The sequence below is a fragment of the Protomyctophum parallelum genome (genome assembly GCF_964188405.1).
Source record: "Protomyctophum parallelum genome assembly, chromosome: 8".
Taxonomy (NCBI): Eukaryota; Metazoa; Chordata; class Actinopteri; order Myctophiformes; family Myctophidae; genus Protomyctophum; species Protomyctophum parallelum.
Window position 1 is genome coordinate 20,784,255 of NC_139703.1, and position 288,358 is coordinate 21,072,612.

At 42.3% G+C, this 288,358-nt stretch overlaps 1 protein-coding gene and 1 pseudogene across 2 annotated transcripts; both read left to right on the forward strand.

The window, feature by feature from the left end:
• The first annotated feature begins 3,597 nt into the window (after positions 1–3,597).
• Positions 3,598–130,926, forward strand: LOC310862946 (cadherin-22-like; annotated as a pseudogene). The gene is made up of 12 exons: positions 3,598–3,690; positions 18,368–18,662; positions 51,486–51,605; positions 56,256–56,423; positions 59,268–59,277; positions 63,478–63,614; positions 82,330–82,362; positions 82,622–82,715; positions 111,264–111,381; positions 115,536–115,685; positions 123,049–123,150; positions 130,419–130,926. The product of its transcript is annotated as a cadherin-22-like (transcript).
• On the forward strand, positions 76,505–77,493 carry LOC310862662 (uncharacterized protein). Its single transcript, XM_083770659.1, has 2 exons — positions 76,505–76,927; positions 77,042–77,493. The coding sequence occupies exons 1-2, from the start codon at positions 76,679–76,681 to the stop codon at positions 77,420–77,422; spliced, it is 630 nt and encodes a 209-aa protein (XP_083626785.1). The 5' UTR covers positions 76,505–76,678; the 3' UTR covers positions 77,423–77,493.
• Positions 130,927–288,358: the final 157,432 nt, after the last annotated feature.

Consider the following 288,358-nt stretch of genomic DNA (forward strand, 5'->3'; position numbering starts at 1 on the left):
TCTCCTCTCCAGTGTTTCCGGGACCCGAGCTCTGTGAAGCAGCCTACGGACCCCTGCACCTCTTTTCCCCCCCTGTGTTTATGAATAAACAACCGCCCGGGCTTTACTCTTTTGGGTCACACCACACTCGAGTCATAACAGGAAAGGGCCCATGCAGAGGAAAAGATCCTTGAACTGTTCTGTCCCATGCAGGTAAATATCTACAGAAATTAATTTTAAGAGTCAGATTTAGTTGAAATAGACTTGAGTCTGTGCGGCGCAAGTTATGTCCAAGGTCTGTGGAATAGCAAAATGACCTTGACTATGACCTTTCAAGGTCAAAATCACCCCAAATCATCAAAACGATATCAGAAATGAATTCCACACACCACAATTAGTCAAAATGAATGTATTACATGTGCTTAAACACTAAAAAACTAAATTGACCCTGAGGACCCATTGACTCAGTTCAAGTGAGAAATTCCCCCAACACCAAATTGCGATAGGGTCTACAGGCAGGTACTGGACTATAACCTTATTTAATGAAATGATGCGTAGCCTGCGGAGTTAGTTCATTCAGACATACTCGAGGGGGTTCATGCCATGCCCAAAGGCGCATACTATACTCAAGGGGTTAACATGATGCATTACTATGTGGGTGTATAAGCGTGTGCAAGCCCCACACACATCCGCTGATGTGGCAGTCAGCTGACCAATTGGGCGGGCTACTTAAGCTCACCAGTCTGCATGCTCTTCCTGCCTTCCTCTGCATATGGTTCCTGGTTGTTATGTGATGTTTGCTCCCACCACCACCCCAGCACCACCAGTGGGCTCTGTTATTTATGCTCACCACGGGGGTTTATCTATCTCCCTGCTCTTATGTTTTACGATGGTGTTTAATCGCGCCGAGCAGGGAGAAAATGCAGCAGAGCCGAACGCCAAGTCTAATATTGTATGCACACTTGTATTCTCATTCTCTAATAAATATTACATCTATTCGTGAGTTGTCTGACTGAACCTTGGTAATGATAGGGAAGGGACGGACAATGATCCCCATGAATTAGCCTACTGATCACTCATTCTGTCCTCACGTTGTCTCTTGCAGCAACACACTCTCCCACTCTGTTCCCATACAGAATCTTAACCCCATGAGTGCTGGTATAGAAATAACAGGTACACATTGGTCATTGGACCCGGTCAGAGTCACATTTGCATACAGGGCTGGACCCGCCTGCCTAAATGAATCCAAGTGCTGTTAGGTCAGGTCAGCTACTCTCCTAAACCCTTTTCTCTGGAGAATGCGTATCCCCTGCCCTCTCCCCCAGAACAGTGGCTTTCCAATAGCATGGATGCTGCCCTCTCCCCCCAGAGCAGTGGCTTTCCAACAGCATGGATGCTGCCTTGACCAGCAGTCTGAGAAGGAATCATTAGCAGGAGGTCTGAGCTCGCTAGAAGGTAGGAGGAGAGCTAGATTAGAAGTCCTCCCTAAACCAGCAGAGGCACAGTAGGTTAAACAAGTGGCCAGAGGGTGCTGCTTTCCTTTGCTTGTAAACACCACAGACATACTAATGCTATTGCTTTATTGTTCGTTTTCCTCTTCATCAAAAAGTTTCAAAAACAGACCAATGTTCACTCCCTCATACTTCTCTCCCTCTGTCTCTTTCATTCTCCTTCACTCATTCTCTTAGATTGTTACTGCCATTGTCATCGTCGTTCTTATTCGTCTCTCTAGTCTATCTCAGTCTTTCTCATTCCCTCACTCTCCTTTTCCCCCAACCCTGTTTATCTCTTTTTCACTTTGTCTCTATCTTACAACCCCCCCCCCCATGTCTACCTCAGTGCATGTTTCACAGCAGCCGCTGTGCACTATCTGTACACTGTTACTCCCTCCGTGTTTGTTTGGATTATTAGCGGGGCTGTTGCATCGTTGGATAGAACTAATTGATTAATACCTTTTTATCCAATTAGTGTCTTTCTCACTCCACCATCTTCCAGACACCTGGTTTCCTGTCCTGTTTTCTTGGCTCCACCATTGCTCTCCTGCAGCTCACTGTTGATTGTTAGCATTCTTGCTGAGCACAGCAATCGCTAGCCGAGAATCGTTTGGTCCAGATAATCCCGACCAGAAAGCCCAACCCGTTTTTGTTGTTGTTGTACATCAGGGTGGCATAGGAAAGCACTGGGTGTGTGTAACGGACAGATGGTGTTAGGGGAGAGGCATTGTGCACAGTTATTTATCAATGTTTATGGCCACAGTGATGTACATTGAATAAATCACACCGTGAATTTTGCTGTGTTCACATTATAGCGCTGAAATGACATGGGCAGCATGTGTGATGTATAATGGGGAAATCTGTACGTCTATACAAAATGCAATAAATCATTCCAACACTGTGAATGAAGTGCTTGCAGATTTATCAGGTTGATAAAGTGACGGAACCTGTAGTAAAATAAAGTATGTATGTATGCGTGCGTGCGTGTGTATATATAATATACACACGCACGCAAGCGCAATCATTTCAGGTGTTTTCTATCAGAAGTCTAACATTTCAGTAACAGCTCTTCTCTTTTCCTCTCTTACAGGTGTGCTTCCTTCTAATCACTGCCTGGACACACTAACTCACTTGACCTCACAGCCAGAGCAACGCCAGCGGACTCTGCAACAGTGAACACCCCAGACAGATGGAAAACGTCCTCGGGGTAGAGCTCTCCAAGATCAATCGGTGTCAGCAAAAATAAAAATCAACTAACTGCTTCTCCACTCAAGAATTCAGGAGGCCGACGGGATTGTTTGAGACACCAAAGCCTGGAACAGCTTTACTGTTTTAGTTACTGAAAGGACCTTGGTCATCATTCGTCTCATGAGCTCATGGAACCGTGCAAATGATCCTGAGGGATCAACGTTTTCTTTTGTTTTCTTGTATGTTATGTTATAAGTCATATTTTTGACAGCACATACTCAAGGATGGATGAAGGCTGGAATTTTTGCTCAGGGAGGTTTCTCTCTATGCCGTTCCCATTTCCATATTCCATTTATATCAGTGATACACAGTGAAATTACCTGTGGCCACATAGCACTGAGGACAAACTTTCCTCTCCCGTTCTCTTGACTTCAGAAACTTCTGGTGCAAAAAGCAAATGCCCCCTTGTAGCCTCTAACAGGGCAGTGAAAGGACTAATATAGACTAAGAATGACTGGCTGTGTCTCACTGAAGACTTTACCAGGACAACTATTCTATATCCAACAGACTCATGGAGAGCATGCATGACCTGCCCTTTGAGCAAACCCATGGCCAGAACCACTCTACCACTCAGACTTTAGAATGTTCCAGAATCTTGTGGATTAGCGTAGAATCAAGACCTGTCTGCCCAGCTGAAGTTGTGGCAATTTAATATATAACAGACAACAGCTTTTATACATATATTATGCCCATATAAATACAAAAGACTATTCCTGTTTCTCTCGCTAACAGAGCCCTTAAAATGGCTCTGTGCTGGACAGTATGAGCTTGGACAGTGTTTGTAGCGCTTGCTCTCCTTAGTTGTACTTTTTGCTGGTGTGAGGCGTCAAGGACTAGTGCTTCAGCCCCAGGAGGGAGTAGCCTGGAACAGGGCTCCATGTCCCATGAACGAGTGAAGAGAGGATGGGTGTGGAACCAGTTCTTTGTTGTGGAGGAGTACACCGGAACGGAGCCCCTCTACGTAGGAAAGGCAAGGAGTGCTTACTGTCAATGGTGGAACTTCACTAAGAACATTTACATAAGTACTGTACTTCGTCCAGTCTTTTCAGTGTTTTAACCCATTCTGGGCGGGGACCCATTTTGGTGTTCAATTTGGGAATGTTTGCACCACTCCGCCGAACCCTTGTCTCTCCTCGTTGGCATCTCGGTCATGAGACTGGATGAGCTGATGAGACTGGACGGCATGTATGATTCAGTTGGCTTATATTTGCCGTGATGTGAAAAGACGGAATATTGATGCCGACAGAAACCCAGATGAGTCATGATGACACGAATGAGTCACAGTCGTGCGCGTGCCGATATTGTGGGCATTCGTTATACGTTTTTCGACTATGGGCGTGGCAACTCTGCGCTGGCAGCATTCATGCGTACATTTGTAATTCTCTGCATTGTTACAGAATGCATGTTGGTGATGTGCTCCACAGCAGGCTGGGCGTTTCTAATTACACCCCTGGTGATTTTTTTTGTCTGCCGCTTGCATGGCATTCCTGCTGGGGAGGCGCGAGGACCACATAGCAAGCAGGCACAACTATCAGTCTGAGGGGGAGACAGTGAGGTGCATACATACAGAGACGCTGTAGAGAGACAAGCATACAGACAGACAGACAGACAGACAGACAGAACCTTGTGGTGCGCAAACGCTCTCCAGGGGGTGCGTGACATGACAATGGTAATGGCTGATTTATGGTGTTATGTAACACAAACAGCTACATCTGGCAAAACACCATTGTACGGAGATGTGTAGAGTTGTGGGAGAAGGGAGTGCTCTAGTACAGCTAAGCGTTAAAGGACCACTTCGCCACTATTCAACCTAATCTGTGTGTTTTTAATCATTAGCATATATGCTAAAATACCCCAGTGTATTATCATTGGTGGTCTGTAGCTCCGTGGGCGCACTTTCAAAGCGGTCTTCCACCTACGTATTTGTCCACAAATGACGTAAGTGGAAGACCCTCGGTAGCCTATCAGAAACTACAGGGACAAAGGACAGGTAGGCTTGCCGTAGCTAGCCTAGCTGCGAAGGACACAACCGCCTACACAACAACAAACGAAAACAACAAGTCACTATGGCTGCTCCAGGGGAGTTTTGGACGAGATTATTATTTTTGTTACATATTGGCAGAATCTGCGTTAGGGTCATTATATGAACCAGAAACATACGGAGGAAGAAATGTAATGACGGGGACAAGAGCAGCTGCTAGTTAGTAGTTGCTGTGGATGTGTGGACTGTTGCCTGCTGGAGCTACCTAGCTAGTAGCTTTCCCTGGTCCAGTTCGTCGCACACGCAAACCTTTCTGCCCAGGAAAAGTTTTTTTCTGCCCAGACAGTGTTGACTGTGTTACTGGGAACATGCGTTCAGGATGCCTAAATAAACTGGAAGTTGCAACCGAAGCCCGATGGACCAAGAGGGACATTCAGATTGAAGTAAGTGTTCAATTTATTTACAGCTTATTTGTGTATGTGTGTGTCGCCACACCGTATTGTTTACATAAGTGTCAGAGGCTTTAGGCACGGCTTACAACTTTTCGGTCCAAACATCTTCTATTCATTCATTCAATTCAAAACTGTATGTAGCCTATGGCATGCCATCTGAAGCAATGTATTAGCCATGGGCAAGGGCTCGTATGTTTTAGGGTTAGCAATGTAAACATTCAAGTGTTATACCTGTGTCCATTCATTCACTTAGGTCAGCCCAGATGGGTATAGAAGGCTGATGAAGAAGATGTCTTTGATGGACTGATGGTGAGCCATACATACTCAACTCAAACTTTATACATAAAGCACATTACTGTATCCCTGTATTTTGTTTGACCCCCTAGAAAACTAGAGGGAATATAATTTTCAATAAAGGTTCACGTATTTATCTGCTTTTACAAACACCAGTGGTCAACCAAAGTCCTGTAAAATGTAGTAAATATACTGTCATTTATACTATAGCCTCTGTGTCTCACACAGACTGTTTCACACTGTAGTATTGAATTGTATCTAAATCACAATAGATGGCAGTGAATTGACTTTTAAAGATGGAGTGCCACAATTTTTGTATTTTTCCAGTTTTTCATGTGTCTATGAGGTGACAGTACTTCATTAGACACCCTGGAGTTGTTTTTATGCGCAATGGTGTATTAACTTTGTATTTAGGGTTTCTTCCTGGAGGCTAAACCCTTGACAGTCAAACGGGCCAATGAAGTAAACAGCAATATAGTGACATCACACTATCAGCCCCTCCCCTAACCCCTCCTTCTTTATCATACAACTACAGCTGTGGGTGCGGCTTCAGTTCAGGTGGATCACCGCCCATCACCACCCACCAGGCAAACCAGGCATACTTAATGAACTGGTGGGCGTGTCCACTTAAAAGCATGATTTTAACAAATACTGTACACTTTTTGGAAAGAGTTCTTCCACCTTATATTTTAATAATACCTGATTATCATGTTTTAGGGTGGAAAAAAATCGTGGCACTCCATCTTTAACCTTTTGTAATATCTCAAAAAGCTGAGAGCTTTATAAACAAGTAAAATAATTGTAAAATCAATCCTAAAAACAACCAGAAGCCAATGCTGTGACACTCTTACAGTTGTAATCTGTCAGTTGTTTTCTTTGGCAGTCCAGAATAAAGTGCATTGCAGTAATCAAGCCCAGAAAAAACAAAGGCGTGGATCAGTGTTTTTTTGCATCATCTAATGACTGACAGGCTCTGATTCATACAATATTTCTAAAGGTGAAAAAAGGCAATCTTGGTAACATGATTGTGTGAATTAAAATTAAATTCAGAATAATGACCCCTGAGTTATTTACTGTGCTGTTACTTTCTACAGTCAGGTTGCCAAGTCTGCTTATTATTCTGATATGTGATACTCAGTTGTAGCCTACCTACTAATTTGGTCAGTAAACTTAACAGTATCACATGAAACATACTGTACATAGACTACACACTCAATCGTCCATTCCAGTAATCCTTGAGTGCTTTCACCATTACTGACTCTACGTCTTCTCTCACCACAGCATGTGCGTCTGCTCCTGTCCTGCCCCCTGTCCTGGCCAGAAGCAGCTCCAGCGATGTCATCATGCCGAAAGCCTGAAAAACCACCTGCCTCAGTGACCTCTGACTATAGTACATCTACAGTAGTTTCTTAGTTTCCAGTTCAACCATAGACCCGTGTTTTTATATAGATTTATGTAAATCAGTACTATTAAAAGATAGTTGATTTGATGCCAAGTTTGTTTTATTTTATCATGTAGGCATATGGTATTTATACATTTTGACCAATTTCTAATACTCGTTGAGGCTCAAACTGTCATTGTGGCCACCGTGATGCAAATCATTCACATGTCTGTTTATACAAACAAGACCACAATGGAAATAAGTGTGACTTTGTCAGTGAATGTGTTTTATTGTACTGTAACATAGGTAAAAAACAAGGCCACACAGGCAACGTTTGTCCTCCTCTACTCAGATTACAAAAATCGGACAGTGTGCAAGAATCCCAGAAGAAAAAGGATCAATATTGCTATATAGAAATTCAATTTACAATTTAGGCATTTAGCAGACGCTCTTAATCCAGAGCGATTTACATTAAGCAAGAACAAAAAGCATGGGAATACATCACAAAAAAGCATTTATCATGAGACATGCGTAAACTAAGAAAGTAACAGTGGAATATCTATATTATGAGACTATACATATAAACTATATATCTATACTACTATGCTATACATATGTAGGCCTACTATGGCGTGCTATGACTATATACAATGCAAATACAGATGCTTTCCCGGTTTTAAATGCTTTATTGTAGCTTTAGTTTATTACGACATACTGTACCTCTGTTCTGCTTCGATGATGTTCCGCGTCAATTCTTCCATTAGATTGCGGTCGAACTGGAAGATATCTGGTGAAAGGTTCACTGCACACCCAAAGTGGTTCGAGTACAGCTGGATGATTGCATCTGTACTTTCGTCATAACGAGTTCTAAAAACAAAGCCAGCCAGTGGAATTTCAAGTCCGACGCTGCGCACATTCGAAATCACTACTATTACGCTACTTACTTACTACCAGAGACGTTCTACTATACCACCACTACTGCTGTTACTATTACTACCGCTAAATATTACCTATTATTATTACTTCTATCGCTTTCAACTCCAAACAACAACAACACGAGAAACTTTCAGCTTCCTGGGGGCCTGCCTGACTGTCTGTCTGTCTGTCTGTCTGTCTGTCTGTCGCGCAATGCACTGTGTGGGTACTGTAGGAAATTATATTACCGTGCCTCAGCTCGTTAAATGACCCGTTCTCAGCCGCTGTTTAGCCAAATATATATAAATATATATTTATATTTTTTTCATGAACGGATATCATACTAAAGACAAAGGCCATATTATAGTGGCGAACCTTTCCTTTAAGGGTTCGGCTAGTGGAAAACACAGATCCACAAGCCCACAACACATTGCATACTTTTGTACTTTTCCTCAAGTCAAATTTTGAACGCACACTTTTTACTTCCAATAATATAGTAGGTATTGTTACTTTTACTCAGGAGTACTTCTTCCACCACTGAATAGAGAGAGGGAGAGAGGTGCCTGCCTGCATTCATGTGCTTGTGATTCATTATGGGAGTACTGTGGTGGTGGTGGGGGGGGGGGGCACGGGCCAAGACTATTAATACAGTTGCATGCACAATTGCACACGCACGCACACAGTTGCATGCACAATTGCACACGCACGTGCGTGCGTGTGCAATTGTGCATGCAAGCGTTTCACTCCGTGTGTGTGTGTGCGCACGTATGCATGCAAGTGTTTCGTTTGTGTGTTTGTGCAGGCGCACAATTAAATGCATCCGTCACGCCTCCGACAATCTCTGTCCATTTACCACAAGCATTTATTCTCATGTTTATTATTTCACTCCAACTAACTGGGCAACGTTGCCAAGCCTGTCGGTCTCACACTACGGCCACCATTACTCTGCTAATGAAATATGATTTCCCAGTAAATGCTCACTCACACACCAATAAACGGGGAGCTTTGTTCAGTACATTTGGATAATGAATCCTGTTGGACCGAACTGCTCCCACGACTCTCACTTCCCCCCTGTCTACTTCCCTAATGTGCTCCGTGACAAATGCAGAGAGAGGTATAGGCATTATGAAATGTATGGGAATGTCATTTTGCTGAGATATGGTGATGTCGTTCCCAGTCACGTCGTCAGGGATATGGAAACCGCTATAAGGGCCACTTCACCCCTTTTGATCTTATTTTAATGATATTTGGGACACAAGAAACACTTTCCTTTTATGTGTGTAAGGTATTGTAGTATTTCAAATGCCTGATGACTCTTCAGGCATTGATCTCACTTCCTTCCTGGACTACATTGTCTCAGTCAGACAAACATGACTAGGTGGGGCAGTGCACCAAAGCATTGGTGTAGTCATTGTAGTAATCCAGCACTCCAGTTAAACCCTAGTCAAACGGGTACAGGCTTTAGTTCTGAAATACTATTGGTCCGACTGTCATTAGACCGACACCCTACCCAAAACCCTAACCTAACCCTAACGGCAAGCATGGCGACACGCAAGTCGGATGAACCCATGGTTGGGAGCGACAGGTGATTTCCGCATGTCGGACCTTTGGTGTGTCGGATCTGCGTGTGCATCCCAGTCAAACACACAGCTTTCATTATGTTCTGACCATAGAGTGCAGATTTCAAATTGTGCTACTGTTATCTTATCCACTACAAATACTATTAAGTATTAACATTGAGTGACTGCAGTTTCATCCAGAGGTGAAATGTTCCTTTAAAGCTCACTTTTCAAGAAGTTGTTCTTGAGTTGCAGGAGGACTAGTTTAAGGTTAAAGTGTGTCTTGTCTGTGTCACAGCAGGCAGTCTACCGGTATGTATTGAAGGGGTTGAAGGTTTGTTGTGCTTTATGTATTGGCCTAGCCCTCCAGACAGTATTGACTTGTTCTGGGTTGACGTCCTTATTTCTGAATAGAAAAAATAATAAATAACCATTTATTTTCCTTTCTGCCAATCCAAGTAAGAAAGTAAGAAAACCTTGCCTGCTGTCATGCTAAACTGCTATGAGCAGAAGGTTAATAATGAATCATCTTTTTCCACATACTGTATACCACTGTCCCTTGCACAGCATTATGACGTTGTTATCAAACAACAAGAGTCACATCACATCAGACCGCCAAGAGCAGATGATGTAGAATGCTCTCAGGAGGAAATGACACATGCAGTAAATACTGTATGTCTGACATTGGGTCCTATGAGATGAGTTTCTCAGTGTAGCCCAGTTCATAAGCTTCATTCATATCCTTCAACTTAAGTAAATTAGGCTGTTTGGGTGGATATAGTCTGGTTAACCAGACTAGGGTTGATATAGTCTGGTTAACCAGACTAGGGTGGATATAGTCTGGTTAACTAAACTGACTTGAGTGGGCCAGGGTTCCCCAATAGGCAGGCCATTTGCGGCACGCGGAGCAACCCTTGTGGCCCCTGGAAGAATAAAACAATAAAAAAATGAAAATTAACTTCCATACATATTAAACTATACTACTGTTTGACTGTGACGGAGGCGTGGCTTTATCTCAGTTTGGGCAAATTATTTACGATTGCCTATCGGGTTGTGCTCAATCGAACTTCGCAACGTTCGCCACAGCAGCTTGCTCGCTTTAGCTCACTCGGTGGTGTCTCTCATTGCTGATGTTCACTTGAGACGGCACCCCTCTGTCGCGGTCTAAAATTCAGTGGATTTCAGTGTAATATGTACAGATTGGGGGGTTTCTAGTAGTGTGTGTACGGATGTCAATCCGTGTTTGGGTGAGACTGGGTTGGCTATGGATGTCCACATGGAAGGAAAGCAGACCATAGGCAGACATCTGTCTATGCAGATGGTCTGTGGTCTGTGCAGCAATAGGTCTTTCTTGGGTCCATGCATACCTGTCTGTGTGACCTGTCCATTAGAACTGTCTGTGTGACCTGTCTGTGTGACCTTGCCCATGAGAACTGTCTGTGTGACCTGTCCATCAGAACTGTCTGTGTGACCTGTCTGTGTGTCCTGTCTGTGTGTCCTGTCCATGAGAACTGTCTGTGTGACCTGTCCATGATAACTGTCTGTGTGACCTGTCCATGATAACTGTCTGTGTGACCTGTCCATGAGAACTGTCTGTGTGACCTATCTGTGTGTCCTGTCCATGAGAACTGTCTGTGTGACCTGTCCATGAGAACTGTCTGTGTGACCTGTCCATGAGAACTGTTTGTGTGACCTGTCCATGAGAACTGTCTGTGTGACCTGTCCATTAGAACTGTCTGTGTGACCTGTCCATGAGAACTGTCTGTGTGACCTGTCCATGAGAACTGTTTGTGTGACCTGTCCATGAGAACTGTCTGTGACCTGTCCATGAGAACTGTCTGTGTGACCTGTCCATGAGAACTGTCTGTGTGACCTGTCCATTAGAACTGTCTGTGTGACCTGTCTGTGTGACCTGTCCATGAGAACTGTCTGTGTGACCTGTCCATGAGAACTGTCTGTGTGACCTGTCCATGAGAACTGTCTGTGTGACCTGTCCATTAGAACTGTCTGTGTGACCTGTCCATGAGAACTGTCTGTGTGACCTGTCCATTAGAACTGTCTGTGTGACCTGTCTGTGTGACCTGTCCATGAGAACTGTTTGTGTGACCTGTCCATGAGAACTGTCTGTGTGACCTGTCCATGAGAACTGTCTGTGTGACCTGTCTGTGTGACATGTCCATGAGAACTGTCTGCTCATTGAGTACACTGGACTATAAAAGGCAAAAGTCAGCACACAGTCCGCTGGAAACTCCATCTATACTGTGTGTGTAGCTCCCTGTTTTAAACACTAGTGTAATGACGGAGATCTATATGGAAAGTATGTTGTGCCTTCAGTATTCTGTGTTGTGTTACTTTTGTTGGATAGAAGTAAGTAAGGCTGCACGATAGTAGAAAAGCATGCGTTAATTTGATAACGTTGTTGAATACCTCAATAACTTCAGGGTAAGTTTAACAAACTAAAAAGACATTAATTCAATATGTAAAACAAATATACAGCCTAACAAAAGGCAATATAATGCCTCTGAACTTTGACTTTCAGTTGCATTATTGCACAGCGTCGATGCAATAATAACATTAGGCCTGCTGCCATTCAGGATTTAGAGAATGTAGCGATGATTAGTGCTGTGAATCTTTGGGTGTCCCACGATTCGATTCCGATTATTGGGATCACGATTCAATTCAAAATCGATTTTTCGATTCAACTCGATTCTCAATCCAAAAACTTTTATTTTATTTTATTCAAAAGCATTTATTTTCCAGATTCAAAACAATTCTCTATTCAAAATGATTATCGATTCAATACATAGGATTTCATCACAATCTACTCCAGCCAACTGAAGTGACTATACTACTGTACAGTAACTTGAAATGACTGTAGACATGATGTTTACTGTGATTAGGGTAAGCTTACATTTCCTATCACAAACACCATGTAGTGAAAACTCGATTTATTTTGACACCCCTAATGATGATGATGTGATGTCTTTCATCATGGCAAATCCGTTTTCGTGTGCATGTGCGGAAAAAGTGTCTGGCACGCACGCACGCAGGGGCACGCTCGCACGCACGCATGCACATGCACATGTGCATGCATGCATGCATGCGTGCGTGCAGTGCACCGGACGAAAACATACCTGCGCGGTCTGCTTGCGTATGTCCCGTGGCAGCGTATGACGTAATGATTACTTGTGCTTGTTATGGCAGTGGTGTCGGAGTATATACATGTATACATAGGGGCATTACCTTTAATCCACCCGATACTGAAACATATCATTATGTCACCATCGATAACCAATTATATCCTGGCATTGGTACATATCTTCATCACGTCATATGCTCATATGTTGCTATGGGACATACGTAGCACGCTCTGCAAGTAATGAATGGTATCACTCTTCCCTTCCCTTCCCTTCCCTTCCCTTCCCTTCCCTTCCCTTCCCTTCCCTTCCCTTCCCTTCCCTTCCCTTCCCTTCCCTTCCCTTCCCTTCAATCCGGGAACCCCTTTTGGAGTTGCTGTTCATGTGTACAGTATATAGCAGCATATTGTAAGATTATATTTTCTTTTTTATAGTAATATTTGAATAACATTTTTCAGAAAACTTTGGTCAGGATTTAGAAGGTGTCTTTAGAATCGGCCTCAGGTCTAAATGGGTTACATGTAGAACTGATAGTTCTACATGTGTCTGCTACATGTTTCATTTCAAGTCATGGAATGTTTGGGGCCACATTAACCAACATTGTGTATGTTAGTATGTCCGATGTTGTATATTTTCTTTCTTGTAGCCTTAACGTTAAAACAGATCATAAAAGCAATGCTTGTTACACAATCTTCTTCATGACAACCCAAAGTGAAGCATTTTTAGTTATAGTAGAGACTGAGACACAGAACAGGTTAATACAGAGGCAGAGGCTGTGTGTTTGCAGACGTGTGTTAATTCCAGGGGGGGCAGTCAGACAGATATTTTGTGAAGCCACTAAGGAAATCGGGATTTCCTGAAAATTCATATAATGGCCTGTTGTGGCGCTGTCATTGGGCTCAAAAAGCTCCATAGAGATCCATGTATTTGGGCCCAACTTCACTGACTGTATTACCTTAATAAACATGGTCATGAATACTTTCTGCTTCCAGTCACTAGTTCATTTCTAAATTTGGGAAAATTATGGTCCCATTTATTAAAAAAATAAAGTCGCGTATGACCTGAGGGGCGTGGCTACCGTTACAATCTATGAACGGGATCCCCCACCCACTCGAGTCAAAATAAAAATCAACGAAGACGAAGGGGGGAAGTCACGCCTCGTTGTCTGGGCCAGCCAATGGCTCAGCTGGGCCCAAACGGATCTAGAAAGAATGCGACTTACAATTCAAGGACTGACAGGCTTCATTTTACGTCCATATCAGACCCGGAGAACGCTTTGTCCATATTTTTTTACAGTCTATGGTTAATTCATGCGTGCACACAACTATTCCGGCTCCCATTAAGACTCCCACCTCTGCACGCAGTGTCCAATTTTCTTGGCTTTGTAGTAGACTTTGTGTTTTGATTGCTGCTATGCAAAACATAAAATTAGCTTTCAAACAGCTTCTTGCCATAACTCGGAGGAAGGGCATATCTAATGCGTCCTAGTTCAGGCTTGTCCCATGCCATACTACTAACCTTCATAAAGAATATTATATGTGATGTTTCATCCTCACATTAAGTGTCATCTTAATCCTTCCTATCATTGTCTGAATTAATAACAGAAATGATTAACTCCCGAACGGTTTTGCCGACATGCTAATGATGGGGGACCATTTTAAAACAAAGACATGCTGTAGTTTGCTACTAACAGAAATTTGCATGCACAAGGGCTGCCAAAGTAGGCTATCTTTTGTTGTTTTTCTTGTTTTTTCGCCCCCTCTCGTCTCTTCGAAGTTAGGCTGGACAAGCTCTAAACTGACTCGGCCACGGTGGTAAGGGCCCGAGACGTGACGGGTGGTTGTGTCATGGTTGCGCCGTGGAAGTATGGTGGAACGGGTGAAACAGTTTGGTTACATTTATAAAAAGACAAGAGAGGAGCTAAATGCAATAATGTAGCACAGTTGCACGAAAGGGAACATTTCATAGGCATCTGTCAATAATGCATTGTATTAAACCCAAATGCGATACCTTTGCATGTCTGCACCGAGTCGAAACAACACGAGCCGTCAGCTCAGCTGTTGCAGCGGAACAACCGTCCTCTTCCACCCAAGACATGTGCAGGTGCTTGTTGCCCAGCAAGTTGCCATAATTTATAATCAAATTCATAATATGTTTGGGAATCTCAAAACTCCCTCCCTGCCAAGTGCCATAGAGTTATAATAACTAGCCCTTACCCGTTGTGAGATATTGCCCCGTGGGGGGTACTGTGCCCTGGGTGTGTTTTCACATTTTTAATTTATAATTTGTTAAATTGGTAAAAGGGCTTAGTTAAAACCTCCATATTATTATGGTCAATGCCTGTGTGAAAAGTGGGAGCGATTGGTGCAGGCATGCAGTGAGGAGCAACGGCGGTGTTTCTGACAGACAGACACACATTCAGACAGACAGACATTGACTGAATTATAGTATGATGATGATAATTCAATGTGCGACTTCTCAGTCTATCGTTGTCGAAAAGGCAGATCTACAAGCTCACAACGCAGTGCAACCAGACGCAGTGTGAGCTTGTAGATTCATTGGCTATTTTGGTCTGTGTCTGTGACCGTCGTACGATGACGTATACATTGCGCTTTTAAAGTGACGGTACACAATTAACAGTTCCCTCTGTCTGTTAGAAAAGTAACGTATTTTAAGGTCCTAGTTAGTAAAATGTAGTGCAAGAGATGTTAAATATATAAATATTCTCTCTCACACACACACACACACACACACACACACACACACACACACACACACACACACATCAAGTCATGGCATATACAAACTCTCACAACAAAAAAAAAAGGTTCTGTTCAATGTATTGTCTCCCATCTTTCCACAACATAATAGCAAATGCTCAATAGTGGGCTCAATAAGGACCCGGCTCGATAAGCCTGCTCGATAAGGTGATCTTATCAATAAAAATGAACGAGCTCCATCCCTACAGTCATTAGTGCAGGAAGAAGAGCAGAGAGATTGCAAAACCCCCATGGGAAAACAAAATGGTCATTGCATAATATCAATCCCTATTTTAGGCATTTTCAAACAAAGAATATTCTGCAGCAGTCCATTTGCGTTCTGGTATTTAAGAAACGGCCCTTGTCTAACATCTCTGCTTTGGAGCTTGGCTCTGCTAAATGCTGTGATATTTCCACCTCCTGGTACTGGAGAGTTATATTTAAGACTGTAGTCTTTACATTGTGTGTTAGTTCGACGTGAAGCGACGCAGAGATGGTCTGAGCAGCCACCGTTAGTTCTCGCTAGTCGGCTCGGTGTGTTGGATGACACGTGGCAGCCAAGTCTATGGACTTTACATTTTAGTTTACAGCACCCATTTTGGGCGCGAACCCCTTTTGGTGTTAGCATTATGTTATGCTTTAGCTATTGAAAAATAGAAGATCTACAAGCGCTACGAGCTTGTAGGTCTGCTATTTTTGAAAAATCGAAGAGCGACTGACATAGAAACATAGCTTTTTCAGAAAACTATCAGGATGTAGAAGTTTTTAGAATCTGATCTCAGGTCAAAATGTGTTAAACATCGTAATAGGCGCCGCACATTTCACACACAAGTGTTATTTTCATTTACATGCTGTACAGTCAAATTATCTCTTTGGTCTGCTGAAGAAACAAAGTCAGAATAAATTATGAACTCCCAACTAGATATTAGGTATATCTAATGTGAAATGGCACCAGCGGGGGAGGGCTATAATCATACTCAGTATACTATTAACTATTAAACAATCGTACTAGTGTATCACAGCCTTGTGAAAGCAGCCTCAGACTATGTGCTTGTGAGACATTAGTACAGCAAGAAATCCTGATTATTTTCTCCTCTGTACTCCTTTTTCCCCTGGTGACCAATTTTCTCATGTTTTTCAATAGAAAATGGTTGCACTCTGGCTGTGTATGTTCTGTTTTTCCCAATCCACATTTGACTACGTCTTTACTCTTTACCGCTAATGGTTCTGTTTGCTTTAAAGCTGATGTTCATCCTGGCAATGACCTTTAGAGAGTGTGTGTGTGTGTGTGTGTGTGTGTGTGTGTGTGTGTGTGTGTGTGTGTGTGTGTGTGTGTGTGTGTGTGTGTGTGTGTGTGCGTGCGTGTGTGTGTGTGTGTGTGTGTGTGTGTGTGTGTGTGTGTGTGTGTGCGCACACACGTGCGTGTGTGCGTACAACCACCAGCATGAATCAGTCCAGTGAGGACGGACTGACAGATGGATGGACACATCTACCCTGAGGGGAGAGAAACAGAAGCATGCATCACAACAGAATCATCAACTCTGTGCGTGTGTGTGTGTGTGTGTGTGTGTGTGTGTGTGTGTGTGTGTGTGTGTGTGTGTGTGTGTGTGTGTGTGTGTGTGTGTGTGTGTATGTGTGTGTGTGTGTGTGTGTGTGTGTGTGTGTGTGTGTGTGTGTGTGTGTGAGTGTGTGTGTGTGTGTGTGTGTGTGTGCGCTACACAATTCTTCAATGTAGTATTTTTGTTTGTGTAGGCGGTTGGGTATATGTTTAATTTAATTAATGTGATTTAAATAGACATGAAAGTAAATTCACATTTTTATATTGAGAATCAAAGACAGTGAGCCAGAAAATACAGTAACAGTACAATAAACAGTGATAAATCTCCAGTCACACGTTCATTGGATAACTTTATATCTGTCTATGTCTCTCTCTCTCTCTGTCTATGTCTCTCTCTCTCTCTCTCTCTCTCTCTCTCTCTCTCTCTCCCTCTTTCTCAGCTCTAGAAACTCAAGCTTATTTTATTATCACTGAAATATTAATGGAGCCAAAAGTGTATACTTTCTCTGTTCATTTATTTGAAAGAAAGGCAGGTAAAAAAAGGTTGGGGCAAAAGGATGAGCGAAGCAATATGGAGGCACGTGCTTGCATTATTCTGCGGTTTTACGACAAATACTTAATGAAAACCCCGTGAGGGTGATAGAAGCCTGTATTTAATTAAGCCTTTATAAAGTATTAACCAGGAAGGCTGGGGTGATCTCTACCATAGACCCCCCCCCCCCCCCACATCCCCCTCTCTCCTCTCCCTGGGCCTGTTTGGTAGATTGAACCACGGTTATACTGCAGAGAGGGCTCGGAATTATAATTTCAGGTAGAAGGCAACTGTGTGTGTGTGTGTGTGTGTGTGTGTGTGTGTGTGTGTGTGTGTGTGTGTGTGTGTGTGTGTGTGTGTGTGTGCGCGTGTGCATGCGTGCATGCGTGCGTGCGCTGAGAGAGAGAGTGCCTGCAGACCCCATGAGCTTTGTAAAGACCCAAAGGGGAGGTTGGGGCTGCTCTCGTCGCAGCTTCCAGAATGTCTTCTAATCACATTAGGGGAGAAGCTTTGATTTATATGGGCTCTTTAAGTTCACTTTTCAACCTCAGCGCCTACACTTCCCCACCTTTAACAATCTCTGAAATGACTTTGATCTCCTAATTTGGGCTTCATATCCTGTAAAGGGCATGCCGTGTGAAGACGGTGTAAATCATCATAGGAACTGCTGTCTTTTTCCCCTTTTTTCATGGCAGTGTGATGATGGCTGGCCCAGGGGGAGTTGAGAATGGACCTTAAGCTGCATTGGCTGCTGGGAAATAGATGAGAAAATGGAGGTGGAGGAGAACACGCTGAGTCGTACGCCTGTTTCAATCTCCAGATGTCATTATGTGGAAATATTCATTCACATAAAGCACTGCTATCCACAGTGGTAGTTGGTTACATTGGAGCTTCACTCCATTGATATGGGCCAGTGCTGTTAGATGGATTTCAACCTTTTGAAGAATCCCTCCAGGAAATATGGAATAATTACTTTTATAAGCTGAAGCCAGATAATGTAAAAAGAAAAAATAATTTAAAACAAAACAAAACAAACAAAGAAAAGCAAAGTTTTAAATAATATTTGCATCCATTGTCAGATCCACACGGACTCGGATGAGGGCGAGGGGAACATCAAGTACACCGTCTCCGGGGAGGGAGCGGGCACCATCTTCATCATCGACGAGCTGACGGGAGACATCCACGCCACGGAGCGGCTGGACCGCGAGGAGAAGGCCTTCTACACTCTGCGCGCGCAGGCCCGAGACCGGCTCTCTGACGACCCGCTGGAACCCGAGTCCGAGTTCGTCATCAAGGTCCAGGACATCAACGACAGCGAGCCCAAGTTCCTGGAAGGACCGTACATCGGCAGCGTGCCTGAACTATCGCCGATAGGTAAGTACGATGACCCAGGGGTCTATACAACTTTTTTTCCCCTCTCTTCGGGGGAAAACAAGAAATCTACAAGATTTTGTCAAATGTTGCCTGTTATGCCCAGAAAAGCAATGCTAGGGTTCATGGGGTTACAAAAAAGAATACAAAATAATGCTGAAGAGAAATAGCAGATACAATGCGACAGGGAAATCATTCTCAGATAGGAGGAGGAAGGTACAGAGAGTTACAGAGTGTCTGAGCTGTTGCCCAGCTATCAAGGAACTGAGAGATGTGAGCATATCGACTGTACTGTACTGTACTGTAATGTACTGTACTGTACTGTACTGTGCTGTACTGTACTGTACTGTACTGTACTGTACTGTACTGTACTGTTGGAGAGTATTAGGGATCCAGTATAGACTGAGATATGTACTGTACTGTACTGTACTGTACTGTAATGTTGGAGAAGTATTAAGGAGCCAGTATTGACTGAGATATGTACTGTACTGTACTGTACTGTTGGAGAAGTATTAAGGAGCCAGTATTGACTGAGATATGTACTGTACTGTACTGTACTGTACTGTACTGTACTGTACTGTACTGTACTGTACTGTACTGTACTGTACTGTACTGTACTGTACTGTACTGTACTGTTGGACAGTATTAGGGACCAGGGGGTTTCCACTGTTCTGCTCTACTCTCTGATGAGCATCGTGGCCTCGTCCTCACCCATCATTAACACATTGAGTGGTGGATATAAGTGGTGGTGCTTCAGGGTGTTTTCAGGCTATTCCCCTATGACTTGCGTCCGGTTTTGGCTTCCGTCTTGGATGTATTAGCGTTAATGCCACCGAGCTAAAATAAGGCCAACCCTTGCTCTAGAAAACGCGAATGCACTTACCGGATAATCAGAAAAGACCTCAGAACATCGCAAATCTAGTCAACACCACAGACAAAAAAAGCCTGCAAAGGCGCAGCAGCCTAAAAACAGAAGCTAATGGCTATTGAGAAACACAAGCAGTGTGGGCGAGGCCCTTGCAACCGTGCATAGCAACCGGAGCGGTTCAAAAATGAAACCCAGCGAGGCAATGCTATAGCTATATATAATGCTATTGTCACGGTCTGTGACATGTGTTATTTTTTTCTAGTGTTCCTTGTTCCTAGTTTGTGTGTTTTAGTGTGTACTCTTATTTTGTAGTCTTGTTCCTGTGTTTCCTGTCTGCCTTGTTTGATGTCACCTGCCTTGTCTCACCTCCCTGTATTAGTGTAACCCTAGTCACCTGTGTTCTGTTTGGCTGTTAGCCTATCCTAGTGTTAATTGTCAGTTGTGTTCACCTGTGTCCTGTTTTCCCCTGCCTTTATATACTCCCCATGTCTTTCAGTTCCTTTGTCAGATTGTTATTGTAAGTCTCGGTGTGTTCTGTTCCTTCGTGGTTGAATAAATCTGTTATATATGAGATCCTCTGCCTCTGCCTTGCTGTCTGCTCTTGGGTCGTACCCTCCTTGCCCTGCACACGTGACAGCTATAGCGATATCAATGCTATAGCGATATCAAACCTAAGCCTGCTCGTCATCTGTACCCAGCGTCAGTCATTTATAGGACAGGTAAGTTATCTCTACGTCCGAGCATAGACATGGTAACGCCCCGCCTGCCTCTGATTGGCCTACCGACACTGCCGGCCTTACCAGACTTTCCTCCGAGGTTGATATAGCTATGCTGGATAGTCTGATGCGAGGTTACTTCGTAGTTAACAGTTTGACTGCGGAAAACGATTTATCAGACTTTTAATCAACCCCCCTTCACTGCCGAGATTGTTGTATTACCTTTAGAGCATACGCTGAATTATTTGGGCTTTTAATCCGCGAAAATCCAGCGAAAAAAGGTCCCTCGGTTTGTTGTGATCCAATCGTACCATCCACCATCTTGGTGCACCCGGAAGACGCACACAAGACTCGTCTCCATGAGGCGTTGTACCCCATTCATTTGCATTGGCCTCAATTTCCCAGAAGCCCTAGCAGCCCACAGCATGTGACGATTTCCGTTTTTTTTATCACAACAGATGCGCCTACTCTCTTTCTCCGCGGCGAAGAAGAATTTTATTTTTTTTGTTTACATTACGGCGGATTAAACACATAAAACAAAACTCGCGTATGTCCGATATGGCAGCGACATTAACCTGGAGTAATCCATTCAAAGCACGGAAACTGTTAAGGGATAAATGGATAAGAGCAAAGTGACACATGAGGAAGAGCAGAATGTAATGCTGAGTGCACTCTGAATGAGGAGAAACCATTCACACAGTGCAAATGTCATGTTTTCACTCTTGCAGACAAAAGCCTTTCATCTAGATTCTTGTTTGCTATTATGCTGTGAGCTAGAGTAGCACATCTTATCTCGGTGAAAATGCACAATATGTGGAAAGAAAAGCAAAGATTGTAAGTGAGGTTCTGGGGTTGTGGCGAGGGTCATTAGCACCTTGTTAGAGATCTCAACCCTCAGTCGAGAGGACGCAGACTGCAATTTTCTTCTGGGAGGGTTGTCAAAGGACAGCACAGTCTTCAAAAGCAAACCTTAGGCTTAAAATGTAAGAAGCTATTATGTGCTATTGTGTGCATGCATGGATCGGTGTGTCTGTGTGTGTGTGTGTGCGTGTGTGCGTGTGTGTGTGTGTGTGTGTGTGTGTGTGTGTGTGTGTGTGTGTGTACGCGTGCGCGTGTGTGCGCGTGCGTTCGAAAGAGAGACACCCGGATCAGGACTAAATGGAATGGCTCTTCGCTGCCTGATTAGAATTAATTCCTGCTTCTTCACCTGCTGTTTGTAGCTGTTTCATGTTGCCCACTCACCTGCTGTTTGTAGCTGTTTCATGTTGCCCACCCGCTTGCCTGAAACGAATGCCCAGTTGGGAATTACACAAAAGAGTGTAATAATAATGTGGAAGAAAAAATCACACTTGTGTGAAGTGAGTGGTGCAACTCTGTGTGGGGTTCCCCTGGGCGTTCCCGGAAGTTCCAGACCCACAGGAACGCGTGCAGGGTGCTGGCCCGGTTCCGGCGAGCCGCCCTGCGTCCGAAATGGTTGAGAAATGACAGAGTTACCATGTGGGGTTTTCGTGCTCGGACACAGCCAGCCAGGGACCCAGGGACAGACCCAGGGACACACATAGCTGTCTAGGAGTGGTTGCACCACTCAAGAATCACACCCGTGTGAAGTGAGGGGCGCTCTTATCATCTTCGCCGACCTCCTCCACATGGCCTAGTTCTTTCACGTCTCAGGTAAATGTGGGGCATTACACCACACTATACCCCTTCTCATGTTATACCGACACAAATACTATTAACGATTATATACATAGCTGATTTGCTCAGACACATCTGACGTGAATTCGCCTTACATTGTCAATGATAAATGTGACACGAGTTATGACAAAAAGCTGTTTATAGGACTAGCACCCCTCAAAAAAAGGTTGATTTGAAATCACTATTTTCACACGCATTAATATTAAGCAGTATTGTAAGAAAGAATAGAATAGAATAGATGTTTATTGCAATGTGTATAAGGAAATTAAAAGTGTCAACCGATCAGTGCATCAAATCACTAAAAGCTAAAAATCTATAAAACTAGTACAACAAATGCACACACACACAACCGTACTTCCTGTTATTGCACAAGCCCATATTGCACTTAGCCTACACAAAATGTATAGCCGCAAAAGATCCTGTTTTTGTGACTATTGTTTGCCTATTTATTTGTTGTCACCGTTGGGCTGTTTAGTAATGTCTACTAATAACGTCTTTGCAGGAGGTAATGACGAATCCATCGTCTCCTGGTGTTAATTATACTATTCGTATATTAGTACAACTGGTCTGAATTCTATCTGACACTTGAACAAGCATTGATCTAATTGCCTTTGTAGTGGTGCCATCGCACCTGTTGGGCCAATCAATTCCATGGAGTTAAGGATAATGATTGTTTGCCACCTAATCGGACAAATGTGAGAACCATTGATGTGAAGCGAGGCTGTGTTTTGCAAGGCTTTAGACTTGCAGCAGGTTGCAAGCATTATAGCCACACTATGCTCACTTTGCTGTTTCATGGCCAACCATATAGCCCACCGCCTGGGTGGCGGTGGGCTTTGCCATTATAATAAGAAAGTAATCAGGAAGCTGCCTTGGGCATATTCATTTTCACTTATAGTGCCTGTCATGTCTCTCCGTGCATGGCTCTGTCATAGCTTACTCAACCCCCACCCCAGCCCCCCACTCTTCTCTACTGGCAGAGACTGGGCAGTGGCAGCGGCCGGGCCTGCCTGTCTGTTTGACTGGCATCTGCTACTAAAAATTACAATTGTTTACATATCATTCAAAAGCGTTTTTTGTTTAGCCTTGGTTAACTCTCAATGATGAGGACAGGCAAAGTGAACTGTCGATAAATGAATGATGATAGGGACGAGGCTTGGGTTAAATCAAATTGATTGTGTTGTTGCTCTGAGTCTTGTGCATTGGTGTGGTGTAACATAAGTATTACTATAATGAATTGCATTTTGTTTAGCCTTTTTTTTACATTTCTGCATTTTAGTACAATCTTGAGGTATTTGTACTTTACTTGAGTATTTTCAATTTCCAAAACTTGTACTTCTACTCCACTACATCGCAGATCTAAATATTGTACTTTTACTACACTATACATTTATTTGAAAATGTATTTGCTTCAGTGATAACATTTGGGACAATTGCTAATTGGACAGAGAGATGCATTGCATGCAGCTGTTCGGTGCATTGCCGCCATGCATATCTCTCTCAAATGAAGTGTTGCAGGCTGGCTGTACTGTACATATAGACCTCTTTGATCATGTTTCTCGTTATGGTTCGCCAACCTCTTTATTTTCCAAAAGTGTTCGTCACCGTAATGTAAATCACCTGCCATGTTAAAAGCTGTCCATTTGCTGATGGAGAGGCACAGGTCTGTCCATTTAAAATGAGGATGGCTTTTACTTTTTCAAATTCCTCTAATGTAGTGAAGCCCTGACAAAGCCCTGTGGCCCACTGAATGGTTGAATAGTATTCATGGAGTCCACTTAGACCTGTGTCCACTGAATGGTTGAATAGTATTCATGGAGTGCACTTACACCTGTGCAGTTTGTAAAGGCCAAACATAGTAGGAGGTGGAACAGCTAAAAGGCCTGGGGGTGGGGCTGTGTGGCTCGGGACGTGAGAACATGATTTATACCTTTGAAAGTAGTACACAGAAGATAAAAAAATACTGTACCACCTGAACAAGCAAGCACTGCATTATATATGACACTTTGCTTTCATCGTGATGGCTAGGAAAAAAATGTAGGCCAGTGTGCGTGTTTACATGCATCCGTGCGTTTATTTATAGCAATGCAATGTATGTACAAAGTTCTGACTTGCCTGAGATATGTGTGAAACTAGCATTGGGGATTTTTTTCTTCTTTCTACTTTTGCAATGCCTAGGCTTGGGCTACACTGGGGATAGAATTGACGCTTTGACCATTGAAGCTAGCTGCGGTGTGCAGGTTGTGCGTAAGCTCCGTGTGTGAATCCTTATGTGCTCTATTTTTCTGCGTGTGCGCGGGGCATTATGAAGCCTTTGCCTCTCCCTGCGGGACGAACAAATTGTCGGTGCAGCCACCTACAGTAGCTGCGTACGGTTCCAACCCGTCCCCAGTGTAGCCTGGCCTTAAAGCTACAGTATTGGCCCAGGCCGTAGCGTAACGGTCTGGGCACCGGACTGGTAATCCAGTCGCAGTGTGCCGCGGGTTCGACTCCCGGACCCGACACGGCCTTTACTGCATGTCATCCCCCCATCTCTCTCCCGTTTCCTGTCAGCCTACTGTCTGTCCCTTCAAAAATCAATAAAAGGTGTAAGCCGCAAAAAAATATCTTAAAAAAAAAAAAAAAAAAAAAAAAAAAAGCTACAGTATTGTGTATCTGGTAGGACTTAAATTGCTGATTATTTGAGTTTAGGATATCCTTTGAATATCTTTTCTTTTTTAAATGTTTTTTTTTGTGGCATTCACCTTTATTTTATATGGAGGGCTGACAGGAAATGGGGGAGAGAGATGGGGGGGGTGACATGCAGTAAAGGCTGCCAGGATTGGGAGTCGAACCCGCGGCACACTGCCAAAGTGTGTTACCAGCCACGGTGCCTGGACCACTGAGCCACGGCCCAGGCCTGTGAATATCCTTTCTAACAATAGTATTTTCATGGTGCTGATTTGTGGATAACAGATTGAGGAGCAGCTTAAATGGTATAATCTTTGGGCTTTTAGCCCCCTCGTTAATGTTTTTAATACCCCACGCCCATGCCTGAGGAAGGTCCGGAGGGACCGAAACGTTCCTTCATTAAATAACAAAATACGCATGTACCGAGCAAATACACAATGTATTCTATTGCTTTCATTGATGTCCACTGGCCTACGCACCTGTGCATACGCCTGAATGTACCCTTACTCATAGTGTGCTTGAAGTAGAGTTGTCCCCGACTAAGGATTTGTATAGTCGAAAATTAATATGAATAAATTTGCTGTTAGTCGACTGATAGTCGACTGAGAACCCCCAACATCGACTGAGAGGCTTGTCATTAGCCAGATTGAGCACAGCAGGTGAGATTGAGATTCTGGAGTCTATCAGGCCGGTGCACTGTGCGATTCAAGTCACAGGCAGTGGCACATTGCCACACAGGCAGACACACTCCACATGCACATTGGATATTGATTTTTAATCAATCTCCAATGTGCATGTGGAGTTTCTGACTGTTTTTAACAGTCAGAAAGCATGTTCAAATGTGTTTATATCCCCCACAGACCTAGTGGAATAATACAATAATATTTTGTGAACATCGACTGAGAGGTGGTCAGTCGACTGAGACCCGTTCCGATCGATTAGTCGACTATTCGACTAATCGAGGTTAGCCCTAGCTTGAAGCCTGTCTCGATGGGACCTCTCTTCATTAAAGCCATAGCATTGTTGATTGCTGTTCTAGTCTGACTATTTCCTGCTATCAGTGGAAAGTTGCGTAACTTGACCAGTAACAAAGCCCACATAATATAAGGGAGACAAGTGTGGAACTGTTTTAAGTTAATCAGCATTGGGGGCACCAATGGCCGAATGGTTATGGCAAGACGAGTACCTCGTAAGCTTTCATTCTTGACAGAAAATCTCTGGTTCTCTTCCTGAGCCTGGTGGACATTTTTCTGCATGTCACTCCCTGTCGCTCTATCCCTGTTTCCTGTAAGAAAAGAAAGAAAGAAAGAAGCCAGTATCATGTGGTCTTAATATCACTTATTTACTATAATGTATCACTGTGAATATTCTGACTGTTACCTTTTTTTGATTATTCAAAATGTTTGATCCATGTGCATTTTTATCAATACTTGACTTCAAATATCATTGTAAAACTGCCTATAGGGCAGGCTACGCTAAGTGCTACCAGAGATCCTTCCAAATGAAACAAATATGGAGAACGCTATACAATAAAAAATCAAGGTTATTGTAATTGACTGTATAATGTAGAATATGTATATGAAGGAAAAAAACAGACCACATCCACAAGATGTAGCAGTAAAGGGAACGCACCGTGAAAAGCTATTAAAAGCATTGATTTTATCACGTTTTCAAAACTGTTTTCCCTGAGAATGCTGCATCTGCAGACTCGTGCGTGATAGACTAACCCTTGTTCAGAATCTATCCTATCTTACACCAGGCGCAAAATGGCACACGGCACAAATGTCACTACAGTTTACAACCAAGTAGTTATCATTTTAACGCCCCCATTCTCAGTAAATTACCCACAATTTAAAGCGTGCAATGTTAAGTTCACCTCTCACAACGCACTCTGCTTATAATCAAAACTCATCCAAATGTACAGGGTAACATTCAACACATTCACACACTCACGTTAAACATTGCAGATGCAATTGCTGTGAGACTCATCATGATAATGAGATACCAGTTCAAATGTATCTGCTGGTTGGTGTGTCTTTCAGCACCATGGAGGAGGAGAGATAGAGAGGGTATTTATTTCAATAAGTACACTTTATTGCTGATAGAAAACAAGTTCAAAGGAAAATCCATTCAACTATGAAATCTGTTCAAGGACCTCTCATCTTTAAAGAATTTTGTGACCATATGCCCTTCTTGTTTTCTTTATCTGCCCCTGCGCAACAGAGCATTTATAGCAGTATAAGGGCCATCCACACCAAGAGCATTAACTATAATGATAACTACCAGTATGAATATCGGACAGGTCATCAATATCCATGTTGAGGCTCCGACACAGCCAGTGGTTACAGAACATTAGTTCACATCATCATCATTATAGTTATCGTTATAATTATCATTCTTGGTGTGAATGAATTGCCATGAAGTAAGCTGAGCATGTAAATATTAACGTTTAAATGTCAAGATATCAGATATGTTTCTTGGACATAAATTACAGACACACTACAGGAATTACTATTAGTGAACGCATCTGAACGTTATAGTTATCGTTATAATTATAATTATTGGTGTGGGCGGCTCTTAACATGTGAATATGATTAATTGCCATGCAGTAAGCTGAGCATGTAAATATTAAGGTTTCTGGACACACTACAGTGAAACAATCGCCCTTCATGCACTAGGGAAAATCATTACCAAGGAAAAAATAACAACGGGATCGTAGGGATCGTAGGGTTTGTAGTATTTAAATAGAGAGTAAATAGTTGAACCAGTGCACTTGGCACAGTGCTTCTGTCCCTGTCTCCCTCCCTATGAAATAAAATAAATAAACAGGCAAACAAACTAAAAACAACAAACAATAATTACGTTCAAAACCCCTCCCGCCCCAAACAAGTCCCGATGTTGTCTGTATGACGCGTTGGGTTACAACGGCAATTATAAACATTAAAAACCCAAAGTCAGCGGAGCACGAGTAGAGTCTGCGTCCTCCTCTTCTCTTAAATGAAGCGTACGCCCGCGGTATTCAGTTCCTTTATCCAAGGGTTCCAAAGAAACAAAATCAGCGTCCGCTCTAAACAGACTGACGAAGAAACTAAATGTTCGGGGTTCCCCTTAATATATGTAATCCAACAAATGTTTGGAAAGATCTCACCGTTGTCTCTGACAGTCACACACACGCCAGTGACGGTGATTCCAAACGATGGTCGCTTCTCCAACGGCAGCAGCAAGTACTTTTCCGATGGACTCGACCGTTCTTCACAAAGGCTGCAGATACACGCAATTAACACTAAATAATAGTTAGATTGCTATCTGGCGCATGGAGCTCCACTTCTCTCGTGTAGGTCTACACCTCTCTTGAGTTTCCTCCTTTTCCCCCCGTGTTACTTGGGTGGGTGGCGTCATCAGTCTCTGACAGCTGTCAATCACCCCTGTACGGCCCATCACACTTCTCGTGAATAGGAAATAATTCTAATATATTCATAGTCAGCATCACATGTTACATTTCCTTTCCTAAAAAGAATAACATGCACAGGATAAACAAAGCAAAATAACAAAACAATGTGGTATTCTCACAACAGGAATTAATATTATGTGTTAGTCTTTGACGTAAGTTCAACTTAGAGCTGTAACGATCCATCACTCGTCTGCTCCAATCAGATCAACGTTACCTTGTCCGCGCCCCTTTATAAGCACTCCTCTTCCTTCCCGTCACTCATCTGTGCTTCTGTTCAGGTAGCACACAGACACGATCGAGAGCTCGCAGCTCACCTTCATCATCCGTCATTTCCATCCAAGTTCAAGAGTCAACAAATTTCTCCACGGCCGCAGCTTTCATCCCAGGACACACCGACGGGTGTTTCGCCAGCGTCCCAGGCCCTGCATGCCTCCATCAGATACAGTATCATTCTAATTGCTCGCTACTGCTATTTATCCACCTGAATGGTTCAACTTTCAAAACAAACGTAACTGCTAACTAGCCTAATTTCGATTCCGTTCCGATGCTGCCTCCGCACGCAAATAGCCCCTTTTTCCCCTGCTTGCTTGCTGCTGCTCAGTGCTTCGTTGTCGCGCGTTGCCGTATACAAGGCTGCTTATGCTGTATACTGCTGCTAATGCTCATCCCACCAGTCTCGCTACTGCTTCAGGTGGCGTCCGGGCGATCATGCATTAAACGTTGCTTTCACGGCAGTAAGCTACTGGTCATCATGTGAACGTAGCATAGATCAAGGCTGCAGGTCTAAAAACATACACGGCGTCTAGTCCGTCCACAGTGTAGAGTGGCGACACGCTTCGTCTAGTTCCAAACATTGTTCCTTTGGCGGAACTATCCCCTGAGATAGAACGAGCACTTCCGCGTTCCATTGTTGCCACGGGAGTCAACACTAGAGCCACCACTATCACTAGACTACTAGACTACACTGAGCATGTCCGGTGCCGTCAGGCATGTTGCCACGTCCGCTCATTATAAGCGTCTCAGGCTTGTTTTATTTAATCACTTGCCGGGTGAACGCCGTTGTTTAAACCCACGGTTCATTCGAAGCACCCTCAGTGTCTCCTCCAACATGGCAACTCGGTGCCCCATTTATTCATGCCACGGCAATCTACTAGTGCTTCAGATTCATGCTTCAATCATGTGGATTGTGATGAGATGTTGATCGTAATCGTAGGAAAAAGAAAAAGAAAGAAGAGAAAAGAGAGAAAGAGAAAAAAGAGAAGGGAAGAAGGAAGAGGAAAACAAGAAAAGAAAAGGAGGAAAAGAAACAAAGTAAAAAGAGGAGAAGAAGAGAGAAAAAAGAGAGGCGTGCTTGCGTGCGTCAGTGTGAACATGTTCAAATAGCTGATCTACAAGCCGTGTGAGCCTCACAGGTCGGAGCTCCCACTATCAGCTCAATAAGTCACATTTTGCTGTGGTTCATTTCCGGGTTTTCATTCTATGTCTAACCCTCCGCCACTCTGTTCCTATCATTCACGGCATTTAATATTCATGCCGGCACCGCTCGTTCACTTGACCTTTCACCACCTAGTTAACTTGAGCTAGTCCCTTTTTCACCAGCGCCCCTCATTTCTCACGGGTGTGATTATCACATTGCGTTTGCTCAGGAATCGGCTCAAGTGCGCGGAGCGGCTTCCCGCTGTCTCCCTAAATCGCTCATTTAGGACTCGTCACGTTTCACTCAAACGCGAGATTCGATTTGCCGTTCACTCGTCCGTCGCATCCCAGCTTCAGTTAATGCTACGCAGGCAGTCATCTCTCATGGTCACGACATGATTAAACCGCAGCACGCATCACTCCACTCACCCTATCCGACCGCTTTCCGCTTTCAACGCGACAGTCACGCTAACTCGACGCAGGTATAGTGCAGAAACATACAAATGGCTTGTCTTCAGGGCGGTCGCGTTCCATCTGGTATTCCTCTCCTTTCACAGCAAATCTCAAATCTGCTGCCGCGTTTGCACATTGTCGTACCTCGCCCAGCAGATATGGGAGTTTTCGCCACGGGTCACGTTCTCAATCTCCAGTTGTAATCCGTGGGAAGTACGTGTCTCTGATGTCTCGGTTCAATGGACACATAAGAAAGCGTAGCTCGCTTTCCACTTCATTCGCGCGCAGTTGGCGCATAGTCTGTCTTCTCTCAGGATTCAGGTCCGCCTATGTCGACCTTCTCGATGGCGAGACCGTGCTCACCGAGTCCGTACCTAATTAAGATTTTCTCTGTTACTCACCCGTCAACTGCATTGTTTCTCCCGTCAATTAAGTCTTAAGATTCTACTCTCACTCCAATTGCCACGTCGGTCCGACCATACTAACTCTATGCTTGTGCTCCTCCCGTCCAGCTACCTGCTCGGCGATCATCAGGGAAACGAGCACTGTTCACGCATGCCTGGAAGGCCAGGTTCCCGGCTAGGCCTCAACACGGACCCCCACCGAGCTGAACTCGTCAGCCATCCACCGCAGTCTAATCCCATCAGCAGCCTTGCACCGCGGCAGCTAAACTCAGTCGGCAGCCATGCACTGCACCAGCTAAGCTCGACAGCCACGCACCGCAACGTCTCAACCGCGCCGCAATGTCTAAACTCATAGGCAACCACCCACTCAACGTCTCAAACCACTCACCTTAACCCATTTCCGGGCGGGAACCCCTATTGGTATCTTACCCCCTCAGGCCGGGAACCCATACAGTATGTACAGTATTCAAAAATTTAAATTTTTTGATGCTGCTAAATATTTGAAGTTTTTCAGAAACCTTAGGTCAGGATTCAGAGGCGTTTTTAGAATCCGCCTTAGGCCTAAATGGATTAAGCCATAACCTATTCACAGCCTCCGTTGCTCGGAGAGCTCAGGCCACCGTGCTACGCTCCCACTTTTGGGGGGGAATTCCAAGCGGAATAGTTTCCCGCAGTCGGTCATATCATCATTAATAATTTCGGTTCCACGTCCACTGCGTCAGCCATAGCCCAAGAACCTATGTTCGTCAAACCATTCCCCTTGGGTCTGCCGCGTTCGTCAAACAACACGACGCCCAGGTTTCGCTCGATGCCCAGAGATCCATGGCGTCTACTAGTCCGGCACTTGACCGTGTGGTCCGGCTCAACGACTGGTGGTCGTGTCGGGTGGTCGGGTACCTCTCCTCCGTGCTCCTCCCGCTCCACGTTAAGACCAGTTTCTTCCCTGCTACCGCGGAGACCGTCCTCCTCCTCGGCCGTGAATGCCGGACACTTACTCAAGCCCCACAGAAATCCCTGGACGGGTGCTGCACCAGAATGTCTGCGTGGTACCTAACATCAACCAGGATGAGCACATCACCAACAAGCGTCCGTACGGGCCATTACCAAGTATAACAGAGAAGATAGCAGTGAGGAGTATGAGACTAGCTGGTCACTGCCGCCGCCATCAAGAACTCCCGGCCAAGGCCGCACCGCGGGAACCAACGCTGGGCGTCGATCGAGAGGACGTCCCACACCTACCTAGGCGGACGCACTAAAGAAAGATACCGGTGCGGAAAGCACAAAGGAGCTGGCCAGATGTACGAAGAACCGAGATGACCGGAGACGTCGTTGGAGGGCTCGTCTGAGGTCGTCGTAGAGAGATGTGGTCTCCCTCCCGACCGCTACTCCAGCCACTCCCTGAGAATCGGAGCCGCCACCACCGCTGCTGCCAGCGGCGTCTCCGTCCTGACCCTGCAATCCTCGGGCCGCTGGTCGTCCTCCGCCTTCTCCTCCTACGTCAGACCCTCCTCCGCATCCGTGCTCGATGCCCAGAAGTCCATGGCGTCTTCTAGCGCGGTACATACACTGACTGGTGGATGCGTCGGGTGGCGGGTACCTCCTCCTCTGCCCACTTCTAACATGTTCTCCCTCTCCAGGACGCACACTCACTTCCTCCAAAACGGCAGCCGTCCCGTCCTCCGGCCGTCCCGTCCTCCGGCCGTCCCGTCCTCCGGCCACACAGGCCTCCTCCGTCGGGAGTCTCCCTGTCCCGCCAGGCGAATCAAATTCTCACTCACTTCTCCGCCGGGAGCTCCCCCGTTCCGTCAGGCGAAATTGCCTTCATTGCGCAACCCTCTGTCGAGAGGACGCCTGCTAAATAATCATTCCATTCACGTTTCATTCATGCCATGCTAATCAACCTTACTCTCATCCCAAACAGACTCCGCTGGCAAACGATTTTCGGCCAACCATCCAGAGGCTCGCTAACCATCGGGCTGTTCGCCTACCAACCATACCTACTAACCATTCTCCCACGAGCCCCTTCCGCGAAGGCTCCCATGTCGGCGGCACCAGCCATCGTGAAGCCCCAATGGCGCGGGGCCTTCCTCACTCTCCCATGGATCCCTTCTCGCTAAAGGCCCCGGCTCGTCGAGGGAATCTCTCCAACATCGTTTGTATAGTCCCTTCCAGGTAAACCTTAATTTACTCCTTCCTCCAGAAGTTTGCACCATCCCTCCAGGCGTGTACTCTTTAATTCCTTTTGGGGGGCAGGCTCAAGAGCCCCCCCTGCCTCCGCCAGGCAGGATCCGAGCCGAGGCTCTGGCCCGTCTCCAGGGGGCCCGCGCCAAAGCCCTTCCACTGTCACCTCCTCATCATACTGTTATCATTCCGTTATCATTCTGTTATCATACTGTCAGTCACTTCTCTGTCCATTCACCTCAATCCCAGCTCCATACTGTAATCAATTCATCTGCAATAAATCTCACCTCCACCCTCCGTCTTAAGTGTAAGCTTGTTAAGAGTTGAAGTGTTAGTCTTTGACGTAAGTTCAACTTAGAGCTGTAACGATCCATCACTCGTCTGCTCCAATCAGATCAACGTTACCTTGTCCGCGCCCCTTTATAAGCACTCCTCTTCCTTCCCGTCACTCATCTGTGCTTCCGTTCAGTTACCCGCCACCTCCCCGACGCCGCCCAGCAGCAGGCTCCACCAGGTCGGCCCCAGGGGGGCAGGCTCAAGAGCCCCCCCTGCCTCCGCCAGGCAGGATCCGAGCAGAGGCTCTGGCCCGTCTCCAGGGGGCCCGCGCCAAAGCCCTTCCACTGTCACCTCCTCATCATACTGTTATCATTCCGTTATCATTCTGTTATCATACTGTCAGTCACTTCTCTGTCCATTCACCTCAATCCCAGCTCCATACTGTAATCAATTCATCTGCAATAAATCTCACCTCCACCCTCCGTCTTAAGTGTAAGCTCGTTAAGAGTTGAACGCATCTGAACTGCAATCTTTATTTTTTTTTAACAAATTTTTTAGTCTTAGTCCTAGTAGTACAAAGTAGTAGTAAGGTTGAAATCTATTTTTTGCAAGTAGAAATTAATGCGGGTGTTAGAGGGTTAATATTCCCAGCATAGCCGTGGTCCACCTCCTGTTTACACTTTATGGGCCTGATTCTTCAACGCGCTTCCACTTATATATTGACGTGACGCTAGCGGAAAGGCATTTACGTGGATTTCCCACATTAATTTGGAATTCATGGAAATGGCCGTGAACTTGACGCTGACTTTGGTTCGTCGGAAACTCCGCTAAATCCTACGGGACCTCTTTAGGTGGCGGAGAAATTTGCGGAAGCATACACTTGCGTATAGATTTATTCAGAAGGCTTTAGTCTTCATGCTGAATCAATAAATTGTTCCCACATCTCAGATAAAATATGTAGGCATGTGTCCCCAACATATTGGTCGATCAGCACATAAAAAAAAGATAGCCTATATATATATATATATAAAAGCCGAGTGCACTTGTATGCCTAAATGCATGCATTATAGGCAAGTTACAGTCCAATACAGAAAATGCCCCTGCAAGCCCAACAACTTTTTAATTATTTATTAGGATATTTCTAGCATGCTCACTCTCAGAAGCCTCTCTCAAAAAAAAAAAAAAAAAAAAAAAGTGCGCTAATCAGGACCAGCTTGTTCTAAGTGATCAATGGCACTATATAAGAACCCCGGGGAGCAGCGTCAAACCGGTGTGAAGAGAAGAACAAGCTTTATAGTAACAGAATACAAAGAGAATGGCTGATTTATTGCTGCTTGATTACTTGGCGGAGAGAACGCATCTTCAGGGACCGGGCCAATTTTTTCGAGGAGGACGACGAGTGGCTACGGTGCCGGTTCCGTCTACCAAGGCACTGCTTGGTCGAGCTCTGCGACGCGCTGGAGCCAGAGCTCACCAGACAAACAAACAGGTTCGAATTAAAATGTTTAGAAAAATGGTTTCAATTGGATTATTTTTGCCCAGATTTAGACCATGCCTGCAGCAGTTATTTGTTTACAATGCATATAAAATAAATGAAGCCTATTACCGTTATTAATTATTATTATTATTATAGGTCACATCCCATCCCTGCACACGTGCAGGTATTCTGCACACTAGGCTTCCTGGCCACCGGATCATTCCAGCGTTTGGTGGCCGATCGGTCCGGCATATCCCAGCCATCCCTCAGCCGCACGCTCACCAAAGTGCTGGATGGCATCATCCGAATGGTTCCCCGCCACATTTCACATTTCACTGCCGAACAACAACGAACAATAAAACTGGACTTTCATTCTACAGCAGGATTCCCCAACATCATCGGTGCAATAGATTGCACCCATGTGCGCATCAAGGCGCCCAAGGACCCATACCCATATTTGAACAGAAAAGGGTACTATTCTGTCAATGTCCAGGTCATCTGTGACGCGAATATGATTTTTTTAAATGCAGTTGCCCGTTGGGGGGGCGGCAGCCACGACTCTTTCATCCTGCAAAATAGCAGTGTAGGCATGCGTCTCGCACAGGGGGCTGCTGGAGACGCATGGCTCATTGGTGAGTGTTTTTCCAATTGTATATATATTTAGTGCCATTCCCCCTCACTTGCCTCATGGAAATTAAATTGACAGGATTGTAGGCCTAAATGGCTAACCATATCTATCTCATTCTATATACCAGGTGATAAAGGATATGCCGTGGCAACATGGCTGATGACGCCACTGTTCACCCCCGAGACCCAACAAGAACGGGCGTACAATCAAAGCCATGTCAGAACCCGATCCGTCGTGGAGCGCGCCATAGGGAGGCTGAAAGCCCGTTGGCTATGCCTGGACACGGCAGGAGGGACGCTCCTCTACAAGCCCGATAAGGTATTTAAATAAAACAAACACACACACACACACAGTATAGTAGACCATCATGAGCTGAAAACGGTAGGCATTAAGGCATGCTATAACAGAACAGGTTTTGTTCAGTCTAATAATTTGTTCCCATATATATAGGTTTGCAAGATCACGCTGGCCTGCTGCGTGCTGCATAATATAGCAGAACGGAATGGTGTGCCCCTTCCAGAGGGAGCACCTGCACTGCCCCCACCAGCAGACATGCCGGTGGACCCACCCATTGGCGCAGAGGCCAACATGCCAGGACTGGCCCTGCGCCGACAACTGATCGCTCGTTTTTGAAGTAAGGATGAATATAGTTTAATTTAATTCATCATTTTAGTTTACGTTTTTTTCGTCTCTCTAATTCAGTTCGTTTTAAATAGTTTAACGGATTTGATATAGCCAGTTTGTTTCTTGATAACATGGAAATAGTTACACAATACAATTTCGTATCCGTTTTGTTTTCGTTGTAATTAGTTTTCCCCTTCAGTTTGTTACTTCGTTAGTTTTAGTTAACTATAATAACCTTGAAGAAGTAGACACATGAAGCAAATTCAACATTTAATTATAGTTTTATTTATTCATTTCTCCTCCTGGCAGTGGCTATGGATTCGAGGGCTGTGGCGATCCTGTCCACACCACTCATCACCGCCCTCACACCTTCCTCCACGACAGACGCGACCCTCTCCACCGCCCTCAGCAAATGCTCCTGGTTCTGCAAGACCTCGGCTGAAATGACTTCCACTCGGGCGTCCCGGTCAGCCACGGGGGCAGCCTCCGAGGGTCGCCGAACTCTGGTTCTTGCAGAACCAGGAGCAGAAGCCGAGGTAGAGGGCACCTCGCCGTCTGGTGGAGCCGGAGGCCTGCGAGCAGCAGCCGGTGGTGGTGAGCAGCAGCCGGTGGTTGTGGTGGAGCGCTGAGCCCGAGCGGGAGCGGGAGCGGGTGGCCCTGCATGCGAGGCCTGGATGGTGGTGGTCGTGGAGCGCTGAGCCCGAGCGGGGGTCGAGGAACGCGTTCGAGCTGCCTGGGAGGTGGTGGAGCCTCTGGAGCGCCGCGACTCCCGTGAGGACGCCGACGCCACGGAAGCAGCATCATCAGCTATAAAAAAAAAGATCATTTGATGTGCCTTTTCCCCCAATAAATATTATTTACAATTATTTATTGTGCCTTTTTCCTTGTTTAATAACATTGTATATTAATCTACATTTTTATGGTGCAATGCTGCTTGAATAGAGTGTGTATAGCCTGTGTTGTGCTCAATATCAAAGAAGAAGCAGGACAGTTCAAGTCTATAATGTGTTGATTAAATGCAAGCCTATAGGCCTATAGTTTAAATACCATCACTTTCGTCCATCTGGAGGTTCAAATCCAAGGCATCAGTATCCATCCCCCCCGCGGCTTGGATTCCGTACAACGCCACCTCTCCTATAAGATAATTGTGTATTGTTTAATGGTAGGCCTATAGAAAAGAAACAACAATCATGCACAAATGTAACTGTATAATTATGGATATAAAAAAGTAGACTGGTACCAATTATGGCTTTGATCCTTTCGTCCATGGGCGACGGTTGTGGTGCGTCGCCCGGACCCCCCCCCCCCCCCCGGTAGCACCCATGGATTGGCGCTGCCTGGTCAGCCTTTTCTTCACATCAAGTTTAAGGTCACTCCATTTCTTTTTGACCTCCGTCAATGTCCTTTATTGAATAATAAACATTGTCGGTTTGCAAATAAGCCTAGTAGGCCTACGATAATACAATGGTGCAGAAATTATATACATAAAAGCCCTATAAAGGGCTTGTTTGTGGTCCATGCGTGTATCAAATTAATATAAGGGGCTAGGCCTATATTCATATTTCATACCTCGCCACAGCACTGACGGAGTTTACTTGTTGGGTAATTTCCTTCCAACAATCAGCCTTCGTGACGTTGCTGAAGCCACTGCTAACGCTGCTAAAAATAATATTTTTGTGGCGTTCCACGCCGTCCAACAATACCTCTACTTCTACAGCGCTGTAATTTCGCTTCTTTAGTCTCGCCGCCATGGTGCCAGCTGATCTCACAAACTGCTGAGTCATGATTGAGACCTTTTATGGTATGAAATTGGGCGTGGATCAATGCAAATGAGGTTGTCGGGTGCTTTTCCGATCACTTTGCACCCGCTGCTTTCAGTATGACATACACCTGCGATACGCCTGCGTACCTGAGGTGCACACCACTCTCTGAATATCACGTCATCTCAACGTAGCTTGATCGGACGGATAAATACGATATCTGTTTCCGCCACAGTGTAACGGTGGCGTATTTCTTTTTAATGAATTAGGACCTATGTTTTTGTTGAGCAGAGAGCTAGTGTTTTGTCTCATATCTCATATCACTTTGGACATTGTGGGATGTGTTTTGCGTGTCTTAAGTACCAGGTAGGCCTGGGGCGGTATGGGATTTTTATTACCGCGGTTATTGTCGGCACCCATACCGCCGGTATGGCGGTAATTACCGCACCACGCGGGGGAAAACATCTGGTTTTATGGTGTTATTCAATCCGGTAAAACACAGTGTACAGAGATGTATAGAGCAGCTAAACAAAATCCGGTAAAACACTGTGTACAGAGATGAATAGAGCAGCTCAGCAAAATCCGGTAAAACACCGTGTACGGAGATGTATAGAGCAGCTCAACACAATCCGGATAAACAGTGTACGGAGATGTATTGCACCCCAGATTATTATTAAAATTATTCGATTTAATAAAGGTCCCGTCCTTTACTTATCACCTATGCTGCTGCTTTACTTTTAAGGAAGCCGGACAATACCTGTAGCCTACAAAGATTAACAATAAAGAACTTGAAATTTACTTTGAAGTGAACCTCGTCTGTCTTAATACTGATACTGAATGGACCTCATCAATGAACATTTAATATGACATCACTTACTGGCAAAAATACATTATTATATTGAGTCACCATGTTATTATGTATAATATATAATGCAAGGCTATAACGGTAGCTCGTTTTATTTACCTGGCTGCAAGAAGTTTGCTCGTCTCGTAGTCAAATCATCGTTCCAAATGTTTATATTCCAATGCGGTATTGTAAAGAAATTGCAGGGCCATCCATGATCATGACGTTAATGTAATCCGTGAAAGATTATTTGGAAAGTCTCGTCTCAGATAAAAAACATTTTGAAGATAAAACTGTCGTCACGTGATCGAAATGGCAGATCTCCAAGCTCGGAGGTGAATTTGTAGATCAGCTTTTTTGACAGGTGATACGCGAAAGTATTACATTAGAATGGTGATGTACTCCGAGCCAAGCTATTTCAGATCAATCAATTCAACATGAACAAACCTGTCAACGCTATAGGTGCGATACCGGCAAATTTAGTGCAGAACTAGTCTAGTAAGCCTACTAGACTATAGTACAGTTTAACAATAAAACAAAACAAAAAAACAGCCATTTAGGCAATATAGTGCAATACTGTCGGCTTAGTAAGATGCTGCTCTGCTGTAGTGCAAAATCAGCAGAAAGGGTCTCAAGGAGAACATGTTAATTACATTAACATAACAATGTAAGTAAATAAAACAGAACAAATATGTTACCGGAACATAATAGAATGTCCTTGACATGAAATAGTTTGAAAATGAAAACCACTGATATAGAAACATAGGATTTTCTGAAAACTGTCAGGATTTAGAACACATTTTGTAGAATCGACCTCAGGTCTAAATGGGAACATAAAGCCCATCTAACTAGGCACGCAAGGCAGATTTAGCTGCTCTTGTTCTAGCCTCACGTTCACTTTTGAGGTTTCTTGCCAGGCAAACCAACATGTTGACTTTTTCTGGCTTAATAAGGGAGGCCCTCATTGGTGTCACCACTCACCACCCTGCCAGCAGCACTAAATACACGCTCAGAGGCAGTGCTTGTAGCACATACGCCGCGGATCGTGACCAACAAACGCTGGAGATGCAACTTTTGAAATTTCTCGAGAGCAAGGAAATCCAAGTGGATGCAAACGCTATCTCCGCTTGCCACACGCTTCCTCGGAAGGATCAGAACGGTGAGAAGGCTAAACCTGCCATCATTGTTCGATTTGTGAACCGCAAAAAGAAGACTGACCTACTGAAGCAGTGGAAGAAACTGGAGGGGACCCAGGTTTACCTGAACGAGCACCTTACCAGGAAAAATGCCGAAATTGCACGAGAGGCTCGCTTCCTGAAGAAGAAGGGCAACATAAAATCAACGTGGACCAGGAACTGTAAAGTGCTCATACGGCTAAATGGATCCACTCCTGAGGAAGAGAAGACCGTGATGGTAAGAGAACTGAAAGACCTTGATGAATACAAGTGATGCTGCTGTCTCCTCGGCCCGGTGGGCTAGAAATAGATATGTAGCAAAAAAGCTAGCGCTACTACTATTGATAATTTTTTGGATTCTTCTTTGGATTGTCTATTTGGGCATGGCATGGCCACAGTTTATTTTCCTGGTCAGAAGGAAAGTTGGAACTTCTCTACTTTTTTCTCCCAACTTAACCATTTATTTTGTCTTATGCACTGTGATCTTTGCATGGCTGAAGCCGCCTGCCATAGGAATCTCTGTTCACATGTTGTTCTTCTTGTTGACATTACATATAAGCAAAGAATTATTTTCCCTTTTTGGAACCGTGCCCTTGCATCGGACTGTTGGGTTTACTCCCGGCGCTATGGAACGCTTTTTTTGGTTCTTCATCACCATTATTTCCCCCTTTTTTCGTGAAAGACTGCTCAAACTAATGCCGTGCTGCGCGCTCTCTCTCTCTCTCTCTCTCTCTCTCTCTCTCTCTCTCTCTCTCTCTCTCTCCTCTCTCTGTCTCTCTGTGTGTATGCGTGCGTGGCTGTACAGTGTGGGTGTGTGTGTGTGTGTGTGTGTGTGTGCGCGCATTGCAATGCTGTGCGCGCCGACGCGTGCTCATTACATGCCGCCACTGGGCTGGCACTATATGACTCCGCTTGCCCTAACGTTTCATCATGCATGATATGAACCGAGACATTGATCCTGAGAGTAACTTCTTTATGAATGTAAACGACAACTGCTGTTACTTCTCAGAGACCCAGTTTAATAACAACATAAAATGTGATCATGGTATATCAGTCATACACTTCAACAGTAGGAGTCTCTATGCTAACTTTAACAATATTAAAGAATATCTGAGACAGTTTAGCACACCCTTCAATATAATTGCTATTTCTGAAACTTGGCTCAGCCTGGAGAGGGGGGTGGACTTTGAGATGGAGGGCTACAACCTCAATTTTATAAACCGATCAAATAAAGTTGGAGGGGGGACTGCTCTATATGTAGACAATAGATTAACATATAATATTGTAGATGGCATGACTGCTGCTGTTGATGATGTATGTGAATGTGTCACTGTAGAGATCTCCTTGAGAAAAAAGAGAAACATCATTGTCAGCTGTGTTTACAGAGCTCCAGATAATAGCGTTGAGGCCTTCAAATGCTTTATGGAGGGGACGTTTGCAAAGATCGAGCACAAGGTTGCCTATATCTGTGGAGATTTTAACCTTGACCTTTTGAACCCTAAACATAATTCACTAATTGATGAATTCATGGCTGCGATGTATAGTATGAGTTTATATCCCATTATAACAAAACCGACTAGAATAACCACACACTCAGCTACTATATTAGATAATATATTCACTAATAACATGGACAACAATATAGTGAGCGGCATACTAATAAACGACATTAGTGACCATCTGCCGATCTTTGCAATCTTAAACTGTGACCACAACATGAAGACGAAAGAACACATTACGACGTCATATAAAAGAGTGAGAACAGAGGAAGCTCTAAATACATTCCAGAGAGACTTAGCAACCCAAGACTGGAAACATGTGTATGAAACTGAGGATGTCGATGTATCTTATAACAATTTTCTAGAAAAGTTCCTATTATTATATGATAGAAATTGCCCAATACACGAATATAAAAAAAATAGTAAAACTGTCGACAAGCCGTGGATGACTAGGGGATTAGCTAATGCTTGTAAAAAAAAGAATAAACTGTATAGAGACTTTATGAAACATAGAACCATAGATAAAGAAACTAAATATAAAATATATAAAAATAAATTAATGGATATTATTAGAAGAGGTAAGAAAGAGTACTATAACAAACTATTTGAAAAGAATAAAAATAACATTAAGGGTACATGGAATATATTAAATTCAATTATTAAAAATAGATCAAACCCCAACTATACAGATCACTTTACTGACAATGATATAATAATCAACAACATGAATGAGGTGGTGGAGAAGTTTAATAATTTCTTTGTGAATGTGGGTCCAAATCTGGCTGCCGAAATAAAACCACCCCTAGGAGGTGGTGTTACCCAACTGCCTGATGAAAGTAATCCTGCCTCAATCTTCCTACACAACACAGATAAACAGGAAATACTAGATATTGTCCACAAGCTAAACAATAAAACATCCACAGATGGAGATGGTATTAGCATGGCAGTTTTGAAGAAGGTTATTTGTGCTGTGGCAGACCCATTAGCACATATCTGCAATCTATCACTCAAAACAGGTTTCTTCCCCACCCAAATGAAAACTGCCAAGGTTATCCCAGTTTACAAAGCTGGTGATAAACATTGCTTCACAAACTACAGGCCCATATCCCTGCTGTCTCAATTTTCAAAAGTTCTGGAAAAAGTATTTTCTGCAAGGCTGGACAGTTTTATAGATAAACATAATATTCTTATGGAGAGTCAATATGGATTTAGATCTGGCCGGTCAACTACAATGGCACTAATTGAGCTAATTGAAGAACTAACTACATCTATCGACAGTAATAAATACGCCCTTGGTATCTTTATTGACTTAAAAAAGGCATTTGACACAATAGATCATGACATATTACTGGAAAAAATAGAAAAATATGGGATTAGAGGGGTAGGGCTTAGTTGGGTTAAGAGCTACATCAAAAACAGACAACAATACGTACAGATGGGGGAGCATAAATCTAGTTGCTCACCCATAAACTGTGGGGTACCGCAGGGTTCAATTTTAGGTCCCAAATTATTTATATTATACATAAACGACATATGTAAAGTTTCAAGTATCTTGAAGTATGTTGTCTTTGCTGATGACACCAACATCTTCTGTGCTGGGGTGAACCTTCAGCAATTGTTGAAGGAGGTCTCATTTGAACTGGGCAAACTAAAACTATGGTTTGATACAAATAAACTATCACTCAACCTGAAAAAAACAAAATTCATGATCTTTGGAAATAAATCAATACAACCAAACTCACTAGTTGAGCTAAAGATCGACAATGTAAACATAGAAAGAGTTAATGAGAACATATTTTTAGGAGTGATTATAGATGACAAATTCAGTTGGAAACCACATATAAAATATATTCGTTCAAAATTAGCTAGAAGTGTTGGTGTACTAGGCAAAACCAGACATATACTAAATTATAAATCATTGATTACACTATATAACACACTAATATTACCATATCTGACATATTGCGTGGAGGTGTGGGGAAACACCTATAGAAGCAACCTACAGCCTCTAATTATAATGCAAAAAAGAGCATTAAGAATAGTACATAAGGTAGGCTACTATAATCCTACAAATGAACTGTTCTTAAGGTCCTCCACACTGAAGTTCTTAGATTTAGTTGAATTCAAATCGGCACAGATTATGTACAAGGTAAGGAATAAACTACTTCCTGTAAAGGTTCTACAATTGTTCAAGGATAGGGAGGGACGCTACGAGTTAAGATGGGACCTAAACTTCCAACAACCCTGTGTTAGCACCACCCGGAAGAGCATGTGTATTTCTGTCTGTGGGGTAAAAATATGGAATGGCCTGACCGAGGAGGTGAAACACAGCAGACACATCTCTCGATTCAAGATACTATTTAAACATATCCTCATGGCTAAATACAGTGCATCGTAAAATGATTTGTATATTTGACATATATATTATATAATATAATATGTGGCATGTAATATATAGTATATATATATAATAATATGATATAACATATTTGACCTATGATGATGATGATGATGATTGGTATTTAATTTATAGGGATCCTGGTGGATCTCTATGGTGACACGGGGGTGGGTGGAGTATCGGGTTGGCTCTCGCCATTTGGTGTGAACCTCCTTGATGGTGGTATTAAATTGTTTGGATTGTATATTGTTTTATTTTGATGTTTATAGGATAGGCATTTATAAGCTTTCAGCTTCAGCCTATTCCTTTTGATCACCTCCAGTTCCTTTTTTTTTTGTTATGTAACCATGTGTTAACAACTAAGCTGTTTTGTAACTGTGAAGATGATCAAATAAACTAAACTAAACTAAAAACACATACAGTCATGTACTTTCTGGCAATCTTGGACAAGAGAGGGAACCTGGCCTCATTGTGCTTCCACCAGATGAGCGGATCATCATGATCATCGATGGCTTCCTCCTGGATGTATCTCGTGAGCTCTGTGTCTGCACAGATTCTCTTGGGGATCGGAATGGAGACCCTTTGTTTGCGTTGGCTCAGAAGGTCAGCCAGAGTCCACTTTTTGGTAGAAGGTGGTGCATGTGGAAGGGCACCTTCATCATCTCCATCTCCATCTGAGGCCCTGGTCCTGGGAATGGCACCATCATCATCACGCCTCTCTTCTTCAGCCATTTCTGCCAATATCTCCTCCAGTATCACATCTTTTACTTAATCAGCTGGGATGCAGTCCTTGTGTCTGGGATCAACAAATGATGCCTTTGCCAAAAAATGCTGTAGTTTAGGGTCTGCGTACTTCAAGACATCAAGCATCTTCTTCCTCAGGTTTACCGTTAACTCGATGCCTTGTGGCTCAGTCGTTGCGAGAACTTCCTCGTTTAACAGCTGCAACACTGGTTTCACAGAAGAGCCTGTGACTGAGTTCTCCTCAGAGAGGGTATCTGTGAATTCAGCTACTGGCTTCAGTGCTGCATTTATTGACTCCAGCACACCTTTGCTCTGCCACTTAGGAACGTAGTTGAGGCTTTTCTTGTCACCCTCCAAAGCCTTTTCGATGGCTGGCAGTTGGTCCAAAATGCGTTGTACCATTTTCTGTGTAGAACCCCACCTGGTAGGGCAATCCTGTGAAAAAAAAGAAAAAGAAAAACACAACAGCAAACAGCATTAGTAAAAGCAAAAGTAGTATTAGATCCCTTACTAATAACTTAAAAGAAAGCTGTTTGATAATTGATACAACACAAAAACAGGGACATGACTGTAGTCGTTAAAATACCTATAGAGGGCGCTATGAGCCTGTTCTGCGTCAGGCCAGGTGACGAGCAGAGCAGAGAGATACAATATGACTTGTTCCATAGCCCCTCCTAATCCTATATACAGGTTTGTTTGTTTTTAGTTAAACATTAAAAATGTTTAACCAAAGGCTATTGGTTTTATAAACGGCAGATCGGAGAGCGCGGTTCTGCGCAGCCCCGTGCGCCTTGTGGATCAGAGCGTGGATTAACCCCGACACCGCGGTATGCGTTACATACCGGCGGTATGGCGGTTATTGCACCCAGCCCTAGTATCAGGTCTTATTCCCTAACTTGAGTAAACTAAAGACCTGGAGGCGTGATCAATGCCATTTGGCTATTCTGAGTGGCCAAAGAGCATTGATCACGCCTCCAGGTCTTTAGTTTACTCAAGTTAAGGAATAAGACCTGGTACTTAAGACACGCAAAATACAGCCCACTGTGTGTCCGTTCTGGTGATGCCAGGAGATGGACACGCTTGCTCACAGTCATCGCTACCTCCTCGCACCTCTGATTCACCTCCTGTTTGATGGATACCTGCTGCTCCCATAGATGGCTTTCACCATGTGCATTAGCAGCAGCACCCATTTCCTTAGCAGAAAACTGGCCGCGTCTCCTCCAACCTGCTTAAATAGCATTGTGCAGGTGCACATGGCTAAGGGGAATGGGAGACACTCCCATGATTCATTTAGAAACTAAACACGACCCCTTTGCACCCATATATGTAATATGCCAATTAACTAGCATAACTGGAGTTGGACACGACCATTTGCACTTGCTCCATGTGCTTTAGACCTTGTAGTTCACCAGGCAGTTTAACTAGGGCCATGTCTTTAGACCTTGTAGTTCACCAGGCAGTTTAACTGGGGCCATGTCTTTATAAGATGATTTAAAGGAGACGGCATCATGCATGGATGGAATTTAGACAATACAAATCCAGGATAAGTCAGGGATCAAGATGAGGAAAATAAATAAGCCTTGGGAAATGTATCTCTCCTTCATCTTTAACTTTATTTCTTTCTTTCTCCCTACTCCCCCCACCTAGCACTTTTTTCCCCCCTTATTATTTTAAATAGTACACACTTTTTTGCCATTTTTCCCTGTGAGAAGTATTGCATCCGGAGCTCTCTCTCAGAGTGAAGGCACAGGATGTTGCAAATTGCTGAAGTCACCATTTGGACAGCCTGTCATACAGTACTAACCATAGGTGAGACATGTGGAGCAGTGGGATCACAGGAGAGGGGAATGTGACAAGGCAGGTGGCGGTGCATCATATCATACAATCAATACATGCTGCCAACCACCTCTATTTATGTGACCAGGAACATCTACCGTTATGCACTCCACAAGGGTGTCGGACATTGATTCTGACACAGGGGTGTGTGTGTGTGTGTTATGTGCGTGTGCGTGCGTGTGCGCGCACGTGTGTGTGTGTGTGAGAGATACAATCCAATAAAAGACACAAGTCAGTTGCTGATAAAGACTTAGATTTGTGCTCTCTGTAGGAGTCTATGCCTAAATCATTGTAGAACTCCCCCTACTCTAGGCTTTTATGACATGGCAGGTTTCTCACTCTCTCACCCTCTTCAGCCTGATGTAATCCATCATTCAATGGTGTCCCACTCTGAAAGTAGCTGATGTACAAGCTCATTGTGACGTATAGATCTATGTTTGATGCGACACCATTTTACGATTGAGTTTAAATTAAGCTGTCCTTCTCTCTGTCTGCCACAAGCCCCCCCCCCCCCCCCCCCCCCCTCTCTCTCTCTCTCTCTCTCTCTTGCTGTGCATTTATGTGGATGTTATAGGAATGAATCACGTTGGAAGTAGTGAAGAAATAACTTTTCATGTGAAAACACCTCAGCTTTTATGTCTTTAGTAAATGACCCATAATGCGGACGGGGAGCACTCAGTCCTGCAAATTAAGGCGGGAGGAAGCCGGAGAGAAAGTCACCAGCGCAGCCCCCTCCGTCGGAGCCAGTGTCGCCACCGCGCCAGTCGAGATGGGCACAAATCTCTTTTACGAGGCTGCCTCTTAAATAGCTGTCAGTCTAGTGTTTTCACACGCGGTGCACTCCTGTGGCTCGCCTATCGGTAATTGAACCGTCTCCCCCAGAGTGCTGAAATGGTGAAGGAAAGCCATTCTAACCGCCTGTGTTGATACAATTAAACAGAACTCATGCATAAATCCAAGTCGGTAGGGGCCGATATAAAGCTATCACTGGCCTCCCTCGAAGGAAAGTCTTCCTCACTTTATTTTACAGGAGATGGCCCCCAACATTAAAATCCATAATATTTGTTTATTTCCTCCTAATCTAATGCATTGGTATTCCGTGTTTGTCTTAAGGTGTGATCGATTTAAATCATACAATACCCAAACATTGGAAAGAAACCAATACCTTGGAAAGAAAGAGCGATCTTATTCACGCCTCAGTCAGGCCTTTTAATGACAGGAATAGATCATTATAACTGGCACCAAACAACCAACAATAGCAATACTATAACATGGTCTGTAATGAACACATTGTTCTCCCTGTTATTGAATCCTATTGAAATGGCTAAGCCATATCCACTTCTACATTAAGCCTGTTGGGGCCTAGTGTTTTCAGCATAATTATTTTGATTTAGTCTTAGTCTTTTGAATAAGACACATTTAGTCTTTAGTCCCATTTAGTCTTCTGAAATTCTTTGTTTAGTCTAGTCTTAGTCGACGAAATATCAAAATCATTTAGTCTTAGTCTATAGTCTTAAAGGACAACTTTAGTTTTTTTCAACCAAGGTTCATGTTTTAGGGATTTTAGCTCTTTTTGACCGGGGGGCGGGGGCATTCGAGCATGGGACTAAATATGTATTTTTTTACAAAATCTTATGGTGATTTATCTTTGTATTATTTACTATAGTCCTAATAAACCCCAGGAAATTACATCTGGCCACAGAAGATCACAGGATCTACTGAATGTGAAGGTAGCCTACTGGGGGAAGGCGTATACTGTGTGTATAGGCTCAATATGTCAGTTTGTCACATTCAGTAGATCCTGTGATCTTTTGTGGCCAGATGTAATTTCTTGGGGTTTATTAGGACTATAGTAAATAAATAAAAAAATTATCGCCATAATAATTTGTAAAAAAATACATATTTAGCCCCATGCTCGAATGCCCCCGCCCCCCTGTCAAAAACTGCTAAAATCCCAAAAACAAAAGAAAGCAGCAAATGAAAGAAAATTAACACTCACCTTTTAGTTTCTCTAATAACAACCTAAAACATGAACCTTGGTTGAAAAAAACTAAAGTTGTCCTTTAAGTCTTTTAGTCTTAGTCTTTGTGGTTTAGTCTTAGTCTTTTAGTCTTAGTCTTTTAGGCTTAGTCTTAGTCAAATACATTTTAGGTACACATGGCTGCTGTACTTTATACCTCATACTTTAATGCTTAGTATGAGGTATAAAGTACAGCAGCCTTGTGTTCCTAAAATAGAAAGACTGGATATTGGGTAAGACTGACGTTATGTATCTTTCACTGCTTTGTCTCAACCATTACTTTACGGCTCTGGTCTCAGCCACCGCGGTAGATATTTTGACATTCTGTTTTTTTTTTTTTTTATGTTGCCACTACTGTTTGAGCAGCCATAAACGACACAGGTTCATCCTGATGTCCTGAGCATCTTTGTAATGTTAGTGTTAGTAAAAAGCAGGTAGAAGAGTAACGTTTGAAGCAGACTAACATCAGTCACTTCTCCATTCACTGTAGTAGAAGCTTGGTGTGGGGAAACCGCAGATGTGTCGTCTCCGCCTACAGGAAATACGTAGGCTGCGACCATGAGACCCGCTAAGGAATCGGTCTATAGCTTCATGCCAGGTAGTGGTACTTACTACTTAGTATTAGTAATGCATGCTATACTGTAGCTTAATTTCAGGTAGTGGTACTTAGTATTAGTAATTTGAGGAATTGGGGGTGCTCAGGTGGAGCAGGGGGCCCACCACGCTGAATCAAAACTGACGGGCTGGAGTGGCACCTGTCAGCACTGGCACACATTGGGAGATTAATTGAATTAGTAATATTTGGACAACGCGGCAATGGCTGACAACAACAACAATCAACAATGTCTCAACAAAGTAAACCTACTGGTTGATAACACACAAATCTGCTAACTGGCAGGAAATTGTGAACTTGACTAAAGGCTCATACATAGTCTGGATTTACGGTGGTGGGGTGACCACCGAACTACAACATGACCTCACGAGCAAACCACCGCCACCGCTCCAGCCCTTCTCTCTGTTTTTACTTGGTCACCTCAACAGAGGATTAATGGCATAATGAGCACACAAAAAAATGGGTAGCCTAAAAAATAAATGGCTACTCTCAATTTAATGAAAGAAAAAACTAATTTGAGGAATTCAGAAAAAAAGTTTGTTGAAGAAGAGGCACAGAGGAAAACATGTTTGTTTATATGCTGCTTTACACCATTACGGCAAACGGCTAAATAATTGCTGCCTATGACTATACTATTATATACTACTATACTACTATATAGTTATATACTACTATAACTATACTATACTTTGTCATCTCAGAACAATTTACCATGCTCTTTATCTTTATTTACTGTAGAGAGAGAAAAATATGTATTTATTATGAATAATGAGCCATACTTAGATACGCTTTTTCCCTTCGTTTTTCTTCGTTTTTTGCAATACAGTTTGTTACTTTTGGTCAAGTCAGAAACTTCAATCCCTACTGTGTAGAGCATTGGATCGCGATCACATTTTTATGGTTCCTTTATTTTTATTTACATTCCCAAAAAAGCAAAAATATTTCATGAATTAAAAACAAATTAAATTATTTCATGAGATTCAAGTAATTTCATGAATAAATAAAATACCAATCTAAGAAATTCCACAAATTAGAAGACAAAGAAGAAGTGAAAATAACCGATCTATAAGCTCATTAATGTGGCACAAAGCGACATGCTGTGCGCTTGTAGATCTGCTATTTTCACTAGATTGGGTCCCGGGCAAATGTCTCTTTGCGTCATGGGCTAAAAGGTTTGGGAAGCACTGCTGTAGAGATCCCTCACCAGTATAGGATCTGAGAGCTGCCAACTAGTCCTAATGAAACAGAAGCCAACCAGAGCGACCCAGGCAGCAAACTCCCTGCTTCCCTTCCCTTTTAATATAAACACAATAAAGTAGCATTTGCATTTATATAGTTCCTCCAAGCTGCCAGCTAGGACCCAGAAACAGCTGAGTGTCGAGCTGATTGTTATACCTGGGGAAAATTTAGATAAGAGAATAATCCCAAGGATGGAAATGGCTTTGCTGGACGCACAGAGACAACCAGGTAGACATAATTAGCAAAGGCAGGGGTTCTGTCGCCAGTAATGAAACGGCCTTGTCTCTATATGGCTTTCTGTTTTCAATATGAGAAACACTGTATCACATTGATCTTCCTCCAACCGTGCAGTATATCGTGTGCGTGATTTTCTAAGGTTTCAGGCAGATATGGGCCAATTGCATATTCTGGCAAAAATAATGACTGAATTATGTTACTGTACTGTTTGAGCATGCATTAAGAACCACACACACACATACTGCTGTAGGTACAGTACAGCAGGAGATGAAATGCACAGCTACACGACTAAGCGCTAAACGACTGCTGTGGCTGATTATCATAGCCTCACATGTGTACATGTGTACACAGTGGCATGAGCATATGTCGCACTGTCTGTGTTTGCATGCAAGCATTCCAGCTTCCAGCAAAAACAGAAGGAATGCAATGTTGGCGACAGGCAGCTTGATAGTGATCTGGGCTGCCCGACTGCCCCGTGGCTTTTATGATAATCCACTGTTCCGTCTTACGTGTCTCCTCTTCACCTTGGGAGCGCCAATGGATGACAGGAAACAAACAGCGCTCTGACACCTTCCGCTAATTAGCATCATTAGCATACGGCCATTATGTGGCTATACAGTAGCATGACAGGGCTCTGAGAGAGGCTACAGCTGTGACCTTTGGTGGACAACACCAGCTGTCAGTAACCTTGCCAGGGGAATGGAGACAGACTCCTCGTCCTTGAGGAGTCATGGCTGCCTATGCCAGGATTCTCTGTGCCTTTTCTTTTCTCGTTTTATTTTGTCCTTCCGCCCTTTTAATATAAGGTGTTTTTATTTATAGGGAGGGAAACAGCTCAGCCACTAAAAGGCTATAGTCAGTGGTTGGTTCTTTTCCCAAAGCAGTTAGAGGAAGCTGTTTCCCATTAAGCTTTACGGGCTTTATCTGAGCTTTAACTAAAGCGTGTGACTAAATGTAAATATGTGCTTGTTTGTTGGCTGCCAGAGGCTTGTGCGCATGTGTGCACACAGCTGACGAATAAAATAGAACAGTAAATGGTTAAGAAATGACTTTAAAGAATATTGTTGCTGTGCAAATCCTGATTTTAAAGGTTCTTATGGAAATTACCGCCATATTAGTGTTAGCAGCAATCTGCGATAATTGCTCTCTCTGTCTGTCTGTCTGTCTGTCTGTCTGTCTGTCTGTCTGTCTGTCTGTCTGTCTGTCTGTCTGTCTGTCTGTCTGTCTGTCTGTCTGTCTGTCTGTCTGTCTGTCTGTCTGTCTGTCTGTCTGTCTGTCTGTCTGTCTGTCTGTCTCTCTCTCTCTCTCTCTCTCTCTCTCTCTCTCTCTCTCTCTCTCTCTCTAGTATAATAACTCCTACAGTAGGCATGCAGACACTCAGGCACACGCAGCAAATAAAAAAGACATGGAGAACCCAGAGGTCCCCAAACACCTGCTTTGCTGTTGTACATAAACTATATCCTCTCTCTCGCCCTGACTCTTTAAGATGTCAGTGTCTGTTTGTGGCTTCCCAGGTGGCCTGGCTCTGAACTTCTCTTCATCTGAGCCTGTGTGTGTGTGTTCTCATTATCTCTCTCTCTCTCTCTCTCTCTCTCTGAATAGGAACATCCGTGATGAAGGTCATAGCGTCAGATGCAGATGACCCGACGTATGGCAGCAGTGCCAGGGTGGTGTACAGCGTTCTGGATGGGGAGAAGTTCTTCTCTGTGGAGAAACACACTGGTAAGCTGCTTGATTCTCCATGTACATTAACCTCTCTCTCTCTCTCTCTCTCTCTCTCTCTCTCTGTCTCTCTCTCTCTTCCTGTTCAGGTTTATGCTCTGGTCGGGAGCAGATGATATCTTACACGTCGTGTTGTAGTCACTGGTTTGTAGTCATTAGGCCGGAACCCAATCCGGTAATAAGGACTACCCTAAATAATCCCCTGCTATCTTTTGCTATTTTTTTATCATCCGATCTAAACCACCTCCGAGGTGGAAAGCCTGGTGACACGAGGTTAGACATAGGCGGCCGGGGACAACAGTTAGGCAGAGCTAAACAAGTTGCAGAAATTGTCATTACACAGTCACGGATACAGCCTCCCCATATATTCACAGGCATACAAATTAACCAACTTGCTCGAGGTGATTTTTGCACTATATAGCCGTAAGCATTAATTACTTGTGCAATGTTAGTTTCTTTTACTATGTGCCCATAAGGCATGTTGGGACAGTTAAATCTCCAGAGGGTTATACGTTGAATATCCCCCAAGATGCAGATAGTGTCACTGTAGAGACGTGCGTCCCCAGTCAGCAGATATGGCTGAATTCCCTGCTGGTATTCTATTGGTGAGGCGGATGGTGGGGATAAGGCCTGAGCCACGATTTCTCAGGCATAGCCCAGCGTTGGTGTTGCCTGCAAATGGCCCCGCGGGAGAAGCGCTAAACTTTTAATGATCCCTCTTTTTTTGGTCCCTGCCGCTTTGATTCGGTCAGCCCCGGTGCCGGGATGATAAATGGCTCTGCCTCGGCAGGGCTAGCCGGGAGACCAAGCTCCTCGTCTCACGACCTGCCGGTGCCCCTCTACCCCTCACCATTAATCCAGGCCCCCCTCCACACACGCGCTCACACATAAGGCAAAGCATTTTTATTTATATAGCACCTTTCATACAGGCAATTCAAAGTGCTTTACAGAATAAAAACAATGAATACAGATTATAATAGATACAATTAAAATAAGATAAAGGAGCATATCAATTGGAACAAATACTCCCACCTTTGATACAAAAAACACAGCTCATGTAAAGCCCAGGCAAGACCTAGCGTAACATCATTGGGATAGGCAATGTTAAATAAATATGTTTTTAAATTGGACTTAAAAACGGTTGGGGATTTCCTAATGTAACCTGGAATATTATTCCAGGTGTGTGTGGTGCATAATAGTGAAATGCTGCTTCACCGTGTGTTATTCCAACTATCGGGTGAACTATTAGTAAATAGTAGGCCAGCCCCAGATGACCTGAGGGTTCATATGGCTTCAGCATGTCTGAGATGTAGCTGGGCCCAAAGCCACAAACACGCACACACGCACGCAAAGGCCAGCCTCCTTGAAACACGTACTGTTCTAGGGGGTCCCCAGCTAAGGACTTGAGCTACAGTATCAAATCCATGGTCTAATTCATTATTATTGTATTGTTATTGGCCTTTCTTTCTTTTCACTCCTCTGATTGGACAATGATTGGACGATATACGGTTGACGTCACAATATGTAATATAGATAATAATATAGATTGTTTTCCTGATCTGTCCTATGCTTCATGTAGTGCGGTACTGCAGTGCAGTACCCGACAACTGAAATTCCCTTGTGGGACCAAAAAAGATCAAATATAATCTATCTAATCCGAGGGTTGTTGAAATTAAAAAGGTTAAGAATCACTGTCTCTGTAAAGACACGTTTGATTGTTATGACAGTATCGAGGCGTCTTTCTTTGTTTCTTTCTCGGTAAAGAAAATTCTCCCAGGGATTTTTTTGTTATGATGGTATTGTGTATGAAGGCAATTCCACTCACCAGATCATGTGTTTTCTTTTCCAGAGACAGTATAATGAATTGAACAAAAGCAAAACACTGCCATTCATGGTCGGCTGTGCATTCACAGACCAAGTTCTGTTGAGGAAGAAATAGAGCTATCGTCATTTACATTTTCATGCTCACTTTTTTTCCCTTTCCTATGTAGGCTAGCTTTTTTCAAGATCCTTAATAGCTAGGGTTTTGGCGTTTTTGACGTCCACACTGGCTTCCCCTGTGCCGTGTACGTTCATTTGCAGTCAGCACGGGAGACATATAATGAATATAAATCCTGTAACGGAATTCTACATTCAAATGTGTTGAATAAAATATTATTCAATGCAGGGAGTTAGGGTTGAGTTGGGGGGGGGGGGGGGGGGATGCATCATAAATGCATCCCCTCTGGCTTCCTGTGGATGAAAGAGGACCATGTCATTTGCCTCCCTCCTTAGCTCCGCTGCTGCATGTACTTTTGGCTACCCGCATACAAACATGGCCCGGAGCTACTTGGGAGCCAAATGTGACTAGAATCACTGAGTTGTGTATTCAACACAATGTAAACCTCTGGGAGGGAGAGGAGCACAAGCCCAGGAAATGCAACAATAGATTTTGACATGTAAAATCCCAGGAGACGGTAAGAATAGAAATATTATCTTACCACACAGTGAAGCGGCTAGCTTCTGTTGTGCCACCGCTGTAGGGCTGGCGGTGGCAGTGTGTATGATTGTATTACTATTCCTACATGGAATGCAGTAATAGTATCATGCCATGTATCTACAGTAACCCTGTTGTCCCTATTTCAGTCTTTTCCAGGCATAAGTTCACGTTTATTTTCTTGTCTTTTTCAATTAAACAAAATTATTTCATAGCCTACTCTTTGAATGGTCTTTCACTTGGAACATTCCACATACATATGCTTTTTTATATCCCAGGATTTCGTAACACATTTTTCATCCGGTTCCAATTTCCTAAACTGCAATCCTGGGCAGGACTCTCCTTTGCCAACCTGGGGAGAGTCCCGAACTGAGGAGTGATTTTTTTGTGAATGCACGAGGAGTGATTAGGCCGCTTTTCATTACCCGACAAGGGGGAGTTTCTATCGTAGGACATAACTTGTGGAAGGAACATGTTATTACGTTATTTTCCTCCATCAGGTGCCTCAGCTGACTATATATTGTTTTTATTTATTTTATATATGTTTTTATCCCACGATTTTGCAACCCATGTTGCGGACTGACCTTATGCTTCCTTCTATGCATGAGGAGTCCAAGCTGCTTCTTTTCACCTGACAGGGGGAGTTTCCCTGGCCGGACGTAGCATGTGGAAGGAACATGTTATTCCGACCAGTTCCTTTCCCCTCCATCACGCGCCCCGGCTGGCCAGGGGGAGGTAGCTATAGAGACCAGAATTACTGCATGTTTTTGTGAGGGTACCTACCCTAGGAGACACAGGGAGAACATGCAAACTCCACACAGAAAGGCCCTTTCGCCAACCCCGCCTCGGGTATTGGCACTGATGACGCAGAGGAGAGAACACGCCCCCCCCCCCCCCCCTCAGCGAGCACAGCGTCCCCAGCGGGAATCGAACGCATGACCTTTGAGCTGTGACAGCACTACCGACTGTGCCACCGTGCCCCCTTGTATAGGTTATATTGTATTCACATACTCTACTATTGGACAAAATAACATTTTATTCACAAAAGAAGATTAGAGTTTACAATAGAGCTTCTATGTCTTAATGCCCTGATGTTTTACATAAAGCACTTTGAATTGTCTTGTTGCTGCAATGCGCTGCTATAGAAACCTGCCTTGTCTGTCCATGCCTACAGAAATGAAAGTTGACATTACTTTTTTGATATAAACATCTACAGTACAAGCTCACAATGCGTATATACATTGTGATGTCTTGTGAGCTTATACATGTTGCTGTTTGTCAATCAACCATATTGAGCTTACCGGTATTATGCCATCATACTGTCAAACTAAAATGCAAAACTAAAAATATGGAGCTGAAATTCCCCCCATTCTTCTCCTGTGCCGTGGTCACAATGTCAGCAATGACATCCCCAGCTGCCTGCGATTGGACAGGGCAACCTGACCTGAGTGCTGCTACTGTAGTTAGTCCACATAGTGGGTCAGTCACAGCGACCAATACACTGCAGTCATCTTTTCAGAAATATCCAATTTCTGGAAGCATGCAGAGGATTGGATTGTTCTTTCCTTTCAAACTCTGCAGAACTCTTTTCTCTCTTTGAAGTGTAAGAATGGTGTGGCTTAACGCAGTAGAGAGCCTGTTTTCAACTCAGCACAGAGCCTGTTGAAATGAAACTACTGAATGTGCTCCCTGGGCAGATTAAGGGAAGTCATTGTGATTGTTTTGTCTACCGACTCCACTGCTTGCACTATAGAGGTGCATCCTGATACAGGCTTTGCTTTCACCATAGAGCAGTTGTCATGGAGCTTGATTCTGGCAGGGGCAGGCCTTCATTCCGTTGCCTATATATTATTCATTTTAATACAGCCCAGTCCTATAATGGTATAAGCACAGTGCTGGGAAGGGAAGGGAAGGGAAGGGAGAAGACGGGAAAAAGACACAATCTCGTCTATCAGGAGGGCTCAGGGAGCGGTGAATTGGAATGCACTGCACTAGTGCGTCTGTAATAGAGTGCTCAGCTGAAGTTGATATTCAAAATGGGCGGCATCGGGAATATTATGAAGTTGCAGGAATTGCAGAAAACTGATTTGACCTTTTCCTTTGTCTCTCTCGGCCTCCCTCTCTCTCTCTGTCTCCCACTGCTCATCTGGCCCTTTCCATGCCACCATCATCAGGGATCATCCTGACAGCTGTGGCAGACCTGGACCGTGAGACCCAGGACCGCTACGAGCTGGTGGTCAAGGCCACGGACATGGCGGGTCAACTGGGCGGTCTCTCTGGCTCCACTACGGTGACCATCGTCATCTCCGACGTTAACGACAACCCACCACGCTTTCCACAGAGTGAGCCTCTTGCGCACAGCCGCACACACACACACACACACACACACACACACACACACACAGACACACACACACACACACACACATTTTCAGAGGGATACAGAGAGATAGAGAGAGAGAGTAGTGTTCATCTTGTGTTGCAGAATAATTGCATTGTCACTGTCAGGCAGAAATCTTGTATCTCAATAGTTCAACAACTCATTCTTGGCTAAATACTTCTTTAACGTCTTATTGAGGCTCGCACTCCTCACCAAATACATTTTTAACATGTTATTCTGGGTGCCTGCCATGCAATGGCAGAAACACAGGTTGAAATCTGCAACACACTTAATAATCGTAATAGATGTTCTGAAACTTTGACCGCACGGTTTACCAAAGCCCCGCAATATATACATCAAAACGTGGAGGGTGTGTAGAGCCCAGGATCACACTAGTTGATTGACACAGGGGTGAAAAATGGGTTACAAAATCGTGGGATAAAAAATATATATATATAAAAGAAAACGTGCGGCTTGGCCGGGAATGGTGTGCTTGTGCTTTTCTTTCCGATTTGCGTTACCGTGCCCACGTAATTCGCAATAAACGACGCGAAAAATCCCCATTCAAAGTCAATGGGGAAACGCGGGTAAAAACAGAAAACGACACGTTACTTTGGAGCCACATTGCTCTGGCATACTGTTATGTAGAAACACGATTTAAACGTCAAACAGCACATGAGGCCGTCGACTTTGTCGTGGTTCAGACGGAATTCGAATACGTTTGCCCGCTATCGCAGTTCAAAGTGTGTGTGGTCTGAGCAATAATCTCGACTCAAAGTGTCGCACGCCCAGAGAGAGACCGGGTCAGAGTGAGAAGCAACTGTGAAGACTGTACCGAAATTCTCCGAACAAATCGTCCTCACGGCCAAAATATTCACTTTACACGCATGGGTTTCGGTAATTTTGTAGCCACACTCGTCCTCTTTCACTCAATGTCACAACCACAGCCCAGATACATACGCTACAAAAGTGACAGGCTACCATTCCATTTCAATGGAAGCCAGCAACATAAAGATACAAACTGACAACTGAAAAAAGATTAAATGTCTTCCACATTTTTAAACACTCTGTAACGCAGTGAAGCATCAATTAATCATTATGTTTTTGTTTGATTAATTCCACTGACCTTGCATGGGAAAGTAATCTTTGCCGTTAGCCAGTTCCCAGTTGTTTTTAATGTCTGACTGTACCACGAGTTGTCTATATTCATGACTAATAAAGTAATAAATCAATCAATCAATTCTAGAGTGCTTTGGACTTTGGAGAAACATACTCACAAATAACCTTCGTGAAATGAGCCCCCCAGACTCTAGACACAAATCAGCCAACTGTAACAAACAATTGTGTTACTTTAAAATGAGACTGTCTGTGGTAGAGAGGTAAAGAAATAAACAAGCTGTCAGCCCTGCTGGACAGAGAGAGAGAGGTATGGACGGGCCGACCAACCAATGGACCGACATTGCCATCCTTAGAAATGGAATAATAACAATGTTTTATTCATAAGCCAGAGGTTATCAGTGTGGACTATACCAAGTGATGCTAATGTGTCTGCGATTGAGAAGAGCCTTGCTGTGTCACTGAAAACAATAAACAAAGGTGCCATACTGTGTGTGCATCATGTAATTAGGCAGAAACACATTTGTGTATAGAAAAATGTGGAGGTAGGCCTAAGCTAAGAGGTCAAAGGCTAATGATATACATTGAATGAAAACAGCATAAGGTCAATATTAGTCTTGACCGAACTGGCATGAACGTCATTCAACAATATGCAATTAGCCCTAAGAGTAATGTTTTAGACACAGTGTGAAAGAGAGACGGAAATAAATACAATGTATGAGTCGTAGATGTTGTACTTACATGGAATTAATATCATTATGGCACCTAAGATGACCTTAATTCACTAAACTAAATCTGTATAATTACCACAAGAGCTGTGAGGCTAAAACAAAACATCAGTGTCACTCTCTTGAAAATTGATTCAGACCTCTCTAGAGTCCCATGTACCGGGCCAGACATCAGCTCCCATCACTTGATTACCAGTTATGGGTTGAGTGTTGAACCAGCACATGCATGCATTAATAATAATAATAATAATAATAATAATAATAATAATAAACTTTATTTATATAGCACCTTTTGTCACCTTTGTGTCACAAAGTGCTTAACAATATAAAAACAACAGCATTAATATACAATGATTTCTGACAGTATTTGGGCCAGTCAGTGGTGTTAGTGCCCCACAAGTTAAAGTCTCTCTCTCTCTCTCTCTCTCTCTCTCTCTCTCTCTGGGACAAATGATGTCAAAGCATGTTGGGGGATGATGTAAACAAACAGTGGCGATCCGTGGTAAAAACAAATGTGTGAAAGAGGGGCGCTCTTGTTATCGTACATCAATTTATGTTATTATCATTTAACCATGATACAATGTTTAAAAAAAAACATTCAATATATAATAGTTTCCCTTCAATGTCAATGTCAATGGCGTTTAATGTTTTGATGTTTAATTTCAGTCATATTTAGTGGTACTATCAGCTCTTACATCATCATCTCATACTGGCCATTGGCCAATCAGAATGCCTGTTGCCTGTGATTGGTTAGCTGATTTGCTCGTTTATATATGACATTTGACCGGAATTCTTACCGCGGTCAATGGCAAATCTTGAGATGTGTGGGGACAAAAGCAGTTTATAGAAGGGGCTAGCGCCCCTTAAAAGTAAATCACTGATCTGGCGGGTCTAACATTCAACTCAGAGCCCATAGGGGCCAGCTGAGCTATACTCCTCTAATTGCCTGTCTGTTTTTGCAGACTTTGGCGGGTAAAAGAAGCCCCATCATCTTTACTTTTGTTTGCCAATGCCAACTATTTAATCATTTTCCAGATGTCCACCGGGGGGAGAAAGCCAAGGAGTGGTGAAGTGTTCCAATCCATTTCAAACACTGGCACTTCTGGCTGCGGTTCTGTAGGACCACTACCCAGTTGAGGGCACTCCAAAAGTAGATGACAGGCAAAGGGGGGGGGGGGGGGGGGGGGGGGGGGGTATTGGGAGTGGGTAGAAATCCAAGATCCACACTGGGGAAACACCATTCCCATCTGGTTCCCGAGATCCACATGATTTTAATTTAAATTTAAATTTCTGTTCTTCTTCTCTCCCCCCAACCCAGTTATCGTCATAATATGACAAATCAATATTTCACATTCCAAAACTGGCATGCATGTTTTCCAGTCCCATGTTGACGTGTGTGTGTGTGTGTGTGTGTGTGTGTGTGTGTGTGTGTGTGTGTGTGTGTGTGTGTGTGTGTGTGTTTGAGAGAGAGAGAGGGGGTGGGGGCACTGGGGGGGGTCGCTTACCTGCAGACACTGTTTCTGCTTGTGAAAGCTTCTTCCGTTTTCCACCAACAGTAATATATTTGTCCACAAATGATGCAGATGGCTGGAAGGACATGGCCAGCAGAAGGGACGGGCAAACCTGTCAGAGACCTACGTTTATTTCGGAGGGTTTCAGACGTGGCTCGGACTGGCTCCGTCGCGGCCGATGCTGTTCCGAAGCAGCGACTGCATCCTTCTTCCCCCTGCACCGTCTGTGTGCAGCGTTTCTCGGCCAAACACAATCGTCTTTTACAAATAAAGCGACGGTAACACGTGGCGTGAAACCCAGCGTCCTCGTTAGAGTCCTTTGATTCCCTTTCACGCACTTTTCCCCGCTGTTTTGGTTTCTTTTTCCCCACTTCGCTGCTTGAACTGGTGGCCGCCATTGCTCTAATATTATTATGGGAAGGGAATAAAGCTGCTACGCGATTGATCCACGTGACCAAAACCACACCACTCCCCTTGCGCATATTAGTACGCCTTGTAAGAAATAGTCCCGTCTTTGACCACTGATTATAAAAATACTGCAGGATGGCACGAGTAGAACTTCTTTTTTATTTGGACTTTCTACCTATAGATCTCTTTTATGGAGAAAAAATTGTGTAGTGCCCCTGCCGTGGGAACGGAACTGAACGAAAAGGGACCTCACAATATGGCCTAGCAGCAGCCGTTTTGTGTTTGTGTCGCTGCATACAGTACATTTGCGCAGGATCCTGCACATCCAGCTCCATCTCAATGAATTAGAATATTGTGTAAAAGTTCATCCCCCCCCCCCCCCCCCACCCTAATATAATTCAAAAAGTGAAACTTTCATATATTCTCAATTCACTGTGCATAAAGTGAAGTATTTAAAATTTAAAACCTTTTTTTGTTTTAATCTTGATGATTATGGCGTACAGCGCATGGAAATTAAAAAAAAAATCCCATCTCAAAATATTAGAATATTTTACGAGACTAGAAATGTCGACCATCTGTAAAGTATATAAATGTATGCAGTCAATACTTGGTCTGGGCTACTTTTGAACAAATTATTTCATCAAGGTGTGGCATGGAGGTGATCAGCCTTTGTTATGGAAGCCCAGGTTTCTTCCTCTTGACAATACAACCTAGATTCTCTGTGGGGTTCAGGTCAGGCCAGTTGGCTGGTCAGTTAAGTACAATAATATACCATGGTCAGTTACTAGTAGTTTTGGCACTGTGGGCACTGGGCAGGTGGCCAAATCGAGCTGGAAAGGAAAGCTTTGATCTCCATATTAGTGATCGACCGATATGTTTTTTGGCCGATATATCCGATCACCGATTAGTGTACGATCAAAAAGCCGATAGCCGATATTATGAGCTGATATTAATTGAAGTAAAAAAAAAAGTTTTTTACAGTAACATAAATTCCAACACAAGAATTCCTTTAAATGCATTGGAGAATATTTATTGCTTATAAAAAAGGAAGTGCAAGAAGCACCAACATCGTTTCAGTAACACTTCCTATCATGTACTATCTATCTATCTATCTATCTATCTATCTATCTATCTATCTATCTATCTATCTATCTATAATGAATTGCATTTTTATAGCCCCAAAAAGGCCTCTGCCCGGGCCCATGCCCAGCGTCCATATATGGAGCTGGCCTGTTCTGACCTCACAGCACTCCATATTTGGGCATGCCTGACACAGAAGACAGAACTCCTCAAGCTGGCTGCATATACTCCCTATTTGGGCATGCCTTACAAATAACTCCATATATGGGCATAAAAGGGAGACAGACATAATATCTGGGTGGGGCATTCATTTCTAACTTGCATCGTTCCAAGTAGGTCAGTGCCCAATGGGCTGTAGAGGCCATACGGGCACCGTTCTAGTTTATCAAAATTGGTGATCTACAAGCCCAAAGCACATTGCAGCATGACATGTTGAGAGCAGTGCAGTGGCCCTCTCTCTGACTCTGTGTGTGTGTGAGAGAGAGGAGACGTCAGTACAGAGTGTGTGTCTGTAGAGACACACACAGCCGTGGCCGATTATCGGTCAATCACTACTCCATATATGGAGCTGAGCTGTTCTGACATTCCATAATCCATATGTTGATCCTTGTCTCCCTTTTGACTGATACCTGTCCATTTAAACTCTAGACGGGCCTTCCCCAAAGTTATTAGTGCAGCCGCACCCGGGCATCCGGCGAAAACTAGAGTTCTTAACAGGCCCGAAAATTAAGATCTTACCCCCATGCCAAAGTGCCAGCACTCTCCCAGCAGGCTGCTGTCACCCAGGCGGTTATGTTGATCTGACCCCCCATGCCAAAGTGTCAGCACTCTCCAGTAGTCTGCTGTCACTCAGGCGGATGTGTGCACGCGACCTCGCTTCTCGCCGTCAGGCGTCTTACTGGTTTACTATAATTAGTGTAATATAGTATACACTGCATATATTCTATAATGTGTGCACGTCCGGTCATTTGTGCTGCATGCGTGTGTGTACTAATAAAATATTGACATTTGTATTATAGCCTCTTGAACCTGAAATGCCTCTTGAACCTTGATATGCTGTTATTATTCTGCTGTTGTAATTTTGTAATTACGTAATTGTAATTACAAAATTTGGTGGCTTGATATTAATTAGTACAGTTGCAGATCTACTGTAAGCTTGTACTATTTTCAAAAAGCATGTATAGTATAAAATAGGGCTTAACTGTTCAGTGTATGTTTTGTAATAATAATCCAAATACTCAACTCAAGTAAAGCACTTACTTAAATACAGTACTTGAACTATATTACGTACTTGTTTAACATACTTGTTCCACCGCTGGACACAACTACATTGTAAGTGAAACAGAGTGGATAACTTTACCGCAAACACTTGGACAGCGCCACTAGAGAAAGCACAGATATGAGAGCTGCACAGGTGTTGACTACGCTACGCTGTGGACTGTGTTTCAAGTGTTGAAAGCATCACTCCTCTCAAATGAATGGTATTTGAGAACAGTATATGATGCCGTTGACATTCTCTTTATTAATAATACTACAGTATACTGTAACTGTGGCTCTCATACGATGGCTGCGGGGGTGGTGTGACTGTGAGGAGCCTTTGTGGGAGAGAGATTTAAAAAGCTGCCGTTGCCCTCACTGGTTTAGGTTTAGGTTCAGCCAGAATACTGTAGTAGAAAGGAGAAAATTGGACAGTGGAAATAAACAGAAAACCGTCATTGGGTTTTCTGTAGACTTCACGATGATGTGTTTTGATTTTGCTGGAGCGCATTTTAAAGATCTGCTTTCTTGCTCCGGGGTGGGCAGTGACTGAGTAAACTAAGCAGGGTCGCACACACTGCCACAGCTTTCCAATAAACGCACTGTAACAGATGATTATTTTTATCCATTTTCTTTGGTGGGTATGTTTTTTTTTCTCTTTTTCTCTCTCTCTCTCTCTCTCTCTCTCTCTCTCTCTCTCTCTCTCATCATTAAATATTTTTTACAAGTTGCTCCCGCTCAAAGTAACCTGATATCAACTCAGTCCTTAGATAACCCAAAAATAATAAGTGAGATGAAAAGAAAAAGGACTATTCATTAAATGTTGCAGAATTGGAATTTCACTTGTAAAAGTATTGTGACTCATACTTTTACTGTCTCTGTTTTTGTGTCTCCCTGTCTCTGTCTCCGGTTGCAGGTTTTCCATTGATCACAGCACGGACCAGGAGAAGATCTTCCACATTGATCCCGTATCAGGTGCCATCACTCTGGACAAGGTCTTGGATCGAGAGACTGCAGGCTGGCACAAAATCACAGTGACTGCAGTGGAAGCAGGTGAGAGACTGCAGGCTGACACAACATCACAGTGACTGCAGTGGAAGCAGGTGAGAGACTGCAGGCTGACACAGCATCACAGTGACTGCAGTGGAAGCAGGTGAGAGACTGCAGGCTGACACAACATCACAGTGACTGCAGTGGAAGCAGGTGAGAGACTGCAGGCTGACAGGCACAACATCACAGTGACTGCAGTGGAAGCAGGTGCACCTGGTCAGGCCGACCTGTTAGAGACCTCGATTTACACTGCGAGTGTTATTTTAACTCTGAGAAATTACAAGTAGAGTAGACCGATGGACTTGCGGATAGTGGTGCGAAGCAACTAAGTACATTTATTGCGACTGTAGGTCGCAGAATACCATGACAATTAACCTGCAATCAGTTAGTCTGTCTGTCTGTCCGTCCGTCCGTCACGCCTCGTGACACGCTCCATATATGGCCGTCTCAATAATATGAAGATCACGACACTGATCTTCATCAAACCCTGGATAGCCATACATAGAGAAGACTGGATCATCACCTAGATTTGCATATATGGAGCCAGTCAGCAACTCTACATCTGACCTCAAACCCTTGGATGTCCATATATGGAGCTGACCTGTTCTGACATTCCATATGTTGACATTTTAAAACTTGAAATGGGACATTCTGCACAATGAGTACTTTTACTTTTAGTATTTATATATTGCAGTATTGATAGTTTTACTTAAAGGGTAAGACCACTTTTTTGGAGGTTTGGGTTGTTTTCTTACCTTATTATGGTCAAACTAGTCCAGTCCAGGAGTTAATTCGCTCCATTGTGCAGTTTTATAGAAAATAACTTTATAAAAATACCAGCCCAATGAGCCCATTGACTTACATTGTAGCGGGGAAACAGCTCTCAAAGTCACTCTTTTAGCACATGAACGAACGCAACAAAAGCTGATTCTGACAGTTTATGACATCAGGAAAACTCATGCGGTTTTATTTTCGTGTTTTAACGTATATTTATAAAGGTACTATTTTGTTTGGAGAGACACTGAAGCTGCAATGCGGTCTTCCGTTTCCGGTTTCATTTGTAAACAAGGAAGTACGCTGGCTGCCTGTGTTGTACGCTGAGAGCACCCAATCCATCTGCAGTCGAGCAGTACCCCCGACACAGAGTCTTTTTTTTTAGTCTTTCCTACAGTAATCATTGTCTAATAACCACATGAACCCAGCTGTAGCATCCCCAGGGATTTGTAGTTTGGCAAATCTTTGGCAAAGAGATTTTGTAGTGTGTGTGTGTGTGTGTGTGTGTGTGTGTGTGTGTGTGTGTGTGTGTGTGTGTGTGTGTGTGAGTGTGTGTGTGAGTGTGTGAGTGAGTGTGAGTGTGAGTGTGAGTGTGAGTGTGAGTGTGAGTGTGTGTCTGCTCGCACGCGCATCCATGTGCGATTGTGCGTGGAAGGATTGCTGTATGTATTCTCTACCTTTATGCAATCTCTAAGGAGTGGATGTAGTGATTTGGGGATTGTATGTAATGCAAAAGAGATTGCATTCTGCATTGTAATAGTTCCCCTGCTCAACACCAGGTGAGAGAGAGTGCACGATGAAATGGAGCAGTCTTTCTTCCTCTGTCTCTTGGTTCCTTTTTACCATCCCATGTAGCCATAGATACAATAAATTCATGCAAGCAATAAAATGCAACACAGTAGCCCCTCAGCAAAACATTTTCGAATGAAATTTAAATTAGTTTTATGAAGCATAAATTTGAGCCATAATTCTCAAGACAAATTGTCTTCTTTTGTATTCCTCTTTATGCTTGTCATGACTGTATGCACATTGTAATGTTAATTGGCCAACAGAGACACAAACACAAGGGCGCACACATGCATGCATGCACGCACACACGTGCGCACGCTGCCAATATTGAGCATAAACACAAGCCTGTACTTGACAGATAAAGCACGCACTGTCATTTGAAGGAAACTCCAGACAAGCAAAGTCTTCAGTTGATTCCATCATAATTACAACAATTTACAATTTACAATTTAGGCATTTAGCAGACGCTCTTAATCCAGAGCGACTTACATTGAGCAATTGAACAATCCTGTATATGGGCCTGCGTTGCATATCGGCAAGTCTTAAACTTGCTCATTGAGGAGAGAGAGAGAGAGAGAGAGAGAGAGAGAGAGAGAGAGAGAGAGAGAGAGAGAGAGAGAGAGAGAGAGAGAGAGAGATAGATAGACAAAAGAGTGAAGGAAGGCTTGTGTGGGAGAAATAGGTGGTGTGAAGCAGTAAAGTAGAAGAATATTTTTGACAGAAGGCTTAATTTTCTCCACAGTGATTTTGTTATTATTATTTTTTTTTCTTATTTTATTCATAGTAGAGCTCAGCCATTATATAAGCCTGCAGAGCCAAAATTGGCCCTTTGAACACCTGTGGTGCCGGTGAATAATTAGGGATTGTGACACAGAGTCGTGTAGTTTTAACGACACCCTGAGGGTGTTGGAAAGTAGCCAACACGCACGCACGCACGCACGCACATGCACACACATGCACACTACTGCCTAGAGGCCAAGGACAAACCTTTGCCCTGCATTTTTTACAATCGCCTCCACAAGGAGGCCAACATATGTAAAACTTATAGTTGGTAAAGTCGGTACACATGATCTCTATATTCATGTGATCGAGACAGATCTGTTAGTATTTTTTGTATCCCATCCTATATTACCCTCATTTATCAATTGAGTGTAAAATCTGCCCCAAATTTGAGTGTAGGTTTTGAAGTACACCCACGTCGACACGGCATTTATAAAGTGATCGCAAACAGCTGATCCTTGTGACGGCTGAAATCAATCTGGAACGCCCTATGAAATCAAGCCTTGCCCTCGTTTTTGCGACATGCACAACTATAGCCTATGTCCGATGCGGTCCCCTCGACTCCCCCGGCGTGCCACTTGCGCTGGCATGCCGGCACGGCACATTTGGCATTCGAGCGACAAGTCGGGTTTATCCTTAAAATGACGAGATGTAACTCGAGAAACGGGGATTCCAGCACAGGCAGCGCAAATCCTCGCATACGGTATGTGCTCATGCAAAACAGAAAACACTGTTTAGATGGCTAGTATCTAAACTTGCAACATTGTTTTAATTGTGCGATTTTAATTGCTTGTAAAGTTGTTAATCTCCTACCAATTTCATATGACACATCGTTGATGTAGGCCTATTCCTTTTTTTCTTTTATTTTTATTTTTCTCATTATTACATGTAGCCCATATACATACAGTTTTATATTAACATTTTAGGAGTGAATACATTATGCTTCGATGCCTGTGACAGCCTCTCAGCTGGTCAAGCAATGCTGCTCCGCTGTTCTACAACAGAAAAACAGGTGAGGACAAAGCGTACGACAGCTCCCGACCTAACGTGTCCTGGCACACGTTCAGGTTCAAAGTTTTGCGGAAATGGTAAATGCCGAAAATTGCGGTACTTTCGGCGTGCACCCATATTTTGGCATACACCGAGTTGATAAATGAGGGCCATTATCTCTATAGTCATGTGATCAAGGCGGATCCGATTGGTGAATTTCAAACATTGACGGCCCACGAGCACCTGTGATCCGAAGAGCACTTTTTTTGATGCCAATACTTTTTTTTTTAACTTTTACTCAAAGTACATCTTGAATTCTGGACTTTTACTTGTAAGCAGTGTTGGGCGCGTTACTTTAAAAAAGTAATTAATTATAGTTACTAGTTACTTCTCCAAAAAAGTAACTGAGTTAGTAACTGAATTACTCTATTGTAAAAGTAACTAGTTACTAGGAAAAGTAACTATTTGCGTAAAAAAAGTTGTAATATGTCTAAGAATTTGGATTGTTTTTGGGAGCAGGTTTCACAAGGTGCATAGAGTAGAACAGCATAAACAGGTACTGGTACTTACAAGTTACAACTTACACATAAGACATAACCTTTTGCCATGAGGGAGAAATAAACTTCAACTTCAATATATGTATTGCACTTCAATATAATATTTATTGAACCTCAACAGTAAACCAGGTGTAATTGCCTACACCAGTGGCTCTCAAACTTTTTGGACCTCAAAAGTCCAACAACTTCAGACAAGACAACTGGTAGACAATACTGTCTAATTAAAGACACAAATTGGCTCAGAACTTAAGACAACTGGTCAGTGGTCAGTCTCACACACACACACACACACACACACACACACAAACTATGAGCAGAGCGCTGTGGCTCTGAGTTTGATAATAGACCCCATCGTCCAAGGGTGTGTGTGTGCGTGTGTGGTGGGGGGTGGTATCTTAGCAACACTGAATGATCTGTCCCATTGGTCGTGTGCTCGTATCATGAGCCAATGGCTGCAGCTCTGAGCTTCCCAGACCCAGGTTCACAAACTTCACATCTCATCTATGCCGTAAAGTGAACTGACAGCCACAGCTCTGCTGCAGCGGTGAGCGCTCTTCTCTTCTCGTGAAGAAAGCAGGACAGAGTTGTCAAATAAATCCCGCCGTCATTCATACTGTATTTATTCTCCGACCCGACATTAAAATACGGAACAACGTGCGTCCCGTATCAGTTCATTACGGGGCTCGTGACAGGCTGCAGACACTTGAGAGTTGGGACTGTATACTAGCCGATAGCTTGGGGACGCTTAACATAATAACGGAGCACATTTCATTGTCAGTAACGGTAACTGCGTTGTAACAATGACAATTGTAATTAATTAGATTACCCGTTACTGAAAAAAATAACGACGTTAGGTAGCGCCGTTTGTTTAAACGCCGTTATACCCAACACTGCTTGTAAGTATTTCTATATTACAGTATTGATGAGTGAGTACTTTCTCTGCCAGGGAACAAAAAGCTTCCTGTGTACTGCATGCGAGCATGGTTTCTTCAACGTGTTGAGTACAGAGTGACGTAGAGGGTGCGCTGTGACTGGCCAGTCGCTGTGATTGACAGCCTACACCTACACCTAAACATAACCCTAACCTTAACCTCAGTAAAACTATACCTAAACCTAACCCTAACCTTAACCTCAGTAAAACTATACCTAAACCTAACCTCAGTAAACTATACCTAAACCTAACCTCAGTAAAACTATACCTAAACCTAACCCTAACCTTAACCTCAGTAAAACTAAACCTAACCCTACCCCTAACCTTAACCTCAGTAAAACTATACCTAAACCTAACTTCAGTAAACTATACCTAAACCTAACCTCAGTCAAACTAAACGCAGTGGCTGGGGGTTTCCAAGAACCCGGAACGACGGAATCCGTTGAAGAAACCATGCTAGCGTACTGCATGGTTGTCTCCTTTACTGCACAGTCACGAGCCACGGTACTGCATGGTTGTCTCCTTTACTGCTCTGTCACGAGCCACAGTACTGCATGGTTGTCTCCTTTACTGCTCTGTCACGAGCCACAGTACTGCATGGTTGTCTCCTTTACTGCTCTGTCCCGAGCCACAGTACTGCATGGTTGTCTCCTTTACTGCACAGTCCCGAGCCACGGTACTCCAAATTCAAATCAGCCTTAACTGTTCCCACTCCCCCATATAAACCTATTGCATAGGCGAGAGTGACATATAATCTTCCCGGACCGATAGCAAGTATGATATCACCTTGCAACATGTTTTTATTATATATTTTTTTCTTTTACATCCAGACAGGTAGGTGGGAGAAAGATAGTCACCCTGAGGGCAAAAAAGATACCAAAGTATTTGGAAAGTCTGTTGCATTCCTTGACACAGTTTGAGTTAGTTTGCTTTACCGCCGTTGTCCTCGGAGTCCTCACCACAAGCAGGTCAAAGTCCATACTTTATCGATGTTAGTAATAATATGATGACTTTTCATTCATTAAAACCTGTATGAACCATGAAACAAAGTGCAGACATTTCTCACTGCAGTGTTTATTTTTTATTTTTTAACATGCTTTAATATAGACGAATTCAGAAACGGGTCTCATGGTCGCAGCAAACGGAATTTCCTGTAGGCGGAGACGACATATCTGCGGAGGTCTTCTACTACATTGAATGGTAGAGTGACTGATGTTAGTCTGCTCAAACGTTACTCTTTTACCTGGTAACACCGGTAACACCAGACACTGTGAGTCTGTGGCATCTCTAGTTTGAGTCCCTTCTTTCTCTCTCTGCTCTGCCTCTGTATGAATTGCATGCAGAGACGTTGCAAAAGGAGACAATTTTCTCTTTTTAATCAACGTTTTATGAATGCTAAAGGAGAGGAGGGAGGGAAAGCAGGACATGATGAGGCATGGCTCAATTGAACAAAATCCTGCGAAATAGTCAGAATGAGATATCAAATTAATTATGCAAAACACTGAATAAGTCACGCCGGCATTTACAGACTTGATGAGTAATTGGATGGGTTTGGTAGCGCAATGCAGATGAGGTTGACGGAATGGCGCATCATAGCAAAAATAGGACTGGGGAAATCACTATCCCCTGGGGAAGGGACACACATACAGTTCGATGTGATCATGACAGAAGAAAAGAGTTGTTGACCTTAAAGAAACTGACTGCTCCTTCTATGATCTTTTATCCAGAGGATTATGTGGGGATCCACCTGGAAATCTTTCAACTTAGTGCAGAGGATGAGGCTGCATGCAGTTGAAAGCTGAGGAAAGGTCCCCAAATAGCCTGTGGCTCCTGTGAAAAGAAGAATATATCAGCAATAGCCTATCAAGACCTCACAAGACAACTTGTAGAGTTTTTATTTGCTAGATGAATAATTCATTTAAATAAAATTATCTTAGTTTAAATATATATATTTTAATAATGTATTATTTATGTTTCTTCTCCTTTACAATTGACCCCTTTGACTGCCCCCTGGAGGCTGTAGTCGCCTCTTTGAAAGCCTGTGGACTAAATAGTTTGCAAATCAAACTGTCCCACTGGGACGATAAAGACAAATCAAATCAGCCAAATAAAGACTGGGAAATCTGCCAATCGACATGAGCTCGTTGTCAACAGCTCTTGGCTGGTGCGGAGGATGAGGTTAAACCTCCATGTGTAGTTTTGAAGTGTTTTAAGTACAGTATTCTATATAGCCTACGTATACATTTGAGTGTTAACTGGGATTCATTTGGCTGTATTGCTTCTCTTGAGAGACATGGAGTGCCACTGCACAGCGTCCATTAAGTTCCTGGCACTCAAAGCTATATGAAGAGCAACTCATTGACTTTACCACTCATTTGGTCCCATTGGAAACACTTACTGATCATAGAAATAGCTTTTAACTGAATTGCCATTTTATTATCAAGGTAAGTCAAGTCACATTTATTAGCACATTTCATACGACAAGCGCAGACTCAATCTGCTTCAAAAATAATACGATTAATAATAAAAATAAGGAAATGCAAATGTCACCAGTGACACAAATTGAACACAATTATGTATGAAACATGCAAGAATGAGATTAGGCAGGTTTTTTGTTTGCTTTTGAAGGAAGACAATGTTGTAAAAATGCTTAGATCAACTGGTATAGCATTCCACAGAGTAAGACCATAGTGACTGAAAGCACCACCATAAACGTAGAGTTTATGCCGTGTATAGTGAGGAGAACTTTGTATGATCTGGTTGGCACCGCCATATCATACAAGTCTGATCGCACCTTACAAACCCTCCCGAGCGCTCAGATCAGCCGACACAGGGAAGCTGCGAGTACCCTTGCTAAAAATGCTGGGACAACGTTCCACACGTCCCAAACTCTTCTCCCACTCCATCTTAGCCCATAGCACTTTCCGTAGTACTTGCCCTAGCCTCGACCTCCTACAGGCGTATGCAAAGGCTCAACTTATGTAACTTAGACAGCATTTTATGTAGACTTAGATGGCATTGTATGTAGACTTATAGCATATTATGTAAACATAGCACTATATAGTATAAATATAATGCATAGTTTATTTATTTTTTAATATTCCACTGTTACGTTCTTAGCTTATTGTCAGGGTCTGCATACCAGATCTCCCTGTCAGCCACTCCCACTCCCCATTCCTACCCTCAGTCATTGTCACACACCTGTTCCCAATCCATCCCCAGCCCAGCAGTGCCATGCCCCTTCACTCCTGAGAACATTTCCCCAATCAACCCACCTCCTATAAAGACTGGACTCATTGCAAACACAAACTGTGGGAACATAAACCCTTGTCCGGTGTGCAACATTGCTGTCCCTGAGCTCTACCGTGAAGATTCCTGGTTCCTCGTGTTGCTCTTCCGTTTTGGGACATTACCTTTTGATGCCTTTTTGTAAGGTTTGCCTTTTGGTCTTTCTGTTTGTGGCATTCTGCTTTGAAATGTTTAGCATTTAGCATTCCTGGTTTTTCTGTAAGCAGCCACAGCTAACACTTTGTAAGCTTGACCTCTGATTTAATAAATCTCTTTATTTGAACTTTCATCTGCATTTGGGTTCAGTCATTCTGCAAACCGTGACAGTATGTTCCCACCGTTTTGAACCCAGCAGACAGAGTTTAGTTTTTTTAGTTTTTCTAAGTATTTTTCCCAGTGTCTAACAAGCTGCTGAGGCCTTCCAACATGGCCGACTTGCCTTTTTCATATGGAGACTTTGGAGTGAAAAAGGATGTCTTTTATGAGGATCCCCAGTTCCTTGAACAACTGGCCAAATATTGGAGGCAGAATCCCATATTTGCCCAATATATGGCTTTTTTCAGGTGGGAGAGTAGGGGTGCACCTTTTCCTCAGTTACCTCCTGAAGAGGTCGCTCCGGTCACCCCTGCTCTTCAGCCCACTTCCTCGCCCAGCCTGCCTGGCTTTCCGCCTCCCAACCTGCCTGGCTCTCCGCTGCCTGGCTCTCCGCTGCCCAGCCTGCCCAGCTTTCCGCTGCCCAGCCTGCCCAGCTTTCCGCTGCCCAGCCTGCCCAGCTTTCCGCTGCCCAGCCTGCCCAGCTCTCCGCTGCCCAGCCTGCCCAGCTTTCCGCTGCCCAGCCTGCCCAGCTCTCCGCTGCCCAGCTTTCTGCTGCCCAGCCTGCCCAGCTTTCCGCTGCCCAGTTTTCCGCTGCCCAGCTCTCCACTGCCCAGCTTTCTGCTGCCCAGCCTGCCCAGCTTTCCGCCGCCCAGCCCGCCCGGCTTTCCGCCGCCCAGCCCGCCCGGCTCTCCGCCGCCCAGCCTGCCCGGCTCTCCGCCGCCCAGCCTGCCCGGCTCTCCGCCGCCCAGCCTGCCCAGCTTTCCGCCGCCCAGCCCGCCCGGCTCTCCGCCGCCCAGCCCGCCCGGCTCTCCGCCGCCCAGCCCGCCCGGCTCTCCGCCGCCCAGCCTGCCCGGCTCTCCGCCGCCCAGCCTGCCCGGCTCTCCGCCGCCCAGCCTGCCCGGCCCTCCGCTGCCCAGCACTCCTCCGCCTGCAGCCCCGTCTGCAGCCCCGGCTCCTCGACCTGCAGCCCCGTCTGCAGCCCCACCTCCTGAGCCTGCAGCCCCGTCTGCAGCCCCACCTCCTCGACCTGCAGCCCCGTCTGCAGCCCCACCTCCTGAGCCTGCAGCCCCGTCTGCAGCCCCACCTCCTCGACCTGCAGCCCCACCTCCTCGACCTGCAGCCCCGTCTGCAGCCCCACCTCCTGAGCCTGCAGCCCCACCTCCTGTGTCTACAGCTCCGCCTCTGTCGGAGGCATCCCCGGCGTCCCCTCCAAGGTCCTACGCATGGTCCCAGCTCCCAGACCGTCTTCCAGACCGCGTGTCCTCTGCCTCGTCCCGCCCACCAGATGACATCAGGGTCTCGTCGCGGCCACCAGGCCGCCCACCAGATGACATCTCGGTTTCGTCTCAGCCCCCAGGCCGTCCGCCAGATGGCATCTCTGCCTTGTCTCAGCCCCCAGGCCGTCCGCCTGACGCATCGGCTCAGCCCCCAGGCCGTCCGCCGTCCACCTGGCCTCAGCGTCCTGGCCGCCCACCTGACGTCACCTTCTCTGCCTCAGTCTCCCTCCTCCAGACCCCCTCCGCCCACCCTGCTCTATGTTCCGGGCCAGCGTGGTGGGACGTCTGGAAGCCGTCCCTTAAGAGGGAGGTACTGTCAGGGTCTGCATACCAGATCTCCCTGTCAGCCACTCCCACTCCCCATTCCTACCCTCAGTCATTGTCACACACCTGTTCCCAATCCATCCCCAGCCCAGCAGTGCCATGCCCCTTCACTCCTGAGAACATTTCCCCAATCAACCCACCTCCTATAAAGACTGGACTCATTGCAAACACAAACTGTGGGAACATAAACCCTTGTCCGGTGTGCAACATTGCTGTCCCTGAGCTCTACCGTGAAGATTCCTGGTTCCTCGTGTTGCTCTTCCGTTTTGGGACATTACCTTTTGATGCCTTTTTGTAAGGTTTGCCTTTTGGTCTTTCTGTTTGTGGCATTCTGCTTTGAAATGTTTAGCATTTAGCATTCCTGGTTTTTCTGTAAGCAGCCACAGCTAACACTTTGTAAGCTTGACCTCTGATTTAATAAATCTCTTTATTTGAACTTTCATCTGCATTTGGGTTCAGTCATTCTGCAAACCGTGACACTTATGTATGATTCATGATAACTACTTTGTATGTAGCCTACGATGTATTGCCATGCTTTTTATTCTTTCTTAATGTAAATCGCTCTGGATTAAGAACGTCTGCTAAATGCCTTGTAAAGAGTGCATTACAAATCATCTACTGTAGCTAGTAGTCCAGCGGATCTCAAACCTTTTGGGCCGTGCACCCCCTGTTACCTCCCGACCTAGCTGACGCACCCCCACACATGGAAATAAAAATTGCATGAGCTATATAGAGACATATATTTCCTATATATCCACATATATGAACCTGAATATGACAATATGAATATGTGCGTGCACCACAACACCACAGTTTGGGAACCACTGTAGTCTACTAGCTAGACATAGTGCCACAGCTCTTTTTTTCTGTTAAACCACAAAGATTGTACAGTATATAATACTATTATTGTAAATACAAAATATTATTCATAAGTTTCCACTGAATTTAATTAAAATGGGTAAAGGCATGTCAGCTGTCAATTTATTAGGAATGGAAGACAAAACTCGACCTAATGTTTTCGATGCCGACATTATCCAATCCAATCCACTTTATTTAGTAAGCACATTTTTATACAACAAGGTTGAAACAAAGTGCTGTACACAAATAAATACTAAAAAAGCAACAACAACAACAGTACAAACAATTAAGGACACAATGCAGTGGAAGCAGCAACTCTTAATCGTTCAAATGCCAAGGTGTACAAGTGAGTTTTGACAGAGAATTTCCCATCACCTAAAGGTAATTTGAATACACTAAATAGTCTAGACAACCTTAGCTTGGAAGCTCTGAGCCTTGCTGTGAGAACAACAGAAATTAACACGTGGCTCTGTTGTCCTGGAGCCTCTTCTCACCTGTCCCCCCACCCCCCCTCTTCCTTTGTGTGTAAGCAAATGGTCCTTACATCTAGAGAGATTGTATTCACTTCTGGGTCCACCTTGTGGGTGGGACTAAACTGCCATATAAACTGTAACTCTGTGCTTGTATGGTTATGCCTGCTTGGGAGACCGGCCTGTGTGCTTGCAGCATCCGTGGACGGCTGTACACGTTAAATAAAGATCAACAAAGGGACCTTGCTTTCCTCCTGATTCCTCTTGACAGACCTTCAAGCCTGGTGATTCCTCACGCGTTTAGAGTGTGTAAAACTGCCATTTCATTTGGTGTCAGAAGTGGGATCCTGTGTCGTCTGAGCTCCGGAAGATCAAGCCGACTGATTTATCCATCACGTCAACGAACGCCATCCACAGGAGAGTCAAGGCTGCATATACGGAGTTCAGCGCCAGGATTTAAAAAAAACCCTGTGGCTACACTAAAAAACGGTGAGAATCTTCCAAATTTCAGACAATTGAAGAGCTAATTATAAATTCTAAGACCATATTTTGCCAACCTATCTATTGTAATAGTCAAGTATGCTTGATTCAAAATACAGCAGCAAGCCTAGCCTAAGAAAAGAGACCTTGCATTAAGCCAAGTTTGCAAACGCAAAGACACCTTGTTAACCTTGTTGAAAACAACATAAAGAAAACATAAAGATACAGCGTTTTGCATTAAGTCCAGTAAAGAAAGAGAAGTAAGTTTGTAAACACAAAGACACCTTGTTATACTGAGAATAGCATCATCTTGTTACTCTCAGATAAGACATAAAGATACCGTGTTTAGACCAAGTAAAGTTTGTAGCACAAAGATTACCGTGTTACATAGATAGTCAGTATGGGAAATAAAAAAAGTGCGCCAGTGGCAGAAGACAAAGAAAGATGGTCTCCTCTCATGAGCGGGATGGTTGCAAAATATGGTCCAGAAGCATTAGACTGCCTTGATGTCTGGAAACAGATGGGGTTCCCAGAACAAGGCTCTTTAAGTATAAAAAAATTGCTTGACTTAGACCGACTACTAAGAGAAGCCGAGAAGAAAATGAGAAAGAAAAAGTCAGTTAAAACGCACAAACTTGACAGATGTGACCGCCACAGGAAAGTATTGTCAATGTGGATGGAGGAAGCACAATTTAGACAACGGGAGAGTCATATGAGGGAACTTCCAAACATAAATTCTTTGAGGGAAGAGAGCGGGCCACTGGCTCCTCAGAATTCTCCTTTGTCTCCTCCACAGCAGACCCTGGACCTGGGCTGCCTGGGCTCCATGCGGGCCGGTCAATCTGCCATCCAGCTACAACGGACGGCTGTGGCTCTTGCTGCGGGCCTGCAGCCGTCTACTCCAGCGGTAATCCTGATATCCGCTGCACTGGGCCTATTGAAAGAGGCTCGACACAAGGAAGGCTCCGCTCGGTCCAATGACACTACTAAGAGCCGACGTCCATCCTGCACTGGCATCCCTGACCCAGAGCTGGCCAACAGTGACGATGCGGACACGACACGGAAACCACAGACCTTGCTTCCATCTGTGCATCCGTCCACCCCTGGCAGCCATGGGGGGACAGGGCCCCATCGCAGCAGTGTCATCATCACCCAGGGCAGCACACCGCCACATGAGCAGGGAAGAAGAGGGCCTGGGACAGCGAGACGCGCACAGGGTGCATCAGAACAGCCCATGGCGGAGAAACCTGTGGGTGATGCAGTGGCATGGGGAGCCGATGACATCCAGCCAGCTACGTACGTAGAGGAGACGGTGCCTGTGGGAGCCGGGAGTGCCTGGGAGAACCACGCGGACGGTCCACAGCCTTCAACCAAGAGGGAATCGTCGGACATCGAGGTGGGGAGAACAGAACCAGCAGGAGCAGAGCAGCCCGGGACCGGAGACAAGCCAGCGACAGACGTCGAGGGCAAGGGGACATCTCCTGTGCACAGCGCAGGAGGGCTGCTGACTACAAGGGCGGAGGCGGCAGGCGGCTGTCTAGAGACGGAGGCCCTGGATGGGCTGCTGACTACAGAGGCGGCAGGCGGCTGTCTAGAGACGGAGGCCCTGGAGCCTACCTACACGACCCTAATCGTCAAACCAGCGACGGACGTCGAGGGTGTGGCCAAGAATCTACTCGTTCAACAGGCGGTGGGAGAGGTGTACACACTTACACGCCCAGGGAAGGTTCCAGCGGGCCAACCAATGAAGGAGGAGATGACCGCAGTACCGGCAGTTGCGTTCCGTAAGTTTTTACACGCACTGTCAGAGTTGGCAGGAAAGGAGAGGTTCACGCCTCCATTTCTTAAATCTAAGGCCAGAAAGAAGCCTTTATTTTCCAATCCTGGTGGAAAGAAAAAGAAGGTGAAGTGGAAATGGACTTGGAGAGACACTTTTCGGAAGTCTGCTAAGGAGTACCATGTGACTTACCCACCATGAGACTCAACACACATACACACACACACCTCCCCCTATCAGACAGCCCAATTAAAAAGAAAAAGAAAAAAAGTGGGGGGATCACTCGACCGTATACCTGGAAAGAAAATATTGTTTGGAAATATGATGTTTTCTGTTTATTTGTTATGTTATAGTTTGCTGTGCTAAATACAGGTCAAATTGATTCAACAGGGTACTGTATTAGTATCATTTTTAGGGATTTATTGGTTTATTTGATTGCCTAGCCACGATTGTTAAACCCATGTGTCATTCTTTTGCTTAGCTCAAATATGTTACAAGTACTTCTATTTTTTATGTATTTTCTTCAAATGTATTATGATGTATTATTTTGATATTGATGGAAAATTCACAATTATTGTTTAATTAAGCTGTTGTTTAATTAACAAGAGGAAGGATTTGACAGAGAATTTCCCATCACCTAAAGGTAATTTGAATACACTAAATAGTCTAGACAACCTTAGCTTGGAAGCTCTGAGCCTTGCTGTGAGAACAACAGAAATTAACACGTGGCTCTGTTGTCCTGGAGCCTCTTCTCACCTGTCCCCCCACCCCCCCTCTTCCTTTGTGTGTAAGCAAATGGTCCTTACATCTAGAGAGATTGTATTCACTTCTGGGTCCACCTTGTGGGTGGGACTAAACTGCCATATAAACTGTAACTCTGTGCTTGTATGGTTATGCCTGCTTGGGAGACCGGCCTGTGTGCTTGCAGCATCCGTGGACGGCTGTACACGTTAAATAAAGATCAACAAAGGGACCTTGCTTTCCTCCTGATTCCTCTTGACAGACCTTCAAGCCTGGTGATTCCTCACGCGTTTAGAGTGTGTAAAACTGCCATTTCAGTTTTCAGACGTGATTTAAACACAGGCAAGGATTGAGAAGCTCTGACATGAGGTGGAAGTTCATTCCACAGTGTGGGTGCTACAACAGAGAATGACCTATCCCCCCGGGATTTCAGCTTTCATTTAGGGATCTTGAGAAGTGACTGGTCAGTCGACCTCAGGGCCCTTGTCGATACTTTGGGAGTTACAAGTTCCGAAATATAGACTGGTGCCAAGCCATTTACAGACTTAAACGCAAACATTAAAATCTTAAACTGGATCCTGTAGCGCACAGGAAGCCAGTGTAGGGAGGCAAGGATCGGGGAGATGTGATCATACTTCCGTGTCCCTGTTAAGAGGCGAGCGGCCGCGTTTTGGACTAACTGTAGTTGTGACAGACAGGCTTGAGTAACACCAACATACAGTGCATTACAGTAGTCAAGTCGGGTTGAAATAAAAGCATGTATGAGACGTTCAAAATCATTAAAAGTTACAGCAGACTTGACTTTCGCTAAAAGCCTCAACTGATAAAAACTGGATTTTACCACAGAATTGATCTGTTTGTCCAACTTAAAATCACTGTCCAATTTGACACCAAGGTTTGTGACCACCGGTTTTAAAAACGGTTGCAGGGGGCCGGGGGCCCAAATCCAGAGAGGAGGTGTCACAGGCAGTGCTGGGTCTGAACACCATGACCTCTGTTTTACTTTCATTGAAGTTAAGAAAGTTCAGGGCCATCCATGCTTTTATGTCCTTAAGACATTCCAGCAGAGTGTTCAGGGAGGTGGTGGGATCCTTTTTATTCAGGGGCAAGTAGATTTGTGAGTCGTCTGCGTAAAATTAGATGTGTTGTACTGGATTTGGCACACTTATGAAACATGTCTGTGCATGACTTGGCTGTCTACTGGGCTCTACACAAAGACCAGCAGCAGGCAGATAGAGCACATTCATACCCTCATTTCCTCCTGACCAAAGTGACATTTTAAAACAAACCGTTTCCTAAAGGCAAACAGGCTGAAACCACTTGCTCGCTCTGCACGCCTGCACACAAACCTAGGAACGCAATTGATTTAACGCAGTTAAATCAAGTATAATTCACTGCTGCAGAGATCCACTGTACAATTTATATGAAAGGTCCCCTGCAGCTGGCGAGCGTCGAACAGACATCGAGCATGACACTAATCTGTTTAAATTGTTTATTTGTTTATCCGAACGAATACAGAGTTAGAAAGTGCTTCTTGGAGCAGAGAGCATTGTCTCCAAGGATATATAGTTTATTGTCCTATAGTGTGTGAGGACAGGAGTGGTGGTGTATTGTCTGGGTGCGTGCGTGCGTGCGTGCGTGCATGCATGCGCGGAATTCTGACCATTTAGTTGTAAGTTGTAACAGATTGTATGTTTACACTGCAGTAATAATACTAAAACAACATGTGCACCACTGATTACATCTGATGACTAACAACGTTCGCTCTGTCCCGGCGGGGTCCGCGCAGCTGCAACACATGAGGAGTAAATTAGAAGAAGAAGAAAAGAGATATCTGGCACTGGAGGAGCAGGATTTATATTCCTGCTGCTCAGGGAGGAAAAAAACAAAACAAAACAAAACAGTCTATTAAAACCCTGCATTGATGTGAGGATTATGCCATTAGCTGAGACCAGGATTCCCATTAGCTGCTGCTGGGCTGCTCTGTACAGTTAGATAGGGAAAGACTATCACTCCATTGCTCTGCCCTGTGTGTGTGTGTGTGTGTGTGTGTGTGTGTGTGTGTGTGTGTGTGTGTGTGTGTGTGTGTGTGTGTGTGTGTGTGTGTGTGTGTGTGTGTGTGTGTGTGTGTGTGTGTGTGGTAGTCATTGTATTTGTACAATATATGTTGGTCTGGCTATGTTAATTTGTAATAATCTCTTATGGCTAATACATTAAAGCATGACTGCATCGTTTGCGGTAAGTCAGCTATTTTGTCTGAAGTGGTACAACAACCGCGTAAAAATCTCACTTTTTCTCTGTGCTCGGCTATTTTATTTTATTTATTACTGACCACCTCTAGTCTGTCTGCCTGTCTGTCTATTTCTATAGCACCAGCCGGGCTGACTGTTTGCTGTGTATCCGATGGTCTTGCCTGTACTTGGTTGCTGTCCGTATGTGTTCAGTCAGTGTATTCAGTGGTGTAAAGTAACTAAGTACAATATTTCTATATTGCAGTATTGATACTTTTACTTAAGTAAAACATTTGAGTACTTTTTCCACCACAGTGTATATTACAGTATGTGCCAGTTTCCCTGTTTCTGTGATCCATAACTTATACTTAGTTGTGCACCAGAGATGTGCACGTGTTGTTGTGAGCTTGTAGATCGGCTTTTTCTTTGTGCACACCACCCACACTCAACTGTGCGCAGTTAAGTATTATCCAGGCGTCATCCTCTCGGTTCGAAAGTGCTATACTCAAAGTGCATTAAGTACATTAACCGCATGGTAACAGCTGCTGGTTGTACTGTTGTACTGACACATAAACTATGCTGTAATTAGCCAGCATATCTACACCCTGTGGTTATTGCAATTAGGGGGTGATCGCACATAAAGAAAGTAGATAACTTATTTAGAGGAGAATGGGTCCTCTGTTTAAATCTCTCCTCCCTTGCCCGCTTTCTCCCCCTCTCTCTTAATCATGCGATTAACAATGGGAGTTAAGATTCAAGGAGTACAAAGCAAATTTGAAGTGGGTTTTAATTGTGCTAATTAGGCAATATTCTTGCCTCCTATGTTTAAGATTGTAGCCTTTGAGGGTGTCGCGTGTGTTAACACTTAGCCCGCTAGCATTTATTGAAAAGCATTTTTCCCAGTCGAGCTCTTATTTTGAAAAGCCACATTTCTAGTTGTTTACAATATAGGTCTATGCCGGTGCACTGGAGCTCCACATCGCCGGCTCTGTTCTATCAAAGAAACGGTTTTGACCAAAAATGCTATCTGGGACAAGGAATAGGAGATACAGGCGATTGAAAGAAATTGATAGAATGGATTCTTATGGTGCCGATGATCTAAAATGGGCTCCGGAGTCTTGTGACAACAACAGCTAGCTACCAGATGCTAACGTAAGTAGCATTGTGGCTCGATCGAAGGCACTATAAAAGCGCAATTGCCATTTTTTTTGTCTTAAAAGAAAAAGGTATAACACAACTACATATCGTGACATGTATTTGTCATGAGCATTCAAACCAATAGGTGCACTTTTTTCTCCATTATTGGATGTTAAGGCCCGGGGAGTGAAAATGGGCTCAGACGGGCGATGCTTGTGTCACTCGTTGAGTCGTTGCCAAGTTGTAGAACAACTGTAGAATATGTGGTGCTGGCGTTGGGGATCCAGGTTTGTATTCTGCATGGGGAGGAGGTGAATCTCACAGATTGCAGCTTTAAGGTTTGTCTAGAAAGTGATTGAGGTCATGGATAGAACTTAGGGAGTCTTGAGATTTAAAACCACTTATCCCTCAGCACCAATGCCAAACCTCAACCGGCTGCCTCATGATGGAAATGATGTCTGACTCACTGGTCAAAATATAGAGAAGTTTGCACTCTAAATTCAAGGCTTACTAGGGCTGAAAATGGATGCGAGAGGCTAGCATGAAAGTCCATAAACTAAAGAAAGGTTCACAGGGAAATGAACAAAATGGGGTTAATTTTCTTTCTTCATCTTCTTGTGTTGTAATAATAATCAACATCTACAAAGTTACTAGTAACTAAACTTTTCAAATAAATGTAATGGAGTAAAAGTACAATATTTTGATCCGAGATGTAGTGAAGTAGAAGTAAGTATTGGAAATTGGAATTAATCAAGTAAAACCTCATACAAAAACCTCAAAATTGTCTTCTGTAGATAACCAGACCATGATGTCTCATTGTCTTCTCTAGATAACAGACCATGATGTCTCATTGTCTTCTCTAGATAACAGACCATGATGTCTCATTGTCTTCTCTAGATAACAGACCATGATGTCTCATTGTCTTCTCTAGATAACAGACCATGATGTCTCATTGTCTTCTCTAGATAACAGACCATGATGTCTCATTGTCTTCTCTAGATAACCAGACCATGATGTCCCACTCAGTGGTCAGTATCCGTATCCTGGATCCATCCATCCATCCATCCATCTTTAACCGCTTATCCGTAGTCGGGTCGCGGGGGCAACAGCTCCACCAGAGAGCTCCAGACTTCCCTCTCCAGAGCAACATTAGTGACTTCCTCCTGGGGGATTTCGAGACGTTCCAAGGCCAGTGAGTCGATGTATTTCCTCCAACTGCGCCTTGGTCTGCCCCGGGGTCTCCTCCCAGTGGGACATGTATCAAGGACCTCCCTAGGGAGGCGCCCGAGAGGCATCCTAACCAGATGCCGTATCCTGGATGTGAATGACAATCCTCCAGAACTGGCAACGAAGCTTCCATCTGTGAAGACGCCAAGCCTGGTCAGGTAGGCTTTTCAAAATGGTCCGGAAACAGAATCAAGATCGCTTTGTGAGCACTTTGTCCTAGTATAGCTTCATTCTATAGCTAATTAATATAAGGAGAGGACTCAAGATACAAGATTATACTGTATGTGAGGAGCCACATACAGTATAATCGCTTCAAGTAGTGTCACAAGATGTTTCTCTGCTGTGGTTGTCCTCACACGACATCAGTGAGGTTACATAGCCCTGATACAACACAGACAGGAAACCCTTTCACAGTGTTATGTTGTTGCATGATATCACAGAGTCATACAAGGTTTACCTCTGACATGGAAGACACAGAACGCCCCTATAAAATATATGCATGCATGTGTCCCCCTTCCATAGGTTTCTATATATCCGTTCTTTGGTCATGTGTGTGTGTGTTCAAGCATATGTGCATGCATGCACGTGCGCGGACACATTTGGTGCAATGTGCACGTTGTCTGCTGTCTAGGGTGAATGAGTTCGTATATAAATGAGTATATAATGGAACTGGGGGTTCCCCAGTGAAACCAGCCATAACCAGTTGTAACCAGTCCAGTATAGCATCTGTTCAGTGTGCAATGATAACAGTTCAATACAATAGGCCCTATTGCAGGCCCTATTACAATGTGTGACATGTGTGGATATTTGTGCATCAGACATATACAATAATATAAAACATCTGCTATACAAGATATACCCTGATATACATTTCCTATACTAGCCTTTGGTGCCTTTGGTTCCTGTATGTCAAAGATTAAAGAAGTGAATAAGTGAGTGAAATTGTTTGTATTTAATTCCTCATCTCAGAAGGAAAATCAGACTAGTTTGAACTGAGCGGTGCAGGTTGTGTGTGTGTGTGTGTGTGTGTGTGTGTGTGTGTGTGTGTGTGTGTGTGTGTGTGTGTGTGTGTGTGTGTGTTGTTGGGCGGCTCAAAAGTGCCCCTTTAGGTTACCCAGTGGAAATGCCGTACTCAAGCGGACACGGTTGGATACGGTACATACATACATATGACATAATTATTCTGTTGATACAGGTGTATTGATACAAATAGTTTTGACTGTTCAATATCGTGCACAGCCATTACTCTCGACAGTGTCTCCACTTTACCTCCCAATGCCGTACATTTTACCCAGGTTATTAAGAGGAAATAGGTTTAACTTATCATGGAGAGAGCAAGGCAGCGAGTGAGTGACAGAGAGAGGGCCAAGGGTGGCGGGGAGATTGACTGACGCCTGACGGTCAGTCGGAGGTTGGAGGCCCCCCTGAGGGTGGGCCCGTTTCAGCCAATCGACTCATATTTGGCCAATCATTGTTTTCAGTTTTTTAGTATTATTATTATTTTGTTGCTGCGCAACAGTTGAGGAGAACGCAACTATGCATTCCTTTAAGCAACACAACTGCTGCAGCTGCATCCATATGTTTAGAATTTGCATCAAAGCCCAATAATAAAATAAAATAAAATAAACATTTTTGTAAACGACACTGAAGGAGCAGCGGTGCTATCGGCTATGCTATCGGCTTACACTCTATGGTCTGCAGCCTGTCACGAGTCCCATAATGCAGCGGTTCCCAAAGTGGGGTCCGGGGACCCCCAGGGGTACCTAAGGGAGTTCCAGGGGGGACCCAGCTAAATATCATTTGGAACCAAATGAACCCTTATGGGTCTGTAACTCAGAGAGCGTATGTGCATGTTCAGAGTTAAATTAGCATTGATTTTACAATATAAATTGGGGTCCCAGAGATATAAATGCTATTAAATGGGGGTCTGTAGCCTAATGCATGCCAATCTGGGGGTCCTTGATATTAAACGGGTTGAAATTCACTGCTAGAGCCGTAAAACATTCTCTTATGGGGGTCCCTGGCATATCTTTTCAAAAGGGGGTCCGCGGGCTATTTAGTGTGAATTTGGGGGTCCTTGACATGAAAATGTTTGGGAACCACGTTGTTCCGTATATTATTAATGTCGGGTCGGGGAATAAATACAGTATTAATGACGGAGCGTATGTATTTGACATCTCTGTCCTGCTCTGTTTTCTTCACAACGAGAAGAGCGCTGCAGCTCAGAGCAGCAGACCTGTCAATTTACTTTAGGGCATGTGTGAGAGTTGACAATTTGTGAGAGAAATAAGCATTCTGTTACGGTTTCGAACCCAGGTTCGAACCCTCCACCAGTCCACCCCCATCTTCCACTTCTGGTGTCCCTGGGCACAACCCACTGCGCCATCATCACTCTTCCACATTGTCAGGTCCACCTCTGTGTTCCCCTTCCCCTCTGACGAGCTGCCTGGGTGTGGCACTGCACACCTGTTTCCATTCTACTATGATCACAAGAGTCTTCAAGAACCCTGCCTTCCCTCCACTCCTCACCAGATCTTCCCATAGAAACGCCTGGCAAGTACAGTGCTCTCTACTCAGTTGCTGTTCGTACTTTGTAGAGCTTTTATTGTGTTTTAGCTGCAGTTTTATTGTTTTGCTAATTCGTTCCTCTCATCCTCCAGACCTGACTATCTGCCGTGCCACTCCTGGAGTTCGTCCCCTTTGTTCTGGACTGTTTGTTTGGCTGCCAATCTTCGACTACCCTCTTGGATTTCCCTTAAGTATAGTGTTATATTATATCCTCACCTAATTATACTATAGAGTATTTATGTATATATATATATATATATATATATATATACATTGTCATTATCCTGCTTTATTTGGACATTAAAGTGCTTAACTGTCTTCCTGCCTCTTGAGTGGTTGCATTTGAGTTTAGAACACAACTCAGTCTTAACACATTCAGGTCTATGAAAACAAGCCAAAAAGAAGCGACTAATAGGCTATTTGAAAATAGCCGATCTACAAGCTCATAACGCGTTGCGTTGATCTACTGTTTTCAAAACAATCATGGATTATATTATTATTATTATTATGATGTGATGAGCGGCGCTGAAAGTTGGCACTAAAGTAGCAGCACAGCAGTGTCTGTCACACACAGACGCATGTACACGTACCTCTCCCATTTGGAAAACATTTGTAACAGCAACGTTTATAACGTTTTATAATAAGCCATTACAACAATAATAATACAAAATAATAATCGACTTTTTTCAACATCCCTAGTTGAAACTGGTGAAACATAGCAAAGGCCTCATATGTACATACGTACACATACTGTACATACATATGTATACATTATACGGACACACATAGCTGTTCATTGGAGCCGTTAGCCACGTGGTGCGTACGCTTTTCCGACATGTTAATAGTCCGACATGCGGAAAACGAATGGATTAAGGTTGGCGAACATGCGTTAAAGGGGAATACCACTCATATTCACCATTTTACTATGTCATTAATATACCTTAGCGCTGTTGTGTGGAAATAATAAAAGAAAGTCCCCCCATTATGTGTTTCCTAGAACTGAAGGAAAAATAGGTAAAACTAGAAAAAGTGCCCTTCTGGGCACAGGTCTCCACCAGGATAGGAATGTAGGACATTGCAGCTTGCCTTCATCTGGTGGTTGGATAAAAGTAAACTAGGGAGTTGGCATACAAAGTTATCCACAGATCCGTGCAGTTAGAGGTAAAAACCCTTTTCGGCCAGTTATAGCGCCACCTTGAGGCTGAGTTGAAATTGTTCATGTGGCATTTCTTCCTCGGCCTAGTGGGAATGTGCGTGCACAATTTCACGGAAATCACGCGATGTGTTCATGATTTGCAGCATTTTGTTTGAAACTGAGCACTCCTGTGAACTTTGGAAGCCAATCTTAACCAATCAGGATGGAGTCTGAGAAATCTGAAAGACGCGTTTCGTTGAATGGCTCTAGAGAGACTGTGTACCAATTTGCGCGATGTTTGGACAAAATCTGTAGGTGTACTGTGCAAAACTTGTTTTGCACAAAGCGGCCTCCTGGTGGCGCTATAACAGGCCGTTCTGGAAAGTTTGGGGCAGAGGTTCATCGTTGGCATCCAGGGAGTGTGTGTGCAAAATTTGGCATCGACCGTTAACGATGGCCGAGATTAGCTGCTCACGGACACACACACAAACGGACACACGGACGGACGGAGTGTAAAACATACTCTCCCCCCATGCCTTCGGCCTGGTGGAGACAATAATTAACATTGTGAATCACAACTTGATGATGTCAATAAATTAATGATTTTTTTCATACCTCCAGTTCTAGGAAACACAGAATGAGGGGACTTTTCCACACAACAGCTCTAAGGTATATTAATTACATAGTAAAATGTTTTCCCCTTTCACGTTGGCAACCGGATAAAGGTTGGCGAACATGCGTTAATGTTGGCGAACATGCGCTGCTCCATGCTTGCGGTTATGGTTAGGGTTTGAGGTACATTGTCATTGTCGGACCAATGACTGGTTGGAATATATAGCACTGCACCCGTTAGCCACTGCAAAAAAAGGTAGCAGTTGTAGATCGGCAAATCTTTGCAACTTTTGTGTGACACTGTAGTATTACAAAAAGAAAAAGAAAACATACAAATTTGACATATGGAAATACACGGTTTGTGCAGAAATAGGAAATGCTGTTTCTGGTGAAGATAACACGTCTATGGTATGTATCCACCTCTGATAAATCATTTCAGACGTTGTACTTCCACCAGGGTCTTGCCAGGTACTGGTGCTTGGAGAGCAATCACCTTGTCATTGATATTCCTTCTTCTTTTGTTTTCTTCCTACTACGACAGCCAATCACCATGCCTCGCCTCGCTTGTCTGAACTGTTTCATTATGGCATGCTGCTGGTTTGGCTCTTTTTTCAATTGGACAGCATGATCTATCTGACACTTTGTTCCAGAGGCAATTTAGAAACTCTGCCGTTGGGCGCAGGAAGGCACAATTTGCCAAAGTGTACTGGTGCCAGCAGTGGTGTAAAATAACTAGGTACATTTACTTAAGTAAGTAGGCCTACTGTAGTTAAGTACAATTTTGAGGTATTTTTTTTAGGCTACTTTACTGGAGTATTTCCAATTTCCAATACTTTTACTTCTACTCCACTACATCTTGGATCCAAATATTGTACTTTATCTCCACTACATTTATTTGAAAACTTTAGTTACTGCATAGATTTTGATTATTATTATTATTATTACAAAACATACATTAGCCACTTCAGCCCTACAGTATATACATTTTGGCCATTTGAAAATAGCCGATATACAAGCTCACAATGCATTTGAATACATTTGAAAACACAAAAACGGGACATCCTGCATAATAAGTACTTTTACTTTTGGTACTATTAGTTCATTTTGATGCAAATACTTTGTACTTTTGTATTTTAAATTCTGGACTTTTACTTTTGCTATTTCTATATTACAGTATTGATACATTTACTTAAGTAAAACATGCAAGTACTTTTTCCACAACTGGGTGCCAGAAAGTGGTTCCCTGCTGTTTTTCGACCCAAACAGGAATATTTATTCTGTGTTTCTTGATGCAAGATGCAGATTGAAAGTGAGTTGCTTCGCAACTGTTGCTAGTTCACAAGGGGATTGTAACACATCATTCGGCATTTCATCTCTTACATACTACATTGTAGGCTACATGATCTATCTGCGAAGGATGCACAAAATTATAATCATTTCAGAGGCAGTTCATTATCAATACATGACTTAAAAGTTATATTTCACAACGTTTTTTTTTTTTGGATAATAAAGTTAAACTCCACTCCAATTTTGCATTACAAACATTATCTGACACTGTTCAAACTGTAGAGGCTGTCAAAACAGAGGTTCTCAGTGTGTGATCCAGGGACCCCCAGCTAGGGGTCATTGAGGTGGTTCCAGGAGGCCCCCAGCTAAATGGTTGATAGTCAAATGGACCGTGTTGACATTGTAACCATTTAAACTCTCTCAGAGTTTAAATAACACTGCAGATTGGTTGGTCCCAGGGATAATATTCGTATCAAATGGTGCCTAATGCATTATCAAATTGAATTCCTCGACAGGGTCACTTAAGTTAAAAAAGGTCACTAAACAACACAAAAACAATCTAATAATCAGTTTGAAGAACAGTCCATGTGCAGTTTAATTGTTTAGTTGCCGTATACCTCCTGTGTCCTCCCAACAATCACCTTTAGAAATGGACAGAGTCATTAACGGTATTTTACTCTCTGTACTTATAGTCAACAGGCCCGAGGCTCAGTTGGACCCAATTAACATTTGCAGAGCAGAGGAATAATTAAAAAAGCAAGGCATTAAAGTGGGGCCCTCCATGCTGGAAGCTACATTTACATGTAATGAGGCTTAGGCCTCTTGATCTGCAGACTTTATTGAACATTGTCTGGTCTGATCTCGCTCACTCCCACCTTGCTACGTCTTCCATCTAGACGAGGCCACATTAACCTTCAACTCCTAATCATACAGAGACAATTAGTCTTCCGGCAAAAAAAGAAAGAAAAAAAAAGGTCCTTGTCGTGCTCGCGGCATTGTAGATGAAGAAAGGTTCGTTAATGTTCTCATCAGAGAGGAATGCACTTAAATATTTCACAGAGTAATTATGGGCCAGAGGGAGAAAGATCTGCACACCTGGAGGGTGTCTGTCTGTCTGTCTGTCTGTCTGTCTGTGTCTGTCTGTCTGTCTGTCTGTCTGTCTGTCTGTCTGCAGCTGCAGTGACCTAAAGTGGCACTGCTGAGCAGCATGTCTGTCTGTCGTAAAATTGGTTTTGCACTTAGTGTCTCAGTCCTGTGGTCTTTCACTCTCTAACCCTGTGTTTTCCCTTTTCATATATATTCTGGGGAGTTCTGTCAGACTTGACTGCTGAGATTGAAAATGTGTTAGCCTGGGGTCAGAGACTTTCCAGCGATCATTCTCACCCCTGAGGGAATACAACCGACTGAGCCTTTGAGAAAACGCCTTCTCTTCCATCTTGTTGTTTTTTAGTTTGAATGATATAACAAAACAAAAGCTAATAATAATGAAAAATGAGACGGCCAGACGGACGTATGTTTTAGAATGTAATAATGTTTTAGACCAGGGATTTGCCTTGTGTAGGTGTCCGTCTTTAATGTTTTAGAATGTAATAATGTTATAGACCCAGGGATTTGCCTTGTGCAGGTTAATGCACCAGAGCTATGTACAGTGGTAGTTTATTGTTTCTCGCTCTGTTTTCGTGGCAGGGATAGGGTTTTATTTGTATTGATCGAGTTCCAGCCCTCAGGGAAAACTGAATCACTGAATCAATCCATTAATTAATTACTCCAGCCATAGATATGGGTGAAAACAAACCTCCCTCGTAGAGAGCGACTGGCAGCAATGAAGACATAACTCACTCACTTTGCCACTCGATTTGCCACTCACATTATGCATGCACATACCCTCAATCTTTGAGCTTTAATCTGCCTGTAATCTGCCCAATATACTGCTGAAATATCTTCACCAAGCAGATGCCACTTTTCGTGGGAAAATATTTCTTCTTGGCAAAAGTCTCGTATCTCAAAGCAGAAGCATGAATGGCTGATGAATCTCTGTTGTCCATTAGAAATCTCCCGATGAAGAGACGGTACATCTGACACTATCTGAGAGCAGAGCAGCTTTAAGATCTGTGCCAGGTTGATGCTATCTGTTTGATGAGCATGTGGATGAAATCTATCAATTAACACATGATGAATATTGGTCAGATATATGATGAATATTGGTCAGCTAAGGTACACAGGCTGACACGCTGACTTCATATAGAGAGTAAACTGCGTAGAGTTATTTACAATCGGGCCTGTAAATACAATGTCTCTGTTAGAAGCTGTCAAGACCCCCGGGGTGGTGGGACAGTTCTAATCTTCGTGAAATATCTCAAACTACAATCCAACAGCTGTGTGTGTTCAGAGAGTTCTCTGCTCTCTGCTCTAAATTAGTATAGAATATATTTGTGATTAAATCAGTTGACCTGTTAATAATACATTACATTCTACCTTTGTGACATTATGTGTTAAATATGGTTCTGCAATACTTCATATATAGTATAGATATTTAGTTAGTCCTATTGATATAAACCGTATAGGTAAGTGTGCCACTGTGCCACATGAGCTACATGCAATGTGTCCCTCCTACTCACAGGAAGATCCGGTGAAAGCAACAATCTGATTGGGCTCCCGTAAAACCGGAGGTGGCCTGTAGCCTGTTTCCGGAGGAGGGGACTTTGAAGTTAATATATTGCAATGTTTTGGGACTACTGTGGTGTGTTCACAATGATATTGGCTACGATGTGACGCCTGACTGAGGGCACGGGGCCTTTAGCCCGTGCCTGCTGCCTTGTGTACTGAGTGAATCCTGTTCAATAAACCTGATCGGATTCATAAGACTGCAACCTGTTGGCTGCCTCCGTTTCTTCACACTCATTCAACCATCGCCGTTACAAGACAAGGGTCATTTGACACAAAATATACATCAGATGGCGCCCGATGTTGGTGGAGATTTTTTCTACGCCACGCGAGACGGACCTGCGGCTGGTTTTGTGGGTGACGGTGTGGTCGCGGTGATGGGGTGAGTGATGTGAGTTGGGGGAGGAGAGGGGCAGAGTACGTCCGCTCAGTATAGGCAACGCGCATTTAATTTACCATTGTTTTATTTTGATTGTACACGCCGGGGGAGACAATACTCTTCCTTACAACTTTAACTTTATAAATGTTCCGTCGTCAAGTGATGGTTCGTTTATAAGGCATTCCTGGCTAATAATGCAGAAGATATGTTTTTTTACTATATACAAATTACCTTCTGCTTCTAAAGGAGCGTGTATTGTGTATTTCCCATGTTGGGTGATGACCAAGTGCTGTTTTTGGGGAGGTAATTCTAATACAAGGGAAAACACTTTTTGGGTGGATTAGTTGTTTTCCTGGAAAATATCTCCAGGGATTTAGTTGGAGTAATTTTGGACCAACGGCTGTTCACGGGTTAAAAATATATGTTCTTTCGGAGTCTGGGGGACATGTCCCGCTTACATAGCTGATAGAAACCGTGTTAGTTTTAAGTGGCCGGCAGAATGCATTCCACATTGAGTTATGAGTTGCGGCTCTCTGTGGCCTGTTGTACGTCAATACTTGTATGTATTGAGCGCTCACGTGAGCCGTGTTTTTTCTAAACTTGTTGATGGGGGAAATGTGCGGGTGTCTGAGGGTTGTTTTTATTCGAGAGTCAAATCTATTTTCGCAATTTTTTGGTGTGATTCTACATTCTTGATTTAGGCGTTAAACATTTGATTTGATTAATTGGAGTCCCTGTTCTGTGCCTGTACTGTTTTCTCCGTGCGGTGGTTAGTGGGAAAACACGGTGTGCGTTAATGTTGATGTTGGATTGAGATCTCTTGTTTTTTCTGTGGTTCGTTAGGGACCGTGTATACCTTCATGTAGTGGGGGTGGGGGTTTTCTACGGAGGAGGGGAATCCCTTTGTTGTTCATGCAGGTACGAAAGTGTTTAAACTTTACTTTGTTTTTCGTTTGCGTTGTGGTTACTTTCCCTGTGATGTCTGTCATATGGGGGACATGCTGATTCGTTTTTGTTATATTTGTCATTTGTTGCAGGTTTCACGAACGACTTGTTGTGATCTTGTCGTCCATTTTTTACCCAGTAGGCCTTTGCGGTTTTCCCTTATGCCCGCTCCGTGCGTGTGCACATGCGTGCGTGTGTGGGTATGCGCTCTTTTGGTGCTGATTTCGTGGGGGACTTCGTGTGTTATTGGGGTTATGTGACCGGTGTATGTATTTTCATCTGGTTTTCGTTTTTTTGTCTGCTCTTTTTGGGAGGGGCCAATCATGATGTTTGATAGAATATTCTCTATCTTTGGCTTGACAAATAGCCTGGGATTTTGGCGTGCGTGCATGAGTGCATGTGCCTTGGGTGCATGGATGTGTCTGTGATGTGTGTGTGTGTCGGTTGATTTGTTCTACTGACTGTGTGAGTGTATTTGTGTACTTCTGTGACTGGTGAGAGTGATGTGTTGATTTATAGATGGCATATAATGATACAGGGTGTGCCTGGTGATTTTGCACTGTTTTCTTTGAGATTCCTGTCATGAGCCATATGATGGTGATGGCTTAAGGGGGGAGGTTAATAGTAGGAGGTTAATAAATTAGATTAATGAACGGAAATTAATAGGAGGTTAATAAATAAAACTCGATGCATGAACTAAATTAGATAAGGGAACTATAAAATGGCTATTCATGTAGGATGTTCATGTTCAATTCGATGGAGCGGCAACAGCCACACGGAGGCCTTGATCATCATGTCGGCGTGGGGACAGCAATCGCGGGCAGCAAGCTGTGAGATGCAGCACGGCGCAGCAGTGGCCGATTGACCGACCTAAGCTGAGGGCCTTCGCGGACCTGCTCGAGGGGTCTGTGATGAAGATGTTCCAGGTTATTCTTTTCTCTTCACGAGTGTTCCCAAATCTGATGTTTCAGAGTTGGGAGGGGGGAGAAGAGATGATGACGAGGACAGCGGAAAAACAGCAGTGAACTTTTTCTCACCTTGATCTATGCAGCAGAACGAACATTTCAAGGTAACTAGAACTGCACTCTGTCGAGTGCATACTTGCTTGTTGCACACTAGTAGGCCATAAATGGCCAACTAGTGCGCAAGCAGAGCACGCAAGTCTTTTCGACCGCTGTAAACTGTCAAATCTCAGTATCTCTGTGAAGGAACGTTTGAAATGTATAATTTTTTGATGTAACTATTTGCTACCTACCTACTTTATGCATATAAACACCTAGTATTATTAAGTATGATTCAAGTTTCTATCTATATAAGTTTGGGTGAAGAGCTAGTCATACATATACACACCACGTACTCTGGTCCCAGCAGATCAGGCACAACTTGCTATTTTATTTTTACTGATTGTGTATATAGTATACGTATGACTAGCTCTAAATGATGACGTAAGAGATATGGTCATTTGTGGTCGTTTGGTCCCAGCAAAGCAGGCATATACTATATAGGCATATACTATATATAGTATATAGTATATAGGCATATACTATATACGTATACATATATAATATATAGAGTGTGTAGTTGTAAGTTGATTAGCGGTATAGGCTACTGTGGTTACTTTGCGCCAAAAACCGTGACAGCTGTCCCGCCATTTGATGTTTATGCAAGAAAACAGCAAATCTGTGCCTGGTTTGCTGGGACCAAACGACCACAAATGACCATATTCCTTACGTCATCATTAAGAGCTAGTCATACATATACACACCACGTACTCTGGTCCCAGCAGATCAGGCACAATTTGCTATTTTATTTTTACTGATTATGTATATAGTATACGTATGACTAGCTGTAAATGATCACGTAAGAAATATATATAGTATAGTATATAGGCATATACTATATACGTATACATATATACTATATAGAGTGTGTAGTTGTAAGTTGATTAGCGGTATACTGTGGTTACTTTGCGCCAAAAACTGTGACAGCTGTCCCGCCATTTGATGTTTATGCAAGAAAACAGCAAATCTGTGCCTGGTTTGCTGGGACCAAACGACCACAAATGACCATATTTCTTACGTCATCATTAAGAGCTAGTCATACATATACACACCACGTACTCTGGTCCCAGCAGATCAGGCACAATTTGCTATTTTATTTTTACTGATTATGTATATAGTATACGTATATGACTAGCTCTAAATGATGACGTAAGAAATATATATAGTATACGGTATATATAGTATATAGGCATATACTATATACGTATACATATATACTCTATACTGTATAAAGTGTGTAGTTGTAAGTTGATTAGCGGTATACTGTGGTTACTTTGCGCCAAAAACCGTGACAGCTGTCCCGCCATTTGATGTTTATGCAAGAAAACAGCAAACCTGTGCCTGGTTTGCTGGGACCAAATGACCACAAATGACCATATTTCTTACATCATCATTAAGAGCTAGTCATACATAATTATACACACCACGTACTCTGGTCCCAGCAGATCAGGCACAATTTGCCATTTTATTTTTTACTGATTATGTATATAGTATACGTATGACTAGCTCTAAATGATGACGTAATAAATATGGTCATTTGTGGTCATTTGGTCCCAGCAAAACAGGCACAGATTTGATGTTTTTCTGCATAAACATCGAATGGCGGGACAGCTGTCACGGCGGAAGAGACCGGGCGAAAACATTACTTGCGCGCAGCATACAGAAGAACTTTCCTTTGTCCAATTCGGAGGGGAGACGAACTTTCCTTCACTCTGATTTCGAAATTGTGCGTCGCGTTTGTTTTCAACATGATCGAATTAATAGGCCTCATGTTGGTATATGTGTTTGTCGTACTGTATAATTAGATAAGTTGAGTCATATAGCCTAATTATGAGTCAATGAGGTATTTTCCTAGAGATATGAAGAGATATGTGTCATTATGGTTAAACTCTGGTGCATCAATGTTTTCTTTTTGGGTATCACCACGGGTGATTTGGTCAGGGTAAGTCCGGAGTGACTTAGCTGATAGTGTATTTAGCAGTCTAGGAATCTTAGAATAGCCAGTGGCCACTAACTAGTGACCCACAAACAAATGGTTGGGGGTTGCTATAAGTGTTAGGATACAGGACTGTTCCTGTTGTGTTTAGTTCCTAGTAGGTGACTTGGCTATTACCATATAGGGGGGGGTTTGGGAACCTGAGAGACCACCTTTCCTTTGATGTCTTTGTCTTGATCTGTATAAGACTCTACTGAAAATGTCTAAATGTGTGTGAGTCTCTGGAAGCCGACAGGCTGAAGGAGCTCGTCCATGGGGCTCCATGCTCCATGGTTGTGCGATGCTGTTTTTGTACACCGATAAATAAATGGACTCCGAAACTCTCATTTGCCTGTCCGTCGTCAGTCTCTCAGTCTTCTCTTAAGTTGTTAGGAAATATACGTCACACATAATTTGTGCGGCGCGTTTTAATACGTCATATGTCAGCCATGCGTCCGTTGCGAACGACGTATCTATACGCTTATATCACTTTTTTACTTTCATTCATCTTTCTATGCGCCCGGACAATATATAAAGTAGCTCCGATCGCATCTTCAAAGATCCGGTTATGTGATCCGGAAAAAAGAGGGGGGAAAAAAGCCCCCCTCTCCTGAAAAGAGGAGAGCGGGCCACTTCCTTGTGTAGAAGCCAGGGTATCTAAAATGGACGCGCCCATGATCTAGTGTGTGTGAATAGAAGAGAATCACATTTCACCCAACACCACAACACTCGATTCCCCCCTCCCCTCCTGTTTCTCCATGGTTTCTCCCGAGGAGGAGGACCTTGTGAGATGGGGGGGTCTCTCGGAAAAAAACATGATGGAACTGCCTAAACACCGACTTGCCCATATGGATGCCAACCGCCATAAAACCCCACGGCGAATAAGGATAATCTGCACCGGATCGGCATTGCATAACGTCTGCAACACAAATGGACAGATGCATGTTTCCTTCTTCATACTATGAACTAACAAACAAATCACAGTATCGAGGGACGAGGGACCGCCATGACAACAGTGGCCGCTGGCCGGGTTACAGGTCTTCCGTTGAGGGATCACGATCACGGATCACCTTAGCCGTCTTCGTCGGCGAGCTCGGTCGTGTGATTGTAACACTTTTATTTTCATTATAATTGCAGCGATAAGTCCGCAATGAACGCGTCGGGGACGTCATCGACCCGGTTGTAATGTATAACGAATAAACTTTTCCTCATCCTAAACCGTTGTGTTCTGCGGAAGCCCTTTTTTCCCTTCCTCGTTGTGTTGTCATCTTGTCGACATCACAGCCGGGCTTCATCGCTCCTACGGGGGAGCGATGAAAAGTGCTTCAAAGAGGGTGTCCAGAGAGGCATGCCCAATAGCTGTTCCTATAGCTTGCAAACCACACGTGTCTCTCTCACCGTTATACTATAGTTCTGAACCGAACGGTGGAATGGGATACGTATCAAGACTTTTGCTGCCCCCTCTGTTACTGCGATCGAGACAATGAAAGCAGATCTGTGAGATAGATTAGGCGAGGCGCGCATCATCATCATCATCATCATCATCATCACCTTCATGAAAGCAGAGTTATGAAGGTTTAAAGTCACAGAGATTGACATACAGATATAAAAATGAACACAATAAATATGCTATACATCCTATACACCGAATGAAAGCCCTGAATGTGTACTTTTACGAGGAAAACTCTGTTTAGCTCAAGAGTAGAAATCCTGGCGCCCGTGTGAGGGTTCCGGGTTCGTGTATTCCAAGTAGGAATAAGTCAGATTTAAGTCGAAGTCTAAAATGCTCTTATTCGTACAGTAAATTAGTCTCCCAGAGGTGCAGGCATCAAACAGCAGTCAGCAGTTGTTTGCTTGTAAAATATAAGCCACATTTGCCTCAACTCCCCCAAATTAATCAGCATCGATGACGTCAACATTCCCAGAAGCACGCCAAATGATCACAGTTTTTTCTTTCATCTGCTGTATAATCCGCTGCCAGTTCTTAACCCATTTTGACCTGAGATCAGATTCTAAAATTCTACATCCTGACAGTTTTCTGAAAAAGCTATGTTTGTGTCAGACGTTCTTCGATTTTTCCAAAATAGCAGACCTACAAGCTCAGTTTGTAGATCTGCTATTTTTTCAATAGCTAAAGCGTAACATAATGCTAACACCAAAAGGGGTTACCGCTCCAAATTGGGTTGTTAATGATGTATTCCTCCCCTGTACCACTACCCATAGAAAATGCACTTTGTCAAACCTCTGTGAGAGTCCCTGTTTTGAGCATGTCCTTATGTAGGTGACAATTTTCAGACACGTTCAGAAAACTCCCTCTACTGTACCCTCTACTGTACTGTACTGTACTGTACTGGCACACCCGCAATCATATATACAGTTAATATGTGCGTGTGTGTTTGTGTGTGTTAGGTTGCGCACAAAATGGTGGAAAAACAACCATGCTGTTTTCGTGCTCAGACCCACCCAGCCATCCAGCCACCCACCCAGCCATCCACACACAGCTCCGTAAGGAGTGGTTGCACCACTCAAAAATAAATCATAGTTTGCTTAAAAATAACTAAAGCTCACAATGCATCACATGACATTGCGAGTGATGTAGTGAGTGCTGTATTAAGTAGGCCTAATCGTGCATTAAACACATCACTCAGAATAAACATGCTGTGGTACAGTAGCCTACATGCTGTCAAGCTAAACCCAGCAGGGATCATTCATAATAGCACTTAAGTATGACTAATGAAGTAAACTCATTTATTTTACACCCACAAATTTGTGTAGTATATGCACTATGTTGCATATGCAATGTTGTTAACTGTCTGAGGGGTCTCTTGCCCTGCATTCAGAAGCCAGTATTATGTAAATAACCTTCCTGTGTTGTTGTTTGTTCTGTGATGGAGAACAAAAACAAGTATTTTTTTGACATATGAGTGGAGGTTGACACTGTTTGCTGCTTTAGTTTGGATTTAGTGCTGTGCAGGTCAGCTCTAACGTCAACCACACTGTTTGCTATTCACTCACCCCCCCCCCAAAAAAAACATCTGCACAAACCCTGCATTTAAAAAATAATGAACCAGATCAGTACTGAGACCGTTGTTATAAACACAACTAAAAACAGGCTATGTTTGAAGTTTTGCTTAGAAAAGTATCACTTTTGGCTCCATGCCACAGCAGTGCAACCACAACAAAACAGCACTTAATTGGGCCAGAATTTTAAATAAGGTTGTCTTTAAATTAAAGCTAGTGCTCTTTGCTCAGCAGCTTTTTAGCAACTTTGTATTTACTTGCAAAACAAAACTGCCACAAACTCACTAACAAAGTTGAGTCTGAAAATCAGCAAGTCTTGGCCTACTTCAACTTTCTCTGCAACAAATAGTATCATTTCATGTAAAACAAATGAGTGAACACAATGTCTGCATTTGTTGTCTTCTTTATGCAACAACTCTATTCATGAAATATTATATATTTTCTCTGTCCCAAATCTGTATGTAAACAAAAGTGCACACACACACACACACACACACACACACACACACACACACACACACTTACCCTCATATTAGCCTGTTTTCAGCCTTGAATTGAGTGGGCTAATGAGGATCTATCCATTGACTCCTCTCCTGTACTGTTATCACCCTGTGTCACAAGTGTGTCATCTCCGTTTTTTTTGGGTGGAACCACAGAGAAAACTAGAACTGCACTCTGTTGAGTGCGTACTTGCTTGTTGCACACTAGTGCGCAAGCAGAGCGCGCAAGTACTTTCTGTCACGATTTGCAGAAGATTGAACCCAAGTGCAGAGCCACAAGCAGGGAAGTTCAAATGTATTTATTAGAGAAGTAAAACATACAAGCAAACGTAGGTTAAACTCCAAAACGGAAAAAAAGCAGGGAGTCAAAAATGCTAAACTCTTCAAGGCAAAAACTCAGGAAGTCCAAAATGCACTTCTAAAAGCAAATTAGTGCTAAACTGTTCAAAAATCACAAATAACAAAAACAGTCCAAAGACAAACCTTTCAATAAGCTCAAAGTAGTAAGGTCCCAAAAGCAGAATGATTCAGTGGCGTGAAACAAAGCACCAGGAGCGTCACAGGAAACAGAGTATGTACTGGCAGCAGTGTGTGTGTGTGTGGAATGAGTCCAGTCTTATAGGGAGCAGGATGATTGGAGAAGTGTCCTCAGGTGTGAAAGGGGCATGGCACTGTTGGGCTAATGAGGAAGTGTTGAGCAGGTGTGTGGCAAGGACTGAGAGCTGGAATGTAATGTGGGAGTGGTTGACATGGTAGGGCGCCAGACCATGACACTTTCGACCGCTACAAACTATCAAATCTCAGTTTCTCTGTGAAGGAACGTTTGAAAATTTGAATTTATAGGTATAACTACCTACTTTATGCATGTAAAAAAGTATTATCATTAAGTATGTTACAAGTTTCTATCTATAAAAGAAATACAGTTTTATCAATCTAGAACTATTCTGGATCCCTTTTTAGTTTCTCAAAGAAAAATAAATCATCGATATCCGATGAAAGAAAAAGGTATATAAACTGAAATAATCACGTATACAGTATAATTATTGAATTATTTATTGTAAATTGACTCATACTCTGAGTGACGGCTTTCGATGGTGACGTATATGTCGATCAGTGCCGGGTGGATTAAAGGAAATGCCTCTATGTATATATGTATACGTAATTTGTAAGTTGATTAGCTGTATACTGTGGTTACTTTGCGCCACTTTTGATGCGTATGCACCGTCCCAGAAAATTACATAATGACTGTGCCTGATATGGCAGTGGTGCCAGATTGTATATCATATATGTATACATAGGAGCATTACCTTTAATCCTCCCAACACTAAAACATAGTGTCCATAGGCCCATAACAGAATTTGCACTAGTGAGGGACATTCAAGGTGGCAAATGTTTTTTTTGAAAAGGTCTATATCCCTAGATAATATTTCAACATGATAGCAGTTCCCAAGTGGTAGCTTAGTTGCCGTTATCAGCCTTTAAAGACACCAACTATAGATTCACAGAATGAAAAATCGCCTAACTGTTTTTTGAATAAAACATGTGATACAGAGGGAAGAATGAAGAATTATCTGTCTTTCACTCACTTTAACACATTGTATGCTAGAGTTTTCTATTTGCTCAGGCTTGGTGGTGCTGAGCGATTAACATTGGACTTTTGAACTGTCGGGGCCCACAGCAAGGGGCCTCTTATAGCGAGAATCACACCGCATAGATCAAAAGAAAGCCTAACTTGTCCACTTCAATTAAAATATATATATATGATTTTACCATATTCCATTCTGGAGATATTGACCTTTTTCTAACACCTTCTTTTGCCTGCACGCTGCTCGCTTGAAAAAACAGCAGAGATATGGAAGGTTGAAGTTGACAGACATTGACAGACAGATATAAAAATGAACACAAATAATATCATATACATACTACACACTGAATGAAAGCCCTGAATGTCTACTTTTAGGAGGAAAACAAATACACATTGATCCCATGTACAGTTTGTCAGTAATTGGCTATTGAATGCAGCTTGCGCCCACCAGAGAGAACTTTAGAGAAGGCATGGACCTGAAGAACTATTATTCACAAAATTAAAACTAATTCTGTAATAATAATAAAAATCACACCCCTGTGAAGTGAGCAGTGCAATGTTGCACAACATTGCACTGCTCACTTCACAGGGGTGTGATTTTTATTATTATTACAGTATTAGTTTTTTTCTTATGAAAGCAGAGAGTCTTCTGTTTCATACGGTATATAGTATGTACATGTCGCTATAGGCCTTATTTTGTGAATAATAGTTCTTCAGGTCCATGCCTTCTCTAAAGTTCTCTCTGAAAAAGAGAATTTTAGGCAAGGCATGGACCTGAACAACTAAATATTCACAAAATGTTGTTCATCACTTCATTATGAACAACATTATTTTATTTCAAATGTTGTTTTCGATATCGTCATTTTTTATCGGTTATTTATCGTGGGAGGACGTATCGATATATATATCGCAATATCGATATTTCAGCACACCCCTAGTTCTCCACCGACACACTCAATACTAGGGACCTGGAACCACCCCCCATCCACACACTCAATGCTAGGGACCTGGAACCATCCCCCCATCCACACACTCAATGCTAGGGACCTGGAACCACCCCCCCATCCACACACTCAATGCTAGGGACCTGGAACCACCCCCCCATCCACACACTCAATGCTAGGGACCTGGAACCACCCCCCCCATCCACACACTCAATGCTAGGGACCTGGAACCATCCCCCCCATCCACACACTCAATGCTAGGGACCTGGAACCACCCCCCCCCCCATCCACACACTCAATACTAGGGACCTGGAACCACCCCCCCCCCATCCACAAACTAAATACTAGGGACCTGGAACCACCCCCCCATCCACACACTCAATGCTAGGGACCTGGAACCACCCCCCCCCCCATCCACACACTCAATACTAGGGACCTGGAACCACCCCCCCCCCCCCATCCACAAACTCAATGCTAGGGACCTGGAACCACCCCCCCACCCATACACTCAATGCTAGGGACCTGGAACCACCCCCCCATCCACACACTCAATACTATGGACCTGGAACCACCCCCCCACCCATACACTCAATACTAGGGACCTGGAACCACCCCCCCATCCACACACTCAATACTATGGACCTGGAACCACCCCCCCACCCATACACTCAATACTAGGGACCTGGAACCACCCCCCCATCCACACACTCAATACTAGGGACCTGGAACCACCCCCCCACCCATACACTCAATACTAGGGACCTGGAACCACCCCCCCATCCACACACTCAATGCTAGGGACCTGGAACCACCCCCCCCCCCCCCACCCATACACTCAATACTAGGGACCTGGAACCACCCCCCCCATCCACACACTCAATGCTAGGGACCTGGAACCACCCCCCCACCCATACACTCAATACTAGGGACCTGGAACCACCCCCCCATCCACACACTCAATACTATGGACCTGGAACCACCCCCCCACCCATACACTCAATACTAGGGACCTGGAACCACCCCCCCATCCACACACTCAATACTAGGGACCTGGAACCACCCCCCCACCCATACACTCAATACTAGGGACCTGGAACCACCCCCCCATCCACACACTCAATGCTAGGGACCTGGAACCACCCCCCCATCCACACACTCAATGCTAGGGACCTGGAACCACCCCCCCACCCATACACTCAATGCTAGGGACCTGGAACCACCCCCCCCCCCACCCATACACTCAATACTAGGGACCTGGAACCACCCCCCCATCCACACACTCAATGCTAGGGACCTGGAACCACCCCCCCCACCCATACACTCAATGCTAGGGACCTGGAACCACCCCCCCATCCACACACTCAATGCTAGGGACCTGGAACCACCCCCCCACCCATACACTCAATGCTAGGGACCTGGAACCACCCCCCCATCCACACACTCAATACTAGGGACCTGGAACCACCCCCCCCATCCACACACTCAATGCTAGGGACCTGGAACCATCCCCCCCATCCACACACTCAATGCTAGGGACCTGGAACCACCCCCCCCCCCCCCCCCCCCATCCACACACTCAATGCTAGGGACCTGGAACCACCCCCCCATCCACACACTCAATGTTAGGGACCTGGAACCACCCCCCCATCCACACACTCAATGCTAGGGACCTGGAACCACCCCCCCATCCACACACTGATTAACCCATTTCTGGGCGGGAACCCCTTTTGGTGTTAGCATTATGTTATGCTTTAGCTATTGAAAAATAGCAGATCTACAAGATATTTTTGGAAAATCGAAGAACCACTGACATAGAAATTTAGCTTTTTCAGAAAACTGTCAGGATGTAGAAGACCTTTTTAGAATCTGATCTCTGGTCAAAATGGGTTAAATCATACACAGACACTACAGGGAGAAGTGAGCAGCTTATCTCCATAATTATTCAAACTTCTGTTTTCGTAAATGAATGCCCTACACTCGATCATACTACAACGTCATACAAAAGGTGCCGTTCGAAACGCTGGGCGAAGCAGCATGTTTTGAGCTTGTAGATCTGCTACTTTTGCTGTTTTTGAATTAAAATCCTCAAAAGTAACAGTTATGGACATGGGGTTTCCACCCGACAGATGATATGATATCAAACGTACACATAATTCTCCGACCCTGGAAAATGTGCTGTAATTAAATACATTTATTGAACATGGACTTGAATGATGAACCAAACATACAGACAAATACACAGACCTACCAGCAGATGAACAAAGGCACTCCAACGCTATAGCCTTGAATACTTGTATTAAATTACAGCATTCAATGTTTAACTTACTTTACTTTGATGGCTTAATCCATTTTGGGGCGGGAAACCCTTTTGGTGTTTTAAATATTATGTTATAATTTAGCTATTGACAAATAGCAGATCTACAAGCTCATAGCGCGCACAAGTGGCGCGCCATGAGCTTGTAGGTCTGCTATTTTTGAAAAACCGTTAAAATGTGGCGCAAATCATTGAATATATATTTCAGAGCGAAGATTTGTAACTAAAATATTTGCTTCAGGGGGGTCCCTGGAACTACATATTTTGAGATGGGGGTCCGTGGCACAATAGAGATAATTCTGGGGGTCCAAAAATGTTGAGCACCACTGACATAGAAAAATGTTAGGATTTAGAAGCCTTTTTTTTTAATCGACCTCAGTCCAAAATGGGTTAATCATAGAAACAGCTGCTCTGAGCGCCTCTCTTCCTTTCAAGTTATGTTGCTGCAGCCGTCGTGTGAAAGTACTTCATTTCAGAAGAAAGAGGCTGCCCTTGCTGTCCTCTGACCCATGGATGGCCTCGCCACAGATGGGATAGTTTTTGGCGAAGTCTTCTGCGTCCATCTTTCCAATGATGCTAGAGATTTAAGGAGGTCAGACAAGGGAACCGCTTGCAATTTAATTAGGTGATTGTGCTTCAGAGAGCTTTTGCCACTCGATAAACTCCCACACATTGGCCTCTGTGGTTTGCTCAGGAACCTGAGACGATGCAAGGGCACCGTCGTCCAAAACAGATCATGACTCTTCTAATCGTATTTCTTCAGAGAAAAAAACGGTTGCTTTTTCTCTTCAACTGAAAACAAGTCGATTGTTCTCTCCTCTTTGCTCCATTGCCAGGTCTCTACTAGGTTTGTTGTTTTGTCACATGCCACTCCAACATTTGACCACGTGTGACTATTTGTGACCAGATTTGACTGAGAGACTGCCATCGCTGTCTCTCAGTCAAATTTGGTCACATTTGTCCATATCAGTACGATTGTGTTTGTCCATTTGTCCATATCGGTTGAGCAGCCTTGAAATTAATGGACAGGGATTTAACATTGTTCCTGTAGTTTAATGAAATTAACTCAAAGATAAATCAAAGTCATCGCTCACTTATTCACACTGGGTGTGATCTCTTCGCCGAAAATGGCCGAGCGCCGTCACATGCACAAATCTGCGTTGTTAGTCAATGTTATTTTGGTTTGTGTCTGACATCGGTGCATGTTGTCCGTCCGGGGACTACCCATAATTCCGACGTCCCATTACTCAGACTACGTGGCTTTGTGTGTGGTTAGTGTTAGAGTTATAGGGTCAGGAATAGGGTTACTAATGTGGCGAGTTGGTCCAACACGATGTCGGAACAATGGCACGGCACCGTCCACCCACTCATTAGCCAATTATAATATTGGATAGGATGGTTATGGTTATGTCTGATCCATGTGTTTGTGTTTGGAAGAATGAAGATCCCACACACTATCTTCACTTAAGTGAGGATAGTGTGTGGGATCTCAGTTTTTCCTGTATCAAATCAGTGCATAGGGTGCATATCTTTGGTCCGACGTCCTAACAGTCAGACACGCAATTGTCCGACACTACCTCAAACCCTAACCTAGCCCTGACCATACGCTGAAGCCATGGGTGAGTCTTAACCGGCCACGTATGTGTCTTAACCAGCCACATATGGTATGTGTCTTAACCGGCCATGTATGTCTTAACCGGGCCACGTATGTGTCTTAACCGGCCACGTATGCCGGACTAACGCAGTGCATGTACGCCATATTTTGTCATGTGTCATGTGTGTGTCCGTCCACTCACTATACCCACCATCCCACCCATTAGCCAATTATAATATAAGATGTTCAATGCCAGAATAGGGACGCTAGGACACTATGGTTCATGTGGTTAAGCTAAAGAATGAAAACACGGCAATGGTACCACAAGTATGGTACAGATAATATAGGGTGAGTCTTTACCTAATTTTCTCTAGTATGAGTATGAGTATGAATGGCTCTACGAACAGTGCACACCTCAGTGAGCTCAAGGGCTCAATGATTTATTATCTAAGAGAAACCGTTTGACACCTTTACAACACCTACAATTGTAACGCATTATCATCATGGTCTATATATATATATATATATACTGTATATATAGTACTAAAAGCACATGACAAATTAATTGTATAGTGACTGAGAAAACATTGTATAGCTATTGTACAAATTGTGTGGACTCAATTTGTCAGTGTTAATTAAAAGGCTGTATTTCTATGGACACAGTCATCAGCATGAGCAACAAATCTGCCTTCGACTTTTCCCACCCACTTCATTCTCAACTAACACTTCTCTCTCTACCCATCTGTATCCTTTGCCAAATATATTGATTAATTAAATATTTATTTCCCACAGAAATCCTTAACATTTCTATGGCCAAGGGTCGTTGAACTTAATGGACGTTGGGCAGCAGCAACAACGACGCAACAATGGACGGGAGGGTAATTTCGGCACACTAAAGTTCCGCGGCACATAGGTTGGGAAACACTGCACTAAAGGACCAGAACATTTGCCTGCTATGGGAAACTGCTGTCTTACTGCTGCTAAATTAGGCTACTCCTTATCCGCTTTTTTTTATCCAGACCTTTATACCTACCTATGTAGGTATAGTGTACCTATTTTTTGTTTTATTCTTATTTTTAGCCTTATTACAACTTTTTTTCCGAGTGCATGTGTTTGGTCCGACGGAGCATTGGTCCGATGCATTGGTCTGATCGACAACCTACCTCAAACCCTCACCCTAACCCTAACCTCCCCCGGGGCAGCACACCTAAACCTAACCCCAACCCTCTCCCGACCCCCAGCGCAGTCCCTCACCCTAACCCTAACCCTAACCTCCCCCGGGGCAGCACACCTAAACCTAACCTCGGACCAATGTGCGTCGGATCATTGCTCCGTCGGATCATAGTATGCCTCCCCTTTTTTCCAGTGTCCCAGTAGTCCAAAAAAAGTAGATTAGGGTTAGGTCTAGTAAAGTTAGGTCTCTAACTTTGGATCAATGTGGTCGTCGGACTAATGGCACATGGCACCTGACAACAATCTAGTTCTCAGATGTAGAGCACCACTCAGTTCACACGGGTGTGATTTTTACTTCTAAGACCGAGCAACACAAGCAACACCATGCACACAAGTATTCCTCCCTAGCCACCCTCTTCTCAAGGATTTTGTGCAAGTTTCTTGCGACTGAATGTATATAAAATGTATGAGTGTACAATAGATGAAGAAGGAAAGAAACATGCGCAGTTGAGACCAAGGAAGCTGAACAAGGAAGTGTTGGCTGCATATAGCCCATTGCACGTTTCTTTCCTTCCATGGAGCACCATGTGAGCAACATGGCGGCGCCATGCGGTCTTCGCGTCCCGTCCTCTTTAGACAGTCCTTGGATGCGTCTGCAAAAAAACAGAAACTATTTGCCGATGCTGCAATTGCAGCCGTGCGCAAGCGTCATTTCCATCCACCAGCTGTTTAAAATCAACCTGGAAGAGACGCCTGGTCTAAGCTGCATCTTACTGGTCCTTGGCGCTACTGTCAGTACACCCAGATATACGCGACAAGAAGCTATATAGAAGAATCAAGCAATAAATCAATCAATCAATCAATCAATATTTGCTATACTTCCAAGTCAGTTTCTGTGGTGTTGAGTGTGTGTGTGCCTAGTTCACACCAGAGCAAAACATGCTTTTGGTTGGCTGCCACTCTCACTGTCTCGCCACACAGTGGGACAGTGTCAGTTGCTCCTGTCCACAGTGGGACAGTGTCAGTTACTCCTGTCCACAGTGGGACAGTGTCAGTTGCTCCTGTCCATGGTCAATGTGGTCATTGAACCACACAGTGGGACAGTGTCAGTTGCTCCTGTCCACAGTGGGACAGTGTCAGTTGCTCCTGTCCACAGTGGGACAGTGTCAGTTGCTCCTGTCCATGGTCAATGTGGTCATTGAACATCGCCTTCTTTCTCAGAACCAAATACTACTGCTGGTGTTCGGCATTGGTCTGTTTGTGCCACATTGGACACAGTAAAACCTGGAGTGTTTCCAGGGCTATAATTTAACACTCTGGATGTTATTACTTGTGAATGGGAATGGATAGGAAAGCAGGATCATCTAGCACATTTTAGTCATCAGATTATAGCTGGCTGTTTGCTAGTTTTGCAACTAGCAATGATCACATTTGGCTGTACCCTCTTTGACTAACTCTCTTGTCGACTTTAATCTGAGGAGACATAGATGTCAATCAACAGCTTATGCTTTCAGTGATTGTCATTCTGGCAGTATACTAATAATCACTGTGTCCACTGCTGTGTTGATTTACTTCATTTCTTTGCCTCATTGCTTGCTCTGTTGTCATGGCAACTCTAGAATACCATTATCTCCTGTACTGCTGTTAAATGAGTTATGTCTGTGTAACTACTGTACATAATATTTTACAGATTACACGGAGGACAGTGTATTTGTTGACTACCTAATGACTGCATTATGCTGTTAAGTCTATCTATACACATCTGATGGCTGCGATTACACAGAAGAATACATGAATGACTGGGCAGAAATACCTAAGAAGTGACATCAGGAAGGATGATATAACTCATCAACTAAGGACCACTGGTTGAAAACCACTACCATAGATGACAACATTTCTGAAGTGGTCCCTGATATGATATAAAAACGTTAGATAACCACTGGTTTAAACAACATTAAGCAAGCAAGCCAACTACACTACACTACAACTAAGCAACTACACATTAGAAACGAGTATCCCCAAAAAAAACAAAATACGCAACTACCAATATTTACAAGCAACTTTACAGGGGAAAAAAAGACCAAGGTCTGTTATAATAAGCGGACATGGTAACACTGCCTGCAACAGAGTTCCACCTGGCCTTTCCATATGCTTATTGGTCAGCTGGTCTTTGCAGTCAATGAAATAAGCCTGTGTAACGAGAAAGGACCATACACTCATGCAACAAAGCAGATGTCGGTGGGCAGAGGTGGAAAGTATAACATTTACTTAAGTGCTGTAATTTGAGGTACTACTTTTGAGACAAATATTGCACTTTTTTTAATCCACTACAAGTATTTGAAAACTTTAGTTAGCTGTTACTTTATAGATTTGGATTATTATTACAAAACATACATATACACTTCAGCCCTATATACTGTACTGTACATGGCCATTTGAAAATAGCAGATCTACTGTACAAGCTCACAATGTGTCTCGGTCAATCAATCGATTGTATTCTGGCCACTGATATGCTATAGGTACAGTGTCTTCTCATTCCCTTTTGCCATACTACTGTTTCCACTACTAAGGAAACAGATTGCACAGTTTGAGTGTGAACATCACCTACAGTACAGTATTGTGCTCTGATGCTGCTAAAGGGCTGGTGGGATGAGAGGGTGGATGAATTGTCATCCTCACCTCTGTTGAGGCGAGAGGCGTCTCTGTTTGCCCAGCAGTTCCTCCTAGGATATTTTCCTTTGTGTCCGACTTCAAGCACAGGTCACTGTCGATGCTTTAAATGCTAAATGCGTGAACCAGCTATGCATAACATTCACCCATTCGCACACACACACACACCAATGTCAGAGGCAACCATGCAAGGCACTGATCTGTTCATCGGGAGCGGTAAGGGGTTCGGTGTCTTGCACAAGGACTCTTTTTCATGTCGGTATGTGCTGGGGATTGAAACTGTGCACACACACTCCCTGGATGCCAACGACGAACGTCTGCCCCAAATATTCCTCAACGGCCTGTTATAGCGCCACCATGAGGCCGATTTAGGCAAAACACATTTCTGTAGATAACTCGTACACATTTTATCCATACATCACACAATTCTGTATTCACTATCTCCATAGTCATGTGATCAACACGGACCTGCACAATTTCCCATCTTCCATCTTGATTGGCTAAGATTATCTTTCAAAGCTAACATAATTGGTCCGTTTCGAACAAAATGCCACAATTTCCCCCCAAATCAGCCTCACGGTGGCGCTATAACAGGCCAATTCCTGTTTTTACGCACTCCCTAGATGCCATGGAAAAACATTTTCCCTGCATCCCTGCATCTGCCGGTTATAGCGCCACCATGAGGCCGATTTCTGCAAGGATTAGCTAAGATTGCCTTCTAAACTTTTCAGGAGTAGCCTGTTTTGTACAAAATGCTGCACATGTCCTGCTCATCCAGAATTCTATCCTCAGAGATGCTATGAGTGATCTGGCTCTGCATTTCCTCAACAAAATGAGGAACATTGTTGCAAGAAACAAACATACAATCAAACAAAAAAACATGTTTATATTACTCCTAAACATTTTGCCAAACATCACACACACTCCTATCCTCCTGGTGGAGACCTGTGCCCAGAAGGGCACTTTTTATAGTCTAATATATATTTTTCACTATTGTAGAGTTCAAATGGCAAGTTGGTAGAGGGGAGGTGAGAGGTTAGAGAGAAAGTTAATGTTGGAATCTGCTGGTTAGGCCTCAAGTAATTTTCATTTGGAAATGGAATAGTCTTGTCTGCCAACAACAGCTAGCAGTTTATTATATACCCAGTGAATGTCTGCTGGAGTGTAAAAAGCAGAACTCAATATTGAAGCAGCATGTAAAGCCAAATACATAATATAGGTACAATTCACAAAGGGAGGCTTCAAAAACCGAGTGAATGAGGACACAGTACTTCAACCAGTACTTCAACCATGGACAATTGGTTTACATAACACTGTAGGCTATTTTATACGGTTAGCCAAGCCTAATTTATACTCAGAAAGGAACTCTATTTCCAAGCCAATTTTTCCAGGAAGCAACAACATTGTACAATGGACCATACATTATCCTTAAAGGACCTACAGTATGACATAAAATTCAACTTTTTCAAAAAGAAAATTGTGTTTTTGAGCTACCCTGTGTATTTTCTATCCCCACAAATATGCAATTTTGAGGATTTCTCATCTTATAGGGGCTTTTATGGAAATTGCTCTCAGGAACAGCTCAAGTGATTTGGTCGTATTTGTGATGTCATCAATGTCACCCTACTTTGTATAATTCCTCCCCCTCTTCATTCTTCAAAAGTTAAAGTTAATAGGAGTACAAGAGTCAGAGCCATATACTGTAGGCTACAGACAAAAACCTCTTACTATACTGTATACAAATCTATTACTACTATAGACTACTATTACTATATCATACTGTAAGCTTTCAAATTGAGGCTTTCTATTTAAAGTATTAATTTATGTTGCACTGTATATTATTATCAGTGTTTCCCAAAGTTTTCCATTCCAAGGACCACAAAATAGCGTGTTCAGGTGTGTGAAACGGGTAAAATAACTATAGTAATAATAATACAAATAGCCAAATAGCGTACCTGTGAATATATTTTTTCTTGTAAAGTAGTAACATTGCGCAGAAAATAATAGATAATAAATTATAATTAAAAAAAAAAAAGCCTACGCTACACTTCCTCTGCCAACCTGGGGAGGCAGCGGACTGTCCTCATGCTTCCTTCTATGCATGAGTAGTCCAAGCTGCTTCTTTTCACCTGACAGGGGAGAGTTTCCCGGGCCGGACGTAGCACGTGGAAGGAATATATTATTTCGACCAGCTCCTTCATCAGGCGCCAGGGGGGGGTAAACCTGTGTCTTACTGACACTTCTTCTCTTCTCTATGTATTCCATCTCTCACTCCCCAGTTAATCCACACCATCACCGTGGTGGACAGGGATGAACCCCAGTCTGGACATCGCTTCTATTTCACCCTGGTCCCCGAAGCCTCCAGCAATTGACACTTCACGCTCTGGGATGTCAAAGGTGAGAGGGCAAAGGTTACTGGCAGAGACGTGGAATGAGGTTGGGCATGGTAAGCGATTCGCCACTGGCATGAAACCAGCAACAGACCTATGCAGCTGTAAGAGCAGGCAGCAGTAAAATGTAAAATAAGAGCAACTGAAGAGTACACAGTAGCCGACTACAGTACATAATGATAAACACTGTTGTATTTCACTGACATTTCACCATAAGGTCATACTGAATGTAGAGGAATGCGTTAACATGGAGTTGCACTAACCATTTAGCTCCCAGGGAACTACTGTACAAGACGAGAGTTAAAGTCAAAGGTCAAGTGAATACCTAATGGAGAAACTATGGAGCCAAATAGCGTTTGTGAATACATTTTTCTTATCAAGTATAGTTACATAATCACAAGGAAGTATTTAAAGGCCACTAACATTCTTTAAGTAACTGACCACCGGGCCCTGGTGCAGTAAATTCCCAATAATTACATACTCTGTAGCCTACTATACACATAGTTAAAGACAAACATTTTAAATAACATTGAACTGCTCTTAACACTCTTTGGAGAGAAAAAAATTTAACATATTCAAGCAACGTGATTATCTGTAAATGTATTCCCTAAGAATTGTATATGAATCGTACTATACCATCATTAATGATTAAAGATATGTAGGGTAAATATTTTGTTTACTACAAATTCAATAAACTATTATAGCCTACTCCCTACTTTAATAGATTGTCAACAACTTTCATAATTGCCTAAAATGTCATCATGAATTTGTTTTGTTTTCTGTAAACCTAACCCGGGCCGTTTTTGTTGCAACTGCATAATGTAAGGCTTAGGCTACAAAAGATCCCTCATACTGCTGCAACTTTATTTGGACATAAACTTTGCCCGCCTGGCCGCCTCTGTGTACTGTTTAAAAAAAACAAAACATTGTGCCTTTAGAGCCAAGTTGAATTGGATGTTTGCGGACGCCTGCTTGGAGATGATACCTAAGTGAATGTGACGCACGGCTAAATCAAGATTGATGTGAGAATGTCAGGGGAGTGGACCTGCATGGCGAAGGAAATGTCACCATGCGGAGGCTGCTTTGGTACTTGTACTGTACTGTATCTGCACAATTGTGCTGAAAGCCCAAGGCTTCACTCACACCTACTGTATACATCTAGCATACAACAATGTTGCATGGTACGTAGATGTAAACAAAGGGTAAGTGTCATGGCCGCCCCAATGCATTTCCAATGGAAGTCACATGGTTTGACACAACATTTTTGTTGTACGGCTTTCGGCTGTGTTTTGACTGCCCCCCTCCCCCTCATACAACAAATATGTTGTGTCAAACCATGTGAATTACATTGGAAATGCATTGCGGGCTTGCAACAGTCAACACTCTCTGTTGTGCAATCAACAATCTGTTGTGCAGGTGTGAGTGAAGCCCAAGAGCGCATGGACAAAATGCTCACTCGCAAAGCAAACACCATACAGACACTCGGGCAGACACACACGCACGCGCACACACACACGCACACACCCTCACACGCACGCACGCACACACACACACACACACACACGTGTGTGTGTGTGTGTGTGTGTGTGTGTGTGTGTGCGCACACACACACACACACACACACACACACACACACAGACAGACAGACAGACAGACAGAGCGCAGCACAGACCTTTATCCTCCCACCTCCCTATTTTCCACTCCAGTGTCTTCTCTACATTTGTCAACCTGTCACACTCAATCTGTCACTGTCGTGTTCTCCCTATCACGGCCTCACAAGACAGTTGCCAAGTTGGCAATTGTTTGCTGTTGCCGGGAGACACAACAAACACAATCAAATGTTTCTCACCTTTTACAGAGAAACCTGTGACAAACATGTTATCTTGACAATAATGTGACATTTCACACTTAACACTAGCCCGGATACGTTCCCTCAGTCCTTACGCTCATTCTGTAGCACCGAGATGAGGTCACGAATCCAAGACCTCCCATTGCGTTTCAGAAACGGTGCATCGTTTTCACAACTTACGCTGCTTACCCATTTCTGCAGATTGTATCCAAAAAGTGCAGGTCCGATAATGAGCTAAACTAAATTTAATTTAGGAGCGGCCAAGAAAATCCAAGTCTTGGAATGAAACAAGCATTTAAATCGGTTGTTGAAAAGTTGAAAAGCTTTAGCGCCTCCCCGGCGCCTCCCCTGGCCGAATGTGGAATTAGATTTTCCAACTGACTTGAGTTCAGTCAACATGCACACGCACAACTTCCTTGAAAAACATGGAAGCGGCTGACCAAAACAAGCAATTTAAATGCTTGTTTCAACTTGTTTAACCTGTTTAAATCAAACTTTTGTTTATGTGTTGATTGATACGTTTAGTGGAGTCGTTGGAAATAGTCAAACCAAAATGCCTGAATCTGCCCTATAGTCCGTCTAAACTTAAAGCCTCATTTATGCTTTGTCAAATGACAGTGTTGCGACGTGCTGTGAGCTTGCAGATCAGCTATTTTCAGCGAGCAACATCCTCGCATCATGGAGTGTCAATGAAGTGTAAGACAAGAGGCAGTCTCCTCTGAGGCAGTTAGAAAGACTGATGGACGAGACCACTGTGTAAAAGTCAAAAGGACAATGTCATGGGAGTTGCACTCAGCACAAGTTCCCCTGCATAAACGGTAACATGAAGATTGTACACCACACGTGCCAGAGAAGTGCTTGTGGATGGCGAGAATGACAGTGATATATGTTCCCGGGAGATGGATTGCTTTGTATCCCTTATCCGAGTATATCCACAGAAGCTGCTCTGACTATTATTTGTCAAATCCTCCTCCCGCATATGCTGTGATACATTTGTCTATGTCTCCTGGGAAGAGTGAGTATAAACACACTGCTGAAGTTTAATTTCAAACAGTGACGTTTCCCCTTTTTTCTCTCTCGTCTTTTTTATTTGACTGAAAATGATTACCCGGTGAATGTTAACACCACGCAGCCAATTCACTTTGCTGTTGGAATGATTCAACCCTGAGTGTGACAATGCCTGGGCTGTGCCAGGCAGCTCCCCCCAGATGGAGTGGTCCTCGAACTGCTTATATTGTTAGATTATCTCTGGGGTTCGTCATCCCCCGTTTTTGTCCCGTTCCTGTCTGTTTATTCGAGTTGCCATGCAGTGAACAGAACGAAAACTCTTTCTCACCACTCCTCGATGACTACAAAAGGATTACAAAAATACATCTATTTATTATTACACAGCAAACACAACATCCTCTCATCCAATCAGGGACCCAATTATACAATACCTTGAACTAATTTACTGTTATAATTGATTCAGTCAAGCAATGTTGCCCTGTTGCCCCTGTTAAGTGTTGACTTGATGCCATATGTAGTCCATCTGAAGAAAGCGAGGATTATACAGAGACATTGGAGATAGAGTCACTTGGAGGGGTGATGAGGGGGGAGGGAGGGAAGAGGGGTGAAAAAAAGATCCTGGGAATTGCACTTGTGTCCTTGTACATATCTAAGAGAATTCTTTCCAATTAAAATAGATATTATTAAAAAAGATTGACTGTTAATTGAAACTGGTAATATTGTAATCGTGAGGTAGCGACAATTTAGTAATCAGCCGCTAACACCGACGTTCTGGATGTCTGGATGCTGAAAGTGGACTGAGTGAGGATGTGAGCCGAGGCTAGAAGCTTTCAGTAACACACTGTCTTGCTTGCAATAATATTAGGACTTAATTTGGGAAAGGCTGTAAATTTAAATAACGACGGTTGTTCTTGAAATCCTCCATCTTGCAGTGTCTGTAATTTGTTTCATTTATACATTCAGAATCGGAATCAATCTTTAATGTCACATCACATTACAAGTAACGTGGGTGAAATTGTTGGTTTTGCAGCTCATCATTGCAGTTAAAAGATATATAGAGAGAAGAGCGTAAACGTGCAGTACATATTAAGACTAATCTACATCATACATGGGAATGCATAATACAAATACATAAAAGGTCATGAATGTGATGTGCATGTATAATATAAAGGAGTCTCTATGAAAACAACAGACACTTTCAGTTCAGTCTGTGCAGTGTCACCAGACTTAGTTCGTGTTCCTCATTTGTTCCTCTCTCTCTCTCTCTCTCTCTCTCTCTCTCTCTCTCGCCCCCACCATGCCAGACAACACGGCTGGTATCCGCACCCAGCGTTCAGGTTTCAACCGCCATGAGCAGAACGTCTACTTCCTGCCCATACTGGTGGTGGACAGTGGGCCTCCCTCCCTCAGCTCCACAGGCACGCTGACCATTTGCATATGTGGCTGCGACTGCGGTGAGTTAACCGCCATTTATACTGAGTTACGTTCTTCTGCTGGGTGTCATGCACCAGAAATAGCTTATCTAAAAGTTCACAACACGTCGCGACACATTATGCATCGTGAGTTTATGGGTCGGCTATTTTTTGGCCAATCCAACTTACGGCATCGAGTTGGCTCTCATCTCGAGTGACGTGGAGATCCATGGTGGATGCCCTATGCTCCCAAAGGGGCAAAGAGGACTAAGTCAAGTCAGTTAAGAACTTACTACATCTCTTATATGTACATACATAACACTCAACTGACAGTAAATCAGTTACAAAACTATAGCAATAAGTAGAGATGTCCCGATACTGTATCGGATCGGCCCTTATTTGTCATATCGGGTCATATCTGTCACGTCCTGTCCTAGGACGTACCACGCCTGGACCGCCGTCCCTACCTTTGCCCCTCTGTTGCCTCCCTTCCCCTGGCTGATTGTGAGACTGTGTCCACCTGCGCTTCTAGCTGAAGAGACTTTGGTTAATGAGCATGGAGGTATATTAGGGACTCTGTGTTATTGGTTAGGTTGCTCGATTATAACACTGTTTCCCAAGAGTGGGACTTTATGTTATGTACTGTATGCCCTGGGAGGGCTTTCTGAGTTATAAATAAAAGTGCTTGAGTGCAAGACGTTGTTGCCTGGATTTCTGCATACGGGTCCAAATACTGAGGTGTTCCTGACAGTATTATCGAGCCATAAGATGGACCCAGCGGAATTCACTCAGTTACAAGGCGCGGTGGCGTTACAAGGACAGCTTTTGGGCCAACATAAGAACATTCTGGGTAATAAGAATGAGCGCCTCGCTCAGCTTGTCGCCGCTGTTCAAAACCTCTCCGTCGCTCTCCCCCCGTGGGGTCCAGGTTGGACAGGCCGCGGCGGGGTCCCCCCCCATCGTCACACCCACAGAGCCGCGAGTTCCGCATCCAGAGAGGTTTAATGGGGGTACGGATTGCCGTGGGTTTCTGACGCAGTGCTCCTTGGTTTTTCTTCTACAGCCATCTGCTTTCACTACGGATGGTGCCAAGGTAGCCTACATGATCACATTGTTATCGGGCCAAGCCCTTGCCTGGGCTAACGCCTTGATTGACAAGCAGTCACCTCTGTGCGGCGATTATGCTCTGTTCGCCAAGGAGATGAAGAGGATTTCGTGGCAGAGATGCGGCTACACGACTGCTTAATCTACAGCAAGGGCGCAACAGTGTGGCTGACTACGCTATCGAGTTCCGTGTGTTAGCAGCAGAGAGCAACTGGACGGAGGCGGCATTGATTCTGACTTTTCTTTTGGGACTCTCTGATGCTGTAAAGGACTCTCTGGTGTCTCGGGAGTTGCAAGAGGGCCTGGACTCTCTGGTATCGCTGGCTATCCAAGTTGACAATCGCATCCATGAACGCAGGAGAGAGAGACCGGTATCGTCCACCGTGGCCTGCTGAACGCCCCCGGGGGGCACCGAGTGTTACCGAAGACCCCCGAGAGTCTCTGATGACGTCAGCTGCTGATTTGTCGGTGTCCAGTGAACCGATGCAGCTGGGGAGCTTCAAGCTGTCTTAGGGTGAGAAAGAGAGGAGATTGAAAGAGAAACTTAGTTTTTTTTGTGCCCATGTTGGTCATTTTTTTGCTGCTTGCCCTGAGAGAGAGGAGGGTTTAGCCCAGTTGTAGAGTTCTTTCTCTTTATTTTTTGAGTTTTTGTTTTGCCTTGTGGTGCAGTCTCTCACTACTGTGTGTTTTCCCCCCATCTGACTGTGTGACTGGTGTGTGTGATTTTCGATGGGTTCCCGAGTGTGTGTTGCTGGCGTGGTTTGTGTGCTGCTTGCTGTTTAGTGTTCGATTATAACACTGTTTCCCAAGAGTGGGACTTTATGTTATGTATGCCCCCACAACCTGTACAGCTTTTTTTTTAATGGAGCTCATAGCTGAAGTTCAGGAGCAGGACCACACCTCCAATGCAGCTACCTCCACCGCCTATCAAGCCACCTCCAATCAGGCCACCTCCACCCCTATATTACCAACCCATCTAACCTTGGCTCTCCCCTGTTCTCATTTCTCGTCACGCACGACAAGCGAGAGAACATAAAAGTACTACTCATAATTTAATTATTACATTTATCGACCATCAGTCATGGACCAGAACGACGTCCTCAGCCTCGCAGCATCCGACGAGGACATATTCGGTCCAAGCTCCAACAGCGATCAGTACTCGTCCTTCGACGAAGCCGACCAATATAGAGAGATTTTCAAGATTTCCGAGTCACCCAGCACCGTCGAAACATCTCATCCCAGCCCAACAACAGCCAATCTGGCATCCGTTCACGTTCCCCCAACCTCCTCTCTCCTCTTCCGGCAGCAAAGAAATGACAACACAAGCTCCTCCGAATCCATTTCAAACCCTCCCGGTCCCCAGACCAGAGGCCAACCCACTCACCTTCATCGCCGTTTCCCCCTCTCTCCTTCACGATCATCACACAGGTCTGGTAACGTAGCCCCCGTTCACCCCACTCGTAATGTAGCCGCTCCTGCGCACTCCACTTGTACTCCTCATAGTCAGCCCGAACCAGTTAGAAATGTATCCGACACTGTCATTTCAGATTAGACCGTTGTCTCACTGCAGAAAGCTCTTAAAGCCAGAGGCATTCATTTCCACCGCTCTGATAATAAAGCTTCACTTTTCCTCGCACTCACGTCCACCAGCCCACCACAACACAGTTCACGTTCCTCCCATCGCCCACTTCCCGGTGACGTCACCACGGCCACACACCCCGCTGCCCCCGAACGTCATGACGTCACCACCCCGTCCAACACCATGCACCACTCCCAGCAGCATCACTCCCAAGCCATAGACAGGTCCCCAAATGCCCAACAGTTACCAGCCTCAGTATTCGGCCACGTTAGCGCCCCCCGCTGCCAGCCAAGCTCGCGGATATCACTCAGCCCCAGCAGGGACCGCCGGCACCGAGATGCCGGCGCCCCCTACCGACCGCAGAGGCCACAGACCGTGGTCAGCCCCAGCAGGGACCGCCGGCACAGAGATGCCGGTGCCCCCTACTGCCCGCAGAGGCCACAGACCGTGGTCAGCCCCAGCAGGGACCGCCGGCACCGAGATGCCGGTGCCCCCTACTGACCGCAGAGGCCGACACCAGCCAGCCCCAGCAGGGACGGCCGGCACTGAGATGCCGGCGCCCCCTACTGCCCGCAGAGGCCACAGACGTCAGTCAGCACCAACAAGGGCCGCCCGCACAAAGATGCCGGCTCCCCTTACTGCCCGCAGAGGCCACAGACAGCCATCAGCCCCGGTTGGGGATGCCAGCACTGAGATGCCGGCGCCCCCTACTGCCCACAGAGGCCGCAGACAACCACCAGCCTCAGCAGGGGATGCCGGCACCAGGTCGCTAGCGCCCCCCGCCACTCACCGAAGCCGCAAGCGGCAGCCAGCCCCAGCGTGGGACTCTGAAGTCGAGTCCCCAGCGCCCCCTGCTGCCCGCAGAAGCCGCATACATCAGCCAGCCTCAGTGGGGTGCCGGCGCCCCATGCAGCCCACCATAGCCACAGTCAGAGATCCGCTCCACTCGGGGGCTCCAGCCACCGGTACACTGAGCCTTCTCTCAGCTTCTACCACCACCAGCAGCCCCAAGCAGGGGCCCCGGCACCCCATTCAGCCAGCAGCACCACTTCGGCAGCTCAGGAGCGCCCGGCACCGAGATGCCAGCGCCCCCCGCTAACCTGCCTTTCGCACCATTTCAGTTCCCCCCGGCAAGAAGCTCCGACTTCAATTTCCAGCAATGCGCTCAGGACAGAGAACCCCGGCACCGGGATGCCAACTGCCCCAGCGCCTTTCCTTCTCCACCAGCAGCTCCCTACTCAGTCCTCAGGCCCAGGTCTCGTCATCCAACCAGGAGGGAACTTCACCCTAGCCTCAGCCATGCCACCCTCCCGCCATCCTCAGTCGTTCTCTTCCCGTCCATCTCCAGAGCCTCCGTCACCAGATCCTTCAGGGTAATACGTAGATCTTGCCCTTCTCATCATGCCATCCATCTACTGCGCCTGCACCTACTGCGCCGGAGGCCACGCCCGTCCAGGCTGTGCCCACAACCCCGTCAAGCTCGGTAAGCACCTCTCCACACCGGTCAACATTCCAGCGCTCGCAACCGCCCTTCAAAATCACCCCGACCCCGCTTTTGTCCAGTTCCTCATCCGCGGCTTCAGCAAAGGTTTCCATCCCGGCGTCATAGCAGAACCTTCATCCTCCTTCACATGCAAAAACCTCCAGTCTGGCCTACAGGCCCCGGAAGAGGTGGACCGTCTCCTCGCCAAAGAAGTAAAAGAAGGATTAATTCACCTTTTGACCTTCCTCCATTCCCCACCTTCCGCATCAGCCCCCTTGGCATCGCCACAAGAAAATAATCAGGCAAAAAAGGCATCATAATCGACCTCTCAGCACCACACAGCACCCCAGTCCCGAGCATCAACAGCTTAATCCCAAGCGAATACTTCTCCCTCCGTTACGTCTCCATCAATCACGCCATCGCCCTCATCAAACACACCGGGAAAGGATCCTGGCTAGCAAAGGCAGACATCGTCAGCGCCTTTAAAGTCCTGCCAATCCATCCCGACTTCTGGCACCTCTTTGGCGTCCGCTGGAGGGGATCTTGCTACTTCGCCGTCAGGCTCACCTTCGGGTATAAAAGCAGACCCAAACTTTTCGACTGCCTGTCCGAAGCCCTGGATACTCACAAACACCCACAAAATTCCTCACCTGGTCCATCTCCTAGTCCCCCCTGTCCGTCGAGAAAACGGATGGCCCATCCACGTCACTCGAATTCCTCTGAATCACGCTCGACACAGTCAAATTCCAAGCTTCTCTGCCAAAAGAGAAGCTCGACAGGATAACCCTCATCATCTCCAATTTCCTCATCTCCACCAGGTGCACCAAACACCAGCTTCTCTCCCTCCTGGGCCACCTCAACTACGCCATCCGAATCATCCCCCAAGGTCGAGGGTTCATCTTCCATCTGTTTTCCATCATCTCTTCCGTCCCATCGCTCACCGACACCATAACACTGAACCGTTCAAGCCGTGCCGAGCTGTGTCTCTGGCGTCATCTCCTCGCCAATTGGAACGGCATATCCTTCTTTTATGAAGATCGCCTCGCCCACCCCCTGGACATCAACCTCTTCACAGACACCGCTCCTTCCGCCGGTTTTGGGGGCTTCTATAACGGCAGATGGTTCGCCGAAAGATGGCCCCCGGAGCTCGCAGGAGAATGCCTGGTCCCGTCCTCAGCACTCGCTGAGATTTACCCCATCGTTGCAGCCGTCGTCTTGTGGGGCCACGAGTGGTCCCGCCAGTCCATCCTCGTCCATTCGGACAAAATCGCCGTCGTCGACATCATTAATAAAGGCCAACTCCCCGTCCATCATGCCGTTCGTGCGCCGCCTCACATGGCAATCCGTTTCCCATCAATTTCTCCTTCGTGCCGCTGACGTTCCCGGACATTCCAATGCCATCGCCGACTCTCTGTTTCTCGTTTCAGAAGTTCAGACGCTTGGTCCCGCATGCAGACCCGCTTCCAACCCCGGTTCCTCCCTATTCGGCTCTGACGTTCAACCTGTGACCCCTGCCTTGCTCCCCTTGGTCAACTCCTCCAGGATCCTCATCATCAACAGTCTGGCACCCTCAACCCTCTCCTCCTACTGGACAGCCTGGCAAAGCTTCCGCCACTTCAATAACAAGTTCAACCTACCATTCCCGACGTTCGACCTCATCACCCTAACCAGTTTCAAAACCCACTCCTGTTTAGTGGCGTACATCAGAACTCCCTCCATCAGAGTCTACCTCAGCTGTCGGTTAGAAGTTTGGAGAAGAAGGCGATGCCGCCTTCTTCTCCAAACTTCTAACCGACAGCCCTGGCCAAGTCACCAGCCATCCCCAAATCTTGTCCCTACTCAGAGGACTCAACACCAGGAAGGCGCTCAAGCCCCCCGACGTCTTCCCCTCACCGCAGACCTCTTATCCATCTGCATCAGAACTCTCCACTCCGGGTACAGCTCCCCGCACGTCAGCAGGACCCTAGAGGCCATGTTCTCACTGGCTTACTTCGGCTTCTTGAGGTGCTCAGAGTTCACTTCCTCCTCCCAGGCTTTCGACCCCCGTTGCAACGCCAGCATCTCAGACCTGTCGCCGTACTCAAGCGACACCCTGGTCTACTACATCAAACTTGAAAACTTGAAAAACAAACCAAACCGGCCCCAGCACACCCGTTTTCGACTTCAAAAACCAGTCCGCCCTGAACTCGTTCGTAACCCTCTCCGCCTACCTTTCTTACCGGAAGTCCCAGAGTCATTCTCCTTCAGATCCCCTCTTGACTTCCGAGTCCGGCCGCGTCGCTTCCAGACAGTGGTTCCTCCAACAACTCCGCAACGTACTCGCCCTGTCCGACATCTCCCCCACACACTACTCGGGCCATTCCTTCAGGATCGGCGCAGGCACCTCCGCATCCCATAACGGCATCCCCGACCAACTTATCCAAATCATGGGCCCGTCATCACCCCGCTGTTGTGTTCATAATCATGTCCTTCCTGTTTCAATAAACCTGTTAAATGTTTCCATTGGTGGTGTGGTCCTTGATAGTGAAATGGAGCTCATAGCTGAAGTTCAGGAGCAGGACCACACATCCAATGCAGCTACCTCCACCTCCTATCAAGCCACCTGTAATCAGGCCACCTCCACCCCTATATTACCAGCCCATCTAACCTTGGCTCTCCCCTGTTCTCATTTCTCGTTACCCCTCCCCCCACCCCATTTCTCATCCTACTCCCCCTTTCTCTCCCCCTCCCCCTACAGGTTCCTGACGGGGGTCTGACGTGCCTCGGGAGCACGCCGGATCCCCGGACAAAATCTGATTATGGAGTTTACATGCTGAAACTAAAAACATTGCACTTGCAGTCTTACAGTCAAGTGCAAACATCTTGCCTTTGATTGTGACATTTACGTTTGACCTTTTCAATCTAAAAGTTAATTATTTTCCTGGAGCACTATAAGTTTCATGACAGTTCCATTGCCAATTGGCATAATGGTGTGAGTAATGATACTGTACAACTGTAATAGCGTCTCTAGCATGCTTACTGTGATTAAGACCCGACCTTGATTGGGATTATCAGTCATGTTTATATGGATATTATACTACGTACATTGGGGTATGATTGAGTTTACACTGGCAATGTAAAAATAAATAACTGGTGTCAAAACGTGGTAAAACACAGCAGTAGATGGTGGTGCATTAGTGAGATTCAAGGGCCGCTTTTTGAATACAAATGGAGTGCTTTTTTCTCTCTTTGCACTACAGATGGAGCCATTCAATCCTGCAACGCTACAGCCTACGTGATGAGTGCTGCTCTCAGCCCCGGAGCTCTCATAGCGCTGCTGGTCTGCATGCTCATCCTTATCGGTAAGTGTTCATCATAAGTATGATGAAGGGGCACGGGGGTTCCTCTTCATCATGTGATGGACGTGCTGTTGTTGAAGGTGTGGTCACCTTCAACAACAGCACGTCCATCACATTTCCCGTCAGAAAGGTGCTCTAAAGTGGAAATAAACGGTTTCTAGGGGCGACCGTAGCTTAGTGGTAATCATAAAGTCATCGGTTCGCCTCCCTGCGAGCCCATGTCTACGTGTCAAAGTGTCCCTGAGCAAGGCAATTAACCCCTAACAGCTACCCCTGAGCGCTCATTGTGAAGAACCACAGCCATCAGCCATCGCTGAAGCTCCATGGGATCAACAAAGATCACTCCCGCAATTCTGTTAATATGACAGAAAACAGTGAAATCCTGAGTGCTAATGTGCTGTCACTCACAGTGCATACATTTAACCAAAATGGACTCGTAGGGTCAAATCTTACATGCTGTGTATGAAGAAAGTACTGTAAAAAAGGTTCATTGCACTCAGAAATTCATGCATTCATCTATATTTCAGCATTGAAATAACACACACGCACAGCAGCAGGAAAACAAGGGACAATAATACATGAAAGGGGATACATTTTCCATCATTCCTTCACGGGTGACTCACGTCGGACATTTTGTTTGTGCTATATTTTGTAAGGACAGCTTCTTCTGCCTGTACGACGTACAGCCGATGCCGCCTGGCTTTATCCGTGATGTCAAGTCACTTTGTTCTGTGCCATGCACACTGGAGATGGGATGGAAGAGGGGGGAGAGGGGGCTGCAAACAGGCAAAAAGAGCTGCCTCAGCACTGTATCCCTCTGGAACAGAAGGCTTTAAATAGACAAGCCTTTTCTCACTTTCTCTGTTACAAAGTTGTTTGTGAACGCGAGCCCTACACATACACATGTATACGCACGCACACACACTCACGTACAAAAACAGAAACTGTCAAACACAGATACACAAATTAATACATATGCTATATTACACTCAAACACAAACGTGCGAGCATGCACGCACACACACACACACACGCAAAGCACATTCTCTCACATTGCTCTGGAACTTGTACAAACAAACTTAATGTAAGTAAACTGGCCAAGAAGCTCAAGTTCATCTCCCCAAAAAAAAAAATTGTCTATCGACTACTCACCCCATGGACATTTGAATTTGTTGATATTTTGTGTATATTTTTGTCACATTTGTCATAATTTGACAAAATTTGAAAAAGAGACTCCTTTCTTTATGTCATGGTGTCAGATTTAGGGCTGCAAATTAGCAATAATTTAAACATTTATTATTAGTTCACAACGCACCACAGTGCATCTTTGTAGATCGCCTATTTTTCGATACTTTTGAAAAGGCTAAATTATATTATAAAATAAAAGTCCTCAAAAATCAATGCATTTTTTAAATCTGATTATCATTATTATAATTATTCATTTAAATTGATTGAATCAAATAGTTGTATTAACTGTTGCACTTGCACACCTAGTCAGTTTGCACTGGTTGTGACAAACCAGTCACCACAGATTCAACTGAGTGCTGTTGAGTGGTAGAAAATACTCCCTCACCTGCTGGAGGCACAGATTGAGTGGAAGCACCTGATGCTGCCTGACTGTCCACTGTGTGGACAGTAGAATGTAGGAGCTGCAAGTGCTGGGCTCAGGGGAATGAAAATGGACAGCAGTGTTCCAACAGTTGTTCGCTGGTATTAATAGAGTAGCTAGCTGGACTGGAGTGAGCCGCCATGTGAAAGCTACAGCAATCATCACATTAGCCAATACTTTGCTGCTCCCTCTAAAAGCATGACAACATACTGTAATGTACACACAGATGGATAAGCTTTGTCCTGTTCTTTCACGGACAATACACACTAGCCTGGCTAATAAGCCAGACTCAAATCACCACCGGCAGGCAATTGTTTTTTTGCCAACGGCTGATTCGGTCTGGCTTATTAGCCAGGCTAAATACACACATGTACTTCCAATGCACATTTGAAGAAAGCATCTTTCCACCCTTAACAGGTTTATACCTGGAGTCCAAAAGTTGGGGCGAAACATTCCAAAAATTATATATCGAAATTGTATTTAAAAAAATACAAAAACGTAAAATCTGTAAGTAAGTAAGGGCATAACTGCATAACCTTTGTAGTGAGGGACTGAGGGAGCAGCCCCACCCACACAAGCACACAGCCATTAAACAACCTAGCTCAAGCAGAGAGCGTGCTCCTTCTCCCGAGGCCGGACCACCCCTATTACATCAATTGTTGGATGATGAGAACAATGAAAACACATTTCTGCCTAATTACCCTACAAGCAAACAGTCCCTCTATCAGTTCATTTAAGGAGGCCCGGTGTGATTAATCCATTCCACTGCGCTGCGGCATCTGCACGCATCCGTTCCAATTACCAGCCATCTGCCGTGATGAACTCCTGGGCTCGCTCAGCCAGCGTGGCCCAAGGGGAAATGAGCCGTCTTGTCAGGAACGCTTATCGAAACACCTGTACACAAGGGGGGCCGGGGCCATTGTATGTGGAGGTAATGGTATACAGGTATACATTATGGTTCCTACAGAGGTAGAGCATGTAGCTATGCACTTGTACATTGCCTCGGACATGCTAACCTGTAGCTAGATACTGTAGGCAACCCGTGGCAGCAGCAGCGTTTGTGGTGTGCATAACAGATACAGTGATGTATGAGTCTGATGCACACTGGCAAGATTTAAGTCAAAAGTGAATGTCAGACTATCTTGCCTTTACCAATCCTGCCAATAGCATGCAGTATAGTAAAATAAATAATTATCCCCAAACAAAAGCACATTTCCACCACCCGCAGTGCGATGGATGATGGAAATTACATGTCCTGCATTTACAGGAAGAAGCTGATCTGCAGTGTTGTGACTAACGCCCTTACATCGCGTTACGTTACATAACGTAACTACTATTTGCAGTAACTTGTAAGCTAACGCTTTAGATTTCCAATTCCATAACGGCCTTATAGTTATTGTGCGAGCGTTACCCGCGTTATGGCGTTATTGTCAACTTATGTGATCAGTGAAAAGTCTCACAGCTCCGTGATGGTCTACAGGCGTCTCTGTGCTGCTGACTGCAGTGCAGAGACTAGAGAGCGCTCTCTGTGTTGAGAGTTTCGTTTGTGCTCTGCCTCTCAACTAACTGCGGGAAAAACACAGATGTACAAGCCCAAAGCGCTGTGCATTGTGACCGGTAGATAACTTGTAGATCTGCTACTTCCAGCGCAGGACGGGCGCATGCTTATGACGCTCTTAAATATGCATCAGCACTCAGCAGCCAGCAACGAACGCACTAGCAGCATAAACCAATCGTCGTCAGACGGAATACACACGCAAATACGAGTCACGACACAAATGTATTGCACATATTTGCTTGCCTTTCATCCACGCTTCTATAGCCTTTTAAATCTCATTTCCCATCCACGGGCACAAGCAGCTTCCACCCGATCTGGATGGTGGTGTTGTTTCTGACGAGGGTAGCAACTAGTTAGCATGGGAGCTAACATTAGTTTAACTCTGGTCCATATCGTTAGAAGCCAAGGAGTCCTCCTAATAATTATAACACTGGTACTTTCCATCCGTTCCCCAACCCTCACACTCGATGTTGCGTCTGCCCGTGTTTAATGGTCAGGGTTTCACCGCCACAGCAGGCAGACCTGTCAAAACTATGCACTTCCCAAAACTCACAAGACATGCCAGCCACCACCTATAAGTTCAAACCGTTACACACCTCTAGAATATTTGTTTCCCCAGATATCTCATTCCACTTTCATTTATTTTATTCCATAGTCTTAGTTTTTCTCTAATAAAGTAGTTTTTATTTGTTTTCTCATGTTCCCCTTGAAAAGCGTCTTTAAGTACTCAGAGAAGCATTATATAAATAATATTATCATTATTATTATTACTACTTTTTAATTGCCTATGCTTATGTAGTCACTATTCATTGATTCACTCGTATCCAAATCCATTCGAAAAAAAAGCTGAATGATGATCAGGTCAAATAGGCCTATTGATATGTGATTAATTGATTTTTATTAATTAAATAATTTAATCACAAAAAACCTTCTTTTAAATTGTTTTTTATATTATTATTTTTTAAAGTAAAGTAAAGTAGTTACTTTCATAATTTAATGTAAAGTAAAGTAACAAATTACTTTTTTAGATAAGTAACGATAACTATAATTCCTTACTTTTTAAAAGTAACTTCCCCAACACTGCTGATCTGTATGTACGAAACAGTTTGCAGTGTCAAGGTCCCCACCTCCCATTACTCTCCTCATCAGTGAGAATTGAGAGTAATTGTCTGAGCGAATGCTTGGCACACATGGCGGCACGCTCCAGGGCCTATCACGTAGCTGTGACGGCTTCCTGGACCCCGTGGCAATTAACTCCCATTTATAGAGGAGAATAAACACAATGAGCTGAGATGCTGGCGGTCCCAGTGGACCGCACCAAACAATGTAAGTGGAGTGTGATTGTATTGTGTGATCAGTCAGAGATATTGCATAAAAAGCCCCCAGACGCTTTTCAGTGAGTTTTTCCTCTTTGCCCGGGCGCCGCTCTTCCGAGCGGGCCGTTTTCCCCTCAGCAAGTTATTTTTCAGGTAATTTACACCAAATAAAGACAATTACTGGGACCTGCAACAAGTCATTTGTGTAGATTAATATGCTTGTCACAGACTCTCTTAGTGCTTATTGAGTGGAAAGGAAGGACCCAGAATTGGAGTATAAAAAAGTGTAAAACAAATATCGTGAGCCACCTACCAACTTCCAAGGCAACAGAACGTGGGGTTACATACTTTACAGCAGTGGTTCTCAAAGTGGTGTCCTGGGACCCTCGGGGGACCCTGGGTGTGTTTAATATTGCATCAAATTCTATTTAACCACTTTAACCCTATACATCAGCAATTTGAAAATAGCCCATCTACAGGCTTGTAGATATGCTATTTTCCCCAATGTTTTCAAAACATATTTAGGAAACAAACAAATCTTGGATCAGGGCCACTGATTGCCACTGACAATTTGGGTCTGCTTGACATGAAAAGGTTTGAGAACCACTGCTTTACTGTATTTGCAGTCCCCTTTATGCCGCACATAAGCAAGTACCATCCATCTAGTTTGAGTGCTAAACGATCTGGCCATATATCTAATTTTACCCGAGCATGGCTGTAGTCATGTGAGCTTAGAGCATCAAACATTCTGTGCCATCCTGGACATCACAGACACCATAATAGATGGTCTGTCTTCTATTGCGGGTTTGCTCAAATTTGTGTACGTTCCAGAAGATGTATTGCACCCACCGTTTAATGATCTATCTAAGTGTCCTCTCATCGGCATGCGTTTGCTGTACCTGCTCAAGGTCCCTGTTGTGAAAGAGAGTAGAGAGAGAAGAGACAATTAAGGAACGCATGGAGAGTCCTTGCTACAAAACAATCTGACTTGACATCTACCCTTGTAAAATGACTGATCACACAAGATTATAAAGCAATATAATTCCCATTATTACTAGGTAACCTAAGGCCTTGGTTGATAAAAGAACACTTTATTGTGAATGATTCACATTTGTATGCAGTGATGTTAATGATAACATAAAAAGCCCAACAATCATTCCACTATGACACGGTTGTTACAACTAAACAGCCATGTCTAATTATCTAGAATCCCAGCGGTCCTGTGTTTGAGCCACAATTCTACGGGCTCCACCTAAGCGGCCTGAAAGACCAATCATAATACTGAACTCATACAAAGAGACCATGTGTGAGATCAGACAGAGTAACACCTCATAACAACAGTGGGGTCATCACTACAGGAGAGAGTTCATGTTCACTCACCACGAGGGATTATAATATGTATACTATTGCACTTGCCCATAGCCTATATTGCACTTGCCAGAGAGAACAAAGTCATATGTGTGTGTGTGTGTGTGTGTGTGTGTGTGTGTGTGTGTGTGTGTGTGTGTGTGTGTGTGTGTGTGTGCGTGCGTGCGTGCGTGCGTGCGTGCGTGCGTGCGTGCGTGCGTGCGTGCGTGCGTGCATATTTCTTTCTTCCAGTGGGACAGTGCAGCTGTGCCATATATACGGTCTAATCGGGTGCTGCCCCTCACTTCACACAAGTGTGCGTCTTTTCATATTAATGTCAATTAGCACTCTAATTTCCCTCAGCATCCATAATTCATAAAGATGTGTGGTGGTGTGTTTTCATTATCATGATGGGAAGTGGTGGTTGTTTGTTGTCATCATGAGCCACATCTATAGTTGAAGTTCCCAAGGGAATCAGAGCATCCCTCAGGAGGAATTTTGCGTGTGTGTGTGTGTGTGTGTGTGTGTGTGTGTGTGTGTGTGTGCGCACACGTGCATGTGTGTGTGTGCGCACGTGCAGTGGGGATTTATGGACTTGAGCGTCTGAGTGAATTGAGATCTGCTTAATCATTATGTAGGCAGTAATTTAGATAACTAAAATTAGATTAAATCTTCATTGATTTATCCAGATGCATACAGCCTTTGTTTTCCTCATCTCATTAGTCCATTATAAGGGATCCATCCAAACTTTCTTCTTTTTTTAATCCAGATTTCTCACTTGACATCCACACTTGAAAGATTGACATCCCTTAAGCCTCTGAAATCATATTTCTAGGCAAAGCAATTACGATTGTGGAAAATCAATTCTCATGCAAATTAAAGTTAAAATATAATTTGAGAAAGCTTATTGTCTTTATAGGGAGGATCAAAGTTACGGAAATTAGAACGTGTGTGATTTTAGCCTCCATGAAGTTCATTTTCATACTAATTTGCACATTCCCAGTGCTTGACAGAAACCTTATTGAAGGACCTGACTTTGCATTCCCAGGGGTTCAGTTGGTTATGTCTTTATATTTACTTTGATGAAGTGCACTTCCTCTTTTACCATCGACCTCTTCAAACCTTTTGCCTGACAGCTCGTATTCCTTATTATAAATATGTTTATTATGCAGTCCCTGAACCTCATTCAAGTCACATGATTTCACTTAATGACAGTATTCAACATCCTATGATTTGTGCCATTTACCTCAACCCAGTTCTATATTGGGGGCCTCATTTAACAACGTGTGTAATGCTGAACAAAAACCCATTACAGTAAACATCGACTCTCCATATGATTTAATATCACAATACCCACCAGATGATAATCTTTAGTTTTATGTCTCTCTCACGGCCACTTCTCTCTACCTCTCTCTATACCCTTTCCCTCTTTATATCAAAGTCCTGGTCTTGCTGATCGTGAGCCTCAAGCGGCACAGGAAGGGCCATCGGATGTCCGAGGACGAGGAGGACATGCGCGACAACGTCATCAAGTACAACGACGAGGGCGGAGGCGAGCAGGACACGCAGGCGTACGACATGAGCGCCCTGAGGAACATCTACGACTTCCCAGAGGCCAAGAGCTGCTCCTCCGACTCGGGGCCGGCTGACCTACGCTCGCTGCCCCAGTGGGTCCAGACGGCCAGCCGGACGGGGGCGGGAGGGGTCGGCGCAAAAGGAGGCGGGGCAGCGGCGGACTTCACCGTCTTCAAAGGCTACTTTCGCAAGAAGGTGGAGCAGGCGGACGCAGACCCTGTCAGTCCCGCCGTACGACTCTTTCCAGACGTACGCCTTCGAGGGCAACAGCGGAGCAGGATTTCTCCTACCTCGGCGACTGGGGGCCGCGCTTCAAGCAGCTGGCGGGCTACTACGCTCCCCCGGGGAACACAGAGGAGGAGGAGGGGTCCTAGCACTGAGCTAGGTTTGCACCCGAGACCTTAAAACTCTCCGCTGTGCTCTTCTGCCTGTAAGGTTACTTCTTATATCCGCGTCCTCCTCTGACCCACTGAAGGCCTATTCATACTCCAGTTTTAGGTGATGAGGTGACCACAGTTTCGGTGGTCACCTCATATCGAATAGTAGATTAAAAAAAAAAGTACACAATCACAGAGAGCCAACTCACTATGCCGAATATAAGACGACCCCCATTTTTCATGACTCACTTTGTGGAAAAAGAACATTTATTGTCAAACTGTCTAGTCACCGATTATAATACAACCCCATTTTTCTTGAATATTTCCATTGGAAATCTTATATTCAGGCCAATATAGTGTATAGGGCCCCTAGAAAGGCCTAAAGTGCCTGGAAGGTTAGTCAACCTAACAGACAATAATTAGCTGAAGAGTATACACAATGCATGTTTACAAAATACACTCTAGAAATATGAATAGACCATAGATAAATAGAAAGACATTAAATATCAATGAATTATTTAAGCAATAAGCCACGAGAGGTCTCAGGTTACCGGGTATTTTACACTGCCTGGGAGCGTACGAAGACCCGACGCGAAGCGGAGGGTCTTCTACCTCCCAGCCAGTGTAAAATACCCGGTAAGCTGGGGCCTCGAGTGGCTTATTGCTTTTCTAAAACGGTTACAAACATATAGCAATATTAAAACTATTAAATTCACAAAAGTATCTACGCTTTGTGCCACCAGAGCGAGCGACCCAGAGCCAAAACACTTCCTTGTTTTGCTCCGCAAGTAGCCTATGTGAGTAGAATAGCGCTTGATGTATTTACGGGGCTGCCTGGAGCCACACATTCACAGTCATATGAGCCGGGCGGTGCTTAGACGCCCGCACGGCATGCGTTTGTAAAGCAATCAAGCGCTCCCCTTCCCCAGTTCAGCTACAAGGCTGCAGTTTGATACAAAGTGATTGAAGCAGTGGGTTATCGGTGAAATTTACACCGGTCACGTGACGGTAACCAGCCAATCAGAATGAAGTATTGGGACTACCCGTTTTAGAAAACTGTGATTTATAATACAATGTAAAGTATTATAGTTTGTTTGACCCGCAGCCTCTGAGTCAGTGCAGAAATAATGCAGATTTATTTATTTAGTTATAATAAATTAGTCTGATTAACCACTTAAGCCATATTTAATTTATACTTTGTTCTATAATGGTGTCATGCAAAAATATACAGCTACTATTTTCGCTAGCCTATTTAAACATACATTTTCACCTATAATGACATGCTCAAATATGTTTGTATATTTAATTTAATTGCAGTTCAATTATCTGTTGCGCCTCTAGAATAATTGATAGATATTGACAGACTTTGACTGTATAAATGACAAATACATGTAATATCATTTGGTAATTTAGTACCGCCCTATTCTTTCTCCCAACAGTTTGTATGCTGGCAGAACTGAAAGAGGCTGCTCTACGGGTCCTGTCTTCCGTGTGTCACGACCTTCCTGTTGGCCACAGTGGCACAGCGTGACCCTGAAGAGCTGAATGTCCGGGTCCAGCTTATCTTTTCTGAGGAGAGCAGAGACAAGCTGGTGACAATACAGGTGAGACCCTACAGTGTGTCTAATGGAGAGCAGAGACAAGCTGGTGACAATACAGGTGGGACGATAAAAGTAGCATGTCCAGAGAGGCTTAAGGCTCATTCATAGTCTGGATTTTCAGTGGTGAGGTGACCACTGCTTCGGTGGTGAGGTGAAATAACGTTGAGTGGTGGTGAGTAAAAACAGAGAGAAGGGCTGGGGCGGTGGTTTGCTCTTCACTGCGGCTCGTGAAGTCATGTTGTAGTTCGGTGGTCACCTAACCACCCAAAATCCAGACTATGAATGAGCCTTCAGACACCTACTAGTTGCTATAAGGATGCATGAGGTCATCAACACGGTTTCATTAAAATCCTGGCCAAGTCATTTTCTTTCCTAAAGAAAGATACAGATAAGCTGTGTAATAAATGTTAACACAGCTTATGCATGGTAGTAGCACCACTGTTGACGTGACAATATATAGTATAATTTTCTGTTGAAAAAGGAAAATGTCAACGTGAGTACAAGCTGCTATAGAGTAACACTTTGAGGCCTACTGCTATGTGCTAGAAGGCGAGAGGGAGGGGTGTGTGTGTGTGTGTGTGTGTGTGTGTGTGTGTGTGCGTGTGCGCGTGCGCGTGGGTGCGTGTTAATGTAGTTTATGAAACCGTGCGTGTTAATGTAGTTTATGAAACCATTTTCTTAGATTTCTTTTTTATCCAGCAGGTTTGTTCGTGCTGCGAAACAGCAATGCAGTGTGTTTCCAACGAAGAAGAAACGGAAGAAGTAAATAAACAAAAAAAACTAAAAACATTTCAAGTTACAGTTTACCATCACCGTCTCCCTCATGTCTGCAGAGACATAAACTGAGGCCAGATTGCCTTCACCTGTACCTACACCAGTAGGACCTATAGCGATGACAACCAAAATGTCTCCCACCTGTCTATCACTGTCTGCTGTGTTGGGTAACGGACGTTATGTAACGTAATATATTACCGAAATGCGGTAACGTGTAATATAATATATTGCTGAAGAAAAAAATTGTAATATGTAATGTAAATTACTCGCCGTTAACGCTTTATTTCCGCGTTACAAACGCCAAAAAAAGCGCATTATAGCCGCAGCATCAGACACTATACAGTCACCTGTAGGCAGGAGAAAGCAGCAGCGCACCAGAGAAGTGACAGATTAGAACGGTGGTTGTTGAACTTGCTACCGCTGTCTGGCCTCTGGTTTGCGAACCAAATGAATTGCTTAGTGCTCAGCATCAAAGTATATAACTTAAGTTAACTTGCCATATGCTTAAATGTTGTATACGCCCATCGATTCATCCGCAATAGCTCATTTTGGAAGCGTCAGGGCTTAACGAGACACTGTTGTCTCGTTGAACCCAGCTGGGTGAATAACCTAAATTACCTAATCAACGTCACCACGGTAAATGCTCCATATAACTATGAAAGCGCTAATGTTAATGTTCACTGCATACACAGTTGACCAAGCAATGTTACAGTCCACTGTAGGCTACAGCTATTTGGTTTCCAAATCGTAGCCTACAGCAATTTAATTTCCCCATCCAGCGCTGCGCGCCTCATGTCATGTGTGCCCAAACGAACAGATCTGCAAGCTGTCGACACGCAATCGAGCGGCATGTTGATAGTTTGTATGTCTGTTATTTTGGTTAGGCAACGCACATTATGCGTGGTATGTGGGTTTGAGAGGCAATGATTAATGTAGGCCTACAGTAGCCTAGTAGATTATAGCCAAGTTGACAGTTGTCTTGTCATAATATTGTATAGCTCTGTTCTGGACTGTTGCACAACGTATTGGACAGTATTGGACATGCTGCGTCACGTCAGAGGATCGCTGCTTGATTCAAAGATGTTTACTCAACCCTGGAAATCGCTGGAAACCATTAGAATGTTGGAAATGGAACGTGAGTTACATAAATCCTTTATTTCGGCGATTAGTCCGTTCACATTAGTCCGTCCCTTCAATAACATTTGAACCACGGTGCAAGGCGCCGCGGCCATATAGTGGCATTTTTCTTTTTCCTGAGTTAGGGTAGGGTTAGCCTCGGAAACCCAGACGTTTTGGGTAGAGTAGGCCTTCATGTTCAGGCCCGATGAGAACTCTAGGCAGTCCCTGTTCTGTATGTGGACTTTAATAAAAGGCATAGAAAGTGGTTTGTGTCTTGTGATGTCATTATAGGCTATAAGGTATACAGTAGGTCTATTGTGTGTCATATGAAAACTCCTACAAAAAATTAAAATAAATAAATTCATGTAATTAAAAATCTCATAATTCATCTGCCTGCACAGTGCTGTGTGCATTTTGTCCAATATATAATACAAAAGATTTAATTGTTCAATTTGAGCATTAAAAAAAAGTAATATGTAACTAATAGTAATATTAATATATTACTCTTGCTCAGACAGTAATATGTAATATAATATATTACTTTAAAATTAAGGTAATAACTAATAAGTAATATATTAAAAATTTAAAGTAATATACCCAACACTGACTGTCTGACACGAAAACAGGCCTGAAAATCCACCTTTCAGCAGCCAAAGGGAGAAACCATTGCTCCTCCCTTAGTCAAGTGACTATACCCCCAACATTTTTATAGCTCCCTCCTACCCCCCTCCCCCCCGTCTGTACAAACTTTTTATTTTATTATTATTACTTGTTATGAATTTTTCATGTCATGAAAAAGAAAAATGAATACCCAGGACCTGGATGGTAACAAGACTGCAAGGAGTTTTCCCCTGATATTTTCATTAATTCATTCAAGTTTAATTTTTTCCCAAAAATACACAGAGTAATTCAACTCATTTGCATTTGAGTAATACAATTTGGTACATATAAAACAACACCACAATACATCAGAGGATTAGGACACAGAAAAAAATGACAAATTTAAAACAATCTAAAAACAGTTTTACATAATGTGCATCTGAAGTGTTTGACTGTACTCTGTACCGTTAACATTTCTGCCAATAAAGTATTCAATCAATGAAAACAGAGACACGTTTTGTTGCAAATCTGCAGAAGTGAAAGCTAATTTCGACAACAAACAGTGATTTTCGTAGCATTTGTCAATTGTCAGACACAACCATATTGTACATTTACACTTATGTATTAGCAATGAAACAATATTGTAACTGCATCTAAAAATCTGAGGAACAGAAAAGGAAATGTATTTGTATAAACAGGACTGGTACACTGATGGAAAGCTTTCACCTGCTGGGGTGGTTGATGCCCTGCCATGCTTTGTGCGGATGCTTGCAGCTGCAAGATGGAGAGTGCCTCTGGAGAACTGGCAGATTTCTCCAGCAACAAGCCTAGAGTGGCATGACCCTATACCAGGGGACATGTTTGGGATGTGTCCCCATCCTGGACTTTGTGTTTGAGGGTATAGTTAGGTGGATTTGTAAAGGCCCGGAGGATTTATCCTGAACTCCTGCCTATTCGGACCAGGCCAGCAGAACTGTGGATTATCACCCCAGAGCCGAGCTGAGCGGAGTGGAGCGGAGGAGGAGGAGGCCTGGATTGCTGACTCCCCAGGGGCTCCTCTCAGTGGGGAGATCAGTGGAGGCTTTGTAGAATGCCAGCAGGGGATCATTTGCTTCCTTGGGGACTTGTGTGTGTAGTACATGATGTGCTGCAGTGCAGTGCACAGCAGGTGTGTGTCTCCGTGTGAGTGTTTGTTCATGGGAGTGAATTTGGTGGTGGGAATTCGGTAGAGTTGCATAATCAGCATGATTGTGTACATTTCTGCAAACTGGATTTGCGTGCGTGCGAGCGTGTGCGTGCGTGTGCGTGCGCGTGCATGCATGACTCATGTGTGCATGCGTGCTAGCACGCATGCTCTGATGCATGCATCGACCAGCAAATCAGCAACAGTGACATGCTCAACTAAATGAAATACAGGAATTAATTCCCCCCCCAGATATCATTAATTCATTCATTAATTCATTCATTCATTGACTGCAAGGTCCAGGCCCAAACAGGATTACGTTTATAGGGCATGCCCTGACCCTTTATCACAGGGTGGGGAATACGTGCTGAACAGTGACCTAAACTAATGCTGCAATGGAGAGTATGCACAATGCACACGCATCACCTTTACACGGGGATACGCCCTCCTCATCTGGATTGGTAAAACATTGAGCATGGAGCATTTGCGTTTGGAAGCGGTTCTGCGTTCTGCGTACCACCCGTTTCTAAATTCCACAATTAATTACCTCTCCATCCGGAACAGAGAGAGCGATTTCGTTTTAATAGTTTGTACGGGGCCTGTGGCACACATCAGACACACAGGACATGCTCTGTGGCCCCGTACACACTATTATAATGAAATCGCTCTCTCTGTTCCGGGGGGACAGGGGGGGTCAGAGCAGCTCGCAATTAGTTTTCAATGGGAGTCCATGGGTTTCACATCAGACACACGTGGCGCTCTGTGACACACATCAGACACACAGGACATGTGGCGCTTGTACTCACTTCTGGCGTCATGGCAACCTGAGAGAACATTTTGAAAGAGGAGGCCTTGGTGATGATGCAGCTCTGACCTTTTCTAGTTTCTCTGGGAAGAATGAATCAACGAATGCTGCATGGCACGGCGACATGATGGGGAGAAATACTGCCAGCTTCTGTAACAGCTAGCGCTGCCAGGGCCACAAGATAGCATTTGTCAAGATTAGTTTTTGTTAGTTTGTTCAATTGCATTAAATCTCATGTATGAATAACTTGTCTGTGTTGTCCCGGAATAACTAACTCAATTGAGAATAATAGGAAAGCTATTTCTCCTTGTGAGCTGAATTAATCCTTGTTATGGAACCGTTGTTTAATGTTAAATCGTGTACTTTGCAAATGTGACAATATGGTAGACATGGACTAATCCCGTATACCCCGGATAATAAGAATGTGGATATGTTTTCAAACTTTGAAATTAATAATATTGCGTTGGAGAATCAATGCCTTTCAGCGCCATTGCCGTTGATTAAAGTCAATTGCGCTTTTATAGTGCATTCGATTGATCGAGCCATAATGCTACTTACGTTAGCCGGTTAGCTAGCTATGTTAGCACAACACTGTATGGTCCATCTCAGATCGTCGTCGCCATAATAATCCATTCTATCCGTTTCTTTCAATCGCCTGCATCTCCTATTCCTTGTCCCAGATGGCATTTTGGTCAAAACAGCGTTTCTTTGACGGCACAGAGCCGGCGATGAGGAGCCCCCAAGTGCACTGGCATGGACCCATATTGTAAACATAATATATTTGCATATTTCATGTCGAGGTGTTATGATAACTGTCACTATTGGTTGTTTCTAATGTTTGGATTAGCATGATTCTAGTAATTAGTCACATGCAATATGATAAATATGAGCCTAGAACCTATTTATGGTGTATTGTCTCTATTATTAAGGTTATTGTAGCAGTACATTTATATTGGGGGTGGGGCGGGGGTCCCGAGACATTGCCAAAGCAACTTCGGGGGTCCACGGCCAAAAACGTTGAGAATCCCTAACTGACTGTGTCCGCTCATGGCTAGATCTAAAGGGCCTTCTCTGGGGGAAAGAGAACCAGCAGCATGAATGTTTTTAAGGAGGGAATAACTGACATTTCATGCTCTCCTTTAAATGAAGTGATAGCTCCTTTTAATTATCTGAAAGTGATTAAAGTATAGCTCTTTTTAATGATCAGAAAGTGATTCATTCGAAAAGGAATAAATCACAGAAACTCATCTCAGGTTCTCTCACTGAAACATTATCAAAATGCCTTGATCACATAAATGAAATATATACTTCATTGTCTGAGTGATTTCAGTATGAATCAAATGACCGGTTTCTCTTTATTTTGAAAACAAACTTTATAGGCCTACTGTTGCATTCTTCATGAAGATGCTTTGAACTATTCTGCCTCTGGACTACCTATCTAGAAGAGAAACAACACAAGGCCCACTAATGAATTCCTGTTAACATTCTACATCTTGTTCTGGCTCAAGTAGGCCTACTGAACTTTTTTTTTTACAGGGGGAACAGATCTTAACAACAGCATATGTTTCTTTAAATTAATCTGTGGACAAAGTACTGACAAAATCGACTATGTGCAAAGATGAGACTGGAGCAATCCACACTTGTTTCTTTCTACCTTTCTATCTTCTATCTCTATTTATATATTTCAATCATTCAATCAATCAATCAATCAATCAGAGATGCTATTCAATACTCAATCACCCTAAAACATCTAAATGCAGCTTAGGCTATAGCTCTGAAGTTCGGGAGCAGGACCACACCTCCATACCAGCTACATCCACCTCCTATCAAGCCACCTCCAATCAGGTCACCTCCACCCATCTAACCCAAGGTACCACACCTCCATACCAGCTACGTCCACCTCCTATCAAGCCACCTCCACCCATCTATAAAGGCCCATCTAACCCATGGTTCTCCGATGACCAGCTGGATGACCAGATGACCTGCATGTCGTGGGTCATGGGTGGGTTCTGTACATTATTCATTTTGTTAATCGTTTCATGCATATAATCAATTAATACATTTTGTTAAACTTATTAACATTATCTGGTGGTGTGGTCCTTGATAGCGAAATGATAATAATACCACAGTAGGTCAGCTTTTCAAACGGAACTGATAAGATCTAGATGATGATCGCTCACACAATACACATGCGCACAGTGCCACACACACAGTACCCCCCCTCAAAAGGCCACGCCATTTTTAGTCTGAGCTCGCCATGGTGTGGCACACACCAGAAACTGTCGGCAACTGCGGAGGACTTCTGCAAATCCCCACCACTTCTCATTCAGGAGAGGGTCCACAATCAAAAATATAGTCACGTCTAAATGTATGACTAACAAGACCACATGGCTCACAACAACAGTATAGGCCCATACTGTATATGTGTGAAATGTACAGAGTCGTTATATACGTATACTGCATGTTGAACAAACCCTTTAAACAACGAATACTGAGGCACAAAACTGCTATGCAGACAGGAAAAAATGGATTATGCAAAATAGTATGCTGAAGCAAATCATTGTTCACCTCTTCGTTACAACTCCATAGGATTGTGATATTCTGAAGAAATTGGCTCACAGACAAATGTTTGCATAGTACACTGAATAATCTCTGTGCTTTAATATAACCACTTAAACCCTGTACTTCTTTGAGCGAGTCCCCAGGTTGGTCTATCCTGGGCCACCACCTACAGTACTTAATTCCCGCTCCACAGAATCGGTAACCGGGATACTCGCCTTAAAACATGCTCACCATTATTTTTTCCGAGCCAACCGCTCGATGGGGCATGCAGTTCTTGTATTCTTGTATTTGTTTAGCTGAGAATAAGGTTAGGAATAAGGTTAGGTTTAACCATTTAGGGCAGTAGTTTACTGAGGTTACGATTAGGAATACCAGGCAGAGTGTTCTGGTATTCACAGAATCCTTGCCAAGAATAGCAGATCTACAAGGAAATGGTTGAAATGGTTAGTTACGGCACGCTACAGAAACGGAACCATTGGCTCCCAAGGCTCCTTTACGTGATGCATTGTGACATGTTGTGAGATCATCATTATAGCGTCTCTTTTCTTTCCTAGAATAGAGCGTCGCAGTCCCGCCCCCTTTCATGACGACGCCAGGCCCAGGAAATAAATCTTAATGCATTTTTCCCATAGACATTTCAAAAAAGTATTTATTTAAAGACCTTTTAAGCGTCGTACGAAGACAACTCGAGTCGTGACAAATCATGACAACAAACACAATATTTTAGATCAAACACCAATTACAAAGAAGAAAAACAACAAAAGAAGTGTTTTTTCTACTTTTTAATTCTTTGTTTGGCCCAAAACATTGTGTTTATTGTCATGATTTGTCACGACAAGAGTTGGCTTTGTCTGCGGCGTAAACGTCTTAAATAAATACTTTCTGAAAAGTCTATGAGGAAAATGAACGGGGATTTATTTTCCGGGTCTCTCGTGGGGGCGGGACTGCGACGCTCTATAGGGATGCTAAGGTTCAAGTGGTGTGAGAGGCTCTGCAACATGCCAACATCTAAAGAGTTTTCTGTTGAGACAAAATGAATAAATGTGAATATTTTGTCTCCCTTGACTTTGAGGTTTTGGATGAAAGAAATTGTCAGCATCTCTCTCTCTCTCTCTCTCTCGCTGGTGCAGAATCAGTCTTCCTTCTACATCGCCATCATTTATTATTTTTATTTGTATTTTATTTCCACCAGCTGTTGCTTGGCTTTCCACAGCATATTCACTCAACTTGTATTTTTTGCTAAAAAAAGAGAACACATTCGGTGGACATTATTCCAAGGTGATCCCAAGCCCACCCACTGTCCATCCACATGGCCTGTACTATATCCAAAAATAAGTGCATGTGGCTTATGGCATATATGACTACTATAACTCAATGTGTCAGAATACTACAATAGCGCCTGGACGGATTCTGTTCCTTCACCAACAGCCATTTAATGCCAGCTAGCATGAGGGGCAGCATGATATGCTGCAATGTTTCCTTCTCTATCTTGTGTATATATCAGTCCACGCCCGTCCACAAGCCACTGCTGGAGGATCAAGGGACATGTGGGGCTCTGGCAGCTGCTGATACAGAGTGGCAACTCTGAACTCAGTGGAGGCTGCAAGGAAGGACGGGAAAGGAAAGATTTGTGATGCGCAGTGGCCTTATTTTACAATTGTTGAATAATGTATTATGCTCTCAGAGTATTGTGCTCTCAGAATAAGTTTTATTAAATATTAACAATGCATGAATAGAAGTTTGACATATTTAAATGATGACCCATGTAGGTTGTAAATGAATGGCCTTCGTGTTGCAAACCTCGTGTCACAAAAGTAGCAATAATAGCTGATCTAAAGATCATAATTCGTCAAAAAAAGGCCCCACAGGACCTGTGCAAAAGGGGAAGCAGAGAGAGAGAGAGAGAGACCTAAGCCTTGTAAACAGTACTATGTAATGGTGCCCCTTCTCCTCTTCTATGGAGGCCTATTAAACTTGGACCTCTCTTAAATCATTCACAGGACCAGCAAGGAGCCACAGGCTACTTCATCCGTCAACCAACTGTCCCATAATAGATTAGCCTGTTGGGCAGTGGATCTTCATCAGTCAACCATCTTAAGTTATGTTTGATTACGGGGATGATTGCTGCATTGCGATTAATCCTCCATAATATTGGATATATTAACCGCTTAACCCAGTAATATACTTATCTACCATTCTGTTTTGTTTGTGGTCAGCCCTGGAGGGTATGAGTTCACATCCCTGGCGGAATTGAAAGAGTACTTGGATTGCGTCAAAGACAAGACCTTGGAAGACACGGTGGAAAAAGTTGACCTCTTTGACCTCACCGGGGCTGGTGTGTGTGAGAGGGTGAGTCTCATTACGAAGAAATATTATCATTTGTGTATTCGGGCTATATACTGTACATCTGCAAATAGTCAGTCAATGTTTCTCTTTAACCCATTTAGACCTGAGGACGATTCTACAAATGACTTCTGAATCCTGACAGTTTTCTGAAAAACCTTATGTTTCTATGTCAGTGGTTCTCAAACATTTAAATGTCTGTTTAGACTCTAAAGGATCTGGATCCAGCTCGAGACTACCTTCCAGACGGATGGAAATGAGAAGTGAGAAGAAACATTAATGGTGCCTATTATGTCATCATTAGAAAGTTAGTTGTTTGAATATTAGAGTAATATAACCAGTGGTGTCATGCTCGTAGAACGCAGTACCATGCCGTGGTACAAGTATTTCTTTACGTGCACGCGCAGGGTGCACGTAAAAAAAACTTGACACCACTGAATATACTGTAACACTGTGTGTGTGTGTGTGTGTGTGTGTGTGTGTGTGTGTGTGTGTGTGTGTGTGTCATTTAACCGAAAATATATAGAAACCTTTGATTAGAACTAATAACCGTCAGTTAGACTTATAACAATTGTATAAAAAATACTATTTTCCTATAAAGCAGCTCTGGTTCAGCCTCTCCTGAAAAAGCCATCGCTGTACCCCTCAATTTTTAATAATTTTAGACCAATTGCAAAGCTCTCTTTTTGTGTAGATACAAAAAAAATATCTACACAACTTATGTCTTTTATGTATTCTAACAGCCTCTTTGAACATTTTCAATCTGGGTTCCGTGCGTGTCACAGCACAGAAACCACACTGGTAAAAGTCACCAATGACCTTCTGCTCGCTGCCGACTCTGGTAATTGTTCTGTGTTGCTCCTTCTTGACCTTAGCTCAGCGTTTGACACAGTCGACCACTCAATTTTAATTCTAATTTTAATTAGAAAAATGCGTTGGGATTAGGGATCGGGCACTCGACTGGTTCCGCTCCTACCTCATGGATAGGAGTTTTTCGGTCGTCATTGGGAAGGCCTCATCCTCACAGGCCCCCCTGTGCTCTGGTGTCCCCCAGGGCTCAACTTTGGGCCCGCTACTGTTCTCTATCTAGATGCTTCCTCTAGGCCACATAATACGCAGACACAACATCAATTTCCATTTTTATGCAGATGACACACAGTTATACATTCCACTCAAGCCCGGTGACAAATCAATCTTGTTTCTTATAGAAATATTTCTAAAATTAAGTAATTTTTATCAATTGCAGACCTTGAAAAAGTCATTCATGTTTTTATTTCATCTCACTTAGACTACTGCAATTCATTATACTCAGGGCTCAGCAAAAAAGTTATCTCCCGTCTTCAACTTGTGCAACACTCCGCAGCTAGACTACTAACAAGGTTTCGGAGGCGGGACCACATTACACCAATCCTGGCTGCTCTCCACTGGCTGCCAGTGTCTTAGAGTTGATTTTTAAAATTGTATTGATTAGTTTTAAAGCCCTGCGAGGCCTGGCTCCTAGCTATATCTCAGATATGTTGAAACCATACAGGAGCACGCACCCTTAGATCCTCAGGTCTGGCCCTCCTGGAAGTTCCCTCAACGATCTGAGTCGCCGACAACTGTAAAACTCCTCCACTGTGCAGGGGCCATTACACGACGTGGTGTTTGTCGATGGTGTGGTGAATTGTTCGCCTGTCCGGCACAGCAGCCAGAGGGGGAGGGGGCAGGATGAGCTGGTGTGGAGCAGAGGCTCCAATGAGAAGACGGTACAATGTTGCCAGGTTTGCGAGTTGTAGTATGTGTAAGTAGCGTGTTGAATGGCATTTTTTTGTGGGCTTGTTTTCATAGACCTGGCGAATTTTGCTCACATCTTTTGCGCACATGTTTTCATTTGTATAGATAGATAATTTAGAGGAGTATGGGAGCTTGTTTTTTGTAACAGTCAATCTTTTTTTAGGCATTTAAAGTAGAGTTTATATAGTCTCATTATTTGTAACCTTCCTTTTGTTGGCTAGGTTTAGGTAGAGGGTTCTGTGTTCTGCGTTTAGATCAGGAATAGTTATTTCTGTTCTTTTCTCTGGGTTGCCCCATACAGCCATTTTTATATTTTTTTATCCCATGATTTTGTAACCCATTTTTCACGTGATCCTGGGCTCTACACACCCTCCGCCAACCTAGTACAGACTTGAACTCATGCTTCCTTCATGCCTGAGTGTCCAAGTTGCTCCTTTACACCTGACAGGGGGGAGTTTCCCTGGTTGGACGTAGCGCGTGGAAGGAACACGTTATTCCAACCAGTTCCTTTACCCTCCATCAGGCGCCCCGGCTGGACAGGGGGAGGCAGTTTAGAGACCAGGATTACTGCATGTTTTTTGTGAGGGTACCTACCCTAGGGGACACGGGGAGAACATTCAAACTCCACACAGAAAGCCCCTTTCGCCAACCCCGCCTATGGGCACTGATGACGCGGAGGAGGAAACATGCCGCCAGCACCCACAGCGTCCCGAGCGGGAATCGAACCCAGGACCTTCTAGCCATACAGCCATTTTTGATCATTGTATAATTTCATAACATTATCTTTAAGTTGTAACATTCGGCTCAAGCAGGGTGCGCAGCCCTGTTTCTTCATTTGGTTGGAAACCCACTAAACTATCACACTAGTAGTACATCATGGCTGCCTAGAAAAACATAGATTTATATACTCCCATATTTATAACTGTGTAATTTATTGCATTGTATTCTTCTATTGATACATAACCTTGGCAAAGTGTGGTGAATAAACTACAGTTCACTTTCCAACCTTTGTTGCATCCTTTGATAACCCCTAGACCTATAAGGGAATGTAACAAATATCCACTAAAATACCGGGTAGACTGATAATATACTCTATAGAGGGATAGAAACCTTGAATAGAATCCAGAAGTGTGATTGGCAACACAGTAATCAAGCCTTCAGTGTGTCTAGACACATCTCATCTCCTCCCACGAGACGCTAGACAAGGTTGCATTGCTTTAACCCTGACATTACCTCAGTTAATCTTTGGTGTACCATTTCTATCAGTAACATTAAACACTCTAAGCCATGCAGTGCTCAGAAAGTCATTAGCAGGGTCAAGACCAAACAACTAATTATTTATAAAGGCAATGATACGACGAAAGCAGACAATGAAAGGGGTGGGCCATGGAGAGAGACAGTGGACAGAAAACGGAAAGAAGGGAGACAGAGTGAGATAAAATAAACAAAACAACAATAAGTTATGGTCTAATAATAGCTTCCATGTGGATCTCGGTCTTTGTGTGGCCAGTCAGTCTGTGATGGCGGCCTGTTTAGCAGGGAACTGAAAAGAATAACGTATATAGGCCAGGGGTAATGCAGGGGGGCCAGCAGATATTTGTGTGAAAGGGATTTTTTGAAACCTTGCATCCCTATTCTGGGGATCTACAGGTACAAGCTCACAACGTGTCTGCGACGCATTGTGAAGTTCCGCTTTCGGCGAAGAGGTTTGTTGCACAGACAAAAAAGGGCACACAAAGTATTTAGGGTTTAAGTCGCTAAATGTCTGAAAATGCACGGATCCAAAAGACAAAGTTCCCTATGTGCCCAACTTTAGCAGAATTAGCAGAATATATAGAGAAATCTTGGGACATACGGACAAAGAAAACTTATATGTGATGTATTTTGTTTACATTTTTATGTTTTTGCTTATTTCTGTTCTGTTTTTGTTTTTACCAAATACTTGGTGTAGCTTCTGTGTGGGAAGTGAACGTGATATTGTTTATTTATGTTGTTGGTGTCTTATAATCCCGTAAGGGATGGGTCTTAACGACAAGACACGAATATAAAGATTAATTCATTCATTCATTCATTCATTCATTCATTCATTCATACACATTTAAGATTAATCCAATATTTTTTAGACTTTATGTCCATCATCCACTGTGAATTGACTGTAAAGTACTGACGTACTTTCCTTGCGTAGAATTTGACTACAATTATAATTAGACCTCAGAGCTCATTCAAGAGCTCATTCAAAATGCAAATCCTGGGCGGTCCAAGTGCAGATGACCCTAAATCTCTATGTATTTGGTACTTATATTGGTACTTATATTCATAATCCCTGTACATTACTACAGAATCTGTGTACTTTTCACACTGAGGTACTGCCATGACAGGTAACTGATGACAACTTTATTGATCCTGGTAGGATCCATATCATCTATCTGTACCCTCCCACAAAACCAGAAGTAGAGGTCAGCAGTGTCAGGAATTACATGTGGGAATTGGGCATTGTCATTACGACTAAAATAAAATGTCGGAGCAGATAAATGCACGAGAAGATGCAGACCGATCAGACTGCGGAAACAGAGCTTTGGAGAAAGTGGGCCATGCTGTAGTGGCTTGTGCCGTAGTCTAATGTGAAACCATTGGTCTTTTATCTGGAACTCAATTATTCAACAAGCAAGCAGCCTCCCCCTCTGAGAGGAAAGCACGGATTGGACGCTACATTACGTTTCGGCTGGAGAATAGTGAGGCCGCCGTATATTCCACCTGAGAGAGCTGTTCTGGGACCAGGCTCCGGCTGTGCCCCTAATGACATCATCCATTTTGGGGGCCTTCTGGAACACGATAATTATGATTTACAATTTATTAACATCTGCTGCGGTGTTGTGCTGTCCCGCTATCTGTTTTGCTGTTTGTTGCTGCGTGATCTACTTCTGGGCCATGAGGCACTGCAGATTACCAAGGAGAAAAAAAAAACTTTTGCACTGCTGGATGCCTTTTAAATACATGCCTCTGTCAGCATTCTGCAAACAATTTCTAAAAAACTTTCCTACATCGCCAAATACTGGGCATACACTATACTATACTATACTATACTAGGTCCGCTACCTTTTCCACTCTACACCAACAAATTACTAGATATGATCTACAAGCACAAGCAATGCAACATGCAAGTTTGTAGATCTGCTATTTTCAATGAATGTTTGGGGTGTATATATTTGGTTCGACATGCAATAGTCCGACAACCTAACCCAAACCCTACACTTATCCCTAACCGCCCGCGTACAGTATGTGTCTTAACCACCAACGCATGTCGGAGCCACGGGTGAATCTTAACCTGCCACGTATGTCGGACAATTGGTACGTCGGACTAACGCAAGCCTCCCGAATAGAGACACATACATCCTCTACCACGTGCAGTACAGTAATCAGAACAAATATATTGATGTCATTCATCTTTCAAGCATGAATCAGCATCCCTGACCTCCAACAGAACATGGCCACATTCTGCAGATGAATAATTGCAGTGATGTGTGGCCAATATGTGAGTATTTAGACTAATGTTATTGCACTTCTATGATTGATTGAGCATGATCAAACAGCTCCTATCGCAGTGAAAACAGCTCCTAGAGTATATTACAGTGAGTACAGTATACAGCTCCTATCTCTACATGCTGCTATAGGAGCAGTAGCGAGTAGTATAGGATAATTGATTTGGAATTTGATGTGCCATTCGATCAGTCGGCGAACTCGACCTAAACCGTTAAGTGTGATACAAATGCTCATCAATCGGTATCAGGTGCACCTTAACGTGATGGTGTATCATCAACATGTGTAACGCCCAGGATTCTAACCCTGGTCTGCAGGGATATTAAGATATTAAGCTTTTGATCATCAGGTAGATCGAGGCTACTATACTGCCTATGCTCGCGTGCACCGCCGTGCATCCAATCACATCAGGGTGCAGCAAGCTAGCCGTGTTGAAAGCCAACGTCTCAACCAATAGTCTAAGAAGGAATTCCCCCTTGACCAGCGGAGATATCTGAGTTTTAATCATCAGGCACAGACTCTGAGCCACCATACACATATGCACGCATGTGAGCACACATGCGCATGCACACCCATCCACATGCATGCAATCACATCGACACATATTATTCACACACTCATCACACTCATCTATAGACTCATCACCCGACTGACTGACACAAAACATTCAGATCGAAAGCAGATGGTGAGTTTACTAAGATGTCTCTCCTGTTGGCCATTTCATTCAAGCCAGCGATCCAGCCATATACAGTAATATATAATACATAAAGTAAAACTAATTAGCCATAATTATTTGTATCATGCCGAGCTGTTAAATTCACCTTGAATGACCTTTGCTGTTCAAGTGGGGCAACACGCCTCACGTACATGTTTAATACATGAATACATCAATGCATATTGAATTAATTTGAGGATGTACCTTATTCTGTCTTCCTCGTCCCTTCCCTTGTAACCCAGCGTGGGACTGATTGGTGCAACAGGCAGGATTTGTCAGAGTGGAGTGTTGGGACAAGAAATAGATACAGCTCACAAATTAATGAAACACATTGTGACGGGCCCATGTGCCGCTTTACCTCCACAATTATTTTGTTTTTAACCAATATATATTTGTTCTCACCTACTAGGTTATGTGTTTTTTTTTCTCAATAATACCCATACATGGCCAGGAAATGAACCCTTTCACACATAGTGTCGGTTGCGTATATTTGGCCCAATGTCAGTCCGCAACACGCAATATTCTGACACCCTATACCCTAAACCCTAACGTAACCCTAACTGCACGGGGAAGTCGCGGGTGAGTCTTAACCGGCCACGTATGTCGGAGCCACGGGTGTAGTCTTATTCGGCCCCATATGTCTTAACTAAGCCACATGTGTCGGACCCATGGGTGAGTCTTAACCAGCCACGTATGTCGGACTATTGGTGGTATGTTGGATTAAGGTATCTATCCCCCACATTGTGTCGCATCAGGGCACACCACTGTGCCTCAGCCCACCGTTTGGAAACCACTGGGTTAAATGGCTTGTTAAATTATCTGTGTGGATATGCATTCCAAGAACAGGTTGCGAATGTAACATGGACCAGGGATAAATAGCATTCAGATAACAGAGATGGGAAGTAACGAAGTACAAGTACTTCGTTACTGTAACAAAGTACTTTTTTCGAGTATCTGTACTGTACTGAGTACTTATTTTTCGGACTACTTTTTACTTTTATCCGTTACACTTTAACACAAGTACTAGTACTTTCTACTGAGTACTTTTTCAAAATAGGCTCGTTACTTTTATTTTAATGCATGACACTGATTAAAATAATATTAGACCAAGGAATCTCTTTTTAGACAACAAAAAAAACAGCTCCCGTAGATGGTTCCAGTCTCCGCCAATCGTATGAAGCGTTAGTAGTGGTCCCCTACATCCCAGCTTGTGATTGGCCCTCTGACGATGTTAAGGAAACACAGACCACCACCACCACCACACACACATGCGTATCTCAACCCGCCAGCTGTGTTGTTGTTTACACGTATAATATTTGCGGAACCGAACCACTACCAGGCAGAAAAATGAGCGACACTGAGGAGGAGGAAAGTGACATTGAAATGGTCAACACGGCAGACTCGACGGAGTCGATGCAGGACGAGCCACTGGAGCCAGACGAATCAGACGATCAACCACAACCAGCCATTGCCCACCCATGGCCGTATTACCATTGTCGGCTCAAAGAACGATTCTTGGCGAATGAGCTGTGTCCTGTGCAAACCTAAAGTCAACGAGCTTCTGGCTTACAAGAATTCTCCTTCAAATCTGAAAAAACACATAGAGGTAAGTACAGCGCTAAATCAAACCATTAACGTTACGTTAGCATGCTGTAAGGATAAGGATAATTCCTTTTAACAGGTCCGTTCATGAAAGTCCTTGCGGTCTTGTTTCCAATGAGGGCCTGTGAGCAATTGGGGGTTAAGAGTCTTGCTCTAGGGGGTCCTCAGAGCTTCAACAGGGGGTCTGGGAGCCCTAGGGGGTCCTCAGAGCTACTACAGGGGTCTGCCAAATATTTGTGTGATATGATTTTGTTTTTTACATTAACCACTTGAACCCTAGCATCCCTATTCTGAGGGGAACATTAACCAAAATAGCAGATCTACAAGCTCACAATACTAATTGAGGGTTTAAGTGGTGAAATGTCTGAAATGAACACACAACCTGAATTAACACAACTATGATGATAGTCAATGAAGCTATATCTGAAATCTATGAAAAAGTTTAATCTTGAACACTATTGTATGCACTGTAGTGGGGGGCCCTGTTTCATCTATCTCTCAGTATGGGGGAGTCCTTGTTGGGCTAATTTAGTGATTTTATTTTAGCAATGCTATTGGAACATGTTCTTTGTTTGATAGCATTAGTGTTACCTGTGAAAGTAGGTTAACTAATGTTACTTTTTGTCACTACTAGAGCAAGCACCGGATTCACCTGGATAAATACATGAAGCTCACTAATGTCAAAAGGAAATCTTCAGAGCCAGAGGAAGGTCCATCTGCTCCTTCTGCCAAGCAGCTTAAACTGTGGGATACCAAGAGAGTGTCACAGAAAAGTGTGGAACAGCAGGGTTTTAAAGATCTTGTGCATCACATGCAACCAGGGATCGTTGTCATGTGTCGCGGTACAGCCAAAAACAAAATTGAGAAGGCAACAGAAGAAATGAAGAATAATCTAAAGGCTGCCATGAGTATAAGGTTGAGTTCATCGCCACCACTACAAATTACTGGACACAGACGGGTATTCATCGGTGTCACAGCCCATTGGATAGAGCCTGAGACTATGAAGAGCTCTGCATGCAAACAACTAGAAGGGTCTCATACCTTTGCTGTACTAGCTGGTGCCCTGACTGACATACATACAGAGTACAACATTCATGAAAAGCTAGTACGCACAACAACTGATAATGGCTCCAATTTTATTAAAGCTTTTCGAGTGTACGGTAATGATGAAAACAATAACACAGAGCAACCACTCCAGGGGGCAAGGCCAAGTCAAACCGGAGGAGAGGGCAGTGAAGAGGAAGAGGAAGAGGGTGAACCTGTTGAATTTGTTGAAGCTGGAAGTCTGTTAGATGAAGTTGATGGCATGGAATATCAACTGCCAAAGCACCATCGCTGTGCCTGCCACCTTCTAAACCTGGTGGCAACAGTTGATCTCACAGAAGCAGATGGTAATGCAGTCTATAAGAAGCTCTCTCGCTCAGCGTTTGCAAAGTGCCAGGGTCTCTGGAACTAGAGCGGTAGATCCAGCATCGCTGCCGAGATCATCCAAAAGAAATGCAAAATGCAGCTCGTGAGGCCAATTGAGACGAGATGGAATTATCTTTTATTCGCTGTGGAGAGGATCGTAAGGATCCTGAGAGAACAAGGAGAAGGTGCCCTTACAGCTGTGTGCAGCGCACAAAAAAATCTTATGTGAGTCTATACCACTCTGTTTTTAAACTGATTGACTGCATGAGGTGATCAATTCATGTCTTATTTACCATTTTAAGGACAGAATAAAATGGGCTATTTTGTAATCAACATGTTTCCACTAACTACACACACACACACACACACACACACACACACACTAACAATAAAGCACAAGATTCCTACTTTCTAGACTGACTAATAGAAGTCGCGTATGTCTATCCTTTTGAAAATATGTGGTTTTAGTTTGTTTTACTTTTTGTAGCCATTCATGTTTGTTTGTTTGACAGGTTGACTCCTGCTGAGGTCGCGTTTCTCAGGGAATATGCCAAGACCATGTGCCCAGATGCAAAGGCCGTTGATGTTCTCCAGGGAGAGGAAAGCGTGCAGATGGGATGGCTTGTACCTACAATAACACTACTCAAGGTGTGTGTTCACTCCCCCCCCCCCCCCCCCCCTTTTTACCCCTTTCTCTACTCCGTACATATAGTGTTTTATATTTGTATAATGTATTTGTGTTATTTTTATGCTATGTTGATGAATTTAATATATATATATATATATATATATATATATATATATATATATATATATATATATATAGGACCTGAATGTAAACAAGTCCACTGGACTTTTTTTGTTATCCTGTAGACTAAGCGTTTGACTGTGATGTTTGCATTTCTGTCTAAAATATTCCATCAAGGCTAAGCTCCAGCAGCTCCGCATCTCCTCCAAGTACTGTGGGCCTTTGCTGGATGCTCTTCAGTTAGGACTGGAAAGGTGTTTTGGACAGATGCTTGGTGATCCAGAGCTAATTGCTGCAGCCATTCTTGTCCCCAAGTTCAGGACATGCTGGACACGTGACGAAGGCATCCTAAAACTTGGTAAGTGCAAATTATTTTTTGTTTATTGATGATAAGTCACGTTTACTTGTGAAAACAAAATGACAACCCTTTACTAATCCTCATTATGTATTAAAAATAAGTAGTAATACGTAGATTAAAAAAGTAGATCATGGATTTAGACAATATTTTAATGCTAAAATGTTTTGCAACAGTACGTGTTTATTGGTTTAGTGGTTTTGTAATTCCATAGGCCTTGACTACATCAAAAGCCAGCTGAAGAATCAACCCACAGTGCATTCAGATGAAAACGCACCCCAGTCTTCAGACGAGGATGACTTATTTTCCACCATCAAGCAGGGTAACGCGACTGAAAACACCAAGCAGCTTGAATCCTACCTGGCCGGCCCAGCTGATACCATGGGCGCCCTCAAATCTTTCCCATCAGTGTGCCACTTGTCTCTCAAGCTCAACAAACCATTACCTGCCTCAGTTGCCTGTGAGAGGCTTTTTAGCACAGCAGGACTGATTTTCCGCTCGAAAAGAGCACGCATTGGGTCAAAGAACTTTGAGAACCAGCTTCTGCTCAAGCTAAACAAAATATTTTGTGTGTGTGTGTGTGTGTGTCTGTGTGAGACAGATAGCGGTTGATCAGAATCTGCTCATTAATCTGTTTTAGGCTGTCTGAGATGATTAAAGTATACTGGAGGCGCTGACATTAATCACCACTCAACTCAGGGACAAGACACTACACAGAGGAACTTATGTTGATGGACAGTTCTACCTCAATTCAGAAAGTTCCTAATTTCATTGAGCAGCTATATGCTGAATTGTTTACAGAATTCACTGCCATACCGGTATGTCACTTTGTTATTTACTGTATCTCCTTTTTAGGAGACGAGTGTACTACACATGGAAGTGTATGTTTTTGTTCATGTAATTATTAAGTTGAACGTTTGAGCTTCGCTGTGCAGTGTTCACATTTGTCTGCTTAAGTAAAATTTCTCTGACTAGAATGCACAGCCATACGTCACTTTACTGTATCTCCTTTAGGAGACAATGGTTTATTACCGCACGTTACTTTACTGTATCTCCTTTAGGAGACAATAGTTTACTACATTAAGTGTTTTTGTACTAAATTTGAGCTTCACTGTGCAGTGTACACATGTGTCCGCTTGAAGTGGAAAGTTTTTCCACTACTTTTACCAAAGTAGTTTTTTACACAAGTAATTGTACTTCTACTCGAGTACAGAATGTCAGTACTTTTCCCATCTCTGTCAGATAAAGATGCTATCCGCTATGGACCATTTGGGATGCACTGCTTATGCTGTCAGTGTCAGGAGGACAATTTCATGAGAGGAAATGTTTTACACTGAACAAATGCCGAAAATAATAAAAGTACAGGGCATTTTGTCTAGCCATATATCCTGCATCAGACAGCCTGCACTTCATGCAGCCACTCTGTGGCGACTTCTGTTTTGTTCGAGTAAGCAGCACTATATCACCCAGCACATTAGGCTCGTACAAAATGTTGCTGGGTATTTGAGGACAAAGCTGAGTAAAGGTACTGGACCATTTGAATCACTTAGAACAACTAACAAGCCATTGTCAAATGGCAGTCTGTTTAAAGAGTTTAACACAAAAAATGATTTATATTGTTTACTCACCCTGTGATGTCTTGAATTCAAGGGGAATTTTGTATAACATTTACAGTGAAAATAGTTTAACAACATAATTGAAGACAAACTATTACGGCCAGCCGTATTTTAGCCTACGTTTTGTATCTATGAATTAGGTTATTTGGGATTTTGCTTGATTGTTTGTTCTATCTGTATCATCCGTGTTTCTGAGGTGGAGAGACGGTGATGCAGATTGCCAAATGACTGTAGATTGCCAAATTACTGACAGCTGTGGCAAATGACACCTGCTTCTGGGGAATTCGTCCCTGCCACTGATTTGTTGGTTGCATTAATGCTGGGTGCCTGCCATGCAATAGAGCACCGAAGTCCTGACGTAACTCGCTCATCCCTTCGATTCCCCTGGTTCGCGGAAGTAATTTCTCTATGGAGAATAACATGGGGTGATCTTAATATCGTCTACTATAAGCGTTGTGGTCCAAAAATAAACAAGCTGTCTCTGCGTTATTGTCATGGAGGTGTCTCTGTATCGTTTGCAACAGTCAGTCACTCATATATGATACAGTCTGCTTCTAGCGAAAATGTAACTAATTCAGTAGCAGTAACATTAGCGTTTTCTCTCAGTCAGTTGATTCTTCATATCCATAAGTGAAGCGGCCGGGATGACATGTTTATTTTTCAAACACAGTTCTTATATGAAGCAATCTAAAAATCCTCATATGGTGATTTCAATGCAACTAAAAAAATACATGAACCTGGGGACTGACGCCCTCTACTGAAAGTGACGTCAGACTTCGGTGCTCTATGGCAGAAACACAGGTTGAAATCCGCAACACATACTTAATCGTCGTAATAATTATCAATACGCAAAACTTTGACCTCTATGGCCGGCCGCACGGTTTACCAAAGCCCCGCAATATATACATCAAAATGTGCGGCTCGGCCGGGAATGGTGTGCTTGTGCTTTTCTTTACGATTCGCGTTACCGTGCCGACGTAATTTGCAATAAACTACGCGAAAAATCCCCATTCAAAGTCAATGGGGAAACGCGGGTAAAATCAGAAAACGACACGTTACTTTGGAGCCACATTGCTCTGGCATACTGTTACGTAGAAACAGTAGAAATTACGTAGAAATTTAAACGTCAAACAGCACACGAGGCAATCGACTTTGTCGTGGTTCAGACATAATTCGAATACGTTGCACGGTTTGCCCGCTATCGCAGTTCAAAGTGTGTGTGGTCTGAGCAATAATCTCGACTCAGAGTGTCGCACGCCCAGAGAGAGACCCGATCAGAGGGAGAAGCCACTGTGAAGACTGTAGCGAAATTCTCAGAACAAATCGTCCTCACGGCCAAAATATTCACTTTACACGCATGGGTTTTGGTAATTTTGTAGCCACACTCGTCCTCTTTCACCCAATGTCACAAGATACATACGGTATGTGAACTACAGCCCTGAAAGAGACAGGTGTACCATCATAATGTGTCATAAAACTCCATGTTAACTGCCTGAATGAGTCAGCAATTTTTCTTCACAAACACAATTTCTTAACTCTCTCTTATAACCACGTTTCTTATCGTACCAATAACACGATCGCACACGGCGTACCTTAACCCATTCCGACCTGAGATCAGATTCATACGAGGTTTCCGCTGGATACACACTGGTCTGATTAACCCTTTCTGACTTGAGATCGGATTCTAGAAATGTCAGTCGCTCTTCACTTTTCAAAAATAGCAGACCTACAAGCTCGTATCGCGCCACTCGGTGGCGCGATATGAGCTTGTAGGTCTGCTATTTAGTAGTAGTCAGTGTGCTTTTAACTTTCAATAGTGGTTGCATTTGCATAGACTAGCCCAGGTGAAAATTATACATTGTTAATGATTCAAGGTGAAGTTGACCACCTCTCACACACGCACGCACACGCACGCACATGCACACATGTGCACGCACACACACATTGAAAGTCAATGGAGACAATTGGGGAAACACGTAACTCTGTCATTTCTCAACCGTTTCAGACGCGGGGTGGCTCGCCGGAACCGGGCCGCCCCCCCTGAGCGAAACCAAACCCAGCTAACATGTCCACCTGGGCCCAATTGGGTTTTGACATGGGCTATGGGCTTGGGTTCCAAGTGGGCCGTGCACCCAGTATTCACAAAGGGCCCACCCGTGTTAGCCCATATGGGCTTATGTGGGTTTCTAACTGGGTCTTAGGTGGTATCAAAATGGGCCATTTTATTTCAGAACCATGTGTGCCACCTGTGTTTGCCTATATGGGTTTGAACTGGGATCTGATTGGGCCTTAAGTGGGTACCAGCTGGGCAAATTATCAGGCCACACTTGTGTCCGCCCTCATTGTCTTCCGTCCTGTTTCTGTTGTCACCTGCTGTCGATTGTTCATTCCTACGGATAGGATGCAGTGCGCCACATTGGCGGTGTTTCCAGTTTTCTGTAGTAGTTTCTTCAAGTGTTCAAACTTTATGACTGGATAGCACTCGATCTGTATAGTCCTACATTACTATCTCCTACGATCAAGGGTTAGGGTTAGGGAACTGTAGCATGCCGTTTTTCATCATTTTTGAGGACGAAAATCACTCCGACACCATGGACTATAGCCCATGGTCTGGAAGTGATTTTGTCTTTTTTTCAAATCCTCGTTTTTCATCGTTTTTGACCATGGATTATAGCCGGGTTAGGGTTAGGGTTAGGTTCCACGGGCTAATAAAGTGTAAATTCGGGGGTCCTTGACAAGAAAAGGTTTGGGAACCACTGTTGTAGAGGGTCTATACTAGATGATAAGTTAGTGACTTTGACAGTGTACAAATGGAACCGGTTTTCAGCAGGTCAAATGAGGTACAGAAAACCGTATGACTCCCAGGCTGATCTCACTGGGGGGAAACTGTATGAGTTTATTTGTTTAAGAACTAACAATACATTGAAAAATATATTCTGGATGTGACACTTACAAGCCAAAATAGCGCAGTTGGTAGAGCATTAGACTGAATATCTAAAGGTCCCTGGTTCCATCCAGGCTTTCGGCAGTTGAAATGCTGTACAGAAAATCCTATGACTCTTAGGCTGATCTCACAGAAAACAAACAAAAAAGCAGTGTGAATTGTCTGGACCCAGTGGCTCAGTGTGTTAGAACGCTGCCACATGATCAGGAGATGGTGGGTTCAAACCCGACTCATATCTTTATTTTCAAGACCGATTTCAGAAGAAGAAAACAAACAAAAAAGCTGTGTAGTAGTATTCAGCAGTTAGATCAGTCTGATGAGAGGCTGTCCTTGGGAGCCACAGGTCCAGGGTTCTAATCCCACATTAGTCATAACTGTGACACTTTGCTTTGCACACTGATTTCCAGAAGGACAACTTTAAAGAAGCCCAGAAATTCACCATGATTGTGTGCCTCAGTGGACCAGCGGATAAGTCAAATGATATCCGTAGTATACCTAGTAGAAGTGTGCCGGTTCAAACCCGACTTATGTCTTTACCTTCAAGACCGATTTCAGGAGAAGAAAACAAACAAAAAAGCTGTGTAGTAGTATCCAGCAGTTAGTTCAGTCTGATGAGAGGCTGTCCTTGGGAGCCACAGGTCCAGGGTTCAAATCCCACATTAGTCATAACTGTGACACTTTGCTTTGCACACTGATTTCCAGAAGGACAACTTTAAAGCAGCCCAGAAACGAGGATAAAAAAAAATCAAAAATTCAAAAATCGATGGGCTATAACCCATCGTTTTTTTCATTTTTTTCAAATCCTCAAAAATGATGAAAAACGGCGTGCTATAGTATGCCGTACGATATGGGCTATAGCCCATGGTCCAAAATGATGAAAGACGAGAAAAAGAAAAAAAAAATCAAATCAAAAAACAATGGGCTATAAACCATCGTTTTTTTCATTTTTTTCAAATCCTCAAAAATGATGAAAAACGGCGTTCTACAGTATGCCGTACGATATGGGCTATTAGACGAGCGTCTAAAAATGGGATAAAAAACGTCTAAAAATAGACCTCTAAAACATGATGAAAAACGAGGATAATTTTTTTTTTCAAAAATTCAAAAAACGATGGGTTATAACCCATGTTTTTTTTTTTTTTCATTTTTTTTAAATCCTCAAAAATGATGAAAAACTGCGTGCTATAGTATGCCGTACGGTATGGGCTATAGCCCATGGTCAAAAATGATGAAAAACGAGGTTAAAACTTTTTTCAAAAATTAAAAAAACGATGGGTTATAACCCATGTTTTTTTTTTTTCATTTTTTTCAAATGCTCAAAAATGATGAAAAACTGCGTGCTATAGTATGCCGTACGGTATGGGCTATAGCCCATGGTCAAAAATGATGAAAAACGAGGATAATTCTTTTTTCAAAAATTCAAAAAACGATGGGCTATAACCCATGTTTTTTTTGTTTTGTTTTGTTTTTTAATCCTCAAAAATGATGAAAAACTGCGCGCTATAGTATGCCGTACGGTATGGGCTATAGCCCATGGTCAAAAATGATGAAAAACGAGGTTAAAACTTTTTTCAAAAATTAAAAAAACGATGGGTTATAACCCATGTTTTTTTTTTTTCATTTTTTTCAAATCCTCAAAAATGATGAAAAACTGCGTGCTATAGTATGCCGTACGGTATGGGCTATAGCCCATGGTCAAAAATGATGAAAAACGAGGATAATCCTTTTTTCAAAAATTCAAAAAACGATGGGCTATAACCCATGTTTTTTTTGTTTTGTTTTGTTTTTTAATCCTCAAAAATGATGAAAAACTGCGCGCTATAGTATGCCGTACGGTATGGGCTATAGCCCATGGTCAAAAATGATGAAAAACGAGGTTAAAACTTTTTTCAAAAATTCAAAAAACGATGGGTTATAACCCATGTTTTTTTTTTTTCATTTTTTTCAAATCCTCAAAAATGATGAAAAACTGCGTGCTATAGTATGCCGTACGGTATGGGCTATAGCCCATGGTCAAAAATTATGAAAAACGAGGATTTTTTTTTTTTTTTTTTCAAAAAACGATGGGCTATAACCCATGTTTTTTTTTTTTTTTTTTTTAATCCTCAAAAATGATGAAAAACGGCGTGCTATAGTATGCCGTACGATATGGGCTATAGCCCATGGTCCAAAATGATGAAAAACTAGGATACAAAAAAAATGCAAAAATTCAAAAAACGATGGGCTATAACCCATGTTGTTTTTTTTTTGTTTTTTTTTCAAATCCTCAAAAATGATGAACAACTGTGCGCTATAGTATGCCGTACGGTATGGGCTATATAGCCCAAGGTCAAAAATGATGAAAAACGAGGTTAAAAACTTTTTTCAAAAATTCAAAAAACGATGGGTTATAACCCATGTTTTTTTTTTTTTTTCATTTTTTTCGAATCCTCAAAAATGATGAAAAACTGCGTGCTATAGTATGCCGTACGGTATGGGCTATAGCCCATGGTCAAAAATGATGAAAAACGAGGATAATTCTTTTTTCAAAAATTCAAAAAACGATGGGCTATAACCCATGTTTTTTTTGTTTTGTTTTGTTTTTTAATCCTCAAAAATGATGAAAAACTGCGCGCTATAGTATGCCGTACGGTATGGGCTATAGCCCATGGTCAAAAATGATGAAAAACGAGGTTAAAAACTTTTTTCAAAAATTCAAAAAACGATGGGTTATAACCCATGTTTATTTTATTTTCATTTTTTTCAAATCCTCAAAAATGATGAAAAACTGCGTGCTATAGTATGCCGTACGGTATGGGCTATAGCCCATGGTCAAAAATTATGAAAAACGAGGATTTTTTTTTTTTTTTAATTCAAAAAACGATGGGCTATAACCCATGTTTTTTTTGTTTTTTTTTTTTAATCCTCAAAAATGATGAAAAACGGCGTGCTATAGTATGCCGTACGATATGGGCTATAGCCCATGGTCCAAAATGATGAAAAACTAGGATACAAAAAAAATGCAAAAATTCAAAAAACTATGGGCTATAACCCATGTTTTTTTTTTTTTTTTTTTTTTTCAAATCCTCAAAAATGATGAACAACTGTGCGCTATAGTATGCCGTACGGTATGGGCTATATAGCCCAAGGTCAAAAATGATGAAAAACGAGGTTAAAAACTTTTTTCAAAAATTCAAAAAACGATGGGTTATAACCCATGTTTTTTTTTTTTTTTCATTTTTTTCGAATCCTCAAAAATGATGAAAAACTGCGTGCTATAGTATGCCGTACGGTATGGGCTATAGCCCATGGTCAAAAATGATGAAAAACGAGGTTAAAAACTTTTTTCAAAAATTCAAAAAACGATGGGTTATAACCCATGTTTTTTTTTTTTTTTTTTTTTCAAATCCTCAAAAATGATGAAAAACTGCGCGCTATAGTATGCCGTACGGTATGGGCTATAGCCCATGGTCAAAAATGATGAAAAACAAGGTTAAAAACTTTTTTCAAAAATTCAAAAAACGATGGGTTATAACCCATGTTTATTTTATTTTTTTCATTTTTTTTGAATCCTCAAAAATGATGAAAAACTGCGTGCTATAGTATGCCGTACGGTATGGGCTATAGCCCATGGTCAAAAATGATGAAAAACGAGGTTGAAAACCTTTTTCAAAAATTAAAAAAACGATGGGTTATAACCCATGTTTTATTTTTTTTAATTTTTTTCAAATCCTCAAAAATGATGAAAAACTGCGTGCTATAGTATGGCGTACGGTATGGGCTATAGCCCATGGTCAAAAATTATGAAAAACGAGGATTTTTTTTTTTTTTTAATTCTAAAAACGATGTTTTTTTTTTGTTTTTTTTTTAATCCTCAAAAATGATGAAAAACGGCGTGCTATAGTATGCTGTACGATATGGGCTATAGCCCATGGTCCAAAATGATGAAAAACTAGGATACAAAAAAAATGCAAAAATTAAAAAAACGATGGGCTATAACCCATGTTTTTTCTTTTCTTTTTTTTTTCAAATCCTCAAAAATGATGAAAAACTGCGCGCTATAGTATGCCGTACGGTATGGGCTATAGCCCATGGTCAAAAATGATGAAAAACAAGGTTAAAAACTTTTTTCAAAAATTCAAAAAACGATGGGTTATAACCCATGTTCATTTTATTTTTTTCATTTTTTTTTAATCCTCAAAAATGATGAAAAACTGCGTGCTATAGTATGCCGTACGGTATGGGCTATAGCCCATGGTCAAAAATGATGAAAAACAAGGTTAAAAACTTTTTTCAAAAATTCAAAAAACGATGGGTTATAACCCATGTTTTTTTTTTCCATTTTTTTTCAAATCCTCAAAAATGTAGAAAAACTGCGTGCTATAGTATGCCGTACGGTATGGGCTATAGCCCATGGTCAAAAATGATGAAAAACGAGGTTAAAAACTTTTTTCAAAAATTAAAAAAACGATGGGTTATAACCCATGTTTAATTTTTTTTAATTTTTTTCAAATCCTCAAAAATGATGAAAAACTGCGTGCTATAGTATGGCGTACGGTATGGGCTATAGCCCATGGTCAAAAATTATGAAAAACGAGGATTCTTTTTTTTTCAAAAATTCAAAAAACGATGGGCTATAACCCATGTTTTTTTTTTTTTTTAATCCTCAAAAATGATGAAAAACGGCGTGCTATAGTATGCCGTACGATATGGGCTATAGCCCATGGTCCAAAATGATGGAAAACTAGGATACAAAGAAAATGCAAAAATTCAAAAAACGATGGGCTATAACCCATGTTTTTTTTTGTTTTTTTTTCAAATCCTCAAAAATGATGAAAAACTGCGCGCTATAGTATGCCGTACGGTATGGGCTATAGCCCAAGGTCAAAAATGATGAAAAACGAGGTTAAAAACTTTTTTCAAAAATTCAAAAAACGATGGGTTATAACCCATGTTTTTTTTTTTTTTTTTTTTTTTCGAATCCTCAAAAATGATGAAAAACTGCGTGCTATAGTATGCCGTACGATATGGGCTATTAGACGAGCGTCTAAAAATGGGATAAAAAACGTCTAAAAATAGACGTCTAAAACACGTCTAAAAATAGACGTGTTTTAGACGTCTATTTTTAGACGTTTCTTAGACGTCTATTTTTAAACGTTTTTTATCCCATTTTTAGACGCACGTCTAATATCCGGCTATTGCTCAGTGGGATGGTCAAAAAGGATGAAAAACGAGGATTAAAAAAAAATCTAAAAACGATAGGCAGTGGCTCACAGCCTCAGCCTGACTACCTCAATACTCTAATTGTCGTAGTGGTTAAGATGTTGGCTTTCCACGTGGGAGACCAGGGTTCGATTCCCGGCTGTTACACTATCATACAAAAGAAGACCTCAACAGCGCTAAGAAACATCTGATTAATATGAATTCTGTGTTATTTAAACTTTACTAACTGAAGGCTAACGCACAAAAGATCACTTCAAAATTACCAGGAGACTTTGCCTGAGAGTGTTTGACTGATGGTGCAGTGGTCTAATCATCAGGCTTTCAGTACAGACATTCCATGTTCAAGTCCTGTTCCTCCTACAGCTCAATGCTGCAGTAATTTGAACTTTTCAAGGCTTGAATAAAAAAATAAAAACTCAAAAGCACCAGGAGACATTTGCTGAATGCCCAAAGGTGCCTTGGCGTAATGGTGTGGAGCGCTTGACCCGTTGCCTCTGCTACAGGCAGTTGGCAGGTTCAAGTCCCATGTCATGACATCAAGGTGCTGGAGGACCATCGGGAGACGGTGCTCTCTCCCCCTGTTTCCTGAGATGTAACGGTTGGGGCTTATGTCTGAAAGAACCCTGTCCAGCTAACCTTTTACCATGAAAATGTCCAATTTAACATACTCTTACCACCTCTCAGTGTGCCCTTTTCCAACTGGCCTGGAAGCCAGACATAAAAGAGGGACTTTCCAACCAAGTTTGGGCCACCAATCAGGGCCCAGTATGCAAATACACAACCTATTCTGTCAGATGATGGGCCAAAACCATGAACTATAGTATGCCGTTTTTTCATCATTTTCATATTGGTTTTTTAAATCGTTGCGAAAATCATGAACTATAGTTCATGGTTTTTGCGACGATTATTAAACAAATATACTATAGTGTGTAGTTTTTTCATTGTCAAAAGTCAAGAAAAATGACATTGCCATTGTCAACGATTATAATCGGGGCCCAGTATGCAAATACTATTCTGTCAGATGGGCCAAATGCATTTTATTTTATTTATTTTGTTTGACCTAATTCTTATATGTAAAATTTTAGGTGGATAGGGTTCTTTCAAACATAACCCCCAACTGTTACTTTTCAGGAAACAGGGGGAGAGAGCACCGTCTCCCGATGGTCCTCCAGCACCTTGATGTCATGACATGGGACTTGAACCTGCCAACTGCCTGTAGCAGAGGCAACGGGTCAAGCGCTCCACACCATTACACCAAGGCACCTTTGGGCATTCAGCAAATGTCTCCTGGTGCTTTTGAGTTTATTTTTATTTTATTCAAGCCTTGAAAAGTTCAAATTACTGCAGCATTGAGCTGTAGGAGGAACAGGACTTGAACATGGAATGTCTGTACTGAAAGGCTGATGATTAGACCACTGCACCATCAGTCAGACACTCTCAGGCAAAGTCTCCTGGTAATTTTGAAGTGATCTTTTGTGCGTTAGCCTTCAGTTAGTAAAGTTTAAATAACACAGAATTCATATTAATCAGATGTTTCTTAGCGCTGTTGAGGTCTTCTTTTGTATGATAGTGTAAGAGCCGGGAATCGAACCCTGGTCTCCCACGTGGAAAGCCAACATCTTAACCACTACGACAATTAGAGTATTGAGTTAGTCAGGCTGAGGCTGTGAGCCACTGCTAGAATAGCAGTAAATGAAGCTCAATAACTAGCATTAAACTTTAGGAAGAGTGGGATTTGAACATGAACTCTCTGTGCTGAATAACCCCTACTACACGAAAAACGGCGTGTATAGTATGCCGTACGATATGGGCTATAGCCCATGATGAAAAACGAGGATATAAAAGAAAAATCAAAAATTAAAAAAACTATGGGCTATAACCCATCGTTTTTTTCATTTTTTTTTTCAAAACCTCAAAAATGATGAGAAACAGCGTGCTATAGTATGCCGTACGATATGGGCTATAGCCCATGGTCCAAAATGATGAAAAACTAGGATACAAAAAAAATGCAAAAATTCAAAAAACGATGGGCTATAACCCATGTTTTATTTTTTATTTTATTTTTGCTTTTTTCAAATCCTCAAAAATGATGAAAAACTGCGCGCTATAGTATGCCGTACGGTATGGGCTATAGCCCATGGTCAAAAATGATGAAAAACGAGGTTAAAAACTTTTTTCAAAAATTCAAAAAACGATGGGTTATAACCCATGTTTTTTTTTTTTTCATTTTTTTCAAATCCTCAAAAATGTAGAAAAACTGCGTGCTATAGTATGCCGTACGGTATGGGCTATAGCCCATGGTCAAAAATGATGAAAAACGAGGTTAAAAACTTTTTTCAAAAATTCAAAAAATGATGGGTCATAACCCATGTTTTTTTTTCTTCATTTTTTTCAAATCCTCAAAAATGATGAAAAACTGCGTGCTATAGTATGCCGTACGGTATGGGCTATAGCCCATGGTCAAAAATGATGAAAAACGAGGTTAAAAACTTTTTTCAAAAATTCAAAAAACGATGGGTTATAACCCATGTTTTTTTTTCTTCATTTTTTTCAAATCCTCAAAAATGATGAAAAACTGCGTGCTATAGTATGCCGTACGGTATGGGCTATAGCCCATGGTCAAAAATGATGAAAAACGAGGATAATTTTTTTTTTCAAAAATTCAAAAAACGATGGGTTATAACCCATGTTTTTTTTTTTATTGCTTTTTTCAAATCCTCAAAAATGATGAAAAACTGCGCGCTATAGTATGCCGTACGGTATGGGCTATAGCCCATGGTCAAAAATGATGAAAAACGAGGTTAAAAACTTTTTTCAAAAATTCAAAAAACGATGGGTTATAACCCATGTTTTTTTTTTTCCATTTTTTTCAAATCCTCAAAAATGATGAAAAACTGCGTGCTATAGTATGCCGTACGGTATGGGCTATAGCCCATGGTCAAAAATGATGAAAAACGAGGTTAAAAACTTTTTTCAAAAATTCAAAAAACGATGGGTCATAACCCATGTTTTTTTTTCTTCCTTTTTTTCAAATCCTCAAAAATGATGAAAAACTGCGTGCTATAGTATGCCGTACGGTATGGGCTATAGCCCATGGTCAAACATGATGAAAAACGAGGATAATTTCTTTTCAAAAATTCAAAAAACGATGGGTTATAACCCATGTTTTTTTTTTTTTCATTTTTTTCAAATCCTCAAAAATGATGAAAAACTGCGTGCTATAGTATGCCGTACGGTATGGGCTATAGCCCATGGTCAAAAATGATGAAAAACGAGGTTAAAAACTTTTTTCAAAAATTCAAAAAACGATGGGTTATAACCCATGTTTTTTTTTTTTTTTTCAAATCCTCAAAAATGATGAAAAACTGCGCGCTATAGTATGCCGTACGGTATGGGCTATAGCCCATGGTCAAAAATGATGAAAGACGAGGATAAAAACTTTTTTCAAAAATTCAAAAAACGATGGGTTATAACCCATGTTTTTTTTTCTTCATTTTTTTCAAATCCTCAAAAATGATGAAAAACTGCATGCTATAGTATGCCGTACGATATGGGCTATAGCCCATGGTCAAAAATGATGAAAAACGAGGATTTTTTTTTTTTCAAAATTTCAAAAAACGATGGGTTATAACCCATGTTTTTTTTTTTTTTGCTTTTTTCAAATCCTCAAAAATGATGAAAAACTGCGCGCTATAGTATGCCGTACGGTATGGGCTATAGCCCATGGTCAAAAATGATGAAAAACGAGGTTAAAAACTTTTTTCAAAAATTCAAAAAACGATGGGTTATAACCCATGTTTTTTTTTCTTCATTTTTTTCAAATCCTCAAAAATGATGAAAAACTGCGTGCTATAGTATGCCGTACGGTATGGGCTATAGCCCATGGTCAAAAATGATAAAAAACGAGGATAAATTTTTTTTTCAAAAATTCAAAAAACGATGGGTTATAACCCATGTTTATTTTTTTTTTGCTTTTTTCAAATCCTCAAAAATGATGAAAAACTGCGCGCTATAGTATGCCGTACGGTATGGGCTATAGCCCATGGTCAAAAATGATGAAAAACGAGGTTAAAAACTTTTTTCAAAAATTCAAAAAACGATGGGTTATAACCCATGTTTTTTTTTTTTCATTTTTTTCAAATCCTCAAAAATGATGAAAAACTGCGTGCTATAGTATGCCGTACGGTATGGGCTATAGCCCATGGTCAAAAATGATGAAAAACGAGGTTAAAAACTTTTTTCAAAAATTCAAAAAATGATGGGTCATAACCCATGTTTTTTTTTCTTCATTTTTTTCAAATCCTCAAAAATGATGAAAAACTGCGTGCTATAGTATGCCGTACGGTATGGGCTATAGCCCATGGTCAAAAATGATGAAAAACGAGGTTAAAAACTTTTTTCAAAAATTAAAAAAATGATGGGTCATAACCCATGTTTTTTTTTCTTCATTTTTTTCAAATCCTCAAAAATGATGAAAAACTGCGTGCTATAGTATGCCGTACGGTATGGGCTATAGCCCATGGTCAAAAATGATGAAAAACGAGGTTAAAAACTTTTTTCAAAAATTCAAAAAACGATGGGTTATAACCCATGTTTTTTTTTCTTCATTTTTTTCAAATCCTCAAAAATGATGAAAAACTGCGTGCTATAGTATGCCGTACGGTATGGGCTATAGCCCATGGTCAAAAATGATGAAAAACGAGGATAATTTTTTTTTTTCAAAAATTCAAAAAACGATGGGTTATAACCCATGTTTTTTTTTTTTTTGCTTTTTTCAAATCCTCAAAAATGATGAAAAACTGCGCGCTATAGTATGCCGTACGGTATGGGCTATAGCCCATGGTCAAAAATGATGAAAAACGAGGTTAAAAACTTTTTTCAAAAATTCAAAAAACGATGGGTTATAACCCATGTTTTTTTTTTTTCATTTTTTTCAAATCCTCAAAAATGATGAAAAACTGCGTGCTATAGTATGCCGTACGGTATGGGCTATAGCCCATGGTCAAAAATGTGAAAAACGAGGTTAAAAACTTTTTTCAAAAATTCAAAAAACGATGGGTCATAACCCATGTTTTTTTTTCTTCCTTTTTTTCAAATCCTCAAAAATGATGAAAAACTGCGTGCTATAGTATGCCGTACGGTATGGGCTATAGCCCATGGTCAAAAATGATGAAAAACGAGGATAATTTCTTTTCAAAAATTCAAAAAACGATGGGTTATAACCCATGTTTTTTTTTTTTTCATTTTTTTCAAATCCTCAAAAATGATGAAAAACTGCGTGCTATAGTATGCCGTACGGTATGGGCTATAGCCCATGGTCAAAAATGATGAAAAACGAGGTTAAAAACTTTTTTCAAAAATAAAAAAAACGATGGGTTATAACCCATGTTTTTTTTTTTTTTTTTTTATCCTCAAAAATGATGAAAAACTGCGCGCTATAGTATGCCGTACGGTATGGGCTATAGCCCATGGTCAAAAATGATGAAAAACGAGGATAAAAACTTTTTTCAAAAATTCAAAAAACGATGGGTTATAACCCATGTTTTTTTTTCTTCATTTTTTTTCAAATCCTCAAAAATGATGAAAAACTGCATGCTATAGTATGCCGTACGATATGGGCTATAGCCCATGGTCCAAAATGATGAAAAACTAGGATAAAAAAAAATGCAAAAATTAAAAAAACGATGGGCTATAACCCATGTTTTATTTTTTATTTTATTTTTGCTTTTTTCAAATCCTCAAAAATGATGAAAAACTGCGCGCTATAGTATGCCGTACGGTATGGGCTATAGCCCATGGTCAAAAATGATGAAAAACGAGGTTAAAAACTTTTTTCAAAAATTCAAAAAACGATGGGTTATAACCCATGTTTTTTTTTTTCATTTTTTTCAAATCCTCAAAAATGATGAAAAACTGCGTGCTATAGTATGCCGTACGGTATGGGCTATAGCCCATGGTCAAAAATGATGAAAAACGAGGATTTTTTTTTTTTTCAAAATTTCAAAAAACGATGGGTTATAACCCATGTTTTTTTTTTTTTTTGCTTTTTTCAAATCCTCAAAAATGATGAAAAACTGCGCGCTATAGTATGCCGTACGGTATGGGCTATAGCCCATGGTCAAAAATGATGAAAAACGAGGATAATTCTTTTTTCAAAAATTCAAAAAACGATGGGTTATAACCCATGTTTTTTTTTCTTCATTTTTTTCAAATCCTCAAAAAGGATGAAAAACTGCGTGCTATAGTATGCCGTACGGTATGGGCTATAGCCCATGGTCAAAAATGATGAAAAACGAGGTTAAAAACTTTTTTCAAAAATTCAAAAAACGATGGGTTATAACCCATGTTTTTTTTTCTTCATTTTTTTCAAATCCTCAAAAATGATGAAAAACTGCGTGCTATAGTATGCCGTACGGTATGGGCTATAGCCCATGGTCAAAAATGATGAAAAACTGCGTGCTATAGTATGCCGTACGGTATGGGCTATAGGCCATGGTCAGAAATGATGAAAAACGAGGAATTTTTTTTTTTTCAAAATTTCAAAAAACGATGGGTTATAACCCATGTGTTTTTTTTTTTTTGCTTTTTTCAAATCCTCAAAAATGATGAAAAACTGCGCGCTATAGTATGCCGTACGGTATGGGCTATAGCCCATGGTCAAAAATGATGAAAAACGAGGATAATTCTTTTTTCAAAAATTCAAAAAACGATGGATTATGACCCATGTTTTTTTTTCTTCATTTTTTTCAAATCCTCAAAAATGATGAAAAACTGCGTGCTATAGTATGCCGTACGGTATGGGCTATAGCCCATGGTCAAAAATGATGAAAAACGAGGTTAAAAACTTTTTTCAAAAATTCAAAAAACGATGGGTTATAACCCATGTTTTTTTTTCTTCATTTTTTTCAAATCCTCAAAAATGATGAAAAACTGCGTGCTATAGTATGCCGTACGGTATGGGCTATAGCCCATGGTCAAAAATGATGAAAAACGAGGATAATTTTTTTTTTTCAAAAATTCAAAAAACGATGGGTTATAACCCATGTTTTTTTTTTTTTTGCTTTTTTCAAATCCTCAAAAATGATGTAAAACTGCGCGCTATAGTATGCCGTACGGTATGGGCTATAGCCCATGGTCAAAAATGATGAATAACGAGGTTAAAAACTTTTTTCAAAAATTCAAAAAACGATGGGTTATAACCCATGTTTTTTTCTTTTTCATTTTTTTCAAATCCTCAAAAATGATGAAAAACTGCGTGCTATAGTATGCCGTACGGTATGGGCTATAGCCCATGGTCAAAAATGATGAAAAACAAGGTTAAAAACTTTTTTCAAAAATTCAAAAAACGATGGGTCATAACCCATGTTTTTTTTTCTTCATTTTTTTCAAATCCTCAAAAATGATGAAAAACTGCGTGCTATAGTATGCCGTACGGTATGGGCTATAGCCCATGGTCAAAAATGATGAAAAACGAGGATAATTTTTTTTTCAAAAATTCAAAAAACGATGGGTTATAACCCATGTTTTTTTTTTTTTCATTTTTTTCAAATCCTCAAAAAATGATGAAAAACTGCGTGCTATAGTATGCCGTACGGTATGGGCTATAGCCCATGGTCAAAAATGATGAATAACGAGGTTAAAAACTTTTTTCAAAAATTCAAAAAACGATGGGTTATAACCCTTTTTTTTTTTTTTTTCATTTTTTTCAAATCCTCAAAAATGATGAAAAACTGCGTGCTATAGTATGCCGTACGGTATGGGCTATAGCCCATGGTCAAAAATGATGAAAAACAAGGTTAAAACCTTTTTTCAAAAATTCAAAAAACGATGGGTCATAACCCATGTTTTTTTTTCTTCATTTTTTTCAAATCCTCAAAAATGATGAAAAACTGCGTGCTATAGTATGCCGTACGGTATGGGCTATAGCCCATGGTCAAAAATGATGAAAAACGAGGATAATTTTTTTTTCAAAAATTCAAAAAACGATGGGTTATAACCCATGTTTTTTTTTTTTTTTCATTTTTTTCAAATCCTCAAAAATGATGAAAAACTGCGTGCTATAGTATGCCGTACGGTATGGGCTATAGCCCATGGTCAAAAATGATGAAAAACGAGGTTAAAAACTTTTTTCAAAAATTCAAAAAACGATGGGTTATAACCCATGTTTTTTTTTCTTCATTTTTTTCAAATCCTCAAAAATGATGAAAAACTGCGTGCTATAGTATGCCGTACGGTATGGGCTATAGCCCATGGTCAAAAATGATGAAAAACGAGGATAATTTTTTTTTTTTCAAAAATTCAAAAAACGATGGGTTATAACCCATGTTTTTTTTTTTTTAGCTTTTTTCAAATCCTCAAAAATGATGAAAAACTGCGCGCTATAGTATGCCATACGGTATGGGCTATAGCCCATGGTCAAAAATGATGAAAAACGAGGTTAAAAACTTTTTTCAAAAATTCAAAAAACGATGGGTTATAACCCATGTTTTTTTTTCTTCATTTTTTTCAAATCCTCAAAAATGATGAAAAACTGCGTGCTATAGTATGCCGTACGGTATGGGCTATAGCCCATGGTCAAAAATGATGAAAAACGAGGATAATTTTCTTTTCAAAAATTCAAAAAACGATGGGTTATAACCCATGTTTTTTTTTTTTTCATTTTTTTCAAATCCTCAAAAATGATGAAAAACTGCGTGCTATAGTATGCCGTACGGTATGGGCTATAGCCCATGGTCAAAAATGATGAAAAACGAGGTTAAAAACTTTTTTCAAAAATTCAAAAAACGATGGGTTATAACCCATGTTTTTTTTTCTTCATTTTTTTCAAATCCTCAAAAATGATGAAAAACTGCGTGCTATAGTATGCCGTACGGTATGGGCTATAGCCCATGGTCAAAAATGATGAAAAACGAGGTTAAAAACTTATTTCAAAAATTCAAAAAACTATGGGTCATAACCCATGTTTTTTTTTCTTCATTTTTTTCAAATCCTCAAAAATGATGAAAAACTGCGTGCTATAGTATGCCGTACGGTATGGGCTATAGCCCATGGTCAAAAATGATGAAAAACGAGGATAATTTTTTTTTCAAAAATTCAAAAAACTATGGGTCATAACCCATGTTTTTTTTTTTTCATTTTTTTCAAATCCTCAAAAATGATGAAAAACTGCGTGCTATAGTATGCCGTACGGTATGGGCTATAGCCCATGGTCCAAAATGATGAAAAACTAGGGTAAAAAAAATGCAAAAATTCAAAAAACGATGGGCTATAACCCATGTTTTATTTTTTATTTTATTTTTGCTTTTTTCAAATCCTCAAAAATGATGAAAAACTGCGCGCTATAGTATGCCGTACGGTATGGGCTATAGCCCATGGTCAAAAATGATGAAAAACGAGGTTAAAAACTTTTTTCAAAAATTCAAAAAACGATGGGTTATAACCCATGTTTTTCTTTCTTCATTTTTTTCAAATCCTCAAAAATGATGAAAAACGAGGATAATTCTTTTTTTCAAAATTTCAAAAAACGATGGGTTATAACCCATGTTTTATTTTTTTTTGCTTTTTTCAAATCCTCAAAAATGATGAAAAACTGCGTGCTATAGTATGCCGTACGGTATGGGCTATAGCCCATGGTCAAAAATGATGAAAAACGAGGTTAAAAACTTTTTTCAAAAATTCAAAAAACGATGGGTTATAACCCATGTTTTTTTTTCTTCATTTTTTTCAAATCCTCAAAAATGATGAAAAACTGCGTGCTATAGTATGCCGTACGGTATGGGCTATAGCCCATGGTCAAAAATGATGAAAAACGAGGATAATTCTTTTTTTTCAAAAATTCAAAAAACGATGGGTTATAACCCATGTTTTTTTTTTTTTTGCTTTTTTCAAATCCTCAAAAATGATGAAAAACTGCGCGCTATAGTATGCCATACGGTATGGGCTATAGCCCATGGTCAAAAATGATGAAAAACGAGGTAAAAAACTTTTTTCAAAAATTCAAAAAACGATGGGTTATAACCCATGTTCTTTTTTCTTCATTTTTTTCAAATCCTCAAAAATGATGAAAAACTGCGTGCTATAGTATGCCGTACGGTATGGGCTATAGCCCATGGTCAAAAATGATGAAAAACGAGGATAATTTTTTTTTTTTTCAAAAATTCAAAAAACGATGGGTTATAACCCATGTTTTTTTTTTTTCATTTTTTTCAAATCCTCAAAAATGATGAAAAACTGCGTGCTATAGTATGCCGTACGGTATGGGCTATAGCCCATGGTCAAAAATGATGAAAAACGAGGTTAAAAACTTTTTTCAAAAATTCAAAAAACGATGGGTTATAACCCATGTTTTTTTTTCTTCCTTTTTTTCAAATCCTCAAAAATGATGAAAAACTGCGTGCTATAGTATGCCGTACGGTATGGGCTATAGCCCATGGTCAAAAATGATGAAAAACGAGGATATATTTTTTTTTTCAAAAATTCAAAAAACGATGGGTTATAACCCATGTTTTTTTTTTTTTTGCTTTTTTCAAATACTCAAAAATGATGAAAAACTGCGCGCTATAGTATGCCATACGGTATGGGCTATAGCCCATGGTCAAAAATGATGAAAAACGAGGTTAAAACTTATTTCAAAAATTCAAAAAACTATGGGTCATAACCCATGTTTTTTTTTCTTCATTTTTTTCAAATCCTCAAAAATGATGAAAAACTGCGTGCTATAGTATGCCGTACGGTATGGGCTATAGCCCATGGTCAAAAATGATGAAAAACGAGGTTAAAAACTTTTTTCAAAAATTCAAAAAACGATGGGTTATAACCCATGTTTTTTTTTCTTCATTTTTTTCAAATCCTCAAAAATGATGAAAAACTGCGTGCTATAGTATGCCGTACGGTATGGGCTATAGCCCATGGTCAAAAATGATGAAAAACGAGGATAATTTTTTTTTTCAAAAATTCAAAAAACGATGGGTTATAACCCATGTTTTTTTTTTTTTTGCTTTTTTCAAATCCTCAAAAATGATGAAAAACTGCGCGCTATAGTATGCCATACGGTATGGGCTATAGCCCATGGTCAAAAATGATGAAAAACGAGGTAAAAAACTTTTTTCAAAAATTCAAAAAACGATGGGTTATAACCCATGTTCTTTTTTCTTCATTTTTTTCAAATCCTCAAAAATGATGAAAAACTGCGTGCTATAGTATGCCGTACGGTATGGGCTATAGCCCATGGTCAAAAATGATGAAAAACGAGGATAATTTTTTTTTTTTTCAAAAATTCAAAAAACGATGGGTTATAACCCATGTTTTTTTTTTTTTCATTTTTTTCAAATCCTCAAAAATGATGAAAAACTGCGTGCTATAGTATGCCGTACGGTATGGGCTATAGCCCATGGTCAAAAATGATGAAAAACGAGGTTAAAAACTTTTTTCAAAAATTCAAAAAACGATGGGTTATAACCCATGTTTTTTTTTCTTCCTTTTTTTCAAATCCTCAAAAATGATGAAAAACTGCGTGCTATAGTATGCCGTACGGTATGGGCTATAGCCCATGGTAAAAAATGATGAAAAACGAGGATAATTTTTTTTTTTCAAAAATTCAAAAAACGATGGGTTATAACCCATGTTTTTTTTTTTTTTGCTTTTTTCAAATACTCAAAAATGATGAAAAACTGCGCGCTATAGTATGCCATACGGTATGGGCTATAGCCCATGGTCAAAAATGATGAAAAACGAGGTTAAAAACTTTTTTCAAAAATTCAAAAAACGATGGGTTATAACCCATGTTTTTTTTTTCCATTTTTTTCAAATCCTCAAAAATGATAAAAACTGCGTGCTATAGTATGCCGTACGGTATGGGCTATAGCCCATGGTCAAAAATGATGAAAAACGAGGTTAAAAACTTATTTCAAAAATTCAAAAAACTATGGGTCATAACCCATGTTTTTTTTTCTTCATTTTTTTCAAATCCTCAAAAATGATGAAAAACTGCGTGCTATAGTATGCCGTACGGTATGGGCTATAGCCCATGGTCAAAAATGATGAAAAACGAGGATAATTTTTTTTTTTCAAAAATTCAAAAAACGATGGGTTATAACCCATGTTTTTTTTTTTTTTGCTTTTTTCAAATCCTCAAAAATGATGAAAAACTGCGCGCTATAGTATGCCATACGGTATGGGCTATAGCCCATGGTCAAAAATGATGAAAAACGAGGTTAAAAACTTTTTTCAAAAATTCAAAAGACGATGGGTTATAACCCATGTTTTTTTTTCTTCATTTTTTTCAAATCCTCAAAAATGATGAAAAACTGCGTGCTATAGTATGCCGTACGGTATGGGCTATAGCCCATGGTCAAAAATGATGAAAAACGAGGATAATTTTTTTTTCAAAAATTCAAAAAACGATGGGTTATAACCCATGTTTTTTTTTTTTTTCATTTTTTTCAAATCCTCAAAAATGATGAAAAACTGCGTGCTATAGTATGCCGTACGGTATGGGCTATAGCCCATGGTCAAAAATGATTAAAAACGAGGTTAAAAACTTTTTTCAAAAATTCAAAAAACGATGGGTTATAACCCATGTTTTTTTTTCTTCATTTTTTTCAAATCCTCAAAAATGATGAAAAACTGCGTGCTATAGTATGCCGTACGGTATGGGCTATAGCCCATGGTCAAAAATGATGAAAAACGAGGTTAAAAACTTATTTCAAAAATTCAAAAAACTATGGGTCATAACCCATGTTTTTTTTTCTTCATTTTTTTCAAATCCTCAAAAATGATGAAAAACTGCGTGCTATAGTATGCCGTACGGTATGGGCTATAGCCCATGGTCAAAAATGATGAAAAACGAGGATAATTTTTTTTTCAAAAATTCAAAAAACGATGGGTTATAACCCATGTTTTGTTTTTTTTCATTTTTTTCAAATCCTCAAAAATGATGAAAAACTGCGTGCTATAGTATGCCGTACGGTATGGGCTATAGCCCATGGTCAAAAATGATGAAAAACTAGGATAAAAACCTTTTTCAAAAATTCAAAAAACGATGGGTTATAACCCATGTTTTTTTTTCTTCATTTTTTTCAAATCCTCAAAAATGATGAAAAACTGCGTGCTATAGTATGCCGTACGGTATGGGCTATAGCCCATGGTCAAAAATGATGAAAAACGAGGTTAAAAACTTATTTCAAAAATTCAAAAAACTATGGGTCATAACCCATGTTTTTTTTTCTTCATTTTTTTCAAATCCTCAAAAATGATGAAAAACTGCGTGCTATAGTATGCCGTACGGTATGGGCTATAGCCCATGGTCAAAAATGATGAAAAACGAGGATAATTTTTTTTTCAAAAATTCAAAAAACGATGGGTTATAACCCATGTTTTGTTTTTTTTCATTTTTTTCAAATCCTCAAAAATGATGAAAAACTGCGTGCTATAGTATGCCGTACGGTATGGGCTATAGCCCATGGTCCAAAATGATGAAAAACTAGGATAAAAAAAATGCAAAAATTCAAAAAACGATGGGCTATAACCCATGTTTTATTTTTTATTTTATTTTTGCTTTTTTCAAATCCTCAAAAATGATGAAAAACTGCGCGCTATAGTATGCCGTACGGTATGGGCTATAGCCCATGGTCAAAAATGATGAAAAACGAGGTTAAAAACTTTTTTCAAAAATTCCAAAAACGATGGGTTATAACCCATGTTTTTTTTTCTTCATTTTTTTCAAATCCTCAAAAATGATGAAAAACTGCGTGCTATAGTATGCCGTACGGTATGGGCTATAGCCCATGGTCAAAAATGATGAAAAACGAGGATAGTTTTTTTTTTTCAAAAATTCAAAAAACGATGGGTTATAACCCATGTTTTTTTTTTTTTTGCTTTTTTCATATCCTCAAAAATGATGAAAAACTGCGCGCTATAGTATGCCATACGGTATGGGCTATAGCCCATGGTCAAAAATGATGAAAAACGAGGTAAAAAACTTTTTTCAAAAATTCAAAAAACGATGGGTTATAACCCATGTTTTTTTTTCTTCATTTTTTTCAAATCCTCAAAAATGATGAAAAACTGCGTGCTATAGTATGCCGTACGGTATGGGCTATAGCCCATGGTCAAAAATGATGAAAAACGAGGTTAAAAACTTTTTTCAAAAATTCAAAAAACGATGGGTTATAACCCATGTTTTTTTTTTTTTTGCTTTTTTCAAATACTCAAAAATGATGAAAAACTGCGCGCTATAGTATGCCATACGGTATGGGCTATAGCCCATGGTCAAAAATGATGAAAAACGAGGTTAAAAACTTTTTTCAAAAATTCAAAAAACGATGGGTTATAACCCATGTTTGTTTTTTTTCATTTTTTTCAAATCCTCAAAAATGATGAAAAACTGCGTGCTATAGTATGCCGTACGGTATGGGCTATAGCCCATGGTCAAAAATGATGAAAAACGAGGAATTTTTTTTTTCTTCAAAATTTCAAAAAACGATGGGTTATAACCCATGTTTTTTTTTTTTTTGCTTTTTTCAAATCCTCAAAAATGATGAAAAACTGCGCGCTATAGTATGCCGTACGGTATGGGCTATAGCCCATGGTCAAAAATGATGAAAAACGAGGTTAAAACTTATTTCAAAAATTCAAAAAACTATGGGTCATAACCCATGTTTTTTTTTCTTCATTTTTTTCAAATCCTCAAAAATGATGAAAAACTGCGTGCTATAGTATGCCGTACGGTATGGGCTATAGCCCATGGTCAAAAATGATGAAAAACGAGGATAATTTTTTTTCAAAAATTCAAAAAACAATGGGTTATAACCCATGTTTTGTTTTTTTTCATTTTTTTCAAATCCTCAAAAATGATGAAAAACGGCGTGCTATAGTATGCCGTACGGTATGGGCTATAGCCCATGGTCAAAAATGATGAAAAACTAGGTTAAAAACTTTTTTCAAAAATTCAAAAAACGATGGGTTATAACCCATGTTTTTTTTTCTTCATTTTTTTCAAATCCACAAAAATGATGAAAAACTGCATGCTATAGTATGCCGTACGGTATGGGCTATAGCCCATGGTCAAAAATGATGAAAAACGAGGTTAAAAACTTTTTTCAAAAATTCAAAAAACGATGGGTTATAACCCATGTTTTTTTTTCTTCATTTTTTTCAAATCCTCAAAAATGATGAAAAACTGCGTGCTATAGTATGCCGTACGGTATGGGCTATAGCCCATGGTCAAAAATGATGAAAAACGAGGATAATTTTTTTTCAAAAATTCAAAAAACAATGGGTTATAACCCATGTTTTGTTTTTTTTCATTTTTTTCAAATCCTCAAAAATGATGAAAAACGGCGTGCTATAGTATGCCGTACGGTATGGGCTATAGCCCATGGTCAAAAATGATGAAAAACTAGGTTAAAAACTTTTTTCAAAAATTCAAAAAACGATGGGTTATAACCCATGTTTTTTTTTCTTCATTTTTTTCAAATCCACAAAAATGATGAAAAACTGCATGCTATAGTATGCCGTACGGTATGGGCTATAGCCCATGGTCAAAAATGATGAAAAACGAGGTTAAAAACTTTTTTCAAAAATTCAAAAAACGATGGGTTATAACCCATGTTTTTTTTTTCTTCATTTTTTTCAAATCCTCAAAAATGATGAAAAACTGCGTGCTATAGTATGCCGTACGGTATGGGCTATAGCCCATGGTCAAAAATGATGAAAAACGAGGATAATTTTTTTTTTTCAAAAATTCAAAAAACGATGGGTTATAACCCATGTTTTTTTTTTTTTTGCTTTTTTCAAATCCTCAAAAATGATGAAAAACTGCGCGCTATAGTATGCCGTACGGTATGGGCTATAGCCCATGGTCAAAAATGATGAATAACGAGGTTAAAAACTTTTTTCAAAAATTCAAAAAACGATGGGTTATAACCCATGTTTTTTTCTTTTTCATTTTTTTCAAATCCTCAAAAATGATGAAAAACTGCGTGCTATAGTATGCCGTACGGTATGGGCTATAGCCCATGGTCAAAAATGATGAAAAACAAGGTTAAAAACTTTTTTCAAAAATTCAAAAAACGATGGGTCATAACCCATGTTTTTTTTTCTTCATTTTTTTCAAATCCTCAAAAATGATGAAAAACTGCGTGCTATAGTATGCCGTACGGTATGGGCTATAGCCCATGGTCAAAAATGATGAAAAACGAGGATAATTTTTTTTTCAAAAATTCAAAAAACGATGGGTTATAACCCATGTTTTTTTTTTTTTCATTTTTTTTAAATCCTCAAAAATGATGAAAAACTGCGTGCTATAGTATGCCGTACGGTATGGGCTATAGCCCATGGTCAAAAATGATGAATAACGAGGTTAAAAACTTTTTTCAAAAATTCAAAAAACGATGGGTTATAACCCATTTTTTTTTTTTTTTCATTTTTTTCAAATCCTCAAAAATGATGAAAAACTGCGTGCTATAGTATGCCGTACGGTATGGGCTATAGCCCATGGTCAAAAATGATGAAAAACAAGGTTAAAACCTTTTTTCAAAAATTCAAAAAACGATGGGTCATAACCCATGTTTTTTTTTCTTCATTTTTTTCAAATCCTCAAAAATGATGAAAAACTGCGTGCTATAGTATGCCGTACGGTATGGGCTATAGCCCATGGTCAAAAATGATGAAAAACGAGGATAATTTTTTTTTCAAAAATTCAAAAAACGATGGGTTATAACCCATGTTTTTTTTTTTTTTCATTTTTTTCAAATCCTCAAAAATGATGAAAAACTGCGTGCTATAGTATGCCGTACGGTATGGGCTATAGCCCATGGTCAAAAATGATGAAAAACGAGGTTAAAAACTTTTTTCAAAAATTCAAAAAACGATGGGTTATAACCCATGTTTTTTTTTCTTCATTTTTTTCAAATCCTCAAAAATGATGAAAAACTGCGTGCTATAGTATGCCGTACGGTATGGGCTATAGCCCATGGTCAAAAATGATGAAAAACGAGGATAATTTTTTTTTTTTCAAAAATTCAAAAAACGATGGGTTATAACCCATGTTTTTTTTTTTTTAGCTTTTTTCAAATCCTCAAAAATGATGAAAAACTGCGCGCTATAGTATGCCATACGGTATGGGCTATAGCCCATGGTCAAAAATGATGAAAAACGAGGTTAAAAACTTTTTTCAAAAATTCAAAAAACGATGGGTTATAACCCATGTTTTTTTTTCTTCATTTTTTTCAAATCCTCAAAAATGATGAAAAACTGCGTGCTATAGTATGCCGTACGGTATGGGCTATAGCCCATGGTCAAAAATGATGAAAAACGAGGATAATTTTCTTTTCAAAAATTCAAAAAACGATGGGTTATAACCCATGTTTTTTTTTTTTTCATTTTTTTCAAATCCTCAAAAATGATGAAAAACTGCGTGCTATAGTATGCCGTACGGTATGGGCTATAGCCCATGGTCAAAAATGATGAAAAACGAGGTTAAAAACTTTTTTCAAAAATTCAAAAAACGATGGGTTATAACCCATGTTTTTTTTTCTTCATTTTTTTCAAATCCTCAAAAATGATGAAAAACTGCGTGCTATAGTATGCCGTACGGTATGGGCTATAGCCCATGGTCAAAAATGATGAAAAACGAGGTTAAAAACTTATTTCAAAAATTCAAAAAACTATGGGTCATAACCCATGTTTTTTTTTCTTCATTTTTTTCAAATCCTCAAAAATGATGAAAAACTGCGTGCTATAGTATGCCGTACGGTATGGGCTATAGCCCATGGTCAAAAATGATGAAAAACGAGGATAATTTTTTTTTCAAAAATTCAAAAAACTATGGGTCATAACCCATGTTTTTTTTTTTTCATTTTTTTCAAATCCTCAAAAATGATGAAAAACTGCGTGCTATAGTATGCCGTACGGTATGGGCTATAGCCCATGGTCAAAAATGATGAAAAACGAGGATAATTTTTTTTTCAAAAATTCAAAAAACTATGGGTCATAACCCATGTTTTTTTTTTTTCATTTTTTTCAAATCCTCAAAAATGATGAAAAACGAGGATAATTCTTTTTTTCAAAATTTCAAAAAACGATGGGTTATAACCCATGTTTTATTTTTTTTTGCTTTTTTCAAATCCTCAAAAATGATGAAAAACTGCGTGCTATAGTATGCCGTACGGTATGGGCTATAGCCCATGGTCAAAAATGATGAAAAACGAGGTTAAAAACTTTTTTCAAAAATTCAAAAAACGATGGGTTATAACCCATGTTTTTTTTTCTTCATTTTTTTCAAATCCTCAAAAATGATGAAAAACTGCGTGCTATAGTATGCCGTACGGTATGGGCTATAGCCCATGGTCAAAAATGATGAAAAACGAGGATAATTCTTTTTTTTCAAAAATTCAAAAAACGATGGGTTATAACCCATGTTTTGTTTTTTTTTGCTTTTTTCAAATCCTCAAAAATGATGAAAAACTGCGCGCTATAGTATGCCATACGGTATGGGCTATAGCCCATGGTCAAAAATGATGAAAAACGAGGTAAAAAACTTTTTTCAAAAATTCAAAAAACGATGGGTTATAACCCATGTTCTTTTTTCTTCATTTTTTTCAAATCCTCAAAAATGATGAAAAACTGCGTGCTATAGTATGCCGTACGGTATGGGCTATAGCCCATGGTCAAAAATGATGAAAAACGAGGATAATTTTTTTTTTTTTCAAAAATTCAAAAAACGATGGGTTATAACCCATGTTTTTTTTTTTTCATTTTTTTCAAATCCTCAAAAATGATGAAAAACTGCGTGCTATAGTATGCCGTACGGTATGGGCTATAGCCCATGGTCAAAAATGATGAAAAACGAGGTTAAAAACTTTTTTCAAAAATTCAAAAAACGATGGGTTATAACCCATGTTTTTTTTTCTTCCTTTTTTTCAAATCCTCAAAAATGATGAAAAACTGCGTGCTATAGTATGCCGTACGGTATGGGCTATAGCCCATGGTCAAAAATGATGAAAAACGAGGATATTTTTTTTTTTTCAAAAATTCAAAAAACGATGGGTTATAACCCATGTTTTTTTTTTTTTTGCTTTTTTCAAATACTCAAAAATGATGAAAAACTGCGCGCTATAGTATGCCATACGGTATGGGCTATAGCCCATGGTCAAAAATGATGAAAAACGAGGTTAAAAACTTTTTTCAAAAATTCAAAAAACGATGGGTTATAACCCATGTTTTTTTTTCTTCATTTTTTTCAAATCCTCAAAAATGATGAAAAACTGCGTGCTATAGTATGCCGTACGGTATGGGCTATAGCCCATGGTCAAAAATGATGAAAAACGAGGTTAAAAACTTTTTTCAAAAATTCAAAAAACGATGGGTTATAACCCATGTTTTTTTTTCTTCATTTTTTTCAAATCCTCAAAAATGATGAAAAACTGCGTGCTATAGTATGCCGTACGGTATGGGCTATAGCCCATGGTCAAAAATGATGAAAAACGAGGATAATTTTTTTTTTCAAAAATTCAAAAAACGATGGGTTATAACCCATGTTTTTTTTTTTTTTGCTTTTTTCAAATCCTCAAAAATGATGAAAAACTGCGCGCTATAGTATGCCATACGGTATGGGCTATAGCCCATGGTCAAAAATGATGAAAAACGAGGTAAAAAACTTTTTTCAAAAATTCAAAAAACGATGGGTTATAACCCATGTTCTTTTTTCTTCATTTTTTTCAAATCCTCAAAAATGATGAAAAACTGCGTGCTATAGTATGCCGTACGGTATGGGCTATAGCCCATGGTCAAAAATGATGAAAAACGAGGATAATTTTTTTTTTTTCAAAAATTCAAAAAACGATGGGTTATAACCCATGTTTTTTTTTTTTTCATTTTTTTCAAATCCTCAAAAATGATGAAAAACTGCGTGCTATAGTATGCCGTACGGTATGGGCTATAGCCCATGGTCAAAAATGATGAAAAACGAGGTTAAAAACTTTTTTCAAAAATTCAAAAAACGATGGGTTATAACCCATGTTTTTTTTTCTTCCTTTTTTTCAAATCCTCAAAAATGATGAAAAACTGCGTGCTATAGTATGCCGTACGGTATGGGCTATAGCCCATGGTAAAAAATGATGAAAAACGAGGATAATTTTTTTTTTTCAAAAATTCAAAAAACGATGGGTTATAACCCATGTTTTTTTTTTTTTTGCTTTTTTCAAATACTCAAAAATGATGAAAAACTGCGCGCTATAGTATGCCATACGGTATGGGCTATAGCCCATGGTCAAAAATGATGAAAAACGAGGTTAAAAACTTTTTTCAAAAATTCAAAAAACGATGGGTTATAACCCATGTTTTTTTTTTTCCATTTTTTTCAAATCCTCAAAAATGATAAAAACTGCGTGCTATAGTATGCCGTACGGTATGGGCTATAGCCCATGGTCAAAAATGATGAAAAACGAGGTTAAAAACTTATTTCAAAAATTCAAAAAACTATGGGTCATAACCCATGTTTTTTTTTCTTCATTTTTTTCAAATCCTCAAAAATGATGAAAAACTGCGTGCTATAGTATGCCGTACGGTATGGGCTATAGCCCATGGTCAAAAATGATGAAAAACGAGGATAATTTTTTTTTTTCAAAAATTCAAAAAACGATGGGTTATAACCCATGTTTTTTTTTTTTTTGCTTTTTTCAAATCCTCAAAAATGATGAAAAACTGCGCGCTATAGTATGCCATACGGTATGGGCTATAGCCCATGGTCAAAAATGATGAAAAACGAGGTTAAAAACTTTTTTCAAAAATTCAAAAGACGATGGGTTATAACCCATGTTTTTTTTTTCTTCATTTTTTTCAAATCCTCAAAAATGATGAAAAACTGCGTGCTATAGTATGCCGTACGGTATGGGCTATAGCCCATGGTCAAAAATGATGAAAAACGAGGATATTTTTTTTTTCAAAAATTCAAAAAACGATGGGTTATAACCCATGTTTTTTTTTTTTTTCATTTTTTTCAAATCCTCAAAAATGATGAAAAACAGCGTGCTATAGTATGCCGTACGGTATGGGCTATAGCCCATGGTCAAAAATGATTAAAAACGAGGTTAAAAACTTTTTTCAAAAATTCAAAAAACGATGGGTTATAACCCATGTTTTTTTTTCTTCATTTTTTTCAAATCCTCAAAAATGATGAAAAACTGCGTGCTATAGTATGCCGTACGGTATGGGCTATAGCCCATGGTCAAAAATGATGAAAAACGAGGTTAAAAACTTATTTCAAAAATTCAAAAAACTATGGGTCATAACCCATGTTTTTTTTTCTTCATTTTTTTCAAATCCTCAAAAATGATGAAAAACTGCGTGCTATAGTATGCCGTACGGTATGGGCTATAGCCCATGGTCAAAAATGATGAAAAACGAGGATAATTTTTTTTTCAAAAATTCAAAAAACGATGGGTTATAACCCATGTTTTGTTTTTTTTCATTTTTTTCAAATCCTCAAAAATGATGAAAAACTGCGTGCTATAGTATGCCGTACGGTATGGGCTATAGCCCATGGTCAAAAATGATGAAAAACTAGGATAAAAACCTTTTTCAAAAATTCAAAAAACGATGGGTTATAACCCATGTTTTTTTTTCTTCATTTTTTTCAAATCCTCAAAAATGATGAAAAACTGCGTGCTATAGTATGCCGTACGGTATGGGCTATAGCCCATGGTCAAAAATGATGAAAAACGAGGTTAAAAACTTATTTCAAAAATTCAAAAAACTATGGGTCATAACCCATGTTTTTTTTTCTTCATTTTTTTCAAATCCTCAAAAATGATGAAAAACTGCGTGCTATAGTATGCCGTACGGTATGGGCTATAGCCCATGGTCCAAAATGATGAAAAACTAGGATAAAAAAAATGCAAAAATTCAAAAAACGATGGGCTATAACCCATGTTTTATTTTTTATTTTATTTTTGCTTTTTTCAAATCCTCAAAAATGATGAAAAACTGCGCGCTATAGTATGCCGTACGGTATGGGCTATAGCCCATGGTCAAAAATGATGAAAAACGAGGAATTTTTTTTTTTTCAAAATTTCAAAAAACGATGGGTTATAACCCATGTTTTTTTTTTTTTTGCTTTTTTCAAATCCTCAAAAATGATGAAAAACTGCGCGCTATAGTATGCCGTACGGTATGGGCTATAGCCCATGGTCAAAAATGATGAAAAACGAGGTTAAAACTTATTTCAAAAATTCAAAAAACTATGGGTCATAACCCATGTTTTTTTTTCTTCATTTTTTTCAAATCCTCAAAAATGATGAAAAACTGCGTGCTATAGTATGCCGTACGGTATGGGCTATAGCCCATGGTCAAAAATGATGAAAAACGAGGATAATTTTTTTTCAAAAATTCAAAAAACAATGGGTTATAACCCATGTTTTGTTTTTTTTCATTTTTTTCAAATCCTCAAAAATGATGAAAAACGGCGTGCTATAGTATGCCGTACGGTATGGGCTATAGCCCATGGTCAAAAATGATGAAAAACTAGGTTAAAAACTTTTTTCAAAAATTCAAAAAACGATGGGTTATAACCCATGTTTTTTTTTCTTCATTTTTTTCAAATCCACAAAAATGATGAAAAACTGCATGCTATAGTATGCCGTACGATATGGGCTATAGCCCATGGTCCAAAATGATGAAAAACTAGGATAAAAAAAATGCAAAAATTCAAAAAACGATGGGCTATAACCCATGTTTTATTTTTTATTTTATTTTTGCTTTTTTCAAATCCTCAAAAATGATGAAAAACTGCGCGCTATAGTATGCCGTACGGTATGGGCTATAGCCCATGGTCAAAAATGATGAAAAACGAGGTTAAAAACTTTTTTCAAAAATTCAAAAAACGATGGGTTATAACCCATGTTTTTTTTTCTTCATTTTTTTCAAATCCTCAAAAATGATGAAAAACTGCGTGCTATAGTATGCCGTACGGTATGGGCTATAGCCCATGGTCAAAAATGATGAAAAACGAGGATAATTTTTTTTTTCAAAATTTCAAAAAACGATGGGTTATAACCCATGTTTTTTTTTTTTTTGCTTTTTTCAAATCCTCAAAAATGATGAAAAACTGCGCGCTATAGTATGCCGTACGGTATGGGCTATAGCCCATGGTCAAAAATGATGAAAAACGAGGATAATTCTTTTTTCAAAAATTCAAAAAACGATGGGTTATAACCCATGTTTTTTTTTTTTTCATTTTTTTCAAATCCTCAAAAATGATTAAAAACTGCGTGCTATAGTATGCCGTACGGTATGGGCTATAGCCCATGGTCAAAAATGATGAAAAACGAGGTTAAAAACTTTTTTCAAAAATTCTAAAAACGATGGGTTATAACCCATGTTTTTTTGTTTTTTGTTTTTTTCAAATCCTCAAAAATGATGAAAAACTGCGCGCTATAGTATGCCGTACGGTATGGGCTATAGCCCATGGTCAAAAATGATGAAAAACGAGGATAAAAACTTTTTTCAAAAATTCAAAAAACGATGGGTTATAACCCATGTTTTTTTTTCTTCATTTTTTTCAAATCCTCAAAAATGATGAAAAACTGCGTGCTATAGTATGCCGTACGGTATGGGCTATAGCCCATGGTCAAAAATGATGAAAAACGAGGATATTTTCTTTTTCAAAATTTCAAAAAACGATGGGTTATAACCCATGTTTTTTTTTTTTTTGCTTTTTTCAAATCCTCAAAAATGATGAAAAACTGCGCGCTATAGTATGCCGTACGGTATGGGCTATAGCCCATGGTCAAAAATGATGAAAAACGAGGATAATTCTTTTTTCAAAAATTCAAAAAACGATGGGTTATAACCCATGTTTTTTTTTTTTTTCATTTTTTTCAAATCCTCAAAAATGATGAAAAACTGCGTGCTATAGTATGCCGTACGGTATGGGCTATAGCCTATGGTCAAAAATGATGAAAAACGAGGTTAAAAACTTTTTTCAAAAATTCTAAAAACGATGGGTTATAACCCATGTTTTTTTGTTTTTTGTTTTTTTCAAATCCTCAAAAATGATGAAAAACTGTGCGCTATAGTATGCCGTACGGTATGGGCTATAGCCCATGGTCAAAAATGATGAAAAACGAGGATAAAAACTTTTTTCAAAAATTCAAAAAACGATGGGTTATAACCCATGTTATTTTTTTCTTCATTTTTTTCAAATCCTCAAAAATGGTGAAAAACTGCATGCTATAGTATGCCGTACGATATGGGCTATAGCCCATGGTCCAAAATGATGAAAAACTAGGATAAAAAAAAATTCAAAAATTCAAAAAACGATGGGCTATAACCCATGTTTTATTTTTTATTTTATTTCAGCTTTTTTCAAATCCTCAAAAATGATGAAAAACTGCGCGCTATAGTATGCCGTACGGTATGGGCTATAGCCCATGGTCAAAAATGATGAAAAACGAGGTTAAAAACTTTTTTCAAAAATTCAAAAAACGATGGGCTATAACCCATGTTTTATTTTTTATTTTATTTCAGCTTTTTTCAAATCCTCAAAAATGATGAAAAACTGCGTGCTATAGTATGCCGTACGGTATGGGCTATAGCCCATGGTCAAAAATGATGAAAAACGGGGATAATGTTTTTTTTCAAAATTTCAAAAAACGATGGGTTATAACCCATGTTTTTTTTTTTTTTGCTTTTTTCAAATCCTCAAAAATGATGAAAAACTGCGCGCTATAGTATGCCGTACGGTATGGGCTATAGCCCATGGTCAAAAATGATGAAAAACGAGGATAATTCTTTTTTCAAAAATTTAAAAAACGATGGGTTATAACCCATGTTTTTTTTTTTTTCTTTTTTTTTAAATCCTCAAAAATGATGAAAAACTGCGTGCTATAGTATGCCGTACGGTATGGGCTATAGCCCATGGTCAAAAATGATGAAAAACGAGGTTAAAAACTTTTTTCAAAAATTCAAAAAACGATGGGTTATAACCCATGTTTTTTTTTTTTTTGCTTTTTTCAAATCCTCAAAAATGATGAAAAACTGCGCGCTATAGTATGCCATACGGTATGGGCTATAGCCCATGGTCAAAAATGATGAAAAACGAGGTAAAAAACTTTTTTCAAAAATTCAAAAAACGATGGGTTATAACCCATGTTTTTTTTTCTTCATTTTTTTCAAATCCTCAAAAATGATGAAAAACTGCGTGCTATAGTATGCCGTACGGTATGGGCTATAGCCCATGGTCAAAAATGATGAAAAACGAGGTTAAAAACTTTTTTCAAAAATTCAAAAAACGATGGGTTATAACCCATGTTTTTTTTTCTTCATTTTTTTCAAATCCTCAAAAATGATGAAAAACTGCGTGCTATAGTATGCCGTACGGTATGGGCTATAGCCCATGGTCAAAAATGATGAAAAACGAGGTTAAAAACTTTTTTCAAAAATTCAAAAAACGATGGGTTATAACCCATGTTTTTTTTTTTTTTGCTTTTTTCAAATACTCAAAAATGATGAAAAACTGCGCGCTATAGTATGCCATACGGTATGGGCTATAGCCCATGGTCAAAAATGATGAAAAACGAGGTTAAAAACTTTTTTCAAAAATTCAAAAAACGATGGGTTATAACCCATGTTTGTTTTTTTTCATTTTTTTCAAATCCTCAAAAATGATGAAAAACTGCGTGCTATAGTATGCCGTACGGTATGGGCTATAGCCCATGGTCAAAAATGATGAAAAACGAGGATTTTTTTTTTTTCAAAATTTCAAAAAACGATGGGTTATAACCCATGTTTTTTTTTTTTTTGCTTTTTTCAAATCCTCAAAAATGATGAAAAACTGCGCGCTATAGTATGCCGTACGGTATGGGCTATAGCCCATGGTCAAAAATGATGAAAAACGAGGTTAAAAACTTATTTCAAAAATTCAAAAAACTATGGGTCATAACCCATGTTTTTTTTTCTTCATTTTTTTCAAATCCTCAAAAATGATGAAAAACTGCGTGCTATAGTATGCCGTACGGTATGGGCTATAGCCCATGGTCAAAAATGATGAAAAACGAGGATAATTTTTTTTCAAAAATTCAAAAAACGATGGGTTATAACCCATGTTTTGTTTTTTTTCATTTTTTTCAAATCCTCAAAAATGATGAAAAACGGCGTGCTATAGTATGCCGTACGGTATGGGCTATAGCCCATGGTCAAAAATGATGAAAAACTAGGTTAAAAACTTTTTTCAAAAATTCAAAAAACGATGGGTTATAACCCATGTTTTTTTTTCTTCATTTTTTTCAAATCCACAAAAATGATGAAAAACTGCATGCTATAGTATGCCGTACGATATGGGCTATAGCCCATGGTCCAAAATGATGAAAAACTAGGATAAAAAAAATGCAAAAATTCAAAAAACGATGGGCTATAACCCATGTTTTATTTTTTATTTTATTTTTGCTTTTTTCAAATCCTCAAAAATGATGAAAAACTGCGCGCTATAGTATGCCGTACGGTATGGGCTATAGCCCATGGTCAAAAATGATGAAAAACGAGGTTAAAAACTTTTTTCAAAAATTCAAAAAACGATGGGTTATAACCCATGTTTTTTTTTCTTCATTTTTTTCAAATCCTCAAAAATGATGAAAAACTGCGTGCTATAGTATGCCGTACGGTATGGGCTATAGCCCATGGTCAAAAATGATGAAAAACGAGGATAATTTTTTTTTCCAAAATTTCAAAAAACGATGGGTTATAACCCATGTTTTTTTTTTTTTTGCTTTTTTCAAATCCTCAAAAATGATGAAAAACTGCGCGCTATAGTATGCCGTACGGTATGGGCTATAGCCCATGGTCAAAAATGATGAAAAACGAGGATAATTCTTTTTTCAAAAATTCAAAAAACGATGGGTTATAACCCATGTTTTTTTTTTTTTCATTTTTTTCAAATCCTCAAAAATGATTAAAAACTGCGTGCTATAGTATGCCGTACGGTATGGGCTATAGCCCATGGTCAAAAATGATGAAAAACGAGGTTAAAAACTTTTTTCAAAAATTCTAAAAACGATGGGTTATAACCCATGTTTTTTTGTTTTTTGTTTTTTTCAAATCCTCAAAAATGATGAAAAACTGCGCGCTATAGTATGCCGTACGGTATGGGCTATAGCCCATGGTCAAAAATGATGAAAAACGAGGATAAAAACTTTTTTCAAAAATTCAAAAAACGATGGGTTATAACCCATGTTTTTTTTTCTTCATTTTTTTCAAATCCTCAAAAATGATGAAAAACTGCGTGCTATAGTATGCCGTACGGTATGGGCTATAGCCCATGGTCAAAAATTATGAAAAACGAGGATATTTTCTTTTTCAAAATTTCAAAAAACGATGGGTTATAACCCATGTTTTTTTTTTTTTTGCTTTTTTCAAATCCTCAAAAATGATGAAAAACTGCGCGCTATAGTATGCCGTACGGTATGGGCTATAGCCCATGGTCAAAAATGATGAAAAACGAGGATAATTCTTTTTTCAAAAATTCAAAAAACGATGGGTTATAACCCATGTTTTTTTTTTTTTTCATTTTTTTCAAATCCTCAAAAATGATGAAAAACTGCGTGCTATAGTATGCCGTACGGTATGGGCTATAGCCTATGGTCAAAAATGATGAAAAACGAGGTTAAAAACTTTTTTCAAAAATTCTAAAAACGATGGGTTATAACCCATGTTTTTTTGTTTTTTGTTTTTTTCAAATCCTCAAAAATGATGAAAAACTGTGCGCTATAGTATGCCGTACGGTATGGGCTATAGCCCATGGTCAAAAATGATGAAAAACGAGGATAAAAACTTTTTTCAAAAATTCAAAAAACGATGGGTTATAACCCATGTTATTTTTTTCTTCATTTTTTTCAAATCCTCAAAAATGGTGAAAAACTGCATGCTATAGTATGCCGTACGATATGGGCTATAGCCCATGGTCCAAAATGATGAAAAACTAGGATAAAAAAAAATTCAAAAATTCAAAAAACGATGGGCTATAACCCATGTTTTATTTTTTATTTTATTTCAGCTTTTTTCAAATCCTCAAAAATGATGAAAAACTGCGCGCTATAGTATGCCGTACGGTATGGGCTATAGCCCATGGTCAAAAATGATGAAAAACGAGGTTAAAAACTTTTTTCAAAAATTCAAAAAACGATGGGCTATAACCCATGTTTTATTTTTTATTTTATTTCAGCTTTTTTCAAATCCTCAAAAATGATGAAAAACTGCGTGCTATAGTATGCCGTACGGTATGGGCTATAGCCCATGGTCAAAAATGATGAAAAACGGGGATAATTTTTTTTTTCAAAATTTCAAAAAACGATGGGTTATAACCCATGTTTTTTTTTTTTTTGCTTTTTTCAAATCCTCAAAAATGATGAAAAACTGCGCGCTATAGTATGCCGTACGGTATGGGCTATAGCCCATGGTCAAAAATGATGAAAAACGAGGATAATTCTTTTTTCAAAAATTTAAAAAACGATGGGTTATAACCCATGTTTTTTTTTTTTTTTTTTTTTTTAATCCTCAAAAATGATGAAAAACTGCGTGCTATAGTATGCCGTACGGTATGGGCTATAGCCCATGGTCAAAAATGATGAAAAACGAGGTTAAAAACTTTTTTCAAAAATTCAAAAAACGATGGGTTATAACCCATGTTTTTTTGTTTTTTGTTTTTTTCAAAAATGATGAAAAACTGCGTGCTATAGTATGCCGTACGGTATGGGCTATAGCCTATGGTCAAAAATGATGAAAAACGAGGTTAAAAACTTTTTTCAAAAATTCTAAAAACGATGGGTTATAACCCATGTTTTTTTGTTTTTTGTTTTTTTCAAATCCTCAAAAATGATGAAAAACTGTGCGCTATAGTATGCCGTACGGTATGGGCTATAGCCCATGGTCAAAAATGATGAAAAACGAGGATAAAAACTTTTTTCAAAAATTCAAAAAACGATGGGTTATAACCCATGTTATTTTTTTCTTCATTTTTTTCAAATCCTCAAAAATGGTGAAAAACTGCATGCTATAGTATGCCGTACGATATGGGCTATAGCCCATGGTCCAAAATGATGAAAAACTAGGATAAAAAAAAATTCAAAAATTCAAAAAACGATGGGCTATAACCCATGTTTTATTTTTTATTTTATTTCAGCTTTTTTCAAATCCTCAAAAATGATGAAAAACTGCGCGCTATAGTATGCCGTACGGTATGGGCTATAGCCCATGGTCAAAAATGATGAAAAACGAGGTTAAAAACTTTTTTCAAAAATTCAAAAAACGATGGGCTATAACCCATGTTTTATTTTTTATTTTATTTCAGCTTTTTTCAAATCCTCAAAAATGATGAAAAACTGCGTGCTATAGTATGCCGTACGGTATGGGCTATAGCCCATGGTCAAAAATGATGAAAAACGGGGATAATTTTTTTTTTCAAAATTTCAAAAAACGATGGGTTATAACCCATGTTTTTTTTTTTTTTGCTTTTTTCAAATCCTCAAAAATGATGAAAAACTGCGCGCTATAGTATGCCGTACGGTATGGGCTATAGCCCATGGTCAAAAATGATGAAAAACGAGGATAATTCTTTTTTCAAAAATTTAAAAAACGATGGGTTATAACCCATGTTTTTTTTTTTTTTTTTTTTTCAAATCCTCAAAAATGATGAAAAACTGCGTGCTATAGTATGCCGTACGGTATGGGCTATAGCCCATGGTCAAAAATGATGAAAAACGAGGTTAAAAACTTTTTTCAAAAATTCAAAAAACGATGGGTTATAACCCATGTTTTTTTGTTTTTTGTTTTTTTCAAAAATGATGAAAAACTGCGCGCTATAGTATGCCGTACGGTATGGGCTATAGCCCATGGTCAAAAATGATGAAAAACGAGGATAAAAACTTTTTTCAAAATTTCAAAAAACGATGGGTTATAACCCATGTTTTTTTTTCTTCATTTTTTTCAAATCCTCAAAAATGGTGAAAAACTGCATGCTATAGTATGCCGTACGATATGGGCTATAGCCCATGGTCCAAAATGATGAAAAACTAGGATAAAAAAAAATGCAAAAATTCAAAAAACGATGGGCTATAACCGATGTTTTATTTTTTATTTTATTTTTGCTTTTTTCAAATCCTCAAAAATGATGAAAAACTGCACACTATAGTATGCCGTACGGTATGGGCTATAGCCCATGGTCAAAAATGATGAAAAACGAGGATAATTCTTTTTTCAAAAATTTAAAAAACGATGGGTTATAACCCATGTTTTTTTTGTTTTTTTTTTTTCAAATCCTCAAAAATGATGAAAAACTGCGTGCTATAGTATGCCGTACGGTATGGGCTATAGCCCATGGTCAAAAATGATGAAAAACGAGGTTAAAAACTTTTTTCAAAAATTCAAAAAACGATGGGTTATAACCCATGTTTTTTTGTTTTTTGTTTTTTTCAAAAATGATGAAAAACTGCGCGCTATAGTATGCCGTACGGTATGGGCTATAGCCCATGGTCAAAAATGATGAAAAACGAGGATAAAAACTTTTTTCAAAATTTCAAAAAACGATGGGTTATAACCCATGTTTTTTTTTCTTCATTTTTTTCAAATCCTCAAAAATGGTGAAAAACTGCATGCTATAGTATGCCGTACGATATGGGCTATAGCCCATGGTCCAAAATGATGAAAAACTAGGATAAAAAAAAATGCAAAAATTCAAAAAACGATGGGCTATAACCGATGTTTTATTTTTTATTTTATTTTTGCTTTTTTCAAATCCTCAAAAATGATGAAAAACTGCACACTATAGTATGCCGTACGGTATGGGCTATAGCCCATGGTCAAAAATGATGAAAAACGAGGTTAAAAACTTTTTTCAAAAATTCAAAAAACGATGGGTTATAACCCATGTTTTTTTTTCTTCATTTTTTTCAAATCCTCAAAAATGATGAAAAACTGCGTGCTATAGTATGCCGTACGGTATGGGCTATAGCCCATGGTCAAAAATGATGAAAAACGAGGATAATTTTTTTTTCAAAATTTCAAAAAACGATGGGTTATAACCCATGTTTTTTTTTTTTTTGCTTTTTTCAAATCCTCAAAAATGATGAAAAACTGCGCGCTATAGTATGCCGTACGGTATGGGCTATAGCCCATGGTCAAAAATGATGAAAAACGAGGATAATTCTTTTTTCAAAAATTCAAAAAACGATGGGTTATAACCCATGTTTTTTTTTTTTTTTCATTTTTTTCAAATCCTCAAAAATGATGAAAAACTGCGTGCTATAGTATGCCGTACGGTATGGGCTATAGCCCATGGTCAAAAATGATGAAAAACGAGGTTAAAAACTTTTTTCAAAAATTCAAAAAACGATGGGTTATAACCCATGTTTTTTTGTTTTTTGTTTTTTTCAAATCCTCAAAAATGATGAAAAACTGCGCGCTATAGTATGCCGTACGGTATGGGCTATAGCCCATGGTCCAAAATGATGAAAAACTAGGATAAAATAAAATGCAAAAATTCAAAAAACGATGGGCTATAACCCATGTTTTATTTTTTATTTTATTTTTGCTTTTTTCAAATCTTCAAAAATGATGAAAAACTGCGCGCTATAGTATGCCGTACGGTATGGGCTATAGCCCATGGTCAAAAATGATGAAAAACGAGGTTAAAAACTTTTTTCAAAAATTCAAAAAACGATGGGTTATAACCCATGTTTTTTTTTCTTCATTTTTTTCAAATCCTCAAAAATGATGAAAAACTGCGTGCTATAGTATGCCGTACGGTATGGGCTATAGCCCATGGTCAAAAATGATGAAAAACGAGGATATTTTCTTTTTCAAAATTTCAAAAAACGATTGGTTATAACCCATGTTTTTTTTTTTTTTGCTTTTTTCAAATCCTCAAAAATGATGAAAAACTGCGCGCTATAGTATGCCGTACGGTATGGGCTATAGCCCATGGTCAAAAATGATGAAAAACGAGGATAATTCTTTTTTCAAAAATTCAAAAAACGATGGGTTATAACCCATGTTTTTTTTTTTTTTCATTTTTTCAAATCCTCAAAAATGATGAAAAACTGCGTGCTATAGTATGCCGTACGGTATGGGCTATAGCCTATGGTCAAAAATGATGAAAAACGAGGTTAAAAACTTTTTTCAAAAATTAAAAAAACGATGGGTTATAACCCATGTTTTTTTTTTTTTTTTTTTTTTTTTTCAAATCCTCAAAAATGATGAAAAACTGCGTGCTATAGTATGCCGTACGGTATGGGCCATAGCCCATGGTCAAAAATGATGAAAAACGAGGATAATTTTTTTTTCAAAAATTCAAAAAACGATGGGCTATAACCCATCTTTTTTTTTGTTTTTTTTTTAATCCTCAAAAATGATGAAAAACGGCGTGCTACAGTATGCCGTACGATATGGGCTATTAAACGAGCGTCTAAAAATGGGATAAAAAACGTCTAAAAATAGACGTCTAAAAATAGACGTGTTTTAGACGTCTATTTTTAGACGTTTCTTAGACGTCTATTTTTAGACGTTTTTCATCCCATTTTTAGACGCACGTCTAATATCGATAACGATAACGATTTAAAAAACCAATATGAAAATGATGAAAAAACGGCATACTATAGTTCATGGTTTTGGCCCATCATCTGACAGAATAGGTTGTGTATTTGCATACTGGGCCCTGATTGGTGGCCCAAAACTTTGTTGGAAAGTCCCTCTTTTATGTCTGGCTTCCAGGCCAGTTGGAAAAGGGCACACTGAGAGGTGGTAAGAGTATGTTAAATTGGACATTTTCATGGTAAAAGGTTAGCTGGACAGGGTTCTTTCAGACATAAGCCCCAACCGTTACATCTCAGGAAACAGGGGGAGAGAGCACCGTCTCCCGATGGTCCTCCAGCACCTTGATGTCATGACATGGGACTTGAACCTGCCAACTGCCTGTAGCAGAGGCAACGGGTCAAGCACTCCACACCATTACGCCAAGGCACCTTTGGGCATTCAGCAAATGTCTCCTGGTGCTTTTGAGTTTTTATTTTTTTATTCAAGCCTTGAAAAGTTCAAATTACTGCAGCATTGAGCTGTAGGAGGAACAGGTCTTGAACATGGAATGTCTGTACTGAAAGCCTGATGATTAGACCACTGCACCATCAGTTAGACACTCTAAGGGCAAAGTCTCCTGGTAATTTTGAAGTGATCTTTTGTGCGTTAGCCTTCAGTTAGTAAAGTTTAAATAACACAGAATTCATATTAATCAGATGTTTCTTAGCGCTGTTGAGGTCTTCTTTTGTATGATAGTGTAACAGCCGGGAATCGAACCCTGGTCTCCCACGTGGAAAGCCAACATCTTAACCACTACGACAATTAGAGTATTGAGGTAGTCAGGCTGCCTGCCAGAGATCACCGCCTACTAGGAGTATGTCGGGTTTGAACCGGCACACTTCTACTAGGTATATTACGGATATCATTTGACTTAACCGCTGGGCCACTGAGGCACACAATCATGTTGAATTTCTGGGCTGCTTTAAAGTTGTCCTTCTGGAAATCAGTGTGCAAAGCAAAGTGTCACAGTTATGACTAATGTGGGATTTGAACCCTGGACCTGTGGCTCCTAAGGACAGCCTCTCATCACACTGAGCTAACTGCTGGATACTACAACACAGCTTTTTTGTGCTATTTGATGTAAGTGTGGAAAGCAAAGTGTCACAGTAAAGAAAGACCGCTGGGACACGCCTAGTCTAGGTGTTGGTGATTTGAACACTGCATGTCGGGTTTGAACCGGCACACTTCTACTAGGTATACTACGGATATCATCTGACTTATACGTTGGGCCACTGAGGCACACAAACATGGTGAATTTCTGGGCTGATTTAAAGTTGTCCTTCTGGAAATCAGTGTGCAAAGCAAAGTGTCACAGTTATGACTAATGTGGGATTTGAACCCTGGACCTGTGGCTCCCAAGGACAGCCTCTCATCACACTGAGCTAACTGCTGGATACTACTACACAGCTTTTTTGTGCTATTTGATGTAAGTGTGGAAAGCAAAGTGTCACAGTAAAGAAAGACCGCTGGGACACGCCTACTCTAGGTGTTGGTGATTTGAACACCGCATGTCGTATGTCGGGTTTGAACCGGCACACTTCTACTAGGTATACTACGGATATCATCTGACTTATCCGTTGGGCCATTGAGGCACACAAACATGGTGAATTTCTGGGCTGCTTTAAAGTTGTCCTTCTGGAAATCAGTGTGCAAAGCAAAGTGTCACAGTTATGACTAATGTGGGATTTGAACCCTGGACCTGTAGATCCCAAAGACAGCCTCTCATCACACTGAGCTAACTGCTGGATACTACTACACAGCTTTTTTGTGCTATTTGATGTAAGTGTGGAAAGCAAAGTGCTTTTTTGTTTGTTTGCTTGTAAGTGACAAATCCAGAATGTATTTTTCAATGTATTGTTAGTTCTTAAACATAAACTCATGCAGTTCATCCCACAGTGAGATCAGCTTGAGGGTCATACTGTTGTCTGTACCTCATTTCAACTGCCGAATCTCAGGTCTGAACCAGGAACCTTCAGATATACAGCCTAACGCTCTCCCAGCTGAGCTATTACGGCTTGATAGTAACTTACTATCAAGCCGTTACTTGTTACTTCTTAAACAAAAAAACTCATAAAGTTTTTCACCCTGTGAGATCAGCCTAAGAGTCATAGGATTTTCTGTACCTCATTTCAACTGCCGAAAGCCTGGATTGAACCAGGGACCTTTAGATCTTCAGTCTAATGCTCTACCAACTGCGCTAATTCGGCTTGTAAGTGTCATATCCAGAATATATTTTTCATTTGATTGTTAGTTCTTAAACAAATAAACTCATACAGTTTCCCCCCAGTGAGATCAGCCTGGGAGTCATACGGTTTTCTGTACCTCATTTGACCTGCTGAAAACCGGTTCCATTTGTACACTGTCAAAGTAACTAACTTAATACTATCAACATCTATCTATTCTATAGTCCCTCTACAACAATGGTTCCCAAACCTTTTCTTGTCAAAGACCCCCACATTTACACTTTATTAACCCGTGGAACCTGAACCTGAACCTAACCCTAACCCTAACCCTAACCCTGACCCTAACCCTAACCCTAACCCCATAAGAGAAGATTTTTACAGATCTAGCAGTGATCTAGAATGATCAATTATATTAAAAAAACGTCAAAAACTGTGAAAATGAAGAAAATGAAGTTGAAGAATTACTATAAATCTAAAACAGGTCAGAGTATTTCATCCAGTTATAAACAAGGAAGTGGTCCGGGTCTGCGACCATTTGATTGGAGGAGACAATGTAAGGAGCCCTAGGATTGGCTGAAGGCAGACCGATCTGATTGGCCAAGGAATCTGTCAATCAGAATGATTGGCACGTCAAAAACCAGCACCTTCCTACTGAGTGTGTTGGGTTTGAACTAGCACAATTCTACAAGGTACTCTACAGATAACTTGTGATTTATCCGCTGGGCCACTTAGTGGCACACAGTTCAGCTGGAATTTCCAGGCCACTTGATGTCAGTGTGGAAAGGAAAACTTCACAGTAAATAGTTGAGTGGGGTTTGAACCTTCAATCTCCAGACAATGACGACAGCACCCTAACTCAGTTACCTATTGCTATCTGCAACAACAGTCTTCCTTTGCCTGTGAGTTAGGGCCGATTCATACTCCTATTTTACCGCTGTTTCGGCGCTGTAGTGCCGAAATGATTTTGGCTCGTCAGAAATTTTCAGTAGCACCGAAGAGCCGACTTTAGGACGGTACCCGCCCCCCCGAACCTCAAATGACGTAAAATTGTAGGCTTTACAGCGCCGAACCGACTTTTATTCGGCTCTAAAATAGGAGTATGAATCGGCCCTTAGAGTTTGGAGTTGGATTTTGGCTGATATTTTTTAATCCTCCAAATCATGAAGTACACATGTATGTCTTCCAAACCCATGAACTATAGTATGTCTTTTTTTATCCTTCAAAATCATGAAAAACAACATATTATAGTAAGTCTTCCGAAAATATATACAGTTTTCTGTAACTCATTTCAACTGCCGAAACCCAGGATTGAACTAGGGACGTTTAGATCTTCAGTCTAATGCTCTTCCAACTGAGCTATTTCGGCTTGTAAGTTACACATCCAGAATGTATTTTTCAATGCATTGTTAGTTCTTAAACATAAACTCATACAGTACATCGCACAGTGAGATCAGCTTGAGAGTCATACGATTGTCTGTACCTCATTTCTACTGCCGACTCACCATCTCCCGATCATGTGGCAGCGTTCCAACACACTGAGCCACTGGCTCCAGACAATTCACACTGCTTTTTTGTTTGTTTTCTTCTTCTGAAATTGGTCTTGAAAATAAAGACTTATTTGGGGTTTGAACTCACACTGAGCCACTGGCTCCAGACAATTCACACTGCTTTTTTGTTTGTTTGTTTGTAAGTGACACATCCAGAATGTATTTTTCAATGTACTGTTAGTTCTTAAACATAAACTCATACAGTTCATCCCACAGTGAGATCAGCTTGAGAGTCATACGGTTGTCTGTACCTCATTTCAACTGCCGAATCTCAGGTTTGAACCAGGAACCTTCAGATCTACAGTCCAACGCTCTCCCAACTGAGCTATTACGGCTTGCAAGTAACACATCCAGTATTTATTTTTACATTGACTGTTACTTGTTACTTCTTAAACAAAAAATCTCATAAAGTTTTTCACCCAGTGAGATCAGCCTAAGGGCTGTATTTTGCGTGTCTTAAGTACCTGGTCTTATTCCCTAACTTGAGTAAACTAAAGACCTGGAGGCGTGATCAATACTCTTTGGCCACTCAGAATAGCCAAATGGCATTGATCACGCTTCCAGGTCTTTAGTTTACTCAAGTTAGGGAATAAGACCTGGTACTTAAGACACGCAAAATACAGCCCTAAGAGTCATAGGATTTTCTGTACCTCATTTCAACTGCCGAAAGCCTGGATTGAACCAGGGACCTTTAGATCTTCAGTCTAATGCTCTACCAACTGCGCTAATTCGGCTTGTAAGTGTCACATCCAGAATATATTTTTCAATTGATTGTTAGTTCTTAAACAAATAAACTCATACAGTTTTCCCCCAGTGAGATCAGCCTGGGAGTCATACGGTTTTCTGTACCTCATTTGACCTGCTGAAAACCGGTTCCATTTGTACACTGTCAAGGTCACTAACTTATTATCTAGTATAGACCCTCTACAACAGTGGTTCCCAAACCTTTTCTTGTCAAGGACACCCGAATTTACACTTTATTAGCCCGTGGAACCTAACCCTAACCCTAACCCGGCTATAATCCATGGTCAAAAACAATGAAAAACGAGGATTTGAAAAAAAGACAAAATCACTTCCAGACCATGGGCTATAGTCCATGGTGTCAGAGTGATTTTCGTCCTCAGAAATGATGAAAAACGGCATGCTACAGTTCCCTAACCCTAACCCTTGATCGTAGGAGATAGTAATGTAGGACTCTACAGATCGAGTGCTATCCAGTCATAAAGTTTGAACACTTGAAGAAACTACTACAGAAAACTGGAAACACCGCCAATGTGGCGCACTGCATCCTATCCGTAGGAATGAACAATCGACAGCAGGTGACAACAGAAACAGGACGGAAGACAATGAGGGCGGACACAAGTGTGGCCTGATAATTTGCCCAGCTGGTACCCACTTAAGGCCCAATCAGATCCCAGTTCAAACCCATATAGGCAAACACAGGTGGCACACATGGTTCTGAAATAAAATGGCCCATTTGGATACCACCTAAGACCCAGTTAGAAACCCACATAAGCCCATATGGGCTAACACGGGTGGGCCCTTTGTGAATACTGGGTGCACGGCCCACTTGGAACCCAAGCCCATAGCCCATGTCAAAACCCAATTGGGCCCAGGTGGACATGTTAGCTGGGAATGGACACACGCACACACACACACACACACACACACACACACACACACACACACCCTGTCTTCCTATTGGCTGTCCTTTACACAGCTCTAACTTTTGCTAGCAGCATGCTACAGTCTTGCAATTTGCTCCATGGGCTTAGACCACCAATAGGAGCACGCTGTAATGGCTTAATTTCTTAAGCCCCGCTAGCTGTCTAACTATTGGCTGGCCTTTACACAGCTATATATTTTGTTTGCAGCATGCTACAGTCTTGAAACTTGCTCCATGGACTTAGACCACCAATAGGAGCACGCTGTAATTGCCAAATTGATTAATCCCCACCCCTTACAGCTCAGACATCTTAGCATGTTAGCATTAGCATGTTAGTTCGTTAGCATTAGCAAGTTAGCATTAGAATGTTGGTGGCAACGTAATGCGCAATAAACTTAGACAAAATACCCCATTGGAAGTCAATGGGGAGACCTGGCTCACATGTAACCAAATGGACCCTTACAGGGTCTGAGAGGCTAAATGTCATCAAATGGTGGTCCGTGGCTCAAATGCTGCACAGACTTGACGAGCTTCAGGCACCCAGTAAAATTTCTTGAAATTTTGTTTCTAGTATATATATATTTTTGTTTCCCTTTAAGAATTGTAACAAGGGAGGAGTGACAAAAAAAATCATTTAATTGTGTTGTTGTTTACAAGAGTAAACTAGATAAAGTGCCAATCGGCACAGGTCTCCACCAGGGTAGGTCAGGTTGTGGCCTCCTGGTGGCGCTATAACAGGCCGTTCTGGAAAGTTTGGGGCAGAGGTTCATCGTTGGCATCCAGGGAGTGTGTGTGCAAAATGTGGCATGGACCGGTTGTGTGTGTGTGTGTGTGTGTGTGTGTGTGTGTGTGTGTGTGTGTGTGTGTGTGTGTGTGTGTGCGAGTGCATGACGCGACTTGGCTTGTTGTAGCGCCACCATCAGGCTGTTGAAAACTGTCAAGTGGCATTTGTTCCTCAGCCTAGTGGGAATATGCGTGCACAGTTTCATCGCAATCGGACGCTGCGGAGCCAATCGTGGCCAATCAGGATGGAATATGAGAAATCAAAAAAACCTGTCTTGATCACATGACTATGGAGATCATGTGTACCGATTTGCGTGAAATTTGGATAAAATGTGAAGGAGTAATAATAGAAAATGTGTTTTACATATGTCGGCCTCCTGGTGGCGCTATAAAGAGCAGATGTGAAAAATTCCAGGCAAAGGTTTTTCCTTGGCCTCTAGGGAGTTGGCATACAAAGTTATCCACAGATCCGTGCAGTTAGAGGTAAAAACACTTTTCGGCCAGTTATAGCGCCACCTTGAGGCTGAGTTGAAATTGTTCATGTGGCATTTCGTCCTCGGCCTAGTGGGAATGTGGGTGCACAATTTCACGGAAATCACGCGATGTGTTCATGATTTGCAGCATTTTGTTTGAAACTGAGCACTCCTGTGAACTTTGGAAGCCAATGTTAACCAATCAGGATGGAGTGTGAGAAATCTGAAAGACCCGTTTCGTTGAATGGCTCTAGAGAGACTGTGTACCAATTTGCGTGATGTTTGGACAAAATCTGTAGGTGTACTGTGCAAAAACTTGTTTTGCACAAAGCAACCTCCTGGTGGCGCTATAACAGGCCGTTCTGGAAAGTTTGGGGCAGAGGTTCATGGTTGGCATCCATGGGAGTGTGTGTGCAAAATGTGGCATCGACCGGGTTAACGGTGGCCGAGATTAGCTGCTCACGGACACACGGACGGACGGACACACGGACGGACGGACGGACGGACACACGGACGGACGGAGTGCAAAACATACTCTCCCCACATGCCTTCGGCCTGGTGGAGACAAATATGTTAATATAATTTACAGTATCCACAAGGTAAAATATTAAACACAGTAGTTAATCCAAAAGTGCACACAGTTTAGAGGACACGGGATATCCCAGTGGACAGACACTGCAAAAAGTACACACAGTTTAGAGGGCAGGGATATCCTAGTGGACAGACAGGATATCCCATGTGGACAGACTGTGGGATATACCAGTGGAAAGACTGTGGGATATCCCATGTGGACTGACACTGTGGGATATCCCATGTGTCGACGGGATGATGAGAAAACCGTGTTGTGCTGGTTGGACAGGAAATGGCATCCTGCTTCATTTCCTCACTTGGTCCTGACTGAGTATGCGCCCTGCTGAGCTCCTCCACTGCTGCTCTTTGAAGTGTGCAGCCATGCTGTTCATAGACACTCACATGCTGTCTGGCACACGCACGTGCACAGCTCACTGAGTACTTGTGCAACAAAGACATGTATCTGTACTGTAGATAGTATATGTGCAGTAAGTGGCGTTCCCATGAATCTAGAAGATTTTGAACACTTTCCTGCAGTCTTTATCATGTGTGTAATATGTGGGGGGGGGGGGGGGGGGGGTTAACTTATTTTCTTTTTGCAAAAGGGTATTCATGGACCATTCCAACTCATTTCCCCGGGTGGATTGCAGAGGGATTGTGGTAGAGATGGACTTTATTCAACAGTTAGTTTAGGGGGAAAGCTATAATATTATTTTCAAAGAGATATATTAAAATGTTTAATGTTGATATGATTAAACATGCTGTGTGATAATTGATTTGTTCATTGATATTTCTTGCTCTCAGTAGGAGTTGTCTGACCTACTGTATTATTATGCATGTTGGAACCTATATAGACCTCCTTGAGAGAGTCTAGACAATACCTTTGGACAGAGACAATCTCCTACAAGTGCCATATAGCTTAAAGGCTATAGGCCTAGGCTTAGGGCTGGGCGATATGGCAAAATCTCATATCACGATATAGAAAATATCTTATCACGATAACGATATACTCACGATATATCGCATTTTTTGTAAATTCAATTAATTCATATTTTGTTAACAATTGTCACATGGAAAAATGCAGTTTGAAATGATATACTCAACAAATATAGGCATGGTACTAAATATTTATTTTATTTAGAACCTTAGAGAAATAGAAAACACTACAGAACACTGAGAACAGTAGTGATTTGAATATTTGCACTTTGTTTAAACACTAAGAGCGTGGTGCTGGTGCACACAGGTGCAGGAAAATATTCTGCTTAACATTCCACATTACAAAACAAATACCAAATGTAAAGTTGTAAACATTAAACAATCTGCTCTGATTCTTCCCATTCCCAGGCAGGCAGGTCTTACAGGGTAATTATAGCCTGATATAACCACTCCCCCTGCTGGACAAAGGCTAGGGGAATTGGTATCAGAAGCTTTCAGCTGCCAAAAACAATTATAGGACCCAGTTTTGGTTTTCCTTCAGAAATCAGAACCCCTGGTACATGAATATTACATCATTCATGACATGATGCACACACACACACACACACACACACACACACACACACACACACACACACACGCACACACTCATGCTGCTTGCACGCAAACAATTCTAAACAAAATTGTAAACTTTAAGTTTAAAGCTGCAGCTCAGCTAAATCAGGCTCACAGCCTCACAATAAAATAAATAAAATAAATATCTTAAAGCGCAAATAACATGCATTTTAAAACTGCTTTTAATATTTAATAATCATATTGTCCATGTCCCTCAAAGTTATTTCTAATGGTTTGAGCCTCAATCACCACTGATATAACCAGGCCTTGTCAATTCTTTCTGGACTTTGAAAGCAGTTTTAGCTGCAGTACCACACTGTCCTGAGGTGGAGTGGGTGCTGATATGCAGATTATTTAATATTTGAGTCATTATAATACTCATGCTAGATAAAACCAGGCTTGTTTCCATTCCATGCCAGCTTGGAAAATCAACAATGGTGGACATTGTAAACAAAGTGGAAATGCAAATTTGCAACTGAAGACTGAAGAAAAGGAGGAATTATACAAAGTAGGGTGACATTGATGACATCACGATGAGGCCAAAATCAGTCGAGCTGTTTCTGAGAGCAATTTCCATTAAAACACCCATATGACATGAAGGCCTGATTGTTCAAAATTGGTTATTTGTGGGGATAGAAAACACATATAGGAGCCCCAAAAACACAAAAGAAATTGAAAAAGTTGAATTTTATGTTATAGGTCCTTTAAGTTTGAACGGTAGGCCTTAGCAGCAAACAAAAATACAGGCCTAGGCCCTATATCCTATACATATTGGTTTGTAAACATTTTTAAAGTCTACTAAAGGCTAGCTGCAAATATAATGAGGTATATAAACTGAGGTATTGATGTAAACAAAATAAGACACTTGATAAAGTTGACAATCATCTTTGCATATAGTTGCAGAATCTCAGTGACTCAGAATTCTAGGTTGCGTGCAAGGAATGTAAGCTCTTCAACTCTTGAGGGTTTCAGTGCTGCCCTCTGGCATGTCACAATGTTCCCACTGGTGCTGAAAGCCCGCTCTGAAGGGGAACTTGTGGCAGGGATGCATAGATATTTCTTTGCTAGCTTGGCCACTAGGGGAAAATGTGACTTGTTCTCCTGCCACCATTGTAGTGGCTCTATTTTTCTACCAACGGGCAGTAGGAGATAGAGGTTGATCTCGTCTTCAATGACTTCTCTGCTTGAAGGGGCATGGCTTCGCTTTGCTGGTGTTTCAAATTCAAAGTAACTGCTTAAAGTTTTCTTTTTCTTCTTAGATGTAGGAACCTCCTCTGAATCTGGCTTATCCTGAGTGGCAGCAGCAGCTGATGGAAGGGCCTCTCCTTCCTGGGCCACCATCTTCTGCAGGTCTGCAGCAGCTCTCGTCTTGATGTAGCCCACCTTTTCTGGCTTGATGTATGTGGTTTTGAACCGAGGGTCAACAAGAGAAGCCATGTCAAGCAAATCCTTGGTTTCCTCGTCGTCATACTTCTCATTTAGGTATTTTAGTACACCTTCTTTGATTGTCGTGGTGAGCTCAGTGTCTTCATTCTTTTTCTCGAGTAGATCAGTGTTGAACAGATGGAGGACGGGTTTCAAGTAGGAAACACTTGGGTAAAGATCCCCAGACAAGGCATCCGTAAACTTCTTGAGAGGACTCAGTGCCCTGTTGATGGACTCCAGAACGTCTATGTCCTGCCAAGTTGGGACCAGGTGACGTACTTTCTTGTCGGCACGGAGTACATGTGAGATAGCTTTCTCCTGCTCGAGCACCCTTTCAACCATGGCTTGCATAGAGCCCCACCTCATAGGGGTTTCTGTGATCTGTGGGCAAGGGTATTTGTTCTGCTTGAGCCTTGGCTAGCGCCTTTCTTCTCTATTGGAGAACGCAAGCACAATCTTCTTGCAGACGCCGACTGCTCGATCCACCTTGTCCAGTTTCAGACTATGCCCTGTGTAAATAAAGGAGAAGTAAATATACCGTTCTATACCTTTTTTATATACACATTTTACTTGTCCTCTACACTGTAGGACAAGTAAAATGTATTAATTTCATTCATTTTATATTTATAGATTCATATAAATGGACAGTTTGAGTATTTGTGTAAACACAAACATTGTGTAACTCAAAGTCTCAAACATTGAAGATAAAAGTGAGGACGCAAATTGTGATTGGCCATAATGAGATCACGTATTATGATGAATTGATAAGCGTGCCTCTCACTTCACATGGGTGTGATTTGTAGCTTTTAACTGGATTTTTAACTATTGCAGGAAAATGTTGCCATTATGGCATACTATAACAGTAACTGACAGTACTGACAGTACAATGGACCTATATTCTATTTGTATTATTGTATATTGTCTGTAGAGTTATTTTAATTTAAAAGTTTTAGAAACACTGCTCTACCCTCTAGGTATTTATTACTGTACTACTGAAATGAACTGATATATATATATATATATGCATTTTTAGCATTTATATTAAATCTATATGCATATTTTTTGATTGATGCACTGTAGGCGTGTCATTTCATTCAGCTGAAAGGCAAGGATATTGTTGGATGCGTTGTCTGTAGTGACACAGACGAGGTGATCCTCCTCCAGTCCCCACGACTCGAGAGCCTCTGTGAAACCTTTGGCTATGTTTTCTCCAGTGTGCTCATCTGAGAAATAACTCGTCTGTAAACACCGACTGCGGAGGTTCCACGTTGAGTAAAACATACCATTGTTAATCTCCCTCTCCACTTTGCCTCTGCACTCGGCATATAAACGAGACACAAACTTATTCATGTATTTTCGGCTGGGTATTTCGTATCTAGGATCGAGCTTTTTCATCATCGCCTTAAACCCCCGTTTCTCCAGCGTGGATATTGGAACGCTGTCTAAACAGATGTGATGGGCAACACCCATAGTAATCTCCTTCCATCTTCGAGAGTCATGGATATATGGTGTGCCACGTAGCCTATACGGCAAAAGGACTCTTGCAACGTCTGTGTCTGGGGCTTTTTCTTCTGAACGTCAGGCCCTGGTTTTGCTGCCTTCAAACGTTGACTCTCGCTGTATTCTTTGTCGTGATTCTTTTTCAGGTGATAAAATAAGTTGGTCGTGTTGGAATCCGCTGATGGGACCGGGGAGCGGCAGACTTTACACAATACTGTGGTCTGGTCCGTGTCCGTCTTTTTAAATCCAAACCACTTCCATACAATGGAAGACGTTGCCCCTCTTTTAGGTGCAAGCTCCTCGGCTTGTGCTCGTGTTGGCTCACTTGGCTGGTCATCTTCTTGTTCAACATTATTATTACCGTCAGCTGTCGCAGCGTCACCCTCCATGTTTGTTTTCAGTGCGGTGGGCTGCTGGGCATACCGTATATAAGCGCTGTGACGTAAAATACTGCCGTAAATACTGCCCTAAAGCGAAACGGCGATATAAACGATATAGCTTATTTTTCGTGATAGACATTTTCTATCGAAAATACGATATATATCGTCATATCGCCCAGCCCTACCTAGGCTTATTGCTGCTTGAGATATAGGATTTATTTTATTGAAGTTTTTCTTTTGTTCATTTTTTTTCAAAGATCTCTTTGTACAGTATAGGCTACTGTATGTGCGTGAGCTTCTTGGTCAATCTTAGATTCTCTTTCCGTCATTCCTCCTCGCTAACTGACTTCCATCTCACTTTCTTTGGCTGAATCCTTTGTGCACAGTCTGAGCCCTCCACTCCACATTGCCTCCCCCTCCCCCCCACCCCTTCGAACCCCTCCACTCCTCAAAGCCATGGCGTCAGCCCCAAACTGAGGATTGCTGATTATCACTCAAGTTTGGCCTATTTAGTAGAACACATGAAAAAAACTGCATGGTGAGGTGCAAAACGTTTATTTGACCACAGAATTAAATCGCCACAGAATGGCTTCCATTATCAATGACCTCCTGAAAGAAGCTGGCATCAGACTGGAGAGATGTTTGATGGTTGGAGAACTTTGACAAGTTCCTATCCTTTTTGCACGGGTCTATAGCTCATGCTTGTCAAGAAACACAATAGCCATATCCATTGCTCAACATGTATTATAGTATGTACAACAATGATAGCATACTGTCATGGTACTACTAGAAATGTATTGATCCTATATGATAAATTCACTTGTCAATGCTTTGGTATTGTACACTAACAGTGAACATCATAATAAATGAATTGGACAACGATATTCAAGGTTGTGTCAACTTGTGTGTAATACCATGAGAGAGAATACCGTATATTTCCAAATAGCCCGGGCGTTTTAATATGCTAAATCGTTTTGGACCCTGGGTGTTAAAAAGGAACTAGGCGGCTATGTAGCAGGCTTTTATTTATTTTGCACTGGTCAATTTGGCTGAACAAACTGCAAATATTAATAGCCTGTGCGGACCCAAATCAGGCTGAAGAGACCGCAAAGAATAGCCCTGGCTTTGTTTGGACGGGGCTATTATTTGGACGGGGCGTTTAATATGCAAATGGTGTCAGACCCCTTGGCATTTAAAAGGAACTGGGCAGCTATTTGAGGCAGGGCTACTCTTTGGAAATATACAATGTGTTTTATTCATTTTTAATGCATCTGTCAGTGGATAATGGTTCAATTGCTTGAACCACTTTTTTGCACAGCACAGACTAATCTCGTAAAATGTAAAATCATCAGTTTTAATAACGGACTCTTACAGCCATTTGGTTCAATTTTTTGCACGCACTCAGAGTTAAATTAACACTGAGGATGTTCCTGTGTAAGAATGACCAAAGCAATTACACTTTTGCTGTATTTTTCATCTGCTGTGGAGACCTGATTGAGTGCACTCATCAAAATGACATGGCTGTTCCCTTTGGCAAACTATTACTGTTGAAGCCATTTGTAGACTTGCTTTATAATTTATGATTATTATTTATTCTCTATGAATTTTGCCTGATATATGAAATGATATTATGAAATGTTGAGTTATTTTGCTTGCTATTGCTGTTGTTATTTATACGATGATCTTCTGATTGTTATGGTAATGTAGGGACGTTGGACGTTGACTAATAGGTGTCACTCTGATGAGGCAGGTGACTGCAGGTGATCCAGAAACCAGAGTGGCAGGGACAAACATTTCAACCACACACATACTGTAGCACATTGTATAGCAACGGAATAGGCCTTCTATACAAATTATTTTTTGTTTTGTTGTTTAATCAAAAATCGGGCTGTTGTCCAATAAATGACCTGAACCTACAGAATACGGAATGCATGTGTGTTGTTATTCCGAAGACGCTCTAACAATTACCATGTAACCTTGCACCCTCAATATGTCTCCATGCGTGATTGTTTGATTCCCAAGCAACAGGATAAGTGCCAGGGACGTAATCCCGTATCCCCGACGTCTTTGCATTGAGTGAGTGCCAGGGACGTAATCCCGTAATTAAAAAGAAAAAATATATATATATATATATATATTTTTTTACATTTTCTTTTCTTTTTTTTTTTTTTTAAACGCCTTCTCTTTTTTTATAATGGGAGAATTGGCACTCAGAGCCTAAACTGGTGACCACCATGTGGCACTGAAGGAGTTTTAAAATGCACCGGCATGGCTCACCAGGAGGTCTTTCAATTGGCTAGGTAAAAAAAATATGGCCTTAAATGTCTGAGGCACAGGCTGCTGCTGCCTTGATCATTGCTGTAAACATTCCTAAATCAAGTTTTACGCATGGAAATATCCTGATGGATGGATGATGGGCTCGATTTTATGGATGAGTGGATATTGTTCTCTATCGTATCGAGACTATGTTGCGCCAGTTTACGCTCCTGTGGTGTAGTTCTTTCTTGTGGATCTGGCTTCAGTGACACAAACAGAACGCGCTGGGTCAGTCGAACATTTCCCTTCAAGTTGGGCAGTCATCACAGCGCACTATATTGTTGTATTGCTGGCGGTACTCACGTGACAGTGGTGTAGTTCTGTCACAGACAGGACGTGCTGAGTCTGCCAGGAGCATGCCTGAATCACAGCCGCACACTATACGGTGTATCGCTGATTGGGTCAGCTCACGTGTCCGTGGTGTGGTTTCGTTGTTCGTTCCTTGAGTTGATTTCAGCCAAAGTAGCTTTCTTTGTTGACTTCTTAAGTGTTAGTTTCAAAGGAAAAAATAATTCAATTCTGTCATTTTGTACTTTATTTTCTGAAACAATACCCATGCCATAGCGGCCTATATCTGTATGTCTCTCTTTCTGAAGCCAGCCCCTCTCTCTCTCTATAAGAACATTGGGGCAAATTATGGCACTGAGAAAATTATCTCTGTCAAGCAGATACAATTAGTATTGATAAGGTATGGGCCATCCACCTGCAGCACAGCCCTGCCATTACCCATTATGCACTCCTCCTGTCTTTCCTGTCAGGAAGAGTGTCTGACGCCATGATTCGGTGAATGACTGATAAAAGCCCGGGCAATCACGGGCCCCTGACATTAAAACCTTTTATAGATTTCCACATGCTGCCATTTTCTGATGAGACGGGCATTTTCAATGGGCCATGATTGCTTCTGTCAGAGGACCTGCATGGGCACGGGAGAATGGGGCTGAAAGGATATGCGGTGAGTGAGGCAGGGAGGGAGAGTGGACAGAATAGAAGAGAATAGCCTCAAATGTGGTCACCTCTCCACTTGTTTTCTTTCTCTCTTCCCTCTCTTCTGTTTATGGGAGCTATAAAGCGTCTTTGGTGAAAACTATTTACTACTAGGCTACTTCCTTCATTTTTGATTTGTGGTGTGCGCACCTGGATGCCTGGGCCTTTCTGCATGTGCGTGTGTGCATGCGTGCATACATACATCCTCGACCTTTTAATTCCTAAGTATAATGTGAGACCCCTCAGGTCCTCGGATAAAGAACATTTAAAAATCCCAGTGACCAAGTTAAAGACAAAAGGTGATAGGGCCTTTGCAGTGGTTGCCCCCACCTTGTGGAATTCTCTGCCCTTGCCTCTGAGAAATTCCAAGTCAGTTGACATTTTTAAAAGCAGTTTAAAAACGTTTTTACTCTTTCCCCATGTTGTCACTTGATTTCCTCTGGTCTGTTTGTTTGTTTTGTCTCCATTTTAAATCTTTGAGTATTGATTCCCAGCTAACATGTCCATCTGGGCCCAATTGGGTTTTGACATGGGCTATGGACATGGGTTCCAAGTGGGCCGTGCACCCAGTTTTCACAAAGGGCCCACCCGTGTTAGCCCATATGGGCTTACGTGGGTTTCTAACTGGATCTTAGGTGGTATCCAAATGGGCCATTTTATTTCAGAACCATGTGTGCGCCACCTGTGTTTGCCTATATGGGTTTGAACTGGGATCTGATTGGGCCTTAACACATTGTTTGCGGGGTCAGTATCTATATGTCATTTGTCAGCAGATCGCCATGTGCGTATCACGTATCTATACGCATTTATAGCTTTTTTATTGAATACTTTAGTTAATCTTTCTATGTGCCCGGAAAACATATAATGTATCTCCGATCGCATCTTCAAAGTTCCGGGTATGTGATCCTGAAAAAAGAGAGAAACCCCCCCCCTCATGAAAAGAGGCGGCGGTCTATGGGCGGTCCGCTTCCTTTACGTGTATATGTCAGGGGATCTAAAATGGACGCACCCATGATCTAGTGTGTGTGAATAGAAGAGTAACACTCGATTCCCCCTCCCCTCCTGTTTCTACATGGTTTCTCCCGAGGAGGTGGATGGATTTTCCGAGAACGAGAGAGAGACATACCCCACAAAATCGGTCATTCGTACATATATGAAAATTGACATAACTGATAAACCATATTACAAAAATCTGACACTGAGACAAAATACACGTCGCTGAATCCAACCCCTTTTGCTTATCAAAGCACCCAATATCGAATCAAAGTGTGTTACAGTTTTCAAACTTGGCATCTGAAGCTCTTAGCTTCAGCTTAATGTCAAGGATAAAGTTGACTATAGTCATCCATAAAATGATTCGTAACTTTCGTTATTTGTTTAGTTAACTCCTCTTTTAGCACATGCAGAAAGCACTCATAATTTATATCTAAACACTCTAGAATACCAAGGCTCGTACAAATAACCAATCTACTGCGACGACCATAACGCTACCCTCTTCCCATCATGCACACCTGACCACATCTCTGTGATTCACCGTCACTGTTAAAAGAGCTGTACGTTTCCAGATCTCATGCATGCTAAAGGTTATACATACTTACGTTAAAATCATAGAGTGTCCTACATAACTTTAGAGTCTCCCCACATGTCATAGCATAAATACCTTGTTGACTTTACCCATTCACAAATTTATTCGAACATAAATAAGAACTTTATGCACCATTAGGACGATTAACACTTATGCGTACGACAGGAGCACTGCCTTTCGCCTGACAAAGAAACATCTAACTAATTTTACTCCGGTAAATATCTCTATTCAGTTTCAAATCTCCCTTAGGCATATTCATCCCCATTAAGTCAACTTCTCTAATTAAAATACCCGACACATAAAATCAACATACATGCCCCTTACATGTTGAACTACAGACAAACGTAGACATATACATTTGAAATCAAATAGAACGATATCCATCTGATATAATAGAACCATTCTCTGTAATGTTGCTCTTCTCTTCTTTGCCTCACCTTCTCGAGTGTCCATTCTTCAGCCAGCACACACAGGCCAAACGAAGTTGTGATGCAGTACAAATATGTGACCAGTGCCAACAAAACATGCCTCATGTCGCCAGAATGAACATGCCTTAAATCAATAAATAAACTCGTTTTTTTTTTTTATGTGATTTTCTTTTTTTTTCATATTTATACAGTTTGAATGTTGAAGAAGGTTTTCATTCAAACAGATTGTTCATTTGGGCAAATGAAATGTATACATTTATACGTCAAAGTGGGCTTGTTTTTTAACAAGTTTCTGGGGCAGAAGAGCGCAGTTCCGAGATTTGCATGTTGTTTACAATTGGTCCTGGAATCTCTTTGTCCTCAGGTTTCACGCTCTGATCACCGCCCATTAGCGTGCTTGTGTTTGTAAACACAGAACAGAACACATGGCTATAGTAGTATGGAGATGCATTTGGGTTAGACTTTACAGAAAATAAACAAAACCACGTATAGCTACTCGCTGAAATACACTTCCCAGCTTGGAGTCTTTCACCAACAAACAACAGGCTAGAAGCTAGCTAGCCTAGTTAGCTAGCCGTCTGTGTGTGTGTTAAAGAGCAAAGAGATCACACGTCTTTTCTTTTAATCACAACTCGCTCATTTCTTGCTCATTTAAAAAAAGGTTATATACTATGTAAACTATGAAATGCAGGCTTTCATTTGGTATATAGAACGTTTGTGTAGGCCCTCTCTACGAAACGGTATCAAGTGAAAAGGAAATGTCGGAAATCGGTTTATTGTGTAAAAGATTGGATACGTCTTTTCAAATACGGCCGTTAGTACTGTTAATTCAACATCCGGTGAGGGGAGGATACGGATCGTGTATGTATTGTGTATATAAATCAGCGCAGACAGTGGGTGGGCTTTAGACCGGATGTAAGCCTTGCACACTAAATAGACACCAGGCATTGTGACTGCATGTGGACAGATCTGTTTATTAAAATAGCAAATCTACAAGCGCACAACATCATAGCCTGATGCGTCGATTTTATTTATTTAAAATACTGGGTCAATTGTCTGACTTTGATTGCTTAAAGTAGACCTGCATAAAATGGTGTACTGCAGCTATTTACAACCAGGTAGTGTATAAGTTAAATTGAACACTTAACTTAATATTTAATACTTGAATACTTATACTTAGTATTTAATACTTAGTACTTTCAAAAGGGTTTATTGGGGCACCTTACAAATTACATTGTTTGTTCTACTGGCTTAAACTTGTCAGTGTTTCTAGTGTTGCACTGTTGACAGCTAAAACGTCCTATTGTCTCTTGTCCCTCCCATTGTCACACCCACTTCTGTCCAGCTCTAAGGTGATAAAATGTTGTGAATATTGAAAAGGGCTTTTCTCAGCTTTGGGTGAAAGGCCCCAGTCATTTTAAAATGGTTATATCTCCTTCAATTATTGTCCAATTTCATTGAATGATACATCATATGAAAGCTTACATTCTGTACTTTAATAATCTGTAAAAATCTGAAAAATGGAAAAGGCGACATGAGGCATGTTTTGTTGGCACTGGTCACATATGCACCGCATGGCGTAGGCCGCTCTGTTATCGAGAGCTGCCCATTGTCCGAAAACTGTCATTCTGAATTCTGATCTGAATTCACTTTTATCACCTCCTCCCTTTTCAGTCACGATCATGACTGAACAAACAGAAAGTGAATCAGCGCCAGGCAGAAACGTGTTGCGCGCCGCGAGCTTGTAGATCAGCCGCCTTGCCGTCGCCGCCGAACCACGCAGAGGCGCACGCCGATGAAGAGATGAAGAGCGTCACCGCCTCCCTTTGATCGCTGACCGCCGATGAACGCCCACGGGCCGGCCGGGGTATATGCCACGCTGCGCATCCTCCTCACCCCGCCGTCCAGTCTCTGTGCACCGCGTCTGGTCACCGAACGCCGAGAGCCGCCGACCATCGCCGCTCCTCTCCACCGCGCCGGGCAGGCCGTCGCCATCAAGTTGAAACACCGCTGGTTCGACTGCGGCACGCAGCACGCAGCACCACCACCGCGCCGTCCTCCTCCATCCAAAAATTGCCGACCGAAACACCATATTAGACTGAAAAATGCCCTCGCTGGTTCTCTCGCCTGACGCAAAAAAGCACCAAAAAAACGACCGGGATCGGCGCCACTGTGAAGTATATTTTCTCAGCTACTTAAAGAGAGAATAGGACGGACGACGGTGCAGGCAGAATGAAAGTTTCCAAGTCCAGATTTATTGTAGATTGTAGAGTACAAACAAAGACAGCCTCGCAGCCATGCAGGAGCTGAAGCCCCATGCATGCACCCAGACAGCCTCACGGCTTCTGGGCCTAACACACACAGTTACATTTTCAGTAGGGTTTAAATACAGGTTAGAACAAAGAGATCAAAGAGAAAAGGTGGTCTCAGGTTCCCCACCCCCACTGTAGTCTAAAGTGGTCCATGTTAATTTCTCCTGCAGCTGTCATCTATTTAACATAGAGGAACCCCAGTCTGTCCAGACATGTTTGTTCCTCTCATTTGAACAGAGATAACTTAAAACTGTTATCTAAGCTATATTTAATGTGAATTGTGATTCCAATATACATCACCCGTGTTAAAAACAAGGAAGTCAACTGAACAGTGCAGCTGCAGTCCCAGGAGCCAGGGAAAATAAATCGAAAGTGTGGTTGCATTTTAAAATACCCTATTTGAATAAAGTTTGTAGGCTACACGAGAGTGAAAATGACCGCTGGGAAAATCCCTAATTGAGTGTAGCAAGCGCACCACAGCTCAGTGGACATTAAATATAGGCTAGTAGGCTACCATGTTTGATAAGTCATATAAAAACATTACTTACACCCCAATGAAAATATAAACTTCACAGATTACAGATCACTTGGAATTATAACAATCTGTTGAGTATTGCCTGAATAATGCCACTATAAAATCTCAACTTTTATCGATGCGTCATTGCACTGAGAACCTTGTGGAGCCTGGCGATGTACCTATACTTGTGAGGACCTGCTTGGATTCACATGGTGAGTGCGCGCACCGAAAATTCAAAGATCTGCAATATCATGTGCTGCGTTGTGCATATTGGCTGAGTATAATGGCACGAATGAAACTGGGCCTATAGATTTATTTTGGCGATGCGGATAATTGTCTCCACCAGGCCGAAGGCATGTGGGGAGAGTATGTTTTGCACTCCGTCCGTCCGCGTGTGTGTCCGTGTGTGTGTCCGTGTGTGTGTCCGTGAACAGCTAATCTCGGCCACCGTTAACCCGGTCGATGCCATATTTTGCACACACACTCCCTGGATGCCAACCATGAACCTCTGCCCCAAACTTTCCAGAACGGCCTGTTATAGCGCCACCAGGAGGCCGCTTTGTGCAAAACAAGTTTTTCAATGCCATATTTTGCACACACACTCCCTGGATGCCAACCATGAACCTCTGCCCCAAACTTTCCAGAACGGCCTGTTATAGCGCCACCAGGAGGCCGCTTTGTGCAAAACACGTTTTTGCACAGTACACCTACAGATTTTGTCCAAACATCACGCAAATTGGTACACAGTCTCTCTAGAGCCATTCAACGAAACGGGTCTTTCAGATTTATCAGACTCCATCCTGATTGGTTAAGATTGGCTTCCAAAGTTCACAGGAGTGCTCAGTTTCAAACAAAATGCTGCAAATCATGAACACATCGCGTGATTTCCGTGAAATTGTGCACCCACATTCCCACTAGGCCGAGGACGAAATGCCACATGAACAATTTCAACTCAGCCTCAAGGTGGCGCTATAACTGGCCGAAAAGTGTTTTTACCTCTAACTGCACGGATCTGTGGATAACCTGGTGGAGACCTGTGCCCGGAAGGGCACTTTTTCTAGTTGATTTTGCGTTGCCAGCGATATATATATTTTTTTCTTGTGTAGAATAATTCATGCACGTGCACACACATGCACACGCGCATAGACACACACACACACTCACATGCATGTACACAAGATGTTAGACTTATATCAATTATATCTATTTCACAAATGTTACTTCCAGATATGAACTAGTGGAGTTGAACAAAAGGAACATTCTGTACGGAAAGGTGATACTGGTCAGGCCAGACCAGATGTTTTCAGTAAGGGGCTTCATCCATTACGCACACACACTTATAGCACACACACACACGCACACACACGCACACACACACGTATGACACACACACTTTCACGTTTCCCTCCACTTGGTTGATAGTAATAAGGCCCCAAGTTGGGACCACACATGGATGATGTCATGGCAGAGGCGCGTCTTGCGCATACACATTTTGGGTGTTGTTGAATGACACGGAGGGGCCCGTTTGCAGACCCCTGGACGTGGAAGGCTGCTATAGGCTAAACTCTTTGTGGACACATGAAAATGTATGGATTAATCGTGCCCTTGCGTAGAAACCAATGTATTTTACAGCATATAAAAGGTGGAGACAAAGCCAGTTTCTTTAGTTCTGTTAGAGATTCCACTCGCAGTGCTCACCTTCCTTCCCTTCTTTCCCCTCCTTCCCAAAATATGTAATTCTATATTTTATAATAAATGAACTATAAGTGAAAAACCTTGCAGAGTCCTCATTCAGCCCTCGACAGGTGACAAGACCGACCAACACAGAGAAAAGACACAACACTTGTCTGAAGACTGACCTGTTCCATCACTGTGAACTCCCATGCAGCAGAGCAGCTCCTACAGACCCAGACCAAAACACCTTTTCTCTTTGGCATTTAATTGCACCTGATTGTATTATTGTAATTATGTAGCCTATACTATTTCCCTGTGTTTTTTCTTTTAATTATGATTTTTTTGTTGTGCGCCGATGGTGATGCTCCACTTGTTTCAGCCTGTAGGCCTACAGCACTTTGGTCAGCTTTTATTGTTTTAAATGTGCTATATAAATAAAGTTTGATTTAGGCCTATATTGGAGCAGGTGCTGGAAAATAACTAATTACTGTAATGCCATGCAGTGAAGTTGCGCAAATGTCAACTCAATTAGCAAGCAGAGCTGCTCTCATGCACTCTGCACTGTCTGCAGCACAATGACTGCAGATCTCTTCTTAAAGTTTACTTATTATGGTTTACTTTCAACCATAAACCATAATATGATTGACAAACCTTGGATTATAATTCTTCATCGACCAACAGCGCATGCAGCATGACTATGAGGTAATTTAACTATGTGGGATTTCTCCATCGGCATCGCATGTCGATAAACAAAATGGGATTTCACTAGTGGCATTATTCAGGCAATACTCAACAGATTGTTATAATTCCAAGTGATCTATAATCAGAAGTTTGTATATTTTTTTTCCCATACGCACACTCACAGTCACATTAACTTTATGATCAATCAAATCAACCGTGGTTGATTTTATTTCTGACAAGTGTCAGGCTTGAAGAGTTCATTCATGTTACCGTTCGTTTACAACTGACAGAGGAGTTTCTCTATCTTCTGCAGCGATATCGCTGTTTTATTTTAAGCCTAATTCTTTGTGCGTCAGCGTCACTGCTCGTCTCGCGCCCCCCCCCACCCAGTTTATAAGATGCCCCACAACTTTTGTAAAAAGCCTTACCTTAAGTTTTTTGTTCCATAGAGAGCCTAGAGGGTTTGATTGATTTAAGAGTTGCATTCATGTTACGGTTGGGTGGTGCTTTTTTTGGTGTTTTAAAAACGTCTAAAAATAGTTGTCTAAAACAAGTCTAAAAATAGACGTGTTTTAGACGTCTATTTTTAGACATTTTTATCCCATTTTTAGACGCACGTCTAATAGCCGGCTATTTCTCAGTGGGATGGTCAAAAATGATGAAAAACAAGGATAATATTTTTTTCCAAAAATTTAAAAAACGATGGGCTATAACCCATGTTTTTTTTTTTTTTTTTTTTTTTTTTAATCCTCAAAAATGATGAAAAACGGCGTGCTATAGTATGCCGTACGGTATGGGCCATAGCCCATGGTCAAAATGATAAAAAAACGAGGATAAAAAAAAGTTCAAAAATTAAAAAACCGATGGGCTATAACCCATGTTTTTTTTCATTTTTTCCAAATCCTCAAAAATGATGAAAAACAGCGTGCTATAGTATGCCGTACGATATGGGCTATAGCCCATGGTCCAAAATGATGAAAAACGAGGATAAAAATAATTAAAAAAAAAAAAAAAAAAAAAAGGGCTATAACCCATCGTTTTTTTCATTTTTTTCAAATCCTCAAAAATGATGAAAAACGGCGTACTGTAGTATGCCGTACGATATGGGCTATAGCCCATGGTCAAAAATGATGAAAAACGAGGATATTTTCTTCTCTTCAAAAATTCAAAAAACGATGGGCTATAACCCATCGTTTTTTTCAAATCCTCAAAAATGATGAAAAACGGCGTGCTATAGTATGCCGTACGGTATGGGCCATAGCCCATGGTCAAAATGATAAAAAAACGAGGATTAAAAAAAAGTTAAAAAATTCAAAAACCGATGGGCTATAACCAATGTTTTTTTTTTTTTTTTTTTTCAAATCCTCAAAAATGATGAAAAACGGTGTACTGTAGTATGCCGTACGATATGGGCTATAGCCCATGGTCAAAAATGATGAAAAACGAGGATATTTTCTTCTCTTCAAAAATTCAAAAAACGATGGGCTATAACCCATCATTTTTTTCAAATCCTCAAAAATGATGAAAAACGGCGTGCTATAGTATGCCGTACGGTATGGGCCATAGCCCATGGTCAAAATGATAAAAAAACGAGGATTAAAAAAAAGTTAAAAAATTCAAAAACCGATGGGCTATAACCAATGTTTTTTTTTTTTTTTTTTTTTTTCAAATCCTCAAAAATGATGAAAAACGGCGTGCTATAGTATGCCGTACGATATGTGCTATAGCCCATGGTCCAAAATGATGAAAAACGAGGATATTTTCTTTTCTTCAAAAATTTAAAAAACGATGGGCTATAACCCATCGTTTTTTTTTTCATTTTTTCATTTTTTTTTCAAATCCTCAAAAATGATGAAAAACGAGGATAATTTTCTTTTTTCAAAAATTCAAAAAACGATGGGCTATAACCCATCGTTTTTTTTTCTTCATTTTTTCACTTTTTTTAAAATCCTCAAAAATTATGAAAAACGGCGTGCTATAGTATGCCGTACGATATGGGCTATAGCCCATGGTCCAAAATGATGAAGAACGAGGATAAAAAAATAATAATCTAAAATTCAAAAAACGATGGGCTATAACCCATCGTTTTTTTCATTTTTTTCAAATCCTCAAAAATGATGAAAAACGGCGTGCTATAGTATGCCGTACGGTATGGGCCATAGCCCATGGTCAAAAATGATAAAAAACGAGGATTAAAAAAAAATCTAAAATTCTAAAAACGATGGGCTATAACCCATGTTTTGGTTTTTTTCCATTTTTTTTCAAATCCTCAAAAATGATGAAAAACGGCGTGCTATAGTATGCCGTACGGTATGGGCCATAGCCCATGGTCAAAATGATAAAAAAACGAGGATTAAAAAAAAGAATCTAAAATTCAAAAAACGATGGGCTATATAACCCATCGTTTATTTTTCTTCATTTTTTTCAAATCCTCAAAAATGATGAAAAACGGCGTGCTATAGTATGCCGTACGATATGGGCTATTAGACAAGTGTCTAAAAATGGGATAAAAAAACGTCTAAAAATAGACGTCTAAAACACATCTAAAAATAGACGTGTTTTAGACGTCTATTTTTAGACGTCTATTTTTACACGTTTTTTATCCCATTTTTAGACGCATGTCTAATAGCCGGCTTTTGCTCAGTGGGATGGTCAAAAATGATGAAAAACGAGGATTCAAAAAAATATCAAAAAATCTAACGATGGGCTATAACCCATCGTTAAAAAAAAAAAATTCAAATCCTCAAAAATGATGAAAAACGGCGTGCTACAGTATGCCGTATGATATGGGCTATTAGACGAGTGTCTAAAAATGGGATAAAAAACGTCTAAAAACAGACGTCTAAAACACGTCGAAAAATTGACGTCTAAAACACGTCTATTTTTAGACGTGTTTTAGACGTCTATTTTTCGACGTTTTTTATCCCATTTTTAGACGCACGTCTAATAGCCGGCTTTTGCTCAGTGGGATGGTCAAAAATGATGAAAAACGAGGATGAATCTTTTTTTCAAAAATCTTTTTTTTTTTTTTTTTTTCAAATCCTCAAAAATGATGAAAAACGGCGTGCTATAGTATGCCGTACGGTATCGGCTATAGCCCATGGTCAAAAATTATGAAAAACGAGGATAAAAAAAAAGAAAAAAAAACACTTCCAGACCATGGGCTACAGTCCATGGTGTCGGAGTGATTTTCGTCCTCAAAAATGATGAAAAACAGCATGCTACAGTGCCCTAACCCTGACCCTTGATCGTAGGAGATAGTAATAGGACTCTACAGATCGAGTGCTATCCAGTCATAAATTTGAACACTTGAAGAAACTACTACAGAAAACTGGAAACACCGCCAATGTGGCGCACTGCATCCTATCCGTAGGATAATGACAATCGACAGCAGGTGACAACAGAAACAGGATGGAAGACAATGAGGGCGGACACAAGTGTGGCCTACATCGGTCACATATAATTCGCCCAGCTGGTACCCACTTAAGGCAGATCCCAGTTCAAACCCATATAGGCAAACACAGGTGGCGCACACACATGGTTCTGAAATAAAATGGCCCATTTGGATACCACCTAAGATCCAGTTAGAAACCCACGTAAGCCCATATGGGCTAACACGGGTGCACGGCCCACTTGGAACCCATGCCCATAGCCCATGTCAAAACCCAATTGGGCCCAGATGGACATGTTAGCTGGGTTATGATGTATGCGTGTATGTATATATGTATATATGTGTATGTGTATATGTGTGCATATATGTGTATATGTACAGTATGTATGTGTGTATGTACGTGTCTGTGTGTATATATATATATGTATATATTTCTTGCATTATTTTACTACTATGTTTGTTTTACCTGATTGTTTTATATTGTGTCACTGTTGCACTTTGTAACCTTGTTTCGAAAAGTGCTCTATAAATAAAATGTACTCTTACATTACATACGCTTGAGTGGGTGGGTCGATTACAGTGAGTTTATAGGGTGTGCTCTATACTGTGAATGTTTAGTGAAATGTCAAATTACAATTTTGTGATCCACTTCAGGCAAACTGATTAATAATCACCTTGTTACCATGGCATCTGTTATTTCAAGGTTTTGCAATCATGGATCTAGCTATGATGAAAAAAGAGCCCTTGCAGGTATAATGAATGATGAATAATAATGTTCGATTTAGTTTTCTATACAGAACAAAATATTATCCGAAATTTTAAATGGTCTTCTCAAAATGACTCTCTCGGAGTTCATGAAATTAACATTTTAATAAAGTAGAGATGTTTTGGTTTTATAAATAGCATGCCAATTTCAGGTTAAATAAAGTAAAACAGACACCATGAGTTGCTGCAACTCATAATACCCATTTCACTAGTACAGACCACACATTCAATCGAACATCGTTTAACATGGTTTTGCGTTTATTTAGAAAAGAGGTGGAACATGAGAAGGACTGAAATGCATAGGAATGAGTTGCATTGAATGGCCTTAGACTGTTCGTATGGGATGTGGGGGAGGGTATGAGGATGGGGCAGAGGGGAAGGTCAAGGGTGTGAGGATGAGTAGAGGATCCGAGGGGCCTGGGTGAATGACTGAGGAGGGGTGGGGTGTGAGGATGAGAGGTGGGATGCGTTGGCGCTACAGAGGGGAGCTGGAGGGAGTGAAGGGGGGGGGGGGGGGGGGGATGATGGTGAAGGCTAGGCCCCTGGGGGGGAAGTAGAGGATGAAGGGCGGAATGGGGGGGGGAGAAGCGTGAGAGTGAATCTGCTATTTCGTTGTGATGGCGGGGGACGTGAGCTGCTTGAATTAAGAAATTATGAGTGACCGAGATCCGTGAGGCGTCTGAGGAGAGCCATGAGGGGTAGTGAGGAAGAGCGACCTTTATTGATAATTTGGACAGTGGCTTGGTTGTCTGAGTGAATGAGGACTGAGCGGCTGGTCCATTCGTGACCCCAAAGAGAGGCCGCGACTATAACCGGGTATAGTTCGAAGAGGGCTGAAGAGTGGGCGGAGGAAAAGGGGGGGGGGGGGGGAATAGCTCTTCGGGCCACTTCTCTGCAAACCACCTCCCTCGGTAGTACCCTCCGAAACTGACGGAGGGCGCCGCGTCTGTGTAGAGGTCTAGATCCTCGAGAGAGGAGTGGAAATCATTGTAGAAAAGGAGACACCGTTCCAATTTGACAGCAGGAGGTGCCAGAGCCTAAGTTCTATTTGGCATGATAGGTCTAGGCTGACGTGGTGGTGGAGTGACGGTATGGATGCGGCGAGGTGGAGGAGGTGGGAGATGAATGAACAGCCTTTTGGGATGATTCTGGTGGCGTAATTGAGGTGGCCTAGGAGCTGTAGGAGTTGTTGTTTGGAGCATGACGGGATTTCGAGGAAGTTGGAAATGAGGAGTGAGATGTGGTCTAGTTTTTCTGGGGGTAGTGTGGCTTGGAAGGTGACGGAATCGATGCCCAGGAAATTGATTTTAGTCAGGGGGACCCTGGGGGGGGGGGGGGGGCTGATGGCGGGTCGATTGTGAGGAAATCATCCAGGAGGTGGACTAGGTGGGGGATGTGATCATTGTTGAGGAGGATCCAACAGAGGAGTTCTGAGTTATTGAATATTCTGGGCCTGCTTTTGCATCCAAATGTTAGTCTGACTGAAAAAGAAAATGTGTTGTTCCAGCGCACGCCAAAAAGGTGCCATGAGTCTGGGTGGAGTGGGAGAACTTTAAAGGCTGACGTGATGTCGGTTTTTGACAGCCAGGCACCACGCCCGGCGAGTCGGTTCAGGGAGGGCGTGGTCTACTGTAGCAAGTGGCGCAATGGATAACTAATTGGTTGGTATAATGGTAAAGGGATTGACTTGACGTATAAACCAGGTTCGGAAGGAGCTCAATGTGTGAATGAAAACCAATGAAATAAGGGAGTCAGAAACTGGAGTTAAAGGGTAACTGAAATATTATTATTATATCAAAAACAGAACTTAAACAACTTTGAACATTCATAGAAAATAATAAACACAAAAGGGGGGCCCCTTTAAAGGTGGGTTTATGTTGAGTTCCTAACTCCAGTGGGGAGAACTGGGTTACCACATTTGTGGAGGGAGGGGGGCATCGAGGTCCGGGTCGGCTCGCCAGGTCCAGGTACCAGCCGGTACCAGAACCATCCAAGGGGTTCCTTTCAAGGACACAAAAACCTGACCTGCAAGGCCAGGTGCCTAAATCAGTCTTTTGTTCCAAAAGTCATTGTTGTACAACTTTAAATAAAAAACTATTAAATGAGTAAAGAGTTTGATGTGATCAGTATCGAATCTTTAAACATTTTTCTAATACCAGTTTATATCTTTACATGCATGCTTTTAGAAAATAAAATTCAAGGTATTTTATATAATTATATAACATGAAATATATATATATTATAATATAATACATCAAAATCCAAGGTATTTTATAATATATATAATTATATAACATGATATATATTATATATATATATATATATTATACCATAATACATCAATATTAATTATTAAACCAAAAGTTCAAACATAAATCATAGATCAAATACTTTTATTATAAACAAACAGTTAACCAGTTGATTTGGTTGTTGCAAATTATGAAATCCTGCTGCAAAATACCATTGCAATTTCCATGTCATCAGGGATTTTGGAAGTGAAGCCAATATGGAATGCTCTTGGTGCAGATCGAGCAAAAGCTTTGCCAGCGTTTCACGCATTTACAGGAGCAGACAACACAGGGCGCTTTTCTAGAATAGGCAAAGCTACCTGGCTGAGCATCTACCTAAAAGCAGATGACCATGCCGTTAAAGGCTCTTCAAATGCTTTCTCAGACTAGGAAAGTGACAGAGGATCTTCATTCTGCATTAGCGACGTTTGTTTGCACTGTATACTCTCCGAAAGGGATCAAAATCCCTGAACTGAGGTGGCATCTTTTCTGCAAACACATGGCAGAAAGTGAGAAGCTTCCACCCACACTTGGTGCCCTCAAGCAGCATGTCCTAAGGGCCCATATCCAGGCCAGCGTGTGGGGTCAGGCTGACATCGCTCAGCAAGAGTTCCTTGACCCACTACAGAACGGCTACCACAAGGACAAGGACGGCCAGCTGAAACCAGTCACAACTGAGCTCCTCCCTGCACCAGAATCTATCATTGAGATGGTCAGATATCAGTGTAAAGCACACTGCTCTTCGCACAGATGTTCGTGCAATTCAGTGGGGCTCCCCTGCACAGAACTGCACAGAAGATGTACGATGATAAGAGCGCCCCTCACTTCACACAGGTGTGATTGCTTTGTTAAGTTCTTGATTAAAGGTCCCTTTGTCTTGATTAAAGTTGTCTCCTGTCTTTTGAGAGATGTGATAAAGTGTTTATGAAATATTCCATTGTAGCTCTGACTGCCAGAATGAGGAAGACTGTCGTGATATCACGTATGCAAGTGACAGTGATGACAATGATGGAGATTATGCTTATATGTAGACTCAACAGCCTGTGTTTTTCAACAAGAAAGACAATGAGAGATTGTACATATTGTTATGTTAAACAATTTTGATGGATATTATGTTGGACATGTTTGTTAGAGTTCATTGAACGTTCAATGTACAGAGATTATGGGATATGTTGGATTTTTGAGTGGCACTATCCCCTCCTAGCAACGACGTAGAGTCTGTGGGGGCCACGGGGCCACAGCCCCCATGAAGACTCCCAGGGCCCCTTTAGGCCCCCATGAAGATTTTCGTGGACATTTTACATTTACATTACATATTTTCTGGGAATTCCGAACATTTTGGAGTTGGACCTCTCCGCCGGCAATCTGAGAATCCCATCGTCAAATATTCGGAAAAACAGCGCCTCCCCTGTTGTTCCTCATTGCGAGGCAACAGTCTGTCTTGAGAGACACCGGCCGTCCAAGAGGTGTTAAAAAGTATTCAAATGCTAATCGGGTTTCTTTTGTAGTTGTTCTGGAGTCGTGACATAATAACACTGATCAAGAATTCACCAAAGAGACCTAACCCTACACAGACTAGTGAGACTACACACTGACTCGAGAAAAGACCCATATCGTCCAAAATAGGCTGATCAGTCGCTGTCTGTGTATAGGCTAATTCATTGGTAAAAGTATGCTAAATAACTCATTTTTAGACCATTTGGGAAATAAATAAATTGAGGATTGATCAAACTCTTCGGCTCTGCCTCCTAGTGTATGTTCACAAACTTTGTCCTGAATCGAGAATTCTACATCATAGTGTCTGATGATGTACTACGATGTACTACGTCATGATGATGTACGATGATAAGAGTACCCCTCACTTCACACAGGTGTGATTTTTTTGTCTTGATTCAAGTTGTCTCCTGTCTTTTGAGAAATTTGAAATATGAAAGATGTTTGTGAAATATTCCATTGTTTGGAAGATAAGATATACATATCCAGATTACCAGAATAATACCATTTGACCATGTAAAAATGCAAAATACCCACCCATACATGTCTCATTTACAATGTAGTCGGCTCCATTGGATTCCTTGCCCCCAAAAATGTAGATTTAACCACTGCAATCTTGATTTTAGGTCATTTAGTAGGAGAGATATTGAGAAATTCGTTTTTGAAAGTAGCCATTTTTAATGCTCCAAGATGGCCGCTTTACCGACCTCGAAAAAAATGGCAACAAAGATTTTCTGATTCGTTAGGCTATAATGTTTCCAAAAATATATCGTTTTAAAAATCTTCGTCTAAAGCCTACAAACTCATATGGCTGACCATAGGGAACTGGACTAAAGTTTTAAGTTGCTGTGTACGGTACGAGATACGATGCACGAATGGCTGGTGAAACAGACTGGCATATATACTCTTCCCTTAATGAAGTGAGGGCAGTGATAGGGCGGTGAGCTGACAGTTGCCATGGCAGTGAGGCCTCGGTGAGTGGCGCAGTGGAGCTGGCATCAGTAACCATTGCAGGTAAATGGTGGAGTTGATTGTAGCTGTGGAGGAGGTGATTGAGCTCGATACCTGGGCTAGAAATAGAATTAGCATGGCACGGTGGCGGAGGAGGCCAACGATCTTAGCTTGAAAGCGTGGTCTTCCTCCTGAACATATGTTGTACCAACTCCATAACTTAGTGTGTAATCAATGTTGAGATGTAACGATACAAGCAGTTGCTTGTATCGTTCTGACGGAATGTTCCGCCACAAGCAGCTAATTGGTTAAGACTTGGTAAATGATCTTACAGGTATGATTAACAACTCCTAAATAAAGGGTTTGTCAATTGATATACTGCTTATTTATGAATGGTGAATTTATCATTTACAAATGATCAGAATACAATCATTAAGCACATTAAGGATTAGGTCATCAATCTGCAATAAAACGCTTTTAACTGTGTTTACTAATGCTTAGTGTAAGGTATGAATGATGCTATATTAATGCATGATGAATTAAGTATTTTACTAATTCTTAACTAATGTTTAATAATATATACTTGAAACATTTATAACTGTGTTTACTAATGTTTAGTAATTTATATGAATAATGGTTTACAAATGACGACTTCATGATAAACTAAGTATTTACTAATGCTGAACTAATGCTTAATATTGTATAGTTATTAGAAAGTGTTACCAATTATTTCAAACATACCTTCATGTGAGTGGTTTGCTGCAAGTCCCCAAATACACATTTACTACCAAGTTAACTTGATTAAACTGGGGGAACTGAATCCTGTTTGAGTCTTTCAATGGAATTTACAATGTAAAAAGAAGAAAGAAAACGGCAACCAGAGAAAAGGATTGCAGTTACAGGGTGTTTATGATCTGCTCATATATACTTCTGGTGACATTTTACCCCAAACACATTTATATCACTTTGCCCAGATTTCTCAGTTGATAAATGAGTGCAGTCAGTCATTTCTTTAGAGTTATCTCTCATAAGATATTGTTTTACCTGACGGACAAAAGTTTTCAGGGTCAAAGTAAGCAGATGCAAAGCTATTCAAATCTGAAGAGGCAGTCGCTGAGCAACACAAAGAGCTTAACAATCTTTTCAGAAAGAATATAAATCTTTGTGATGCTGCAAATGTTTACCCCTGTGTCTAACTGAAGGCTTTGTACACAAGCCACTAAGCCAGTAATCAGACAAGAGACAAGAGAGAGTGCATACACTGTCGGCACATGGGCGAGCCAATGAAGTATGCATATACACAGCCATTCCACTGAGAATCTATGTCCGTCTAGCATGGAGCATTGGAGGTAAAACAGTTCAATTAAACGTATTACTCCATTTTGCCTCCTCTCTCAGAACAAGGCCAGAGGGAGGGTGGCCATCTCTTTTATTCAACTCGTTGTTTTGGTTTCTTAGAATAAAATTAAAAGTTGGCTCAAACTAAACGGGAGACACTGCAAATGAAAAGGTTTATTGTAGGAATGGCAAACTGCAGAGTCCACTTCAATTCGGCATACAGTAGCGCAAACGTCGATCACTGTGCTGATTTCTGATCATCTGCACTTTGTTAAATTGATGCACACGTGCGCAGCTGCGTCTAGCTTCTCCTGTTTTATTTCATGTTTTGAGTGTTATATTTTGGTGTTTTTGTTACAGTTTTACAACTAAAATACTATAAAAGAGAAGGAGTTTCAAGCGTCAATTCATTCTTCTTTCAATGTGTGTTAGCCATCTGTCTAGTTGCCACTGCTGCAAACGAAGACAGAATAGTAAAAAGACATTAAGACAACTCAAGAGACTTCACATACTGAAAGTGCATGCTTTACAAGTGCATACGACATGTCTTCTAAATCAGTTGGCAAAACGCACGAGATGCGTGACTATACAGAAGACTGTGAGTCACTTAAGACACGGTCAAGATGTGATGACTCTAAAGCCCTAACCACACCAAAGGGTCGCCATGCAACCCCTTGGGTCCAACTCCAAACGGTTGCAAGGAGTTGCATGGTGACCCTATGGTGTGGTTTGGGCCATTTTAATTGCAATTGCACTGGGACAACGCTAAAACCATCTCGACCATTGTGTGGTTATGGCTTAAAACCTCACATACACATACAAGATCATCAAGGCATTCTAGTCGGTCAGCAGCCAGTGGCGCGGCTGTGTCTTATGCTGAAAAGGAAGTGAATGTGACGAAAGAGAAGGCATGAATCGCTGCAGAATCAGCATCTAGAAAAGAATATAGCAGATTTAGAGGCACTGTTACATTCCCTTAGACTTAGATGACTAGGGGTTATTAAAGGATGCAACACGGCTGGCAAGTGAACTGTTGTTTATTTCACAGCATTATAATAAGGTTCATACAATAGACATAAGGTTATGCAATTAATACAATAGTATATATATATAATCATAGACATATATATATATATATATATATAACCTATCTAGAAAACCTGTACGGACTAATAACGATAGTTTCTGGGTTTCCAACCAAATCAAAATATGGGCTGAGCCCTCTACTCGTTTTACAAGTTACAAGTTATTCAAATCATACATTTACAACGAAATCGGCTAAATGGGGCAACACAGGGAAACAAACAAAAGAGACTATACCTATTCTAGAAATCAAATGAACTCTCTATCTAAACCTAACCAGCAAAAGGAAAAGGGTTCTCCGCCTCCAAGCACCACAGCAACAATCAGACCTGTGACTGAGAACTTCGATCAGCACTCTATATGATGCAACAGCATGTAACTGACAAATAACCGTATTACCATAATCACTGTATACTATATAATATATATATATAAATATAATCACGTTATAATATATATATATATATATATGAGGATCAGCGTCTCCAAATCTGAGGCCATGGTTCTCAGCAGGAAACCGGTGGTTTATCTAAGCTCATCTCGCTCAAGAATCGCCTAAGGGTGGCGCCATTTCCATGGTGCCAACACAGAATAAATCCATATACTCACGAAACAATACTGATTGGGTCGTGCAGCTGTCTGTCACGACTGTGGCTGCAAGCTCCGCCCAGAGCCTATAAAGCAGCACACAGCCGGAAAAGACGTCATTCCTGCCTTTTTCTGCGCTAACACAGATTTTCTAAGACTACCACTTCCATAACTCCGTTGAGACTTTTATTCCCCCTGGACGAGTGCTTCACTTGTACCCTGGAATTCGCGGTGGAAACCCGGTGGTCTTACACTCACGAGAACGAAACGCAGTAAGTTTCAGAAACAATAAAAAAAAGGGGCTTTTTTCCTGTCAGTGCTGTGAAGCCTCTCGGACATAGCCCCGTTAGCCTTGGCTAACACTAGCTTAGCTTTAGCCTAGCTGTTGACAAACGCTAGCTTAGCTGTGGCTCAGCCTAACCAGTGTCGGGAGACCTCGCGTTAGCCGCGAAGCCCTGCCTGGACCGTGGAACAAGAGCCAGCCGACGATAGACAAGACACAGCCGCTCGTCGGAAAGAAGTTCAGCCCGGCGACCCGCGGAAGTCAACCTGCACTGCTCTGCTAACGGTGAGTTGATAAACCTCCGCTTTGCAACCCCAGTTAGCTCTGTTTTCTCCCCTGTTTTCTCTACACTATCGTCGGAAACCTTGAGGGACCCTACTAGCTAAAACGCAGTTTTCACAGACTCCCTCGGCCCGCGCTGACCCACGTTCTTTCCCGCCACGTTGTGTCGTAAGACCCCGTCGGCTCGGAAGCCCGTTCCACGGCTATCACAGGCTCCCACACGGCCGCAAGGCCTAGCGCTAGATCGGCGACGCACGTTGCTCCGTGCCGAAAGGCCCTAGCTACTAGCTAGCTACTATCTAGCTGCCCTCTGGCTACTTCTAGCCTCCTCTAGCTGCTATCAGCTACGACGCTAGCTTGCTATCCAGCCGCAGCTTCGCTAGCCTTCCTAGGTTAGCTAGCTCCCGCTAATGCAGCTATAGCCTTTTAGCTCCGCTAGACACTAGCTAGTTTCCAGCCGTCAGGCGTTAACTACAGCTTCTCTAGCTTCTCTTTGGCACGGTTGTTTTTGCTATCGAAGGCCACAGGCCTGCTCTACGCAACCCGCACTACCCGACGAACCGCCGCATCGCTCTGTGTCGTCAGACCTAAACAGCACCAGCCCGACGGCCGCGCTACGCGAGCCCCAGGCTTTGCGGCCTTCCCGTAGTCCGGCGCCTTTTCTTTCACGCAACTAAACAGCTTCTCTGGCCACCACAGTTTCACAACGTGGTCGTCTCTGTTTAGACAGCTGATTTTCAGTGGAGCACCACGAGTCCTACTCTTCTACTCCACCACCACTTTTCCTTTTTTATAATTTTTATATTATAACTTAAAGGAGAAGTGCTTCTACAATGTCTTGAACTGCTGGTTCCTTCTTTAAGCTACAACTGTGCTTGACCTACAAGACTCTTCCCTGTGTCGGAAGACCCTGGTTAGTTTTCTAGCCTTATTACACCTCAGTGGACAGTTGGAAAACTACACTAGGCAACATGGCTACTGGCGGTGACGCTACACAGCACAACCAGACCCAGGAGGACCTTCAGCAGCGGTGACAACAGCCCTCCCGGGTTCCCGAGGAGGAACGCCACCGGGAATTTCTCATGCAACTGCAGCAACCTGCTGTCCCCTGAGGACAGTCACTCTCGCTGCATGGTTTGCCTGCTCGCCAGCATGCTCGCCAGGCTCTCGAGACCTCTGGTCTCTACCCCTGCTGCTTCTGCTTCGCGGACGGGGAGAAAAGCTGACGCATCTCACGCGTCGAGAGTCACCAAGACAGGTCCCTGGTCGACACCTCCGACCCCGGCTGTCCCGACCAGCCCCAAACTTCGAGGCCTAGGCCCACCACCTCGTCCTCTCTCTCCAGACCCCTCAACCTTGACGCGTCTCAGAGACACCATGACGAGTCCTTCCTGGGCTCCTCCCCTGCCAGGAAGGCGGCTCGGACCGCCAGCAACAAGCTCCACACGCTCTTCACCACACTGGTAAACAGGCCTGTGGAGCCAGACCCGAGACATCAGCCAGGCCTCACCGGCTGGCTCTGGGTGCTGCTCTCCCTCCAGCGGGATCTCGTCGGCCCACCAACGAGGCTCCCCCGAGCCGGGTGGTTGCGACAACGAGATGTCGGATGCAGTCCTAGGCCTCCACCGACAACTACCGCTGCTACTACTTCACGCAGCGGCCGAAGGCACGAGTCTCACTCGACGTGGTTCCCCAGCGACCCTCGACTACCGACTGCTTCCCTCAACATTACAGGTATGTACATTGTGAAGCTAGGGTTGTTTAGCTATTTAGCTAACTTTTTCGAGGTCGGGAGTAGCAACCTCGTTGGATGGCCGATGCCACCCTAGCATGCTTAGCATTCTAGATAGGCTGCTTTTCAAGGTGGACGACGGACAGCGAGCTCCTCCAAGAGCTCCCTCCGCACGCCAACCCCGACACACCAGCGGTGGTAGGGGTGGCCGCTCTGGCTCCAAGCCCCACCAGGAGAGGGCAGGAGGCCAGCTGGCACCGTCCGGTGCCTCGGCCGGCACCCCCAACCGTGACAGACGCCCGGCTGGGCGTGGCCACGGCCGCCCGCCCCATGGCCCCAGACGAGGCCAGGGCAGAGGCCGTGGGGAGCCACAGAGCAAATGACGCCGTCCCCGTCCCAGGGGAGACGAGACCAGACGTCTCCCCTCCCCCCCCTGAGCCTGGATTTGAGTATTCTTCTCACACTCAGACCGCCCAGGAAGAGGCGGGGGCTCACGATGCGGAGCATCACCACGGGTGCGGCCGATCATCGACATGTTGTTGTTTCCAATGTTGTACCTGTTTTATTTCCTGTAATGAAGGCCTTCACGCCATTAAAACAAACAACGACAACAACATCGGGGGGACATGAACCCACTGCCAGGAGTAGCCCCCGGGCTCTCCGACACAGTGGGGCGGGACCTTGGCCTTGTGGCGGGCCTAAACGCCACTGGCAGGACGGGTCATGCCGAAAATTTCTCTGGTCCACCAGGAGGCGCCAGCCCTGCGCGACGACGCGCTCCCCTGGCGATGGAGAACCCCCTTGCGCGTCGCCTGACACAGTGGGAACTGTGCGGAGCGTCTCCTTGGGTTCTCCGCACCATAGCGAGAGGTTACAGGCTCCAGTTCGCTATGAGACCCCCTGCATTCGGAGAAATCCTCTACTCCGATGCACGCGGCGAAGCGGGTCAGGTTCTCCAGCAGGAGATCAACTCTCTGCTGGAGAAGAAGGCTGTCAGAGAGGTACCCCTGAGCCAGAGTCGCAGCGGGTTTTACTCACGCTACTTCCTGGTCAAGAAGAAGGGGGGGGGGCTGCGTCCAATCATGGACCTACGAGCTCTCAATCGGTACCTCAAGTCCTTCCGCTTCAAGATGCTGACAGCCAAGTCTCTTGTGCGCTCTATACGCATGAACGACTGGTTCACATCTATAGACCTGAAAGACGCCTACTTTCACATCCCTATCTACCCACCTCACAGGAAGTTCCTGAGGTTTGGTTTCAAGGGGAAGGTGTACGAATACACGGTTCTCCCCTTCGGGATGTCCCTGAGCCCCAGGGTGTTCGTCAAATGCACCGAGACGGCTCTGGCCCCTCTGCGGCGACGAGGTCTACGTGTAGCAAGCTACATCGACGACTGGCTTCTGAGCGCAGGCTCGCCACAGGAGGCACTATGGAACACCACTCGGGTGGTGTCCCATATGTCCTCCCTAGGGTTCACCATAAATCACGAGAAGAGTGTTATGGTGCCCGCCCAGTCGATCAACTTCATAGGCATAGCACTGGATTCAGTCTCCTTCACGGCTCGGTTGAGCCCGGAGAGGATCGACGCCTTCCTGAAGTGCGTGGCCCTGTTCCAGAGAGGACACAGACTGCCACTCAGAATCTGCCTACGTATGGCGGGACTGATGGCGTCGACCATCTCCCTGGTGCGGTTGGGCAGACTCCACATGAGACCCTTTCAGCGCTGGTTGAGGTCTCTACGGGTGCCCACCAGATTCCTCTCGCGGCGAGTGACAATCCCCGGGGAATGCACGCTCGCCCTGAGGTGGTGGTCGGACAGACGGACCCTGACGGAGGGAGTCCCCCTTGGTTTACCGTTGGCCAGGAAGGTCGTCACTACGGACGCGAGCCTGAGTGGGTGGGGGGCCACCCACGAAGGCAGGTCGGCCAGAGGGATATGGGATGGAACCTTGAGGTCCGCCCACATCGATTATCTGGAACTCCTAGCGGTCTTCCTCGCGCTGCAATCGTTCGAGCCGCTCATACGGGGTTGTCATGTCCTCGTCCGTACCGACAACACGACAACGATGTGCTACATCAACAGGCAGGGTGGACTGAGGTCCTTACGCCTGCACACGTTGGCATACAGGCTTTTGACTTGGTGCGACGGGCGTCTTCTGTCACTGACAGCCTGCCACGTCCCGGGACTACTGAACGCGGGTGCAGACCTGTTGTCCAGAGGTCCCCTCCGTTACGGCAACTGGTCCCTACACCCGGGTGTAGTGGAACAGATCTGGGACAGGTTCGGGACTCCGGTGGCAGACCTGTTCGCTACAGACGAGAACAAGAAGTGTCCACTCTTTTTCTCCCTGAAAGGCTCGCCAACTTTGGGACTGGACGCGATGGCACATCGGTGGCCTCGGGGCCTACTCTATGCCTTCCCTCCACTAGAGCTGATTCCCTTCACCTTAGCCAGGGTGAGGGTTCAGGGCTCGGACGTGCTACTAGTGGCTCCAGCCCGAGGGTCCTGGAGACAGGACATTTTTCCCCTCCTCTACGACCAGCCTTGGCGGCTCCCTCTGTGGAGGGATCTGCTTACCCAGGCGGGTCGCGAGATATTCCATCCGCGCCCACAGGACTTAGACCTCTGGGTGTGCCTGGTGAGGGGTCGACTCTAATAGCCACAGGCTTGCCCCCTAGGGTCATTGAGACGATCTTGGGGGCCAGGGCCCCTTCGACTAGACAGCGGTACAACACGGCTTGGAACGTGTTTGTGCGCTGGTGTGCGGCGAGGCCGGAACGGGCCGTTCATTTTCAGGCCTCGGTGGTTCTTATCCTAACCTTCTTGCAAGAATTATTGGATAGACACTTGGGGAACTCCTCAGTGAAACTCAACCTGGCGGCCATATCGGCCTACCATGTGGGTATGGACAACAGACCAATAAGTGAGAACTTATTGATTCGACAGTTCATGAGGGGTGTCAAGCGTGCTCGGCCGGTATCTAGATCCTTAGTTCCCTCCTGGGATCTGACCTTGGTACTGCACGCTCTGTCGAGAGCCCCCTTCGAACCGCTGGACACGGTGGGTTTGAAGTTTCTCTCACTTAAGACTGCCCTGCTGGTCGCCTTGACTACAGCGAAGCGATCTAGTGACATGCACGCGCTCTCGGTGAGTCCAAGCTGCATGAGATTTAGTGGGAACGGTACCAGGGTTTCGCTCAGGCCGAACCTGTCGTTCCTGCCCAAGAACTTTCCTTTCGGAGTTACTCCGGTAGACTTGGCAGCTTTCCACCCGCCCCCTTTCGCATCGGCGGAAGACGAGAGGCTGAACAGTCTCTGTCCGGTCAGGGCGCTGAAACTGTATGTAGACAGGACTGCTGCCTTTAGGAAGGGCAATCAGTTGTTTGTCGCATGGGACCCTCAGAGAAGGGGGAATCCCATAACCAAGGTGAGACTTTCACAATGGGTTGTGGAAGCCATACAGTTGACCTATGCCGAGAGTGGTACACAACCCCCGGAGGGTTTGCGGGCTCACTCTACGAGAGGCATGTCTGCATCCTGGGCTCTTGCGAAGGGAGCATCACTTCAGGATGTGTGTACGGCGGCGAGTTGGTCGTCCCCTTCGACTTTCGCCACGTACTATAACTTGGACGTGGCATCTCTTGGAATTGCTCACGCCGTTCTGGGAGCTGCCGCTAGGTGATGGGACAGTTGGGAACAACGGTCACACACGCGCACTTCAGGAGATAGAGCCTAGGGCATATGAGATGGGGAACCATCAGCCCGCGTCTGAGTGCTTAGACAGTTTTCACTGGCTAGCTCCTTAGGTAGGTTCTTGTCTACTGGGCCTGTGGTCCAGATAGCCTCCTTGCCTTTCCTTCTCCCCACGGGCAGGGGACTGCTGGGGGAGGGGTCCCGGGTCGGGCCTCCTTTTCAACTGGTGGTAGTGATACGGGGGGTTTATGTACACCCTTAGGCGATTCTTGAGCGAGATGAGCTTAGATAAACTCTGGGTTACTTTAGTAACCTCAGTTTATCAAGCGAATCGAGCGAGAGAATCGCCCTTACTACCCTTCTTGCTTAGAAAGAGCACAGAAAAAGGACTGGTTGATAGGAATGACGTCTTTTCCGGCTGTGTGCTGCTTTATAGGCTCTGGGCGGAGCTTGCAGCCACAGTCGTGACAGACAGCTGCACGACCCAATCAGTATTGTTTCGTGAGTATATGGATTTATTCTGTGTTGGCACCATGGAAATGGCGCCACCCTTAGGCGATTCTCTCGCTCGATTCGCTTGATAAACTGAGGTTACTAAAGTAACCCAGAGATTGTGCAGTCCGGGTAGGGAGGTCCAGGTGAACGAGTTCAAGTATCTCGGGGTCTTGTTCACGAGTGAGGGGAGAACGGAGAAGGAGATCAGCCGGAGAATCGGAGCGGCAGGGGCGGTATTGCAGTCGCTGTACCGCACTGTTGTGATGAAAAGAGAGTTGAGCCAGAAGGCAAAGCTCTCTGTCTACCGAGCAATCTTCGTTCCTACTCTCACCTATGGTCATGAAGTGTGGGTCATGACCGAAAGAATAAGGTCACGAATACAAGCGGCCGAAATGAGTTTTCTTCGACGGGTGGCTGGCATCTCCCTTAGAGATAGGGTGAGAAGTTCAGTCACACGAGAGAGACTCGGAGTAGAACCGCTGCTCCTTCGCCTGGAAAGGAGTCAGCTGAGGTGGTTCGGGCATCTGGTTAGGATGCCTCTCGGGCGCCTCCCTAGGGAGGTCCTCGACGCATGTCCCACTGGGAGGAGACCCCGGGCAGACCAAGGCGCAGTTGGAGGAAATACATCGACTCACTGGCCTTGGAACGTCTCGGAATCCCCCAGGAGGAAGTCACTAATGTTGCTCTGGAGAGGGAAGTCTGGAGCTCTCTGGTGGAGCTGTTGCCCCCGCGACCCAACTACGGATAAGCGGTTGAAGATGGATGGATGGATATATATATATATATAAATACAATCCCTGATTATGTAACAGGCACAATTACATGTTTTGGGTCATAATTGGGTCAGTGTGCGAGACATAAAGTTTGTAGCCTGGTCAGACAAATCTCATTCGCTATCCCTACTCGGCTGAACATAATGAAGAGGTCGTGTGCGACGTCTTTGGCCGAGGCGACTCAAGAGGGATGGCCTCGGGATATCGTGTAGCATAGTCCACTATAACCAGAATGGTGGCCCCGGCCCGACTTTGGTAAGGGGCCCACTATGTCCATCGTGAGACGGCTAAACGGCACTTCGATGATGGGCCTGGGAACTAGCGGGTTGCGCTGTACTGGTCGGCGAGCGTTAATCAGACACTCGGGGCAGCTTCGGCAAAACTCGGCCACCGCCCGTTTTATGCCTGGCCAATAAAACCAGGCAACAATACGATCGTATGTTATCTTCTCCAAGGTGGGCCCCCAGCTGGTGCGTATGTGCAAGATATAACACTCTGGAAATATAGCATTTTGGCACTAGTAATTGTTCAATGACATCGCCACTTCTACTGTTCGTCATCCTATAGGCCATGGCAAACTACAAAGCATGGAGGATTCAGCGCACTGACCCCATCACAGAGTTATCGTCTACGGCCGACAGCTGCCCCCTGGCGGCGGCGAGGTTGGGGTCGTTCCACTGTGAAGTTGCAAATTCACCAAGGTGCAGGTCACGGTCCGTCTTGGGCCGCAGAAAGGCGGCGAAGGGGTCCTCCTCGCCAGGGGACGGGGCTGGTCACCGGCTCCCACGACGTCTCCCTCCTTCTAACTGTAGCCTGGGTTAGGGTAGCTCGTTGGTAAAACGCACGAGAGCTGCAATCTGAGCCCGGGGGGGCTGGTTCCCCTAATAGTTTCAATTATGGAAGTGCTGCGCTTCACCTGTGAGGAAAGGAGCTATTATGGACCCCCAGTTGGCTACCGGCCAGAGTTCACTGGCAGCCCTGCGCTCAAATAGCTCAATATAAGCGTCATCGGTGGGGCATAGCTTGGTTAGTACATCGCCCGGGGCTCTAGTGGCCTTTCTTTCTCTGACTACATGGTGGGCCAGTTCCTGTACGACAGTTTGTAGCTCAGTCTGGCTCTTTAAGAGGGCGTATTCCATTAAGTTTAGTGGTTTGTTGGTTAGGTTCAGTGCAGTACCCACGGATTCTCCACCACTTGTCGCACTTTGACCCAAACCAAGACACAGGAGTCAATATTCAACATTCGCCTGCAGGCTAGATTTATTTAGAAGTGAGGTTACAGGGAAAGGTCGATGAGAGGTAAGAGTTCATCAAAGAGGTAATTTTTCTGTCATTATGATATATGATTCAGTCTTTGATTCAGTCAATTGATTTCTCTTTTCTCCATTTTCCTGCTCACCTGACATCTCATGCTTACATTTATGGTTTGGCCAAAACAATTGTCATGCGAAATGTCACTTTACAAAGAAATTATGACATATTTTTCACTGGGGGTGAAATAGTATTTTTGTAAAAACCTTTTTTTCAGCCTTTCGTCTGAATGACAGCATGTTGGCAAGAGGATGAACTCCACTTCATCACTTGTCACTAAGCATACTAAACTAATCTCTTTCTTTCATCTCTATATGTCTCGTTTTGCTCACCATAGTCTGTCGCAGCTAGGCTCCCAAAATAAATAGCATGTCCTCATTCCTTTCTGCTGCAGCCAAATAATAATGCCTGGACCAAAGAAACTAAAGCTGGAGCATCAAATGTGTAAGTCAGTATAGTTAGTTAGTCACATTGTTTTAACATAACATACTCTCTACCATGCATATTTAGGCAAGCTAACTAACTAACTAACTAACTAACTAACCAACTAACTAAATAACTAAATAACTAACACATGGTAGGATGGTGCTGCCTGGGGTGGGATATAGTGACAGTAGGCTGGGAATACTGTGGGGATTCCCTGGCCTCTGGTAGAGTACCGCAGTCATCCATCAAATCTATTTTTGAGTAGTGCAACCACTCCTAGAACCAGCAATGTCCGTCCCTATGTCCGTATGTTTAGGGGGATGCTGTTGCACCACTCACTTCAGACAAGTCTTTTTTTGGTCTAAAGAGCTAAACCACAGGATATCATTTCACCACCCTGAAAATATGAGCTGGGGCAATTGTTATCTAACACAGCATTGGCAAAGCGACGATGCAGCGCCAGATTTGTGGTATTTTCATTTGGTTCCAAATTTTCTCTCTTAATAAGATCTGGCTGGCCTGTGGGTAAACACTGCATCTGTTAGCATCTGCTATTTACTGAGCTTCAGCATGGGAGTACCTGCCTCAAATGTTTCCCTCAAAACAACACTCTAGCATGAACATATTGGTTCGGCCTCATATTCCTCAATGAAGGCTATACACTGTATATTCATTTTCAGGCCTTGTGACCATGCAGTTGTAACGGTTTCCTCAGTAGCTTGGGGTGCCAGGCAGGTGTGTACCTACCAGAGAGGACTTAGCCTCTCCTTTTTTTAATGTAGCCAGGTGGTTCGAGGAAACTGACAAAGGACTCAATAAAAGATAAAGAACCCTTAAATGTGATGGATTAGAACAGGATTTATATTGAAACCAGGGGTTATGGGTTAGGTTACAACATTAAAATAAAACAACAAAAGCAGGAAATGGCATTCAATATTCATATAACGAAAAAGCAACAAATCATGAAAACCCCCAAAATGATATATTCAATAAATGTTCAACTGAAACTTTTGTGTACAAATGGGGTTAAATTCACCACTCCTTGGAAAGCCAACAAAACCGGTCTTTGTGAGTTCAGTCAATGACGAACAAAATAAAGATCCTCTTGCTGGTAATGAAGTGTTTTTTTGTCCCAATGTTATTGTTTGTCCTTGCTGGTAATGAAGTGTTTTTTTGTCCCAATGTTATTGTTTGTCGTCCAAATGTTATTGTTTGTTGTCCAAATGTTAGTGTTTGTCTGGGTTACCTGTGAGTGTGTTTTAATGTCCCACTCGGTCAACTCAAACAGAGGCAAACAAGCCTCCTGCAGCAATTCGCCTCCTCCGTTTACTTCTCCTCCCTGGATTTTATCACAGAGGAGTTTGAAGAGTCTCGACGGCAGGCCTTCTTCTGCAGTGGGTGCATACGTTTCTAAACCTGCTCTAACTCGAGCTAAAAATAAACAAACCGGTAGAGAAGAGTGCAGAGTGCTGGACACTGTCCTTCAGAGCTGCTGCCAGCACACAAACTGTTTTCTCACACCTAGAGTGACACACCTGTGGCAACTATAACCTGAGTAGGGAGATTGCCAGGTGTCAATCATCGTTACCTGGTGATGGCCTGTTAATTATTCAATTAAGAGTCACTTGTGACTCTGGCCGTCACACAGTGTTGGGCAGTAACACTTCATTAGGAGCACTGACTCTACTGTAATCATAGCATTGTGTGATTACAGCATATACGCACACGCACGCATGCATGCACAGTCGCACACACACAGCCATAGGCAGCGTGCCTATGGCTACATGCATGACTCCCTATAGTATAGCTGTAAATATATAGGCCTATCACTGTGCAAAAAGCATGGAATACAGATGTGTATATTAGAGGAAACTCCCGTTAAACTTTCCAACAAACTCCGGTAAACTCCCGAATTGTACCATCACACCTGTATATTACCGTATATTAAGTATGCCCGCTAAACTTGAGGATTACGGGCAAAATACATGTGCAATTTTGAATCAGATTGACACTCAAAGAGAGAGAGAGAGAGAGAGAGAGAGAGAGAATGGATTATTTACTATTCTCTGCCTGTATGCAATTTGGCAGCACTGGGCTTTCACCGCTCAGCATGGGCACTCACTCGGGTGTCACTTCACTCTGGCGCACCTCTCAGGACTCAAGTCACTGCTGACACTGCATTGAAACGTCGACCCTGGATACAACATATCCGTGATATGCAGAAACGTACAACAGCAACATACATACAAACTGTCCCCACCTCTGTTTTCTTAGCCCCTCCAATACAAGATTACGTCATATGCCAGCCAAGTCTATGGACTTTAATGTTTGTCATCATGTGGCAGATATAATACATCTTGTAACTAATTTTGTTTCATACAAGAAACAAGATAGGATGGATAAAGGAAAGAAACAGTATACACAACTGTAAACAATGTCGAAAAAGCTTCACAAGATAACAGTAAATTGAAAACGTACCAGAGAATTCATAGAAGAAAGGAGCCAGAATGGAAAAAGGTACCACTGTAAGCATTGTAGAAAATGTAATTTAAAAAATCACCAGAAAAAGGCGCCCCTCACTTCATACGTGTGATTTTTATTGTGCTTTTTTGAGCAGTGCCCCCGCTCCATTACGGAGCAATGTCCATCCGTCCGTCTGTCTCTGTGTCTGTATGTCCAAGCATGGAAATCGGCAACACCTAGAGTAGCCAGTACAGTACAGCTACTACAGCACAGAGTAAAGTACTACAGTACATACTGGGCCGTTTCTGGAGCTCTGGATGTTCCGGGGACCCCCACATGGACTCCCCGGGGACCCCCACATGGAAACTGTCATTTCTCAACCGTTGCGGATGTGAGGTGGCTCGCTGGAACCGGGCCGGACACCCTGGGCATACAGAGAACAGTAGAGTACAGTAACTATAACAATAAATGTATAGTTGCACCGCTCGGCACTCAGTTCACACAGATGTGATTTTTCTTATCTTTGTTATGCAGTAGAAGGTTTGAGAATTGCGCTTTCGATATGTGGTGAATGCTTTTTTTCATTCAGATATTTGTTGAATATCCACACCGGTGATATCATTTCTCAAGATGAGCACCACAGACTGAGGTCCTTATACCTGTACAGTAGTACTCTGCTTTGTTTGTGCTCATCTACATCAAAGCTGAAATTGTTGCAGCAAAATGCAGCTTCAAAGAAGGCCCGAGCGTCACTTCAAAGACCTCTCAATCTCCTTGGGGTTTTTGCCATGTCCCATTTGCTCAGCTGCTACGTGTTAAGTGTGTTTTAATCTAGACCCCTGCAATCTTCCCTCTATACCTCCCTCTGCCCTACTGCCTGCCCTCTGCACTTCATTCTAGCTAATGATTTACTTCTTTCTTTCTTTTTTTTGTCGCTCACTCAGCGAGATGATGCCCCAAATCAAAGATTCATAAGAACATGGCTCTGACTCTGACAGTTTGTCATACTCTTTACATCTAAGGCTCTTTGGTCTGAAATACCTAGTTACAGGTGGTAATACAATTTACAATTTTACAATTTAGGCATTTAGCAGACGCTCTTAATCCAGAGCGACTTACATTAAGCAAGAACAAAAAGCATGGGAATACATCACATAAAAGCATTTATCATGAAACATGCGTAAGCTAAGGAAGTAACAGTGGAATATCTATATAATGAAACTATACATACACTATACATATAAACTATACATATTTACTACTATGCTATACATATGTATTATGGCGTGCTATGACTATATACAATGCAATTATAGTGCTGTCTACATAACATGCTATAAGTCTGTGTCAAATGCTATCTAAGTCAACAGAAATGCTATCTAAGGGGGTAGGGTAAGTGCTATGGGCCATGATGGAGTCTGAAAAGGTGGGTTTTCAGGCTACGGCGGAAGATTGGGAGTGATGCTGCAGTTCTGACTGCAATGGGAAGTGCATTCCACAGTTTTGGAGCCAGAAGGGAGAAGAGTTTGGGATGTGTGGAGTGTTGTCCCGGCGTTTTTAGTGAGGGTACTTCCAGCTTCCCTGCGTTGGCTGATCTGAGTGCGCGGGAGGGTTTGTAGGGTTCAATCATACTTGCAAGATATCGGGGAGCCATACCTTTGGTTGCTTTGAATGCCAGCATCAGAGTTTTGTATTCTGTGCGGGCAGCGACCGGGAGCCAGTGGAGGGAGCGGAGCAGGGGGGAGACATGTGATAATTTTGGCTATACTAATATAAGCTGTCGTGGCCCGCTATATAATTTTAAAAAGAGCAAAAAGGACAACCTTTTCTGCTCTGTTTTCACATTTAATGAGATATGTGCCCTTGAGATTATATGGTTTTGAAATCAGCGTGGAACAACAATGAAAATCTGGCATCGATAAGTCTCTGCTCTATCTGTCACAGACCGATTGAAACTCAATCTTCCATGGATGTTTTTTTCTTCCTAATTTACATTTTAGGTATAGAAGAAACACCTAATGTATACTGTACACCTCGACATGGTTACAAAGAAGAATATGATAAAGGTGTGCCATACTTCTGAAAAGCTGACTGTATGGGTAGCACAATATAATATATTTATATAGTATAAAAACTATAAATATATATATATAAATATATATAGGCCTATTTTATAATGGTTTATTGAATGTATAGATGCAACACCAGCCATGGACAATCCATTCATCCAAACAGAAAAGTCTGCGTGTATTAAACAACGTTAAACTCACCAACATTGCAGCTGTACAGTATGTAAAGCTTGAATTATCCTCTTTCAATCTGCAAATCGTTTGTTTCATAAAACTCCTCCTAGCTACTTTCTGTCACGAAATTCTGTCAAAGTGAAAATGTTTTACTTGGAAGAAATAATGCAGGAAGCAGCAGCATGTTGAGTTAATGAAAATGAGCACTTCCAAACTCCAACAAACTCTAACTGTACTTTGTGTACAATGTTGGTCTTCAAACGTATAATTATTGTAAATGACTGGCATTCAAAATGTGTTATAATTGCAAATGCAATGCTCTGGATGGAACCCTTTACCGTGAGATCCGTGAAATTAAATGCATAATAATGATAAAGTGTCACTGGTTGTTTGTATATGGAGCATTGTACGTTTGCTGGTTTGAGCTAATGTTGGTAATATAAAAAGCTATTAGTAGCTGACATTGCTATGTCTGAAGAAGAAATTGATTACAAGAGATTACATTGATAATGACATACTGTACCTGTTCACGTTTAGGCTGCTTCAGTGTCCTCCTTGCTTTCCTGGTGAACCGCTCTCATCCTCTCTCTGATGGGTTCAGAAACTATCTTTTTTTATGAATAATTTATGAGTAAATGTGCCATTTTATTTTATTTTATTTTATTTTATTTTATTTTATTTTATTTTATTTTATTTTATTTTATTTTATTTTATTTTATTTTATTTTATTTTATTAAAATGTTGTTATGCCATGCCGGCCTGAACTCATGTAATGTCAGGTAGTTGATAAGGTTGAAGCTCTGTGTTCGTTAGTAGCAGTAATTAACGGAATACATGTGACCACCAGATCACATGTATTCAAAGGGAATGGAGGAGGTATTCAACAGCTAGAGAAATGTGCAGTAGTACATTTCTCATTCACAAAGGAGGTGTTATGTCAGATTTCTATCATTATTTATGCATCATACACCGAACATACTGTGGTGTGCAACATTGACAACTAAGTATAAATCAGACCTTAGAAGTGACATGGCCCTGAGCTGACATTGACATTCATCACAGGCAGAAATGTGGCCAGATATAGAGGGGGGGGGGGGATACTTTTCTCATACAGTGCTTTATATCATATATATATATATATATATATATATATATATATCAGTGCTGAATATTTCATGATTTCACTTCACGGCTGAGGTCGTTGATAAAATAAATAGTCAACCTCTTTGTTTACCTTAAGGTGAAGAATACTTAGATCCTCGAGAGTATTCACAAAGCAAAGGAAATTGTATGTCAAACAAGTTGGATTATGTAGATCTCGTGATCAACATGGAAATAGCATGGTTCCAATGTACATCTTGGACTTCATGTGGCTATACTAACCTTGTGACATCAGTCTTTGGGAGAGGTTTAAATAATGTATAGTATAAAAAATTCAATGGGGAAAGAAATGCATGTGGAGCATAAGATGGAGCATACTGGATCTGTGTGCAAGACATTTGGCACTGATCTGTCCAGCGTTTTGCGAGATGAACTCCGGACAACAGAGTTGCAGAGTAGTTGTGGATGGCTGTAGCTGAGTGGGTTGTAAGGCTGTCTGGCCAATCAGAAGATTGTTAGTTCACCCTAGGTGCACCCAGCCTGTGTTCCTGTACTCCTTGGTGGAAAGTACATAAGTAACTTGCTTAAGTATTGTACAATTTTGAGGTATATTTGTACTTAACTTGAATATTTCCAATACTTTTACTTCTACTCCATCTTGGTTCCGAATATTGTACTTTTACTCCACTGCATTTATTTGAAAACCTTTGTTACTAGTTACTTTGTAGATTGTAGTTATTACGTAATTACGGTGCGGTAATTACTGCCATACAAGGACGATTACCGCCGTAACAAAATTCCAGCTCCCCAAGTGATGTATCACTGCTCCTAATAGTGAGTAAATGCAGAAGACAAATTTCACATTACAGTATGTACAAACCTATAGTGATGTTTGAAATATATCCAACAACAACTGAAGGGGTCTAAATTATCATATTATCGTAACAAAAACTGTACTACTCTAGTAAAAGTATTGTTTATTTTTATTTACCATGCAGACACTTATCTCTTTCACGGTGTGGAGATGCTTCATGTTTCATAACGAATGCAGGTCACATAGTGGAATTGGGCTGCGATTGGTCTGCTTTCGAGGGGACAAACCTACAGTACATATACATTATGATAAGTGCACACGCATACATGCACGCACAGATGGCAGATGGCCGCCCACTCTACAGCCTGCCTGACGTTTCTTCCAGTTAAGAGGGAATTTTTCATTACCATTGTCGCAAAAATTGCTTGTTCAGGGTGGTATCTCTGTCGGGTCTCTGCTCTACATGTAAAGTGGCTCGAGACAACTTGTGATTTGACACTTTAATAAAAATCAGCATATATACATCACCCATTCTTGAGATAAGGGACAAAACTTTTTTCAAACTGGATTTTTTTTTTTTTTAAGATACATTCAAATCAAATGGATGTATTTGTAGACACAGGTCTCAACTACCAATATTGAGAAGGAACAGGTTTTTCGCATAACATTTCTTTCTAAAATGGGACATTTATGCACTTAATACCTGATTCATGTCAACTCCGTCAGACACACTAAAATATTTTTTAATTGAATTTGATAATTTCAACAATAATATAAAGTCCTCAGTTATCTTATACTGGCTTTCAGTAATCAAGTTAAGTAATACAATTATTTTAATATTGTTTTTTTCCAATATCACACTATTATGAAATATCCAATTTCTCAAATCCGTCATTTCAACCTCTATTTTCAATATTATAACATGAAAACCATGTAAAAAAAAAAAAAAATCATCATTACGTATCATTTCAGTTGGTGTTTCAATACATATGCACAAAATATTTAACATCGAATTTTCTATTTCTTTGGAAATTAACAAAAACATCACGGGACGAACGTCTGACGGAGTTGACGAACATCTGACGGAGTTGACAAGTTTAACTGATTTAGGTTCTAGACCACCTAGGATCTTGATTCTGGTGACTAATCCCACATTTTCAAGGATGAGGAATACAGTGGTACTATTTATATTGGCCCTGTGACCATGGCAGCCATTTTCAAAATGGCCGCCACCTGCTGTTATTTTACAATAACTCAAGTTCTACACCACCTAGGATCTTGATGCTGGTGACTAATCATACATTTTCAAGGATGTGGGATACATTGGTACTATTTAGATTTGTCCTGTGACCATGGTAGACATTTTTAAAAATGGCCGCCAACTTTTTGTTATTTCCCAATAACTCAAGTTCTACACCACCTAGGATCTTGATTCTGGTGACTAATGCTACATTTTCAAGGAGGAGGAATACAGTTGTACTATTTAGATTTATCCTGTGACAATTGCAGCCATTTTCAAAAATGGTGGACCTGCTATTATTTTACCAATTTAGTCAGGGAATATTATCAGAATAATGTCAAATCTGTGATTACATTTCTTACCAAGAATTTTTTCACCAATGTGTTTGTAAAGGTGTCTACTAACATATCCCACATTGGTTTCTATTGAACCACCCTAGGGGCATTTTTGACAGCTGCTGAAAGTTGGGTACCATACCAAGTGGCTATGGCCAAACTAGGGAGTCTATGGCCAAACTAGGGGTCAAACCCCTTCGGCTAAATTCTGCCATATATCCACTGGCCCAAATGTGCTGACCTCATTTTGTGATGACGGCTATGGCCGTTTTCAGCCCAAGGAGTGTTCTTCGTGCATAGCTAATGCTTGGAATGCATTCAGAATCATGCAAACTCCCTAGTTTGACATGTCACATGCTACTTAAAGCATAATGAACATTTTGCCTTATATAGGTTGTTGATGGTACCCCAACTTTCAGCGGATATGTTAGTAGACACCCTTCCAAACACATTGGTGAAGAAAATTCTTGATAAGGAATTTATTACCAGATTGTATTAATAATCCCCTGACTAACTCATCTTCTAGACCACCTAGATCCGACTTCACCAACAGAGACCCGATTGACACCTAAACAACAAGTTTGGACAGCCCCACCAATTAGTGTTACGGAAAATAGCAAGTGTCTACCCTAGGCCCAGAGGGAGACACAGAACTTTGATGCGGCTCAAATGTTGCACGACTCCTCAAAAAGCTGCCACCAGAGATGAGAGCTGAATTCTGCCGCACAATGCTCTGCGGCCCAGGAGCAACCAACACCATGTTGGAGTTCTCTGAGTGGTTGAAGCACGAGTCCTAGCCATATAGCCTGTGCAAAGGCAAACACCTTGAAGACCTGCTTGAGGTGAACAGTGAGCAGTGAACAGTGAGCGAAAGACTGAAGACAGAAGATCTGCCTTCAGGACTATCAGGCAGGATGTGCAGACACTGAAGGCATCAGTGTCGTTCTGTGTCCCCAGCATGTCAACCAAAGCAATGTTACCAAATCAAAGGAGCCTTCACCTCAAGTCACCTGGGGCTGGGTGAGCAATCGTATCCTGTATCTAGCCTCACAACTAAATACAGACACTTGGCCAGACTGCCGTTTGAAAGGGTCAAACCCTTCATCCTGATTGGGGAAGACCACCCCACCTAATCACACCAACCGAACAAGTGAGGTTGGGGCCTCCAGGTGGGCCAGCAGCCATCTGCACAAGACTGGGCTGGACCCTGCAGGAAATCAATCTCCAGCCAAGACAATGTAAGTTGACTATAACAGAGCCCCAGAACACAGAGCTCATGAGAAGGATGGAGAAACACTGGCAGGAGGCCACCAAGATACAACGCCACACTGCAGTGGCCAGTGAAGTCAAACTGTGCGTCTTGTGTACCTGAAAGGGACAAGTCAAAGGCCAGAAAGCCCACCTCCTTTTAATGTCCTGTCAGTAGCAACTCAACCTGCAGCTGAAATAAGCCCTGACCCCTCCCAGAGAAAGTTCATCCTTGAAAATGTAATGATTAGTCACCAGAATCAAGATCCTTGGTGGTCTAAAACTTGAGTTATTGGTAAAATAACAGCAGGTTGGTGGTCATTTTGAAAAACAATGGCCTCCATGGTCACAGGACAAATCTAAATAGTACCACTGTATTCCTCATCTTTAAAAAATGTATTATTAGTCGCCAGAATCAACATCCTAGGTGGTCTAAAACTTGAGTCATTGTAAAATAACAGCAGGTGGCGGCCATTTTGAAAAACAATGGCTGCCATGGTCACAGGACAAATCTAAATAGTACCAATGTATCCCACATCCTTGAAAATGTATGATTAGTCACCAGAATCAAGATCCTAGATGGTGTAGAACTTGAGTTATTGTAAAATAACAGCAGGTGGCGGCCATTTTGAAAAATGGCTGCCATGGTCACAGGGAAAATCTAAATTGTACCACTGTATCCCTCATCCTTGAAAATGTAGTCTTAGTCACCAGAATCAAGATCCTAGGTGGTGTAGAACTTGAGTTATTGTAAAATAACATCAGGTGGCGGCAATTTTGGAAAATGGCTGCCATGGTCACCACGAGACAAATCTGTGATGGCCCTATAGCCAAAAATGTTCCTTAAGGCATGCTCTAACTGTGTGCCAAATTAGAATACGTCCCATTATTCAAAAACTATAACTTTATTGTTTTAGGAACACTTTTGTCAACTCCGTCAGATACATGTCAACTCCGTCAGACACAAAACCTGACGGAGTTGACGTCTGACGGAGTTGACAAAATGTCATTTGTTTTCATCTTAACCCTCTGTAGTACAATGTAGCCATTTTGTTTTTGCTTCATTTGTTAGCTAAACCTAACCCTAAACTAAAATAATAAACATTATTTTGGAATTCTTAACAAAGATCATAATAATGTCCTGACGGAGTTGACATGTAAAAGCTGTGACCACCCTGATATCAACATTGTTTGTTTAAAATATCAAACAATTGAATGCTTGTCAGACCAGGTGCTCCACTGTTGCAACAAATACAAACGGGACTTGGAAAAGGAGTCTTCAGGCTAAATCTGTCGACAATATTTTCTGATTAATTTAAGACTTTTAAAAAACCTGACGGAGTTGACGGGAGACGTGGGACACACATTTGATATGAGATAACTAATGGAAAAAATAAATTAAAATTATTGTGTATATTGTTTGCTATGTTGTTGACAATCTACTTTAATTTAGTATGTATATTTATGTGATTGTGACAGTATTAGACACTTTTTTAGCAGTTTGAAATTATGACCACTTGCTGGGGACAGGCTAAATACAGGCGTTTTTGGGTACAGTGCCTGCTTTTAACTAATTCAGATGGCATATGAAAACAATTATAATGAAATGAATGGCATAATAATGCACAACTGTATTACATGTAACTTTGCAAGTGCTTTTATTTTTATTTAATTTATTTATTTTTAACAATAATAAGGCTCTTATGTGTGGGACATGTTTTTTCCACTTTTGTCCCTCATCTCAAGAATGAGTGACATATATTGTGACTCCATGATGTATATGCTGAAGCCGAAGCTTATTATGCCCACCTTTTTGAGATTTCAGTAATCTCATGTTGTTCAACAATTCAATAATTAAATTCAAGGGTACCCTTTTTAAAACAAAACAACAATAAACCAATTAATCGATAAATCACTTCATCAACATTTAAAATAGCAAGCAGCAATTTACATTGCACACAGTAGTGAATCCGATCCGGGTTTTGCGCCTCGCCACAGCAGTGACGAGACAGCTAGTTTAGTTCAGTTTGATCCACACTATCCAGTCCGGGACTTCCGGGTCGCCGCTGACCAGCCGTCCTGTGGCTCTGCTGTTGGACAGGAGAACGGCACAATGAATGACAGCCCTCTCACAACCGGCACTATGACAACACACGCACGCTGAGGTTATTACTTTCCTTTAAAAAGGAGTAGGATGGGGGCACGGTGGAGCAGTTGGTAGTGCTGTCACCTCACAGCTAGAAGGTCCTGGTCCAGATGATAGAGAGCGTTGACATTGCATAATGATCAATCTCAGCGATGAGGACATCGACCACGGTGTGGTTGAGAAGAGGAGAGAAGCCTGGTCCGTTTTCACTGGCGAATGAATGCCATGATTCAGTCTGTGTCTGATAGGCTGCACACGCCTCGGTTAGAGCACCTGACAGGCAAACAATACTGTGGCATTCACTATCAAGGACCACACCACCAATGGAAACATTTAACCATTTATTGAAATGTATAGGGGAGGAAAGCATGGTTAGGTTATGACAGATGGCCCACGACGGGCCAGCGGCGGCGTCGAGGTTTAAGCAGAGTGGGGAAGCCTCGGGGACCCGGCGTGCTCCCGAGGCACGTCAGACCCCCTTTAGGAACCTGTAGGGGGAGTAGGATGAGAAATGGGGTGGGGGGGAGGGGTGACAAGAAATGAGAACAGGGGAGAGCCAGTGGTTAGATGGGCTGGTTATATATGGGTGGAGGTGGCTTGATTGGAGATAGCTGATAGGAGGTGGAGGTGGCTGCATTGGGGGTGTGGTCCTGATCCTGAATTTCAGTTATCTCTAACACCATTTCACTATCAAGGACCACACCACCAATGGAAACATTTAACCATTTATTGAAATGTATAGGGGAGGAAAGCATGGTTAGGTTATGACAGATGGCCCACGACGGGCCAGCGGCGGCGTCGAGGTTTAAGCAGAGTGGGGAAGCCTCGGGGACCCGGCGTGCTCCCGAGGCACGTCAGACCCCCAAAGCCTCATTAAGGAGAGTACGGCGACAGGTCCGAGATGCGGGCGTTGCGGCGGGGGTCGAAAGCTTGGGAGGAGGAGGTGAATTCGGAGCACCTCAAGAAGCCGGAGTAAGCCAGGAGGAACATGGCCTCTAGGGTCCTGCTGACGTGCGGGGAGCTGTACCGGGAGCGGAGAGTTCCGATGCAGATGAATAGGAGGTCTGCAGTGAGGGGGAGACGTCGGGGGGCTTGAGCGGGTTCCTGGCGTTGGAGCCCTTTGAGTAGGGACAGGACTTGGGGATGGCTGGTGATTTGGACAGGGCTGCCGGTTAGGAGCTTGGAGAAGAAAGCGATGCCGCTGAGGTAGGCTCTGATGGAGGGGATTCCGATGTGCGCTACTGAACGGGAGTGGGTGATGAAACAGGTTAGGGTGATGAGGTCGAACGTCGGGAAAGGTAGGTTGAATTTGCTGTGGAAGTGGCGGTAGTTTTGCCAGGCTGTCCAGTAGGAGGAGAGGGTTGAGGGTGCCAGACTGTCTATGATGAGGATCCTGGAGGAGTTGACCAAGGGGAGCAGGGCGGGGGTCACAGGTTGAACGTCAGAGCCGAATAGGGAGGAACCGGGGTTGGAAGCGGGTCTGCAAGCGGGGCCAAGCGTCTGAATTTCTGAAACGAGAAACGAGACAGAGAGTCGGCGATGGCATTTGAATATCCGGGAACGTGAGCGGCGCGGAGGATGAATTGATGAGAGACAGAGTGCCATGTGAGGCGGCGCACGAACGGCATGATGGACTGGGAGTTGGAGCGGCCTTTGTTGATGATATCAACGACGGCAATGTTGTCCGAATGGACAAGGATAGACTGGCGGGACCACTCATGGCCCCATAAGACAACGGCTGCGACGACGGGGTAAATCTCGGCGAGTGCTGAGGACGGGACCAGGCATTCTCCTGCTAGTTCCGGGGGCCATCTTTCGGCGAACCATCTGCCATTATAGAAGCCCCCAAAACCGGCGGAAGGAGCGGCGTCCGTGAAAAGATTGATGTCCAGGGGGTGGGCGAGGCGATCTTCGTAGAAGAACGAAATGCCGTTCCAATTGGCAAGGAGATGACGCCAGAGACACAGCTCGGCACGGCTTGAATGGTTGAGTGTTATTGTGTCGGTGAGGGATGGGACGGAAGAGGCGATGGAGAGCAGATGGGAGATGAACCCTTGACCTTGGGGGATGATTCGGATGGCGTAGTTTAGGTGGCCCAGGAGGGAGAGAAGCTGGTGTTTGGTGCATGTGGTGGAGATGAGGAAGTTGGAAATGATGAGGGTTATCCTGTCGAGCTTCTCTTTTGGCAGGGAGGCTTGAAATTTTACTGTGTCGAGCGTGATCCCGAGGAATTCGAGTGATGTGGACGGGCCTTCCGTTTTCTCTATGGACAGGGGGACTCCTAGTTCCTTGAAGACTGAAGTGAGGGTGACGATGCCGTCGGCGGGTGGGGAAGAGGGAGGGGAGATGATGAGGAAGTCGTCTAAGAGATGGATTAGGTAAGGAATTTTGTGGGTGTTTGTGAGGATCCAGCAAAGGGCTTCGGACAGGCAGTCGAAGAGTTTGGGGCTGCTTTTACACCCGAAGGTGAGCCTGACTGCAAAGTAGCAAGATCCCTTCCAGCGGACGCCGAAGAGGTGCCAGAAGTCGGGATGGATTGGCAAGATTTTGAAGGCGCTGACGATGTCTGCCTTTGCTAGCCAGGACCCTTTACCGGCAAGTTTGATGAGGGCGATGGCGTGGTTGATGGAGACGTAACGGAGGGAGAAGTCTTCGCTTGGGATTAGGCTGTTGATGCTCGGGACTGGGGTGCCGTGTGGTGCTGAGAGATCGATTATGATGCGTTTTTTGCCGGAGTATTTCCTTGTGGCGATGCCGAGGGGGCTGATGCGGAAAGTGGGGAATGGAGGAAGGTCGAATGGTCCGATCATGAACCCTTCTTTAACTTCCTTGGCGAGGAGACGATCCACCTCTTCCGGCTCCTGTAGGCCGGACTGGAGGTTTTTGCAGGTGAAGGAGGACGAAGGTACGGCTATGACGCCGGGATGGAAGCCGTCGCTGAAGCCACGGATGAGGAATTGGACGAAAGCGGGGTCGGGGTGGTTTTGGAGGGCTGAAGCGAGTGCTGGAACATTGACCGGTGTGGAGAGGTGCTTACCGAATTTGACGGGGTTGTGGGCGCAGCCTGGACGGGCGTGGCCTCCGGCACAGTAGGTGCAGATGTGGAGGAAGCGACAGGAAGACATCCCACAGCCTCCGTCGTTGTAGTTGTTGCATATTGGTTTGCCTCCTTTCGTGAATGTGGGTCTGCCTTTCTTGTCTACTCCGTTAATGGATGGATTGGCGGAGGACGAGCTGGCAGATGTGTTGAGGAGCGGGGGGATCTGGGCTTGAGTGGTGGATGGAGGGGCTGGCGACAGGCGTGTGAAGGCGGAGGCGCGGGAGTTGTAAGCCTTGGATGAGCTTTGAGGCGGGTTGACGTGAGCTGGGACAGTGCAGGTGGAAGCTGGGTGCGATGGAGCCAGGCAGAGAGTGCAGGGGAGTGAGGCTCGGGCCGCGAAGGTGCGGCAGTACAACTCGCTGTCTAGGACTCCCCAGTATGTTTGCTCATTGAACTGGCTGAGACGGGCTGCGGCTTCGGAGGCGAACTGGACGTGATATTTGTAGAAGCCGTCGCCTCCGAAGCGGAGGGCGAGGTTTGTGATGGTGAGAATGTAGTCATCTAGCTCTTGGCGGCGGGCGGGGTACGGGGAGCAGATAACATCTCTGAGGAGGGAAAAAGCGTAAGTGAACTCAATGGGGGAGAGTTCTCTGGATCTGTTGGGTTTCCTCTTGTCGGTGTTTCGTCCGTCTGGGGAGGTTGGGATGGGATCGGAGATGGATGGCATGATGAGGAGGGCGAGGTCTATGTATTTACCCTGGAGGATCTGTTGACGGAGGCTGGATGGCACTGGAGATGGGCGGGAAGAGAACGATTGGGGATGGCAAGAGGGTGGCATGGCTGTGGCTAGGGTGAAGTTCCCTCCGGGTTGGATGACGGGACCTGGGTCTGGGAACTGAGTGGGGAGCTGCTGGTGGAGGGGGAAGGGCGCTGGGGCAGTTGGCAACCCGGTGCCGGAGTTCTCTGCCTGAGCGCTCGGCTGGAAGTTGAAGTTGGCACTTCCTGCCGGGGCGAAATGGGCTGGTGTGAATGAATAATGAGCGGGGGGCACTGGCATCACGGTGCCGGGCGCTACGAAGCTGCCAAAGTGGTGCTGCTGGCTGGATGAGGTGCTGGGGACCCCCGCTTGGGGCTGCTGGTGGTGGTAGAAGGTGACGGCGGGTTCAGTGTAACGGTGGCTGTAGCCTCCGAGTGGAGCGGCCCCCTCTGAGGCTGACTGGTGTCTGCGGCTTCTGCGGGCAGCAGGGGGCGCTGGGGACCCAACTTCGGAGTACCGCGCTGGAGCTGACTGCCGCTTGCGGCTTTGATGAGCGACGGGGGGCGCTGGTGGCCTTGGTGGTTGTTTTCGGCCTCCTCGGCCAGTAGGGGGCGCCGGCATCTCTAAGCCAGCTGTCCCTGCTGGTTCTGGCTGGTGCCGCCTTCTGTGGCCAGTAGGGGGCGCCGGCATCACAAAGCCGGCTGTCCCTGCTGGTTCTGGCTGGTGCCGCCTTCTGTGGCCAGTAGGGGGCGCCGGCATCACAAAGCCGGCTGTCCCTGCTGGTTCTGGCTGGTGTCGCCTTCTGTGGCCAGTAGGGGGCGCCGGCATCTCGGTGCCGGCCGTCCCTGCTGGGGCTGGCTGGTGTCGGCCTCTACGGGCAGTAGGGGGCGCCGGCATCCCGGTGCCGGCGATCCTTGCCGAGGCTGGACGGTGTCTATGGCCGCTGCGGTCAGTAGGGGGCGCCGGCATCCCGGTGCCGGCGACCCCTGCCGAGGCTGAACGCTGTCTATGGCCTCTGCGGTCGGTAGGGGGCGCCGGCATCCCGGTGCCGGCGGTCCCTGCCGGGGCTGGCCGCTGTCTGTGGCTTGTGTGGACGATAGGGGGCGCTGCTGGGGCTGAGTGATAACCGTGGGTTTGGAAGGTGGCGGGGGGTGCGGGGGGTGCCAACGTGGAGATGTGGTCAAATACGGAGGCTGGTATAAACGTTTGGGCATTTGGGAACCTATCTAAAGCTTGGAAGTGATGCTGCTGGGAGTGGTGCATAGAGGCTAGCATGGAGGAGGAGGGAGTGGTGACGTCATGACGTGCGGGTGCCGCGGGGTGTGTGGCCGTGGTGACGTCACCAGGAAGTGGACGGTGGGAGGAACGTGAACGTTGTTGTTGTGGTGGGCTGGTGGACGTGAGAGCGAGGAAAAGTGAAGCTTTATTATCGGAGCGGTGGAATTTAATGCTTCTGGATTTGAGTGCTTTCTGCAGTGAGATGACGGTCCAGTCTGAGATGACAGTGTCGGAAACATTTCTAGTTGGTGCGAGGTGACTATGGGGAGTACGAGTGGAGTGCACGAGAGCGGCTGCATTACGAGTGGGGTGAGCTGGTGCTACGTTACCGAACCTGTGTGATGATCGTGCGGGAGGGGGTGGAAAGCGGCGAAGACGGTGAGTGGGTCGGCCTCTGTTCTGTGGGCCGGGAAAGTTTGAAATTGAATCGGAGGAGCTGGAGTTGTCATCTCTTTGCTGGCGAGAGAGGAGAGAGGAGGTTGGGGGGGCGTGAACGGCGGGCGCTGGGTTGATTGTTGTTGGGCTGAGATACGAAGTGTCGACGCTGCTGGGTGACTCGGGAATCTCAAATATCTCTCTGTACTGCTCGTCTTCGTCGAAAGATGAATATTGGTCGCTGTCGGAGCTTGGACCACCGAATATGTCCTCGTCGGACACCGCGAGGTTGAGGACGTCGTCCTGGTCCATGGTAGATGGTCGAAGTTTAAAGATTAGATTTTTTAAACAAACGCTTGTGTTCTCTCGTATCTCGTGTGACAAGAAATGAGAACAGGGGAGAGCCAGTGGTTAGATGGGCTGGTTATATATGGGTGGAGGTGGCTTGATTGGAGATAGCTGATAGGAGGTGGAGGTGGCTGCATTGGGGGTGTGGTCCTGATCCTGAATTTCAGTTATCTCTAACACCATTAATGTTCATTGTCCATCACTATCATAGCGCACGGCAAACATCAAATATGAAACACAGAAATTAAACAACACAGCATGCATAATCAAGATTAAACTCACAATATAATTAAAGCAATACAACACACTATGGCCTAGATTTTGAAGGTGCGTTTTACCTATGGTAATACATAAATTGGCCTCGCTCTGCGCACATTCGTATTATGAAAGGCATATCGGCCCGTGTTGAACGCACTCGGCCCGTGTTGAACGCACACACATTATGGCATACGGCGTTCCTGAATATTTTAGCATTGTGGGAGTGTCCATATGTTAATTATTTTCGCTTTGCGCAATTTGCTATTAAGCCCCTTGACCTAAAGACACTCAGCGCATAACGATTAGACGTGGGTCTGACCACCTCATAAACGCAACAAGCACTGTTTGATTTTACACTTGAGCGGCTCTGGGAGGCTGGTAGAGTGTTGCCATGTCTGTTTATTATAAGCGGCTTCTTTTTCTGTAAAGTTGCTTGTAAATATTGGTAGTTGTACTATTTTGTGGTTGCTTTTCTTGTTTCTAAAGTGGTTATTTGGGCTTTTCTCCTAATGTTGTTTAAACCAGTGATCCTCACACAGCACATTCCCATGTCAAGGATCCCCAGATGAATGCATTTGCCCAACTAAGGACGGCTAATCCAAAAATTAAATAAACAAAATTCCAAGATTACTTTTGAAAATAGCAGATCTATACCAGCTCACAATGCATCACATTCATTCATTAAAACTATGAACTCTGACTGCAGGGGAATATATATAATGATCATTATAACAATGTGCAAGAACATATTTAAAAAGAAGGAAGAACTTTATATTTGTGGACAATCAAAATATGTTTTTTTATTTTAATGTGGTGTCATTAAAAATTAATCTGGATATGGCAGACTCACTATCTAGAAAATAAAAACATGGCACTTCATTTAAAATAGGTTAAAGACCCCTGTTATATGTGCTTATTTTTATAGACCTATTTACTTGTTTCTATGAGACATGGCAACAGCCTCGTTTTGCGTCTTTTTTTTTTTAAATGTTGAGATTAGAAACGGCCATAATTCTCAACCTTAAAAATAAATAAAAACATCTCCATAATCCGTGGGAAGTTTGCTTTCATATGCTGTATCACACCCGATTCAAGTCTTCTTCAATAAAATGCTACGAGCAAACTCAGCGAAGACCATACCATCGGGGCCACAGCATTACGCAGCACGCATTCAACTCATTCCTTCGTCGTGACTTGAATGAAATAAAATATAATAAACGTTATTTTACTGGTGTTTTTCAATAGAAACAAATAAAGAGTGTGTGTAGGCTACTGTGTGCAAGTGCAACAGTGCATATACATGCATGCACTAGGCTATATTTCTTCCGTGTCGGGATGGTGATTGAGCTCTTCAAGTTCACAGCCCGTTTGTCTTTCATAAAACAACGTTGATATTAGCCTATAAACACTCATGGTTCTCTCATTTCTCAACCGTTTTATTAAATGTAAAGAATCTCCATATTCCTTAGGAATCTTGCTTTCATTCGCTGTATGGTACATGGTTCTATCGTTATCGAATTAAACAATATCAAACGAACTTGCATGTTCGGGGGTTAGACGATTCTGGGAACATTACGCATGGATTGCCAATTTGCCAATATGCTGCTATCTACTCGCAGTTCCATTCCGATCTGAAAGGTATAGGTGGGTCTGTTCTTTTGAGGCATAAAGGTGATAGCATGCAGTGCAATAGGAATAATTAACCCAAATGTGACAAAGTCATGTCATGTCTTCTATGGTGCCAGCCTGAAGAAATGTAATACCACGATCCCCAAAGTGCGCATTCCGTATGTGACATCAGCTGACTGGTAAATAGAATAGTACGGACATGTTGATTGGGTACGTCTCAAACACGCCTTAAACACACCCATGACTAATTCAAGGCCGTTTTGCGCACTGGTGTCAAAAGCGCTTCTTAACATGCCCAAAATTGCAATATGACATACCACACGCCCCCAGATCATAATACTGTAATTAGATTAGTAATATTATTGGAACTGCTTAATCGAGCCCTATATATCATGCTGCTCTACATGGCCCTGTGACATCATTAAACCAAATGGCATTCTCCACTCTATGACACTAGCGCCCCTCAAAAATGTAACTGAATTATAATGTATGTCCTATAAGTATGGAATTTATTCTGATGTGCAACATACACAAAACTGTGTTGAATATCACAGAGATACTGTGTCAATGATAATGATAATAATAGCGACTTTTGCATATTCAGCACAATGCACAACATGTTAACATGGGAGAACTTTTCATATCAGCATGATTCTTGAATGACTACTATTTAACAACAACACAGTGGGGGGATTTTATAAACAAATAAAAAGTAAAACAACCTGGTCCCAAAGTGCCTCAGATAGATACTGACACTTTTTTACTTTAATGGTTTCCCTCTGTCAGCCCCAGTGGAATGGCAGCTGGCTGATGGAGCTGCTGCTGATAACTGGATGCAACGATATCTCTGTGGAGGGACTTCCATTTCCACTCGCTAACATCAGAGACTGTTCTGGGAAAAACAGCTCCTTAAACTAAGTCAGTCGTGCTGCTCATTTGACAAGTGAGGCTATCCCCACTGAGTGTTATGGCATTGTTAGAGCCAGTTAATGCAGCCTACTTGTGAGCTAATGGAGCTGGCACGATGTGGGAAATGGAAATTTAGTTCAGATACTGTTACAGAAAATAACTTTGTGTTGTAATATATTTTCAGGATTGTGTGTTTGTGTGTGTGCGTGTGCGTGCGTGCGTGGCGTGCGTGAGTGCAATGTAGGCTGGCCATCGGCAATGACTTGGTGGATTAAGGGAGAGCTCTCGCCAAGATAAGTACCCACCCAGGGTCCACCTCTCACGGTTCCCCAGGCTGTTGTTGAGAAGTGGTCCATTAAGAGGCCCTCAGGAGGAGTTGCCTGTGGTTTATATTTTTATGAATCTTCCAGAAGGGTTTTTACAGGCTCTGCCTGGCTGCATCCAGCAGATAGCTCCCATGGCTACGGCGCGACACATTAAAGGGGAATAGTAATTAACGGAATAAACAACATTTTATGAAGGGATGCGGTGACAATAACATTATCTGTTAGGCAGCAGGCTTTTTCTCAGGAATTACTGTGATTCATTGGCGGAGGTAGGGCGAAAATAATTAGAGCTGACGCATAGTAATAGCTTGATAGCAATTTGTTTCTCATATTTGTGGCGTTAACAAATTTGTCACATTGAGGGGCAATTATCATGACGAAATAGCAAAGATATGAGATTGCACAATTATGAGTTTGCCGTGACATGAAATTGCTGTGTGTATTTAATGAAGTAGCTACAGTGTGTTTAATCAAAGTAATTATTCGGATGGTGACCTCAGATTAACTGCAGACGCACACAGCACATTTGCAGTATTAACCTAGGCTGCATTTCACCACTAAATTGCACCCACACCTTTTGAGTGAAAGAGCTTTATGACGGCAGGATTCTCCAGAGCCGCCCTTCACGCTGCCAACCCAAGAGCACTTTAATGCAGTCCCAGCCCAAGGTCATCCGTCGCTCAGCACGGCTAATCCAAGAGGAAGGAACTGTAAAAGCAGAGCCTGGTTACATCCTCACCACCCCCACATGACACCCTCACCCCCCGCCCAAGCATGTCCTCCAAGCAATTTACCTCTGATTAAGCAGTTCATCTCTGGGAGTATTTCCGAGCGATCCATTTCCCTCCTACCTCTTGGCACTTTGTGGTCACTCTGTTCGGTCCAAATCTTCAGTGGGAAGTCGGAGAGTGAGACAGCTGCACACTACCTGGGGAGAGAGAACAGTTTTCTGGGCTTATCTGTGCTCTCCTGGCCATCCTGCCAATGCCTTATAGGAAGAAGATGGAGGAGGAAATCTTTGAAAAAATCCTCCAGCACCAGAGACGATTAGACCAGCCAAGTCCCAATCAATTTGCCTTGTCTTTCTTGGACTAAAGAAAACCCATCTTTCTTCCCCTCCAAAGGCTCAAGTGCACCTTTACTATTCTTGAACACGCTTTGCAGACAGAGCCCTCCGGGGTCTCTATAATTACAAAGTAGTTTGGTCAAGGTGTGCAAATTGTCATTTAAGTTTCTCTTACTGCCTGCAAAGGACAATTTCATTTGAAAATGTTGACACTTACTCCTGTATAGTGATTGATGACAAAATTCACAGTGAAATTAAGTTGTAATAGACTTGTTAAGTAGCAGACATTCCTGAGGTCATTTACAATATTATTGTCCTTGTTTTTTTTACTCATCAGTTTACATTAGGGCACCACTTTTCCTGTACAGGTGTTTGTATGCCCCCATAAAATCAGATCTACAAGTTTGCAAGGCGTTACGGCACATTCTGAGCTTGTTGATTGGCTATTCAAATTTGAATAGAAAAATAGCGCTTCATTGATTAATTTTTTGTAATAATAAACTAAATCTAAGTAACTTGTATAAGTAAAGATTTCAAACAACTGCAGTACAATTTACAACACCGGTATTTTTCTGTGAGATGTAGGGGAGTAGAAGTATAAAGTATTAAAAAATGACTCAAAACATACTCAAGTACCTTTAGTAAAAGTACCTTGAAATTTAGCAAATACACTTACAGCTCCTTCTCAAAACAATGTAATAATATAATTAAAAAAGTGAAACTTTCATATATTCTTAATTGGGAATATTTATACATTTCTAAGGAGTTTGTGAAGTTGGTAACCAGGTGTAGCAAAAGCCTTAGAAAATGGACAATCCAGTATAGAATTCAAAACGGTACATTTCATTACAAATTTACCCTGCCACACCAAAGTTAGCTGGTTGTATACGGACATGCATTTGAATTAGGCTACGTCTGTAAATTCGACAATTCGTGAGTGACAAAGTTATTGCACAGTGCTTGAATTGGGCTTGCATGCAATCAGAGTACCAGTACTGCAGATTTGGCCCACCTGACTGAGTACCCTAGTCATAAAACGTGCCAGCCGACACACTCAACCCCAGCTAATGCACAGCACTTCAACTTTTGTCTTTTAATTAGTTGCTTTATCCTTTGAGATAGGAAGGATAGTGTAGCTAGCTATAGATAATACACTCCCACTACACCTTAGACACCCACACGGAAAGAAAATATATGTCCACCGTAAGATGAACCTAAATAGATTTGAATGGGGTTTCTAGGTGTAGTAGGCTTCCAAAGTTTGTGCTATTGCCATTGAGAATGCATTGGGCGAAAAAATGTAATCAGGCAAACTGTGTGGTGCTAAGTGGCCCAGTGGATAAATCAAATGATATCTGTAGAATTTCTAGTAGAATTGTGTTACTTCAAACCCAGCACAATATGTAGGAGGGTGCTGGTTCAAATCATCATTTTTTGATGTGTCAAAATCTGCCATTGACCCCCATTATATATTTCTCAAATTTGAAAGCACTATATTTCTAAAATTATGAAACATTTAAAAGATTCCTTTTACAAAACAGTTAAAAATTCCAGCATGTGTCTCCACAGTAAGCTATAAAAAGTGTGATTGGAGTTTCTTGGTGAAAGACATTTGATGATTTAAAAACATTATGAAAATATTCTTATTTCTAAAACTATGAAACATTTCAAATATTACTTTTCAGGCAAACATGTCCACCATAAGATGAACATTTGACTTTTTGCGGGTGAGACTGTGTTGCACAAACAAAATTATACTAGAGAGAGGAGAGGAGAGGCATTTTTCTAATGCATTTTCACAAAAAAAGGTAAAAATAGCAACTTTCTGTTTGTTGGATTAAATAGATTTTTCAATTAGCGTTTTCACAATTTGAGAAGCTCATGTGAAACCCCCGGAAACCCGGAGCCAGTGAAATGTCACCTGGCACAGGAAAAAAGAGGTACAAGTCATTGTGGCATTGTGTGGTAACCTAATGCAATATGACATTTTTTGACTGAAATCAGGCCACGGCATTGATGATTGTTGACCACAGGACAGCCGTACTTACAAATTCAACAATTCACCAACAAAAATAAAATAAAAAATACACAGACAGACAAAAAGGTTAAGTTTATGCCCAAAACGTTTGCCTATAATGGCATGCCCAACATTTAAGGATGCCAACATGAAAGTGGTTAAAATGCCTCAGCAGCAGCAGTTGGCTCAAACAGGATTTACTGGTCGGCGTGCTGCCTGGGAGCAATGGGAGGATTGGTGCACAAATCCAGACCATCGTTAACACGACAAAAAAGAAAATGTGGAAATCACAACTATACAGAACAAAATCATACACCTTTGATACAAAGTTCAGTGTACATACTACATACATGTATACGTGTGATTTGGGGTCCACTTTTACTCTCTCGGAGTAAAATGAACAATGAGGATTCTAATATCGCTGTTGTCGAACAGAAACCTTTTAGGTTTTTAGGATTGATTTTCAATGGTCTCGCACGTTCCTACCTACAGTACATGACTGCCTAAATGTATCCCAAACCGCCTCCTCAGGTCTTCCACTGCTGGCCTACTCGCTGTGCCTAAAAAATGGCAACTATAAAACACGTTGTTATTCATGTCCTCACTGTATTGCATTACTGCTATTATTTTTATGTTTTATGCCTTGCTTTTCTTTTCTTTTCTTTTTTTCTCCATTGCCCTAAAGCACTTTGAGCTGCAGTTAATGTCATGACTTTGATCGCTGAAAAGTTAGTTTTGGACATAGCTAATACAGTTTACAGTTTACGACTGAGAAATATCGACGTATAGTATTTATACGTGTACACACAGAAGCTTTAAATGAGCCCACAAGAAGTGCAAATCCCCACAATATTAATCAAATGCATCGAGTGTTGTTCAGCTGGCCACAGAATAATCATTAGATTTTAAGTATTAACGGCCAACCGCAACAGTGGCTGAGGAAGTGCGGTTAAGGTTTACCTCGTCCTCTATGTTGGTTGCAGTTCCCCCAAAACCCACAGATCCAACTGCCCCAGATAACAACAACAATAATAATAATAATGATAAAAGATCTTCAAATTTTCATGTTTCTCTATGCTAAAAAACATCATTTAAAACAACATTTATTTACCCCCCCAGGGTAATGGTTAGTCGGTTACACACAGGATGTTCTACAGGGCTCAGGACAGCTGCATGTGCTTACAAAATTACATATTAGTATAATATATATATATATATATATATATAACCATGTTGTTTCATTTAACCACCTGCATTACATCATAGTTATTAGTTTGTCATAGACAATCAATTTTTGAAACCTTTTGAACATTTTCTGCCTATTCCCAAAACAGGGAGGGCAGGTTGAGCGTGTTTAACCACTAGAACCCACTATTCTGGGGGGAGCATTCGGCAGAAATAGCTCGTCTACAAGGCGTCTCACAGCGCGTAGTGTCGCGATACATTGTAGATTTGGTATTTCTGCTGTATTTCTTCTGTTTGGTGCAGGAGGAAACGAGAGCAGACCAGACACAGAGCCAACTCAGGTCTACCTTACGAAGTATAGAGGAGGGTTTCAGTGTTTAAAGCTTGTAATAATAATGCAGACCTAGTACTGCTGGCGAAATATCAGTTTCATCTTCTCACGTGGTCATGTTGAGCGCTCAGGGAGGAGCAATTAGAGGTAGAGGTAGGCCACCCCCTAATCTCATGTAGGCCTACGTCCCGTGATATGTAATTGGTTTGGTGTCAACCGGCTTGGATCAATAGGTTACTGTGAAACAGTACAATTAGGAACACCTGGACCTGACAAGGCATACGAAAAGGCAGTAGTTAAACCATGAAACAATCATTGCAAGTGGGGTAAGTGGGGTTCGGGGCTGTCGAGAACATCATTTCCAGGTAAGTGGGTTTCAGGGCTGTCAGGGGTATAATTTCCAGGCAAGTGGGTTTCAGGGTCGTCCATGGCATCAGGTAAGTATGAACCTTCAGCGTCGTCAGGTAAGTCGGTTTGGTTCAGAGGAGCATCAGAGGATGGGCTATGTGTGGTCTTTGTGGGTGTTGGATCCATGAGGGAAGGTTGTGGAATGTTGATTATTGTTGTGAATTTAGGAAGTTCAGAGTCGGGAGATCCATTGTACCAGTGAGATGGAATAATTTCATCCTCATCTGTTAGATGTCTGTAGTATCGGTATGATGGTCTGCAGTTGGGAATGGTTTTGGTCTGCTTGGCTGTTTCGTGTGAGAAGAAGAAGATCTCGGTGTAGTGTTCGAGAAGGTTTGTCCTTGTTCTCAGGTCTGACTGTGTAAACAGGAAGAGTACCAGCTATTTTAATAACAATGTACACATCAGATTCCCATTTGTCTGCCAATTTGTGCTTTCCTCTCAAGCGTACATTCCTGACCAAAACGCGATCTCCAACTGATAATTGTCAAATCTGGTTTTGTTTCTTTGCATGACTTTTTCAGCATTTCCAGTTGCTATTTTATAGCCTTCCTCCAGGTGAGATTTCAAATCTTTCCAGCAAAGATTTCCTTTTCACACACCTTTCACAGATTTTGATCTTTGTGTAGACGTCGGCAGACATCCTTGGCTAATAAAATCTAGTTCGGACCAGGTCAAGTGTCCTTTCCATTCCCATTTGGCCCATTTGATCATGCAGACTCTCAGCGTCTGTAAGCTGAGAAATGACTGAGGTCTGAGGATCCAAACTGCTGGTCATTCACAAAACTGTCGGGGAGGGCTTTAGTGGACATGGAAAGTGATTGGACAAGAGTCACGGTATGAGTATGAGGATTGGCATTAGAACTGTATGAGCTGTCTGTCACAGATGGCTTGAACTGTGGGTTGATCAAGAGGAATGAATTCTGAATCGGGAAGATGATGATCAGAGAATTTCCATATTCGTTCCCTTTCCTTTTGAGACTTGAAATCATCCAACAGATCACCTTGTGGTCTGCGAGAAAGTCCATATGCATCAGCAGCTTGCTTGCCAGCTCGATACAGAATCTTAAAGGAATAGGTGGATAGTGTAGCAAGCCACTTGTAGCTGCCTGCATCCATCTTGGCTGTTGTCAAGAGGTAAGTAAGAGGATTATTGTCAGTTATAACAGTGAAATGATTTCCGTAAAGATAGTCACTGAGCTTTTCTGTCACTGCCCATTTGAGAGCAAGGGATTAGCACTGCCCATTTGAGAGCAAGGAATTCCAGTTTATGTGCTGGGTAACGGGATTCCCTTCGAGAGAGTCCTCTGCTGGCATAAGCAATGACTCTGTTCTGTCCTTCTTGTTACTGGTATAGCACAGCTCCCAGACCAATGGAGCTGGCATCAGTATGCAGGATATATGGTTTCTGAGGGTCAGCAAATGCTAGAACTGGAGCAGTAGTGAGTTTTTTAATGACTGTTTCAAAGGCTTCCTGACAAGCGGATGTCCAGCGGCCACCAAATGGCTCCTTGGGGTTTAGATATTGTTCTGGTTTTATTGTTGATTTGAATTTATTTTAAGATAGCGGATAACCAGATGTGAGGTCATGGAGGGGTTTGACAATAGCAGAGTAGCCTTTTATGTATCTTCGGTAGTACCCAGCAAATCCTAAAAAGGATCTGAGATCTTTCAAGGTTTTGGGTACTGGCCAAGTAGTGAGAGCTTTAATCTTGTCAGGATCAGTCTCAACACCATTGCGTGAAACCACATGTCCCAAGTACCGAACAGATCTTTGAAAGAACTTGCATTTTTCAACAGACAGTTTCAGGCCAAATTCTTTCAGCCTATTGAGCACTTTCATAAGCCTTGCTTCATGTTCTTCCAAGGTAGGTGCAAAAATAATCACATCATCAATGAAGACAAGGACTTCCTTCAAGTTCATTGTTCCCATGCATTTCTCCATGAGTCTTTGAAAAGTGCTCGGTGCATGTGTTACTCCTTGGGGCATGCAATTGAATTCCCAGAATCCTAAGGGACACACAAAGGCGGTTTTGTCTTTATCTGCTTCCTCCATTTCAATTTGGTAATAACCTGATTTCAGGTCAAGAACTGAGAACCACTCAGATCCAGAGAGAGCTGTGAAAGCATCCTCAAGCTTTGGGAAGGCATAAGCATCCTTAATGGTCTGCAAGTTCATTTTTCGATAGTCGATACAGAGTCGTACACTGCCATTCTTTTTCCTTACCACCACGATGGGTGATGCAAAAGGAGATTCAGATTCTCGGATTACTCCGCTTTCAAAGAGTTCCTGCAGGTGTGTACAGACAGCATCGACATCTTGTGGATGGATGGGTCTTGGTCTTTGCTTGAAGGGCGTTTCATCTGAAAGCTTGATCCGGTGAGTAACTATCTGTTCTGCCAAAGTCAAGATCATGTTTTACAAACACTTCTGGAATGCTGTTTAGCTTGGCTGTAATGCGATCTTTCCATTCAGGTGAGAGAGGTGAGTCACTGAAGTCATAGTTCAGTGGCTGTGATGAAGATTGATCTTAAACGGATACACTTTGCTCTTTTGCAATGATGGTGTTAACTGTACTCATTTGTCTGGCAGATCTGGCAGGAATGACGACATCGTGATCTGATTCATTGCTTACAATGACAGGCAACTGACCAGGCTGAAGTTTGGAACAGTCAACCAGACATGATTGAACAATCAAGCTGCCAGGCAAAGAGAAAGTAGGATGCTCAACAAGCACAGCATTCTGGGAAAAACAGTTATAGAAGTTCCCTCCAAAAACACAGTTCCTCCTGGTGGAATGGTTTGTGGACACCTTCCATGCATTCTGATCACACCATTATTTAATTGGTTGTGTCTCAGCTCAAGGACCTTCAGGACTGTTCTGTATCCATGTGGAAGTGAATGATTAATTTGCAAGCCATCTTCAAGCAGCTCTCATAAAGAACATCAAGTGCCGATAAGCAAAAGAGATTGCATCGATTTGACATCAGGCACCACCAAAGCAAGTGTGGGTATGTCTATGGATGTCCCAAGGAACTCAGGTGGAAAAGTAACATCTAGTTCAATGTAGCCCATGTAAGGCACACACTGACCATTAGACCAACTTCCAGTAGATTGACCAGTGGTTTGATTTCATGGTCAGGAAGAAAGCTGGAGTAAAAGGAATGGGGAATGGTTGTCACCTGAGAGCCTGTATCCAATAGACAGTTGAATCGTCTTCCTTTAATGAACACTTGTGTGGTGCTTTTGGTTCCAATGAGTCCTTTTGGTAGCTTGCATGTATGGGAAGTGGGTTGTGATTGTTTGCAATTAATGGGACATCGTGTCACTGCAGCCTCTGGTTGTCCCTCCACAGAGACTGCCTTCAGTTTGATCGATTATTTTTGTCCCAATTCTGTTGTTTCTGTTGTAGTTGCTTCTTCTTTGCCATCACAAGAGTTGGATTGGCTGCATTACTGCAAGAGGAAGATATGTGGCCATCCTCACCACACCTAAAACAGTACCAAGGCTTGGGTTTAGTGGAGGAAGATGGCAAAGCAGTAGCAGCAACCTTAGACTTGGTCGATGTGGGTTGCGATTTCTTCTGTGAAAGCAAGGCAGATAACTGGCTCTGTAGCTCATTCATTTGCTTCTTAAGGTCATCAAGTGCACTGAGTCCTTGTTCTGATGTTGCTACACATACACAGGCACTGTGTGAACTCAAGTGAACACGTTTGGATGTATTGGTGCGTTTTTTCATCCGATTCTTTTTTGCCAGCTGTCTGTCTTCCTCTGTGCGCAGCAAGAGCAAAAGCTCTGCGAAGGATGGAGGATTGTCTTTCTTCCTATCAAGTAAGTTGGTTATGACCGGGTTTTCCAGGCAGCCACGACAGAATTGTCGGATGATATGTTTCTCTGCTTCACTAGGTTAAACTCCATTATAATATAATACACCAATATTAATTATTAAACCAAAAGTTCAAACATAAATCATAAATCAAATACTTTCAATATAAACAAACAGTTAACCAGTTGATCCAAGTTAACATGACACCAAGCCTATATAACTCACGAAGAGTAACCAAGGATTGTCACAGTGAACAGGAACCTGCTACTGCTGCCATGCCAGACATTTCGGCCATCTTGCATGAGGTGGAAGTGGGAGTGGGGAGTGTTCTTCTTCTTCTTGTCGGTTTCCGGCAGACTGGATGCCTTATCGGCACATTGCTGCCCTCCACAGGTTAGGGGTATACCTCAGTCTCAGTTTCTCCGATGTGCGATTTATTTATAGTGCCCACCCAGTGATCCCAACCCGTTCTCAATACAGTCCCTCTCCCTATGACCCAGGCCCAGCGGCCTGAGTTGGTGCAAAACCTTCCCTCAAGATTTTGTCGATGTCCCCTCCACTAATATCCTCTATCTTCAGGAATCTCTTGGCTGCATCTAATATCATCATTATCCTTTCTGATTTCCCCTTCATCTCGACAGCACAATTTACCACCATGGCGATAAAACGCCAAAAACTGACTTTTGTCCATGCATATGAATTGGTCCTCTCTCTTCGTGTTTCCATCAGGTCCACTGTTTTCAGGCACTCTTTCATTTCCTCCTTCCTCCACTCTCTTTACTGCCTCTGCGTAGGTGATCCCGTTTTCTACTCTAACCCGACTCACACGTTCTTCCCTCTTTATTTTTGGACACTGAGCTGCTCCTGAGTAATGAGCTCCTTAGCAGTAAATGCACGTTGGTTCACTCCTCTCCTGTGTGCGCACACGCGTGCATGCAAGACAAGACAGACAGTCAGACAGACGTCCAGACACAATAGCCTTCATTGATCTCAGTTCTCTCTCAAATTCTTCGTCGCAGCATTTAACTGCTTCCTTTTTACTTTTTCTGTTGGAAGAGAAACTTTCAGTCGCTGACCTCTCTTCCCCCATCTCTCTCTTGTCTATTTGACTTGATTGTGATTAAATATTTGAACTAAGTCTACTACTTTCCGTACTTAAGTACAGTTGTGAGGTCTTTACTTGAGTATTTCCAATTTCCAGTACTTTTACTTCTACTCCACTACATCTCAGAGACAAATATACTTTTACTTCGCTACAATTATTTTAAAACTTTAGTTACTATTGCAAACCAGCACTATAGGCTACTTTGCAAGGGCAAAAAGAATGTGGGAAATTCTCTCTCTCTCTCTCTCTGATAAATGGAAGATTATAGGTGCTCCAAATGTAAATCAGCTGGTGGGTTCAAATGCAGAGAGTTGATTTTGCTTCGCATCAGAATAGAAATGCTTACAGTTCTCCTGTGAGTCCCCAGAGAAGTAGAGTTTGTAGAACTCATGGGGCAGTGGCAATGCTCCCTTTTCTCTCTCTGCCTCTCTTATCCAAAACTTATAGCCTACTTTGACCTAAAACTATACAGTTTCAGACTTTATGCAGTGAATGCAAAGAGATGCTGTATGCTTGACATGAATATCTTCTCTTAAATGTTACACTATAAGTGCATTTTAGGCTGTGATGTTAAATGGGCCAAAAGTAGTAAATTAGTAATCCACTATACGTACATGGGGAGCTGTGTTTAACATTATGTCAAATGGTTCCAATTAAGCTGCCACATGCTAGTATGTTGAGGATCCAATTGCAGGATAGTGAGGCTAGTTAGTGATCAAAAGCCCAAGCAATTGTTAGGAGCACTGAAATTGTTTGCCAGCCAAGACTATGGACTTCGAAGATATGTCAGCGTTTGTTTGTTTTTTAGCACTGATGACGTAAATCATTTGCCAGCCTATGGACTTTAATAGTTGTTTAAGGCACTAAATGATGTCTCTCACTTAAGGCAGCTTAAATGCTATACATACAACCATGTGAATGAATGAATGAACGCACAAATGAATGAATGAATGAATGAATGGTTTATTTCAGTGCTGTATTGAAATTGGCTCGGCAGTCTGCGGTTGGCTCTGCGTCCAGTTAATCAATAAATGAATTCATTGGTGCTATACCACTTTGCTGTTTTTTTGGTCTGCTATCCATTATCACAAGGAAGCACATTCCAAGCCGAAGACAAGTGTGCATTTTTTTCCAAGGAAGATCCAAGTGTGTGTTTTTTTGTATCATGCAGTATGCATGCAGGTATCTGTTTTCTATTATCCCTCTGATAGTAAATAAATATGGACCTTGATCTTTCTGGCTATGTCAGGAGTCTGTATAAATAACCCATGGTCCGTTTTGACAAATAGAAGCATCCGGGGGGAGGACAAAACACAAATCCTTTCTCTTTTACAGTATATCCCACTGTACTCCTCACATTCTGATGCATTCTCGAGTGAATTTGGATGCATTCCACTGTTCAATGTCTGTACTTGCAGCACTATTTTCAAATAAATGTTATGTGAAAAGTGAATTCTGTTTTCTTGTGGGAGCGGTGATTCAAAAGATACCTACTGCACCATATACACAGCTAGCATTTTAATATTAAACTAAAATAAACAGTGTATATATATATATTTTTTACAGCAGCAGTTCAGAGAGACAGGAAACTAACTATAATCTAAGATCAGAACGAATAAAATACTGGGTACCATATTTTTGTCTTGACCTGTATTACGGCATTAGTATTTATTTGTACTTTTTATCTCAGCAGCTGCAAGAGAGCACCGTAGTTCTCCAGATGGCACACGTGTGACTTTGTGTCTGCATGCCGTTCTCCCTGACAGCCACATTAAGCTAAATGTCTCGCTGTAGATTCACTGCATTCAGAGGAAATATGCCTCATGAGAATTACCCCCTTCGGACATTTCAATAATCAATGATCCCTCCCTGTCTGAAGCTCTCCCAATGGGTCGGCGAAGGGCTGATGTATGGAAAGCCAGAGGGGACACACAGGACACATTGACTACTGGGGTGGAAATGAACAATACGGTACTCTGAAGAGGAAGTGATGATGATGATGATGATGATGATGATAATGACGATGACAGAGACGGAGAATTCCAGCATCATCTGACAACTCTCATACAAACAAGGTATTGACATTTTGGCGATCATCAAGTTATTCCCTCAAAGGCTATGAAGACATTTTTTCTCATTTTGCATACAAGAACCATGATGAGAGCAAGGGCAGGGGAGAGAACCTCTAGCATAACATAATTCCTCGCTAGCCTTTGGGTAAGCTGTGAAATGTTTTGTTAATCATTCATTACACTCCTCATATATTGAATTTCTGTTACGGTGTGTGTGCCTGCTTTGCATAGAGGAGGCCAATTAATTCAACTTGGCTGCTGCTCCTTTGAGAAGCCCCACTAATGCAATTAATGGGATTGCGGGTAAAGCTACGAGGGAACGTGGGTGACCACGCTTGGCTAGGGGGGCCAGAGCAGCCAGAGAGAGAGAGAGAGAGAGAGAGATTTGTCTCTGAACTTCAAAAAGCGCTTGGTCTGACGAGTCACGTGATGTACCTGAACAAGATGGCTGCGTAAGAGAGAGCTCGTCTTGCACCAGGCCACTATCCGCTTAAATATATAGTAAAGAACTTAAACTGAGCAGACTTTTTTGGCAGAAAGTGAATATTATGTAGTAGTGATGTCGAAAAATCTTAGAAGCTCCACACAAGTGTCTGAAACAAGCTCCACTGGCACACGTGGTGGTGTGAGTTTGCCGGCTAGCACCAGTGCTAACGCTGATGAGCAGAGGGGGCCGCCTTCATCTACACCGCCCGGAGAAGACCACGAATGCAGAGTCACAACACCGGTGTCTGGTGAAGTGGGCAAGGAGTTTGCTAAACTTACGGCACTAATTCTGGCAAAGTCAGACGCCCACGACAAGAAGCTGGAGGCTATTGGAGTGACGACGAGAGCTACTGATGGCAAACTAGCAGACATCGCCAACCGCATAACACAGGTGGAGAGCCGCGTTGATTTTTTGGAGACAGCGATTGAAGAAATGCAGGCTATGCCCATGGCTGCGATGGCTGAAGTAGAAGCCCTTCAGTTGAAACTCGACAGCTTGGAAAATAGAGAGAGAAGATTAAACCTATGTTTCGTCGGGTTCCCACCGGACTGTGAACGTGGTGATGCCGTTAAATTCCTGTGTGATGTACTTCCAACTATCCTGAATGTTGACTTCCCCATGCCCTTGGAATTCCAACGAGCGCACAGGATGGGGCCCGTGCGTAATGGAGATGGAGACGGCAGACCCACGGCTGGGAGAACCATCATCGCCAGGTTTCTGAGGTTCCAGGACCGGACCCGGGTCGCCGACGCTGCGCGCAAGCTGGGCAAGGTCACCTGGAATGGCCACCCAATAATGGTGTTCGCAGATTATTCCGCTGGTCAACGAAAAGCGCTTGAAATTCAAGGAATGCAAGAAACGCCTGCACGAGAAACATGTACGGTTCTCTTTGGAGTATCCCGCGGTCCTCGTCATCCGCGTACCACAGGGGACCCGCCGCTACGAGGACCCCGTAAGAGCCATGGAGTTAATTTGTTCTCTGGGATAATCTCTGGCTAACCTGCCACGACAGTGTGAGCTGGAGTTTAGTTATATCTGCTTAGTCATGTTAATGCCTTAATTTGTCCTCTTTTGTTTTTTATTTTTGATCACTAAGGTAACTAGGTTACTGTTGAGTTATATATAAATACGAAGCAATGGGACTACTGAACTTTGCTTACGAAATTGCTTAATTGCATTGATTTGTCTTTGTGTCGCTTTGGGATGTCTGCGGTATCGCTATCCAAATGAATCCATCACCCACTGTAACATGATCCGCCGCCAGAATTTCGTTGCGCATTTAGTGGGATAATTACGGTAACTGCTGCAGATGCTGGTGCCGCAGTTTGGAACGGATGTTTTATTTTCTCTGGTTAATACGAGGATATTATTAGGTAGGCCTGACGTCATGCTCAATTCGTGTGTGTGTGTGACTGTGTGTGTGTGTGTGTGTGACTGTGTGTGTTTGTGTGTGTGTGTGTGTGTGTGTGTGTGTGTGTGTGTGTGTGTGTGTGTGTGTGTGTGTGTGTGTGTGTGTGTGACTGGGTGTGTGTGTGTGTGTGTGGGTGTGTGTGTTGCGCGGATTCAAGCTCTCATTGCGGGGTGGGACTGAGTGACACAGTGGCGCGTGTATGCAAAGAGAAGGCTTAATTAATTATGAGTGCTGTGGTGCGTGCGTGTGAATGTATGGAAGGGGGTATGTACACAGGTTTATTTGAAGGCTAATGTTTGTTCTTTGATAATAAGTTGGGGTTGAATGCTAGAGTGTTATTCATTATATTTTATTTTTACCGAATGGGGGAATGTGAATCACAAATTTTAATAAGGTCTCAAAATTGTTTCTAATCTGTTTTTTACTGGGATTTTTCATTTATTTTCTCTTTTTCTCCTGTTTAATATTTACAAATCCCCCATGTTTTATTTAAATGAGTCTACTTTAGGGAGTTTATGATCATTTTCCAAAACAAAAGTTCTTTATTATAAATATATATATTATGACGGGTTGAGGGTATTTTGTCCTCATCCCAGTCTGTTAGGTCTAGGATAGCGGTAGAGGGTGTAGGGTGGGGTTTTGTTCTCAGCAGCTGTTAGTTAGACTCTTAACTGTTAGAGAGTCACGGACCAAGCTAAGGGTTTGGGGACTGTCTGTTTTTTCAGACAGGGTTTAGTTTGTTTTTGTTGTTTGTTTTTCGTGTCTTTTATAGTATGTTTAAGCACAGGATAAGAAGCTGCAGTCTGGCCTTGGCCCTATACGACAGATACCATTACAGGTAGTAGCTCAACGGGGCTGAAGCTCATGAGCTGGAATGTCAGGGGTCTCAACAATGTTGTTAAAAGAAAGAAAGTTTTGACCTTCATTAAATAAATAAAATGTGACATTGTTTTTATGCAGGAGACTCACCTGTTGTTACAGGAAGCTAAGAAACTCTTGGTGGGCTTTATGGGGGCTGCCTGTGGTAGTAGTAGTAGCAGAGGGGCGGTGACTTTAATTAGTAAATACCTGCAATTTAAATGCCTTAAAGAAAGTGTGGATGAGGAGGGGATAATTTTGTTGATGCTTTGTCAGATTCAGGGTAATAATGTAATTCTAGCAAATGTCTATGCTCCAAATGTCGAGGACCCCTCATTCTTTGGTGTCCTTGAGAGGATGATAGGTGAAATGGGGGATTATCCCATCTTGCTGGGTTCGGATATTAATTAAGTTATGGATAGTGTTCTAGATCGTAGTTCTGCGTTGGTCCATTCATCCAGGGCACAGGTTGCATTAAAGGACATGACGAAGGAGATGGGCCTGATAGATATTTGGCGCATGCAGAACCCAACAGCAAGAGACTACACTTATTATAGCCCCCGTCATGGCTCATTTAGCAGAATTGATTACCGCAAGCACGGGAGCAAACCTAAACCTAACCGCAAGCACGGGAGCAGTGCATGTTCGGACTAACGGGACTTCGGATCTATGGGCAGTTTCCATATTCATATCATATCATCTAACCACAGTCCAATTTACTTGAACATAACATCGATTCGCAAACCTGAAAGATCAACCAGGTGGAGACTCAATTCTAGCCTGCTAATGGATGAGACCTTTAAAGAGTCATTAAGAGCACAAATAACTCTTTATACCGAAACCAATCTACCAACAGCACCATCGGCAGGGATTGCTTGGGAGGCCCTGAAAGCTTTTTTGAGGGGTCATATAATTCAACATGCGTCTTTCAAAAAAAAAGAAAATGTTGCTAAGCTACAGGAGCTCGAAAACAAAATTGGAATCGCTGAAGAGAAATTCAAAATTAACACATCATCTGAGAATTTGAGGACTTTGACTAAACTGAAATATGATTTTAATCTAATCGTTACACAGAAAGCAGAGCACAGAATTGCAGGGAGGCAATGTGTGCGATTCCCGCTATTAGAGACGGCGAGGGGTGCCTTGTGTCTGACCCTAAGGGGATTAATTCTGCGTTTCGAGGCTTTTATAACCATCTCTATACTTCTGAATCGGTAGCAGGGAGATATTACTTATTTTCTGGCTGACCTTGATTTACCAAAACTCTCTTTGGACCAGATTAAATGCCTTGATTTGCCCATCACTGTGAGTGAAATAACAGACGTTATAGGACTGTTACCCACAAGTAAAGCCCCTGGGTTAGACGGTTTCACCGTAGAGTTTTATAAGGCCTACGCAGAGGAGCTAGCCCCATTACTTTTAGGAACATATAACGAGGCTTTAAAAACTGGTAGTCTTCCCCCTTCTCTGACTGAAGCAGTCATCACACTTATTCCTAAAGAAGGGCGGGACCCCTTGGAATGTAAGAATTACAGGCCAATTAGTCTGACCTCATGCGACAGTAAAATCTTCTCTAAAATATTAGCGAACCGGATAGATAAAGTCATAACGTCACTGATTCACTCGGACCAGGTGGGCTTTATACACTCACGCTCCTCGTCGGATAATATTAGACGACTGGTTGACATTATGTGGGCTACTCAGGACGACTCACCTGACTCCTCCCCCTTGGCGGCCATTTCTCTTGATGCCGAAAAGGCGTTTGATAGGGTGGAGTGGCAGTACTTGTTCTCCACCCTGGAATGTTTTGGTTTTAGTAAGAAATTAATTGGCTGGATTAAACTCATTTACACTCGTCCTATTGCATCAGTACTGACCAATGGCATTATATCGTCTCCGTTCCAACTGGGAAGGGGGACTAGGCAGGGAGATCCGGCCTCACCTCTGTTATTCGCCATTGCCCTTGAACCCCTAGCGGCTGCAATTCGCAAGGACCAGGCGTTTCCGGGCATTACAATTTACAATAAATGCCACAAATTAATGTTGTACGCGGACGACATACTTATATTTGTCTCGGATCCTGAGCATTCCCTTCCATCTCTATTTAAAACTATTGATAGGTTCTCATCCATATCAGGCTATAAGATAAATTGGTCAAAATCTGAGGCCCTACCACTCACTTCATACTGTCCTAAATCATTGTTTCAGGCGGGCTCATTTGACTGGCCTAAAAAGGGCTTAAAGTATTTAGGCATAGTCTTCCCTTCTAAATTGGACGAGTTAGTAAAAACTAACTTTGAACCGCTCCTGGATAAAATACGGACTGATGTAGAATGATGGTCTCCTTTGTTTCTGTCTATGTGGGGTAAGGCAAACATTATTAAGATGAACTGTGCTCCGAGACTCAACTATCTGCTACAGGCCCTCCCAGTTAAGATTCCATTACATTATTTCAAACAATTTGACCAAATTTGTAATAAGTTCTTATGGGACAACAAACGTCCAAGAATGAGCTTAAAAAACTGCAGAAGCCGGTGGATAAAGGGGGTCTGGGTATACCCAATCTCTTGCTCTACCACTATGCGTTCACCATGAGGCATATGGTACAATGGTCCCTTCCACCGGAAAGGGCCCTGCCGTGGTTTAGTCTTGAGAGCGCACTTTGTGCTCCTCTGACGCCTATTGAATGTCTAAACTAAACTGGACTCAATTAGCAAATCACACCCGATTATGTCTCACATTCACTGGGTCTGGGGGAAAATAGCTCGTATGTTTAAGTTCAATCCCCATCTCCATTGGTCAGCTGGCATCTGGCAAAATCCCAAACTTTGTATAGGTAAAAAGCCCTTCCTCTGGGACCCATGGTATCGACGGGGTGTAAAGATTTTGGGAGACCTATACCAAGAAAACAATTTGAAATCATTTGAAGAATTAAAAACAGAATTTGGCCTACCACATAATCACTTCTGGCAGTACTTACAACTGAGACACCTATTGGAGAAAACCTTTGGTTCTCTCTGCATCACCCCCCCCCCCCCCCCTAAAATTGACACAGTGGAGAGTATTTTGAAAATATTCGGATTGGGACATGAGGCTTCTACATACTATGCCATGTTACTAGATGCATCTGACCAGTGTAAATCCACACATTTAGGGATTACAATATCAGATGGTGACTGGGCTAGAATTCGTAGGAATGTAAGGAAAATGTCAAGAGAACTACGTACAAGGTTGATTCAATTCAAAATTATAAATAGAATATATTGGACACCATCGAGACTGTTTAGGGTCGGCTTGACTGATGGTCCTGAATGCTAGAGGTGTCAGGATAGAGACGGTACACTTGTACACATGCTTTGGGGCTGTTCCAAAATTCAAGAATATTGGACCGCTATACATGAAAGACTGGAGAGAATAGCGGGCCTACACATTCCTTTTTCACCCAGTCTGTTCATTCTGGGGGATCCTGCCACATTGAGGCACGTTGCTCCTCCTTTAGCTGAATGGATACAAACGGCCATCATGTCAGGTAGGAGGCTGGTGGTCAAGGACTGGAAGGCCCCATCTGCACCTGCACCGTCCCTTTGGGACGCCTCGATGGGACTATTGGCCGCATATGAGCGACTGTCATACAGGCTGCTCAATAGACTGGACGACTATGACTCAAAATGGGGCATTTACCATATGCATGTATCAGGACTCTGAATAGTTTCTAGCTCTGAGTGAGCTCTGAACGGGCTGCAACGTTGGAAAAATATATTGAAGAAATGTCTGGAATTGGGGCTGGGGTGGACTGCGGGATATTTCTGTGCATCTGTAGTATTGTATTGTTGTATTGTATTGTTTTGTGTATTTCTTTGGTAGTCTCTTGTCAATGTTTTATACATACGTATGGAAGAAAATAAATAAAGTACAAATCATTTAAAAAAAAGCGCTTGGTCTGATGAAGCTCAGAATTATTCAAATCACCTTGAACAGCATCTTAAAAACAGAGATGTGCACACACCCAAACTGTTGAGATTTAATCAGCACAGGCCCATGTCTACCAAAATGACAAAGTTCAGTTCTAAGCACAAAACTGGGACTTAATGGATAAAGTTGTTATACTCTACTCACAGTATAACCACAACTGAGGATTTCAGTTGCCGATAACTATACACAATTGGGAAAGTTCACTATCTCTAGGGTTTGCTGTATTTTTGAAATAGTGATACGCATTAAGATAAAAGCCAGGTCTAACATCTGTATGCATGGGCTTTATTTGAAAAGAGATACCATCACAAAACTATTATGGCAGACAAATAAATTGGAAGCACTCCATGGTGTGTGCTTATGTGTGCCGCAAGTCACCACAGTCACAGTTAACTCCGTCCTGCAGGGGCTGCAGCTGCACAGAAGTGCAAAGCGGCTCTAAGTGGTCTCACACATCCAGAGACAAAAGGCAGACACGAGTGAGTCATTTATTGCTAGCTGCTCTGTGAAGAGCTTCGCATAGCCCACACAGAGGGGGAGGGGGGGGGGGTCGTTGTTGGGCTTATGCTGTGCTAAAAGACAAGCGAGGATTACGCTTATCAAGCATCAACTTTTTTGCCGTGCAGACAAAGGCTTATTGCTGTGGGACAACTTTAATGGCCCGTGGCGCACTGTGAAGAAGAGTGCCTTTTTATATGACAGAAGATGGGCGAGCTGAGTGAGAGAGTCAGAGCAGGGACCACAACATTATGTGCATAGACTATAGTCAGTGGTACATTGACTTAAGTACTGTACAATGTACTCATGTATTCATACTTGACTTGAGTATTTACAATTTACAATACTTTTACTTCTACATGTACAAAAGTTTGCCTCCTCTCTTGATACACACGCCCCAGAGCCGAAGGAGGCGCCTACCTATTTATATACATAACGGCTGGGTCCATTCAGTTCTGGGTAAAATACTATGGGTCGGTCAAATTGGACCCATGAAGACTCATATCAAGTAAGCCATTCAAGGGTAACGTTGTAATGGTGTATCTGTAAACGAGAAGAAGTTTGGCATGTAGCACATTAATGCACCTCTACCACACCACTGCTCTCCATCCATCACCAAACTGCCCTGTTACTGTATCTCTGACTCTGTCTTTTATGTTGCATGTGCCATTATAAGGTGCAGAGAAACATTCCATTATAGAGGGTATGCTCGTGACATCATCATCAAACCAGGATGTTATGCAGGAACGCCTACTGAGTAGCAAAAAACTACTTTCTGGCCTTGACAGCCCATACATCCACACAGAAAAGTCATATCTGATTGCATTAAACAACGTTAAACAATGTTAAACTCACTTTGCATGTTGCTTTGCCACTCGATGTGCCTCTATTGTGCTCCATGATGTCTAAGAGCTCATCTCCATGCAGAACTACAGTAAAAGGGTCAATTACAATATGCGCAGTGGCAGGCAAAATCAAACCCGCCATTAGCTGCCTGGCAACATCTGCCTCATTGCAGGGTGAGCACGCAGAGCAATGGCATAAATTTCAGCCCAAGTATTATTATTCTTTCAGGGAACATACTGTGCTGAGTTTGCTCCTGTACTAAACCATTATTATTGTCAAGGAGGTGTATCGCAGTAAATCTAAGTCAGAGACGGAATAGCATAATAACGGATGGCTTGGGCCGACTGCACAACTTGTCACTGAGAATAGTTAGTTGAAAAATGAAAAGGTCTGCTCTGTAGGTCTTGAATCTGTAATTGCATGTAAGTGCAACGTACATGACACAATGCCATGCGACAAAACAGTGCAAAATAAATCAAGATTATATAATTTATAGCAGCACAATTCAGCACATACTGTAACTGAAAAGCATAACACAACATCAGCACCCAATAAAATACCATTGCATAAAACACGCACGCACGCACACACACACACCCGCCGTTTGTTTCTCAATGCCAGAGGCTTTGCTGTGAAGTCTGTGGTGGCTGCATGCTAAACAGGGACCATGCAGTCCATGGCTGTGAAGTGTGCAAGCGGCACCGGCCTCAATCAACTCCCCCTGAGACTGCATGCGGGTGCCCAGCCGAACCCAGAAAGGAGCAGAGACTTTATGCATTGATACCACCCACCAAGGTAAAGAGTTTCAAATGGCTGGAATTACCGGATCAATAGATGTGATTAGCAGTGGCCTTGTAGCTATTGTGTGCTGTTGGTAATGCATCACGTCAAGCTCAGCCCAAAGGACTTACTCCTGCTGCTGCTAATGGGGGTCCAAGGAGGAAGATAAGGGATTGGGAGGGACCACGCACACACACACACACACACACACACACACACACAATGAATTATATATATATTAATGATATGTTCTGGGGCTTTTAGTCTTTATTGACAGATAACAGTAGGTTGACAGGAAACGGGGAGCGATGGGGGAAGACACGCAACACGCTGTCAGGGTGGATAACCAGCCTAGGTGCCCGGACCGCTAGGCCAGGCCGGGCCAACCTGATTCAGTATTAAGTCTATTCGGCAGCACTTGTTTGGTCCACTCTCTTTACCTAAACACTTCATTACTTCCCTTAAAGCCAGACATCTTCATTCTTGAAGAAAAGAGGCACAACTGTAATAAAAAGTGAGTCTCACATTTAAATTCCTGATGCTCCAAACCATACCTGACAAATTCAACTGAACCCAATGGTTCAAATCCCTAATGCTGAAGGTTATTAGATGTTAGTGTTTTTATTAGTGTTTTGCTCAAATCTAATTTCTTAAAATTTGCTATGAGGGTTGGAGTTTTGTTATTGCCCTTAGGGTGAAGTAATTGAAGTAGTTAATCAGAATATATCAACACACACTTTTGGCTCACTTATTGCCGACTTTAAATGAACATTCAGGCAATTAACTAAAAACGCAATTTCAAATCATCTTTAGTTGGAGCCAAGCCATCACAAATAGTTAATTCACGAGACATGGAATGTGGATACAGCTTTCCTTCCAGAAATGTGTTTGTTTATCATATTTTGGTATTTTGTCTTCAATCAAGCTTTATGTAAGGCAAAATATAAATAAACAGCGGGTGTGATCCAAATTGTTGAGAGAAAAGCTATATAAGTAACTGAGGCTGCAAATTGTTATGGAGATGCGATTAAAGTGTATTTAGTCTAACCATATTCACTTGTCAAATCAGCTATGACACGAATAATATCAATCCAACTAAACCTCCAAAGAAAATGCATAAAGAGAACTGAGGTTGACTACAAAGTGCAAGTTATTATTTTTAAATTGCTATTCATACTCCACATAAAGGCCATTATGAGCCATTATGATGCCCAGTACCGACATTATTCCAGCAATTACGGTCAATTTGAGCATTGCCTGTAATGGGGTATAATCTCTGACTCAAGTTGTCTTTTTAAAGCAGGTGCATGATAATTACCGATACCCTAGCGGCAGTCGCCCAGGAGGCAGCTGATTGATTGAATTCTTTATTAACAGTTTGAAAAAACTTACATATAGGCCTATATTTTTTATTCTTATAACTACAGTTATACAATACTACACAATAATGGTAAAATGATAAGCTGAAAAGCCCAGAGGGCTTGTTTGCATTGTGGTCCTGTGTAAACTGTCCCAGTCCCGGTCCGATCCCATCTGGTCCTCTTGGCTTCGTGATGGAGTGTCCTTGAGCAAAACACTGAATCTCCGCTTCCCAAAGTCGATGGGATGAGTGGTTCTCCAGAAATGGTCCACTCCAAATAGGCACGCATATTTTGGGAAACTGCTCAACCGAGCGACTTCACATTTGGCCAGTGTATCGCTGAGTACCCCAGGAAATGCATGTGTCCAGTGGGCACTGTGCAGTCGATCAGATGAGCGCTTCTCCATCAGAACGAGCCAGCACGCAGCCTAGCTGAACGGTATAAGTGGTGGGAAAAGTAAAACAAGAATGACATGCGTATCATTAACTGCCAGGTGAAAGAAGCGCTCTCTGTTGTGCATCTGTCCCACGTTATTTAAAAAAAGAAAAATCTATTATTATTATTTTATGTCATTAATCATTATGTCAATGTGCCATTTTAATTGCAGTGCTTCAGAATGATCACAATTTCCAAAGTACCAATTCAAATGAGCCATAGCCATTTCAAGCCTTTATAAATGTCCAAAGATGAAGGAACTTGGCGTGTGGATTTTTGGGCAGAGCACAAAATGAATTGGCCTCAACAACCTTTTTTCCTTTCATTTTGTTGGCAGCCACACCCTGCCAAAAAGCTGGTTACCAAAGACAAATCCACAATATGGAGAAATCACCCTGTGGGCCCAACACAGAGTGATTTTGCCTCTCAGCTAAATTGTACCAGCATTCTGCCAGCTTATAAGTAGCCTATAGGGAGGGATAACATTTAAAGACAGGGTACCAGATCGTTTTAAATGTTGGAAATTCAAATAATGTGGAAAAACTTTTGTTATAGTTTGGCATTCTCATGTTCATACATTTTGGAAATCGGTGTTTGAACAGCTCCAAAATCTATATCTATAAATGCACCATGTCTCTGTCTTTATGTGTGTATGGCTGTAATCCATGCAACTCGAGAACCGTTCGCCCTAAAACATGATCATCGGGTCTTACTGTTATATAAGGAGGAAGAATTTCTTCAAAAAAGTGTACAGTATTTATTAAAATGACGTTTTTATGTGGGTACCCCCACCGGCTCATTAAGTATGCCTGGCTTGCCTTGTGGGTGGTGATGCGTGGTGAGCCACCTGAACTTAAGCCGCACCCACAGCTGTAGTTGTATATGATAAAGGGGGAGGGTTAGGGGAGGGCTGATAATGTGATGTCACTATATTTTTTTCATTGGCACGTTTGACTCCTCCAGGAAGAAACCCTAAATACAAAAGGGAATACATCATTGCACATAAAAACGACTCCAGGGTGTCTAATGAAGTACTGTCACCTCATAGACACATGAAAAACTGGAAAAACTTTTAAAAATTTGTGGCACTCATCTTTAAAATATGACACACGCATTCCACAAACCCACAGGGAGTGCAGTGACCAGTGTCACAAAAGGCCTCTGCCTGGGCTCTGGACGGGGCCCCTGACCAGGGTCCATATGTTGAGCTGGCCTGTTCTGACATCTCAACACTCCATATTTGGCCATGCCTCACACAGAACTCCATGTAGGAATAAAGGGACACAGATGCACTGACATCTACATAGACTCCATATTTGGCCATGCCTGACAAAGAACTCCATATCTGGGTATAAAAGGGACACAGACGTAATAACTGGGTGGGGCATGCATTTGCAACATGTATCATTCAGTAAGTAGGCCAGTGCCCAACGGGCACCGCTCTAGTTAAACAAATGTCTGGTAAATAGTCCACCTTGGAAAATTCACCCAAGCTGCCATACAAATAGCAGTTATGTAGGACCCTTCTTTTCAGAATTTCAGTTTTTTTTTAAAGCAACTGATATAGATATGGACTGATATGTAAATATTTGAGGTTGTCCCTTCTGTTGCTGTATTCTTAACGTGCAATTACGTATTTCTATTTTTTATCTCCACATTTGGTTCCATCTAATTCCATTTAATCCATCAGTCAAAATGTCGACAAGAAAGACAAAAAAAGAGCTTTATTTATTTATATATGTATATATTTCTTATACCACAATTTTGTAACCCATTTTTCACCCCTGTGTCAATCATCTAATGTGATCCTGGGCTCTACACACCCTCCACCAACCTAGTCCCCATATATGGGGGACAAGGGGAGAGCAACGGACTTGAACTCATGCTTCCTTCATACCTGAGTGTCCAAGTTGCTCCTTTACACCTGACAGGGGGGAGTTTCCCTGGTTGGACGTAGCACGTGGAAGGAACACGTTATTCCAACCAGTTCCTTTCTGAGAGCTTTATAATGGTTAAAGACAAATTATTGTACTGCATTTCAGTATTCTTCCATGTTGTCAGCACACAAACCACTCATCACCTCCTCTCACCTGACACTGGTGTATCATAGCCAGTTTGCATGCGTCTAGTCCAGTCCTGGTGCGTTTGGAGTTTTTGGAGTTGACTTACTGAGTGAAATTCATCACAGCATTCCATTACACAGACAAGCAGCTGTGGCTGGCCCTGGGATGAGAGGGGCCAATCAATACATTCAGTATCAGCCCCAATCTCTGTCGTCCATGTCAGCCCTGCTATCTGTAATATATATCAGGGATTAGGAGGCACCTCTTTAAGACACTGCTGCCTGCTTGGTGCTGGCTGGCCAACAGGGGCCTGACTGTGCTGATGAACCATCAGACCAAGAGCCGAAAGACACACACAAGAGGCATGAGGGAGATTCAAGGGGCATGGAGAAGGAAGTGATGAAGAGAAAGACGTAGGCCTATGAGGTTTGTTTGTTTGTTTGTCATGTTTATTTCGAATATGCCAATAAACAGAACAATTCCTTGCATTTCACAATGAAAAATAATTAAAATAAAATAGTTTAAAAAAAAAATAGCAAGAAGAAATAAAATTAAAATAATAAAATAAATAAATCTAAGCATATCCGAAAAGGAGTGAGAAGAAGTAAAAACTTATAAACTCCCACCCCTCTTTAACTGAAATTAATTTTCGGTTACACATACATCCATATTATACATATCTAAAGATTGTCTATTTTAATATATAGACAATTTAATACCAATATAACAAAACATTCTACACAAATATAATATAATATATAATATACATAAATATAATATATTTTGAGTACTCGTGAAATCAATTTTCAGGTGAGACTTGAGAGAGAGAGAGAGAGAGATGGGGAGAAAACTGAGACAACTGAGAGATGTGGGGAGGGGGGGGACCAGGGTGGAGGAAATATGATACAAAAATAGAGAGTGAGAGATTATGGGGAGAAGAGAAAAAGGTGAGGTGAGGTGAATAATGTGCGTGCGTGCGTGAGAAAGAGAGAGGGTATAGACTAGAATGCAAAAGGGAGATAGATCCAGAAGGGAGGGGGTGGCAGGTGAAGAAGGTGGAGGGAGCGAGCGACAGGACGATGAGGGAGAGCAGAGGGGGAGAGAGATGGACTGAGAGGTACAGGGAGGATAAGCTGCAGAAACAGGCAAGGCGAGAGAGCCCATGTAATTTCTCTAATCCTCCTGGCATTTATACTTTCACCAGCCAGATAATGAAAATGAAAAATGAAATGGAAAACCTCTCCTCTCAACTGGCCCAAGGTTTATTCATTTATTTGTATTTATTTTTAATCTGTTGCATGCCTTAACTTCCCTTTCTCTCTTGCGCTTACTTTCTCTAGCGCTCTTCACGGCTCAGTGGACGAGTACTGAGCCAGCAGAGATGTCGGTTTGTTTTATCTTGGCAGGGAGGGTGGTTTCTGGTTGATCCTCACATGCATGGAAAGATGGTATCAAATGGAAATAAATATGTTATGGGAATCCAAAGACCTTCATCAGGTTCATTGTCTACGGACCAAAATGTTGTGTTTCCATAACATTGTATTTGCATTTGATAGACAGTATATGGGCGTCCTTCCTTTGGTCGTCTTGGCATAATGTGCATGTAGTAGTGAGTCTAGTGAGACAAGCTTACATCGGCTCTTAAGTAGAATTGACAGCTGCGCCAATTAAAGACAGTCACTGTAACCTACAGTATGTTAAGTTTAGTGCTCTTGCCGTCCTTATCAGGAGAGCAGAATGTGATGCAGAAACCAACAATCAGGCCTGACATTCAGCGGACATTATCTCCATTCTCCACCAAGGAAATTATTACGCGTTTTCTTTTAAACGATTAACAGATACTGTAATACTAAAAGGTCTTGTTGTAACTCCAGTCATGTTTCATGACACTATTGTCAAAATAATGATTCAGTAGAATGGAGGTGCAGAGATGATTTAATAACTAACATTCCTGTGTCAATAAAAATTCTGCTCGAGCACGTAGATCGGCTATAATAAGCTGCGCTTCTCTGTCTGATTGAAGCCTGTTTACCATGCCGTGATATGACATGTTTTGAAAAGCAGTTATTTTCACCAAATGCAATCATAATTTAGCCCTGACATGGAAGAGAGCTGCAATATGTGTCAAAAGCAGTGCACATAACACTTCCATTCTGCTCTTAGGACCTGCAGCCATCTGACAAATGTGCCTTTTCCCTTTTTTTCCTCACTAAGCACATGGCAATTAACATCCAGCATCTCCGGGTCAGAAAGAAACCAGAAACACAAGGCAGCATTTATACAAGTTTGATGATGCCACTGCCCTCCGTTTTCCCCTGAAACACTCACTCTCCTTGATTGGTTCAACAGAGTGCCACATTCATGTCTGTTGTTGTTACCCTTCAGCCCTCGGGCAAGGAAATCTCATTTCAAAATACAGAAGTAAAAAAGAAAGAACCAAATGAATGAGTCACTAGAGCTGATATGAATGTGATCAAAGGGAAAGGGCATCCATCAGAGGTGTTGTTTATCACTGTTTATCACGTTGGATAACCTTGCTGTGTGTTTATACGTAGTGTATAGGCACAGTATAAAACTTGGATGTCCTCCACATTCTCAGCCTGAGGCATCCAAATACCATGAATTATTTTTCATAAAAAATAAGGGTTTAACTGATTTTCCAATGTTGTCTTATCTGTAAATGGCTTTCACTCTGAAATGATACAGCAAATAGGGGTATGGCATAGGTCCAGTGTTTGTGGTTTCTGGGATGATGTTAAATGCAGGTCTTAATATTTATTCATTCTGACTGGCACATCTGTCACAGTTGGCTTATGTCCTCAACGTGACCTACACTATGTGAATACTACAGTATAGTAGCAACCTGGAGTAATTGCTATTAGCAATATGCCAGCATCTAAACTTGCTGTGGCCTGGGCTGCTGGCATGGTGGTCCGGGCACCCAAGGCTGCAATGTCAGCCCGACAGCGTGTTGCGGGTTAAAATCCTGATCCCGACTACCAGGCGCGGATTTACTGTAGGCATAGTAAGGCATTTGCCTTACTTGTTTATGTTTTAGCCTCCTCTCAGTCGAGCGACTTTTTGTGTATTATTTGCCATGTGTGTTGCCCTATTCAAGGCTGACAGTGTATCAGACAGAAGAATACACTCTATTCTCTCGGTGTCCTGCGTGTCTGGAAGGTGTTGGGTCTTTTCACACTCTAGTGTGAAACGTGTCTGCTAGATGCCTGTATATGGCTGCATCCCCCCAGAAGCCGATTTTCACGTCAACGACATGTACCACCACAACACCACAGACACAATGTCCCGACCTCATTCTTCATTTGATTCTTGAGACAGCAGAGACACGCGATGGCACCGGAGATAGAACAAAAGTTTGTCCAGGGCAAACTTATTTTCGACACGAGGACACCTAAACCTGTATGCGTATACATGCGTACTACACCACACCGATATACAGCACCACCACCCGCACTGGGGGGAGAACCAGAGGTCCCTCGTTTTGCTGCTTTTGCACGCTTCTGTCTCCACAGAATCATAGCTTTGATCGAGGCGAGGAGCCACCAACTCAACCAATCAATGCTAAATTGAATTAATGGTATGTGCAAGATAACTAATAGGCAGACAGATTATGACGTGATTATCAGTGCTTGTGGTTCAAGAAAGTACAAAATGAAAGTGTATGTTGGTTAATCATTTACCAATCATCTAATTATTGTACCCTAAGCCATATACAGTATAAGCTAAAACATAAATATACATTGTATTTCGGTAACTTGTCATTATTTGCAGCTGTTTTATCAATCTGCGCCGATTACTTGACTAATACCTGCTTCTCATCCGTGCAGTGTGGAAACCTACCTGGAAGACACCTGGACTGCTCTTGATGATTATATTGTGTTGAAATTCTGAATTGAAGACAAAAGTGAAGACGCAAATTGTGATTGGCCGGCGTGATTGGGTGGGAGATGTGCCATTGTGTTTGAGAATGAGATGATATAATTTATATGATTGTATGATGACGTATGATGATAAGAGCGCCCCTCACTTCACACAGGTGTGATTTTTTTTTAATTGGAAATATTCACAGAACAAATTCCCATGAAATGACTAAGCAAACAAAAAATAAACATCTCTTTAGTAATTATAGACAACAAGTTTCCTCTGTGTCTCCCTGCGCAGTACGTGTGCACTCATCTGTACACATACAGACTAATAACCAATTTATGCAAAGAAAGTAATTTCTTCTATTACACCAAACATTTTGTCCAAACATCACGCAAATCGGTACACGAACTGTTGATAAAACTAAATAGTATGGAAATAAAGTGTATTTTCCCTAAGCACAAACTGATGCAACAAACCCGGGTGTAAATATCTGATATGTGCGCATCACAGGTGTTCACTCTGCAAGATGAAGTTTTACAACTCGGCGGAACGCACCCACTTGACAACTTGTAGATCAGCACAAGCGAGTCCCCCGGCCACATGATGGATAGCCTACTCTGACATAATAAGAATAAGACGTTATTAGTTTCCACATTTTAACCTTATAATAATAATAATAGCTCAGAACCTTACGAGCAAAGGCTAATTTCTACTATAGCTCACAAAAATGGTGTAACCCCGCCAATATCCAATAACACATGCAATCAAAATAGTTTTTATTCAGTTAAAGGTATATGCAGTGATTTCACTAAAAAAAAAACCCTTAGGTTTCGTTTTTGGCTGGGACCCAGCCTTTCGTCCAATCAGGATAGAGATTCAAAAACGAAACCTACGTTTTTTTGACCCCCAGGGGTACACTGGGGACACTCTATAGTATAGAGGATCATCACAACAAAACAAAAAAAATAAGTGATATTTGAATTAAGTGAAATCACTGAATATACCTTTATTTCACATCTAGTTTCTGCCAGATCGTATGTTACTTGTGTCGTTGCTCCCTATAGGCTTCCGTTAGTATTTCATAGTTTTTCTGAGATCTGCCTCAAATCCTGTTCTGATCCTGGCTCGTAGATTGTTTGACCTCTGGCCCGTCTCTGGACTCTTATAGGCTGACCCTTTCAAGTTGTTTGGACTTGGCCACCTTCCCAGTTTGACCTGACTCACCTCTCGCTAAGCCTTGTCATTTTGTTGATAAAGTCTTTGCATCTGAATTGCACTCCTTTCCGATTGTTCTGCCCTCTTGACACACTTACCAAACCATTGCATTTTGCCA

Coding starts and splice junctions, on each gene's coding strand:
- LOC310862662 (XM_083770659.1), top strand. CDS start 76,679: ATGGCGGAGAAACCTGTGGGTGATGCAGTGGCATGGGGAGCCGATGAC. Junction 76,928..77,041: donor AGGGCAAGGGGACATCTCCT/GTGCACAGCGCA, acceptor GGCTGTCTAGAG/ACGGAGGCCCTGGAGCCTAC.